The sequence below is a fragment of the Erithacus rubecula genome (assembly GCF_903797595.1).
Source record: "Erithacus rubecula genome assembly, chromosome: 8".
NCBI classification, from domain to species: Eukaryota; Metazoa; Chordata; class Aves; order Passeriformes; family Muscicapidae; genus Erithacus; species Erithacus rubecula.
The window spans coordinates 9,754,605-9,998,397 of record NC_136659.1 but is presented as its reverse complement, the minus strand read 5'-3'; the positions used below and the strand labels follow the sequence as shown (position 1 = coordinate 9,998,397).

The following is a 243,793-nucleotide window of genomic DNA, read 5'->3' as shown; positions in this document are numbered from 1 at the left end:
GAGGTGTTCTCCTTGTCCCCGGGTTTGGGATAGTGCGTTCGCTGATTTCCCTCAGCCTGTTCGATGGGAACGGGCGCGGGCCCTCAGAGCTCGGCGCTCAGGGTGAGGCCGGCGGGGGGGACAGGGCATCCCGGCCCGAGGGGCAGCGCCGTGTCCCTGAGGGGAGCGCCTGCTCCCGCGGCGGGACCCGCGGCGTGCAGCAGGTGCCCGGGACCCCGGCCGGGGCGGATCCGTGCGGGTCCCGCCCGGGCCGGCGGCACCGCCCCCCGCGCTGCCCGGCGGGGCGGGGGCGCCGAGAGCCCCGGGCGGCCCTCGCTCCGCTCCGCTCCGGCAGCGGCCGCCGGCGCGAACAAAGGCGGCGGCAGGCGGCGGTGGCGGCGCGGCCGTGCGCGGCAGCCCGCCCGCCCCTGCTTCCTGGGCCGGACCAGGCGAGGCGGCCCCCGCCCCGCCGCGAAGCGGAGCCGCCGCCGCAGCAGCAGCGCCGGTCGCGGGGCGCGCTCGCCGCCCGTCGCGGGAGCTGCATGTGCGCGGGAGCCGCGGCGGAGGATGGCCGTGCTCAAGCTCGCCGACCAGGTGGGCGCCGCGGGGCGGGCGGGAGCGGGCGGCGGGCTCAGCCTCAGCCGCAGCCCCCGCGGCGGTGCGGGCGGCCGGGGGAGGCCCTTCCCCCTGCCGGGGGCGGCCGTGGCAGCCCCTTCGCGGGGGGCGCCGTGTGATGCCGGCTGCCCGCCGAGCCGCCGCCGCTGCGCTTCTCTCGCTTCCCGGCGGACATTGTCTGTGTGCGGCAGCCCGGGGGCTCGGGGCCGGGGCCGGGCAGGGCGCAGCTCGCCGGGGTGGCGGCGGCAGCAGCAGCAGCGGTACCGGCACTGGGCGCGCGCCCGTCTCCGCCGAGCTGCCGCCCCGCGGTCCCCGGTGAAGCCCTGACATCTCTCGTCGGCGGGGTGGGATGGAGGTGGATGTCGGCTTCTTCCGAAAGGCCTCTCGGCTCTGCTATCGTTCCTTAGGCTTTCTGTATCGTTTCATTGCTATGCCATACGTAGAAATAATTTCTCCTTTTTATTTAGGAAATGCCTCTTCGAATAAGCTGTTGCCCTTCTTCACAGGCTGCTAGGAAAACCCGTAGTATTAGTACTTGGATCGTGTTAAATTTAGCAATGGGCAGAACAGCTGTAATCAGTGTTAATGTATTTCTTATCACTGGTAGCTAGAAGCATTTATAAATGTTTAGTAAATTGATATTATGACTCCCACATCCTGATATATCCATATACTCTACCAACTGTTACACACTTTGCGTGCTTTAATCTGCTATTTTTAATTCAGCGTGGTCCACCTGTGATCTGCAGCGTGGGTGTCCTGCAAGCCTCAGACCCTCCCTGTGGGGCTCAGGACTGCCTGCAGCCAGCCCCTCTCCAAATACCCGTACCTGGAGATCATAAGCCTCGCTCACAGTCTATTTATGCTTTTCCAAAAAAATCTTCCACATGCAGGAAGCCCCACATAGCACATTGGAAAGAGTTTTGAAAGCAGCAAATGATAAAGCTGCTTCTAAAATGAAAGTGATGCTGTGAGACCAGACTATGTGTTTTCATGTGTAACAGACGGCAGTATTTATGGGCTGCCTCCTGACATGTCCCTTGAATATCCTCCTCATCTTTAGATCTGATGCTTATGACTGGTAAAGAACATGTTTCACACCATGAAGCTTCACTACTTCATGGTGCACAGACCAAGTCCCATAAATGAGATTCAGGTACGAGCTGTGTGTTAAAAATCCAAACAGCAAGCATTAATATTAAAAATAAGTGTGTTACAAAGGATCAAATTGGTACAATTTTGTGCAATTTCAATGCATTTTATATATTTAGGGAAGCCCTTGAATTTACTGTCTTTAACATTTTTAAACCTTTCCTGACATCTTATAGCGACAATTTCAGCTACAGCAGTAGAAGTCAAAATAGATTTAAGTCAGGTAGATCACATCTTGGTGAAGCCTATAATGCCATAGAAAAATGATGTGTTGTCTTAGGTTTCTCCCTTTTCATCTTCTCTAAGAACTCAAAGCAGAGGGACAAGGCTCCTCTGAGTTGCTGTGACACCCATGTAGTTTGCCTACGTCGAGAATGCTCAAAATTTTGGTGAATGCTTGTCATTGTTCCTGGTCAGGCTGTGGCCTGGGACATGATAAGACAGGCTGATAATTTTTCTTTGTGGACATAGGTTTCCTGTTGTTTATAGAGGGGTGTGCTGGTCTACCTATACCCATCCTGCTGGATGGATCTCTTTTCATTTCCTTAATATTCTTCAACGGATCTTTTTCTTTCACTTCTGAGAGCGTGGAAGAGGGGGAGGACACATTCAAAACTGGCTGTGGTGCTTCCTCTTAAACCAAGAGCAGAAGTTTTTGTGAGCCTGTTTCTGTGTGCTTGGAGCTGTTGCTGCTGGAGTCATTCCCACCTGCAGCCTGAGCAGTGTCACCAAGGTACCAGGGCTGCACCACAGCAGCAGCTGTGTGTGCATCAGGGCAAGCTCTTCTCCTCTGTCATATTGGAGGAGTGCTGTCCCCAGGCTGGCCCACCTTCAGCAGAGAGAGACACAGTAGCAGCAGCCTCAAGTGGTTATAGATAGACTCAGTGAGAATAGAGGTGAATCTGTGCTGCAGAGTGATGTGTCTGGGAAGATTTGCATTCCTGTAACAGCTCCTGCATGTACTCAGGCTCGCTGGGGTTGTGGGAGCAGGCTCCTTCTGCTTTTCTTCCTGCTCTTGAAGATTGAGTCAGCTGTGACAGTGATAACTTGCAGCAATTCAGGAAACGGTTTCCTTTTTCTTAAACACCAGAGGCCACAGCTCACAATGTCCTGCAGTGAGATTTGGAGTGTGAGGGACACTCCACATGTCCCTGCAGCAGTCAGGACCTGCACTGCTGTGAGTGAGCGTGGGCTCTGTGCACCCAGTGTAGGGTGCTTCAGGTCTGAGTTGTAATGCTCAGGGAAGGTTGACTCTGAAACCAAGAGCTCACTGCCTGTCATTGGGACTTGTGTAGCACATGCTTCCTTCTGGATCTGGATTTTGACCAGTTAAGAGAGCGTCATGTAGGAGATGACAGGAGAACCTCCCTGCTGGGAGTTCAAACAGGCCTTTCTCTTAAGTGGTTTCTGTTTATTCCTTGTCTCCATGCTTGATTTTTCTTACCAAGTGTATCTGACAGCACAGGTAATATTCAGACAGATGAGAAATTAATCACACCACCTCTCATACAAGCTTTGAAGAAAGATAGATGTAAATAGTTGCTGTTTTTTTGATATAGCTGAAAGGTGCTAAGGTATTGCTACACTTAAACCTTAAAAGAAATCATCAGTTCTTTTAGCTGCATTCACTTGTTAGGTAGGAGAGCTTAATTTAGGAGTTTAGCATTAGTGTAGCTTACTTGAATTTGCTTCCAATGATGGTAATTATTAGCTCATCAGTTGAGCCAGGAGAAACCTGTAAGTGGTTTAACCACAGGAAATGTATTCTACCATTGTTCGTTTCTAGATTAATTTCTTTCAGGCATGTAACTAGTGACTTTTGAATGACTAAATGTTAAGCAAAAAACAAGCTCAATTCATAAAACTTAAACTAGTTCATAGGATTTTAATCTTTGTGCATAGTGGTGTCTGTGCATTTATAAACATTCTGATATTATAAATATTTCTGTTATCATATACAAATATTGCAAAACTTGCTCTAAATCTTAATACATTTATCTTGTCCTTTTTTTACCATCTCTGCAGTGAATGTTAATTACAGCAAATGTGCTAGTTTTTTTTAAGGACTGAAAAAACCTTCTTTTTATTTTCAGTTCTGAAAGTTATTGCTGTACTGTTCCCTATCCAAGTCACTGATTGTACCTTTTCCATTTCAATAAGCATTAGTATTTTATTTTGTGTGAGTGTGCAGTTGTTTGTGATAAAAGCCTCTAGCTGTTGCAATTAAGCTGAAGTTCAGAAGGAGCAGAAGAAAAGTACTCCAGGAAGTGAGCAGCAGAAGCTTTCAGGTGTGAGTGGCACTCTCAAAAGGTGAAGATATTGCTCTGCTTGTGACTTTTGTGGCTGCTTTTTGAGCAGCAGTTGTTGCCTGGACCCACCTCTCTTATCCTTTGAGTAATCACCAGATGTAGGGTTCTTCCTGCTGCCACTCTCCCTGCCTGCTGTTTGCAGTTCTTTGTCCAGCTTATTCCTCATACTTGCACCAAGTAACCTGGTTTCTTGAGAACTGTTTGTTTGCCACCTGAAAACTTTTCCAGAGAAAGCCTGGTAGCTGATGACCTGTCAAGTGTGCTTTTTGTCTTCAGTATTTCCACTGCTGGTCTGGGCAGCAAACAAACAATTGCTCATGTCAGCACTGTGTGAGAGGGTAAAATATCTTAAAATAATTCTATATGTAAACTTCTGTGATTCAGCTTTTGGAAAATTATTTTGGAAGAACCTGAAGTTTCTTCTGTAGTGTCTCCATCTCATTTAAAGTTTTGCCTTACCCGTTGGGATGCTCCTTGCAGAGCTGCTGTCTCTGCCCCCAGGCCTGCAGGTTGTCTCTAGCTAACTCTGTCATCATCTTTCTGTTTAAAGCCAACAAAGTGGCTCTGTGCATGGCTGTTTGATTTGGGATGCCAGCTCTGCCTTCACCTCCTTGGGACAAATGTGCCCATTGTGCCCGTCAGAGCGGGATGTGTGTGGGACACGCGTTGATGCCTGTCAGAGGCTGATGCAAGCTCTCCACTGCCTGTTGTTGGTTATAGTTGTGCTTGTTTGCAGAGGAAATGTATCACTCTGTCTTTGAAAGATGCTGAGAAGGTTTTCTATAAACAAAAATAAAATGGGAAGTTACCTAGGCAATGCAGCTTGTGTAGCTGCTTTTAAGAGATGTGCTTGGTGGTTTCATGCCTGCACTGCCAGATTCAGTAAGAATCTTGCTGTAAATCTGAGACAGACACAGGCTCTAGCTAGCCTTGGGCCAGTGCACCTGGAGGGTCACAGTTTACTGTGACTTGACTTCAGTGTCACCAGCCCAGGCCCTGTATGTACAAAACAACAGAATTACTTTTAGGCTGCCCTCACAAGCATGCATATGCATACATAAGGGTAATGGAGCCCAGATGAATGGTAGTGTATGTACTTAGGCTGCTCTTAACTGCAAGCCCTCATCCTGTCTCCTGGTATTTTGCCTGTTGTCCTTGATTGCTGATGGTAATGCAGTGTGACTAGAACTGAAAGGACCATTTCTCTCCCTTTCCCAAATGTTTTCCTGTGTTTGACAGTTCTTTGCTGACCATCAGGATCTTTTTTTATTATGGTCACAGAGAAACAGCATTAAACAGATGTTTAAATAATTTTAAACAGATGTCAAAGATCATAAAAATCTACTGGGCAAAGGCTGGACTTGTGTCTGAATACACTTAAAACCAAAATGAATACAACAGTAACAAATGGTCTCCTAACAAAATCAATTGCATTTCCAAGTTATGGCGTGTCTAACTTATTTCAGAATCATTCAGTTGACAATAAAGTCTTCCTGTGTATCCTTTCTCTCTGCCGTGTAAAAACAACTGAGAAAATGCCCCTGAATCTACTGCATAAAATAGGAGTAATGACCCTGTGGCCACAGGCAACCCATGAGTTAATTTGGTGTGGCATGAGATGCCAGGATTCCTCCCCTCCTCATATTATGACTAGATAATATTAAGGTGTGTATATTAATTTGCAGTCTTCTAAGTGGTTTTGAAAGGGCTCTCAGCCAGAAAGAGATAATCCATTTTAGTACAAAATACTCAGCCACAAAACTAAGGTAATTGTGGGGAAGGAAGGAGGAATTTGCCCACAGGAGCGTCTCTATTATTTTGTGTGGAATGAAAATGTGGCTACACTAAAATAACTCCACTGGGGCTGCCACTGTCTCTCTAGAGCCATGGTGTTCCTAGGCATCATGCATACTGTGACATATGGCTTCATGCTTTTTAAAATAAAATAAAAACTTCGGAAAAACTGGGATGTGCCAGAATTCCTGGTCTTGTTCAGACCCACAGGAGTGATGGTTGCTGCCCTTTGGTGTAGACCACCACTGAACTATGTCCCTGCATTCCTCCTAAATGCTTCCAGGGATGGTCCCGTTCAGAGGAGGTGTCTGGGTCAGAAGAGCAAGATACAGGCTTTAAAGGGAAGCTGCTTGGTTGGTTGGTTTGGTTTTGCTTTGTTTTGGACATGGCTCCTGCAATGTTTCACTTCCTGATAATTTTGTAACTTGTTTCAAGGTAAAAAAGAAGTACTTGAGTCAGGAGAATTTCTGGTGTGGTGTAGTGTGCTCAAATATGTCGCAGATACTTCTTTAGCAGAGAAATCCTCCAGAGGTTTGCTCTTTGGTAATGCTGGGAAGGTTTGGAGTGGTTGTGCCTAGATGCTTGGCTGTTTTGAGGGGAGTGTGCCTGTCATGTTAGGGTGTTAGTTTTCTTGAATTGCAGATGGCATCCAGCAGAGCTTACCCTCCTGTGCTCTCTTGAGGTGTGGGATTTTATCCATGCCTGACAAGTGCCTCATGACCTCCTCCTGCTCATCTCTTAAATGAAGATGTCGTTGTCATGGCTACATTTAGTGGAGAAATAAACACTGCTCCCAGGCTGGGTGCTTGTGCAATGGCTGGGTTCCAGGAAGGTGATGTTTCTGTCTGGGTCCTTGCTGGAGGGTGAGCAGTGTTTTCAGTGGCCTGGGAGCAGCAGTGTCCCAGGTCGCTGGACACAGCGGCCGCGTGTGCTGTGCCTCCCCTGGGCGGGGTTTAGGGTTGGTGCCGCTCTGCTCTGTCCGCAGCACCACACAGCGCTGGGCTGGGGAACAAACCCCTGGAAGCAGAGAGAGCTTCTAAGCCTTGTTTCTAGAGGTCTGTCATAGCTGATCCTGCTTGTTTGTTGCCAGGAGAGGCACAGGCTGGGATGTGTTGGTGATGGGAAGGGTTTCCCTGTGTTCCAGGAGGATCCAGGCCAAGTGTCTTCTCCTCTTCCTGAAGCTGCCCTACCATTTACCTGCCTCTGCTTGTGGAATGAGCAGCTTACTCTTTAGGAGCCACTGTTGGAGTTAATTCTGTCTTCAGGCTAATAACTAATGCTTCAACTAACATATTATGTTTTTAGACTTTTTAAAAATCTCTCTCTATAATTTTTTCCTTTCACTGGTACTAATACAGGTGCTAATACTAACCTGGTGTCAACAGGTGCCTACGTGAGCCAGATATTGTAGGTGTAAGCTTGTTAGGCAAATGTTTCAAAGTACATTCTGATAGCATTGACCATTTACTCTGTTTTTATTCTTGCTTTTCTTGAATGCTCTACTTCACATGCTGCCTGTGTATGTTGCAGAACATATAGGTGAGCTAAACTTGCTGACAGACTACCTCTGTAATATAACCTTTAGTGCATTTCTTTGGCTCTTCACATATTCAAATTAGCTTTTTTTTCTGTTTGTTTCCAGAAGTACATATCTGTCATTTGTCACTTTTTTTTTGTTTGCTGGAAAGCTTGGGCTGGCAAGTTCCCACAGCTGCTGTCTGTGGCTTCCGCCTTTTTTTTCTTTGCTGCACTAGAAACATGTAGCAGCATGTTGGAACCCTTCAGCCTGGGGATGGGTGGGAATCAAAGCATTACAAAATTACTTTTAAAGGGGAGAAATTATTTTGCAGTTTCAACCAAGGGTTTGAGGTCATTCTTGGAAGTTTGCAAGGAGTTGGTCAACAAATTACAGCATTCAGTTGTGGCTAGGTAATTGTGACATTCTGAAAGAGCGTGTGCTTTTTGATGACAGACATTTGCATGTGTTTTGCTTTTGGGGGAAGAAAAACCTTCTCTGTCTGCAGATGTACAACCAAAAATGGAGGCTGTTGAATAAATTTCTTCCATGCAGTGCTGAACCTCCTGGCCTAGCAGGCTTGTCTGCTTGATGTTTGGTCTTCGTGTTACGAGCTGGTTTTTATATACAGATGTGCATTTTTGTGCTGCAATTATTTGTCAAGGCTTGCTCTGTTGTTTTTAAAAGACTACTTGGGGAGAATGCCCTCACAAAGCCCCACTTCCCCCTCACAGCTGTATGCTACTGCATCTTTGTGAGGAAGTAGGCAAAACCAGAGTAGTTAACTCCTGCATATGGTCTTAACTGATGTACCCAATGGCATCTATCTGCTGAGCTAAGACTTCAGCTCAATTCCATAAAGGAATTGGTTTCTTATGGAAAACCCTTGGTGTTATTAAATTATGTACATGTAGGATTGCTGCAAGGGCCATGTGTTGATATCCTTAATGGCACAAAGTCTCCAAATAATCTCTAGCGGTGAATATTTTTCTTCTTAGGATTTTTATTCTGGCAATTTTTTGGATCACGTTATATGGCCTGTTTCTTCCTCTGTCTTGCAGCATTTGTAATTTTATAGACTTGTTGCTTGAACAAATGTCTTTTGTCTGTGCAAAAGCTTTAGCAAAACAGTTGTTTGGTGTCTACTTGGTTGCATACCTCTAATTGCAATGAAGTATTGCCAGAAGTAGAACATGTAACTTACAGAAATTTAAGAGTAAAAATGTAAAACTCAAGGATTGTATCTGCAGTGTATCAGCTGAAGAGAAAGCACCAGTCAACTGCACCATTAAGTGTACAAGCTTTCACATTCTAAATATGATCAAATTATTTCTGGGAAAGGAAATGAGTGTGATCATTAATAAGCTTTTATATGCACTTTGTCATTAATAATGTAGATAACACCATTCAGATGGAGAACATAACCCATTTTATCACAGCATCATTTTAACATGATAGGCTCCTTGCTTTTCCAAGGTGAAAGGGCCACAGATTGCTTCTGAAATCTCATCCTCAAATGAAGTTTTCCTTTTGGCTGTATCAAATCTAGACCAGCTTTGCAGGATTATGGGGAAACTGTTTTGTATTTATAGTAACACACTGGTAGCATACCTGCCTTGCTGTGCTTCTATGCATAAAGTTAATTTTTCCCATACTTCTAAGAGATAAATGTGAACATCACGTCCTTTTCACTATGCCTCTCTAGGCGTTTGTTTTGTTTGGTGTTTGTAATAAAGGTTACTTCTTTTATCTTCTGTGCAATAAGGCAGCAGAGCAAAGCTGTGCCTGTGCTGTTGGTCCTGCTGGCAGCAGTAGATGGGTACACCAAGCTGTCTGGTGTCACCAGGCTGGGCTGGTGTCACTGCTGGAGCCAGCCCTCTTGCCATGGGAGCTGGTGCCAGCCAGGAGTTTGGCATCTTGAAGCTAGAATCCCATGGTATTATATTGTAAAACACTGATTTGCTCATTGTGGTCTTCAGTTGTTTAGCATGCCCATGGTAAAAAATTAAAGAACAAGGGCCTGAAAAATCCCATATTGTCATTATGCTTCCAGCTGTTTTAATGTGCTTGCCAATGCAACCTGCAGCACTTATCTCCAATTTAAAATCAAGAGAGAGACTTATTTAGTCATTGACTCCAGGAACATTTCCAAAGTGTTCTACCAGTGAAGTAAATGTGGTGTGCCAGGTTCTGCAGCCATTGCCTCAGTTTGAGAGGAGCAGGCTTAGGTGAGTGATCTTGTTGCACCCTGCTTGTATGAATCAAGCCTAGCATGAGGAATTTTTTTTTCTTTTAATGTAAACAAGCCTTGATCCTTTAGCTATATGCATAATCCTACTTTACTTCAGGACATGTAGCCCAGCTTCTAATGGGGTTTTCTGCAAGTGGAGCCTGTGGCTTCAATAACCTTGGCTGTACATGAATCTGAGAGTTTTTTTCTTAAGAAACTGCAAAGGAGGCTTTAGAGTTCATAAAGAGGGAGGTGGAAGGAGAAGAGTTGCCCTGGGCAGCTGAGGCAGAGAGCAGGAGGGATGATAGGAGGAGGCAGAGGAGAAAGCAGTGGAGGTGCAGTGCTGCTGCCTGATGGCACTGCCAAGAGAAGGTGCTTGTTACCCTTTTCACAGCTGGAGAACTGTGCTGCAGAGAAACTCTGTGTCTTGAGTCAGGCTGAGAAGGGGGCTGGTGACAGAGCAAGAGCCAAATCAATGGCTGATTCACAATGATGCCCTTCCTTCCTGCAGGCGGCTTTCACACTGTTTACTGTGTGGGCTGATGCCAATCTCATGATATTGCAAGGTGAGAAATGAATGGTGGATGCATTGTCATAGTACAGTGTTAAATTCAATGAACATATTGGGTTTTTTTAGATATTTGTTCTGTAAACTGTAAAATCAGCATTGCTGCTGCTTAAGAGCAAGTGCTCTGTTAGGAAATGGTTTCTAGGTCACCTGGTAGGTAAAGCCTTATTCTGGCTGATTGCTGTGGGTGGCTGTCTTTGGTCACTAATCCTGTGTCATAGGCTTAGAGTTGTGGCCTGGCAGCACAAATGGTAAAAGTGAGATCAGCCTGTTATGCATCAATACTGCTTGTTTAGACTAAATGTCCTAATAATCCAGGACTGCCTGACTCTGCCATGGAACACACATACAGTGAAGCTGGGTCATTCAGATAAATGGAGATTAGCCTCTCAAATCTGAAAATTTATTGTCAGTGGATTAGATGGTGCCCTTTGGCTACATTTCACACAAGGTCTATTTCATGTCTGGCTCAAACTCAGTCTTAGAACCATAAAATCATTTAGGTAGGAAAATACCCTTAAGATCATTGAGTCCAGCTGTTGAAAACACCATTAAACAACCATCACAGCTGGCACACTGCAAACTCATCAGGATTCAACACAGTCCTTCATCAGAAATGTTTGTGGTTTAACATAGTGCTGGCTGATTCCCATACCATGTTCTAGTCATTTAGCTATCTCCTTAAGTAGGGATCAATACATTTAAATTCAATTCTAACACAGGTAATCCACTTGAATACAAAGCAGGCATTTAAAACTCTTTCAGAGCCCCCACACATGTCTTCTCACTAAGCTCTGCTTATTGCAGGTAAATATTTATAGACATATAATCTAGTTTCTAATTAGAAGAAGTTCCTCCTTCCAGAAGCATTTCCAAGGAGACTGGTAAATTGGTGCATCACCCCTGCTTCCCAGAGGAGCGTTATTTCATTTCTGCAAATGGGAAGAAATGGAGCCAAACAGATTTGCCCTTCTCCACAGAGAAGGATAAGACTAGCTAAACCAGCCATGTAGCCTGTGTAGCTCCAAGAGTGAATTATCCAGGCCTGGCTTCTCTGAGGATGTGCCCACTGTTGTTGGGGAGATCACACAGCCCAGGAGCACCTGCATGCTGCGGCTTGGCAGGTGCAGTTCCCTGGGGTAGCTGGTTACAGAAGCTTTGCATTTATCCTCTTCCTCCAGGCGTAGGCACAGCTTTCACATTAATCAGGGATTGCATTTGGGATCTCCTGGTCCCTGTTCCTGGGTGGAGTTTGCATATCTTTAATGGGTTTTTATGCATGCTTCGTGCTCTCCAAGGCAGGTTTGTGATTCACTGGAGAGCTGTGTGGAAAAGGAGAGACAAATGACAGCAAACCACAGAGCAGGCACGTGATCTTCAGCACTTCTTGTTCCCGCGGGGCTGGCTGAAGACAGCTTCAAACAACTGTCTGAAAACCCTTATGTGACTCCTAAGGGATGACTCTGTGCAGACACATAGTCTCCAGCCCTTTAAAGACCTGCACACTTTCAGACAGTTGTCTAGGGAATTCTTCAGTTGGCTCTGTGGTAGGGACAAAAAATTAAGAGAAGGTGGACAAGCAGATGTAATTCAGTGCCTGAAGCCTTCAAAAAGCTTTAGCATAGAGCAAACTTTCTCCTAGGGCTTGTGTATAACTGCTTGTCTAGGACCAAGCAAATAGGGGAAGGCTCTGACCCTTAGCAGTAACAAAATCTCTTTATGCATTTTCTTTTCCTGTGAGATTATTGAGGAAAATAACTGTTTCACCTCTGTGGGTACAGTTCCAACCATAATGTTACATTTGTTTTGTTCCTGATGCTGCTTCTGTTGATATATTTTATTTGCCTTCAAGTTGTCAAGTAGTGGGCTTGGAGAGAACACTCCAGAGTTTTGCCTGTTCTTAACAAAGTGTTCAGCTGATATGTTAATTGAACCTTGAACATGTGCAGTAATATTTTTAAGCACAGTAGATGTTTCACCAGTAAGGTAATTCTCTCTAAAGAGGGATAAACAGTTTGCTCAGCCAGAGGAGAGCTTGCTTGTGCCTTATTGCATAAATTCGTGCATGTTGTATTGCCCCACATAGTTGTGCTGAGCCCTGGTGTTCATAGCATGTCAAGTGGAATCAATGTAAAAGCCATCTCTCTGCTGAGGTCTGCCTTAACCAAGCTGAAAAACCAGTCAGACCTTCCTTATACTGCCCATGCCTCAGTTTTGAGAAACAAATGTGATTGAAGACAAGTTTTGTGTTCTGGTGAGCCCTTAGAGGGTAGTAAAACTGCTTGCAGAAATATAAGTAGAGGGGGCTTTGCCTGGATGGGGTCTGTTCCCTAGTGCTCTCCTTAGGTGTGTGGCAGAGCCAGGCTTGGGATGCTGTCTCTGGTTTCTTGCCCTATCACCTGTCAGGCCTGGATGCTGACTTGCCATGAGTTTTGATGGAACTGCCACAGGTTGGGCAAAGCCAGAGCAGCTTTATTTGGCAGTGACTGCCCAGGTCCTGCTTTTGGGAAGGGGCCATACCTGTGCAAAGCATTTGTTTCCCCATCCTAGGCATTAGGGATCCAGCCTGTGGGCTTCTTTCACAGTGAGGGTCTGCTTTGTTACACTGCCAGCCCTTTCCCTAAATAGCTGCTAACCCTGGATTTAAAGATCCCAGAAGGGACAACAGAGTTCAAGTGTCTTTTTGGTCTTTGTTGCTGAGGCAAAGTTGGATCCTTTGCTATGAGCTGATTTCAGTTGTGTTTGGAAATTTACTGAAACAGCCACCCTGAAATAACTGCTCTGAAGAGATATTTTGGTGTGGGCGCTCATATTCTTGCATAAGAGCGTAGTTTGCTGGTCTGTGCACCATGGAACTAGAATAATTGCTGACTAATTATTCAAGAGTAGTGCTTTTGGTAAATGCCTGAGCACAGAGAAGCCCACTACAAAGAACAAAGACACCCCCCCATCCCACCCTGGTTCCAAAGAGGATCTTCTTCCCAAGGTATTTAAATAGTTCTGTTCATTCATGTTTGTTTACAAAAGAGCAGTGGTAAGTTTTATATTGCATGGTTTAAAATATTTCATATTAATTAACAAATGAGTACCAATTAATTTTACATTATGATGCTTAAGGGGTAAACTGCAAGGAATGGTATTTAGCTGTGGCTGTTTAGCAATTATGACCTTGTATATAATAACAGACTCAATAAATTCTTGATGTGAGAGAGCACCATTAATCAACACAGAGTTAATTAACTGTGCTGCTTACTTAGGAAGTGCTGTGCAGAATGGTCTGAGTCTCTGAAGTGCTACAGGCTGAAAATGTTTGATTTTTCTGATACCTGCCTTGTTTACATAGAAATTTCCCTCAAAATTGATGCTGAAGAAGGAGCAACACTTCCTCCAGGTGATTGAACATTGGTCCTGCAGATGATTTTCTTCCATGTCTCTGATACTCTGGCAGATCTTACATGGATCACTGTGTCACTTAGACTTTCTGTCAACTCCATGTAGAAGGTGGAAACCTTTGGATGAGTGCCACAGTGCTGGTAATGGAAAGTGCTCTTGCATCATTGGTTTTGTTCAGATTAATCCTATAAGACTACCAGGAAATTAGGAATCAGTGTGATAATTAAGAGTTATACTCATCAGCTCCAATTTAGACTTTATACAGGACTGTTCTTTATTTTTGTGTGTTTAGTAATCTGTAATGTAGTCCAAAAATGGGAAAGTGAACAAGATTCAGCACACCTTCAGAGAGACATTCCATCTCTACCACTCACCCCTCTGCATTCCCAATAGATCTTGTCATTTTCCTGATAATGTGGTATTTAAAAGTATGAAATTGTCTTCGCCTTTTGGAGTGGCTATCCTTTGTTGGCTCAGTGTGCATATTAATGTGAAGGATGGATTTCTAATCTGTTGTTGTACATTTTTATGTATATTTTTATTTATATATGTACATTTTTATTACATTGTACATCATCTGGCTTTTTTGCTGTCCCTTGAACCACTTTCATATCTGGGGTCACTGTGAACTGTCACAGAAGGATTCAGAGGTCTGAGCCATGGGAATGCTTTAAGATTACTGAGAACAGTTCTCACTAAGAACCAGTTTGGAGAGTTTGAGTTACTCCAATATGAAAGAAGTGAGAGAAAGCGACTGTTTTCTTGCTGCTGGAATGTGAAGCCTCCTGAGTTCATATGCCCTGTTTTTATTGAAGTTAATTAAACTAAGAGGTGTTGCACCAACAGTCTTCTTTCTTTTTTGTTTTTTTTTTTAAAGTAAGTGCAGTTAAGTGTAATCCTTCATCTTCTTTTCTCTCTCTGCCACCTGGGCTCTTAGTCCTAATTAGAGCTTGTTTAGCAAATAGCTAATACAAGAGTGGCTTAGTACACTACCACAAGATATGGCAACCAAGCAGGGCCAGAAATAGATGAGCAAAACCTGAAAGTGTAATGGAATGTTTTTAACCATTTAAAATGATGCAACTAATTACAGGGGCTTGAGAGTGGGGTAGGGAACAAGAGAGGAAGAGATTTTTCACTTTAGATCTCAGGGCAGAGGAAAGTGATGGTTCAGCTAATCTCTCTTCTGCAAATGGGATTTTTTTGCTGCAGCCACACAGGCTTCTGTATTTGATACAAGGGAAGGCAATAACTCTTAAATGATAGAAAAACCACTGCTCTTTTTTTTTTTTCCTTCTGCTTTTTTATTACCCACCATGGGAAACAGAAGTCAACTGACACCTCTTCTTCTTAGCCCCAAAGTTAGCTGGTGGTTAGGACCTGGCATTCCTACTTTTCCACCCTCCCATCCAGCTCCCCCTTTGAGCAGCTGGCGTGGCTCTTGCCGACTCTGGCTGCTCATCCTGTGCTCCTGCTGCCCTGCAGACAGCACGTTCAGAGAAGCTGCTTCAGTGCTTCACTTTGGTATGTAGCACTTTCTCAAATTCAGCCTTGGGCCTGGTTCTTCATCAGCTGCAGGGGAGTCAATCCAGTGAATGGGCAGTGCTGCCCTAAGCTGGTATTAATGACAGCTCTTCCCTTTGAGTGCTGTGGCCCATGGTCCCACACACATATTTTAAGATATGCACTACGTAGTACATGTATATATCCTTTACATATATTTTTTATTTCTGGGTTGCTTTCAGCCATGGTTTTCTTTAAGCCATGTGTGTTATTCCTTGAGATTTTTTGAGAAGCCCTTTCTCTCTTGCCTGTATAGTAGTGCAATTTTTCTTTCCTCATACTTCTCGTGTTTTCAGAGCGTGGTGGAAGATGGTCTGTGCTTTCCCCTGTGCCTAGCTTGTGTCACAGAGTCCAAGTACTGGACTTTACTCCTTGATTTTACCCCCTTTCATGTTTTCAGCACAGTCTCTCTTTTCCTTTTTTTTGCCAGCTGCCAGTGACTTCAGTACTGTGAAGTCAGATGAAAGGTAGCAGTTAAAACTCCCTTTGCAGCAGTCCTTCCCTTGGGTGTGCTGATAGAAATCCCCTGGATCTCTGCTGAAGTTTCATCATCCCCTTCATTCTTAGCTTCAGAAGAACAAGAGTTGTTCAGAAGTTCTAGGATCATTTTCTCCTGACACCATTAAAAAACCTGAGCTGGGGGCAGTACAAGTAAGAGTCATTAATTTAATAGTTTTAAGTATCATATGTCATTTGTGGTTCATCATTTCTGGTGATTTCAGGAAGAGATTTTTCTCTGTTTGTTTTGGTCTTATAAACAGCTCGTATTTTTTCTCTTCCAACAAAATGCAATTGATTTTATCAAACTATTAGGTGTAAGTTGAAGACAATAAATGATACTAAAGTTGGTTATATGATGTAGAAGGTATACAAGTAATGGATGCAATCAGAAAAGGCTGAAAAATTGAAATGTAAAACAGCCATCGTAGCAGTATGAAATTTTAGATTATTTTTGAGTGTGTGGAGGACAGGGAAGATACAAGACTGGAGATAGGCAAATATTTTGCCTATTTTAAAAGGGGGGAAGTGAGAAGCCAGGGTATTAGTGTAACACCAATACTGTGAAGTATACAAAGCAAGTTGTTGCACGGATTTATAGATATCTGGATGATGTCAAAGTAATTAAAAATGAAAATCACAGAAAAACATGGAAACAAACGTTAGTCCTAATGAAGGGCCCGTATCTTTACTTTTGTCTTGCAAAGATTCAGAGAGGTGGGAAGGCTTGGTATTGTTTCAGAATTTGGAACTACAATACCATTTGTTACAGTTGATTATTTTAAAAAGCTCTAAGTATGGTGAGGTGCAGCCTCATTCCCCAGATTTCAGCAGTGGTTGAATTTCCATGTAGTTAATGGCATCCAGCCTTTTTGATAATATGAGGAGGATTGTGATGTTAAAAGTTCGTTAAGTGTCTTGTTCCCAGAAGTCTCTGACAGAATTTCTGTAGATTCTCAGAATCTTGGGATTTCTGAGAAGTGAAGTCTCTGCTGTTGATTTTTCTGCCCTGTTCAGGGAAATGGGGCATTGTTTGAGACTTGCACACCACCAGCAGAAACCACCCTGTGAAGGCCCTGGACTTTTGCCAGCTGCCCCAGCTGTGAGGGGAATAATTTGGAACAGTAAGTGCAAGGCTTGTTCCTCATATGAGTGTGATGATAGAGGCTGACACCTGGGCAATTCTCAACTGGTTCTAAATTGGAAGCTGATAAAAGACCCACTGCATCTTCACCATTCCTTTCTCTTGACTCTTCTTTGCAGACCCTCAGAAGGGAGCTCTTCACTTTCTACCAGTGATGCAGCTTTCTGATCAAGCTTTTGCCATAGCTGCGGCAAACTTGATCAATAAGACAGGAAGAAAGACACTTTTGGCATGGATAAAAATTACAGGATTTTGTTGCCAAGGCAAGAAATTACAGTTTCAGCTTGCAAAGGGGAAAAATATGCCATTGTCTAGCTTAGTGAAAGCTGTAAAACTGAAGGAAAATAAATGTACTCTAAAAATATGTAAGGAATTTGCTAGTGTCTGAATTTACCCAGCATTACAAGGTAGCAATGGCTTGTAGATACTGACTCTTCTCTTCAGAAGCATTTTTAATCCTTAAATGGTGCACTGAAGTTGTTTTCTTGCATTCCATTATAAATATTTCCATCATGTTACAAGACAGATGAATAAATGGAAGGGAGAGAGATAAAGTGATGCTTTCTGATGAGATGGTTTCTTTTTAAGAGGTCTCAAAGAGCTGTCTGTTGTGGGCATTTTGATTCCGTTGGTATAGCTGAAGGATGATTGAATGGAAGTTTTAATATTAGGGTGTGACATGGGTGTGTTTATATCACATTTCCTCCTTGAAAAATACTCTTTTGCTTGATGGCTTGCCAGATGAAGGAGTTGACCTCTTACAATATTTGTTATGTATTTGGAATTTCTAATTTTTTATTCATCTGGCTGCAGCTAGACAAACCAGAATTTCTGCTGCTTGTGTGGATTTTAAAGGTTTGGTATATTTGGGTCCTTTCTAACTTTCTAATAAATTCCATCTGAAAGGAGCAGTGATTTAGGAGAGTTAAGAGAACAGATACCTAAACACAGCAGATTTCAGAGTATATTTACCTGCTTTTCATGATTGTAAAACATACACTGTAATTGCTTGAGAGGGCTTCAAGGTGAAGAGAATTAAATCTAATTTTGAAAACATGTTAGATGAGGAGAGGAACAGTAGGGAACAAGATTTCCGCGTGCCTCAAATACCTGGGACGGGTTTCTTTGTGATTTGAGAAGCCTTTGTGATAAGGTAGGAGCTCTCTGTGGCTGATGCCAGTTCTTTTTGAACTCCATGCTCTCAAACCACATTGTAAACATTACCTTTACCTCAGTGGGTTGGCTGGGTCTCACAGATAGTTTTAATGCATTCTTGAAAGCATGTGAGCTTGTTGATCTCTTTCCCATTCCAGTCAGTTCCTAATGAAACCACTGCAGGTGCTTGCTCCAAACAGAGGGATCTCCTGGGGGGACTGGAGTAAAGAATAGGAGTGATGCACTGCAGTGTTTCCATTGGGAAGAAGCAAAGCAGACATCATGCTTTCAGCATTTCCTTGTGCAAATGTTAGGAATTGTCTTTTTAGCAACTGTGCTGCTCCAACACAGTCTTTGGCCTTGCTCTTCATTCTGCCTGTGAATGTAGAACCAATGTCCCATCTGGTTTTGTAAAGGTGCAGGTTTGCACAAGCAGCCACACTTCCCTGATGTTCAAGGAGGCCCTGACCTCCCTGCAAGCTTCCATTGCAACCAGTGCCACTGGTGTTTGCACTTCTGGGGCTGCATGGCTGAGGTCAGCCCACTGTTCAAAAAGGAGCAGTGCTGTTTCTTCCTCTTACTGTATTCCTCCAGAGCTTGTTAAAGTCAGTATTCACTGTTTGGAGTTATTGTCTTTGTGTTGCCAACACTTGAGTCTTTCATAAAAAACTTAACACCATCTTTCCCACCTCATCCTGGCTCCAAATGGTTATTAAATTCAGTGTGTTGATCCCCTGTGACATTTCTCTCCTTGTTATCAGAGTAGCTGAGACCCTTTGGCTGCCTCTGCTTTTTCTTTCCTGAACTTTGTCTTGCTTCCTTTTAAACCACCCAAAGACTGTCTCTGAAATTGCCCTAAAATTATTTTCATCTGTTTACCTTCTTTGAATTTTTTTCCTGCTGTATTCTTGTCTTCTGGAGCTATTTTTTGCTTCATTTACTGCCAGCTGTGATTTTGCTTGGCTAATGATCTTGGCACCATTGTTGCCTTGCAGGGTTTCTGTAGAGAGAGGAGGCCTCTGCAGATGGCCTGTGGGCAAGCTGCTGTGGCCAGGGGGATTAGCTCAACATGTGTCCCTAAAACCAGCACCCAGACAGAAGGTTTGGTGAGGCAGAGCCAGGTATTTCTTGTTTAATGAAGAATGCTTTGCGTGACTTCACATGTGCCAGTGATGATTTTACACCCAAGTACTTTGTGAACAGTGAAGCTTCCAGATAGTTTCCCCTGTTTCCTGGTTGAAACTGTTTCAGCAAAGAAATTCCTCATTGAAAGTCATCCTCTATCACAAGGCCATAAAATACTGTGCTTTGTATTTTGTATTCTGTCTGGCTTTGAAGTATCTGGTACTAAAATCTGTGTGTGAAGCACTCTGTCATGCTATTAGAAGGCACCTACATTTATAGCTGCAATTTGGTTTCTAAAAATGTTGACCATTTTATTAAAAAGAATTTATTTGGGTGTGTGGCTTAAAACAGCAATAAAGCCATATCCTGTCTCTAAAAGGTAAGTGTTATTGAGTGTTCAGGAATGTGTTCAATATAGATATAAATTAAAAATTCAATCCCTGAGTGCTGTAATAAAAGAATGTAGGACTAAAATAGCAATAGGCCTGTGAGTTTTTATTATGTCATTGCAGGAATTTCTGTGACCAGTGCTATAGAAGACCTGGATTATCTGGAACTGGCTGTCCCAAACCAGCCAGGGCTCTTGTTTCCTAGTCCCTAGGAGCCAGGGGAGTGAGGATCAGTTCCCTCTGCTGGCTCAAGCATTGCCTGCCAAAGGAACTCTCAAAACTGAGTGCTCCAACATAGCTGCTCTAGCAAAGTGCCTTTAGCTCTGTGATTTCACTTTAATTGGTCCTATCTGTTTTACTTCTGATGTCTGTAATTTCTCTCCTTTAAATCACAATTATTTTCCTCCTGAAGGCTGTTTTGAAAAGGTGACAATATTTTAGTTTGCACAGTATGTTTTGCAACCTTTGGACTCTTGTATGTAAATTTAAGTTTGATTGTGACCCTGACAGCCAGCAGAGGAAATGACTTACAGAGCAGCTTGGATCCCTTGCTGCCAGCCCCTCGGCCAAGGCTGTGCCCACCTGAGCAGTGGTGCTACATCCTGGATTGCTTCTGAGCACCTTGGTTTGAACTGCTCCATGGAATAACCTGTGCCTTAACATGTGCTGTTCTGTGGTTTCAGAGGTCAGCTGGTCTGGCACGCTATCAGAGCATGCAGAGACTCATTTTTATTTGGAGGAAGAAGTCATGGGGAATATTAATCTTCTGAAAGATGTTCATTGCTCATTTTCTTTGATCCCTGTCTCACCTTTCAAGGTGAAGATGACATGGCAGGACAAAGTAATGGCTGGGGGGGTTATCTGGGGCTTGTGGGGCCATCTGTTTTACAGGCCTGGTATTAATTCCCTGCATATGTGTTGTTGCTTTAAAATCTGTTTATAGGGTATGTGCAGGTTCAGAAGAAATGTGCAGCAAGCAGAAGAAATGCATTTATCTTTTGCTGGCAGAGACAGCAGCCCTGCAGAACTGACTTAAAATACAGGTGTTTGCTTGTGGGATAACTAGAAATATCTCTTTGCTGCTTATTAAACAATTTCTTTGAATATACCTTATTCAAAATACCTTAATGAAACTTTCCTGGCATTTTTAACTCCCAGCACAACTGAGTTTATCTTAGTTGTCTATAACAGTAAGGGCAAATATTGCCATTCAGGAACTACCTTTTAGATGTGCAGACATAAAAGCCTGGCTGCACCAAAATTTATGGGCGTGTTGCCATTACCTTGGGCAGCCTAGCATTTCCCCCTTGGATGTTGGCTCCTTATCCTGGGAATGCTCAAGAGACAGCCTTGTTTGCATTTCCTATGTGTCTGTTGGCATGAGCTCATTGGGCTGGAATCACTGTGCTGGTGGAGCATCTCTTGGAGTTTCATACTGAAGTATTAATCCAGATGAGTAATTTAACACAGATTGTATTGAGAATTTTGAAAGATCACTCCTTATTTTTAACTTGGTATTTAATTTAGGTGTTAATGCTGGGATTTCTGAAATAGACTGTTGAAATTGAATGTGTCTTGAGCCTGCGTGGTGACAGCACAGACAGATCTTGATCTTGCTTTTAAGTTAATGCCTGGTAATTTCCTCATGTTAACAAAGTATGCTGGAGGAGGCACCCTGCTGCTGGCAGCTGCCCATGAGGCATCTTGGAGAGGGTGGAAAAGATTTGGTGAAGGGTTGGCATTTGGAGTTCACCCCCTGAAAAGATATGGGATCCTTTTGGGATAGTTTTTGCTTGGTGAGTGATATTGAGAACAGATACAGAAATGAGCTGTAGTGGCACATAAAACATTGCTCTGCTTCTCAGCTGGCTCCTCCTGGGATGTGCTTCCAGGTGCTTCACTGTGGTGACTGTGCTTGGCCTCCACCCCATAGTGGGCACATGGTGACAGCCAAGTACCCTGAGCTCTAGTCCTGGCTGCAGCACTGGCTCAGTCCTGTGAGCAGCCTCAGCTGTGACTCTGCTGTGGTGGCTGCTGTGCTGTGGGATGTTCAGGAGATGCTCCTGCTCTCAGAAGTATTTGGTACCTTCTGTAGGCACCTTTCCAGGGGGCAGATTTTGGCACAACACTCACAGGTCCAGCCTTGCCATGTTGCCCCATGCCTGCATCTCAATGGGCTGCCTCTCCTTCCCAAGCCACAGGTGTTTTGCTGCCTGCACTCCAGATAGTTCCATGCTGGTGCCATGGCTGTGATCAAGGTGTCCTCCATTGCTGTGTCAAGCAGCTCCTGCTGTGCCATTGCACCAGCCTTTACCCTTGCCAGAAGGAAAAATAAACTCTGAACACAATTTTTCACTTGTGGTTGAGTCTGTCTTTTTTTTGTGGCTGCTGAAACAGTCTGCAACCGGAGTGGTTTTAAGGATGTTGCTGGAAGGAATGGAATGGAAAATCATGGGGGTGTATCACATGGCACAGGTTCAGGAATTGTCTGGCACCTCTTGCTTTAATGTGATGAGCTTGCTGCATTTGTTATCCTCCTGGTGACTCCATGCATTGGGCATTTGGGAGGACATGAGAATCAAGGGTGTTCCTTTGCTAAATAACATTTACCATATGTATGAAATATCCTTATTTTCCATCTAATCTTTTGTGGGAATGGCAGTGCTATTAGTTTCTGACTAAGTACTCCTCGATTCTTGCTTTCTGTCCTGATAACTTCAGTGATGTTTTCAACTGTTACACAGTTGCCTTTTCGCACCCGACCATGTTTAGAATAATTTATATCCCTCTAAAATCCCTGTGAATAGCTTTATTCTGGCACCAGTGTATTTGACAGCTGTCACAAACAGCTGTCCTGAAGGACAGGACTGGAACTGACATATACTCTCCTTTCTCTTCTGTATACCTGATTCAGATCTAGGAGATGTTCCTTTTTGTATATGATAATAAGATTCAGCTTAATTTGTTGTTAGTGACTAATTTCAGGGATTTCTTTTCCTCCCAGCAAAGCTTGAATCTGCTCTGGTAACGTGAAGATGAAATTATTTAAGTCTAAACATTATAAGAAAGAGGAGAACACAATATAGCTGCCAACTAGTTATTTGTTAACTGTATTATTTTAGACACTAAGGAGTGTTTTACTGATTTTGTAATTAGGAAAAATACAATTTCTTCATGTCGCGCTCATGATGTTAGCTTCAAGTTTAAATGAATCTGCTGTCTTCAATTACATGTAGGCTGCATATCAGTTTCCTGCACTTAACAGCAAGGACATTCTGTAATTGAGGTATTCTGCACTGTGACAGACAATTTTATATAGATAGGCTTTTATATATCACCATCATTTCTAATGTTGGGAGATCAGTGGTGCATGAAATCAGATCTATGTGGCTATTCCTGGTGTATTAGCATTACCTAATTTTCTGTGACAAACTTGGGGAACACAATATGGTAGAGGGTTTTGGTTGCCTTTGTTAAGCTGGAAATGACCTTCATTATGTGTTAACCTGACACGCTGCACAGCATTCTGTCCTGATTGCCTGGATGTACAAATAAAGATGATAAAGTGGCAGGTGCCTGTTGTCTAGATGGACAGGTACTAATTCAGAAGAAGAATGAGAAGAGCAGGAACAGTGAGAATTCCTGTCTACTTATTTCTACATTATTGAAGTGAAGAGGTACATGTTTAGATTGTTTAGTTTTAGCAAGGTAGTTTTAAAACAACTGGGTTTTTTTTGTTTTTAAAGCAGATTTGTGCATATACTGAGCAATAATCTTTTTGTGTTTTGTAATACTCTGTACACATTTGAAATAGAGCATATGAGTACCTCATGTGACCGCTAATGTTATCTTTAAGAATGAAACATATGTACCTACATGAAATATTGGTAAGCTGGGAGTAAACTCTTTCCTAACTGATCCAATTTGAGAGGTACAGTTCTCAAGTGTAATGTTGTGTTGTGCTTCTGCTGAAAATGGAAAGATTTTGAAGCTGCTTTCAAAATGCAGTGTTTAATATGACACTGTGTATGTCAAAATACAGCTGTAGTAATGCCAGGACTAGTATAACAAAAGATAAAACAGAGAAACAGAGACTGGAAATTTTCTACAGGGAACAATAGTGTGAGCAAGTTGTCACACATCAAAGTTCGAATAGAAGCTTAAGCTTGCCTTCTTTCCAAGGTTGTGTTGTGTTTCTGATTTGGAAAACAATGTTGCTACATCTTAACTCTTATATGTGCTGTCTCACTAGTTCTTGCTCCTGTGCATGTTGGTATAACCTTTGTTTCTTCCCTAAACTGTGATACTGAGAAGGGTTTACTGCTGCTTTCCTTAGGCCCCGGCAGGATGCAGTGGAAATTCTTAGAGTGACTTGGTGGAATGTGTTCATCACTAAACTGCTGACCAGGAATGGGTCCAGGCTCTGCTTTCCTACCCACTGCCACCACTTCTCCCTGCCCTCTCTTGAGAAGAACCATCCCATTATTTCCAGTCAGTGGGAACATTCCCGTCAGCAGCCCAAGAAGCTCAGGAGTGAGCAGACCTTGCTGGTCACACACTGAAATAACAATGTGTGAACTTAAGAGCTGCAGACCTTTATTCTCAAATGTGTTGTTAGTTCAAAGCAAACAGTGTTGGGAAGACAGAAAAGGATTGTGTTCAGGGAGCAAGGTTGACTTCTCTGCTCTCTCACAAGATAGCTTATGTGGGCAGGTTTTGGAAATTTTCCAAACAAAGGCAAATAAACTGTGGGCAGCAGTCAGGGCCCCAAAGATAAGGCAGCATAGCAGTGTTTGTGCCATGGTTTCTTTTGCTGTGCCTCATTAAAAATGAAAGAACTGAATGATATAATGTGGACTAATGTCTGGCAGGAGAAGCATTGGCCTGGATTTGACATTAAGTTGGTGAAAGTGAGTGAGGCTCTCTGCTTCACCCCACTCATTGTTATTCCAGTTGAATTGAAAACTACTTTTACTGTCTCCTGCTGTCTCCTCTTCTGTCAATCAGATGGGAGTCACAAACAAAGCTGCACAAGTTGAGGCTTTTTATCTGGAAAATACTTCACAATTCAGAGAATTCATGAATGCTTGTTGTGTCCTCTGTCTTCCCTGTTCTAAAGTATTGTGAGAATCCACCTTTGATCTAACTGAGCTCTGAGAATGTGATTAATTTTGGCAGGTAGAAGCTAACCTCTGTCTTCTGGATTGAGGATTAAAGTCAGTCTAGGTTTCAGGCATTGCTATAGAATTGTGATGGTGTAGCATTGTTTTGAAATACTCCAGTTGAGATAAATTCTTGAAGCTACTTCTTTAGCCTGTAGCAAATTTCAAATGTGTTCAGTGTGATTTCTCCCTCCCAAAGCCTCTCTTATTTTCCTTGTTCTGTAGCATGTTCAGAGGATACTTACAAGATGAGGTTCGGAAAATGAGTGATGCTTTTAATCTGTGCAGAGACTTTTCAGTCCTGTCTGCATTTTCTGTGGGCTCTTGCAGATTGAATTTTTGCCAAGTGATGAAGTCTCTAAGCTCAGGTAAAATGAATTGAATGCTATAAACATCCTACTTCCCTCCTTCCATGCCTTAATAATGATCTAATTCCTCTATGCAGTGAAATTTAGGATTGTTATAAACAGGAAACATTATCAAAACAAATTGTCTGCACCCACCCCTAGAACTTCAATTATATTTCAAGATCTTGCTTGAACAAAATAGACTACATTTGTGCAAGAGCATGGAGCTCTGATTATATCACTGTTTTAAAAAAAGGGGTTGTAATAGTATGGGAGAAAATCGTGACTTCCACAAGAAAACGTGGAAGATACCTAGCTCTAAACTTGGCAGGGTTAGTTAGATAATTGATGGTCTGGCAGGTCAATCTGTTCCATGCTACAGTCTAACAATTACATGATTAAAGCTGCCTCTGCCTTCTTTCTCCCAAATAAATTTGGCAAAATGGTGTTCTATCTCTAGCATGAGAAATAATGAAAGTCGCTGACTGTGACTGTGAATTACCTGGTGAACCCTTCAGAAGCAAGAGAGATACTGTCCTTGTGAGTCTCTTCTCCAGATTTACTAGAGCTCATTAAACAACAGTGATACAGCCCAATTATTGCTTATACTGAAGTGTGCTTGTAGGTTCATTTTCATGAGGCACAGCGATTAAAAAACCCCAACACCCAAAAACTACACAAAATAAAAAGCACCAACCAGCTTTTGGTGGCTTTTAAAGTGATGTTAAAGCTAAATTGTAGCTGCAAATGTATTTTAATTTTCTAAAGCAGTTTGTGTGTCTGCAGATTGCTTCTACCTGGGGATAGTGACCCCAGCTGGCTCCTAAGAAGGCTGTCCCTTCTGTACCTGGATGTTCTCCATGCCTGCATGGCCACTTCAGTGGGATCATGGGGTTGGTGGTTGAAGTTCTACTACTTTTGCACCCTTTCTTGCTATGTACCTGTGCTGTAGGCCACAGGGAAACCTCTTTCTTGTTTTATATGATACTTTAGTGATGCACTTTTGCATAAACCTATTTGTCTGGTCCTTTTTGAGCCAAGCAAGAGCACAACTAATACAAGCAGGTAATTTGCAGTTTGGAAGCTTGGGAGCAGCGAGAGGTGATGATGCAAAAAGGAGATAATGAGCCACGATGGGGGAAGGTGGAGGCTGCTGACCAAAAGCTTGGGCAGGGTCTGCTGCTGGCATCAAAGCTGTTAATTTGATTTTACCTTGCTTGTTTGGAGGCTGTTGTTGTTAAACTGCCTGGCTGTTGTGGCTGGAAGCTCTGCTGGTTTCTGTTCTTGAAGGATGAGCAAGAAACGTGTAGATAAACCAGAAACCTCAGTAAGATGATTTTGTTTTGCTCCACTTCCCAATATTTTTTTTTTCCTTTGCTTGGCCTTTTGCTCAAGAGACTTTTGGGGTTACTTGAGGTGAAAGGTAGAGGAGCAGGGTTGGTCTGGGTTAGCTAATGGATGCACACAGGGTAAGTGGTGCTGAACACAGGGCGCTGGCATGCCCTGCCCCTGCTGCTCACCTCGGCTGTAATTACAGCAGGAGATGTCTCAGCAGAGGAAGTTGTTTGTAACCCTGATGCTGCCTGTCAGTGCTCATGGCTTGTTACTCATCCAGGCTGCTGTTGGAGATCCAGTATGGCAGGGAGCTCAGGAAGTCCTGGGGTCAAGTGCCCTGCAACACAGGCATCCAGCCAAACCAGGTGGTTTGCATTTCTGTCGCTGCTTTTCAGAGCAAGCTGGTTATTAAATCTATCCCAGACAAAATAGCACAGTTCCTCTTCTCTCCTGGTGCATCCCAATGAGTGTATTCATTCATGCCAATTTCTTAAATCTTTATATGTATATAAGCAAGGCTTGACTTGTCATTGAAGTTCAGCAGGTGCATAGATGTTAAAAGTGCTGTGTCTTCTGTAATTTTTTTCCTGATGTAACAATTTGGCCTTTACCAATAGCCTTAGGTTTAAACAGCACAGGATATAAAATGAGATAGTTATGCTACTGTGCTTCTTTAAGAATGATTGTAAAAAGTGCCTTTGGGTTTCCAGGAACACACATTAATTGAAGGTGCATTTCAGTGACTGTGTGGTACCTGACTTTCACAGTTAAAAAAAAACCAAACAGAAACCCCCAAAAAACAATCTCCTTAGTGGGAGATTCATGGAAATGCAGTCAATTTTGCTAATGTTTGAATTTCCCTGAATTAGCTTCAGGAGACTTTGGTCCTTTGTGTCTGCAGAAGGAATACTGGTCAGGGAGCCTTGACATCTTTAAAAATGCACATAAAACCTGAGTCTGCCCTTAGGGGAGGGCAGCCCTAAGGACCAGTCTGTGGATTTTGCCCTGTAGCTAGTGAGGGCTGGGAGTGTCTGGTGCAGAACTGGCTGCTCTGTGACTGAGGAGGGAGCCTGAGTGCCCAGAGCACCAGGAGAGCTGCTCCTCCCTGCCTGTTTAACAGCAGCACTGACACATTCTAGCATAGCCCAAGCTAGTTTTTCTGGCGGGGTCATGATATGTTATGCCAGTGATGTAATATATAATTTTCCCTTGAATAATGTATACTACATATACCCTGTGCTATACTGTCCTTGCTCTGTTGTGGTGCAGTAGCCATGCTGAATAATGGGATCCCTAATCCACTGCTGGATGTTATGATAGAAAAAAATCTCTGCAAACCATACTTTCTACACAGGAAAAGGGTGTATGTATTTTCTTTTACAATAAGGTATTTATTTGTAATAGTTGACCACAGCTGTCTTTTCCAGTTGTCTTTGCAATTTAAGTATCAGAAGGATAAGATACTCAGCTGAAACGTATCTCACCTATGGACTGATGAAATTTGAATACCTGACAGTGTTAATAAAGCCTTAACAGTGCCATATGTATGGTAAACACAGATTGCTTGTTTCAACAGAATCACAGTTCTGTCATCAGAAACCCACAGTTTTCTGGTTCAATTGCCTTTTTCTACCACTCAGTGCTTTAAACTTGAGAGTATCCCTTCAGCTATCCTTACCCTTTTTGTGTGACAGCAAGTCCCATAAGAGACTTGGCAAAAGAAACCCCAAACAGCTTGTCACCAGCAAACTGCCCCTGCTCTTCTTTGCAAAAACCCTCGTGGATTAAAGAGCTTAAGAAGCATCTGATGGCATTGGATCCAATTCTAATCCTTTGTTCCACTCCTAGTAGGTGTCAAGTTCTGAAACTGTGAGAAAGTGCAAGCATGCTGGACGAACACAGATGGATGATCTTCCCATCCACTTAAGTTTTCTCATATGCTCCAATTGTTTGAGTTAGATTAAGGCTGAAATCTAGTTCTGGAGATATTTTTGGGAATATGTTTGTGGTATATATAGCACATATATGTGTGTGTATAAAATATATGCACACGTATAAAGTGTTGCATTTGTTATTGATAAAGTTTTTTATTTCTAGATACAACAAATTCTTTTACCTGAGGAAGCACAGTGAAAGGATCCCAGTAATTGCTGACAGTTTTCAAAACTGTCTGCCTCTGTCCATGTTGAAAGAGAAGCTGAGTCGTCCACCCCAGCAGAAAGTTACAGGGTAAATTCTGCTTGGGATAATTTCTTAGTGACTAAGAAATTCATAATTGGCTCTGTGTGGGCAGAGGATCTGTCTGTGGTGAGGCACAGCAGACACAGAAAGTGTATGGGAATGGTGAGGTGGGATATGGCCTTTGTACAGCTCCTCTCTGCTCTGCTGTGTTAATTGTTGCTCTTCAGAAGCCCTGTCCAGTATTTTGATCCCCCTTCATTGTGCCAGGAGGAGGAGGGTCATACCATGGATGTTAAAGGTTAACATACTTCCTGAGAGACAGATACTTCATTGTTTCCTTCCTGTATGAGTTCAATTGACAGTGAACTCTCAGCAACATTCAGTAGAATTGACTAGTTTCAAATGCCTTCAAAATAATTAGCCAAAGCTGAAAATAATAATAATAATAATAATAATTAAAATCCCCCAAAATAATAAATAATGCAACTCCAAATTTTGCAGTTCAATCTTTAGTCATGATTACCTAATGTTGTCATTCTTTAGGCTACTTTGTTGTTAATGACTATTTTGTTGCTGTTTTGCTTCTGTATTTTAAGCTGAACTGCTGCCCTTGCAGCTGCTTGGTTTAAATACAAGAAAATACAAATGAGTTCTGCCCATTCTTGTTTAAATGCCAGCTCCATTAATGTGGTTGTTGTTGTTGTGATCCTAGTATTACAGGCCTTATGTGAACATTTATTCCTATTTTAAAATTATTGATCCTTTTTTTAGTTGCAAAAGGGAAAAGGCATGACTTCCAGAAAAAAAAAGTTGACTTCTTCATGCATGTTTACTTTCCTTTAACTCTGGAAAACTCAAGCCTTTCATTTAAGACTTTGAAGATGTTTTCCGTCTGCCTTTGTAAACTGTGCTTGCTTCAAAGCACACATGCAATTTGTAGACTTGTATTGCCTAGGGAATTGTTGGGAGTCCTTGCTTGCTGTGTGGAGATGAATGCACACTGAAGTTCAAATAACTCCTCTGATTTTTTCTTTCACCAGAACACAGTTGTGTTTTTTTTCTTTTTCCTGCAAGCAGACCTGAGCTCTTACTTCTCCATCTCTTCTTCTCTCCTCCCCTCCCCTCTTGATTCCTCTTTCTCCTTAAAGTGCTAGTGAGTAGAAACACAGGGGTGAGTAAATGGCCACTACAGTTGCAATGGCATTAATCTTTCATCAGGTAAAAAGCTCCTCATGCTGGTTGTCATGGTGAACACTGCACTGCTCTCCCCAGGCTCCATCTCTCCTCCTGCACTGTGAAGGTCACTGGTGGCCAGAGGTGGCCTCTGTGGGTGCCCAGAGCTGTGGATAATCCTCCCCTGCTCTCTGAGCAGAGCTGCTCAGCCTGCACAGAAACAGGCAAAGACGCCAAGCTGCTACCAAGCCTTTCTTCCAGATGTTAACAAAAACCAGCTCAACCAGCGATATTAGATATGCAGTTCATTTTGTAAGTATTTCCATCTTCAGCTTAACAGTCTAGTGCTTATTAGTTAAAAAGTTTGCCAGTGCCTGAAGGAGCAGTCTGAGCAAGCAGATTTTAAGGTGCTGAATGAAACCCAGTTCCCAGGCATCAATGGAATGAAGCTGCCCAAGGACTAGAGATGAAGGAAGAGAGCTGAAAACCCTCTGTGCCTCCTGGAGAGGGAAAGTCTTCTGGTCTTTGTTTTGCTCTCCTGTGTATTTTCTGGTGTGATTTGGGAGAGCTGAAACCGAGGCTATGACCTTTGGATGGCCATGAGCCCTAGGCTATTCAGTTGTGACATGGCAGGAGCTCTGCAGTCCTGCCAACCTGGCACGATGTGTCCTGGCTGTGCTTCTCAGGCTGGGCTTGTCCTAGGGTGGAGGCAGCGCTCTGTGCAGTGCACACACACTTCCCACAGCCACTGTCAGCCAGAAAAGGGGGAGGAAGTGGAAAAAACCAACCCAGCAGAGTGTTTGCAATCCCCAGTTTGAAATTCTGACCCTGTTAGATAACTTGCAAGGGAATCGGATGCTCTCTCTTCTCGTGGTGATGTTCAGTGAAATGCAGAATTATTTTTGGCTCTGCCATAGGATGGGTAACAGTCTGATAGTTCAGTGCTTCACAGTCCTCCTGTGACATGCAGTTGTCCTTCAGGTCCTTGGTTTCCCTGCAGTAGGGATAGATTGGAATGAGTGTGGGTGAGATGCCATCGAGAGAGTCTGCGGACAGTATTCAGAGCAGGAACTGATGGAAACTTTATGGAGAATGAGATTTTGCTATGGAAAAGTTTAAACTTTATAGGAAATGTAGTAAGCACAGTTTCATCTTGACACATGATTTCTTTTATATTCAAACTTTTCCATTTTTCCCAGAACACGTTGTAAGACAACAAGATCCTGTTTTAGAGACTTCTTCAAAATTACTGCTGGGATGTAATTGCTCATGTGTATGTTGGGAGAGGGAAAAGACCAAAGCACAAACCCAAGCACATGCATCTGCAAAGGCTACAAAGCTGCATTTTCTTAAAATGTTTTTTTATGTCTAACTTGATTAATGCTTACTATTTAACACAGCAATTCAAGGACCTAAAAACTTTGGAGCAATGAATTTTTCCCTCAGATTTTATCTTGAAAAACATGGAATAGATTATTGTGTGAAGAGTTCATGGAAGACTTTGGGATTTGCTCTGAAGAAAACTAGTCTTTCTCTAGACAGCTTCATGCTGTCAAATAGCCTTTCCTTGTAGGCTGTGATATTATCAAAGAGTGCTTTATTTTTGCCTGCTTCATGACCTCCAAAGGGAAGAAACAGAAGAACATTAACTTTTTCATATGTACATGTTTGAAATTATAAACTTAAAAATCCATGAATGTACTTCTGTAAAAATCTCTTCCCAGCTGGGTTCCTGGAGTGTAACTAATTTCACTGTTGTCTTTTGGTAGCGAAAAATTCTCTTGCTATTTATGATGCATTTTTTGGCTAGTTGCCATTTGCTGTTTATCAGAATGCCTGATATTTTTGGTAGAGGAAATACCCATGCTTTTTTGCTACATATAATCAAGTTAAGCATAGCTTAATTTACTACTTTTTTGCTTTGTTTTGTTTTGTCTTTGCTGGTGGAGACCTGCAGACATTTGTTTGGCATGCTGGATCTGCTGAGGGAATTTGTGACTATGTCTTTTGCATTCCCTGGTAACTGTTTACTGAGCTGGAATCTGCCCTGGCATTACTCAATGAAATTTTAAAATTTAATAGTTTAACTTTTTTTTTTTTTTTAAATTCATGCATGAATACTAAAAGAGAGACGGAGTCCAAAATTCTCCTATGATTTCAGTTTCTGAAGGAAATAAGAATAAATGTGAGCAGGTGATGTAGTGGTAGGCCTCAATTTATTAAAACATTGGTTTAACAAGATTTCAGATGTAGGTTACTTTGTGTGTAACATAATCTATATGCTCAAAATAGTTTTTCCTAAATAGTGATTGTTAATGCCTGACTTAAGTCTCTTGATGAATGTCAGTGTCTCTTATCCTTAAATATTTTATGGTTATCTAATCTATGAGTCAAATCATGTATTTGTTCTAGACCTTCTTAGAACTGTGAGGGTTTTTAATAGCATCTGCCAGAGCAAAAAAATACTTGAAAAACTACTTTGTACATTTTTGTGGTCCATTTCTATAGTTGGGACTGAAAGTAAGAAAGATTCTGGTGTGTGAAAATATTTGTTAAAGACTTTTCCAATGCCTGAAGAAAGCTCTGATCTGAAGTTCTGTTCAAGCTGGACTGAAATACAAGGGTCATTTGTAGGGATTTTAGGAACTGATGGTGTTCATGCAGGTTTTGGATGTGAGCCTGCTCTAAAATAATGTGGATGTTACTCTTGCAGTTTGACTCACACAAACCATGAGGTTTCTTTTCTCACATCCTAGTATAGCATCATGACGCTTTTGGGGTGGGACTACCTAACAAGTAGTTTATAATGGAAATTCTCATCCTCTTCTTGCCACCCTTTAGATGATTTGTCACCTCCTTCCTCCACCCAGCAAGATGTTTTTCTAATATTTTGAAGCAAACAGATAATTGCAAGTAGATGTGACTATGTTGCAGCACATCCTTCCTTTAATGCCAGCCAAGATGCACTGGAAGGAAGCAACTTGAAGATCTTCAGAGGACAATAAAAATCCTGGGTATAGCACGTCTAATTTTGTTTCAGATCTGAAATGGCTGCCTGTGAAAAGTGATTCTATGCTGTCATGCAAGAAGTGGTGGCAAAGCATTTAGAAATGACTCTGTCTTTCCTACCACTGTTTTCCAGCATAATGAAGCAATGGAGCCACCTCATGAACCTGACTTTGAAAATTGGTGTGCTTTGTTTACCTTGAACATTTTCTTCATGCAGCTAAAGCTTACTGAGCAATTGAATTTCTGGAGACCCATATTTCTCATTAGATTTGTTGATTGAATTCTAACCTGACACTAACAATACTCTTCCCTGTGGCCTTTCACAAAAGATTTCTGTTGTCCTCTAAGTCCTCTCTCCATCACCTCGGAATCAACAAGAAGCTTTGTATTTCAACAAGAACTTTTGTTGTGTTTTTGGTTTATTTAGAATGAAATAAGTGAAACAGCAGTCAAGAAAGGATCTATGTCAATGATTTTGTTTCCCTTTTGAAGTAATGTCCAGCTAGTTGATTCTGCACAAAAGTCTGTGGAAACACAGCTTGCCTGATTTTTTCATTTTATTTTTAGAGAAAGCAATAGATTTTTCTTTCTTTTTAGGGAGAACAAACAAATATGGACAGTTTGTTGTATCATAATGCCCTCATAATGAATTAGGCTGTTACTGTGCAGCTGGCATCCAAATACAGAGCACCACAAGAGGTTCTCCCAGCAGGACATGGTGGTTATTCCCTGGAGAGGAGTGTGGGGTGTGGGACAGGCAGGGTGGCAGGCAGCTCTTGCTCTGCCATAGCAGATGCCTCTGTCCTAATGCAGGTCCCAGAGGGTGCTGTGAACATCCCTGACAGCACTGCTCCTCTTGGCCATGTCTGTGGAATTACCTTTTGTTGTAAGCAACCTTGGATCTGGGCTGGGCTGGATCTGGCTGCACAGTATCCTGTAGCTGAAATCATAGGAGTGTTGTGTGGCTGAAGTTGCTTGCCTGTGGAATGGGAAACATTTTTTGTTTTCTTCCTTTTATGCAAGGGAAGCCATGATTCCTTCCAATGCTGGTCTCTGTGTCTCGGAAGCACTGCTTGAGATAACCCTGGGCTGCACAGGCAGTGCTGCCTGCAGGTCCTGCTGTGGGTGGTGAGCACTGCCTTTGCCCTTCCTGGGACAGTGTCCCACTCTCACCTCTGTTTCCCTGCCTGCAGAAAGGGGACAAGGCTCTCAGACCTTTGGTATCTTTAAGGGCTGCAGAGAATGGCAGTGCTGCGGTGAGGTCTCTGCTTCCCTTCTCCTTACCCATTGTTTACGCTGAGTCTCAGATAAGATGAGTATCTTTTGTTTTTCCTGTAGATAATAACAGCCTGTCTCTACCAATAGAGGATTAGGCTCTTCTTTCAGGAAGACGTGGGAAGAGAAAAATGAATGTGGACTTGGTGAAGCATGTGTGACAGAAAGGATCTTAGGGCAGGGAAACAGCAAGGTGGCACTCTAGATGGGAATGTAAGGTGGCTTTGCTGAGCACTGTGCCCTTGGAGAACCCCTGCCTCAGCCACATCAGCCACAGCTTACTTATTCATCACCCAGCAAGATCTCCTCATTGTCAGCATTTTCCCTTCTTGAAATACTGTCTTGCTGCTTAGTGGTAAAGAGCAATTGTCAAGGTGTCTGATAACTGTGACAGATAACAAATAAAAGTGTTGCAGTATGGGTTGGTGAGTTTCCTTCACTGATCTGATCAATCTTATCTTGTCACCTTTATTTTTAAAAAAATGTTTTTCTCTTCCTTATGACCTATTAAGATTTTTGTGCATCTGTGAATATGAAAAACTGATCTGCTTGTTCTGGTAATGGTAGTGTCGTGGATTCAGATTCAGATTGAGCAGTGAGATGCTCTGCTAACATCATTTTGGCCAGAGCAAACAAGGCAAAAGCTTTCATTTTGACACAGTGTTTATGGGAGTGTTCAGATGCCAGTAAATGCTCTGGATGTTCTTGGATATTTTTGTAGGAATGCAGGTGGGTGGATTCATGGATGAACACCTAAGAGGAATTTGAAATCTTCAGACTTGTCATATGTTAATAGGAATGTAAGCTGGGACAGAGCCCTCTTGTCTTTTTACTGCTGTGTGCTGAAACTGGGTGCTGTAAAGTAATTGGGAAGCATGTGCAGAGTGGAAATTCCCTGGAGGGTATTCATAGTTCCTGATGTTAATTTGACTGTTGCAGGGGGACACGTTTTGTGTCTGTCACTGATTCATTCAGCAGCTCAAGGTAAATAGGTCCTGTAGGTGTGATTTTGTCAGCAGATACTATAGAACTGGTCTATTTGTTGTCTACATGATTCCTCTCTGCAATATCTTCATTATAGGCCTTTGCTTGACACAGAATTCCAGGAGTGTGAGGGTGTTTTTGTCCCATTCTGCCATAGCCTTTGTCCATGCTGTTTGGAAGCAAGACCAGTATTTCCTGTGCCCTCCTTTATCTCTTGTTCTGTCTCATGGAGAATACATAACTTTTTTTTTGTAATTTTTTTTTATTTGTATATATTTTGACTGTCTTATCCTATGAAATGTCCTGGCATTTATCTTTAGCCGGAAGTTACTCGGATGATTTATTCCTTCCTTGTCTTCAGAGTTTAGGCTTACTTTAAATGAGTCTTTATTTGGATGTCAGCCTCTTGTACTGTAATTCCCCTCCAAAAGGACCTTTGGGGCCTGTTGCAATGGGAGAGGGTAATGGTTTTAAATTGAAAGAGGGTCAATTTCAATTAGGCATAAGGAAGAATTTTTTTTTTTTTGTAATGGAGATGGTGAAACACACAGGTTGCTTGGAAAGGTGGTACACATCTGATCCCTGGTAACATTAGGCTGGACAGGGCTCTGAGCACCTCCATGTAGCTGAGGATGTCCCTGCAGGAGGATTGTGCTAGAAACCTTTAATAGTCCCTTCCAACCCAAACTGTTCTGTGAAATAGATTGTTAGGTCTTATCCACACCCATCCAAACAGGACTTTGGAGCAAAGTGGATAGGGTTGTCCCTGTGTACTACTTTCTGTCTTTTGATATGGTTTATGATAGTTTACTGTGTATCTGGCTGCTTTCTTTGATACTTATTTCATCAAAACCTTCTGAGGTGTCACCTTTTGCAGTTCATGCTGCCAGTCTAAAGGAAGCATTAAAGTGGGTACTGGATGCATTTTCATTACCTTGCCAACAGCATGCTGGGGTGAAACTTTGGGCTGGAGCAGCACAAACTGTCTGTTGTGGCATATGTAACTTACAGCAGGAATTTTCTACTGCCAAACTGTCAAAATCAAGAGATTAATGTTACTGCCTTCTGAGAGGGGCACTTGTATGAGTGGGGAATCCTGACGGTGTTGCACAAAAGATTAAATTGCTGATGATTTTGAAACATGGTTTAAGGCTCAGAATATATTTTCCTATAACATATTAATGAAATCTAGGGTGTGGGCCAAACTTGTAAACTGAGGTTTACCTTGCTATTTCTTCAGAAGCTGCATTTTCATAATTTCATGCTATCTATTTGGAAGAGACTGTCTCTTATTTTCTAAAGACTAAGTGACAATTAGGTATCCTGATATAATAAGGTGTTCTCTTCTGGTTACATTTATTCATTTTTTTCTCTGAGAGTCTATGTGAGTATTTTGCCATGCCAAAATAGCAAGGCTTCAAGCAGGCAAAAGCAGTAGAAATTGTTCATCATCCATGCAAGTTGGAAATGTGTTTATTCTTCTGATTTGTACAGTTGAGACCCATTGTATTGCTGGGTGCTCTTGGCAGCACTTTTACAGAGGGGTGACATTTTCCTAACTCTCTTTTTGTGTTTCTGGTTGTATCTTGACCCTACAAATGCTTGCCCTGGTTATGCTGTTTATCTTGACTGAAAGGTTATCTGGTGCAAAGGATACTCACTGCTTGGGCTGTAACAGATACCTGCCTTCAGCAATACACCTAGCCCTATTTTCCTGTTGTTCTGGTGTCATCTGAGACATTGTGAGGGGAAAAAACCTCCCCCTCACACCTCTTAGATAGACATAAGGAAAACCTGCAGGAGACCTCATGGCTTTAAGATCTGAATGCTGTTGCCTGGAAGTTAACTGTGTCTTTAAGACAAAAGCTGGGTATTTGTATTTGGTGTCTATCTGAAATCATGTTTACCTGAGAGTGTTTATTAAACTTGAGTTAATTTTCCTCCTGCAGTTTGGTGGCTGCAGGAGCTTTGCCAGGGATGTGTTACAGTGGCTGTGGTGGAAGGTGGCCAGGTTCCCGTTCCTGTTCCCGCTCCGTGGGCTGGCCTGGAGACGCACTGCCAGCAGGGCCATGCTGAGCCCAGCTCCAGCAATCCCTGCTGGAGGAGCCCTGGAGAGGCTCAGACCTGCAGCTGAGCACTCTTTTGCTTAAAAATAGTAATTATGAAGCTTTAATTATGCTCTGTCTCTCTCCTGTCTCCCTTCTGTCCATTACTCTGAAGGGTTCTAGAAATAGAGTAATTAGCATCATACTTCCACATGGCAGTCTTGTGCTCTTTTGAAAATGTAAGATCTCTGTGTCTGCTGTCTTTTATTTTGTGTGATGAGGGAGAATTACTTGTTTTTTCTGGTCCTGTGATGTTTTTGTCAGGACTGCCTTGGCTGAGGTGAGTGCTCAGCTCTGTTGGCATTGGCTTTTCATCTGATCTTCCTCAGTCAACCAACACGTGTGCCCTAAGGCCCAGGAGCTGAGCAGTTTATTGGCACAATGCTCTCAGGGGCAGAATTTTGGTTCACATCTGAAATCTTGTTCAGCTTGGGTACTCACAAGGGTATTTTGCAGAGAAACTTGGGTGTCTGATATGCATGCTCTTGGCAAGTTTGGAAGAAATTGTTGCATTCTGAGCTGTCTGCAGAGGTGAATTACCTGAGGATGGATGTCTGACATACCCAGCACATGCAAGTGGTACAAAGGTGCTGAATAAGTGTGTGAGACTGAACAGCAGAGATCTCTGGATTGCTGTGTCTGGCTCCTGATGCTCATCTTCTGCTACCCTTGCAGTTTTCTAGCATTCCTGGGCACAGTTCCTTTGTCTCGGTTGCTTTTTCTACTAGTTATCCCAGGGGTTTTCCTCCAGCTCTGAAAAGCATCCAAATAAAACATTAAAGACCTGAGGGTCTGGTGCGTACAAGAGTTGTTCTTGGCCCAGCAGTAAATCACAGTTCTGGGATGTAAAGTGTAAGTTTTGGAGGAGGAATCACATGTTTCTGTAAAAGTGAAAGGGAAGATATTTCCTGTAGGTTAATCCTACTTCGTTATTGTTTTTAGCTCAGCTGTCTGGGCTAGGATGCTTCTATGGAATGGGGTGAATATACACAGTGCATATCTACATATGCATATATCAACATCTGAATTACAATGTTTATGTGATATCCTGCTTCCATGAGAAATTTCTGTTAACATGTCAGCCCAAGGCATGTGGAGATTTTCTCATTTTAAACTTTCTTTTTTGTCCTCCCACATTTGCTGCTGCTGCATTTTAGTTTGTAGAATGAACTGCACACAGTTACAGAACTAAGATCAAGAGTAAACCCCAACAAAACCATTTAAAATTCTTCAATTCCCCCTAGTCTTTACTAGGATGTTTTTGTTTATGCAGTCATTTCAGCAAAACTAATTTTCTTTCTCCCTCAACTGAATGGTTCATGCATAAGAGATTGTTGTCTTCAGTGCTTTACAGCATTTTAATGCTCAGTAGAGCATATTCTTGGAGTGTTTGTAATAGATGAGTAAATAAAAACCATCTTTTCTGTAGATAAAAACTTACTTTTTTCTCATTCTATTGCTTACTTCTCTGCTGCTTTATTTATTTAGCTATTTCATATTGGGGAAATCTGGTTAAATTTAGCTACCACCTTAGAGAATTGCATTTGTGTGTAGCAGTAATTGTCATTTCTTGAAAATGAGATTAGTGCTTGGGACCAATGCCAGCTGTGTGGTCTTGGGCTGTAAAGTCACCTACACATGAGATGCTTGCATCTAGACGTGGTTTATATTGCTCAAAAGCATGCAGAGACAGTACCATGGTGGTTTTTCATTTTCCATGTTTTGCTTTTCTAATAAATTAAGCTCCATTTTGGCTTGAATTATCTGCAAAGAGATGTTCTTTTCAGGAATAGGATGCTGACCCAGGTCACTGGGTAACCCTCATGTGATAGATTTGTCTGTCATTTGTATGGGCTGGATGCAAGCTGGATGTTCTGACAGGGAAGAGCTCAGTGCCTTGTAACATCTGTCTTGTACCTTCCTAGTTACTTTGTGAAAATTAATTTTCACTACTTACAGAAATGTGCTTCATGTAATTTATTTTGTCTACATGGAGAAGAGAATGCAAACTGCCATTCAGGGCTTTTTGTTGCATTTCATTCCATATATGCTGTATATTTTCTCTTTGGGGTTAAACTGAAAGGTTGCTTTCCTTTTTTTTCCTGTTGCATACCTTTCTCCCCACCTCTTTCCCCTGAATATTTTTGGAGATCTCAAAAGAAATTGAGGGAGTTGCTGACATGGAAGAAAATGAGATAATCACAGAAAAAAAACCATTGTCCCAAAGTTGTCCCAGACAGCCCTGAACTAGGTCATCAGTCATCCTTAGGACTTTAATTCCTCCAGGTACTTGAGGTTATTTTTACCAGAAATCTGTATATAATTTGCATCAATATACCGAATATATTTTTTAAGCAATCAAACCAACAAAATGTTGTTATTTAAGTGCTTTTTAAGAAAGCAGAGTTCTTAAATGTACTTTCTGTTGGATCTTACTCCTTGAAAATATTTTAGGTTCCTGGCCAAAGTGTTTCCCCTTTTTCAAAGCAACACTCTGAATGCAAACTTGTCAGTGAACCTCAATGTTGATTTTGAAGGCATTAACAGCAATCCAGCACGGGGCATTTGAAGCACTCTATGTTCTTTTCTCAACACTCATTTTAACTGGGTTGAACCTTGCAAGAGAGGAAATTTTTTTGCCCATGTAAGGGCTCTGATGGACGTGTTCTGGCAGATTTGATTGTAGTCTAAGGAATTCCTCCCTTTCAGCTACAGGTTCATGGCTTGCCTTAAGCATTTTTCTGGTGGATTTTGCCCCAAGACCGGTGAGAGCAGAAGGGATAGCTTGCCAGTGCCATTGTCACTGTAGCCAAAGCTTGTCCCTGCTGGCACAGCTCGACTGAGGTGCCAGGGAGGGTTCACATGAGCAGTGCACTGATGTGCTGGCTGTCTGGAAGGGATGGCCCTGGGCCCTTGCTTGCTCCTTGCCCTGCATTTTTACCTCGTCCTGCACACCACTAGTGTGTGCTGGGCTGCTCAATGGGCTGCTCAGACTCAAACCAGCAGAAAAACACTCACTGCCTCCTGGAGAAAGGATTCAGCTCCCCAGAAGTGTTTTCTGTAGCCCTCATGGGTGTCAGAGGAGTCTGTAGGGGAGCTGGTGGCTGCAGATCAGGTTTAGGGGAAGGAGGACTGTCCTTTCTCCCAGGACAGCTTTGCTGTGCTGCAGATGTGGCACATGCCCTGTTCTGGTGTTTCTGCTGCTGGAGAGGTGCAGTGGGTGCTTGGGGACATCAGCACCTTGTGCTGTCACAGCTCTCCCCCACCATGACTTGCCAGAACCCTAAGACAGAATGAGTTTTTGACCTGGGGGAAAAAAAAAATGCTGAAACACTCTGGCATTTCAAATCCCCAGAACAGAGGCAGTTCCTAAATTGGATGTTTTAGTCCTTCTTTTCAAGTCCGTGAAAGTTGAGGTGACTGAACTTTGATAACAGCCTCAGTCTGTGTGACTGTGACCTGACAGCTCCCAATTTAGGGTGGTAAGGTTCTCTGCTTTAATTTCTAGAAAGCACAGAAGACAAGGTAGAAAGAATTGAAGCTTTGCATTCTTTTGGGCTACTAAGTGGAGGATGCTGATGGATAACAAAAGCTTGCAGTGCTTCCTAGAGAAGCCTTATCTAAAAATGCAGTTAATGTTATATATTTTCAGAGGATTTATATGGCTCCATCAAGTTTAACTGTCCAAAAACTATTTGACAGTAAATGGAAAAAAAAAAAAAAAAAGTGAAAAATCTGAGCAATAATTCATGCTTTATGAAGCAAAGCAGCTACCTCCTGCCTAGTTTAAAAAGAAACTTCCTCTGTAGATAGGGTTTGATGAACAACGTGTCTCTACAAGACCTAGGAAAAAAAGGAGCATTAGAAGTTTGGTCTGCTCACAATAAGCAAAGGCATTTACAGAAGAGTGATGGTGCCCATTAAAAATGAGTAATTTCTGCAGGAAGAAGTGGCCTCACCAGTGACTATGGCAAAGAAAAAGAAGTGCAAAAAGCAGAACTCCAAGCCAGACAAAACTAATGGAGAGAATGTATATGTTACACAGCCATAGCCAGGAATTACAACATGGAAATACATAGGAAATATATAATTTTTATGCTGCAGGTTTTACAGTTAAATTACCTCTTTTCTAGTAACCAGGATGTTTGGTCCATAGCAAGTTTTATTTTGAATAATCGTGGAACACCAAGTTATTCATTGTGGGCAAAGTGAAAGATGGGTAACAATGACAACAGCAAGAGCAATGGTTGTTATCACTCAGCTTGCACACAGACATTGTCAAAAACAAGTTTTAGTCCTTCCTTGTACTCTTGTGGAACAGAAGGGTTTGGGGTGATGATGAATTGTAGATTTTGTGCAGGAATAACAAAGAGTAGACTTCTAGTCTCTGAGCTGGTGCACAAGTGATGGGGCCAGGTAATGTTTCTGATACTGCTGTTGTGTGGACTGGTGATTCCACCTCCAAACCTGACACATTTAGATAATCACTGTTATCATATGGGTGAAGTTGGCATGCACTGAACTTCAGTTTATTATTTTGCTTTTATTGCATCTTATTAAAGCATGAGTGCCTCCCTGATATTCTTTAAAAGGTATGATGGTTTAATTTTCTGCTTGTTCATTTTACCACTATTTAGCACATTTTCTCTGTGTGGGCTTATTGTTGAGTTCTTCATTCAGTGACATTGTTGCCCTTTTAAAATCAACCTTCTAGAATTTAACATATGATGTTGCATATAAGGATGAGAAAATTACTACTTCATTCTTTTCACTCCAGTAATTTTTATATTACATGAACATCCTGATTAAACATTTATCTGGGAAAGGCCATAATGAAAAGGAAACATAATTAAATATAGGAACTAAATATTGAACTCCTGACTTGAGGCTGAACTGATAAATGAAATTAAATTTACATCGTAGGAAAAAAAAACATTGTAAAAACTCATCCAGTATTGCATTTTAATATTTTAGTCAACCAGATTTACAAAGCAAGCTGTATATATCAACTACAGTTACTCCTAATTTTTGAAGGTCTTATTTAGAGTGCACTTATTGTAATTGTGTAATACTAGAGTTTCTTGGCCTTTGAAAAAGGAAAAAGAACGAATCATCTGCATTTAAAATTCAAGCAGCACTGATGCAGAAGAGTCGGGTATGGCATAGTTTGGTTTTCCTAGACAGATTTAAAAAACAAAACAAACAAAAACTAGTAAAGGATTATACTTTATAAACAAGATTACTGAAGACAAATCATCCTGTGTCCCTCATATAAATTCAGATGTCAGAGTAGTCTTGCTTTTGGAAGCTGTGTGTATCTTCCCTCTCTGCATGTGTGCTCAGACTTCTTGGCACTCACTGTCCCTAAATCAGGAAGACAGAATTTACTTTCCTGTTGGACTAATTATAGCTCTTTAAACAGATTGGTTAACTCTTCTTCTGCTACAGAGGACTTTATCAGTGAATTCCAGAGGGAGGCTGCTGCTTGGGATGTCTTTCAGGGATCAGCAGTGGCAGTGCAATGATGCTTACAGCCAGTCTCATGTTGGACATGTGCTGGTGACCAAACTGTGTGTACAGTGTACTGCTTCCAGAACTACTCTCTGAGCCTGGAAATACTGCTGAATCCATGGCTCTGTGAGATACAATTGCAAAAAACAACTTATGGTCAAAAGGTTTGGATATTAAAGTCAGAATGTGTTTCCTTTGCTTTGTACTTCGCACAAAATGCTTTTCATCTTCTATACCCGTAGTATGGTAAAGTTGCCTATTCTTTTCCTTCCTTCCTTCCTTCCTTGGGTCTGAAAAATGGTTGGTTATGTCTCTGATGTGATGCTGTCTGGTTAGATGTGAGGTGTGTATTGTCCTGCAGGGATATTGAGCAGCTGACAGATGTGGTGTTTGGTATCTGAGTGATGGACCCCATAAAGTGTGCGCTCTAGGGCTGCAGACCACCTCACCACTCTGCTGTCATTTCTGGACTAGTCCCATGGGGGGAAGAGGCAGGGAGGAGAATTTTCCCCCATCACTACATTAATTATTATTGTGCCATCTGTGTGACTGAGGGCATTGATGGGATTTTTGGTGTGATACGAGACAGCAGTGCTAGAAAGGGAACAATCACTGATGCAGTTTCTCTTCTGGGGCTATTTCATGACTAATACCAGCTGCTTAGGAAGGAAGGGAAGACAAGTGCCTGGGCTACTCAGCTCTCCCTCAGGCTGGGTTTTCAAAGCACAGGCCAGTGTGGGAACAAGCAGTGTTCTCAAGGAGTCCAGACTAGAGTAACAGAAGTAAATTGTTACCTTGGCAGTAGAAATTGCGTGCACAAAGATTACCTGAAAGAATTCATCTTTGTTTCCTCAGTGCCTGGGTCTTCTCTGCTGGCTTTTGTTTAGCTGTGGTTAACCCAGCTGGGCTCTCAACTCCCATAGGTTCTTCTGATATAACTGGGATGTTCTGTGTCTATGTAGGATGAGGTGACTGAAGAGCTTGGAGTTCTCTGTCCCTCATCCTCTTTTTTTTTTACTCTGCCCACAGTACCTGAGCTGTGAAACTCCCCTACAGTGGATTCTGCTTCATTGATATGAATGTACTTTTCAGTCACTGATGTGTTTTCCCTTTGGAAATCTTTGTGTCCAGTTGGTGCCCTGATGGGCACCTCAGCCTTTGAGGAGAACTGTTTTAAGTATGTACATCTGCATCTTTGTTTTTGCAACCAGATTCAGAGCTAGGTGGCCTTTTTTCATGCAGCCTTGACTTGATTTTATGGCACCTACCTTGGAAAGGGATTGGGACTGATGTTCACACCCTCAACCCTTGCTTCCATAGGAGAAAGAAGACAACTGGAAGTGAGAATGAGCAAGTCATCACAGAGACCAAGCACAAGCAAGGATTTTGAAATTGTTGCTTTTTGAATGAATGGTGGGAATGCAGCTGTGACCCCATATAGGTTTATGAATGCTAGGTTCTCTATTAGTGTAATGCCTTTTGTGGGTGGAACAGGATGATGAGGAGAGCACAATTTTTTTTTTTTCCCTAGCTTCTTGTAATTCCATATGTTAAGGTGCTGAGAGTTCATTTACAGATCTTATCACCATTTCTTCTATAAATGCCAATTAACTTAGGAAATTTAATAATGCTGTCACTCAACAAAAAAAATATTGGAGAAGTGTCTTCAGTGCTTTGTAAAGATTGAAAGCATAAAACCTGAAAGTACCTGAAAGGAGTATGAGTCCTGTAACAATTTTATACATGCTTCTCTGTGCTTGTTTCTTGGTCTGTGAATTTGCGATCTGCCCTTATGAAGTGCTTTGAGGGATGAAAAAATGTTTTTATCTCCAGCTGCAAAGTGTGGTGGCTCTGAACCCAGTTTGGAAAAGGGAGATGTGGCAGTTCAGGTGAGTTCAGGTTTCTGCTGAGATGCTGAACTGTTACAGGGGAGCTCTTCAGTATGCACAGACACATCCTGCTCTTATCTCCACTGCTCATTTTGAAAAGTGACAGAAGTCATATTGGTCATATTGGTGCTGGTAAATGTGCAGTATGCAGCGAGTATTCAAACCCACTCAGTAGTGGAAGTTTGTAAATGCAGCATTTCACTTGCCTGTCAGCTTTAATTGACTTCAGGTAATACAATTTCAGTCTGCTGTAAGCCAGCAAAATTACCCTTTGTAGGCTTCAGGAACCTCCAGCTTATTCAGTGGAGGTTTTTCCCCTCATCATGCAAACGGTCTTGGCATTTGTTCATGTCTCCAGAACATTTTAATTACATTTTAAACATGTTAGGGTATTTGAGCAGCAGTGTCTGTGAGAAATGCATAGGAGAAATGAATGTGAGAACTGGCTTTCTGAATATGAGAATAAAATTTCCTACCAAATTTTCTTAAACTTCTTTAGAAAATAGCACAAACTACAGAATCTAAAATAACCTCCAAGCAGAGGTGTGCAGATACCACCATCACAGGGCCAGCTACAGGCATTACTTGAAGACTGCAATTCAGGGTGTAATTCTTGACCTTTTAGAAGCACAGTTTTAAAATCACTGTGGAGTGATTTGAAGTAAAGTGATTCTGGGTGCTGGATACCATTGTTTTTGTAAATCCATCCATGACAGCTCTAAGAATTTGTTTATGTTTTAAAGCTATGTGTTCTTTAATATATAAATTTCTTAATCTCTTTTTCATTGTGTTATTCCTGAATTTCTAGTTGAGGCTTGTGGGCACAGCACTGGGAATTGTTCTTATTCTAGGAAAACTGCTTCACCTTCATGACAGGCCATTAATTTTTTTTTTTAAATTTTTTTTTTAAGCTGAGGTATGCAACAGCTCTTCACAAAGCCATGCAAAGTGAGTCATGTTTCATGATGACAGCAAGAGAGCATCTCACTGTGAGTCCTGAGTCACAATACATTGGTGCTGCTGGCACAAATAATAATTAATGGATACACATTTTCTAGGCAGGACAAGTGTGAGTTCAGTCTGTACACATGGTGAGCTTGCCTTACACTCTGCACTTCAGGTCTTGGTTTTCAGTAGCCCTAAACCTGACTATTTTACTTTTGTCCAAGTATAATTCTTCATCATTAAAAAACCCAAACTTGTTGCAGTGAGCCAGTAGTGTGTCCTTCATTTTTCCAGTTAAAGCTGGTGTATCATATGTAAAGGATGAATCTTTTTCGAGTGGCATTGCTCTGGAAAGGTGGAGCCTGTGTCTGTGCCATTGTAGCCAGGAGAGAAACTGCAGAGGACAGGGCTCAGAGAGCGTGGGTGTTCGGATAGCTACAAGTGCTCTTGCTTGTAGCAAATGAGGGAGAACACACTGTTTATTCCTCTTTACTTTCTAATGTCTGTTACTGACTTATCTTTAGCAACAGTGATTCTTTCCCACAAAATCGTATCTTCTTGGGCCCCTTGCCCTCCTGTGCTGTCCTAGCCTTCAGGCAGCTTAGCAGGAAGGAGTTTGACATCCAGTAAAGTAATTCTTCACTACGAGGGTGGTGAGGCACTGGCACAGGTTGCTCAGAGAAGCTGTGGATGCCCCATTCCCTGTTCAGGGCCAGGTGGGATGTTGCTCTGAGCGCCCTGGTCTGGTGAAAGGTGTCCCTGTCCATGGAAGGGACATTGGAACAAGACAATCTTTCAGGTCCCTTCCAATCCAAACCATTCTATTTTCTATAGTTCTGTATTAATTGCTGGGAGAGAGAGAGAAACTTGGTCAGTAAGAATGGAACAGCAGTTTGTGGAGATGGAGCGACATAGGATTTGCACAGCAAAGGATGTTTTGGCTTGGGATTGAAGGTAGCTGCACATATCCAGGTTGAGTGGAGTGTGGCTGGAGGCTGGTGAGCAATGTCCCCCTGTGAGTTACTTCCCCCTTATCTCTGTTAAACACTGCTTGGCAAACTCTGAGTGCACTGCAGCCAACTTATGCTCTCTTAATATGAAACTGAATGAGAGCTGGAGTCAGATAGCACTCCAGTGGAAAAACTGCAAAAAGGCTGGCATGTTATCAGTTCTTACTTCCTATAAGAGCAAGCTGACTTGTGTGGTTCCATTATCTGAAACTGAGCGGGCTGGTGGGGTTGGGTGCAGCCATTTAAAAATGTGATTTGTGTTCTTCTTACTTCACAGAATTCAGCCTAAAGTATTTCCTGGGGCTTTTCTCAGAATCTGTGTCACTGCAGCAAGTTAACTAGTGTCAGCTCTGTCTCAGAAGAGTAGAAATTTAGCATGGTGACACTAATGTCTTTATAAGATGACCTAGATTAGAAATGTCTTGTTCTTGGTTTGCAGAATTCTGTTCAAATATTTAAAATGACTCAGAGATGCTGTGAGTTGGTTATTTTTTTTTCCCTGTAGAGACAGAAATAAAATTACTTAAAATGTTTTTAGGATCCAAACAGTTTCAGTGGTGAGAATTCTAGTTCAGGAACTAGAATTAGAATACATCAGACACATGCAGTCTGCCCCCCTGGTCTACATACTGCTATGGCATGAATAGGGATAAGAAATTTCCTGTGTTTTGTCTGCTGCTTATGCCTGTATGGATTTCACCTTCTGAATTTTAAAAGATATCCAGCTTACAAGTTAGAAGTTGGAATTGGATTATAAATGAGACTGCTGAAAATCCAGGTTGCCTTACTCAAAGTGTGTAGGTAACTTCTTCCTGTTGAAGCCTGGAGGGGCAGGACCAGGGCAGTGTCAGTTTTGGCCCAGTCAGATCTGAAATCCAGACCACAGAGCTGGCTAATCTGAAGCAGGAGGGCAAGTACCAGAGATGGCTTGTCTTTACCAGGAAGAATTTGCTGCTTTTCCCTCCCATCTCTGATTGCTTCCTCAAGATTCTCCCTGTGCTTACAGAACCTGAAATAATCTGTATAGGCATGTGACTGGGATGGAGAAAGAAATATCCACTTTTTTGTTAACATCACCATTTCTCCCATGTCTCAAAGCTCCCTGCCAGCCATCATTTCAGCTGAATGCACTGGGACTGAATTCCCTTTGGGCAGGCTCTATTTAAGGTGTACTTTCAGTTGGTCTGTGAGAGGTTGCAGGTAACATAAAGAAACTTCATCTTACCCCAGAGTGGGAGGGACTCTGGGCCCTACATAAAGTGACTGCAAGCAGAAGAGTCCTGGACTTCCCCATGCAAAACTCAGTGAAAGCAGTACAGCAGGCTTTTGGAAACAGCCTGCTTCCTTTTTTAGTTTCCTTCTTCAGGTTTGTTTTTTTTAACTCCTTCCAGTCATGGTGACTTAAGATGGTGAGATGGCACAACCTTTCCCACCCCTCTGAAAACTTTTCCATCCTTCAGAAAGATCATGCAGCTTCCTGTTTGGGATTTCTGAAAGCACCAAGCATTGCTATCAGTTTCTTAGCTTAGTTTGAAAGTTTCTGCCCTCAACTTAGATGTGAACAATATTAGGTGGCCCTTAAATGCATTTTGTTTATCTTGTTCTGTAAATTAAGGTCTGTGACACAGCAAGACTGCTTTTCTATATTTTTTTCTGAAGTGTTGGAGGGAGCTGCACCCACCAGTGAAGCAAGACATCAGGGAAGGAGACCTGCAGGTCTTGAATTAAGATTGTCACCATAAAAACAGGCAAGAGTTTCGGAAGGACTAAGAGGAGGAGGCTGTGAGACACACAGATTTGCTTTGTTTAGCAGATCAGAAGGGCAGGGTAGCCTGAGAGTGGTTAAACCGTGCAGCAAAATAGGACAGTGGTTTACCAAACCAGTTCCTTGCAAAAGGGTTGAGTAAGTGAAGGGCTAAGCTTGGGCTTAGCTTAGAGAGTCTCAGATTCTCATGCATTACTTGAGTCACTTGTAAAAATCTATGAAAATTAGTGGAGATGGTTGCTAATTTAGTTCTGCAGGCTCTGTTTTGTAATGTACATGGAATTTAAAATGAAAACTCTAAGGTCTACACCTGCTTCATCTTGAGTTCATGTGTGGAGTTCATATCCAGTAGCATGATTCTATAAAGACATCCCCTTTTCCAAGAGGCCATGTGGCATATCCAGTGACAGTATAGACATGTTCCTTGACCTCTTCCTCAGACATCCTCCTCTCTGATAGGCAAAACCACTCTAAGAGCTCCCTGTCAGAAGGAATTGCTCAGGCACAGGCATCCACAGTGCTGTGGCCAAAGTGGGTGATCGAGGAATCACAAAACGATGTTAAAGTCAGACTGGATTGGGAAGTCCTCTGGTTTGTTTTGGCTTTATCATTTAGCTAGGTTACTGTAATTCAGCTTTCCAGTTCTTATTAGGCAGTTGATCAAGCTGTCACCAACTCTTTTTGTTGTCATTAGAGAGGTAGAGAATAATGCCCTGCTTAACAGCACAGACAAAAATTAGTGTTAAGCACATTGCCACTGCTTTGACAAGCAGCAGTTACACGTGTTAGCTGATTAAGGGGTGTTTTGTAGTAAGGTTGCATATTTACTGGGCTAAATTTGACAAGATTAATACATGAATATTCATGAAAGAACTGAGTGGCTGTGTTTATGAACTCAAGATAGAGATTTGTTGATTTTTAATATAAAAACTGTTAAAAAAAAGCCTCAAGTAATTATTTTTTAGCAAGCTTAGGTGCTCTTTTTTGCAAGTGTTTCTTTTGGTATCAGACTTATGATGCATGACAACAACACAGAATAGTAAGCTTTTCACTACTGAAGTGGAATAGTTCACAAAAAATAAATGAGAGGCTGATGTGTTAAGCTATGCAAGTCTAATTAACTTTCAGCCTTAATAAGCTAGGACTTCTCTAGCAAAATGAAAAGCAGGGTTTGGATTACAGATGACAGCTACAGTTTGGGTTTAAAAAGACATTTGTGAAAATTGTCCCTTTTTCCCCCTCTCTGATATTTCTGAGCACTTTGTTTTGCAGAGGGACATCTGAAGAGAGGGACCCTCTGTCCCTCTGTTGCGTTCCCTTTTGTTCACTGGATGATTCTTTGCCCTCCTCTGTTGCAAAGAGGCTCTAATGGGACTGCTCAGGAATGAGGGAGGCTTGTCTTGACTTTGCCAGATTCCTCACTCTGTGGCTGAGCCTTTTTCTCTGGAAAAGGAATCCCCAGTTGGGAAATGGTTATCCCAGACCAGAGGGTTCAATGTGTCTAGATGTGACATGGACAGGGAGAGGGTCTCTAACATAGCTGGGCTGTGTCTGACTGCCAACCTCACCTCTTGGTTTGTATGACAGGAGCTGGAAGTAAGCATGGAGAGAGTTGCATGTACAAAATCAGTTAGTGCTGGAGCTGGGATGCTGAGCCCCTGTCTTGCCTTCCTTCTCAATGCTGAAAGGTTTCAGCAAGAGACTGTGACCATGACTGGGAGCTATTTGAGAAGAAATGAGGTGAGGAACATTTGCATCCCACTTCCTCAGCTGATGAGAATGCACACACTCTTCTGGCTGGTGCTGCATATGCAAGGTCAGCTTTTCTCAAACATGGAGATGTGTCTGATGCATGGGAGTGAGTGAGATGAAGGGAAGGCTCATAATGAGTTTCAAAACTGTGGTCTCAGAGACATCTTGCAGGCTTTTCAGAGGGTATTCAGACAAAGCTATTCATAACTTGCAATGGTAACTTGTTGGAAAAAAGAGTGTAATAGCTCATTATAACTCTCCAGCTCATCTTTCTATTTAATTTGTGTCTGTACAAACTTTGACACTGCTGGATTTGTCACAGTCAGATGCATCATGTTCTGAAGATACTGAATTGTGTTCTGAAGACAATTTTGAAACCTTTTTAAATTTCCATTTTATTTCATTGGCTTGGCTGTCTGACATTGTACTCATCAGCAAAGCGATTTTTTTTTTTCTTTTCTTTTTCCCTGTCATCTTCAATAATTTGGTTGAGATTGAAAACCAGGATATTTTCAGGATATGTTGAATCAAACTAACTTTGCTAATCTGTTCCAGATTCAAAATAGAGGTAAAACATCTGCTTTGGTTGTTGAGCAGAGCTCCATGCCAACTGTAGCATGCCTAATGTAAAGAAAGAGATGAAGTGGTGTTATGAACTGATCTTCATGTTCACACATAGTTATTCTGCTATTAATGGAAATAACCCTGTCATCAGCCTCAGTAGTTAAACATTTTTAATCTGAATTTTATATCAACTATGCAGAAAGCAAATATCAGTGATTAAAATCTGCAAAGGATTTTACTGTTTTATGAAAACAGTAATAACTGACTGTGGTGCTCTTCAAGAGCACCATGAGCTCCATGACCTCTAAGAGAAATTAGGATGCATTAATGTTAGTCTTTAATACCTTTGTAAGTACATTTGACTCTGACTGTGTAGGAGAAGGTGAGTTGGTAGATTTTCTGAGTTTTTCTGGAGCTGGCAGGAGGGTGGCTGTGGGGGTGGGATCTGCTGACCAGAGGAATGAGCTGCACTGTAGTGCGTAGGAGACAGGCAGTGGTGAGGCTGTGTGTATGCTGTGGGAGGGGAACCTGAGAAAGATCCACTTGAAATATAGTGGTAAGACTGAACAAATCAGTTCAGGTTTTACTCAAGTCCCTAAAACGTCTCCTCTCCCCCTAACGTTGTTTTCATGATCCTGGAGGTTTGCTATTGTCTGAGGCTTGATTTAGATACCCATGACAGCAAAACCTTGGAAGTGTTGCAGGTCACTGTTAAGAGGAAGAGGAGGTTGGTGATTGCAAAATGTATCTGTCCTTAACAGAAACTCTGTGCCTGAGCTCATGTGAAATAAACCCCTTAGCTGAAATTACCTTCTGCTGAGTGAATGAGATGGGATCTGAAATTCTGCTGGAGTCCTGCCATATGTTAGTGTGCTTCTACCCAAAGGCATTATACTCCCCTTGAACTTCTAGAAATATATATTTTTATTGATTTCTGCTCTAGCTTACCCTTTTTGCATTAACCTTTATCTTCACGTAAGCGTGTGCATTTTGTTTGGCCTCTTTTGCTTTCATATGTTTAATCCTTTGCCTACTGAAACCTGCAGAAAAGAATACCTTTGACTTTCAGTGATTGTTGGACTAGATCTATTTTTGAAATACAGTCTTCTGCAGTTCACAGTTTGTAACTCAGCCAAATTGGTAGCCAGTGTCCTGGTCTGTGTTGCCCTTAATGGAGCAGGGATGCATCCTCCTTGTGTGCAGCCATTCAAGCTCTGTGAGTCTTGGATGTGGAAAACAGATGATTTCTTTTAATAACAACCTTTTATGTAGTTCTCATATTTCCTTTAAATTCTTTTCTGTGTATTGTGGCCAGCTCTGATCTGTTTAGATTTTCCCTGTAAATAATTTTTAGAGCTTTGTTTTGGTCTTCAAGTCAAGTGGTGCCCTAGACTAAATGTCTTACTCCAGCCAGCCTACGCAGTGTGGAAGGACCACTGTGTGCTTTGCAAGTCATAATCCTATTTTAAGTCTCTTCCTCTTTCAGAACATTGTTCAGTTACATTCAGTTAGTAAACTACGGTCTCAAATTCTTTCTTATACAGAACTGCTCTGTAACAGCCCTGGATTTCTCACTAATAGGCAGGCATACTCCATACTTAGCAGTGTCTTACTCTTCCTCCAGCCTGGCTGTTTGTATAATTTGTCAAGGTTGTTATAAATTCTGATCTTGCCCTCCAACGTCCTTGTGTAGTCTCTTGTAGTTCCGAAGTCTCTGCAGATTTATTATGGCACTCTCTGTTTCATAGCTGCCTTCTTTGTGTGTACAGTAATATAAACCAGACCCCCTTAGCCAGCGGAAGTCCTGATCTCACCAAGTAAGATGTTGCAGGATCAGATGCCACTTTATAGTTCTCTAAATCAGGACTAATTTTCTAAAAATGAAAGGGTTTTTATTAGCGTGTGTGATGAGTATCAATGTGTGCTGCATATATCAGATAGAGCACTTCATTACAAATGGACTGGGCTATTACTTTGTCCTGTTAAGCACAGGCTACCAGATGAAAGGCAGGTCTTGCTGTGCTGCTGCACTGAAAGAGGACTATGGAAAGGTTTTTTTGAGCCAGCTGCAGTGTGTGTAGCAGCCCTTGCACACACTTGCCTTGGCAAGGAAGCGGGTAAGTCATGGTTTCAGAAGTGATAAACCGAAGGAAGATAAACTTGCAGCATTTCCGTTTCTTTTTTTCCTTTTTCTGCTTGGTTGCCATTGCTGCTGCTAGAGTTGGGTGAGGGCAGGATATCAGTGGTCTCCAGAGGATGTGGGAACACTGAACGGAGGAATTGTCTCAGGTTAAGCTGCATGAACCCCTTCAGCCCTCAGAGCATTCCCCCTTCCACACAGATTTGGTTTTAATTGTCTTTTTTTCCCCCCCTCTCTCTTGTAGAAATTGACACCTAAACAATTGGTTAAAAGAAACCCTGCTTTAAATGTGTTTGAAGACAACTGAGCAGGAAATGAATCTTTTGGCAGGGTTGATGTTTTTCAGTGAGTTTCTCCCCATGCTGCTTTACTCAGAAATCTCTAGCGAGGAGCAGACGTGTCACTGGGGTTGCTGCTGCTCTGTTCTGCTGCTGGCAGTTTCATTTCTCTTGGGGTTCAGAACCTCACGCTGCCTTGGCCACCTCTCAGCTGTGCTTCTGCAGGGGACAGCGTGCAGGGCTCTTTGGCAGGCAGGTGGTGTGACATGGCACACAGCCTCTCACTTGGGAGCTGGCTTCAGCTGATTTACACCAGCTGCAATTTATGCCCCCAGAGATTTTACTCTTCCCTATGCTCTTGTTCAGAAACACTGCCTTGGTGCCAGGACTTCTTCCCTGCTTCTGACTAAATGATTGATGGATTATGAGGGAGGGGAAAAAAAAAAGACAAAAGCTCTGTGAAACAAAAATATAGTTATGACAAGAAGTACTCAAATGGATAAGTGGTGCAGCACATGCTGCTGAGAATGTATAAAAGGAATTGGATGATTTTTTTTGGTACTGCCATTGCAATTGTGTGACTGTTATTTAATGGTGTCCCTGATATGTCTGTTGTGAGATATTACACAACACACGGTTTGTATCAAATCAAAATCCCAAGAAACTTTGGACAAAAAAATTCAGGAGAACAAGAAAAATTCAGGGAACTATTAGATTGATTATTCTCAATCTTTGTAGGTATTCCAACAAATCTTATTATGCTGTCTGTGACAGACTTTTTTTCTACTAAAATGGGTAACAAATGCTGGTGAATATAACAAATGTTATGCTACTATGTTTATTTTTGTCTCCTTTAAAAAACTTTCTTATTTTAACTAGTCTGTATCATGCTGAGTCTTTGTCTCCACTTGATTAATGTAACTTCAGTACAGTATTTATTAACTCATTTTCTGATCTGATCTGGAGGCACTTAAAAAAGCTCCACCTACCCCCAGTCTCAAATGCCAAAACTAAAACCAAACCCTAGCATTTAAATAAGTCTGGTGGGCAGCCTCCAGTAATGAGAATGAAGGAAAGGACACTGGGCAAGCTGAATTAAACATTCTGAGCTCCTTTCCTTTTTAGAAGTGATCTAAATTTAACAGGCCAAGAGTTATTTTGGTGCCTTTAACTGATAAGTTCAGTGAGACATAGGCAACTTGCTGCACTTTTCAGTGTCTAGAGGAATTTCAGGATTCCAGGAACGGCAGGATGTAGCCTTCACTTCACCTGGAAACATAAGCAATTCTTGGGGCAGTTGATAGGCTTCCTAATGAAAAATGGTAGGCAGCCAAAATCCAGAGCCAAGCTAGCACCAGAAATAGATCTGCCAGAGGCTTGTTTTGCACTGTCTAGAATGGCATATCACAAATTGTGCGAACAGAAATACCGGGCTGGGTCCAGCATTGCTCAAGCAGGGTCAATCCTGACTATTTTCCTTTTTAAGTATCATGGAAGCTTGACTAAATGAATGTCGTGTAAAGTTTCAGCTGTCTCAATATGTTGTTTTCTTTCTTTCCTTCTTTCTCACTTGCTCAAAATACAAGTGTTTATTTGATAGTGTGTGTTTATGATTAAAAGTGTTCAAGTGTGCATCATCCAAGAAACTCCAGCTCCCCTGCTCCAGCAGCATGGAAATGAGGCAGCAGAGAGAGGAGTGTTTAAATCTCTAGGGGAAGGCAAGTAGGAGAGGGGAAAGGCTGAGCACAGACATGACCAGGGTGCAGGTGATGGTGGGGGGCAGGGGTTTAGCTGGTTTATTCTTGCTGCTTCATAAGATGTGTCCTTCTGGGAAAGTGTAGTGAAGTATAGTCTGGTTTGCACATCACTTACTAAATGATTATTTGTGATTATGTTAATTATAGAATCAGATCTATTGTCTTCTCTGTCTGGCCGGAGACAGGGAGTTTTGTGGGTGGGGTGCAAGTAAAAGCCATCAGGACCTTGCTGAGTGGGAGCAGAGAGCCAGAAGCCTGTGGGAGCACAGCCTGGATTTCCAATCCCAAGCCCAGTTTGTTTTTGCAAAGACTTAGCTGTATTGCAGGGGAAGTCATTTAAAAGCAGGTGATGCAGGATGTGTTGTGACAGCCCTGCTCCCTTCTCAGGGTTGATCTATGCTCTGAGCAATTCAGGTTGTTCTTTTCCAAATCTAGTGTAAGCAGTGTTCAAAACAAGATCCTTAATGGAAGATGTTTGTCAGGTTATCATTAGACAATCTTGTTTCAGACACTCTACTGCTACTACTTCAACCCTTTTCCAGTGATCCTGCTTTTCCCTTCCTCCTTCATTATAGCTATTGTACATCATTAGGGAACTTGGAGTTTTGGAAAATAGACTTGTTCACCTAAAGCTGAAGATGCAGAAGGGTGTTTTGGTAGCTGCCATTCCAGCCTCTGAAGCTGGTCAATACTGCATACCAGTCACCCAGCTGAATCAAGCTGCAGGGGTGGGATGCAGGTCCTCCCCTGGGCCATGCTGCCCTGAGGCTCTGCAGTCTGCACCAGCTGCCTGGCTGTCCAGCAGAGTAAGGTTGGAGTTGCTCTGTTTCTGTAGCTGTTTGTGATTGCCATGTATTTAGCAATGTACACCAGTGATTAATCTCAGGTTTTTGTAACATTACAGCAATGGCAATATCTGCTGATCGTGTTAGAATCACTGCATTCCAAGTAATTCTGCAACAAATATTTCTGTAAATGTTCCAGTCTTTGTTTGGGAAGCCACTGTGGGAAAGGCTGAGTGCATGCCTACATGGAACTACCTATGGACCATGTCAGCATTGCATGAATTATTCAGATGTTTGTGAACAATTACTTAGGAATCACTTCAGCCTTCCTGAAAGGGGGAAAAGCACCAAGCACATTGAGCATTTTTTGTACTACATTGATGGTCCTTGCAGACATCCTCTCCTGATGCCCTGGGTGCCATTCAGTACGTGCTTCTTAGGGCCAGACCATACTGGGAGCCACAGGTGTGCACTGGGGTATTTTCCATTTTGTCTCTGAGCATTTTTTAGTGTTTTGATGAAGTTGCCATTCATGATTTGATGAAAGCATTGGAGGGAGAGGCTTTTAGCTGTGGGTTTGTGTTGTGCAGACAAATGCAGACACCCCCCCCCCCCATCTCTCCTTTCTTTAAAAAGTTAGGTAAAATTTGCTTTTGAAGGTAAACATATGTTCTATCTGGAGTTTATGTATAATTTTTTACCTATTCTCAGGAGAGCATAACAGCAAATGAAGCAGTGATCAATTCTCCACTGCTCCTGTGTGCCCTGTGCCATTGATGTAAAGTCCTTTTTATGGTCTGAAGGACAAATGCAGTCTGAGGCTTTGGAGAAGCTGTTATAAATGAAATGGATAGAAATGGGGGCCATTACAGCAAAATTCAGCACTTCTTGCAATAAAACTTAAATGCCCATTGCATCCCTCTAAGCAACTTAAAGCACAGCATGGTAGGGAGTTAGAAAGTCATTGGTCCAGGGAAAATGTCAGAGCACAGTTGCATCCTTTAAATTCTGGCCTAAGAACAAGACAAAATCTCTCAGCTTGAAGTGCCTCTGTCATGCAGAGATTCTTTTTTAGTTTTGAGAGTGTTGACTTGTATTTATTTGAATACCTCTGTGTGTCATATGTTTGTTGGTCCTTGAGCATTCAAACACAGCGGAACAAATTGAAATAAATAGCAATGTGTAGGCATGCATGCTGCCCTTGCTGCAGAGGATTCATGTGCAATCCTTAAATCACTGGGCTAGTCTGCAATAAATGGAAGATAGAATTAAATGAATTGAATTTTTTTTTCTGTTTGAAATGTTGCAGCATGCAGGGTATTTATATCTGCTCAGTTTAAATGTCCAAGGTACATTTACTCACTTAACAATGCTGTTAGTTTGTCACAGTGCTTCCAGGGAACCAGTACACCCAACTTACAGATTTGATTCTCTCCACTGGCTTTTCAGTGACTTGGACAAGTATTTCTTAAGAGTCACTTAGTAAAATCTGTAATTGCTGTGTAACACCTCTTAGCAGCCATCCAAGGGCATTCTTCTCCAAAGCTCTGTGAAAATACTTTGCTGTCAGAAGCGTATATAGAAATTCCTACAACAGGAATTGCACCCTTTGAATTAACAAATTAAATTAAGAGCAAACTTCTTTTGTATTTACCCAGCAATTTTTACCTTAAGACACAGTAAAATCCCCTGATTAAAGGGAAATAGACTACAAAGAGTAATTTCTGTACATGGAACTATATAAATACATCATGGAAATGCACTCTAAGAATTAAGAAAAACCTAGTTAATAGCTGTTCACTAATACAGACTTGTAAGTTAAAACAGCATTTCAGATATCCATGTGCTGTATGTACAGAGAGAGAAGGTCTTAAACTAAAATTAGGAAGAGGAGTAGCCTTTTTGCTCTGGCTAATGGAAGGAAATAGATGTATATAATGTGACATAGCAGACAACCTTGTAATCTTGATTAGTGGGAGTATCTTCAGGAAAAAAAAAGAAAAGGTGTTTGGCAAAACACTGTCAGAATCAATATCACTGAAATCATTGTATGTCTTGCTACATTGCCTTGCTAGTTACATGAATACATGGATATATCCAAATGTTTAATCCAGGAACTCGATGTAATGCCATTAGAACTAATAAAGGATCAAAATATAGCTTCTTTTCACTCACAGGAACAAGTGGTAGTCTGTGAGATCAAATGGGCATGGGAGTCAATCATCCTTTCCTTATCTGCCTCTACCTCCTGTCAAACACAAATCTGGCTTAAATAAGTCCTGGTTAGTGAGTCAGGATGTCTAAAACCAAGGCAAAATGTTCAGTGTATGTCACAGTTACTAGCTGCCCAACAAAAATACAAAGTGGTTTGCCAAGAGATTCAGCACGTACTTTAATTAAAAGTAAGTAATTAGTAGTAATTAAAATGGTACTTGAGACAGTCCCCTTAAATGCTTAATCTCCTCTGGAGTCAGAGACTTGCCAATGCCCCTTGGTGACAGTCACATCTATGGAGGAGAACTTCCCAGTGTTGGGCTTCTTCTCTTGGAATGGCTTGTTGGCTCTGTGGAATCCAGCAGAGCCACAGGACATCCTTCCATGTGGGTTAAAATTTTGTTGCTGAAAAAATCACTGTGCCTTCAGTTCAACAAGTTAAATTCACCTGGTGGGTTGAAGTCCAGCTTATGATTGCCCTGCATTCAATAAAGATAAGAATATGTTACAACACTGGAAGGTGTCTGCAGACAAAATTTTATTTCTACTAAAATGCTTGTCACAACACAAAGTAAAGAACCCTCTAATAAAACTTGTTGGTAAGTTTCATACTTGTCATAGTAACTCTGTAGAAAAAGTAACATGGAAAGGTATTTGTTAGCTGCTGGAGTTTATTTTCAGAAAAAAATGTGAACACTCCCAACTGAAATTCTCTTTAAGAAATTGGAAACTACAGAGGGACAAGCTAATGAAACAGTTGTTTATCATTCCAAAACCCTGCACCCTTGCTTAATTCTAATAATAGGTATATATAATCTGCTCTGTGCTTGTGCTTTTTTTCCTCTTTATATAAGACTTTAACAACTTCTAAATTTGAAGACTTCTCAAGCAAAACATTACTGTTAATCAAATAACTCGTTAATGACGTCGTAAGTTTTAGAAATTATTTCCAAAAGTATACTATCCTTTGATAATTAGGAAGGATTGTTATCTACCCTTCAGGAATTAAAATTTGAAAAAATGAAAGTTGTTTGGAGTTATTGATGCATGAATATGGTTATCACTGAAGATCAAAAAAGTAATCTGTTCAGGTCATTGGGCATCCATCATCAATGTATATGTAACTGCACCAACCCTGTTCCATCCCTGTCAGCTGCTGAATGGAGCAATCCTTTTTCCATTGTGCTGATGGATGTGGATGCATCTTCTCAGCTTTGACCTCTAGCTGAGCAGTAATGCTGCTACACAGTTCTGACATGTATTTCCTGGACAGGTCATTATACTTCCTCTTACACAGAAACGGGTCTCAATATGTAATAAAATTGCCTCAACAATAATACATTCTCAATTCAGAACTAATAAATTGAAAATAAAGTGAAATAATGACAGAGTGAATTAGAAAAATGGCCATCTGGAGCAGGCTGCACAGCAGTGACTCAGGATGGTTATTAACCTGTGCTGGTTTTATCTCCTCTTTCCAGTTTGCAGGCTCTGATCATTCTCCATTATCTCTGTCTCTTGCTGCTACAACTAGCAGAGATAGATTTTATCATAATTAATTTATAAAAATTAAATCTGACAGGGAAAAAAGGTCTGAAGCATGAGGCTTTTAAAATGGGTATATGGCAACTGTCTCCTGTCAGCAAAGGTTATATGTATCAGTGGTGGGAGTTATGATCTGCTTCAGAGGCATCATAAACACTGGGCTTTGGTCTAGGGAGCTGCAGGTGGATGTGACCATGGCATGGTGCACAAAAATTGAGATGAGGATATTCTGTATGTTACAAGTCTAAAGAACACAGTGTTATTCTCAGTCTGCTTTATGTGTTAAGTAGCTGATGCTAATTAGAAAGGCCAAACATTTCTTGTAAAACCAAGTGTCTGATTCAGATTTCTGGCAGAGAGAAGAAGGACCAAAGTGTCTTATTGTAGGCCTTCCTTTTTTTGATGTAATGGTGCACAGTACTTTACTCCCTCCTTTTTAAAAGAAAAACATTGCCTGTAGCAGTACTTGGACTTGGTTGCTGTTTTTTTCTTTTTTCCTAATAGATTTGAATTCTGAGGCTTTTTTTTCCTCTTACTTCTGTCTGAGGTCTCACTTTAAATGTCACCAGAGTCTGACTGATACTTTTCACTGGGTGCTGGGCACACCTGCAAATGGATTCAGGAAATAATCAAAGATGCTGGGGGTATTTGTTTCATGGCCACTGGATTGTGGTGCTATTCAGCTAGAAATTGAGAAGTTCTCTGCTTTCCTGTTATTTTTTTTCATTTAAATATTATGACAAATGCACAGGAAATGCAAATATTTTGGTGGGAGCATCATAATTTCATAAAAATTCACTGATTCTTCATAGCTGTTAATTTCAGGAGAGAAGGGAACAGACTTGGGGCTGGGGTTTGCATCCTCTGTTGGGGAATATTCTGACATGGCTGGGAAGGGAGCATGCTAAATGATTCTAGTGAAATGCAATTTTTTGCCCTTTCTTTTTCAAACATCCACTGCAATATGTAAGGCATAGACAGTTGTGATGAAAGATGTTGCTTTAGTCCCTTTCACTTTTGGAGGAATGGCAAGAATGAAATTCCAGTATGAATGTTTCTCAAGGACATAAGGGATTAATATGTTTTAAAATAGACACTATTAACTTAGAAATGTGTTTTCCACATTTGAATAAGAAAAGATAGGAAGGAAATGGTATTTTCTTTGTTCTTTCAGCCTGTTTTGTGAATTTTCTTTCAACCTGTTTACAAGATAGTTAAATTCTGTAGAATCTCAAGGATCATTGTGATTTTATATGCTTAAGCAGTCATGCATGCTGCCATTTTGCAGGATTATTTTAGATTCTGGTGATTGCATGGCACCACAAACTCCTTTTCTTCCAGTAGGACCATGAGGCAAGCAGGAGTGAGACTTGTGGGGCACGCATTGCCTTCAGGAGTGTGCTGGTGAAAGTGGGGCACGTTTCACACGCTTTATGGGGTAGGGATTTTGAGAATTGTCCCCTTCTTTCTCTGAGTCTCCAGCAGCACAGTTTATCTTCTTTTAGCTCAGTGTGCTGCCAGCTTGGTTGCTCACTCAGACATTTCTGCCCAGGTGGTGGAAGGACTGAAGTCACAGCTCTGGCTGAGTGTGGAGCGGTGAGCGCTCGCAGAGCTCCCTCCTGCTGCTCAGTGGTGATGCCAGCTCTGGAGAGCAGTGAGCATGGCACATTGTTTCTCCTGTGGGCCTGGTTATTTATTTCTGCATTCCTATTCATAATGGCATAATAACAGGCTTGAGACAATAAGATAATTATTTCGCTTCTTGGGTGGTTAAAATTAACTGCGCTCGTTGCGTATTTATTCAGTAAAAAAATACAAGTTGTTTAGTGATTGCCCAGAAATTCATTATCTGCATAATGTTCTGTTTCTAAATGTGTGTTGCATGGCCATTAATCTGTGCCAAGAGCAAGCATCTGATGTAATTAGTTTTCCCCTTACATGCCAGGGAGAACATCTGGGCTAATTGTGTGTTGTTAAGACAAAAGTTGCCGTTCTAATGGGGGTCCCTGTTTGTGCACACACACGCTCATTATAGGTACAAACATGCTCATGATTTCAGTTTATGCTCAAGCAAACCTCAAGCTCTTACTGATGAGATACTCCTGGTGATTTGGTCCTGGGGTCACACCATGTCCCTGGGCAGCTTAGCAACTGTTAGCAGGAGTAAAATGCTCTCAGTTTAAGCAGAAAATAAACAAACCTGTAATGCTTCTGTTTCTGTTTTCTTTTTCCAGCCACCCCTGGTCCAGGCGATTTTCAGTGGTGATCCAGAAGAGATACGAATGTTGATCTACAAAACTGAGGATGTCAATGCCTTGGTATGTGACTTGGCATGTTTTGCACCATGCTTGTGGAGTGTGGCAATAGCAGTATTAGAAGTGTCCTCGGTAATTAACACATAACAGAATGGAAATTATTGGGAAGTAAGAGATTTGGGGCTTCAGTCGTATCCTAAGTAGGAGTCAATGTAATTGTCTCCAGCAGATGACTTTAAATTTTCTAAGTGTATGGTAATTATTCCAAGTGTGCAGGTCAGTCAGGGACATTGTTTTTTCTCTTACTGAGAAAATGAATGAAAACAGCTGAAAATTGCATATTTTTACTCTCTGTAGGGTTTCCTTTTATGAAGAGTCTTTGCAGATCAGGAGCTGTTATGCATTTGACTCTACTTGAACTAAAGCTTCACTATAATTCTCAGCAGTGAGAGTAAGGAAACAGAATCTTGGCCACAATTTGCCCATGAAGGAATTACTGTTTTGCAGATTGGCTTATTCTAGCCAGAATGGTAAGCAGCTGTAAACAAGTAGTAGTTGAGTGCTTTGGCAGTGAAAAAAATATCTCCAAGTCAACTTGGTCCTTTTTGAGAAACTGGAAAGGGTTTTTTCCCCCTCTTTGATTTTAACTTATATCTGTACTTTAGAAACAAATCCTGCCAGTCCTGACTACAATCTGTGGCCTCTCAAAGTGGTGAGAATATAAAGCAGAAGCAGAATGATAATTTCCAGGTGTTTCCTGGACTTTTGAATCAACTTTTCTTTCTGTGATGTAAAACCATCAGTTTATTCATTGCTGACTCCAGCAGTTGGTCTGGTATGGTCTTGGCAATGCAGCTTTCGCAGGTAGTAGGGTCCAACTATCCGGTTCAGAGCTGCCAAAAGGAGCTGGAGAAGTGATCCTACAGATCTGGTTGGCTGGGGCTCCACCCTGTTTGCTGTCCAGTAGAAGGAAAGACATGCCACTGTTTTAAATCTGATCCAGGACCTTGACGTTAAGTTTCCCCCATGATTATCGGTACCTCATTGTTTTCCTGCAAATTCCTAAAAGTGCCTCCTTAAAGAATCATCTCCCTTCAGCTTCCTCCTTCTTTCTTCTTGCTGATGATCTCAATAAACCAAAGAAAAAAGCCCAGCCAAGCAAAACCCCCTCAGCAAGGTAGGTGAGCACCATAGTCCCAAAATTTCCTCAGTATTTCATGCTGGATTTTCAAACCAGCATTTCCTGTACGAGGCTATTGTGGGTTTCTCCAGTGTTTTTCTATTCTTTGGCTGCAGGTTGTGTTAGTGATGGTTGCTAGGGAGATGCTCTCAGCTGTCAGGTGCAAGATTAGATGAGAATACATGTTTTGCAGATGAGTCCCATAGTACTTAATAGAAAAAGTCATTGAATGGTTTTGCCCAGAATGCTGCTCACAATGCTCAAAATCCACCCAAAGTGCTTTGCCTCATCAGGAGCAAAACTCAAAGCCGTTCTTTGGAGTAATTAAAAAGATACTGGTCAACACAAACTCTGCAGGTTGTTTTCTGAGTAGTGACTACAGGGAAGTGTCAATTGCTTAAAATATCCCTGAAGAAAGATGAAAAGATTTCCCCCTCATTGTGCTGTGAGCTGGCAATTTGCATTGCATGCTTCTGTTTCTATTTTAGGGGTGTTTTTAATTACTTCCATGTTAGCGTTTGGTTGCTCACTTGAGAGGAAACTGACATTGCTTGGCAGAGATTTGTCCTTTGTTGATCATTTTGTTTGGCTGTGCTAACACTGGAATAGTTCAAATAGGTGGGACAGGGATATGAAGTAAAAGTCTGGTTTTGCAGCAAGATTTGAGAATTTCTGAAGTTTAAAAAATTGGGTTTTTTTTAATCTCCATCAAGTGAAGAATTTGGAAGACAAAAGAAAAAGCACATGGAGAAATAGCACAAAATTAGGAATGCATGTGCAGACATCCCAAGAGACAATCTCAGGAAAGAGTTTGGAGGAAATCAGAAGTTTAGAAGATTACTTGGGTTTTTTTGGTCTGGTAAAATAATTAATAACTTCCCAAGCCAAGGACTTGTTTGTTGATGGAAATGGCTACATTCTGAATACTGCTGTAATTGTGGCTTCTATTTTGCAACAAAGTGAAATCTGTTCGGGTTACAAGTGTGGTTTTAATTCATTTGCCACCTTAATCATCACTTGGACCTCTCCAGTCCCTACCTGTGCTTTGGGGGCATGTATGTGATGCCACTTGTGCACCCTGAGGACATGAACTGTGTTATATTTAGCTGGCAATGGGCAATTCCCTCCCCTGGGTACTGAATGCACACTGCATCCATGGGAAGTGTGGTCAGCATTGAGCAGCTTGTTTTCCCAGGACATTTGTGATGTCACTGGGACAATCCAGACTGCCAGATGAGTTGCAGGTAGACATCTCCTACACTTGCTGTTTGGTCCATTCAGAAGCAGGGAGATCGTGCTGTGTGTGTGTAGATGGGGGTATTTTGGGGTGCTGTTTTTAATTAGAGAAGGGTGGGAGAGAATGACCCAGAATCTAGGGATTAATCTGGATCCATTTGTTACCCCTTCTTTTTTGGGGTTCATAGCAGTAAGTAACTCTGTCCTAAGCATCACCTGATCTGAGCTGTTGCAGTTAATATCAAAATTCAAATCCATTATCTCCCTTGACATGTAGGCTGTGTTGAGGAGAAAATGTAGGCCCTTTCCTTAATGTGCCTGTTTATTTTATGTGTGCTGATATGATTCATTCAGCTCACTGTTCTGCTAATCTTCATGTACCCCAGGCTCTGATCCAATAAAGCACTTAAGGACTAGTCTAACATTAAGCCTGTGAGGGCCTTATCAGGGCCACTGTGAGGGCCCCTGTGATCACTTGAACAGTTTAAGCATGTGTTGAGTGTTTTTCCTGCTGAGGTCTTCTGTTCCTGATTGCCTGGCTGTTAGATTCTTAGTTTCTTTTATCTATATTAAAAAAATAAAAAGTGTACGGATAATGTTAACCTGCAGCATCATCTTTTCTGAACTAATACAGGCCACAAATACAGTTTTCAAAGAATCGCAGAATGTTTGGGGTTGGCAGTGACCTTAAAGTTCATCTCATTCCAAACTCTGGCCATGAAGGGCCTGAACCTTTCTCTAGACCAGGTTGCTCAAAGCTCTGTCCAGCCTGGCCCTGAACACTTCCAAGGACAGGCATCCACAACTTCTCTGGACAGCCTGTGTCAGTACCTCACCATCTTCACAGTAAATAATTTATTCTCAGTATCTAATCTAAACTTGCCTTCTTTCAGCTTGAAGCCATTTCCCCTTGTCCTATCCAACACTTCCTTGTGAAAAGTCCCTCTCCAGCTCTCTTGTAGGCCCCTTTTAGGGACTGGAAAGAGAGTTTATCTCATCTCAGCATGATTTTCTAGCCATTGTTTATAGCTTATCTACTGTCTCTTGCTGACCTTTTGTTCTTCTGAGAAGTGCACTTGAAGCAGGTCTGATTATTTCTCTTAATGCTTTTTGTAATCCTGTTATCATCTCTTCCCCCCACTTACTTTCCTTGCCTTGATAATATATGTTGAGGTTTGGGGTTCTGCCAAGCCTTTCCTTGAAATGGCAATTTTTATCCCTCTCTCTGTGTACAGCCTGCAGTCTTTAGCTCATTATTGATTCACTTACCAGCAGCACAGGACAAGAGTGTCTGGAGCTGAATGAATGAATGCTGGGGTGCGGTGAGTGAGGTGTGTGAGTGAGGAGGTGTGGATGTGAGGGATCACAGCTCTGAAAGGGACACAGTGGCTCTGGTGGGACAGAGAGGCAGAAAAGCCTCAGTACCTCTGCAGTGGTACCAGTGCTGTGCACAGGCTGAACAGGAACTCAAGGATGTTCCTCCAGTGGTCAGCTGCATGCTCAACTGCGAGTGTTGCATGTGGATTTCTCCCTGCCAAACTCCAGAAAATGCTGCCTATAGGGCTCTGTGTGCAAGTGAGCACTGATTTTTGCCTGGTGGTGATACATGGAGAAATTTTAGGTCTTTTTTCTCTTGGAGAAATAAAGCTTAAATTCAGTTTTTTGACTAATTTGTCTTTCTCTGAAAACTTGATTCACACTCAGTATGATAGGACTTTGTATTGATTTTAAACACTGGAAGCTTAGAAAGCTTACAGAGTTAGTTATTGCTGTTACAGAAGAGTAAAATCATCTGTTTCACGTCCTTTCCTCCCTCAGTTATCAAATTTGCATCAGATTTACAGTTTAGTACAGAAAATTGTTTATAATCAACAAGGCACTGGATAGCCTTGGTTCCACAATACAGAAAATTGCTTGGTCTTGTATCATTAACATTCAGCTTCAAAATGCTCTGCTCTTGCCAAACTTGGCTGTGTTGCACTGACAGGTACAATGGCTATTACAAGTACTGTGTTGTAATAGAGAGAGCTTCATCCATTAATATCAACAAACTAAGAAAAAAAATAAAACTGGTTCTGTTATATATATACTTTATATTTTTTTAAAATATTTTTTGCCATGGTCAGCCTTAGGACAGGGAGTATGAGAACTGTAGATCTCACATGCACTTATGTAGCCTGTAGAAGCTATTCTGTGGTTGTTAGGAATGAAGCATGTGAGAGTAACTTGTGATATTGGTTCCTGAGAGAACGCTGCTGCATGGGCACTGCTTAATATTCTTTTAATTTGCCTACCTTGTGAGAAAGTTAAAGCCTGTAAGAGATGTTCCCCTCTGACCTGTGACAATCAGAGTTTTGTGTAACCAGTGTTCTGAGTGTTTTATGTGCATGCCCAATACATAAGATCAAAACCCAGTGCAGCAGAATTTGAGGACTACGTACATTTTGTATGTTTAAAAGAACCCTACAAACACAAAAATAAGCTTAAATTGTTCTGGTGATCAGTGGCTCTGTGCTTCTCAGTGCTGGAAAACAATTCTCAACATTCCCATGACAAATGGTTCTGCTACACAGATTTGTCTACATTTACAGCATACTTTGAAGATATTCCAAAATAGCTTATGGTTGATGACTGCTTGGGCATGTTGAAAGTGATATTTTTCATGACAGGTTCAGAGATCTTTTTCAGGGACAGAGTGTAAATATTGGTAGGGTTTTTCTGTTGGTATTGTGTGCAGGAAGTATTGAATTTGTCACTAGTTTAAAATACTTAATGATAGTAGGTTGTAATAAGTTTGATTGATAAGGTCTCTTAGAACTTATTTATGTGGTTCAGAAACCAAAATGAAATACATTTAGGACTGGAAATGGGGATCAAATAGCACAATGTGCAATATTAGCAGTGGTTGCTGTTATCCATTTTAATTTCTTTTAAAGGCCCATGTTCTGGAATCAGCTGAATAAAGCAATAAAACAAAGGGGTTCTGTGAACACTCTATTTATACCCCTTGAAATTAAAAAAAAATAAATCTTTAAAATGCAAAATGCACTCCTTAATTTGGAAAATTACAGAAATAAAAAAAAAAAACCCTGGATATATTTCAGAAGTTTTATATATATATATATATATATATATATATATGTAAGTTATATATATAACTTCAGAAGTTGTGTGTGTGTGTGTATATATATCTTCTAAGTTTAAATGCAGATTTGTCTAGTAATACTGTATTTATGTTTAAGGGTCCTTCTAGGTGTACATGCCCATCTTGGGCTATTGCAGATATCCAGGCTATGGTGTACATAGAAGAAGAGGAGCTTGCATCTTGACCTTGTGTGTGGTTCCAAATAATTCTACTCAGTTATCCTTTTGGAGTCTCTGGTGTTGTACTGTTGATGCAAACCTCATTACAAAGTCTGATATTCAGAAGCATCTGGATTATGCTGCTGTGATACCTAAGAGTGGAAAATATTTCTGAAAGAGACCTAAAGATGCTGTCTTTGCTCATTTTAGCTTTGATTTCATCTCCCTGTAACAGGGTATCAGAGTAAAGGCAATGTCTCTGCAAGCTCTGGTGGAAATGAGTGATACAAAATAGAGGATTATTGGGAGGAGGTGTTTTTGAGGTCTAGAATTTTGTCCTTTCACTGGGTGAGATTGCATTTCTGCTTACAAACAGAAATGCACACAGAAAAATAAATGCATACAAATGCTTTGCTCTTTAACAGCAATGCCTGCACTCATTGATCATGTTTTATAACTGGACAATCTGTGGTTTTGTAGGATGCTGAGAAGAGAACCCCTCTTCACGTTGCATCATTCCTGGGAGATGCAGACATCATTGAGCTTCTCATTTTGTCAGGTAAGGTATAGTCCCTCACTGCTGTTGATTGGTGAATCAACTCATTTTAAAGCTACAGGGAATACCCAGCAAAGTGTATATGAGGGAGTTTTGGGCATTGTTTATTTCTGAGTTTCACAGAGCTGATTTCATTTCTTGCAAGCTTAGAAAATATTTAAATTTGGTGATACAATCATAAAACGCGCCCTGTGACAGAACAGAATTAATAAACAAAGTAACTAACTTTTAACAACTTAGAAAGCTTTCAAACTGATACTATTTGTGATTCAGAAACTTGGTGAAGTACGTGTTTGAAATGTGGCTTCACATCCTGGACTACAGTCCAAGAATTCCTGTTAAGCAAAAATTATGGAATAATAGCAAAATATTATAAATCAGCTTAAATTAATTGTAAGTGCTATTTACATTAGAAACATGTTTCTAATAGTCAGGAAGTTTATTTGAATATTAGAAACTGTATAGTAGGAAGTATCTAAACAAAAGGAATAAAAAAAACTGTTTCCCAACTGTTGTAGTGACAGAAAACATGATCAAAATATGTCAGAACAAAGCATAAAACAGTCATTTCTCAAAAAGGGAGCATAATTCATGGGAAACTCCTGGATGTGTTTACAGATTTCAAAGGCAGTGTTTTTCTAAGCTGGAGAACTGTAAGAGTAAAGTTTATGGGGATTTAAGAATGTGGGACTGAAATGAACCTTATGGTACAAACTTCTAATCCCTTGCAAGCAACCTTGCTATGCAGCTGGTTTCATGAATTTGTAAACTGCTTCTTCAAATTAATTCCATGTATTTTTAAAGTTATTTCAGAACTCTCAGCCCTTTGATTACAAGGCACCTTCTAATTTCCAGCCTTGAATCCTAGAATAGTTCAGGCTGGCAGGTATTTCTGGAGATGACCTGGTCCAGCCTCCTGCTTAAAGCACCAAATTTCAAAGTCAGATCAGGTACATGCAGACCACACAATCATGTTTCTTTGGCTCACCAGTCTAGCCAGACCTGGAGAAGGCAGAGAATGAGAACTCAGCTTGCTGTAGCTATGTGTTTCCTCTGCTCATTTTGGGGGCATTTGGGGTTGCTTAATTGCTTAGTGAGGGTAACTAGCTGGACATACATCATACATCAGATCTTTCTACTCTACCCCAGATAGCAGCAGAGTGGTTGAAAAGAACACTGTTCTGCTGGCAAGTTATGCTTGGGTGGGTTTTCATTGTGCTAAATGCAAGCATGATTTTCTTCCTTGGGAGGAAGGAGTTAATAAATTTAATCTGTGCATGTGTTCTTGCAGTGTGTGTTGTTTGTCACACACTGTTGTTCCATTGTGGTGTGAGGAGATTGCAGGAGCAATGTATTTTTTCAAGTTTTACAAGCAACAGCATGGGCCATATCCTCATAAAGAGAAAGGTGAAGTGGTTTCACCCATTTTTCCCAAACAATATCCAAAAATGTCACAGTGAACATTCCTGATGAGGGAAGAAGGCTTCTAGAGTTCTTCTGGGACACTTAGTTCCAGCACCTCACTGCCAAAATGTCATTCAAGGCTTATAGAGTTTGTCTGATCAACAGCATAAAGTGTAGGTGATCCATCTTGGGGAGTTTTTATATATCCAAGAGAGTGTGAAAAACTTAAAATGTGGGGTTTTAAAATTTGAACTTTGTGTCAGTCAGGACTGTGCTGGGGTTCAGTCTGCAGGAACTGTGTGGCTCTTTCCCCACTAGCTCAGCATGAGTCAAAATGAATTTTGTATTGTCTAATGTATTTATTAATTGTTCTGAAGTATCATTACTCATAATGAGCATGAGTACTTGTATCCAAGAGCAGGTTTGGAGGTTTCTAAGGCTTGGAGGAGCAGGTTTATGACTTGTTTATGAACACCTCTTTGTGACTGTGATCTATCCATGAACTGGATCAAAACTGGAGTAAAAGTGTGTCAAAAATATTAATCTGAACATAACATTTAATTACCTAAGCAGAAAAACTTCATTGTCTGACTTGAAATGAGATGGTGTTTTCACAGAGAGAAAGCACATGAACACTTGCTGTTGGTGTCAAGCAATATTCTCAGCATGAGTAGAAGCTAGGAGGAGTATGAGAACATTTCATTTTGTACAGTGTTCAGGAGAGAAATTAAATTAAATACACACCTTCTGAGATTTGTGGTCCATAAACTGGTGGTGGCACAAATAAATGTGGTGTCTAATGAATGAAATTTCTGCCCGGGTGGCTGGAGACAGACCAGGAATGGCTTTCTAGGTAGCCACTGAAATGGAGTCTGTTTGGAACTGATGCAGGAGAGACAGTGCCAGATCCCTCAGCTGGAGTGAGTCACCCTGGCCCATGAAATGTCAGAGCCAGATACAGCTCCAAGGTCTGACCCATAATCATATGGTCCAAACTGGGGAAGAGTGCTGAGTGGTTTTGTTTTTCCAGGCTACATGAAAGCAGGGAGCTTTGAGCACTCCTTCACCTGCTTTCTGTCAGAAAGGAGAAGGAGCAAGGTAACCCTCTCACAGAAGGAGTCTCTGTATGATGCCACAGTTGTGGATGTGCAAGAGCAATTGTCTGGGTAAATACAAGCTGCATTCCTATTAGTGCTTGTGCCTCTCCCCATCCTGGGCTTTGGGCCTGACGGCATCATGTTTGAGCTCAGTCCCTTACCCCTTGTTCCCCAGCAAGGCCCTTGCTATCTTGGCAATATAACCTTGTTTTACTATTTCAGAAGGCTCTGGCTCCTTGCCAAGAAGCTGTCCTTACATTTTTGTGGGCCTGTTGCTGTATCTAACAGGAGAAGATGGAAAGGTGCACATAAATAATGACATTAGTAGGCTAAAGAGTACAGTTTTCTTCCTCTATTGACTATCCCTAATATTGGAGATTTAGAATATGGATTTGGCAGATGTGCCAAAAACTGTACTTTAGTTATGAAAAAGGCATAAAACTGTAAAACTGTACTTTAGTTATGATAAAGAGATGTTAACTTTATTCCTGAAAGCCAGCATCGAGTTGTTTATTTCAGGTCTCACGAGAACAGAGGCAGTTTCAGATTTATTTCCTCTACTGGCAGAAAACTTTAAGGGTGAAAAATGGCAAAGATTACAAAACAGCCATATTAAAGGAAAGTAGAATTCAGAAAGTTTCTTCTCTGTTGATTTTATGTGTAACGTTATATGTTATGTTGTCTACTTCAGGCTCAGAAAGCAAATCCCTGAAGTTAGGACTTTCTGTCAGGCACAGGATGGGACCCCCAAGTTCCTGGAGTGTAGAGGACACCTTTGCAAACATGAGCATTGCTCCCCCAGTGCCTCTGCTTGATCATCCTTAAAATGACAGATATTTTATATCCCCAAACAAGTGCATCAGCGCTGGTGAAGTTTTATCATTGTTATTAACCATTGCCTGCAAGGAACTGCTGGGAACCTAGAAGCTGAATTTTGGTAAAGGAAGTGGCAGTACAAGAGGAAATGTTTTGAAACATCTCTTTAGAAGATGTGCATCTCAGTAAATGGACAAGAGCAGGTTCTGTAACAGGAAACAGCTGAATTGTGTAGCTCCTGTAAAACAGAAATCATGAGCATATTAAATTGATGCATTGCAAAGAGAAAAACCTCTTTGAAACTGTCTTTTCTAAAGGGTGTTTTTCCAGAGGGCAGGTTGTATCCCCAGCTATCAGGTTGTGAGGTGAGTTTGGAGAATTGCCTCTCATCTTTGCAGTAGTTATGAAAGTTATGGCCTTGTTTTTCTTGCAGCCAAAAACTTCATCCTGACTTGTGGAAATATGCAAGAACTTGTTTCTTCTCTGATTATCTAGCATGATTCCCAATAACCACTGTGATTCACAGGCAAGCATCTTAATATTCCTGAGAATCAGCTCTCAGAAAGTACTGGTGATTCAGAGAGTGGGATTTATTAATTACAGGCTTCTGAATGCACTTAAGTTATGGTGCAAAATGAATCTTAAGCATCCCTTTGTTATTGAAGTTCAGAGGCTCACCAAGGCTGTGTGTATGACACCTGTGCTTCTCTACATTATTTTCTGCATGTGCTATTCTTCTCAGGCTAATACTGCTACCTGCAAACCTGTGAGGTGCAATATTTTCAGGTTAAGCCCTTTGAAAATTTAGTTTCTCTAGTCCTTATCACTAGATTTCCTTCCTGAGGTATCACATCAATGAATAGCTTTAGTATTTCTTGCAAAAAAATCTTTTTGATTGCACAAATTTATGGGATACCTTTAAAAAAAACTGGGTCTGCAGTCAGCCAGGACCACTGTAGTTGTGAAATATTCTTCCTTTCTCATTTTTTTCTGGCAAGCCAACCCAAATCCATCCTCTTGTCAGAGAACCTGTCAGCACTGAACTGCACAGGAGGCAGATGAGTGTCTTCTTCATCCCTGCTCTTCTGCTGTTTGCCCAGTAACACTCACAGAACCTGATGTACTAAGTGCCCAGTTTGGCCTCCAACCTGAGCATTTCCTGGCCCTGTTTTCTTGATCCCAGCAGGATTTGCACAGCAGGGAAGTGGTTATTTTTTGGTGGTCTGCCTGATGGAGCTGGAAACAAGAGATGGTTGCTCAAGCTAGTTCCCTTCATTATGTCTGCAGATGGCAGAGTGCTTTGAGCAAAGGGTGCCTTTCTTCCCCTCAGCTGTATCAGTTCATCTAAAAAAATGCATCTACATAGACACACATATACATGCATATGTATGCAATTCCTTCCAACAAATCTTGCTTCTTTTGTGTCCTGTAACAAAGCAATTCCTATCTGTTGGGCTCCTTTCTTTCTGAATCTCACATTATCTATCTGATACCTGGAAATGCATTTTCAAGGTGAACATGGTGCTAGGAGGAGTCCTGGGGAGCACTGAGAGTAGCATGCTCAGCTCTGGTTATTGGGGAACAGCTGGGCAAGGCTCTCAGTGTCACACCCAAGGCGTGCATGTAACCTCTGCTGTTTATTTGCAGGCGCTCGTGTCAATGCCAAGGACAATATGTGGCTGACTCCTCTCCATCGAGCAGTTGCTTCAAGAAGTGAAGTGAGTAAGATTTGATTAGCCTGCTTTCACACATAACCAACATGCTGGGGGAAAAGCAAACCCTGGAGAGCCATGGCAGGTGGCATGGGCATGCAAAGAGGGAAAGCATTTCCTGCATGCAGGGCATTACAGCTGGAGACCAGTGTTTAAAATTACCTGTAGCTGCTTTTGAGCCTTCATGTGCTGGATTTCCACCTTGCTTTGCATTACCATAGCAAGTACAGGGAGTAATGAGCACATGGGATAGAGTCCACAGTGGTCTGCAGTGCCCACATCATCTTCAGGTAGTGAAAAAAGAGGAATAAATCCTTGTGTGTGTGCCAGAAGGGAGTGGATGTGGATGTGGATGTGATCCAACATGCATTACCACATAATTTGTTTTGGTTAATTATATTTCAAGGCATCCGTTAGCTTTTCTGTTAATGCATTTCATTATGCAGAGGGGAAGGTTTGCCCATATTTCTTCTACTTGGCAAATAGAAATCTTCTGGCATCATGTTGTACCTCTTCCATTGCTGTCTTAAAAAGCAGCAGCAGTAACTACCGGGAATGCAGCTTGGGCATTCCTCTGTTTTCAACTCCACCATTGTTCTTGGCTTTCCACTGTGGACCTCCCTGTCTACTTTTACCAACTGCAGACCGAATTGGCTGCTGGGGATGAGGGGAGGGGCTGTAAAGAGACAGAGGATGGCTGTCTTCCAGAGCCTGATGGACTGGAATCACCTCCATAACAGTCCCGCGGTTGCCAAGCCTGGAGGCAGGAATCCCGGGCTCGCTTCTGAACTTGGGCATTGTTTGGCTGCTGGCTGAGCTTCCCAGCTGCTGGCATCCTCTGAAACCCTCTGAAAGGAATATCTGATACACCATGAATGCTGTAATGAGGCAATATACAAAAAGCCATGTTGGAAAACAAAGATCAGACTTAAACCTTGAAAAACAGCCACAGTCTTTCTGATGCGGGAATTGCAGTGAGCTTGGTTTCTGGTTTTGGCTGTGTCAGAGTATGTGATTTTTATCATCAGTGACAGTCCTAACAGAAAATGTATGTCTTTCTGTGGCTTTGTGTCTCATCTTTAACTCTTTGTCAGCTGAAGCACAATGAGAAAGTGTGCTGACAGTTCTGGTACCTCTCAGATGCATTAGTCAGGCAGCAGGAGAAGGCACCAGTCTTTGACACCTTTCCATGGTACATTTCATAAACACATTCAGCTTTCTCCTAGCATTTTTTCTCATTATTTATACTATAATTGCTACTTTTGATAATAATTAGGAAACAGGACTTATTATTTTTAAGGCTCTTTCAGTGCTGGTTTTTTTACCTTTTGACACAAGTGAAGACATGTGCAGCTTTGATGGTGGCAGTAATAGAGAGCAGTAAGTGAATTCAGAGTTCCCAATGATAGAATAAGATGAATTAATGGACCAGAAGTTGACCAGTAGGACTCAGTATAGTTTTGGTAGTTCTTGTGAGTACAGTTTTTTAAGAATGATCACTGAAAATTTTAAGTTTTATTATCAATCTTTTACTATGAAGATTTCAGAGGATTCAGAAATTATTTCTTTGAATCCTTTTATATGTTGACTAAATGAATGGACACTTCTGTATTTATGTCTTAATGATTTTTCAGGGACTTTAGGGATTTAAATGTTTATTTACAAATCAGCAGCCCTTAGGGTGTCTGTGTAGGATTGTTAATGGATGTATCAGCTTCCAGCCCTAAAAAGTTTGAAAATGTTAAGAGATTTCACTGTGATAACCTGGGATAGCTTGAGACACTGACTGCAGAGGCTTACACCATAGCTGGGCACTGCATATGGAGAAACTATAATATAAGGGTAAAGGTCATGCTCTCAAAAATAGTAGAATTGAAACTTTTCCATAAGGGTTTTAACTTTTGATCCCTTATCTGAAGGATCAGCAGACTGCAGATGTAAACAAAAATGTGTAAACATTTTTCTTTTAAAATCTAAGTATTTTTAGCTTTGGATATTCAGTCCTTATTATTTACTTCTAAAAATTATCGTTTAACTTCTTCTTTCTTTCACTGAGTGTATGATTTTCCTACTGACTTCATGTCCCAGCTGAGTAGGTCTCCTGTGAATTACATTTAAATGACTCTTAAAATAGTAGGCCTGTAATTTAAAAAACAAAATCCTATTGAGGTATCAACAGTCATATATCATTATTTGTGCTGTAAGAGATGCAATGTCACTCACTGAAAAAATCTGTTAGATGACAGTTTGTGAGATGGATGTAGAAAATGAAAGTGCTGAGATCAGTTGAGGACAAAGATATAAAACTTCCAGGATGTGTGTAGTGTTGATACAGACTGCAGGCACTCTCCTGAGCCATTCTAGATATAAAATTACTATATAAACATACTTTATGCAGTTGTTATTCATTAATAAAATTTTGGCTGGGCTTAACAGAAAACTTTGCAGTTTACAGAAAATGAATAAGGTACTATGTAGGATTAGGACTCTCCCACATACCAGATGTGATTTGTATTTATCAGACAAGGCTATTTGAATGGTGCTGTGTCCCAGTAGTTCCTCTGTATTTTGTTTGTTTGTGGAGGGAAAAAGGAAGAAGAAATGCAATTTTGAGACAAATTTGTGGTTTTTATCAGACTTGCTTAATGGCAGATGCATGAGTAGAAGCAGAAATGAACTGATTGTGAATTGTCCAGCAAGAGGGACTCTCAAGAGAGAACAGTACATTTTCTCACTGGGAAATATTTACTTTTAACCAACAAAATTAACCTTAAAAGATGTTGTTTGGTCTCAGGCTGACAGAAGGGATATTGCAGTTGAGACCCTTGGCCTGTGCTTGGGCCTTGGGGAGGAAAAGAATGCTAATGCTTAGCTGGGGACACCAGCATTCTCATGTTTTTGCAAAGCTAAAATTTTCTTTTCACACGTTCTTCTTTATTCTCCCTTTTCCTGTTTATAAATGAAGCGTGCAGCGCTTTGCCGTGCTTTTCATGTTGTAGAGGATTCCTGCAGCGGTGTGTGTTGGGTTGGTGTGGCAGGGGTTTAGCAGTGGGGGCGTCTTCTGTGAGGAACTTCCAGAAGCTTCTTCACGTCCGAGGGAGCTGGTGGCAGGCAGTGTGCAAGGCTGAGCCCATCAGTGGTGGCAGTGTTGGCTCTAAGGAGCTCGTTTGGGAGCTCAGCTGGTGTCCGTGTTTGCCGGAGCTGTTGGCTGATGGCTGCAGTCACACTGCCGTTGCAGGAAGCCGTGCAGGTGCTCATCAAGCACTCGGCCGACGTCAACGCGCGGGACAAGAACTGGCAGACGCCGCTGCACGTGGCGGCCGCCAACAAGGCGGTGAAGTGCGCCGAGATCCTGATCCCGCTGCTGAGCAGCGTCAACGTGTCGGACCGCGGCGGGCGCACGGCGCTGCACCACGCCGCGCTCAACGGCCACATCGAGGTGAGCGCTGCCGGCCCCTGCTGCTGCACGCTGGGCTGCTCTCTCCACTGCTCCAGGAATGGGCTTCTGTTTATCCCTACTTACACAAGCAAACTGTTCTAATATTGTCCTTTAACTGTATGAAAAAACTTATGTGAATAAAGCCCCTAGACTGGAACGGTAAGCTTCTGTCAATGAAAGTTGATGAGTTGTATTTAATATAAAAGAAGAAAGGGGAATGGTAGTTCCTGTAAAATGGTCATGGTGTTTGGCCTTGAAAACGCTGAACTTTTTGGAAAGTGTCCAGTGGACACTCAGGAAACAGATAGTAATGCCTGTGTCTAACTCTGTTATAATCTAAATCTTTTTGATATAGAATATTAGAAACGATCATTCAAATGCAGCGTTTTGTGATCCCAGCTTTATTACAAGATTGATCTGTTAGAAACCTTTGAGTGTGTGATCTGGAGGGTTGGTTTACCTGCTCTTGTTACTTTTAGATGGTGAACTTGCTTTTAGCCAAAGGGGCAAACATCAATGCTTTTGACAAAAAGGACAGAAGAGCTCTTCACTGGGCAGCATACATGGGTAAGGCTTGGGCTGCTGCTCCTTCTTTTTGATTTCCTATTCACAAACAGATAGCGTGTCTTAAAATGGACAAGAACAGACCTGGCCATGGACAGAGAATGTTGTAATTACCCTGAAGAGGGAAGGGGTCAGCTGATCCAAATAAACACTGTCCATTTATGGGTTTGCAGCTAGGGAGATCTTGGCTGTGATTTCCTTTTTAAGACAGTTAATTGTGAGCTTTTTTGTGTTGCTTTTTCATTTTGGTCTTTTTATCCTGACTCTAAGTCAAGCCTGAGCTATATTTGTGCTAGAAAGAAACCCAGGATATATCTGTCTTAGTTTTTGCTATAAAGTACTTTAAATGAAAGGCAGGTAACAGTGATCATAATTTTTACTGTTTATTGAAGTTCATAAGTAGCTAGGTTATGATATTCTTAGGAAATGCACAATAGGCACTTTCTTCCTGTTAGGAGAAAATTGTCACCTTTTATTTCAGAGTGGTCAAGAGCAGCCGAATGTCTGTTCAAAAAATAACTGCTTAATTCAGTTTGCCTTATCATTCCTTTCAAATTAAAGGCAAATTTCTTACAGTGGGACATTATAATTTAAAAATACAAGATCGCTTGTGATAGTGGTCATGCTTGTTCAAGAGCTTTTGTTGACCAAGTTGTATATTTCAGGTTGCAATTTGTGGGGAGTTGTGTGTCCTCAGCCAGGAACTCTCTCATTTGACCTGTCAGAAATCTTGATTTTAATCCTGGCACTTTTAGAAATGAGATAGTAGGAGATTTCCAACTGTGAGAAAAGCATATTGTGTGGTTTTTTTGATATACACAGACACAGATGGAAAGGCTCTTGCCAACAACTGTGATGTGGCTTTTGAGCTAACGAGCTTTGAACTTCACTCTCTAGATTTGAAAGGCTCTTATATTGTGCTGTGCAATTCCACGCCTCTTTTCCACTTAAATGCTTTCAGAAATTCATGGTGTACTTTTAAAAGTATTTAGATAACATCTAAAACCTAAATTAGCAATGGAGTCTGTAGTGCAATTTAGACTGAAGTTAGATAATGAGATGAGAGCTGTAAACTCTCACAGAGTTTCTGGAATATTTAATTCTTTTTGGACATTAATTATCTACAGACTTTGTACATATGGTTTCCTAGGCCCTGCACGTGACCAGAGCTGCCCCTGACATGAAAGTGCTGTGCAACTCAGATGGAGCACAACTTTGTATGGTGTATGACAAATAAATGTTTAATTCTAAGACAGACAATTCTGTCTCAGCATGAAGCAAAAAGACTGTTCCTCTTCATTTTATAATTGATTAAGGTTATTTTTTATCTGTCACAAAAGCCAAGAAGTGTTAGAAGCTGTGTTTGCAGGTGGCATTAATAGGATGCTGTTTTGGGAGACTTGCATTGCCATGCTCCTATTTTCACTGTATCACTATCCTCTGGAAGAGGGAGAATAAAACACAGTCTTGTTAGCTTGAGAGAAGTAAATGGAAAAGAGGTGTGGCTTTGTTCTTTTGTCAAGTAGAAAATCAATTCAGTAAAGAGAAATTTGACACATTTGGAAAAGGTGAATGCATGGATTTCTTCACAAGGCCTAGAGCTAGGATTAGAAATGTTTATGAAAATGCTTTTTCTTCCTTTGTAAAACCGTGGGAGCACTTTGAAACAGCAGTGAAAGGGAAGAGTGTTAGCAGGAAAGCAGTAATCTGGGAGAAGTGATGCTGTAGGATGGTCTACTCATTGATAACTGTCTTTTATCTTTTGAAGGTCACCTGGATGTTGTTGCCTTACTGATTAATCATGGTGCAGAAGTGACTTGTAAAGACAAGAAGGGTTACACCCCACTTCATGCAGCTGCATCCAATGGGCAGATTAACATTGTGAAACAACTCCTTAACCTGGGGGTGGAGGTATGTGGTAATGTGCACTTTATTTCTCTCTGTTTAGAGATAGTCTTTTATTCTTTCTTATGGATGCTGCTAAAGACTTCTAAAGAAAAGGGGTCCCATTTTCCAGACCACCTCGTGCTTCATGTGGTTTATTGGTTCAAGAGTCAGGACACATTCTGTATTAAAGAAAGTCTGATATGGACAGTAAATTCCAGGCCACCTTGCTGAAGGAATCAGGAGATACATCCCGTTCCTGCAAAAGAGGGTGGAGTAATAAAATTTTCATTGGGTCAGCATTTCATTTGATATGATGAGTGGTTGTTTAACATATGTACACTGTGTACTTTACTAAACAGCAGTTCAGACTGCTTCAGTTTACAGACCTGTATTTCCTCTGTAGCTGATAGATTGTTTTCACTCTGGAAAATAACTTTTTATCAGGGCACAGACTTCTTGTTATGGTCAACTCCTCAAAGCAATAGTGAGATGACCAGAGGAGCCTAATCAGACAGTTAATCAGAGGTGTCAAATAAAGCCATTGCTTTTGCCATGGCATTTTCAGCTGAATTGACCTGCCAGAAATTGTCAGAAGTTCATGTTCACAGGCTGTTGGCTGTGAAATTGAAGGGAAATAGCTGTTTCCTATCATTAGCAGTGCTATGCTAATTATTCCCCTTAAGTTCCACATTCTCCCCCACTGGGGATATGATCTTTGAGATGCCAGTGTTTCATGGAAGGCTGTTCATCCCATTCCCAAGTCTTTTGTACAATCTGTCTTGTCCTGTTTTACAGAACAGCAGTTGAATACTAAGTTTGTCATCAAGAAGTAACATAATCTTAATTGCATCTTTATAATACTGAGCTACTGAAAGTGTTTCTTATTGAAGTGTAAATCTCTGTGCACTTTCACATTGCTTTCACTCAGAAACCTTCACTCCCTATCCAAAATAAAACTGGAAGCAGCTCTTATGCCTGGTTTTGTTCACAAAAACTCAATACTCACTGTTGTAATCTTTTTAAATATAAAGATGGTGAGGTTTTTATTCATCCTGCTTTTTCCACTTACATGGAAAAGCTTTCCAGCTTGTTAGGACTTTTGTCATCATTATTGTCATTACACAGCACTGCTATCAGCTTTAAGCTTCACATTGGTTTTAGAAATTGTCAGTAGGATAAAGAATTAATAATAGGAAAGGTAAAGCATTCCAAATGAAGCTGTCTGGGAGTATAATCTGTCAATGAAATGTGCTGGTGAGAACTGTGCCCTCTGACAGTTCAGGCCTCCAGCTATTTCCATTTGCAGTGTGTGATGCATTATGGAAAATGCTAAGCTGATGTCTGTAATTTTAACTATGTCTCCTTGTCTCGTTTTAGATTGATGAGATGAACATCTATGGGAATACTGCACTTCACATTGCCTGTTACAATGGTCAGGATTCTGTTGTTAATGAGCTGATTGACTATGGTGCTAATGTAAATCAGCCTAATAACAATGGATTCACCCCCTTGCATTTTGCTGCTGCCTCTACTCATGGAGCACTGTGTCTTGAACTACTAGTGAATAATGGGGCAGATGTTAACATTCAGGTAAAACTTCAATACTAACTTTACAGTTTTACTTTATCCTATTTTGCATATCTCAGGAGGAAACTGTAACAACAAGTACAGCGTGGCTTTAAATCCTTGATGGAATTGGAGTGATACTGAAAACATTGATCATGAAACTGTTTGGGTGAGATTACATCCCAGCAGGGGAGCTCTCAGTGCTAAATACAGTGATACAATGATAAATGAGAACTCTAAACTCTAGGCCAGCCACTTTCATGAAGGCACTAAAAAGTATTAAAACATAGTCCCAGGAACGCTGTCAAAATGTTATCTCAGGGAATGGTGCTAAGTCAAAGAACTCTTCCTTTTCAGTGTTTTTCCTCCCAGTATAATATGGATATAATTAAACCTGATTCCAAAAAGTTCCCTTTCCAGGGCTGCTTGTTACCTAATTTAGAGCTCCAGCTTACAAAGTGATTCTGCTTTCTGAATATCTGAATATTCTTGAAGGCACAACTCACACATCTTGATGAAGCTGAAAGGAATTTGCTGTTATCCAACAGAGGGTACTGGTATAAGTATCAGAAGATTTGAGGTCTTCTGAGTTCATATAAGACTTTGACTACTTTAGTTAAAACTCCATGTGTTTCAGTTTCCCCTCTGTGAAACTGGCATTTAACTTCCAGCATTTAACACCTCTGGCAAGTCCCTTAAGATCAGTGAATAGTCAATGCACTATTTAAACTCAGAATTATTAAGAAATTAGGGATTGTGCTTGCCAATGAAGGTGAAACCCCATGCCAATAAACATGAACTGATGTGAGTAGAGGCTGGTACCACTCCCATGCTGTTTTCTCATTGCTCATTTCCTGGTCTCTTTCTCTAAACCCCAAACCATTGCTCTGTACTCATTGTACCTTTGCTTTCATAAGCCTTCACCTGCTAAACGTCTGCTGTTTCATTCCTGTCAGAGTAAGGATGGGAAGAGCCCCCTGCACATGACAGCTGTCCATGGGAGGTTCACGCGGTCGCAGACCCTCATCCAGAACGGTGAGTTTCTGTGCCTCTGGAGTGGCTCTCCAAGACATCAGGCATCCACTGTTGCTATTTTCAGTTGGTCTGACCCAGAGGGGCAGCTCCATGAACTTCTGGCTTTGAGCTGAACTGACAGCTCTCACTCCACTGTGCCATCACAACCTGAGATTTTGGTTGTTAACAAAATTCCATAATCTTCCAGCTGACAGAGGTCCAGATCATCTATTCAGATTCTTAACCTGAAAACAAGAGTTCAGAGGTGTATTTAGGTATTTTTTTCTGCTGGGAAGGATGCACAATTTTCTAGTTGTGCTCCTTTGAGAGCCCTGGTGTTCTTAGAGCTCAAACCATTTTTTCTACTCTGCACTCAGCAGCTGTGCTTTTCTCACCTCTCTTAGCTCATCTCTTACCGCTGTCTTAATGAGGTGTTGAATATGCACTCAGGAGGGAGGAGCAGCACTACCCTGTTTGTCCTGGCGTAGCCAGGATTCCTGATTATCAGTCATTTTTCAGATATCTTTTTTGTCCAAGAATACTATAGAATATAGCAATTATTCTTGTTGGAGATCTGGCAAAGGCCTGTTTCTGAATGCCAGAGGTTGCTGTTACTGATTCTTTACTTAAGCTTCCCAGTTTGGGCCACTGCCTGAGACGGGATGGTCTGGACTTTGTTCACTGGCTGGGGTTTTTTTGTTTTCCAAAATTCCAAACTTGGAACTGAAGTGTGAAATGTTGGAGATGATTGAACAATTGTGCTTTAAATGTAATGACACATTTAAACATTTAAACAAAATTTTTTTTTTTAACTGGAGTTCTTTAGTAGATCATGCTTCTTTCAGGTCATCATACAAATTCGTTGTTATCTCTCTCCTGTGATAAATAAAATAGTAACAATAAAAGGGAGTTGGGACAAAATGCAAGAAACGGTGCTTTACTGCAATTTTTAGTTCTTTAGTCTAGTGTGCTGAGGCTTAGAGCCATTGTTTGCACACTGTTGGATTTGTGTGTTAAAGGACTGGCAGTTCTTCATCTGTCCTTCAATCTTCTCTACTCTTCTTCCACTTACTTGGGTTTCACTTCTTTCTTTCTTCGTTTTCTGCCCCTCTAATTTTAGTATTGCACACAGATCTCATTGCAAGTGACTTTATGCCTCATTACCATGGGATCTTGGGGAAGAGAGAAATGTCAATGATTTAAAGCAATGGGGTTTCATTCTGCAGTGCCTAATGAGTTGGCTAATGATGTGTCCATTTCTGGTTGCTGTCTCTAGCAACTTGTAGAGGAAGAATGGATTATCTTAAAACTGGAAAAATGAAGTGTGATACCTTTCTTTAAAAGTGAGGAAAAAGAAGTGCTGGGGAATGTTACATAGGTCAGCCAAAGTGGGCAATATCTTGCATAGATTTCTCAAGAGTAAAATAAGTTGGAACATCACAATTCTCTTCTACATCAGTTTAATAGGCTTTGTGAATACAGCACAGTCCTCTGACTTTTCCATGTGCACTTTCTATTTGTGGAAACCTCCACTGGTGGATGCTCTGCCCCAGGGAACCTGTTCAAGAATTTCACTGACCTTTGTTTACCATTAAAAAATTAGAAAGGTTTGAAGGGACTTTAAATATCATCTAATTGTAATTCACCTGCCATGGGGAAGACATGCCTTGCACTAGATCAGCTTTCTCAGAGCCTTATCCAGCCTGTCCTTGAACATTTCCAGGAATGGGGAATCCACAACAGGCCATATTGTCTAGTGCTTTACTAGAACTCTTCCTATTGCAATTAAGCCATGTTATCAGTTGTGAATAGTGAACATCCAGTAACTATTACCATATTCTGATGTTAGCAAGACTTATTACATGCTTTTAGGAAGTATTATCACAGCAAAGCAGCAGAATATTAAAATACTACAGTGCTGGTGCATAACTGGTTGTAAAACTACACTCAGAGGTTAGTAATAAATTAATTGTTGTTGAAATGGAAGGTGTTGTGAGGGAGTTTTCAGTTTCCCTTCTGGGTCTGGAACTATCCAGTATTTTCATTAAAAGCTTGGATAGTGGAATAGAAAATGTGTTTTTAACATTTGGAGAAAAAAAATGTAGTTGGCAGAAGGTGGAGTCAGAATGAAAAATGATCCTGTGGAACTGGACACAGAAGTTACAATGCAAGTGAAGCAAAAGAAGAATCACACACAAAGGCAGGAGTATCAGCTGGAAAAGTTCAGAATGGCAACAGCCAGGTGGGTGGCAATCCCTCAAGGAGGGACTTTTAGAAGATCAAAAGGTTGTTGACCATAAGTCAGCAGTGTTGTGGTGCTTAAAGAAATGGATTGTGGATGTCCATGGGGCTGTGCAATGTCCAGGAGTGCAAAGATAGGAGTGTAGCCAGCAGGCATGAAGTAATCCTGTTTGCTCAGCTCAGCACTGGGAGATGTCAGCTGTAGTACTGGTTTTGGCTTTTGCTTCCACAAGGATGCAGGCCAGCTGGAGAGGACTGGGGGAAGGAGAGAATAGTTGGAGTGCAGTAAATCTGACTGGCAAGAAGAGAGTGCAAAAGTTACAGTTCTTGGTCCTAAAAGAAAGCAGGGACTTGTCTGTAATCTGTCTAAAGAAATAATCAATTTTTCCTGCTTATGTGAATAAAACACAAGATGCCAGGTTTAAATTGCAAAAGGAAAAGTTCTACATTAGCACTGTTTGGCTGTTCTTTGGTAAGACATGCAAAAAGCACACAACACGTTTGTTTGCAGTGTGTTCCTGATGGCCTCTGGAGTGAACTCTATTTAACATTGTTGTACAGATAAGGCTGAGTGGCAATGCCTTTACAAATGAGGGTACAATTTCAGCAGATTATTTTGTAGTTTATTTCAGGGCACCCATTTGTACCTTTAGATAGGCAGCAAATCCAAATCATGTACTTGACTCTTGTACATCATCCCATTCCTTCCACTCTTCCCCACCACTGCAGGTGGAGAGAGAGAGGTACAAGTGCTGCTGCCAGAGCATGGCTGACAGCTGAGAATTTGCTGTGTGCTGGTCCTTGCTCTGGGAAATTTAGTGTCCCTGTGACTTAAGAGAGCAGCTCTGGGCTGCTCATGATGCTGTCACTAGAGACAAATAGACTTGTAGTCCCTGGTTCATGCTGAATTTTCCAGTGTTAAGCTGTATGAAAATCTCTTCTGCAGGAGGGGAAATCGACTGTGTTGATAAGGATGGTAACACCCCTCTGCACGTGGCTGCAAGATACGGACACGAGCTTCTGATCAACACCCTCATCACCAGCGGAGCCGATGCTGCCAAGTAGGTGCCTCAGGTGGAGCTGTTTGTAAGGATCAAGTGTTGTGTCCAATGCCTGCAAACACAGCTGCTCCTCACCTTCTGAAGTGGGAAGGTTACAACTGACAGGCATAACTGTACTGTGCTTCAGTGGGTGACATGAGACTAAAATATGAACAGTTGGGAAGTGTGGAGGGGAAGCAAACTGCTGTGTTCCTGTTGTGCCCACTTGCATGACTACAGGTTGTACAAGTACTGCTTCTTTTCCCTGAAGCATTGGTGGAGACAGTGTTAATGTACATGAAGTACATGGTGTTAATGTACATGAAGTAGGGATGTGTATATCTATATATATATAGATATTATTGTTTGGTTATGGTCAGGTTCCCAGGGTGTGTCAAAAGGAAATAGCAAAGCTGGACATAAACACAGAGGTGTGATATCAGGGTAATGCAATGCCATGAGGGATATCTGTACTTGATATCAGAGCAGCATCTGATTTCTTCAATGTAAGGTTTTGGCAATTACCTCCACATATCTCCAAAATATAATTTGTCTTCTACATAGAACCTGCCATGAAAATCAGGGACTTCTCTTGACTTACCTAGTTAGGAAACCCTGCTTTCAAATGCAAATGGCTGGTTTGCATTAGGGAGGGAATTGCAGCTCTCAGCATTTTGTTTATTTGCTTGATGGTGCTCATGCAAGTGACACATTTGCCCATTCTCCTTTGCTGCCACCCTACAAACTCAGAAGGTGGAACAGATCTTCAATTGGCATGGATAATGCAATTCCACAGGCTTCAGCTAGTGTCACTGGATTTTATTAGTACAGCCAGCATGAAGATCTTGGTACCTTAATAGAGGTGTAGGTTTTTCCTCTCTCTTTCTCCAGTACAGTCAGTTGCTGTCTGTTATCTTGAGGTTTTAAGGGAAAATGAGATGCACTGGGATAGCCCACTCCATTCTTGGAATCAGGGTTATCCACTTAGAAATTTCTATTTCACAGTTGGGTGACTGGAACATTGATGAAATAAAAGACTTTTTCCAGCAGCAGAAATAAGTGAAATAAGAAGTTGGCTCAGAGATACCAAGCAGATGGAAACGATGCTACTGCCTGTGCTAAATGTGCTTTCAATATGTGCTGCATGTAAATAACTCTAGGTGAGCTCCCCAAACAGGTTTAGGAAAGAAAATTCTGCAGCACTGTTCACAACAAGTGGAGATAGCTCAGCCAGTCTTTGAGGCAATGCACTGGAAGGGAAAATGTGCAAGTGATGGGAGGAATCAGTGTGAACAGCACTGTAAAAAGTGGGACACTGGCTAGCAAATGTGCTGGTTTTGGTGGAAACCAGCCAAAACATCTGCTGGGTGGAAATCTTGACCAAAAAATTAATAATAGTGCATTAGATAAGGAGGTGGAGGAGGAGACAGAGGGAAATGGGTGTAGGGAGAAGCACAGTGATACGGAATGTCCAATGTTATCTTAAATGAATGAATCCATGGCTAGAAAATGCAACCTGTTTGTACAGATGCAGCAGCTCGGTGGAGCTTGCAATGTTTTCTTCAAAGAACAGGCTGTCAGATCATGTCTTAGTAGATTTACTCTAAGATATAGATGCTACTAATAGCAAAATTAAAATCTGTACAGCAACATAAGTCAGTGTAGTGAAGCAGCAAGGAGGACACATTTAATGTGAAGACAGAGAAAGTATGGGCAGAATAAATTTTTAGAAAACAAACCTGAATTAGTTAAATACATTTATATATAAAATCTTGGAGAGAGCAAGATGCCTTTATAAACATCCACATTAATAATTGTCTTAAATTTCCTAAGTAATTTTGATCTATGGTGGTAGGAAGACAAGATCTTTTGTCTTTGGGTCTGTATCTGAAATCCTCTTGGAAGATGATCCTACTCTCCCATCCACCAATTGTCTCGCAGAAATGAAGGACTGATATGAATCCATCTGCTATTGTTCTGGAGTTTGTAATTTAAAAAAAAATCTGCTGGAGCAGGCAGTAGATGATAATCTTTTCAAGTACTTGGTTTCAGAGGCTCCATGTTTATGTGCACTTGGAGAACTGCCAGTAGGATAATATTTCTAGAATAACAAGATGCTTTACACAAAACAATGCTGAATGAAAGACACCAAGATGTCCAGACTCAGAGTATTCTCAGACAGTAAGCAGTGGCATGCCTAGGGACTGAACTGGCATGATTTCCTGATATTAATTAAAGTTGCTGAGTACTCAGCTTCTTTAAAAATTGCATGTTTGCCTGATACAGATTCAGACTAATGATAGATAGGTTCAGTCTAATGGCTGCCTTTCTTTTCTTACCCATCATGTCTGCTCTGAAAGTTTATTGTGTGATTGAAAAGAGGGCCATGTGTTACAGGGAGGAAAAAGTGAAACAAGAGGCAAGGAGAGCAGATGGAGCAAATAGGAAAATTAGATTATTAGTTCTTGGGCTGTGGAAGAAAGCTGTGACATGGCAGCCTAAAGGAAAGTGTGAGGAGTCATCTGCAAAAATAATAATCAGAAATAATATAGAGAAGATTTTGGCATTTACATTTCCCTCAGAATGGCTGTTGCCATACGTGTAGCTGGTGCAGAAATTTGTGGTTCACTGGGCAATTGACTCCAAGCAGTATCTGCTCTCTTACTTCCTCCCTTACCTTGCCTTTGCCTGGAATTTTTGCAAACCATCCTGCCACATTCTGTTCAAAGCATAATGCCAAGATTTTGCTACATCAGAATATTTTTAACTCTCAAGAAGGCTGTTAAGGAAATACTGATAAAAATAATGGCAGGCACCAAGAAAGAATCTTCCTAGAAAAGCATGAGAAAATGCTGCTTTTCTGGAAGGAGCTTTTGATGTGCTGTGTATGTATGTAACCTGCACTTGCTCACAAGACTGTTGTCCCTTTCAGGTGTGGGATCCACAACATGTTCCCTTTACACTTAGCAGCGCTGAATGCCCACTCAGACTGCTGCAGGAAATTGTTGTTGTCGGGTGAGTAAATTCCCCAGTGTCCCTGGAACTTAGGTAGTGTTTGTCTCTGCTGCTTGCAGCCTCTTGCTACTCTTTGTTGTTGTGAATTACTCTAATGAAAGTGCTGCTGTGTTGGGCTGTGTGGGGTGGTGCACCAGAGCATGCAAGGTTTTCCCAAATCCATGCTGGTACTTCCTGCGTTGTTCACACCCAAAACTCTTTTCTCCCAGCAGGTTCAGAGAGTTTAGAGTAATTCACTGGGGGAAGGAGGGAATTTGGGACCCCTTTCCAAACTGTAGGAATGTGAGATCCTGGTTTGTTTTGGGAATTCTCCCCCCTGCCCACCAAAGGAGTAATTCTGAAATTATCTCCTTGGGGTCTGCTCTGGCACAGGTATTTACATCTCACTGATGATGATGTATTTTACATGCAGCTGAAGTGTGTTTCTGAATAGTTAAGGAGTTAGGCTGGCCAAAACTCTGGTGGCATGAGAGAGAAAATGAGTGGAAGATTAGTGTCAAGAGAACAGGCATGGGATCCTCACCAGAGCCCAAAGCAGAAGCCAGAGCTTGCTTATGCAACCATTTCAAGAGAGTCAGTAATCAGTGGCCAAATCCCAAATTATTCTTTTTCCAGGCAAGAGTTCCTATGAGTTAAAAAATCCTGACCCAGATCATGAGAGTTTTCTAGAAAACTCCTTCTTTACTTAACATGTAAAATGTCCTACAACTACTTTTTTCCTTGGAGCCCTGTAGGGTATAAAAAAAATGTGAAAAATGGTAATTTCATACCTTATTATATTACTTAGTGTTCTCTGGCCTTGGCCACTAGATAGGAGGAGAAAACACTCTGGGGGATCAGTCAGCACTGTCAGGCTGCTACCTTTGGCCCTGTGCATCCTGATGAATATCCCCACATGCTGCTGGAAGCATCTGACAGCCACACTCGGTGGAAACAGCCCCAGTCCATGTTTAGGCTGGTACCATGGTTCTTCCTCATGTCTCCATGTTTTCTGTCTTCCTGTCCTGCTGTCGCAGTCCTCCTGACAAGCCTGTGCCTCCTGAACGCTGTCACATGGCTGCAGACAGGGCTGTGGAGGAGCTGGATGCAGGGACAGACGCTCGTCAGCTCCTCGGCTCTTTTTATAGAGCAGCCCTAGCGGGCGGCGGCTCCTGGCGTTCCCGTGACAACCTCTCTGACTGTAGTTCTGCCTGCGCTCTGTTTTTCTCCCCGACTAACCGATTTTTCTGTCTCTGCGATGTTTCTTGTGGTTTAACTAGGACAAAAGTATAGCATAGTGTCCTTGTTTAGTAATGAGCACGTGCTGTCTGCAGGCTTTGACATAGACACCCCCGACAGCTTCGGGAGAACGTGCCTGCACGCGGCCGCGGCCGGAGGGTGAGTACCTGCTCTGGGCACATCTGGGGCCAGCCTGGGCACATCTGGGGCCAGCCAGCCCGCCTGTGCTAGCCACAGAGCAATGCATTGCTGTGCAAGGCAGTCTGGTGCCATCATTTGGGTCACTTCAGGCTCTCTTTTGCTGTTATCCTTGTGTAGGGTGAGCTGGGTTGATTGACCTGGGATTCAGGCATTCTTCCTTTTCATGCCCCTGAGGAGGCTGTTTCAGCTTTCAGAGAGGGGCTGCACTTGCCCAGGCCTCCCTGAGGGCCACAACAGTCTCCAGGAAAGCATCAGTCCCTAGGGAACACCCAGTGAGGAGCTCCTGGGATGCTGCTGTCAGAGGAGTTATTCCTGGCCTCCATCTCTGGACCATGTCCTTGTCCAAAAATGCAGCTGTGCAGCAATGCCTGTCACATTGCAGCCTTGGAGTCCAAATGTAGTTCATCTCCCTCTCTCCCATTTTTCAGGTGTAAGTTTAGGTTTCTAAAAGAAAAGCCAGCAAACCAAAGCAACAACAAAAAAAACCCAACCAAAATCAAACGCACATAATCCAAATTAGAAAGTGAGAAGGCTGCCTCTCTCCTCAGGGTGATGCATTCCTGGAAAGTGGTGGGAGGGCAGAAAAGGGAAATTGAAGTGAAAATTGAAATGCTTCAATTTAAGATGTTAATATAGCATCCAGTTATTTTAAATATTTCCAGATAATTGTCAGTGAAGTGCTGTGAAGTTAATCTAGCAAAAGGACACAACATTTGGCAAGCATTGAGTTTTGACTCTTCTGTTGGAGTGTTTTATGGCTCAGAGAACAGCTGAAATGGAGCCTTGGCTACAGCCCTTGGATTCTCTGTGGTTATAGCAAGCAGAAATGCTCATCCACAGCGAATACTTGGCAGCCATTCTGGAAGTTGCTTTTTCTTCTCAGTAGACCAAAACCTGTATCACAAAGTTTTTGTTCTTGGGGGGAAAAAAGCTCCCAAACCCTAATAACATTGATCCATATATTGGTATTATTATTGTTTTGGTATTATTCATCTTGGTTCTTGTCTGACATTAGTATAAGAGACAGTTGCTTGGATGGAGATTATTCTAATATAGTTCAAATGCCACCTCTTTGATGAGGCTGTATCCCAGAAGGAGAATAAAAACATCCTGAAAGTCCTAAAGAGAAGGAGAGGCTTCAATAAGAAGCAAAAGTGACTCATGAAAATAAACCATATTTTCCCAGTGTTTTACTATGATTGTCATCACTAGCAAGTGTTTTCATTTTTAATGCATTGTGGTGAGTGTTCTGTAGTTATTTTATGCAGCAGCAATTTAGAGTTGGGATTGACTTACACCAAAATATTGCATTATTGCATACAGTCCCTTTTTTTTTCTGTAGCTGGAGATCTACAAAATCAGTTTATTTCCTGACACAGGCCTGTTACTGCCATTACAATAATGGGATTTGCATGGATGCTAGGAAAAGAATTTCCAAGGCTGCTCATCTGATTGTGAGCACAAGTGATGGATTTATTGCCCCTGTGAATGACAGGTCTTGGAAAGTGCTGCATGTCTTTATGTAATTTTCTGGCTTTTTCTGGAGTCCTGCATTTATTTGCTTGAATTACAAAAGATGTGAGAATGCAGCTGGTTTGTTTTCTATTAAAAGTTACCTGGCTTTAAACAAGATGAAGAAACAGCCAGGATGTGGTGAATTATCCTCCACTTCTATAAATGCAGTCTTGATGTGACAGTCACTATAATTGTCACACACCTTTTTTAACAAAGCACTTGGAAATGGGCATAAATCTATCAATAGTCAACAAACTGTACCAGAATAAAGCTAAAAGTGACTCTTGTGATTATATTTCATTAAATAAACAGGATTTGAGCAAAGTGCTTACTGTTGGATGCTTTGCTGAATGGGGGTGGATTTCGTTAAATGTCACCTCTTCATTATTAGACTGGCATTTTATAAGCTAGCAGCAACTTTCATTTAAAGTTCCTTTATAAAATACCAGGTCAGAATGGGAAGCACTACAGTACAGATGCCATTGAAAATCTCCAAACACACTGATCACATTTACTCTGCTGTCTTTGGAAAATTAATATTTTTTTTCTTCTGCAGAAGAGAAGTTTGAGGTTTTCTAGTAAAAAAAAAAAAAAAAAAAAAAAAAAAAAAAAAAAAAAAAAAAGAAAATTTCTTTTTAGAGATTCACTTTCTGTTTGATTTCATGTTATAGTTGGCTGTACCCTGTTTTTACACAGCAAATAATACAAAAATAACTGGAGTGAGGCAGGGGGCAATGCAGGTGAAAGCTTCTCTTTTATTCATGTATTGTTTTCTTTCCTTTTCTTTCCAGTAATGTAGAATGTATAAAACTCTTGCAAAGCAGTGGAGCAGATTTTAATAAGAAGGACAAATGTGGAAGGTAGGTAAATTACGAAGCTCTTTTAAAAAAGAAAGAATCTACCGGGCAAGGAAGAAAGGCCACCTCAGATTGAAAATCATATGTTCTATGAAAAATGGCAGCAAAATCAGATAGTTTGGCCTTCTTTGCTGCTGCAGTCAAATGCCAGCCAGCCAGGTGCAGGCTTCATTAAATACATCAAAGCCATCCCACTCTCTTGAGTTTTCTGTTTTAAAAATATCACAGCTTTTCTTTTTTCCTTACTGCCAAAGTTCTTGTGCTGGTGTGCCCAAGACAACACCTGGGTCGTGATGGGAGGATAGCTGCTGTTGCATGTGCTTCTAGAAGATTTTCCCCCCACAGAAAGTGTTGCTATGGGTGTTGCTATGCCAGCTAAACAAGATGCTGTGATGGACACTGTGCTTTGCTCTGCCTCCCAGCTGGGAGAAGCAGTGTGTCTGCAGAGCCACAGCAGAGGCTCTCACAGGCATTGGGCTGTTTGCAGGACACAGACTGATGCTCTGTATCCTATCAGGCTTCATGGCAGCACAAGAACTTCCTATTAACACAATATGTTGTTAAATAAGTGCTGATATTGACTGCTGGAAATCTGTAGGAACGCAGCAATTTAGATTTATCTTTATCCTCCTCAGTACATGTTGGAATACGAGGTAACAAATTGCCCCTTATGTTCCAGGACACCTTTGCACTATGCAGCTGCAAACTGTCATTTCCACTGCATCGAGACACTGGTGACAACAGGAGCCAATATCAATGAGACAGATGACTGGGGACGCACCCCTTTGCACTATGCTGCTGCTTCTGACATGGACAGAAAGTAAGAGAGCTCTCAGGATGCTTTGGGTGTTCTGCTAAATCACTGTCACCTTAGTGTCTTCATGATGCTGTGCCATTCGAGCCAAAAAACGATGCCACTAGTGCAGGAATTCCTCTCAGATGTATGCACAGCTCCACAGTGAGTTGCTCTGACTGGAATCCAAACCCCCAGATGATGTGGCATTTCAGCTCCATGGTTTACCTCTGAAGGAACACAAGGTTTTGCAGCCACCCTGCCCTACAGAACTATTTTCAAATTGTTATGTCTTCTGTTTTCCTCTGTGTGGTTTCCTCATGGGATTAAGCTCAGAGAATTTTCTGCATTTGCTTTGCAAGTCCATCAGAAGGCATATTGCAGGAGAAAGCAGAAGGGCAGGTTTTCTGGACTGCAGTGACAGACATTTGGGCATTTTGACAGATTTGTGGGAAAGGTGGGATAGATCTAACCATCAGTCTCATTCCAATGTCAGACCAGATAAAAATGCTCACCCTGTACAAACAGATTGCCTTTTTAGAGAGAGATCTGAGGAATGGCCTTTGTCAGAACACAGTGTTGTTCTTGTGAGACGGGGGGAAAAACAGCTGCAAAACTTAGAAATGCTGTGGTTACTGATTGCAATTTTAATTCCCAGATAATTGAACATTCTGGCAATCTCTTCCTTATAACGTACTGTATAAACCAGACTCATTCTGTTAGTTCTCTCTTAAAACTGTTAGCAGCCTGTATTTATTTTAGGTCACCCTATGCTTTTCTGTCTCACAGAATCTCTAGACATTAAGGATCTAGTTTTTGGTTTCTTGTATAGTGAGGACTGATAAAAGTACAGAACACCAGAGCACCACCTCAATGCCTCAGCAGGGGAAGTTGGGTTTAACTTTATGGCAGAGTTCTGAATGCCACATCAGAGCCTCGAGAGCTTCATCATCATTTGCTGTGATAATACTGATATAAAGAATGTCTTCCCCACCACCCTCACACCTGAACAGTGCTGGGAAGAAGGAGGCAGGGTCATCAGAGGTGTGTGCTTGGCATGAAAACCAGCGTAGGCTTGTAGGAAGGCTTTCACCACTGCCTGTTTCTAATTCTGTCTTACCAGGGTGAGGTGTTGCTTGGGGGGAGGTTGAGAATGATGACTCAGTATGTGTTTTTCAGCTTTTGGTTCTTGGCAGGTGAAGTTCCTGCATTTAAACAAGCTCTTGGTTAACTTCAGGATGTATCTACTTTTATCCCTCGTTTAAAAAAAAAAACCAAAAAGCTTATTTTAGTCACATCCTGAACTTTGGAAGAAGTATATGGCTTTTATTTGTCCTCACAATCCAAACCTAAATTGATTCTAATGTGGTGATGCTGTCTTCTCATTAAATTGTTCAATTTGAGATGTTTTGGAAGAAGCCTTATTACATAGATGAAATGCTATTTTCAGACCATTATTTTATAGGTCAGCAAATTATTTTTTTTTTTTCTTGCTTAATGTCAAAAATCGTCCAAGGTCAGGCAATCTCATTCCAAACAATATTCATCATTAACTCTGGATGTGGGTAGTTAATGAGCGGGGAGAAGAACCTGGCCAAGAGATCACACAGTGTTGCCAAGATATTTGACAGAAAGTGAGGCGAGTCAGCTAATGCAGACTTGAGACTGAGTGATTTTGCATCACTGGTTAAAATTGCTCTAAATCCTAAATGCTAGAGAAGAACTAGCAGCTTACTGCAGGAGGAAGAAAGGTGTCGTAATACTGAGTTTCTCTGGAAAGGAAAAAAGTGCACAACATTGCTATGGTTGAAACAGAAGGATTCTAGAAAGTGTTGGTCAAACTGTATCTAAAAGAAAACAGAATTTTTTTTTTTTCCCCTTCTGGCACTGACTTGTGGGCCAATAAACTACCACACTATGGTTGTCTCTACAGCTTTCAAAACTTACTACCTGCAGACCCATGCAGTGCACTCAGTTAACTTGTATAATCCTCATTGTTGGCTGGAGGAAGTCAGCTCCTCCAGGAGGAGATTGGGGGTGGGTAGCAGACTGCATCAAAATCACCAGTGTGGTACTTTGAGAATAAGTTGCATTTTTCTGTCCTCTGTGCTAAGAAGAAAGAATATTTTAGGTAACTCCCATGAAAATGCTGAAGAACTTGAAAGAGCCACTGAGATGAAGGAAAAAGAAGCTGCATTGTAAGTTTGGTGTCACAAAAGCAGTTGGACTTCATTCCTGGAGAATGCCACGGCTTTGGCTTGTAGCCTTACACTCTGCTCTTGCTTCTTTGCTCTGCTAAAAACAATGCTTGGCTTCAATGAGGGCTAACCTAAAGAAGAAAGCTCCACACTCTTCTCTGTGCACACATTCCCTGATATTTCTGTTTCTGTGCTTGTTGCTGTTTCTTAATGGAAAATGTACAGCTTCAGTGATTTTATAATTCTTTATGTCGTGTGCTTTAGTATCACGCAGTGTCTTTGGTGTCATGCACAGCATAGTCTGCACATTGCAAAAAGAAGTAGCCAATGGCTTTCTCAATGCATTCACTTGGATTGACATTTTCTTCTATCTGCTTAATGATTTAAAAAAAAATCCCCTTTATCATATAATGGCCTTACATTCACTCCAGATTACAGGCTAGGCAAGAAAGTACTAATAAAATTAAAATATCTTGATGGTATAAGAGAAAGTGGCAAGAGATAGAAAGAGCAAAAGGAATCTTCTGAAAAACATGATTTAAAAAAAAAATCTAACAAAGAAGAGAATATATTAATGTAACTCAGTTACATCTTTTTTTCTCCAGCCTGCCCTAGTGCATGTTTGGAGGCCGATGGTTTGATATCTGACTTTGTATGTGAGGAGTAGCAGTTCTAGGCTGTTAATGTCATGTCTACAGAATCTTTCAGGCTTTGTAATAGGAAATCAGTTTTATAATCTATACCAGCCACAAGAGTTAGGTTGAAGATTTTTTTCACTAAGTTGACCTTCAAAGACGAGTGGGAATTTTTTGTTTAAGAACACAGTGAATGTGAGGAGCTATTGGTGAAAAGTGATTTGAGGCGCTGCTCGAAATGCAGGATTCACTGCCAGTTTTCAGTGCCACTCCCAGCTGCAGTGAGGGATGAGCCTGTTGAATGTTGTGAGCCCACATTTACCCCAGTGAATTGTCCACAGGTGTCTCGAGTTCCTTCTCCAGAATGATGCCAACCCATCCATCCAGGACAAGGAGGGCTACAACACTGTGCATTACGCTGCTGCCTACGGGCACCGCCAGTGCTTGGAACTGGTGAGTCTCTGTCTGCTGACATTCAATGTTCACGTGCCAGGAATAGGAATATGAGCTCCCCTCATGGCTGCTATTGGAGTTCTTTGGATGATAAAAAATCTGTGGGAACCTGCAAAAGGGACAGTAAATATTTGCACTTAAAAATCTTAAAAATATGTTTATGTCGATAGTCAAGTCCTTATTCAACAGCCTGGTGTTTAACAGTTGTCTTTGAATGAGTTTATGTATGCACAAATTAATTTTAAGGATGATCAAAATATTTCCAGTGTATGCCTAAAGTGCCAGGAGTAAGGGACAGTTCCTGGTAAATGACAGTGAATGTGTCTGGTCCACCTGGCATTTTATCTAACGTTTGCTTCATACCTGCACTTTCTTTTTTGTCTCTGGAGAAACAATAGCAACATTGATAAAGTTACCATAATCAAGATCAACCTTATATGAAAAGCAGCTGAGAATTTTTTGGGTTTTTTTTTTATTTTTTAATATTCTTGGTCTGAGTGATTAGTAATTGCATCTTTGTACAGATATTCATGCTTTAGTGACAACACTGTGTGCTGTTTAGTGTTACATGTTGTTTGGTTCTTTCTTTCTGTGTTGAAGAGTCAAGTGTTTAGTTATTTGAGAAGGAGCTCTGCACAGCACATGCTGCTTTCACACCCCATGTTCCACAATGTTCCATGTTCAACCAGCTGGCCTGCAGCTGGTTCCAGTAGCTTGGAAACCTGGGGCAGGAATTCCTCCAAGGCAGGTCTGGGGCAGAATTTCAGGTGGGGTGTTAAACCTTTTTAGCTCCCACCTGCAAGCATGTACATTTAGGACAGTTAAAATAGCACTGCTCCTTTATTGCTTGTAGCAGTGAGTCTGGCCTTGCCTGCTCCTATCACTGATCTCTGGTGACTCTGCCCATGGGCATGGAGGGGGAGCATATTCACTGGGAATTCTCTTTTAGCCACCATATCCTAGTCCCTGTGTGCTGTGAGGCAAGGACTGAGCACAGAGCAAGGTCCCCTCTCTTTTCTCTACTTGTTGCTGGGCACATTTTCTGCACATATCAGTTGCAGGCAATGACCTGCTGTCAAATCCTGGCATTGCTTAGGCTGGGCAGACAAAAAGAAGAGCTGGGAATGCAGTGCATGACAGAGGTGTTGGGTTTTTTTTTTAATCTGGAGGGGTGAAATGCAAACGGGGTGGGCCAGAGCTCTGCAGCAAGTGGTCTGTATTGAGGCAGAAAAACTCCATGTTTTTCCTGTCAGTCTTCCTGTATTTGTGACTATAACTGCAGTATGGAAACCCAAGGTCAAGTATCATTTACAGAGTTATAGTGACACAGATGTTCTGTGTACAGTGGTGAAAAACAACTGCCATGAATCTTAGTCCTCTGCAGGCACAGGACCACTGTTGTGTGCTGGGGTAACAGCCTGAAAGTTTTGTGGGGACCAGGATTTTTTCACTTGGAAGGTAGCAGGCATGTCATTTTCTCTCTGGAATACAAAGGATAAACGTGTCAGAAAACATTTGTGCTCATCAACAGTAGAACCAGGATCATCTTTGCACCCACTGTCAGAAGAAGCTGACTCAGTATTTTTGTCATAAGTTAGCAAGTCCTGAGTTTAACAGCTTTACATTTGATAACTATCTAGTTGATACAGGCACCACCATTGCACTGATTTCTTTGCAATGCTGGGATTCAGGATGGCAAAAAGGCTGAAAGCAAAGTCAGGCAGGATTATGTAAATAAACTGTTATTTTTCAGTGCCATATTAGCTGTTATTTTGCTACTTTATCCCCTTGGTAAATATTTTTGTTTATTATTGATAGCTGATAAATGAAAATACCTAGGAATTACCTTACCTAGAACAAGACAATTCTTTATGGCCCTAAAACTTGTTAGAGGGAAGAGTTCATATGAAATATGGAGCTTTAATTCTGGTCAAAACTGGTCAAGTCAAGCTGGGTGCAACAATTATCTTGTTTTTCTCTGAATACTAGTATTTCCCTACATGCACAATACCAAACTTCAGCAAAATGTTAGGGAATTATTTTAGTTTTCCATAATATGCCAAGTTTATAAAAGACCCTGTAAGATTACTTTTTATTTGCCTTCCCCCCCTGTTTTTTTAACCAAGTATTTAAGAAAGCTTATTTCTAAATAAATGTTCACTTTAAAAAGTAAGTCCAAATAAAAATATATAGTATTAGTGGGGTTTCCTTCACTGGGTAATTTGGTCTTTAAGCACCACAGTTTCTCAGCATTATAAAATATTTACACGTTTGAATGTAGTTTAGGGAAAGGCTGGTTTATCTATGGAAACATATCTTCATCCTTTGACTTTTATGTTCGCTGTGAGCCCAATACCTTGGCTGGAACTTAGCTACATTTCTTTGTGGGGAGGTATTAGGAGAAATAAGGATTAAGAGTGAAAAGGTCATATCTTTGACCCAAACAAAATTTATGTTTTGTGTGTTCAACCACAGAACTCAACAAGAGCAGCTTTTTTCTTGGAGGACCTTTAGGTTGTCTGGAACATTAGTGGGGTAGTTGCCCTGCAATGAATGATGTGATGTGGCTAAAAAGAGAAGAGTGGAAGCCAATTCCTCAGTTGTTTCTCCATCTGTAGGGAGCCATTAATGAAGGCTGAGCGGTGGGCATGTGTGCTTGCAAGCCACTGAAACTCCCACCTGCCTTCCTGCTTTTAGAAATAACTTCTTCAGGTTTGTTTAGGCTGGGGCTGACTTTGCTGTTGGCAGTCAGTGATACCAGCCATGACTGCTACCTGGTGTTTTAGAGCTGCTCACATCACCAAACTGCTTTGAAAAAAAGAAAAACGTGGATTTTTTTTTTGTGATAACAAATCATTGAAATGATCTGTTATCACAAGATCTTTATTGGTGTGAAAAGAGTGGAATTTAAATTGTAATTTCACATGAAAATTCTCTCTGGAGAGACAGTCACGCACTTTGTGCTGATAAAAACAGGTTTCTGTGCAATGCTGGGCCAAATAGAATTAAATGTCTGTCTCCTCTAGTGAAATCTCCTCTCTGACTGTAAGAATTGATGGATACTTTTTATTTTAATCTGCTCCTTTCTTTATTCCATCAGCAAATGTAATTCCCTCTTTTCCTAACAGAAACTGAATGGTCACAGGGCCTTAATCATTTGAGGAAGGGAGGAGAGCAGGGTTTAACCAAAAGCTGTGCCCAGAAGAAAAGGCAAATCCCTTTGTGTGTGCTGGGGAGCAGGGGCAGAGGGAGGTGCCTGGCCAGCTGGGAATGGAGAGGCTGGAGAGCACCTTTGGTCAGAGCAGCTCTGCACTGCACATACCTTCAAACACTTGGTTCCTTAACCTGTGGAGAAATTGAAATCACAGACTCCATAAATCTTCCACGTGGCTGCTGCTAATTACCTGTCTCCTATCAACACAAATGTGTTCATTCATCCATCTGAGAGCAGGTAATTACTGATGAGTGAATCGCAGCAGTGGCTGGGATAGGTGTTAAAAATCTTTTTTCCACATGGGGATCTGATTGGATGCCTGTCCAGTGGCAGTCCCCAGGCCTCTGTCTACCCAGATGTCTTCATTTGGGAGATACAATTTGGGTTTTCTCTTTCATATTTGCATGTCTGTGTCCACAACCAGCACCCTCTTTCTTAAAGGGAGCATTTTGTTTGAAGCCAGGGGCAGCAGTGTCTTGTGTGATGAGTTACTTTGTACCTGTCTATGAGAGCTTTTCCCACTTGGAGCAAAGAAGCACAAAATCATTAACTTAAGTGGTTCTAAAAACGAGAAGAACTTAGGAATTTAATGCTCAAAAATATCTTTAATAGACCTAATTTGTCTTGTCAGTTGTGGAATTCCCCAAATCATGGTAGACCGATTTAATTGTTTCGATGTCAGCATTTGTGCAATATGTACCCACTGTTTAAATAATCAATAGGAGCCCATATATGCTAGATCCACTGATGTAAGTTAGTTTATAGAAGTTCAATTTGGCTTAGATTTTATGTTTTGGAAACTAGATAATTTGGATTCTAGAAATGTTTTCTAAAAAGCTAATGCTGTTTAGGAAATCAATGAAGGCAGGAATTTACCTTTTGCACTGGCACTCTGCCTGGTAGGATAGAGTATTGCTTAGCATCTCCAGGATTTATTTTCTGTCTCTCTGACACATCTTGTCTTTTTTAGTCTGTATTTTTGTTTTCCTGGGGTGGAGAAGCAAGACACTTAAATCTGCTTTCTTCTGACAGAGAAAACAAGGCCACTGCAGAACTTCAGGTGTTTAAATGTTATGTGTGAAGAATATCTGGCTCCCTCAAATCTACTGAATCCAAAGAAAAGGACATTTGATTATAGTATATTGCATTGCACTAGAGTATTAGGCTCTCAGAGCTGTAGTCACTGGGATTTTAGGGATGCAGTCAGGTTTATTTATCCAAGGCAAGATGTTTGCCTGCATGAGCAGACTTTAAAAAAAACTGTCACTGATTTATTGGTATTTGTAGGTTTACAAAGCAATCTGACTTCATTAAGCAAAGCTTCCCACAGTGTGTGTGTGTATTTCATATCTGTTGATCTGTGTTTTGTCAATTGAGGAGACTGATTTTAAGCATTCTCATTATTCTCCTCTCTTCCTTCCTCCCTATGAAGTAATGTAACTGATATCTATCTGCAGTGGCTGTGCTGTCATTGCTTCAGGAGTATTTCCTCTGGGTGTGGACAGTAGAGGGATGAGGGACACAGGATCAGGTCCAGGATTCTCTTCATGCACTGCTTGCAATGCAGTAATTGTACAGGAAAAATAAACCAATAAACATTTTCAGATTACCATTACACTTGAGTGTTTCTATGTTTAATTATTCTAATTCTAATTGACATTTTTAATTAGATTGGAAGCAAAACTCCATTGGATATAGTGAGTAAATGAAAAGCGATTGCATGTTGTGTATTTTTATTTAAACTTCTTAGTATTTTGCAAATCCTTGTATTCACTCTGGTGAAGCCTGAGGAAGAAGAATCACAACTCTTAACCAGCATGCCATGTACTTGAAGCAATTGCATGTGTGCTGCTTCTGCTTCCATTGGAATTCCTTCTTCCTGCTGCTTGCAGGCTCCAGCTTTGCTCAAGGCTGTTGCTTCTCCTTAGTCAGTCTTAGGAGCTGTGAGTCCAGTGCACGTACCTGGCTGGCATGACACTTCCCTGGATGTTAAAGTAACTTTGCATTTGGTAGTGTGAAATGGAATCACACTTGTCTGTTTTCTGGAAGTTTTGTGGCCAATTTTAAAGTGTTTTGGAGAAGAAATGTAAATTATGTGGCTTCAAGTGAGGTTGAATTTAAAAAGTACTTGTGTGTGTTTCAGGGTAGAGGCTCAAATGAGAGGAGAGTAGCAAAAATAACACTGAAATAAACATTTTAACAATTGACTGTCAGTGTATTTCACCAGTCCTCAAGTTTTCTATCTAAAGAGGAAGCTTCTAAGGATAATAATTTCTCTAAACATAAGCCTTCCTATACCTTTTGCACACCTGTATGATTTGCAAAAGTTTCTTTGTCTAAGAGATCCTTAAAGCAAAGTGTGAGGTTTTACAGAACCTCTGAGGTAGAATTTCTGGCCAGAAAGAGTCATGATGTATGTGATTTGGGTGTGAAAGTCCCATGTTCAAATCCCTGCTCTGACTGACAAAGGAATTGGACTTCAACATCCCAAGGAGTAACCAACATACTATGCAGGCTGGTACTGGGGGTGATCTCTCACTCTCATTTGGAGCTGTTCTGTGTTGTTTAAATACTCAGTGGGTGACAGTCACCTGTGTCTATGACCCACTGAGTTTGGCACTCCTGTGGCTTAACATGAAGTGATTTTGTATGGAGTGGAAGAGCTCCAGCAGAAGATCAGTGCCCCAGCTGAAAACAGCCCGGGGCCTGCTTGAGTTTCAGATTTAGATCTGTTTAAAGACATTGTTCTCTTACATGCCAGGTAAGTGTCCTGTTTGCATGGTGGTGACTGTTCTGGTGGGTACTGGATACTTAATGTTTGTACTGGGGGAATTTCATGGAGCTGCTAACACATCTCTTCAGCTCAGTCAGCCTAAGCTCTCTAAAAATACTTCTTGCTTAAGTTAACTTCACCCATATCTGTGCATGTGAGTGAAATTGTTGTCAATACTGATGAATTGGATTCTTAAAGCCTAATCTTAGGAAAGCATCAGCATTAGGTGCAGAGGCATATTGGTTTTAACTTGATAAAATTAAAATAATTTGATCATGTGTATTCACGAATATGGAGAGAGTTTACAGGATTACTTGTTCCCCTGAGGATACATTTATGCCACTTCACCTATGAATTTTTCTTCAATCAGGAATAATTCTAAGATTTTAAAATGTGCTTCCCTGATTGAGATAGAGCAGTGCAGTGTTTCATTTTACTGCTCTTTTCTATATAATCAGAAACAACTGCTGAGTTTTTTCAATCTTATGTTGGCTACTTGCTGGAAAAGCCTCTATTTAAAAGAAGCTGCTGGTGGCATGTTTTCCCAGAGTAGAGACAATTATCTGTTGCAATTTAGCAGGAAATATGAGATGCAAAGTGACACCTAGCTCATATATTTGTATTCAGTTCTGAAAATGACATTAAAATCCGTGACTAATTGCCACTTCTGAATGACCTTGTAAGTGATCAGCAGCATCACTGCATAATTGTTGCAGAAGAGCAGTGTCCAACTATTTCTTTAGTATTTATTGCCTTTTGATCAGCTCTTCAAATGTGTGGACATTTCTGAACACTCTTAGATTAATAACTTTTCAGAGTAAAGGTCATTTTTAGAATATGCATAGGCAATCTAATGCTTTGCCATTTTGCAAGTAGCATGAATAGCACCAAACTGCAGGAGCTCACCAGCAATACTGGCAGTGTGTTGGAATGTCAAAACTGCCTTAATATAACAGTAAAACTCTCAGAGAAAAGTCCCTTTAACTGCAGTGCCAGTTTCCACAAACCTGGGACAGAACTATTGGGAGTGCACTGAAATGGCTGTGCCTGGACAGGATCTTTCAGGGTCTGAGATAGTGCCCATCATTTCACTGTCTATGGTCTGAAGTTTCTTTTGACTCTTGCTTTGAAAAGCGTAGCTTAAACCTTTTATGCATGATGAAAGTATTATCTCTTTTTCTGCTTAATGACAATTTAAAATTACTGATACGCTCCGCTCCATGAAGCTGCTTTTTTTTCTTCTTTTTTTTTTTTTTTTAACCAGAGCTGAATTTTAGAATGTATTATATTCTGTGAGGACAATCATAGGAAGTATCCTGACTCATTAACTGGCATATCTGAATGCCTCAGAAATGAAGGGGGAACCCACATTGTATCCTGCTATATAGTCATTTATTATAACCACAGAATAAAATCAAGCAGTAAATTCTCTTATGCCTGTAAATACCCTTACTGCATAAATGAACTGGTGAGAACTGAAAAAAAATAATTATTTATCTTCATGCTGAACTGGGGAAGAGAGTTTATAATAGCCACCTCTAGTTTGTTAGACTAGAACTGAATAATTGATGCTTTATCTTAGTCTGCATCTCCCAAACCATTCACATTCCTATTTCTGAGTCTGTAGAAGACTTCACAAAATAATTACTTACAGTATCAAATGGGATGTCATGGGAAGTGGAAGGGTTGTGCTGGGCATTTCCAAGAGGCAGAAAGAGAAGAAGGGTACCCTTGCCTTTAGAAGGGTTCTGGCCTGCCCTCAGGGAAGAGTGCCCCCCCGCTTCACATGCAGGGTCTTTGCACAATTCTGACATCCATCTAAAATCTGCAGCAGTCGATGCAGAGAAATGCAATCTGCTGCAAGGCAAACTTTTAAAGTCTCAAAAAATAAGAAATGCAATATGCTGGGACATATTGCATATTCCAGTCAGCCACCAGTAACCATGAACTGTTGGTAATTCATGCTGATTTGTCTGTCCTTGGTGAAATGCAGCTTCACAGGCAGGTATGGATTGCAGCACAGCAGACACGCTGGGACTGCTCTGTGGGATTTAAGCTTCCATGGTTACCAGGACAAATGATTCTGAATGATAAATTTACCTTTTTAAAAACAGATGCAACTATGGATAGCTTCTTCCAAGTATAATGGAACTAGAGTCCCCCAAGGACACACTGCTCTATGTTATTTAGCAAGTACATGTAATTTACTATAAATGCATCCATAGAAACACTGGTAAAACTGGAGAATTTCTTGGTGACTTGGACTTGGTATTTTTTATCTCTTCATACATTATGTTTATCATTCAAGTGACTTAATTGTTAGAAAATTATGCTTGACAAGGAATGCAAAAAAAATTATTAGTAGTGTATCTTTTATCTTCCTTTTCTTGTTCTCCTTTATAGTTTCTGCTCTTGCAGTGTATGTCTGTTTCTGAGAGCAAGCAGGTTTGCCATCAAATTCATGTTTGCACTTGACTTTATGATGGAGATATTCAGCCTTATGACTAATAAGCTCATTAAGCCTGGTCTGCACTGGCCTAAGCTGCTTTGACTCTAAGCCATGGAGATGCCTTTTGTGAGGGGCTCTCCCATCCCACAATTTGTGCCTTTAGAGCCTTAATTTTGTCAATTTTCTGTGTGGTTTTTTTCATCTATTTGAAAGGCAATTATCTGCCTTGTTGCAGAAGACTTTTGGAGCCTTCTGACAGGTGAAGGGAAGTATTTACTTGTTATGATTTTGGCCCTGGAATTTCAACATGTGATGATAAATGTAATTAAAAATGATTAAATTAGTCTGCTGTGTGCTGGCCTCATGGACACAGACTAAAGGCCAGTATCAGGTAGGCAGAGGGACAGGCTTAGTGTTTGGGTTTGTTTGGTGGGATTTTTTTAGCTTGTTTACTTACTAGAAAAAATCAGATGCATTTGTGTATTCAGAGCTGGGTACTGCTTCATCCTGTTCACAGCTCTCTTATATAAGAGAACAGTATTTTAACTGGAGGTGGTTCCACATGGCAACACCAAATACATTTCTTAACTCTGCCACAAACCTGCCAAAGAAACTGGTGGGAGGCTTGGTTTTTTTTTCCTTCCCCTTAGCTCTAGGGAAGTGTTAAAATTTGCATTACCTGTTAATACACACACCTACTTGCTTAGGACTGGTATTTTTATCAACACATAGTCTTGACATATTGCTAGGCACAAAATACACAAGTAAATTAAATTACTGCTAATTTTCTATCTTTTCCATAGGATTCAGATTACTGTCCTTGTTATATAAGATATTTGTAACACCTTATGCATTATTAAGGCTAATTTGTATTCCAGTTTGATTTTTGGATAAATTTACCATTGATACAGGTCTATTGCAGACTAAGTTGTTACACCAGAAGGCCTATATCACTGTTTAGGAATATGCACAGGCAAGCCCCCTGTAGCCTTTCATGGTGTCTTTGGAAAATTTTCCATGCTGTCATAGCCTAAAATTGTCCAGATTGTCACAAAAACTTACTTCTTTTCTTATTTTTCAGTCTTTTAATTAATTCTTTACTGTCTTAAACAAACAAACCAGCCAACCAACCAACCAAGACTGAAAAATTTACTTGCATCCTTAGAAACATTACAAGTCAGTTTTAGTTGACTGTCATGATTTTCTTCCTTTTATACAGTCTCCCATTGCTGATTTTCTGTAAAATGCTAATTTCCAGTCCCAAAGGCTTTTGGAGACTAACTCTGAGTCATTATTAAGCAGAAGGCCATGCACATGAGCAGTGCCACTCAACAAATGTTGCATTGTCAATAGCGTTGTGACACTGTGTACAATTTTCTTTGCAGCCTCAGCTGGATAAGTTGTCAGGGTTTATGTCCTGTTCTGGAGTGGTGCTTTTCAATAGCTCCTCCTTCTAGATGGATGAAAATGTCCTTGGGTTTAAGCCACAAAATGATGAGGATTATACACATTTGTTACTAGATATTACTGGATGCTTTTAACAGTTCAGGGACGTGTTGCATTTTGGAAGACTGTCATTGTAGGAGCAGATTGTTCTTTCAATTTTATAATTTATCAGTGATTCACAGCTCAGTTATAATTATTCCCAGTGCTAATTATGTGTCAGAATTACCCAAAACACTGTATCAGACATGGCTTGCATATGCTGTGTAATCATGAAACTGAGCTTTCTCCAATGTAAATTTACTGAGCGCTCTATTCCAGAAATCCATTGTTTTAAGGGCTCCTTTCTCACCCAAGCAGGCCCCAGGATTTAATGGAAACTAATTAATCAGGGTAAAGATGTTCATGACAAGCTTTTAAACTGATTTTATAGCTTTATCCTGTGCAGAAAAGCTTGAAAATACTTTGCAGTCCTTCAATAATTACTGTGGCCAAAATACCTCTTTGCTGATTTACAGATTTATAGTCCATGAAAATTTATAGTGTAAAAATGTTTTAAGACTCTATTTTTTTTCTTCCCAGCTTCTGGAAAAAACAAACAATATGTTTGAGGAATCTGATTCTGCAGCTACTAAAAGTCCTTTGCATTTAGCTGTAAGTATGAGATGTGTAGAGCATTTGATCAGTATCTACTAGAAGAGTTCCTTAATCTCTGTCTCTTTGAAGCAAGTTTAACTGTTTTGAAAAAGTTGGGAAGGGATGTAGGCCTAGATGTAACAAAGCCAGGTTCTGGGCTAGAATTGTTAATAAGTCTTAGGCAGTTGAATCTCTTGGTTCTTCCTGCTCTAACACTTGGGTAAGAACATGGCACAGACACTGAAGTGAAATTAAATGGAAATTCACACTTGTGTTTAGAACTAGTTTATAAATATGGGGTTAAAGCTCGAGCCTATGCTTTGAATCTCATGGAATGAGATTGTCTAATGTTCTGGTGGAGAGTTCTGATGTTCTGTGCAAAAAGTCAGTTTGGTACGCAGGAGGGTGTGGGAAAGCATTTAAAGCCCAGCAGTGCCCTGTGAGAATGCTAGAGAGCCTGGCATATCACAAGGGGATCCAGCAGAGGTGGCCTCAGAGATAACAATTGCTCTCCTGTCCCAAGAGCTCAAGATTCATGATTCCTCTTCCCAGTTGTCTTGTGCAGAATCACAGAATAACTGAGGTTGACATGGACCTCTGCAGATCAAGACCCACCTCTCTGGTAAAAGCAGAATCAACTAGAGCAGATTTTTTCAAGGCTGTGCCCCGTCACATTTTGAATGTCTGTAGGCATGGAGAGTTCACAGCTTCAACTCTGATAATACTAACTGTACAACTGTGTGTAATTAAAAAGGATGTTCTGAGTATGACAGTGAGGAGGGCAGGAGCTACAAAGATGAACAAAATGTTTCCAATTTCTGGCACTGCCCACTGGGTTTTGGCAATGCCATCTGTGTTTGTGCTGCTGGCCCCAGTGTGGCTGTAGATCTGGAAGTGCATCTGCTTGTCCACTGTAGTTTTTCTACCAAATGAGCCTGCTGGCAGGAATTCTCCCTGAAGTATCAGCTGTAAACAGCAGGTCAAATTTGTGTTTATATTTGCACAAAAATCTGGTTTGAGAATCGCTTGCGTTTAGTTGGAGACCAGCACATGTGTTGAATTCAGCAGTTAGGTGATGATCCATGGATCTCTCTAGTGAATCTGGTTTCTGAAGGAAACATTTTCCTGCCAGATACTGTAGCATGTGAAAAAATTAATTGCTGATTGATGGGTGCTGGCTTGGCTAATTATTGCCTGAAAAGTCCTCACTCTGTACTAGCAGGTTAGAGCAAATCAAGAATCATAATTTCTTTTCCTAAACATTAGGAATTTTTAAATTTCTTGGGTACAGTGTAATTTGGAAAAATCCCTTCAGGTTGAAGAGAGAGAGTCATAAGGAATCAAGAAAACTGTGATTTCTGTTGTGTTTAGGAGATGCTGAAAGGGATGGATTTTATTCACAATTTATGGGAAAGACAGGAGTTGTGTTCTTTACATGACACATTTCATAATTCCAGGCCTATAATGGTCATCATCAAGCTCTGGAGGTACTTCTCCAGTCCCTGGTTGACCTGGATATTAGGGATGAGAAGGGACGCACTGCTCTGGACTTGGCTGCGTTCAGAGGACATGCAGAGTGTGTGGAAGCTCTCATCAGCCAGGGTGCTTCTGTCACTGTCAAGGACAATGTCACCAAAAGGACCCCCCTCCATGCCTCAGGTGAGTGTGATCCTGTGCTGCCCTTGTGGCACAAACCCTCCCACACCAAAGCAGGTACTTACTTACCTGCTATTGCTATGCACATTTTTCTAAAGGGAAGAACATTCTCACATGTCTCGAGGAGTGATACTTGTTCGATGATGTTGTACATTTAAACACTTTTTCTTCCATTTCATTCATCTTTTTCCTCTATCCCTGTGGTTCAGTCCTCCCTCATACAGAATTCCATATTTTTGCACACCACTACTGCTCTGCCCTTACCTGCTTGCCTGTCTCTTACCAGCTACTCTTCAGGAGATGTGATGTTTCCCTCATGGCACCTTCTCTAGCTGGTTCTTCACCCAAATCATCAGGGAACACTGAGCCTCTCTGCTTCTCCTTTGGAAAAAAGATTGAAAAATAGATGTGGGTTCTGATTGGCAATGAAATTTTTCTGGTGTTCAAAACTTGCAACCATTTGCAGTGGCAACACCACAGAAATTCACCCCCCTCTTTCAGGCCTCCTCCTCCTCCTAGCCAGCCTGCTCCTTTCCTCATGTGTGGGGTGTTAATTATGTAACATGCAAAATTAGCTGGAAAATGTAGACTTTGTCATTTATTTGAAGGTGGTTATTTGACATGTAGCTGTCAGATAAATGTGCAGAGGTGCCAAAGGGAATGTGTCTCCTCTGCTGTTCCAGGAGGGGCTCTGTACAGGGTAGCAGTGGCCTCTAGTGGGAAGGAAAATTAATACCATGTAGATAGTTAATTCAGAGCCAGACTTCACTGTCTTTCTGCTTAACTTTTAATCTTGCTGAAATACATATATATTCTGTAGTATCAGTTTATTCTCTGTGTGTGATCCTGTAAATGCAGCCTAGAAACAAGAGTTCAAGTAGATTTATCAATTTTGTCTGCAGTACTGAAGGAAATTCTCATAATAGATCCACACTGCATACTAAAAATGCTTCCTCTCTGCTTAAACTTTGCATTAGAACTCAGCACATTTCTCCCCAGGATAAATACTGATGGTTTAATTAATTGAAATCAATATTAGTGCTACTACAAAATTGAGCTGTGTTGGTAAAGAGCTTCCCCTGTAATTACTTCAAACATGTCTCGGGATCTGATATGAACGAGGTGTGACTTTGTCTGGTAGGTCATCACTATAGCAAAGACTTGCATTTATTTAAAAATGTGGTTACAGTGTCATAAGTTTCTAGTTGTCACAACTAAGTTGTAAAGGTTCTTCAGTACTGAGAAAAGTGAATGGTAACAAAGCCATATTTTTGTTAGCAGCTCTGACTTAAAATAGAAACTGTTGAATAAATCTGTTCAGTAAATTGAGTAAATTTGTTGAACAGATGTTATTTTAACACACACCTTTATTACCTTCATATAAATTCAGACTGTGTTCCTCCCTTTCCCCCTTTAATTAGTTTTTTTCATCACCTCTATCACTGTAGTATTGAGTGCCTTCCATGTGAAACCAGTAGAAAGATTCATTACAGACTTTTCTGTTCCATTATGCTTTGTGCTTCTCAGACTACAAAAATTCCCAGGCATGCAAATAAATTGTTCCTTAAATTTGCAATGAAGTAAAAAAAGTCAGATATATGTTAAAGAAAAAATAAAAAACATATACAAAAAACCCAACCATGAAAAAAGGCAAAAAAATCCTACATCCAGGAATGAGGTGCAAAAGGGAACATGTACCTTGAGCAGAAAGGAAAGTAATGCACAGATGAGTTGAGTATTTGAGCTCCTTAGTAAAGGAAATTCACCACTGTCATCAATCTGAAAGCTTTCAAGAGTGAGTTGGGTGCACTCTGGGTAAATATCCATTAAGACAAGGTTTAGAACCTTGCACTGAAGAGATCTGTAGAATTCTGTGGAAATTGTCTCTGAAGTTTCTACCAGCAGCTCCTCTGGAGAGCCCCTTGCCGCGTGCCAGTTTCCATGCAGCTGTTCCATAGGGAAGTGCTTTGGTGAGCAGTGTTTCAGCAAGTCCTGGTGCCACCTGCTGGGAACTCACCCTGCAGCTGCTGCACATTCCCGGCCTTTGTGCTGCGAGTCTGCAAGGGAGGTCAAGTGATGTATTTTCAGAAATCAAACAGAATCCTTGCTGAACTACTCCCCTGAGTGCCAGTGTGCATTTGCACACACAAAAGTGAGCACTTGCACATGCAGCACTGTGCACTGGAAAGAAACAAGAAGGCAATGTGTGCCCATCCCCTTAAACTTGTTTTCCTTCATTTCTTCTAATTACACCTGCACAATTGCTGAGCACAGAGCTCAGGAGGCTTTGAGTGCTGGATTGGATGATAGGATTCTGCACATTTGTGTCAGTAAAGGGATTTGTGACTTGAGTATAGAACTCACCTAATGAAATGTTTCGTTTTTCTGTCTGTCTGTCTCCATAAAGGAATACACTTCCTCTGACCTCGTAACACAGAGTAATTCCTTTACCTCAATTATATGCTCCCTGTGTAATTTTATTACCACTAGCCTCTCCTCTGGCTAGCCTGGGGAATCCATTGCAAATGTTCCCCTCCTGTTAGTGGCGTGAGTCTATTGGCAAAACTAACATTCCCTGCAGGGTCTGTAATGCTTAGCAATCACTGGGTCAGCTCCTAGGAGTTTCTGGAGTATCTGTTCTAAAACTTGTTTACCAAAATCATTTTCACACATCTTTGTGAACAAGTTATGATTTCTCTTCCTCCTGCTGGGAGGAAAGAACAGACCTTTATTCCCCCCCTGCCAAGCCAGTGAATCATTAGCCTTGCAGAACTGTTTACATGTTACATACTTAGTGGTAAATAACTAGAAATGCCTTTTATTTTTCGGGGTAAATCAACTAAGATTATTTTTGGACAAGTAATTTAAATGTGATGATGTGCACTGGTTTCTCTGCCAGCATGATGTGACATAGGTGGTGTCCAAGGGTTTTGCCTCAGCCCACAGGATGTAGGCAGTGTGAATGCATGACTTGCTGTAATAAGAACACAGCGTGTATATACTGAGCACAGCAATTGTTTTTCAAGGAAGAAAATATCTATCTCTTCATCCCATGAAAGTTTGGAGCCTTAAAGCCAGCTGACACAAAGATGGGGTACAGTGTCAGGCCCTACAGAATGTAGTAGCTCAGAGCTATTTCCTAGCAGCAGTGGGTTACATAAAAAAACCCAAAATAACAAAACCCAAGAAACCTCCAAAATATGCCCCTCCCCAGCAAAAAAAACCCAAATACCACCAAACCCAAATGTTTTGATCGATCTTATTTTTGATAAAATAAATAAACTCAAAGGGAATTTTAATCTCTGATATTATGTGCTTTTATGAATATGACATTTGTATCACTGGTCATTCTTTGCAAATTTTTTTTTCATAGCAGCACTGAAGTACTCACTTGTACAGTGCACATAAAGTTAAGGAGCCTTGACAATGTACTTGCTACTGTGTTCCAATCCTGAGTGCAGAAAGCCTTGCCTGCCTGCTCAGTCTGGGGGATTTTGAAATGCTGTCTGCTTTAGTAGAAATCTTCTCAGTAGTGAATATCACACATTTGTTTTATTCATTTGAGAGAACTAATCCTCATCTTTGTGAGGTCAAGGAAAAAACAGCTCACCATTTCACTGGCACAAGTTAAATGAAAATTGGGGGAATATTGATCTCTTATATGGTGGAGTATTGTCCTTGTTTATAAAGACATTTCTTATCCCAAAGCACTCCAGTGAAAAAGTATCTGAAATTAAACATAGTTTTATTTTTCCTTTGTAGTGATTAATGGCCATACACCTTGTTTACGGTTGTTGCTGGAAGTTGCAGACAACCCTGATGTGACAGATGCCAAAGGACAGTAAGTTTTCTTTGTGGGCTTTTTTTTTTTTTTCAGCTCTGTAATTCAAATAGCATCTCATATTTCTCACCAAAAAAAAAAAAAAAATCTTATTTGAAATACTGTATTTCCTGCACTTCTCCTCATAGAATTTGGCAGAGATTACAAAGTACACATTCAGTTGATGTAAGCCATGTGGGAAGGACTAATCATTAATCTTAGCCTCTGCTTCATACTTCAAACAGTCTTTTATAGATGTTGAGGGCCAGATTCAATAAAAAATTAACAAGCTCCTGAGATGTTTCTATAGGGTATTTTTCTTTCTAAAACATTGTTATTCTAGGGTTTATTTGTTACGTTAGACTGTGCAATAGGACACGGTTTATTTATGCATCTGAGATGGTCCTACAAAAACTTTACGGCTTGTTAAATGACAGTAATAGAGGGAGAATAAGATATATTTTTAAAGTGAAAATGTGAATGGTTTAAGAAACTCACTTGGGAATGTCTGGAACATACAATGTTGTACATATAATGACTGCACATTTAATTTTAAATGGTATTATTCTGCCTAAAAATAGATGGAGAATAGATCTCTTTCAGAAACAAATGGAAGATATGTTAGTCCAAATTTTAGCTTGAATAGTTTCCTCATGTCCCTTAATCCCCTTTAAGAAACTGTGCTGCATTTGCAAAAGAAATACATTGGGTCATTGCCATCTTGGTAATTGGCAGGGACGTGCATTTACAAGACTTGGTATTGTAAAACTCGTGTGTCACTGGAGGTGACAGTAATTGTAGGTTAATAAGAGAACAGATTGTCTTGAATAATGGTGCTCTGTAAACTGCTTACAAGCGGGTTTGTTACTATTTCAGTCGTAGCAGTTGGTGGTTAAACATCTTAAGTTCATACAAAAGGTCTTTGCTTAGGTGTCATATATGACTATGGGGAAAAGAACCAGTTTTATGGGCAGGAGTGGCAAGAAGTGCAGGGCTTCCTGATTTCTCTGTGTAAGTTAGCAGGGACAAATAGTATGCCATTTTATAGCTGTGACTGCTCTGGTTTTCTTTTTTTCCCCTAGAACTCCACTAATGCTTGCAGTGGCATATGGGCACGTTGATGCTGTTTCTTTATTACTTGAAAAAGAAGCATCTGTAGATGCAGCTGATCTCCTGGGATGCACAGCTTTACATCGAGGGGTGATTACATTTTTATATTCCTTTATTATTTGTTTTACCGTGACTACAATTCACTTATAAGTACAGGGATATTTAAATCTAGAGAACACTGTAAATGGTTGGAAACATGACCAAGAATAATCAATGATATACAAAGCAAGACAAATCTGCTCCCAGTAATGCTTTGCTCTTATTTCACATTTGCGTTAATTAAATAGCCAAAATAATAATTAGGACACTTTTTTATTTTTCTTTTTTTGTCTCCGGACACTTTATGATAGCAATCATTATTCTTGTAATTGAGCAGCTTAAGAATTCTGAAAATAATTTATTTGATATAACTGGCCAGTAGTTGCTTTCATTTTTCTTGGAATGATGCAAGTATGTCCTGTAAGTTTTTTCTAGAGGCAGTGAAACTCGAGTCAGATCTAACCTTTTCTAGTCCAGCTTGACTAAGCTAGTCTTTCCTAGCTAAGTCTAGTTTCTTACCCAATGTGGAGCTGATGCAAGGGATGATATTTATACAGAACTATGCAGTGAGCAAAGGGGCTCTCACCTCTGCCTGCTGAATCCCATCCACACCATTTCATGTTCACAGGCATCAATCACATTCCATACTTCCAGGACAAGAATCTGTTATGCCAACCTCTTTACTCATTTCTTTGTTACCAGATCATGACTGGGCATGAAGAATGTGTTCAGATGCTGTTAGAGAAAGAAGTGTCTATTTTGTGTAAAGATGCCAGAGGCAGGACACCTCTGCACTTCGCAGCAGCTCGGGGTCACGCCACGTGGCTGAGCGAGTTACTGCAGGTGGCCCTTTCCGAGGAGGACTGCAGCCTCAAGGACAACCAGGGCTACACACCCCTGCACTGGGCTTCTTACAATGGTAAGGCTCTCCTGGGGCTACTGCCCGGGCCAAGCCTGGCCTCAGCTCTGGGGAAACGTGGTAGAGGAGCTTGAAGAGGCAAATCACCCTGCTGGCTGTCTGCAGTTAGCATTTGCTATGTGCACTCTTCAGTTCAGAGGCCAGGGAAATTCCAGCCTCCCAGGGACTTTGCACCTCGTTTGCTCCTGGTCACAAGAAGCCAGGATGAAATTCTTTTTTTAAGCCTAATATGAATTAAGTGCATTACCTGCTTTGTGCATCACTGTGAAATGTCTGCTCTTTCACAGGTCATGAAAACTGCATAGAGGTACTATTGGAACAAAAACTTTTCCACAAGTTCTATGGTAATAGCTTCTCTCCATTGCACTGTGCTGTGTAAGTAGAAATCTCCAGTAACAACTGCGTGTTGCTTTAGGATATATCTGCAGAAAGTAGTAGTAGGAGAATAAAGCAAGCTTTTTTGGAAATTATTTGCATGAGCAACTGATTTTAAAGCTGATCATTTGAAATAAAATTCTTTGTGGCTGAAACATTGTTTTAAATCAGAATTTCTAGTAATAGCTTTGAAAAAAAATTCAGTATTCATAATATTTTTAGAGAGAATGCAATTCTCAAGCTTATTAAAATGTGTGCAATTTAAACGTGTGCAAATTCAAAATGAAAATAGTTTTTAATCCAGTTTGGAAATGTGATAGCTATACTGTGTATCCATTACTGTTACTAAATGCTGTTAATTTTCATAAAGAAATGAGAGAAATTAGCAAGACCCAGAAAAAGTATTAATTGAATACATCCATCAAATCAAAGTACTAATTGTGTGAGTTGGAAGATATGTAGATTTCAATATCTTAAACATTAGAAAAAATCCCTCTTCATGTAAGTGTCTATGATTAAGTGCTTTCCAGGCCCAGGTGTGTTTGACATACAGACTAAGGATTTTAAGATATTAAGGTTTTAATCCTAGCTTTGTTCTGGACTTTGAAATTACCTTTGTGCATAGTGAATTAATGATCAGCTTTGCTTTAGATCTTGAAATCCATCGTAGCAGATGCAGTTTGGTTAAATGGAGAGATGATGAATATGCAGAAGTGTGACTAAAGGCATTAAGACAAAGGCATATTAGGGTAACTTAGAAATAACCACTAAGAAATATTAAGGGGAAGTAAAGTAAGCCAATATTGGAAAATGGAAAAATATGTAGACACGACCATTTCAAAAATGTATTTTCTTTGGCAGAATCAATGATCATGAAAACTGTGCATCACTACTCATTGGAGCCATTGATGCCAGCATTGTCAATTGTGAAGATGACAAAGGAAGGTAATATTTCTTTGAACAAATTCCATTTCATGACTATTTAGTTTTTTTCATAGTTCTTTCTGAATCTCTGGCACTAATCCTTATCTGTTATGGATGAGCTAAGACTTGTCATGCTGACTCTTTCAGACAGCAGTTTACACCGCAACACAGCTAAATGGTGTCTCACTTGAAGCAAGAATATGAAGTATTCAATGTTAATATGAAAAAATATAAAATAAATAGTATTCTGTTTGTTTAGAACAGCTATGGTTATGGGCTGTTTCCTTAGACCTGTCTTCTTTGTTAAATGTTTAAACACATTTATCTTTGCTAAATGGAATGATACTATGTCATACAGAAAAGTATTTCATTAATTAGTGTTCATGTTATGCTGGTATTTTCAGGGCACACAACTGAGAATATTTATGCAGCAAAATAAAACTATTACAGCAAGAGATGGACATTCAGCCCAATCCTTCATTTGTCACATTGAGAATCTCCTCACCATATATGTATATATTTAATTAAAATTGCTCAGATTCTAAAAACTGAACACTCATTGTTTTCTTTGATGAAAACAAATTTAATACCCTCAGTAACAGTGATTACTTAATTCTGTGAGGGTAAGAGCACCTCATCTTTGCTGATAAGCAAAATAAAAGCAGCACTGAGCTGTGCTGTGTACCAACCATCTTTCATCTCTAGTAGTCACCCTTCAGACCCAAAATGCCAAAGAGTCACAGCGAATGAATTCCAGTGTCTGTCTTATAGAAGCTGATAACCTTCAAAGTGGATTGAATTCCTTCTGCCTTTTTTTAGTACTGCAGTTACTTGTGGCTTGTTGCTGGAATATCTTTGACAATTCAAAATATTTTAATTTTTTAAAATAATGGATCTGTTCTTTTCTGATAGTGCTTCCCAACTGAGGCTTGCTAAAAAAAAAAAAAAGTAAAATCAGTTTAATAAGGATGAGGGATTGTACTGCTTTTCATGTTACATAATATGCTCTGTTGAAATAAATAGGCTGCTAATACAAGATTCTTCACACTATCACATCTCCATACTATCATATCCACCTTTGGAGACTGGAAATATTTAACTTACTTCAGCTGCTGCTGCTGCTACAACCGTCTTCTGGCGATAACTCGAATTTGATTGGGAGAAAGAAAAAATCTCTTGCACTTTGAGGTTTTTGGGGAGGGTGGGGATATTGGCCTTCTCCAGCAGCAGCTGTGTGGGTGTTGCCCCCCCAGGACGCCCCTGCACGCCGCAGCCTTCGCCGACCACGTGGAGTGCCTGCAGCTGCTGCTGAGCCACAGCGCGCAGGTGAACGCGGCCGACGGCGCGGGCAGAACGCCGCTCATGATGGCAGCGCACGGCGGGCACGTGGGCGCCGTCGGTGAGTGCAGCCCTGCCCCGGGCAGGCTGAGCCAGGAAAGTGCATTCTGTGGATAAAACCCTTCTGCACCAAGGTGCCTTTTCACCCAGTAAAAATACCGCTGCCTCTTCTTGGCAGTCTCGGTGAACGTTTGCAATAACAAATTTGAGTTGCTTCCTCCCAAGAGCACACTGTAAACAGCATGAGGACAGTAGTAATTCTATTCTCCTGTTTACTTCCATGATTTTGAGGAGCAGTAAGCTGCATGTGTGAAAAAGATTTTGTGACCTTTTTCTGTCCTGTCTTATAGGAAGCCTCATTCTTGAAAAGGCAGCAATCAGCAGCTACTTTTTCCAGGCTGGGCTATTGGGGACCTTATGGGCTTTGCAGAATTCCCTTTTGTCTAGCTTCAACAGCACAGGCTGCACCCCAACGCTTTATATCCCCTTAGGCCTCTCAAAGCAGGATTTACAGTTCTCAGGCAGAGGTCATTCAGGCAAAAATTGCTGATCTGCAAATAGGGAAGTTCATAAAAAATTAGGATTGATATATGTTTGACAGTTTATGACACCACAAACAAGCTTTTAGTTCTGCATTTGGTTGCTGATTAACTGCACAAGATTAGTCTGTTCTCATTCATTAATTTCATTATTACAAGGCTTACATCATATAAAGACTTAACTGACTAGCATCTATGCACATGTATATTGAAATAGTCTTTTTTTCCTCTCTTTTGACATGTTCATCTGCCCCTTGGGTTTATTCATTGATTTCTACTCTATACCTCAGACTTTTTGGTGAACATTGCCAAGGCTGACCTGACATTGAAAGATAAGGAGCTGAATACATCTTTGCACTTGGCTAGCAGTAAAGTAAGTTTAAGACCTCTCTGTGCTTTTATTCTCATTACTCTGGATGAATACATGCATGTGTTTATGCTCCAAGTTATTTTTTCTGCAATGGAAATGTGATGGTCAAAGTTGTGGTGAGGAAGGGAAAGTTGTTCCAAGATTTTTCTCTAGTCTGTTTTAAAGTCATATACTTCAAGAAATAGGAATGGCTCTTAGGACAGCTGAAACATAAGTGACACTAAGAGAAGTAAAGGAAGCCCTTTAAGGTTTTACCAGAGAATCTCACTGTAAAACAGCTTAATGGATTCAGTAACAAAGAAAAATAGAATTATTTTTTATTAATCTCCAATTCCTGTGAAAGGAGCTCAGAATTTTCCCTTAATAAAATAGGAGTGAAACCAGAGGTATTGATTACATGGGTGTCTCTTCCTACCCTTCTTCCTCTTAATTCCAATTTCTACTGCTATTTATGCAAGAAAAAATGCCCACAGGATTCCCTCTCCTGGGCCTTTTCTTTTGCACCTGTTCCCAGATTGGATTCCAGTGTGATCATATTACTCCAGTTTTTGCAGACACATGAACCTTGCTGAATTCTCAAGGTCCTTCAGGCGGCTGTTCACCTGCCAGGACTGTAGGCTCAGCATCTGCAACTTGCTGTGCTGAAACAGGATCAGAAATAAGGCCTGGATCTGTATTATTCCCAAAGTTCCATTGCTAGAGCTCTCTGACACTGAAGAGGTTTTGTAGTAGCTTATTAATAATACAGAAAGGCATTTAAAGACCCACAAAGTGTGGTGTTAGTTTCTGAGATGAAAGCATTCTCTGTCACTGTGTAGTTCTGATAAATCATCCACTGAATGCTCACTCAAGAGAAAACACAGTATTCTCTGAAAGCTGAGGAAGTGAATGCATATTTTATGAATGCAGGGTTGAAAGACAGGTGAATGTCTACATTTCTAAATGTGCTGAAACATCTCAGCAGTGTGGTTCACAAATGGTATTTTAAGACTCACTTAAGTTCACCTTCTACACAGTCTTACTGAGTTCTGTATTTCAAGTTGAGTTATTAAATTTCACTTTTATTATGTAACATTTCTTTTGCCTCAATTTCAAACTCCTCAGCAAATTAACACTTATTTTTTTCCCTGACTACAGGGTCATGAAAAATGTGCCTTGTTAATACTTGACAAGATCCAAGAACAGAGCCTTATTAATGCAAAAAATAATGCATTGCAGACGTAAGTATAGCTTGATCCTCTCAAGCTGAGTTGATTTACCAGAATATTCCAGTTTACCATTTCAAATTCTTGTCTCAGATTACTTCATAGAACAGTTAATTTCTGATACTTGGGAATGCTCTCCCTTGAAAAAGACCCAAATTCTATTGCATCCTCACTTTTAATTTTGATTCTGTTGATGCCATTTCTATGCATGATCTGGTGAAAAAATTGTATGAGGTCATTTATTTGAAGACAAAATGTCTGTTAGTCATGTGAATGTATAAGTATGCATCTGGCATTTTCTAGGTTTTTGAGCTTCACCTTAAATTTAAATAATTTATTTAGATTTACTTAGACTTAAGGTGGCACATTTAGTTCTCAGAAGGTTTTTTAGGTGATGATTTCTGCCCATAGCATATGTTTGCAAATCACCTAAAGCTTGCAGAAGAATTCATTTCATCTTTTCACCTTTTTTCCTCTGCCAATATGAAAATGTTTTTTCTGTCCCGCTAGTTGTCCCCAAACTGGAATATTGGGTGTAGGGCCAAGAAAGGAGCAAACCAATGGCTATTTTTAATTTCCAGCTGCTCTGCAGTAACAGAGATTAGCAATTGAGTATCCAAGGATATAAAGGCAATACAATGGTATTGAGCTGCCTGTAGCAGCCAGAATTAAGGACAGAACACAGGCATTTCTTCAGTCTTGGATTCCTTTTCCTTTTAAACATCAGTTGTGTGCTGCAAACAGTGCAAAAATGAGAACCTTTTAAAGAAAGTCTTTAGGATGGAAAGTATTATGTGATCTTTGGTACTTGCACAAAAAAAATCTTGTTTTATAGATGTGGAACATGATGATTATTTCAAAGACTGCAATAAAATTTAGTGTCCACAATATAATTCTAATGATCAAAGGAAGGAAACCATTATCTTTCAGGTGCTGGGTATGCTTTAAGCATTGCCTAACTTTGTTTAGAAAATCTGTTGTAAACTGAAGTTGAATTTAGTTGTTATGTTTTTGTAGACCTCTTCATATTGCTGCACGAAATGGCCTCAAGATGGTGGTTGAAGAGTTGCTGGCCAAAGGGGCCTGTGTCCTGGCAGTAGATGAAAATGGTAAGTAAGTGATACACTTTGACTCTTCAGTAGGACCCAACAGGTAATTTTACTACAGACAGAAGCAATAGACTTAAAAGGAGATGATAGACTTCACTCATGCTTTTATCCTTCCAAGAACAGACAATGAGTTGTGTGAGTACCTATTAAGAAAAAAAAAATTAAACAATACACTTTCTTTAGTATAAAAATCTACTTTAAACATCACAGTGGTCCCTTTTACTGTTCATTTTGCATGTACTGTCAACAGCTAGTCTTTTTTAATGCCTGAGTGCAGTGGTAACTTGAATTTCCTAAACATGCAAGTGGCACCGGATAATTCTGACGCCTTGCAGAAGAATTAAGGATTTTGCATTCAATCAGCGCATGTTTTAATGGGTAGGAAGAAAACCATCAACATATGTTTGAGTGTGTCCCAGCTCATTCTGAGATCAAACATTGTGCTTGCCAATTATCTGACCTAATCCAAGATGCAATTAAATTACTATTGTCTCATAAAATACATAATTGGTTACTAAATTAAATAATTTTGTTTCAGACTTCAATGAAGTTCTTCCCTAAAAATTATACGGATCCATAGATGGATGTGATTCTACAATTATAGTTTTTAGAAATATTTTTCTGAAATAAGTTGGTCTTTCTTACAATACTAACTTCATGGCATTAACATAACAATTTGGTACCTCTACCTTTCCATATCTGTAAAGTAACAATAAATAAAGTAACTACTCACTCATAATTGCAAGACTTTTGAGATCTATGGATGAAAAGAACTGAGTGGTATTTACTATAAGCCAAATGCTACTTAGCTATACTTGCATGAATGAGTTCCACAGAAGTCATCTGGCCCTAACCTCTTAGAAATAGGGGAGAGAAAAATGAACCAGACTAGCTTATAACCACAGATTTTATCCTTAAAATAGTACACACAGGTCTAGCTAATTTGCATGTAACAAATGACAATTAAGTTTAAATTTTATACACATTTAGTTTTGCTAGGAACAGCATGCACAGTTTAAAAGAGAATCAAATTCAAATAGAATCTTAGCATACTTAGAGATCTACAGAATATTAACACCTGGAACACAGAGAGCTAACATGGAAGAGGAAAAGCACTGACTGCAATCAGTACTTAAATGTGGGTATTTTGCATCAAAACTATATTCACTTTTTGCCCACCAAATTCATCTGTGCTGCAGATCCTGGCTTACTCGAGGCAGTAGGTACCAGAAGTGGCTACTGCCTCACATTTCTATTGCTGCAGTGCAAGTAAGATTTAACCATCTGCAAAAGAATTTTTCAGCTCTTAGCATAAAAGGAGGATTTGTTGGAAAGGGCTGGATTTCTGCACAGCAGCCTGTAAAATGTTCAGACCAAGAGTGTAATGAGCACCCTGGCTTCCAGGGCTCCTGTAGGTGAAGAGCTGCTTTAGGGCAGTGCTTGGACAGGAGCCAAGTTAAACTGCAGTGAAGACAAGCTCCTAATAGCTCTCCAGTTCTTCCTTTGACTGACACTGGAGTCAAATTAGCTCTGTATTTGAAGTGTATGCCGTGCTCGCTGAATACAGCTATTATTCTTCTAACACAATGTACATTTGGGTAACTAAACATCCATGTAGTAACACCTGCTATCCATGTACCTTCTGCACTGGTCGAATTATTTTATAATTTAATTCCTAAATAAACCTCTTGCCAAGTTGAATAGATATTCAACTGCTGGATCTTTAAAATTGTTTGCTTATTAAATAAAAAAAACCCAAACTAATATCTTTCACGTTTAATGAAAGTTGTTCTCAGAATGAGACTCGTTCACAGGCACAGAAACTGATGCCAGTTTCTGTCCCTGTTGCTGTACTCCCTGTGTTCTGTACTGGCCATGCTGTGTGTGCTGTAGAACCGTGTTTAGCGAGTGCTTTGATCCAACTGGTGCAGTGTTTGCTGCCTGGTTTCACACAAGCAGTGCTTGTCCTGGTCCCGGTGACTGCAGAGCCCCCAGTGTCTGTCCCAGCATGTCCCGTGTGTGAGTGAGTAACACGCCCGTTGCCTGGCATGTGTAACCCCATCGTGTCCCCACGGTGTCCCTAGAGATGTACCTGAGGAATGCTGGGTGCCCCAGGTGCCCTCAGTACTAACCATTGCCTTGTCTGCGTTTGTGCCCAGGTCATACGCCAGCCCTGGCTTGTGCTCCTAACAAAGACGTGGCTGACTGCCTGGCACTCATTTTGGCTACCATGATGCCTTTTTCTCCCTCCAGTTCAGTGACGGCTTTCAACTTCACTTGTTTTAAAAAAGACAATTTGGGCAGGACGCACCTCTGCGATGGCTCCGCTATGGGTAGCATTAACTCTTACAATAAGCCCTTGAGTAATAACATAGGAACAGAGGATGGGTACAATGAAAACGATTCGGATTCTGAAACATTCTGACTCATTGGTATTCAAAAACTTTTGCGTTATTATTTCATTCCAGCTTTAATTTTTGTCTTTTTAAACAGCTTAAATCCCACAGTTATGATCTTAACTATTATTCTTGACAGCTAGGTATTGAAAGATTTGTAGTGTTGATGAGAATCAAGCCTATAAATAACAAAATTAGAGGGATTTACTGGAACATATTCCTATTAGAGTTCTGCAGTTTTTCTGTTTCCTGATGTTTTCTTTAGGCCCAAAGTGCCCCTGTGAAAAGTCTCTACCTCTTATTTTAAGTAGAAAAACAAAAAAAGCCTTTTTTCTTTTTGACAGCACAAATAAACAGGGAACTGTTTGTAAAGAGTTCTTTCATGTTTTAGCTGCACCTTTAGTACACAATCCTATTTCCAGCATAGCCTTCACAGATTCAAACATCACCCCCTTCCTATGTTTGTCTGTTTCCTACTTCCAGGGGCTCTGTTAATTAGATTTTTTTTTTACATGAACCAAAGGTAAAGTTGTAATCTTAAAACTGCCTGTGTTACTTTTCTACAGGAAATGAAACCTTTTACATTCTGCCTGTATTAAGCACTTAAACGTACAGAAGGCACTTTTTATAGTTCTTAGTTGCAGTACACAATTAGAAAATGTAATTGTTAACTCTCAAGGCCAAATTCTGCTCACCTCACCATATTTTCCCATGAACATCACTTCTGTAAAATGCTAATCACTTGGCCCTTATTTTTTTTCGATTCAGCATAAATGTGTATGGTTTATTTGCACTACAGAATTAGGGTCATTAGATGTTTCTGTCACCTGAGCCATTAATCATGAATCCAGTACCAGAAAAAAAAAAAAAAATGGGGAGAGGGGGAGAAATCAGGTGTAGACAAATGTGTATCTAAGTTTATAATGATTTGCCAACTTAAATGGCGCTCTTTTCCTTTTCTATGGTTAAAGAACTTATTTTTACTGTAAAAAGTATTGAATTTAAAAATACTTTTGCCAGTGTTTGGATTAATAGAGCAAAGGTAAAGTAATGAAAGCGTAACACCAAAAGTTGAAATACCACCAAACACCAGAAATATAGCAGTGTACCATGCAGGGGACCAGATAGATGCTAAAAAGCCTTTTGTCACCAGCTTTTAAAGCAATGTCAACTTTGTGAATATGTTTACTCCTTCTGCCAAAGTTTCTAGGTCAAATGGACCCCGGCCCTCCTCTGCAACAGATGTACAAAAGGAAGAATGAGACTTTGTAAACAAAAACAAAAAACACAAAAAAAATATCATGAACTAACCAGCTGTACCAAGAGGACCAAAATGCTTCAGTAATTAAATTGAAGACTTTGTTACTTTTATTTTTTTCTTCAAATGTGAGTGATATAATGAAGTAGTTTTTTCTAAATGATAAAAATAGAAACTTTGAGGTAATAGTAGTCTTGGCTGAATTTTACATTTTATGACACAGGTTTCAAGTTGACATTTTTAACTGATGTGTTGACCACAGCTGGGGTTTTTTCCCAGACTTAAGAATATGTTCATATACTTTTAATGTAAATGTGTTTCTATTTATTTGAAATGAAACAAATGCCCAGGAAAAATAACTATGGCTTGTTCTCCTAGTTAGCATTCATGCATACTGAAATGAAATGTGAATCTGGCAAGACTAGGGCCTGGGGAGCAAAAGGAAGGGTGGATGCATTCTGGGAGACTGCCCATCTTGTATGGAATGCAAAGGTCCAGTGGCTGTGTTAGGAAAAAGCAGAAAGCAAAACACCTTCCTTTGTTTTAGAGCTTAAGAAAGGGATCCAGCCCCTTGCCAGACAGGTGAGAAAACCCACCCAGCTGTGGCAGAGAGGGGAGAGAAGGTGGCAGAGCTTGGAGCCAGGTGTTCCTGTTCCTGTCATTCACACTCAGCTTGTCTCAGGCCTGGGAGGGTGAGATGAGCTTCCTCGGTGCTGGCCTGTGGCAGGGTAAAGGAAAAGTAAAGATTTGAATATTTAAAACTCTGAAAATAAGAGGAGAGATCAGTTGTCTAAATTTTCAGTGGTGCCTGTTCCAAAAATGAATAATAATCCCAAATTTTGGTATTTTTTTAATGTAGAAAGATGGCATTGAAAAAAAACATATGGGAAATAGCTGCCACCTGTCTAACAGCAGAATCAGCATTTTCATCTTATTTTAAGCAGAAATGTAGGCAGGTTCCTTGGCAGGATTAGTTGCAAGTCTCACCCTGAAATACAGAAAATTATGCTATCCTACATGGCAATGCTTCATTAAGAGAAAACCAGCCATCTTTATAAAAAAAGTTGTCATCCTATTTTAAGCAGCTATTTTAAAAATTTCAGTGTTTTTACCTGCTCCCATACAGTGACCAAATACCTCGTAGCACTGGTAATTGTGTAGTGCAACAGCTGCTGCCTCTTAGTGCATCCCAGCAGCAGAGGTGATTTATTTCTGAGTCACACTTGTCCTTCCAGGAGCCAAATTAACCTTTACCCACCAAACCCTACAATGCACAGGTCATGTTTTGAGGGTGCAGGATTTAGGAGGAAAACTGCCACGACTGAGACACTCAGAAGTGCTCAGTGTTGGCCTGTCCCATCTCTCGTGTGACGTACCAGAATCCCTTTTTTTGGTATGCTAGCACATTAATCTGTAATCTATCACGTGTAGAAATAAATGTGTAGTTTAGGGCAGGTATTTAGGCATGGGATGGATGTTACTCTTGTAAATAATCTCCTTGCCTTTTTGTGGACTTGTCACAAAAGTAATCATACAGAATTGTTGCACTTAACCCTGGATCCCACAACTTAGAGCACATGGACAACTTGTGTGTGTGCACCCAGCAGAGGGACCCTGGGGAGGGGCAGCTCCCTTCCCTGCCCAGGTGTAGTGGCAGGATCCTTTCATCCTGTATTTTAACCACAGCTGCAGGTGGAATCCAGAGCAGGATGGGCTCCCCAGTCTCTCTCATAAATACCGAGTTACAACCTCCAGACTGCCTGAAATTGCTGTGAAATAGCTCAGGGGATTTCTGTTCATCGCTACTAAAAGGGCACCATAATGTGTTTGGTACTTTCATGCAGTCAACAACTGCCTGGTTATTGAATTAGAACAAACACATAAAATGAATTGTTTATCCATTGTACTGTTGAGAAACTTGGTTATGTATTTGAGGATGATTTTAAAAAAAATATTGTGATTTTTATTCTTAGTCATGTAAGAAATATTAGAGTGCCTTTTTATATTTGTGTATAATTGAAATGTTTTGTGCAACTTGTCTTTTTTTTTCATTTGAGTGTTATAAAAGCAATATATTACCAGTAAATTTTCATTTCAGACCTTCTTTGAATGTATAAAGTGTTTCTTCTTTCATATGTTCTACCTGCATTGAAATGAAAATTAATATGCTAAATTTCTATAGGAATAATGTATAATTTTTGCAGTGCTGAAAATGCTTTCTTATTACACAAAAAGTAAACTTAGGTCAGTGTTATAGGAAAGGGCGTTTTAAACTAGTGACAATCTTGAGTGTGTGTATAAAATGTAATTTTATGCATTTCTTATGCAGTGATCTACATATTAAAGCCAATATCTTATGTTTTGTAGGTTTTGTCTTATATTTTATGCTTTAGCATGTGCAATATATCTTTACAAACCATGGTGAGACGCATCTGGTGCCAGTGTTATATTTTGCATAACATTTGTAATAAACGATATAAAACATTGTTTGATGGTTTCAGTGGGGTTTTGTCGGTATTGTTTGCTTTTGTAAATTGAAGCTTAAGGACTTGGATAAATGTCACATATGAAATGAGGAAAAAAAAACATAATTCATTGAATGACTTGGAATTCAACCTGAATCTTCTCAAGCACAGTTTAGTAACTTTTTAAACTACTGAATGCTGTATTAATGTAATAAAGAACCCTAACTGTAAACTACTATTGCAATGCATTCAGATGGTTATTTTTACAAATAAAAATGGTACAAATACAGCGGAAAACTGAGTAAATTTTGTTTCTGTTGGGGGGACCCGGGGAGGCTTAAGTATGAAAATGCAAGTATTTGGTAGTTTCCTCATATATGTAAAATACCCCTTGCCCTAGAAATCTGATTTTGCTTTCCCTGTAGATTCGGGGAAGATTAATATTTTTTTTTTCTTTGCTCTGTCATGAAATATTTTAGTGTTTTCCCTGGTGAGCACCACCCGCACTGCTGGGGTGTGCCCTGCAGCGGGCTGGGGCAGCAGTGCCACAGGGACTCAAATACAGCAGAGAGCTTAAATACAGCGATAGTAAGCTGTTAAAAGTACCCGAATTAAAGGAAACAAACAAAAAGAAAAAAAAAAAAAAGCAGAACCAAATCCCCACCAGCGCTTTTTAGGCGGTGAGTGGCTGCAGCTTCATAGACGTTTATGTAGTATATGTAGGGCCGGGAGCGGCCGCGCTCCCTCACGGCGCCCTCCCCATCATGGCGGACACGCCTCCCCCGCCAGCCGCGACATGGCGGGCGGGCCCCTCGGCCCGGCGGCCGCCCGACCTCCCCAACATGGCGGCCGCCCCCCGGCGCCGGCGGCGGCCAGGTTGAGGCGCCGGCTCGGCCGCCCTCCCGCCCCGCCTCCCGGGCGGCGGCGCTCCCGCCCCGCCCCGCCCCGCCCCGCCGTGCCCGTGTGCGCGGGGAGCCCGCGGGGAGCAGCGCTCCGCTCCGCGGGGCGCCATGGGGCGGGCGGGCCGCCGGCTGCCCGCGCTGGCAGCGCTCTTCTACGGGGCGCTGGCGGCCCTGGTGCTGCTGGGCGTGCGGGACGTGATGTTTCTCTACGAGGAGAACCGGTGCAGCATGACCTACATGTACGAGTACCCCGAGTACCTGGTGAGTGCGGCGGGGTCTAACAGGTGGGACCTGCCGCTCCCGGGGCGTTGCCGCCCGCCCCGCCGCGGCCGGAGCCCGGAGCCGGGAGCCTGAGGCGCAGCTCCCCCGGGGATGGAGAGCAGCCCCTCACTCGGGGTCCGCCGCTATGGGGGAGCGGAGAGCGGTAAATGGGGCGCGGGCAGCTGGGGCGTGAGCGGGGCCGGGGCGGGCAGGACGCGCCGCTGTCGTGTGGCGGCGCCCCTCAGGGAGCGGGCGATGGCAGAGCTGCCCACCTGTAACCCAGCGGGGCGGTTCGCGCTCCCCCGCTGCAAACCCTGCCCGCGGCCGGAGCTGCCGGCGCCTGGAGTTACCTGTAGCTGTGTGACACCCGGAGCTCAGGCAGGTGTTGGCCCTGGAGAGGCTGGGCCAGCTCCTCCGACAGCGCTGCCAGCGCTGCCCGTGCCCAGGAGGCCGAGCCTCGCCCTGCACGGCCCTTTCCAAGTGTGGAGTAACCAGTGTGTCAAACAGCGCATAACTGAGCTGTGACTATTAGTGCGTTTCTCACGGTGGTGAACAGTGCTAGTCTTCTCGGTGAGCAATGTGGAGGTGCATGTAAATCCCTCCGAGGTTCCTCTTGTTTCGCTAACAGAGCCTTGTAGAAGTCTCTTTGTAAACCTGGGAGCAGTTTGAGAGAGGGGACTGATGCTTTCCACATGCTGTTCGGGCTTAGCAGTGGAAGGATGTAAATGCATACTTGTAAATTCACTGCTAACACTGCATCATGCAGTTATTGGAAAACTATTTCTTTTTTTGATAGTAGTTCTTACTACAGCATTTTTTCTTTCATTAAAAGCGTAAGTGCTTGACTTCTGAACATTCATTTTTTGTTATCTGAGATCTAATAGGAATGATTCTAAATAAAACCGTTCAGAAGTTGCAAGAGGTTCAAGAGGTTCAGAGGTTGCAAGCTGGCTTGCACAGTAAAAAGATCTGAAAGCAAAACTTGAGTGTCTCAATTCGTAATGAAGCAGAAAGTTAATTTTTGGATCTATTTAAATTTTGGATCTATTAACCTTCATTTGCTTGATATAGCCATCTTAGCCTAGAAAAGAGGAACTTGGTGTGGCTACAGGGATTGTTTTGTCAGTGCTGTGGAACAAATTCGTTTAAGCAGTCATAAATACTTAAATACTCCGCGGCAAGTTTTCATTTCTCCTGGCAGCCAGAACCTACTTCAGCTTCAATCTGAAGCCAACCAACAGAAAGTTACTGGCAAAATTTGTGTGATGTTATTGGCGGGTGCCTGAAACTCTTGTCTGCCACACATCTTTTGTATTTACTCATTATGTAAGACTTAAACTCCAAGCATCTTTATTTAGGCGGGATGCAAGGCTTAGAAGTGAATAGCAGTTCCATGCAGGAGATGCAAGTCACAGATGGCTGTATTGCTCTCTGGAATTTCTGTTTCCTGAGTAATTACTTTTACCGTGGAGAAAACAATACTTTGGGCTGGGGGCAAATTGTGAATCCGTTTGGGTTTGCTGAGGTATTGTCCTTTACAAGTAGCTGTTTATTATTGGAGGTGTCTGTTTGTGTAGTGCTGCCTTCACTAGGAAATGCCAAAGTGGGAGTTTCAGGTGGGAGGTACCTTCCTTGCATCCGGGTTGGTATCACATTACCAAACAAATAACTGCTTGAGCAATTGAGCAAGAAGTTTAATTTCTTTTGTGTCTGTCAGTGTGGGTTAGTTCAGTCAGCCTAGTAATTGCTCATCGTTTTTCGCACGAGTTTTAGAATTGCAGTGTTTGAATCTAACCTGCCCTTGTCCTGTTCAGCTGTTCTTGGCAAGAGCTTCAGAAGTTAGTAATGAGGACTTGTTCACATAAACCTAATTTCTTACAAACCAGGGTGAAAAAGGAAGCGTGCACTGACATTGTAAAAAGTTTCTGTAGCTTGCTACAACTTATTACATAAGCAGTGTCTTGGGAATTTACAGCTGTCATGGAACATGAATGTCTCTTTTCCTTTGGAGTTATACATTGTCATTTTGTTATAATATTTAAATACTGTGATTTACAAAAAAACCCTCCAACCTTCCAGTATTTTGACAGTACAATTCTCATGGATTTTGTGGGTTTTTGTGTTTGACATTGCCCTAAGGAAGAACAGCATGTTAATTTTACGTTGCATAAAAGTTTTTGAAAAGACAAGGAACCAGGAAGTTTCTGTGGATGAAGAGTTGATTTGATCTGTCAGGAAGTCATATAAGCACATCTTGATGGCACCCTTAGTAATGAGAACTGCTGAAGGTTTTTTCATGTAATTTCAAAATCCTTTGCAGGAGGAGCAGCAGAAAGGAAGGAGAATGGGACAGTGAGATCAGTGAAGCTGCAAAGGCAGGGTATATCTCATAGAATAGAGATTTTTTTAAATATATCTATATGTATATATAAAATGAAAACAGTTTGCAAGTAACCAATATACTAAAAAAATTGAAGGCCAAGGAGGAAATAAAATAGTCATTAGCTGAGGAGAGAGAAGAATAGGGGAGGGGAAAGACTGTGGGAGCACAGAATTAAAGCTAAATCACCTTTATGGTAGATGCTGCTGAGAGTAAACAATAAATTATTTGAACTAAAGATGCTTCTATTTCAGGGAAGCAATTAAGAGAGACTTTACTGGAGATTTCTAATATAAAACTGAGTTTAGTCTTGACCTTTTTCTGAGTTTCCTTTAAATATAATTACACTTTAATACATTTCTTTTTGCATGATCTTATTTTTCTCTCAATTGTTCTAACATAATTAATCAAACATGGGAATAAGTGTGTTTGCATTCATCAAAGTTTTACAAATATGTATCTTAGAAACTCAGGGTTACAAACCAACCAACCTCTACAAAGGTGTTAAACCAAAATAGTAGTAAATGAGAGCACATTTAATTAAGACAGTACCATCTGACTCTAAGAGATTGACTTACTGGTGTAAGATTAATCCTCACCTAGCCCTTGGGATCAAAGAGATCTTGTTCTTTTCTCTTCAGGAATCCTAATCCTGTGAATCAGATGTGTGCTAGGTTAGAGGGTTAGTTGTTTTTGTCTTTAGCACAAGAAATATAACCTTCTTTAAAGTGAAAACTGCCATGTATGTTAGACCTGGAGTTGTTACAGAGCCAGGTGGTTTGTCAGACCACAAACCCAGCTCTGAAAATGAAACAGAAAAAGCCTCCAAGTACCACGGGTTTGTTTTTTCTGCTGAGCTGTATTGAAGTGGTTACTGCTGTTGTTTAAACTCCCAATGATATCTCTGTAAAAACGAGTTTAGAGAATTCCCACGGCATCTGTAGTTTCCCCAGAGGTAACAGGTGTCCTCTGGCAGTCCCCACATCACACTGCTCTCGAGGTTTGGCTGCCCTGGCCTTGTTTGGGACCCACGGCCTTGGAAAGGATTCCAGAACCATTCCAGTGCATCAGGAATAGTCAGCATCACTCACGTGCCCCAGGTTCTGGTCTCAGCTTCTCCTCTCCTGGGAGCATTGGTGGGGTTTTACATGCCCTTTTTTTTTTTTTTTTCCTTTCCACCCCCTGTATTGTAAGGGTAGATTTACTTAATGAATGTGCAGCTTTGATAGATACATAATTGCATTCATTTGCAGTTTGTTTCAAAGCTAGCTCAAGGTAATCACTGCTTAGAGCACGTAACTGCAGCAATTCATAATGCTCAGTAATATTTACTTAAACAGTTTGTTTGATATTCCATTTTTAATTAGTGTTTTTAAAAACTAAATCCAGTTTTTCATTCTGTATTCTTTAGGCTGTAATTTGCAACCATAGAAATAAAACCACATAAGCCAGATCATTTAAATGACTGGATAGCCACTGTATTTTTCCTGTTTGTAACACTATAAACAAGGTGTTTGCTTTCTTTTTAACTTTTGCAATAGAAAATAAAATTACCTAAGAAAACAGCCAGACGATACCCAGCATATGAGCTGTATCTCTATGGGGAAGGGAGCTATGCTGAAGAAAACAAAAACCTCCTATTGACAGGAATTCCAGTTCTCTTTCTTCCTGGGAATGCTGGCAGTTACAAACAAGGTAAGTGTTTAGCTGAGTTACAGCTTTGTTACAAAAAAGCTCTCAGATTTGTGCATTAGGTGGTTTTGTTTCATTTCAAACAGTCAAGATAGATGATTTTTGTTTGAAATCAGTTGAATGGTTGCTTAAGCTGTAATATTTCTCTGGAGCAAGCCTTTTGAACAGTACAGTTTATGCTGTGCTCTGGCTCTGCACCCTTGCTGTACTTGTGATTGCAAACATCTAGTTGCTTTTGATTTGAGCAATGTTTAGTGCAGTTAATGCCAAATAAAACATGACCTGAATTTGGTTGGGAGAAACTGAACCATCTGTCATCTGTGATGTAAAGGAATTACATGCTATGGAAATTAGCATCATCTAAGCTTGCCCTCTAATTTCATTATTCCCTACAGCCTTATATAGTGGTGTTTTTTCCTTGACATTATCTTCCCACTTTACACACACCCTGCTTTTTTTTCCCCTCTTACATTTCTGGACTCCAAATGAAAAGCAGTTATGGTTTTAAAGTTTTTTTTATAGTTTTAAAGCATTTTTATTTTTCATTCTGCATATCAAAGCTAATGGTACACAAAGTTTTGTGTTTCAATGTTTACTTTGGTACCTACTATACCTTCCAGTCTGCATTTGGCAGACTGTTATTTTTGTTCCCTAAAATATGCTTTGAAACAGTAAATAAATAACACTCTCATGATGTTAGAAAATGGATGTATATATGTGGGGAAAGCCAGCACAGTCTAAACCCTGATGTCTTACTGTGATAATTTTTCCTTATATTAGCACTAAACCTGATGATTAAATTACCTGATTTCAGAGAACCTTTAGAGAGCTGGCATTTTTTGAAAACGTACTTGCTTAGCTTATAACAATGTAAAATATTTTATCAATTAGTACTTTCAGAAAACCCATACACACAGGCACAATAGCATCCAAAGAAGATTACAAACATAATGATTATGAGAGGTACCATATGGACTTTTGTGATTGTGCATCAAATATTGCAAATCTGTGAATTAATGCTGTCCCTAAACACACAGCAATACATCACTATGCAGGAAATAGAATGGTACTCTCAGGGCTTTTTAGCAATCAAAAGGAAATATCTGAAGAACAAACAAACTATTTGAGTAGAAGTACTACCTGCTATAGGAGCAATAAATATTTTAGTAATGTTGTGTTTGGAATGGATTTAGGGAGACTGAAAAGACATCATCTGTGCATTTTGAAAACCTTTTGTTAAAATTAATTCATATTAATTCATACTTTGTTCAGAATTTATTGTGGGACAACACAATTTTATTCTGATGCCTAGACAGGCAGAGAAGGTGTTGCTATTGTAATTTTCATAGTTGTTTAAAATATATTTGTATTTGCTGAGCAATGAAGATGGATGCTGTTGCTGCCTTTGCTGGCCTTGTTATTTTCATAGAACCATTTATGTTGGAAAGGACCTTTAACATCATGGAATGCAAGTATTAACACAGCACTCCCAAAAACCCACAACTAAGCCCTGTCCTTGAGTCCCACACCTAGACAGGTTTTAAATGCCTCCAGGGATGGCAACTCTACCACTACTTTGGGCAGCAAGTTCCAATATCTGACCACCCTTTTGAGGAAGAAACATCTCCTAAGATCCAATATAAATGTCCCCTGCTGCTACTTGAGGCCATTTGCTCTTGTCCTTTCACTTGAAAGAAGAGACCCAGTCACAGCCCACCTTCAGGAATTTTTGATGTGTTACTACAGGCAATTTTGAAATGTTAATTCATCATCTTTCATGAGCACTGAAATGAAATTTGTCAAACATACAAAATTCAGACTTTGAATAAAAGATGAGAAGGAGGGCTCTGCAGTTACCTCAGCCTGTTGTACTCCAGGAGAATCTTGTTCCTGTGTGCTGAATTTGGGCTGACCTCTATGACTGTAATGTGTTATTTTATATATACACACATTTGGGACTTTCTGTTTTTAGTTTCTTCTGCTACCATGCCTTCTTATTTGCAGCTGTTACTGTTCCCATCCTGCATGGTCTCCATGGACAATTCTGCTCACAAAAGGCTGTATTAAATAGCCAGGGTTAGACAGGGAAGACAGGTCAGAAGCAAGACCTTGGAAGGTGAATATTTTCTCACTCAAGGTTTTAGATGGACAAGTGTCCTTAGGGTTTGATTTTGCAATCCCCCATACTTAGTGGTACTTGGGATTGTTGTACAGTTGATGGCCTTCAAAGGAGTTTTAGGAAAGCCTAGCAGTAGGAATGCCTCTACAGTTGAAATCAAGAATGCCTTCTTATCCTAGTGGCAGTCAAAATGTGCAAATGAGATGAGAAAAGCAACCCTAAAATGGAGGAGCATAATCTTTGATCCTTGTATAAGTTTGTTCTTGACATAAAATATCACTATAGTCAGCACTAAGCTGAAAAAAGATGATTTGATTTAAAACGTCTCTTATAAATGGATTGAGGTGAACAATGGATTTAATGTATTAGTTTCTTAATTGATTATGTATTTATGTGTTTTTCTGCTAAAATGGTGCTAAGTAGTGGCTGTTGGACTGTTCTAATTGATGTGGTTTCTTTTTCTAGTACGTTCTCTTGGCTCCATTGCACTTAGAAAAGCAGAAGATGTTGACTTCAAGTATCATTTTAACTTCTTCAGTGTCAACTTTAATGAGGAGTTGGTTGCATTGTATGGTGGTAGCCTGCAACGACAGACCAAGTTTGTGCATGAATGCATAAAAGTAATTCTTAAATTGTACAGGGTGAGTAGTGGCACGTGCTGAGTAATGTACTTCCATTTGGGATTGGAATTCTGGGCTGCCTTTCCTGCAAAACTGAAGAATGATGGGTAGGGAAGGGAGACTTTATAATGTGTGTAGATATTTGAAGGTGATAATAATGCAATAGAGAATTTTCTTTAACAGATTTTTAGTAGTTGTGACAATCCCAAAGCTCTGGTGAGGTTCTGTGTTGTGTTTCTAAATAAATATTTCCAAGAACAATGGATGCCTTATTCTAGTAGAGATGTAAACATCTTAACTTACTAAAATATTCATGTAGCATTGCCTTACTTCCAGTTTTCTCTGGGAAAGTTCTTTGATGTCCTGTGCTCCTAAAAGTCTCAGAAATTAAAATAAGCTTAAGTTTATTAACACAGCCTACACAGAATTTCCTTTTGAGCTGGATGCTTCATATTAAGCACATTTTCATGAGACAGCAAGTAAATTTTTATTCAATTTGTAAGCTTAATTTGGGGAGGGTGGAATCTACAGCTAATAAGAATAGTTTGATGTAAAATGTGTTTCTGATCTGTCTGATTGCTCTTTGCTGAAGGATCAAGAATTTGCACCAAGCAGTGTAGCAATAGTTGGGCATTCCATGGGTGGTCTTGTTGCAAGAGCACTGCTCACTCTGAAGAATTTTAAGCCTGAACTTATAAACCTGCTCATTACACAAGCCACACCTCATATTGCACCTGTAATGCCTTTAGACAGATATCTTACTGGTGAGTATTGCTTTTGTCTAATCCCACTGTATTTCTTTATTAATCCTTTCAAGATTTAGTGGGGAGATCCTTGGAAATCAACAGCAAAGTGTGCTGCTTTATTAACTGTAATGAATCTGTTCCTTTATTACTCAGCTAGCTGAGGGTGCCAGAATTCTCTGAGAAAGTAAAGTGTCATATAAAATGGATTATGTGGACTTGAGTTTCTATGTGAGGCCTGGAGCTCTCAATAGTTTGTGACTTAATAAGTTGCAGGGCATGTTAGTAAATTTGTAAACTTTCCAGTGAATGATGTATTTTCTTTTTGTTTCTCCTTTTTGAAACTTGACCTCTGTAATGACGTTTATCTTTATCAAATTAGATAGGATTAGTTCTGTAGAAGGTGCTAAATTTAATGATTTTCATACCTTAAGGTTTTAGAGGTAAAAATATAACTGTAGTTATTACATATTTTAAATAATTACAAAAAAGATCATATTTTCCTTCACCTAAATAACTGTGGCATAGAAATAAAGTATAATCATTACACATGTACTGTACACTTCCTGAAAAGCTAGATCTGATTAAACTATATTGATAAAATGTATGTTTAATAATAATTGTGCTGCTGCATGTAGATATTGAGGGAATTGGTGAAGGAAAGGGAGCAGACATTAATTTTCATTATTCTCTGTGACACCCAAGAGGAATGGATTATCTTTAGCTGCTGGACTGATTTATTGTGCTTGTATTAATTCTCCATCCTACAGCTGATTTCAGTGCAGTGCTTCTTCCTTACTGACTTTCTCTGGACTTAAGTAAATCTGTGTCTGTCCTTCAAATAAACCTATGGATTGCTATTCTAACAATATATGTGCTCAGCTGATACAGAAAACATATCTGTCTTTCCTAACTGCTACCTCCTTGGGTTAAAACAATAATTTTCCTCTCTTACATGAATCAAGTGAGAATCAGAGCTCAAATATCTCCAGGGGGACTTACAGAAACTTTTAGTTAATGTTTATATAGCTTTTTCTTTTATATATCAAATAGGTTTATGGGAAAATTGTGATTGATTTTAATATATTTTATAGATTTTTATACAGCTGTAAACAATCATTGGATTCTAAAGGCCCAAGATTTAAGAAATTTAACTACACTTTCTGTGGCGGGAGGATTCAGAGATTACCAAGTTCGTTCAGGACTGGCTTTTCTACCAAGATTGAGTCAACATGACAGTGCCTTATCTGTTGTGGTAAAAAAGCAAACTGTTTTTTTTTTGGTTTTGCATGGAACTGTGTTAGTTATTTATGTAATGCATGTATCAGTGTCTATACGGGCAGCATATTGTAAATAAATATGGAAATATTGCATGCTAAAACACTAAATGGATACTGTGGGGTTATAAAATCATCAGTAGTTGTAGTCTAAATGAGCCTCCACTGAGGGAGTATGTGTGGCACTGATTGGAATCCTCTATCACTTGGTACTGTTTCTTCTTACCACCTGCTTGCACTTCTTCAGTTCCAGAACTCAGGTTTTACTTCCCTGTGTTTTTGCAAGAGATGTATATATGGAGAAAGGTGAATGTGCAGTACAGAAGTAGAATGTTCTATTGCAAAAGAGAGCTCTGGCATGGCATCTTCTTTCTGTATTTGTTGTTTTTTAAAAAATTTGGGAATAGAATGGATATAGAGGATCATCAAGTCAAATTTTCTGCTTTTTGCGGCATCTATCCTTTCAAAATTAATCAAAGGTCATCAGAAAGTATTCAGATTGTATTTAGATTTGTTATTCCATCTCCTCTCCATAAACTTGTTCCCTACATGGAGAAGCTGAAAAATACTCACAAGGAGGGGGAAAATTTGTAATTACCAACTTCCATGTACTGCAGAAGCCAGTTTTTAATGCCTTTCTTCTGACATCTGCTTGAAATGTTATGTGAAATTGCTGTCATTCCCTTGGTGTTTACCTCCCTGTGTGTTGTACAGAAAGCTGTCTATAAATAGGCTCAGCTCAGATCCTGCTAGGCTAAGAGGATTAACTCTGCCTTCCCTTTGTCCTAGTAACCCTTCTCTGCATCTGCTCCACTTTCATTTCTCTTGAGTGTTGGTGACCAGAATTTTGCATGAGATTTCCTGAGTAGTGTTACCAGTTATTGCTGGTTTTTGTTTCTTTTGTTTTGGAGGTCGTGTTGTGGTTGTTCTTGTTCAGTTTGTTTTTTTCCCCCCAATGATGCATTAATAATTCATAGTTTATTTGATTCGTGTTGAGCAATAGGTTGATGAGCTCCATTTGATATTGTTAGTCCCTTAAATGTAATACATGAAATCCATTTAAAGCTAGCAATAGCTTCAGACTGCCTAGTTCTTTCTCTGTGGTGTTCTGATGGCTCTTTCTGTTGAGGTTGCCCTTGGTTTCTCAACAACAGCTTTCATGGGCATGCTGCTATTCTCATGTGCCAGGATCAGTTATTAAAATAGTAAGATTAGTCATAGAAGCAGCCTTTGAAGAAATTTTTGGTAAGTTTCCTCCACTCCATTTTCTGACCTTTAACTCTTAGTCTCTGCTATCTAACATAGATAATTTGGTAATTTTGTTTTATGAATTCTATCTTGCACAGCTTCAGTGCTTGCAAGAAGGGTGACTGAAGAAGTCATTCTATTATACCCTAAGCCCTGAAACTCTTAAGATAAAGTCTGTGCTTTTTAGTAACTGTGCAAGTATGTTTAAATAAGGAGGGGGAAAGTTTTCACATAATTTTAGAATGTTGAGTACTAACAAAAGCTTAACCTTTTTCTTCACCTGAACAGAGCTCAGCTGTGCCTAAAGCTTGGGCCTCAACTGACCATCTCTCCATAGTGTGGTAAGATAATGGAACAAAGGTTAATTGTCTGACTGCATAGCTCTTTTCTACTGTTATCACTTTCTACCATAATTTAACTTCAGTTTAATACTATGGTGAAGTCTTTTCTGACCAATTTTATCACCCTGGATCTTTCCTTTCTAGATTTAATTTTGCTTATTCTGTCTTCTAGGTGCAAAGAACTGATCTTGGCTACCATTAGAGCTTTTTTTGATCTCATAGATGAAAACACAAGGCAGGTCTGTATATGTGATCTCTGTATATTTTCCCATCACACTTTCTTCTTCCATCCCAGAATGTTTAATCAGGAGAAGTATCTTGCTATTTTAAAGAAAGCTCTTTTTTGATTATTCTAAGTCATGATGAGAAAATAGTTTCCATTTTGCACCAGTCGCTGAAAATTCCCTTTGTGTTTTTTGATCAGAGTCAGAAATAACAAGGTGTTAGTTCAGTTTTCATTATTGACTGATTGATGCTTATAGCTCAGCTGTGGGCTGAACTTTTCTCTATAAAGCAGCAGGTTCAGATGACCTTGCACCAGGATAAGCAAATTTTGTTAGATCTGTAGCTGTGGATTTGACCTCTTGATGTGTACATAAGAGCAGAGCCCAAGACACAGAAGAGGAAGGATTTCAGGTGTTCCTTCTGAGACTGTTTGGGACAGTCTCCTCTAGCTTTTCATGTCTACTCATTTTAATGTGTGATTCAGAGTGTCAAAAAGAGGAGTAGAATTGTTCTGCATCACTGACTGCTAGAGAGTGAAACTTTTCAGAAATCAGTTGTAATTACCACAGTTCTGGGAAGTGGAATAGATAAAAACTAGTATTGGAAGGCTTATTTTGAAAAAGCAAAACCAAGCCAATCAAACAAACAAAAATCCCAACCACAAACAGAAGTGATTCCCAGTGTAGCTATACAGCTGGGTATGTGAACTCAGATTAGCCTAAATGTAAGAATTTTTCTTAAGCTCCGGCCTAAGTGTCATTTCAGGAAGAATGCATGTGTGTCTATAAAGAAAGTTTAATGGAATGGTTTCCTGGTGTTACGAGTAGGTGAGGATGTAAAACTCCTGAAAGTTTTGGGTGTGTTTTATAATGTGTAGATTTTCTGTATTGCAATGATTGACTGTGTGTGGCACTTCAGAGTAATAAATTCAGAAGGGAAAGGGCTCAATGACTTCTAATAATCCACCAACAAAACTATATTGCTAGCTGTGATCATGAGATGATCTTAAATCACACACATTGGTAAAAAATTGATGATCTGCTCTTGTTTTAGATAACTGAGGATCCAAAGAAGAGAATGTCTGTTCTGAATCACCACTTTGTGAGACACCCTGCAAAGATGTTTGAGGAAAATCCTGAAGCTTTTACAAACCTCACAGGTGTGCAACAGTTTTCTTTTGAATAGGATTCTGTGATACTCCTTTGTTAATGGTTAATCTTCTCACTAACAAAGTTTCAGAGTACACTTTGTCCTCCTTCAGACATACTAAAATAATATACATGTTATAGACCTAAGCAATCTACTTTTATTTGGTTTTGATATTAAAGTGGTTAACAGGGGTAGCTGCAATAATCTGTCACTTTTATATAGCTTGGATTCTGAGGACTTGTATTTACACCAGCTTAAAAAAATCTCAGAAACTGGGAATTGCTGGATGCCAAAAGGGCAGTCTTACCTACAGTGGCTGCAAGAGGGATTGGAAGGGTGTTGCAGGGCCATTTTTGTAGTTTTGTGCTACTCATGGAAATCCTGAATATTCTGATCTGCTTCATCAATCACTTTTTTTTTCCCGTGACATGGCAGGGTGAAATGAAGTGTTCACTAAGGATTTCCTTATAAAGTTCTATCCTAAGGATGCAGAGTTAAAAGTGAGAGATTTTGACTGCATGGAGTCTTAAGGACTGAACACAACTTTTATAGGGCACAGCTTTATTTTACTGAAGCAGGCTGAACCATTATGTACAAACCCTTTTATTTCAGGAATTTTCTCAATGTAAGACAGTGCAGAAGTTCTAATGTAGCTTATGCTTTAGTGTCCAGTTTTGGGCACCCTCTTACATGAAGGCATTTATGCATTGGCATCTCCTGAAATGAGTGTGGAGCAAAAGATCACCAAAATGGGCAGTTCCTGGAGCACAGGAAATGGGGGAGAGAGGCTGAGTGAACTGAGGAGTTTCACCATAAAGAGAGTGCTGAGGGGGACCATGTTGCTGTCTTCAACTATCAAATGAAGACTTGGAGAGAAGACGAAGTTAGATTTTTATCAGAGGTTCACAGTGATAGCACAATTGGCAGTAGAAATTGTGTTGTAACAAAAGACATTCTGATTAGGTATTAGGAAAAAATATTTCACCAGGGAGGTGGTCAAACACTAGAACAGGTGCCCAGAGAGGTTGTGAAACTGATGTTTTAGGAAGGTTGCATTTTTTTTGTGTCAGTTTTTAGCAACAAGAAAGATTGGTTTAAATTGGATTTCATATTTGTCTTCCTGTTCGTGGTGACCCCTTGACATTTAGCTGAATTTCTGTCATGAAATTGGTACTTTGCATAAATGGAAGAAAGATGCAACCTCTTTCATGACAATTGGCACTGTTTGTACTCTGATCTCTTCATTATTGTCTTACTCTTTTTCCCTAGCCATATCTTTAAAATGCTCCTGGTTTTTTGTGTGTTATTCACTTGACTGATGTACTTCTGCACAAGTTTCTGTATTAGCTTTCTTAAAAGGCTGACAAGAACAAAGACTGAGGCTGTTTCTAATGTTGCTTCGTCATTAATCAGTCACCCTATAATTACACAAATTAATTTGGTTTGTTTTGTTGCCTTTATTTTGTTTCAAGATCTTATTTTGCCATTAGTATTTTTTAACAGTATCCTAGGGCTTTTTTGGTTCCTGTGTAACTGAGGATAACTGTTGCATGTAATTGTAAGCAGTAGCAATTCTCAGTGTTGATTAAAGCACATAAAGTTTACATCTTGTATAGATAGGAGATAAGACCTTGGTGATGAGTAAAAATACAATTTTGGATGTAAGGGCAATTGTTCCTGCAGTGCAGCATACTAAAAATATATATTTTTAGGAGCTTTCACGTGGATTACAGTCAAAGGCTCAAAATGGACTTACTCAGTTTACAATGTAAGTAATTTCCCCCCCCTTGTGTTTTTATGTTTATGACTTTGTTTTGGTGGTTTTGGGGGGGTGGGGGGGGGGGGGTGTGTTTGTTTGTTTTTTGTTGTTTTTTTTTTTTGCTAATGGGCTTTTTTTCTTTTTTTTTTTAAGGATTCTGATGGAAAATATTTCGTATTTCCTCTTGCAAGCCACAGAAAATCATACAGTCATGTTTACTGTGAAAATAGTATGTTGGTGAGAAAATACTTCTTTAATGTCTGGAGCTGGTTTATAAAGATGTGGTTTTAAAATTTCCATTTTAAGACAGTTAATGAGCAGCTGTTGAAATTGCTGCCATCCATTTACAATCACAGCCTAATGCATGTCAGAGGTACTACCTGTTTTATCATGTCACACTTAGTACTCAGGATCTGAAACCTTCAATGCCACCTGAACCTCAGATCTTTCTGACTCTTCTGGTTAGCTCTACATTACTGTGTCCTTTAATTCCATGCAGTTCTGTATTGATGGTTTTGAAGGAAGAGGTTGTTTTTAGTGATGCTGTGTTTTTGCCATACTTCTAATTTGGGAAAGCTGTTTATAGGTTTGCTTTCCCATAATAAAATTTAAGTGAGCCTGAAAGGATAGAGAGATCTTTCACTAAGCAGGGAAAGTGAATGGAAGACAGATGAGGAGACAGCAGCATCTCAGTTGTCTCCTATGGAGAGGAAACACCATAATGTGCATTTCTTGTATTTTTAGCTTGATACACATACATTCAGCCAAATGTTTTTTCAGTTTTTTTGTACAAGAATGAATTTAATCTCTTGCCAAACTGAAGATGGATAAATACACTTTTCTGAATCGTATTTTACATTAGTGGCAAGAAAATTGGGATGCTTTCCTATTTCATCCTGCCTGTCCTTGTTGCCACTCCTCCCCTTGCCAAAGATGGCATTCATACCACCATTGTGAACAGCTGTCTGTGCTTGGAGCTTTTCTAGTTGTCCTTCTCAGGGGCACCTTCAGTTTTTACATGTATGTTGTGATCTTAACTGTGCTTTGATAGGATGACTTTTGCCCTTCTTATAATGTCTGAACCACAGTAGAGCTTGAGAGGAGGAGGGAGGTACAAAGCAAATGTCTGAGAGCTGCCTTGCTGTCTCTTCAGAACACTTAAATTCTCAAGGGACAGAGCAGTAAAACATTAAATATCTGAAACATTCCTCTACTGCTTAAAAGAGTACCTTCAGATGTTTCTTTTAATTAGAAGAGATTAAACATGATATGTAAGATGGATATTTTTAGAGACATTACAAAAGCTTGTTTGCTTAACCTTGTATTTATTCATACAAAAGGTGGCAAATTGAAGTTAATTTAAATGGTTGCTAGAAACCCCTACCACTCACTCTAAAGTTTCACCTTTCCTATAATTGCAACATTATGATATCAGTCCTTTAATTATCATCAGTTTTAACCCCTGCATTGTTTGAAGTAATCAGTATTTGTAATAGATTTATAAATGCAATCACACGTAGGTAATGTAGTATTTTATGGTATTGACTTTACAGGACACAAGTAGCTGGATTTATGGCTGCATGAATACTAATTCATCAATGTGGTGAGTATGAACAGTCCCTGTTCTTTATTTAAAAGGGTTTTGTGAGACTGTGCTTGAATTTGAAGCATATAAATCAACCTTGGTAGGAAAGAATTGGGAAGTAAAATTGTTATTGTAAATAATTCATGCTTTCTATATCACCAAGAAAGCAGGAAAGAATAGCTTTTCTTAAAATAGGTGATATTCTTTTTCATGGAGTTGTATTTTTGACCTTCATAGCAAGAGCTAGAAAGGGACCTTTCACAAGGGTGGCAGCAAGGGGCAGTGGATTTAAACTGACAGGGCAGGTGTAGATTGGATATTAGGGAGAAGTTGTTCACTGTGAGCAGCTGCCCCATAGAGGCTGTGGATGTCCCATAACTGGAGATGTTCCAGGCCAGGATGGATGGGGTCTTGAGTACCCTGATCTGGTAGAGGATGTCCTTGGCCATGGCAGAGCTGTTGGAACTAGATGATTTTTAATGTTCTTTTCAACCCAAACCATTCTGTCATTCTGTTTCTTTAGAATCCTGTGACAAAAGACAGTAAATGTCACACAGAGCTTTCAAAAGAGTGGATTAAAGCATCTCTTCTTTCCTTATTTCAAAATTGCTCCTGTCATATGAAAAATATTTAGAAAGGTGGGAGGTTTAGTGGTTATTTGTTATGGCAGTCATTACAAAATGGATTTAAAACATTGTGTTAGCTTACATTTGTAAAATATAGTAAATTCTATCTACTCTTCAAATTAGGCAAAGCTTCCAGGAAAAATTGAATTAGCAGAGTGTTTATCTGTTCTGGGATCACTGAGGTGTACAGCCAGAGTCTTGCCTCCAGCAGATAACCAGATGTCAAAATTACTTTTTCGTGATCCAAGAAATTGGCCAGTACTCCTTTGTATAACCTTTGATACAAGTTAGCCTAGTTCAGAACTGCTACTTAAACCTCTTCTAGTAATAGTGGATTTGCTGTGGGCTGTGTTCTGAGGTCATGAACATTATTTAGAAAAACAGAAGTATCCTGGCATTCAAAAAATCAAAACTTGGAGAGACCAAATGGATGTGTTTCAATTCTGTGTGTGGACACATTTTAGAACTGCATCAAACTCTTTAACAGCTAAGAAATTTTTTTATTTGTATGGTCTATTTTAGATATTTCCATAGGAAAATTTGTGCTTTTGAGGTTTAACAGATGCTAATAGCCACATGATAATGCAATGCTAGTGCAGTTTTAGCTCATGAAAAGTTTTCATTTTATGTCTGAAGTTGCCTGGTTTTCTGCATGAGGGAGTTGGAGCTTTGCTTGGCTTGGTTTTGCACAGACAAGATTTGCACTCTCTGAAATTACTGTAGTTTGATAAATTGCTGTGGTAGCAGTACACCCGAATTTCTTCTCAATGTAAAATGTTAATTCAGAGAGAGAGATAGAGAGAAGCTGGTGTATTGATCCACTGCCATAATGCTGGGCCTGCATAATGAATAATGCTCATCCTTTAATGTGTATGAATTTTTACAGCCTGGAAGCTTCTGATTTATCCTGGAGAGCTGAGTTGCTTCCAACCACCAAGGCAAGTGTGTACCTAACTTACAGGAGGGAGAGGTGCTTCAGGGGGTGGTTGCAAATCAGAAGGAAAGGAGCTGTCCTGTTTGGAGCATTGGAACAGGTTGTATTCCATAGGAAGAGGGTGCAAGAGCTGGACAACTGGGAACTGGCAGGGGAAAGCTAAGGAGTTTGTTCATAATGACTTTTCTACTTCTTTCTTTCTTTTTCTTCTTTCCTTCCTTTTTCAGGTTGTAATGCTGAAACTTCTGGACTATCCTTCTTTGTCCCACATTGTCATACAGGTACCACCTGCAGTTGGAAATAAGGTAAAAAAATATGACATTCAGATATTGCTTGCTTCATTTATTCATAACTTCCAGGTTCTATGATGGGAGGAAAAGGAAGTATATTAAATATGTGCTAAGTTACTTGGAGAAACCATAGACCCACACTGTAGTGTGGTTTGAAAGTAGCTTTTGTTAGCTTCTGTAAGCTCAGAAACACTTTGATAAAATACCAAACAACAAGACATGAATAGCAATTGAAACATGTACAAAGCCACAATTCTCAAATCAGTCTTAGAGTTCTTGTTGGAGATTCTAATGTTTTTTAATACCCTCAATTGCAGTATACTTTGGGCTGTGAATTCTTCAAAGAGGATTCCAGAACAGTACAGCTCCCTGTAACACATCTTTTTTCATTTGGTGAGTATAGCATATTGCTTTTGGAAGAAATGGAATATTAATATAACTAACCTTTGGATAATAAATTTGCCTAAAAATGTCAAATCAGGAGGTTTTTGGGGGTTGTTTTTTACTAAAGCTAACACTGCTTTTGTTAGTAACAAAGAAATAAGAGACATGGGGTTTAAACTAATAGATATGAAAATATGTAATTCTCCTGGAAAAGAAATAATCTGAAAATGTAATGACTTCTCAGATAGTTTTATCAATAAGTGGAAATTTTACATCCTTTGCAGGGCTTTCTTCAAGCAAAATTCTATTAAATTCAAGTGGATTACTTTACAATGTACAGCTTCAGCACTTCAACCAAGTAAGAATGCTACAAAAGTTTTTAAGGTAATGTAACCACTGTTTGTCTGAAGAAAAGTGAGTGACTTCTGATATTTTGTGTTCTAGATATATCAAGCTTTCAAAATTTATATAGACAGCCACTGCCAGCCACTCAAAGGTAAATAGAAGTCTTCTAAAACGCATATTTATAAAACAAATTGCAGAAAATTTGTAGGAACTAAAGTCTTCGCATGCAATGGAGTTTAGGCAACACTGTTATAATCTGTTCAAGTGTGTCTGCTGATATCTTTCACTTCCCAGTTTAAAAGGGATGGATCAACAAAAATGAGGAATTAGTCCCTTAATATTTGTTTTTCTTACTTCCCAGCAAAGGGAAGTTAAATTTCCCTTATGTCAGGATTCTGCCTTAGGTTGAAAGTGTTTCTTGAGAAAAACACATTTGGCTAGGATTTTTATTTGCTAATAATGGAACTCAAATTTGAATGTTGAGCTATACAAGGTTAAATAGGATGGGTTGCTAAAGGACCCTGTTTCAAAAAAAAAGAAAGCAATGGATTTTATTAGACTGAGGTTTTGCTTCATATTGAAAACCAGAACTCTTCTCATAACTGTTCTTCCTTTAAACATTGGTGTTTCACTGTCTTGTCCTGTAACAGCCTGAGTTTAAAAAAGTCATTTTTGTTTGCTGCTTACTGCTCTGATCTGCATTGCAATGTCAATTGCAATGTGGCTGCAAGCCCAGTGATACTGTGTAGTTATCTGTGTGCCACTTTTGTTTTACTGGCCCTGTAGCTTTTAGAGACAGTTGGCACATCTGGTTCTTAATTAAGTTTATCTTTTTTAATGCTGTTCCATTTCAGAAAGAAAACCTAGTGTTTACAGACTTCATATCCCCTGGTCATATGAAGACTCAATAACTGTAGCGAAGTAAGGATTTAACAATTAATAACTTTTTAATATATTTTTGGAAGAATATTAGTATCCTGTTGTGGTAATATTTCTGATGTGAGGCAGTTTCTTCAGTCTTAAGTCTTTGGCTTCTGCACTTTTTCCTCAGTTACCTTTCTGCTCTTGTTGACTAACTTGTTTTGACTTTTCCAAGAATAAGAATACCTATTACTTGTTTGCTTAATGATTCTCACCAATTTTCTTGAAAATTGGAAATCAAATATGCTGGTCTGAAATTCTCAGGATAGCCATTGCTCCCTCATAAGTGGAGAACAGTGACTGCTCTGGATGCTGGCTTCTTCCTGGAAGCCAGGGTTTGGATCACACAGCCAGCCCTGTGTTTGCTTCAGCTGCACAGTCCCTACAAAATCAAATTATATGGCTTGAAATATATTTGTCACTTATGAAGTTGAAAAACTGGACTGTATTTTAGATGGTAGGAAAACTATATTTCTAGCTTATTTTAGAAGTCTTAAGGATACCTCACAATTTCCAACCTCGTGTTTTCCAGCAGCATAATACTTGCAAACCAAATTGTACTCTTGAGGATCTGTTCTTCCCACCCTGGCACTCAGCATATTTACATGCTCTATGAGGCAGTGTGTTCACTGAACTTGTCTTCTTTTCTTAGTGCCATGTCCCTCAATAGTTCAGAGGAGAGGGAATTTAGGATGTTACAATAGTTCTTTATGACAGGATAAACAAGGTCCTCACACCATTTTGGTCAGAGCTTGTGATGACATTTGGTGTGGTAGATCTGCTTTGTGTGCACTTGAGACAGGTTTGGTTTTTCTGCTTTTCTGTTATAAGGACAGCAGTGACCATGTAACTTGCTGTTTCAGAGTTCCATCTCTTGCTGAGGTTTCAGCCAAGCTGCACATTGCTCAGCCTCACAATGACAGCAGCCTTCCAGAGTTAATCATCTACTCTTCCCCAGACTGTCAGTATGAAGTAAGTAAACAGTTTTATTTTACAGCTAGTTTGCATTGCTGGATAATTTTTGCATAATTCAGTCTTTTAAACCATAGCAAATTAATCTGAATAAATAGTAAGTAAATTTAAAGGTTGGCTGTTTGGCCTTTTTGACATGTAGTGTGTGGTGCAAGTATTTTGCAACAGCTTGGTTAGTATTGAAAGCTGGACTCTAAAGCATTTGCTTTTAATTGTCAATAGTAAGATGTTGTACATTTTAGTTGTGAGATTGCTGTATTCTAAAACTTAAATTTGCTTCTTAAAAATTCTTTTGTCCTTATGCTTACCATTGTATCAAACAATATATTTTTTTTTCAAGGTAATTCTCAAGACATCACTTCTACAGGTTCTTGGGCAGGTAAGAAAACCTAATAGTAAATAGGTTTTTTTTTTAAATTACAGTAGCATCTGTAGAAAATTTTGCTTCCTCCCTTCCTTACTGTGGCACTTCAGATTCCCTCTTGATGCCAAGAAGAGCACTATTCAGTGATCATTTTGCACCATTGTCCCTTGGCAAGAATCCCTCCCAGATGAATATCAGGCCCTGGTCCTTAGAGGAGCAGAAAAGCTCTCTAGCTCTAAAGAGCTGCTGTAAATGTGGAGCCTGTGGCTTTGTGGTGAGCTCAATATCTGTAGGTCACTTTAACTTTCTTGCCTGATGAGTCAGTGGTGTTAAAACTTTAAAATACATTTGGCATCAATTAAGTTGGGGGGAAAAGCCTAAGTAGGTCCATATGCTCCTTTTCAACAAAAGTTTTTTTGGTTATCAATGGAGAATACATTTTGACATAGGGATCAGTAAAAATAGACTGGCCATCTGCAGTTTTCTGGATCTAAAGAGTAATTTGCAAGCACCTATGTGTAGTGCTGGAATAAAACTGGCAAGGTTCTCTGTGAATGTTGCATTTAGAGCAAAGATTTTTCATTTTGTTGTTATTTTATGAGAATTTATAGGCTATTGGGATATAAAGAGAGTGGAAGCCAATTAATACATGCATATAATTGCTTCCAAATGTTTTGTGCCTAAAAGCATATATAACTATATGCAGATTTTGCTTGGAAAGTGGCCTTTAAATTGCTTTAAACTTACTTTACTGAAATGTGATACTTGATTTTTTTTTCATACTTGTCTTGACTGGGGAAAAAAATCCATTTGTTTCTAGTTTGATCATTTATCCAAACATGTTTCATTAGCTGCTTATGAGAGATTCTAGTACTTTCCATCTATAACATTAACTGCTATTGGAGATTATCAAATATGCATTAACAGGATATTAACTGGATATTTTAAAAAAGATTTTCTAATCTCACTCTCATTCTGGCTTCATGATAATATTTGTGCATGTGTTTTTAGAATATATTTTTATAGACAGAAGTTAAGTTGTCCCTTTATGCTTCTTTTTCAGATAGTAAGGTTCCATGCTGGTGCTTTTCCAGTGTATATTGTTTCTAATATTCTTCTTACTTATGGAGGACAGCTGAGCACACTGAAATCAACAGGTAGCTTTCTGAAAATCTGCGTATTTTTCTCTGTCACAAGTGTTTTTAGAGAAATTGCTTATTGAATTTACTGATTAAAGACTATCTAGATGTGAAATTTTAAAGCTAAATATGATTCAGCTTATAGAAATACTTGGATCTGTGCTCTTCATTTTCATTTTTCCTTGGATAGTAGTTCTTCAAGACTGTACTGTAGCAAAATATTTCCTTATAATTTTAAATTGCAGTCCCTTCTCTGTGAAATATTGGTGTTGCACAGTAGTTTAGAATTACCAGAAGTGTATTTAAAAATACATGCACAAGTTTAAAATACATTGTTAATGTGCAGAAAATGTGAGATTTGCATAACAACTTTGAGCCATGTCTTCATACAAAATGCATTTTTATTAAAATTCAGGGGGTGTTGGTAACAAACTCCATAATGTCTCTAGAAGAAGGGTGGTGAAATGTGCAGCCTTGCAGTACTCTTACAAGAAATGGTTATCTTGTTTTCAAGTCAACTCACCATTGTCTGAATTTATATTTTGTTGTGGGTGATCTTGGTTAAGGCTCATGACATGACAGTAACTAGAGATGCTCTCTGTTCTTGATTCTAGGCCAGTGTTCAGACTTCTCCCTTGAACTGGTTAGGACAGCAAAGCCCTACAAAGTAGAACCTCTTATAAGCATTGTTGTCTTTCTGCAGGGGTGAGTTTGCATCATTTATTTGTTTAAAGCAGTTTCCAAAACAGAAGTTTCAGTAAAACTGTTGCCGGGGAGGAATATTATTTTATCTGTAACCACTGTTAACACCTGACTGTTATTTTGCTTGAAAGACTGTAATAGAAGGAATAGTTGATAGATATCTAACTGTAAGAGCAATTGGAAGTGATAAATAATACTGCTTTCATGTTTTTGGCAGGTTTAACTGGTTTAGAGAGATATGGGAATCACTGTCACTACCAGAGGTGGATGCTGCTGTACTGAGTAGTCAGGATGCATGGTTCCCCCTTGTGTCCCTGATTCTATTTCTTTTTGGGACAGGCATTGCCTACTGGAGTGGAGTATTTTTCTCTACATCTCTGAGACTCTTCTCTTCATTATGGTTAACTCTGATTAGGTAAAACAACGTGATGCTGTATAATTATGCTCTTCTAAATGTCTTTGACCCTGGCAATTGGGGTTTTTTTTTGTTTGTTTGCTTCTGTGTGAATGCTTGGGCAAGATTGAATTCTGGGCAGATTGGATTTATACATGATTTTAGACATCTGGGTTTTAAAGCAAGCAGAAGTTGATGTTTGGGAAGAAGTATATATAGCTGGAGGGTTTTTTCTGATTTTTTTTTTTTAATTTATTTTAGACCTACTGAACTTCAAAAAGATAAGTTGATTACACCCAGAAGACTCTGTGGGATGATATCTCTTGCTTTGGTTAGCTGGACCACTTGTGGTGCATTTGCTGTACTCATTATTTATCTTCAATACTTGTTCAAGGTACTGAAAGGCTAAACATTTTGTTATTTGTAACTGAATTGAAAATTTTAGATGCTTTGAATTAAACCCGGGTTAAAAGCAAAAATCAAAATTACCCTTTTTCATACATAAAATAAATGTTACTATTCTCATACTTGAAACAGGTATTTCTAATTTATCAGTGTCATAATCTTGTAATTTGTAGAATTTTTCTTCTTTTGTTAATGCTTCTTAGAAAGAAATATGTGGTCCCATGTGCATACGACAATGCAGATAATTGAAAATTTTAACTTCTAGCTAGGCAATATTATAAAAAAAAGACTAATAGCTCCCTTGAAGAGTAAGGACTTCTCAATTTCTTCTCCTATACTACAGCTTTTGTGTGAAGAATCCTTACTAAACAAGCAATTGCTTGTCTTACAGGTTGTAAAACTGCATGTGGCTGTAAAAGCAGAGCAAAACATGCACAACAGGGTGAGTCTGTTTCCTGCTTCTCTTCCAAACTGTGGCCAAAAATTGTCTGGCAAACTTCTGCCTTGATACTCTAAGGTTGTGAGTGGGTAGCTGTAGTTCACTTTGCTGTATGTATGATTAAGTAACAGCCAGGCCATGAGCAGCCTGCTCTATCACACGACTGCTGTTTGAAGTTTCTGCAATGTGAACTTGTCATCTAAGAAGAAAATTCTGTCTCTGAATGCACACAGAATAACAGGGTTTGACTATGTATGGCTTACCTTAAAGAAAAAAAAATTCTAGGTAATAATCTATACCAGGTAAAACTGGTTTTTTTTTCTAGAGAGACAGCATGTGGACCTTAAGGACTTTTAGTCCAGAGATAACAAATAGGATGTATTAGATGAGTATGGACTGAGAGTGCAGTAAATAGAGAGCTATCTAAAGCACAGTGAAGAAGTGTTGGGTTTCATGCAGTGTGAAATTTATTTTCTGAGTGACTTTAAGAGGATATAGAGATATAGAGGATATAGGATCAAATATGTAAGCAAGTGTGGATAACAGCATATGATAACTTCCTGCTTTTTTCTGCAAACATGGACCAAAGCAGCCTGACAGAAAAAGATGTTGAAAGTTTTCTTTGGGTGGATTGCTCATGTGTTTAGTTGAAAATCCTCTTCTTTCATCTCTGTATAATTTTTTGTTTCATTTGTGGGGTTTTTTTCTGTCATTTGAAGTTAGTATCTGTCAACTCATTCGTTTATCTTTGCTATTTATTCCTACAGATAATATTTTACTCCCAGTTGCATTACTTCCTATGTCTTTCCTGTGAATGATCATCTGTGATTTTTCACCCCCATGCTATATTACTCCTTTTATTTTGTTCTCTCCCTCCTTTTCATTTCATTGGTGTCAGGGCACCTACAGGGCATCTACACTCCACTGCTTTTCTTCTACATAAACTATTAGTGTATGAGAAATTTCTGGTTAAATTTAGATACTTTAAAACTGAACTCTTGAACTTTACTTTGGATAGCTTTTTGAGAAATAAATTGCAGATTTTCTTCCTAAATCACAGATGGTGTGATACTGTTAAGATATTTTTCCCCTCTTTCCCCAGCAAGGATTCTTACAAGCCTGTGCATGTTTTTGTTGGTTTTTTTTTTTTTTTTAACTTCTGACTTTCATTTCCAGGATTCAGGCCACTCAGAAGAAACTTCACAGAACTCCAGTACACATGCAGTCCAAGCTCAGAGTTCAGTGGACAGCATTCCAGAAGCAACACAGTCTCCTTCCAACAGTAAAACACTTGCTGAAGCTGTGAACAGTCTTAAGATGCATATTACAATCCTGAATTTATTCACATGGATTGTGCTGCTCAACTTGCCATCTTTCATTTATTGGTTAAAAAATCTCAGGTAAATTAAAAAAAATTAATTTAGTCTAATGTGGAAGAAAGTTACAGGAACTTTTGAAGATAATAAGAACTATAAATATTTGAGTCTTTACATTATTAGTTACCCATATAGTTTTAAAGACTTCTGTTAGTTATTATTATTTTCTCTATCCTGTCTGGTTTGTATTGTGGTGTAAATAGGTATTAAGTGAGTCATTGTTATGTTGAAGAAAGTAATGTTTCAGAAAGGATTTAAAATCAGGCTGTGATGCCATATAGATTTCATGTATATTTTTTGTCATCAGCACATGGATATCATTTGGCAGCCTAGTTTGGAAGTGATGTGCTTTTTAAACCATTTCTTTGCAGGTACAATGTTAGACTTGATCCTGATCCCTGTAGATCCACAGCTATTATCCTCGCATGTATTTTAGAAATTCTAATGAGCTCAAGTACTTCTGAAGTGAAATCAAGGTACAGTAGCCCAGTCTCTAGTTTTGCTTTCCTGCTTCTTTGTGAATTACCATTTTTGTGGTAAAACTTAATTTATGCTGTAATTGTTCAGCCTCTGTAGAGATTCATGAACTCATATGGTTATGTCTAAAAGATAAGCTAAAATGTGTGCAGAGTACCTCTAGTTCCTCTAAGAGGAAAAAGTCCCTTGTATTTTCCACATGAAAATACATTAAGTATATGCTATCTAAGCAATTGGCTGCATAACAGCTTCTTGAAATTTTACCTTTTAACTCACAGTTCATTGAATCCTTCAAGTGTCACAGAATCCAAATACCTTGATCAATTATTTTCAGACAGTTACAAGGGAAAGGGAATTCAAAAGGATTGTAGTTATGTTCTTGTAGCTCCCCTTATGGGAGTGGAAATATAATCTCTACTGGATTAAGAAGTTCTGAGAACTTTGTTTTGCTGACAGAATATTTCTTGTTGAGATATGAAATTAGTCAATGCCTCATGAATGACAATCAATAATAGCAAATGTAATTTATCTTTTTGACCAGTACCTGTTATCTCAACTTACCTAAACCATTAGGTTTTCCTATGCTACAGAGAAAAAAAATCCTAAATATAATGTTTTTAATGACATTAACCTTTTTTAATAATTTCTTTTGGTTATGCATCAATTTTTATGGACTATTAGATTTAGCTGTTCAGTTTTAAAGATGAGCAAAGCCTTGAAATATAAATTATTTTGCAAAGGAAAATGAAATATGCAGAAAGTAAACAAATGTCTATCTGGCTACAAAATGATTTTTTTGTTCTTTGTATTCTTCCAGTAAACTCTTGAAGATTGCAGCCAAAGTTCCACTTCCTTTGTCTGTTGCAATGCTGGCCTTTGGACGAATGCATTTATACAGAGTCCCACACTTTGTAACCTTTTCTCTTCTTCTACATGTGCTGTGCTGTTTTGTGTAATGTTCATTCTATATAGGACATATATAGGACAATGCACCCTAGAAACTTAACACTGGAGATGGGAAAAATTGCAACACAGAAATGCCTAAATTAATATGATCAGTAGTTTACATTATGTGAGAAAGAGGACAGAACTGTGAATACTTTACAAAAAATCCATGGTTTTATTCATGTTGCTTAGAAAACTTTTCCTGGTGTTTATTTCATGTGTCTGAAAATGGAGTGGTTTTACTGTGTGTAAGCACATGACTCGTATGAGTGCAGCATCTCAATACTCTGCCTTGTAGACACCTTGGTATTTCACTATACTGCTTTGTGAAAACAGACCTTTTTTACTCACTGTGCCATGCAGTGTCTGTGTTCTGAACTTGCATCTCTTGCAGGTCTAAAGTATGCTGGTTAAAACTCAATACATTTCAAGCACACTGTGACTATCACAAAACCCACACAGCCAAGTATACTTTGAATTATTTTATGTTACATTCAAAAGCTGCTACATTTGTGTCTAGACAAACTAGAATGTACTTCTTATATAGAACTGTTACTTCTATCAAATCATTTGTTCAATCAGTGTGAGTTGAACATTTTTGAGATTATTGCAAGTCTTACACATTTTACTTTTTGTGAGAGTGAGAAAACAACAGTATTCTATGTAGCTTTCTATTCAGGAAGGATACCAGCAGATTCATAAACAATTTGCTGTAATGTTGTTTTAAAACATTGTCAGTTTTCTCTGGAATTTTGAAATTAATCCTTGGATTTTGTCCATATGTAGAAGCTAGCAAACACTGAAATATGGTGTGAGTTAACAGTGCAGTTGCTGCACTCCTTCTAAGTAAATAAGGCAGGCTTTTTTCCTAAAGAGAGAATCAACCCCCTCCTAATAAATGCCAATACATAAAATGAATATGGAGTAGTTACAACCCTGCAAACTCCTGTCCTGCCATACAGTGTTAACTTCTGCATGTGGGCAAACTCAATAATAGTGAAAAATACTGACCATAATTATTAGCTCTGTATAAATTTTATCTTAGTGCCTAGATGCTACAGTGACTGCCATTTGTAATAAAGCCTACAATAGCTATGTGTAAGGAATTCTGTCACCCTGGCATGTGTTTTGCCAACAGAAAAAAATCTTAGCAGTCCTTAGATTTAAATGATGTATTGATTCTATGTAGAGATGAGCTTACTACTTGCTTCTGTGTTAGCTGTCTCTGCTGTGTCTGAGATATCTGTTATATTCATCTGGAAATACTAGACCAGCTCAATCATCTTATAGGAATACCAAGAGGAAATCTGCTGCTCACAGTCAATCAAGTATACTCTTGATACAGTAGTACAGCCAGCCTGACCCATTCATTCCATCATATCTTAATAATCTTGCCTAAAGTGCCTCAGTTATTTCTAACATGTTGTTAGGGTCAATTCCTTTGAGCTGGCTGGAAAGACTCAATTCACACAGTGACTTTCCAAAATGGAGGGCAAATGTGAAGAAAGCCATGTGTGTTTTGTTTGCTTAGATTCAAGTCAGCAGTTCAAGTTATTAGTAAGTCATTAAAAGTGCTGTAACTGAGTAAGGGTATTGTACTTAGCCAAACCACTGTCACTGCTATCAGTAATCTATGTGCTGGTATTCTAGTCTTAACCTTTTTTAAAAAGGTTAGATTATAATATAGTGTTTGTAAATCAGAAAAGTTATTTGAATAGATTATATGTTGATATTTTCTAATCAAATGTGTGCTACAGTATATGTATATATTTTGTGTGACTTAATATACCTGTAGCTAAATGCACCAGTTGGTTTAAGTAGAAATAGGTGTTCAGACATAGAAGAATAGCATTGTACTTGCAAATGGCTGTGAATGAAAGATGGTGGCATCAGGGCTGGCAAAGGGCTGTGAAATGTGTAGGGGTCTGATTTATGTGGAAGATAGTTTTCCTTGTCTTTCATGGTCCATTTTACTCTATTTTACTTCTGGTTTTGTTTTGCCACCTTAACAGGCTTATTCTGCATGAATCCCTTTGTTGGAACTGCTGGAAACCAAACAGACTCAATATTTAGTATCTTTAGCTTTCAAAATATGTCATAAAGTGAAACGACTGAATGGCAGCAGCATAGGATAACACCAATTTTTTTTCATTTAATGATTTTTTTTTTTTAGCTGGAGTTCTATTGATGATTGTTAGCACTCTTCATAAAATAAGTTCCAGAATCTTGTGTATATTCCTGCCTGATTTTCAAGTTGGAGGTAGGAATAGATATAATCCTGAGATCTCAGATGACAAGAGTTTCACATCTCCCTCAATACTCTTTTCCCAGAGAGAGTTTATCCTTACTGGGAAAAGGAGAAGTCTTACTGCTATTTTGAATTTAAATGCATTGTGTGCCATTTAATAGATTTAATCTGTTGTCAGGGATATGCATCTGGACTATGCAGTGATTGTGAACTGGACAACTTCAGCTGTTTGGCAGATTAGGAATCTAATCCCAATTAGATTTGCTATATAACCAATGGATGGTAATAGGATTAGAACAAGTCTTAGAATTCATCCCATTCTAAGAGAGGATGAATTATCCTACCTGTCATTCTGAAAAGGACTAGATTTTGTAACAGTCTGAGATTGTTTTTCAGGTAAAATACAGTGACTGTTTGTAGTTGTTGATTGTTTGTCTGTAGTTCTGCCACTGCTCAGAGTTACTGTTTCAGCAGAAATGCAGAATAACCCAATATATATATATATAAACTGTTAATTGCATATATAAGGTGATGTAAATATTACTGAAATATCCTTTATTATGAGTGGGCTGCATTTATAAAACAGCTTTTGGCAAATACATCATAATGTCTCTTGCTACCTTTAATTGCATTAAAATTCCTCTTTATTCTTCAAATTTTAGATTATCTAGGCTATGTGGGAGGAGATCAAGGCAGAGATTTTAAGGGTTTAGACCTCAGGATGCATTCAAAATAAGAATTATTTATGTGGCTCTAATGCAAATTTATTTTATATGCTATCAGAAACAGAATGAGGAAACAGGGTAAGAATTTAAAATACTAAATGCCTCTAACTTTTGGTACAGCAGAATCTTTATTTGACAGGGAAATATTTAATGAGAAGCTTTTAGTGTTAGCTTCATACCCTGAAATTACTATTGAAGTCTATAATCTTTTCTCCTTGATGTCATCAAACATTTTCCTCACAGTCTCATCATGCTGCAATGACACGTGTAGCTAATACTTCACAGAAAGTCTCTAGGTGTCTGATAAGGAAAAACTCACATCTTCACTGGAATTACTAAATGTACCTTGGAACTGAGTGAATTAATATTGTCCAAAAGCTAATCTTTTTATTTGTGATTTAAAAGTGGGTCACATTTCAGCATCTTGTTGAAAGAGGATTGGTTTGGGTGGGTTTTGGTGGGAAGTTTCTTTGTATGCTTTATTTCCAAGAAATGCGTTAACTGGAATTTAGGTTAACATTGTTTCTGACATTCAGAGTTCTACCCTGATTTTGGTTTTGAGTGATCTTATTCATGTAGCAAATAATTCCTTAACATTAATTTGTTATGTTTCAAAACAAATAGATGAATAACAACAAAACCCTAAGCAGTGCAGAAATAATACACTGTAGAAGGCATAGAGACTGCTGGTTGATCTAAGTGCATTTTTCATCTATATAACATAATTGGGCTAACTTTAAAGTCAGTGATTAGTAAAATAAAATGTATTGACATTAAACCTCAAAAGCATTGCATATGTCAGTGTTTGATACATCCCATTTTCTGTGTTTGCCAGTAACAAGTGATGAACTCACTTGGTGTTTTTCTGAAATCTGATAAATCTGACACATCTGACAGCACAAAGTCCATAATGTAGCTATTAATAAATGTAAACATTTGAGAAACTTTCATTTGAATCAAGTTTATTTCAATACAGAGTTGAGTGTGTTAAGACATTTGTTTTATTTATACTGAGCTAAAACCAGCCATTTACTGTTCTTTAATACTCTGAGCTCTGAAAATATTTTTGGAAATGGTTGTAGAGTCTGTACAGAATTGTGCTGTTATTCTAAGTCACTTAGCTACTAGAAAATTTTTAGTTGTAAAGTAGACTGAATTCTTAATGCTTACTTTCTATTTAATGTTTTAATGGCAATTGCTTTTCACTTATTTTGCAGCTTTGACTTTTCACATCTCTTTTTTTTTTTTTTTTCTGGGAGATAATCAGTGTAGCTTTTGTAAGCATTTAGTACTGTAAAATACACAATTTTCATCACTACTTACTTAAGGGGAACATACTTGTGTAACCAAAGCTACATACTGGTGTTAAATAGCCTCTAGAAAACATGTGGCAATGAAGGACAATTCAAAATTAATCCAATTTTCATTTTAAAGCACAAATTCTACCTTTTTTAAGAACCAGAACTTTAAACTAGAATATTAGAATCCATAAAGTCTTTAAAAATGTGAAAACCTTTTGCAAAGACTATACTTTCTGATTTCTGATTTTTATTTATGTAAGAATGTGTTAAAATTTTAATCAACTTATGTATCCTCAAACTCAAGTAAAAAGTACATACTTTGTCTTATTAGTAGACACTGCTGCTTTAAATAATTAATTTTAAGCATTTAGAGAGAAAATTCCACAGCTCTTACTTAAGCAAATCTGCCCAGCCCTCAATTTTTCAGGTGTCTAAACACCTAACTGCCTCAATTATGTGCTTATTGCCTTGTAGGATGAAAACCTGAGCTGTGATATTTTGATTTTCATTTTCTTTCTTCATTCTTAAATGTAGCCAGATTTTGCTGCTCATTCTGTCATAAATTTTGCAAGTATGGCCTCTCTACAGTTACTGGCAAGATGTACTCTGGATTCTGTAGGAATGTGTGGTGTCAGAGCTGAGTTTGTCTCTAAAAAAACAGGAGTAGTGACATCATAATTTTTGTTATTTGTGGCACATGATTGCAGGTTCTCCTTCCACATGCAGCTCTCTTATGGCTGGCAGTGTCACTGCCCTGTAGTGCCAAGCAGGATGTTCCCAGAACAGTGGGAACTCTCACTGACCTGGGAGGAAGTGCAGCAGCTCTGTCCTTTAGACTTTGTTGAAATACCAGCCAAGACTATTTTCCCCCCTCCAAATTAAATAATTTCAGGGTATATCTAAGTATCAAATGTGCAAGTGTGTTGATGATTATTTTTACAAGAGGCTAAGTGCATTATTTTGGGATAAATTCAGGTTTCAGTATTTTCCACCTCCTTTACACTGAGTTTGGAAACAGCATTTGAGACTGCAGCACCTGACAGCTGGAATATTTTGCAGAAGTCTACAGGCAGTAGACAGGATACATATAATTTGAGTGTCAGACCAAAACTGAAATGTGAAATTCCTCACTGTGACTTTACACTTGTAGCTTTCTAGAGAAAAAAAAAATATATACTGTGCCTTAAACCAGTAAATGAATACACTCTAACTGTAGCCTGTGGGCTTCATAGCCTTATATTTGATTTTTATGTTGACCAAAAATACTTGTGTGGATCATACTGAAACTTGATTTGGGGAAAACACTTTAAAAATTATTTTGACCCTACTTAGAGAAATGAAGATTTATGACAAGTACAGCATATTCTTGTTTGGAATCACACCAACCAAAGTCAGAAAGCTTTAGCTAACCTGAATTTTTCAAGCCTTTCTGTTGTGACCAAAAGAAAAATAAGGAAGGAAAACTAGTCACAGTTATCTGTCTCAGCTTTGAAGTCTGTGTGTCAAATTATTTTTAAACATTTTGTTCTTTATTCCTCAAAAAAAAAAAAATCCTCTTACTGTAGTTTAAGCAAAATACTCTATTTTAGCCCTTGAATAGCAAAATCTCCACCAGTGTGAGAAGAAAACTAGACAGGGGTTGTATTGATTGTTTGTGTTAAGGCTCCAGAAGTTTTGAATACTAAATTTTACTTTTTAGGAAAAATATTCATTTGTAAACCCCTGAAAATTCACATGTAGATTCTCTTTTTTGGAGAAAAAAAGTTTGTACTTTTTTTCCCCCCCCATTCATTAAAGAAAACTAGAAATACTTAAAATCTTAAAATCTTGTTAAAATATAGTAGAAGGAGTTCTTATGTATATTTTTTTAATACAAAGAGCTCAGGAAAAGCCACCTGGCTTTTCTTTTTTGTCTCTAGAGTATTCTTTGTGTGTTTTGAACAAACCCCCCCAAATTCTGACATCCCCCCTCCCACATTAGGACCACATAGCACTGAACCTTGGAAAGTGATGCCACCTCAGAGTTTATTATTGTGCTGTGGATATTTAGACATGCACACAACGACTGCACATCAGCTGGTCACAGCTGCTTTGAAACAATACACAGCCAAGTTATAAAAAACCTCCTTTCACTAAGCACCAGCTTCAGTCTGGGTGCCACAGTGCTGCTGCTGCTGTGACTCAACACAGAACACACAGTCTTTGTGTCTTCCCTGCTGCTGCCTTCAGTTTGCTGGCTTCAGACTTTCTAAAATTCATTCCAGTCACCTCACTTTATTTTGTGATGATGTTTCAGCCATTGGTGATTTTTTTAGCCACTGGAATATTCTAGCATTGAAATCATTGAGAAGGTAGAGCTACCTTTCAGGCCTTTATGTATGATGACAACTCGAGAAAAACTGTGTAACTTGTTTCCCCACTGAGCTTTTAATTGTTTTTTCAAGCACAAAGACAGAATAATGTTTGCCAAAATACCTGGCTTGGGGGACTAGTGGGGAGGGAAGGATTTGTTGGTTGTAAAAGGACTTAAAACTTTGAAGGAAAAATATGTAATTTTGGGAAAAATCTTATAACTTCTCAAGTAATCTGTCTTAGAAGTTTTTAACTCCTCCTCCATTTTCAGTTCTTACGTAGCTACTGTAAATCTGTTGTACGTGGATCTTGCTCTTAATATTTACAGGTTTTTAGAGATGTTGGTAAGGTCTTATCTATAAATGTTTGCATAACTCTATAGCAAATTATTGTGCTTATAAAAATGTTTATAATAAGGTTCTTACAGATCATGCCATATATCATAAACCTTGGCAAGGTCCTTGCCTTGTGAGATGCTGAGGAAACCTTGGAGAAGATGTATCTTCAGATAATGTTGTAATTGCTGGAAGATAAAATCTCATAGTCTTTAAAAACTGTATTTAAATACTTTTTTGTTGTAATTGAGGGCAGCTTGATTGGGAGATACTCTGGGATGTTTCCTGTTTTGTTTAGTGGTTTCCCTGGCTGCAGTGTGTACTTCTATTTTTTTTTTTTTTGTCTCTCTTTTTACCCAAATGTTTATGACTTAAAGTACATTGTATAGCAAATCCCCTGCTAAAGAAACACTTCTGTATATTTTTGTATGATACTCCAACGTGCTTGCATTGGTACAAATGGTTGTAATTCACAAAAAGTGCCACTTCCTAGTGCTGCTCTGTGGAGTGTTGTGTTACCTGTACTGCTGTTGTACAAACCTGCTGATGAGTGTTGTGAGCAATGTTTGCCTTTGGTCTTGGCTCAGGTACTCATGTGGAGCAGTTTGGTGCTTCTCCTTGTAATACTTGGGATTCTAAGCAGAAAATAAAAGTAGTAAACAAAAGCCTTGTGGTTGGAGCAGTGCTTTAACAGGTGCTTCTTTCACACCTCAAGCAGTAAAGATAGTACAGGATGAAACTTGGCTCAGTATCTGAACTCCAACACCCCAGGCTTCATGAAGGGGGAATGCAATAAAATTCAAAGTATTTGCTGAATAATACAATTTATGTAGAGCATCATTTGTATAAAACTTGTTTTCAGCTAAACTAGTATATTTTAAATTTTTACCTTTTAGAGATGAATTGCATGGAACTGAGCAAGCAATGCTCATAGCATTGCCTTTTCATCTTCATGGCAATTGAATTCAAACATACATGAACTTTACTTGCTGTGCCAGAAAGGTTAGGTAATTAGTATAGACACTTTGAAAAGATTTGATTTATTGAAGATGGTTATCAAGAAAACCTGATGCTTAAATTTGGGTGCATTAAAAAGCCAGCACCCTGACATCTGGCTTTGACAGGATTTGTTAAGATTAGCTACTGTCCCCAGAAACAAGGATGTAATTTAATTCAGTCAGTGTAAGTATACCAATAGTATTTTAATATGAATGTGTTCTGCTTATACTTGACTTTTTCTGAAGGAAAGAATTGAAATTACTAAAAAAAGACCAACCCACACATTAAAATGAGCACTAGGTCTAAACAGACTTTTTTTGCTCCAACAGTTTCTCAAAGCTTTAGCTCAGGAAGCAACAATAAGGATGTGTAAGGATTTTTTTTAGACAGCTCACAGAAAATACATGCTAATTGAATCTCTTGCCTATCTGCATGCTTCATTAGTCACCCAAATTGCCTGCATTCCTCCAGTAATAAAGCTTGTTTCATATTTGTAGGTAACTTTGGTATGTTCGACTAGCTGAATATACTGCATATCCCCAGTTCTTTGTAAAGAAATCAAATAAATAAATTAATTGGGGGGGGGGGAGGGGGGGGAAGAGGTAGAAGAAAACTGCCATCTCTTCTGGATTTTTTTGGCTTTTTCCCCCTCTTTCCAAAGGAACTAGAACCTTATCCCAAACTGTAAATCTTGCCTTTTCCCCTTTGTCATTTTCTCTACAGCAGCATATTTCTAGTTCTAGCTGAAATAAATACCTTACCTAGAAGATCAACAAAGACAGTTCCCTTATGCTGGGACCAGCCTTTTCAAGTTATTCTGATGCTACTGCTTTATTTTTGATGAGCCCACTATCTGGAAGCTGTGTTATGAAACATAATTCATGGAGTTTGATGGATTTTCTTTTGTGTGTGTACGATTTTTTAAAAAATCCAAATATGCAGAATAATAAACAAGCTGGATAAATTGTCTTGAATTTTTATATTCTACTGTAAGCTTGAAAATAACACTGCTAGGATTGTATTTACTGTATTGCTAATGAAGTTTGGATGTCCAAGACTTCACCTTTCTGGAAGAGAGTGGTGGTAGGTTTTTAGTTTGCTCTCAAAATTTAAACCAAAGAAAAATGTAAAGCTTGTAGTCAGACATAACCATCTGTACTCTGGAGTAAAGTGATGGTAAAATATTTTTAATTTTAATGTGTCTGTTTAGGGATATATTTGATGTGATACTAAATAATGTATCATCTATATAGTGAAGAGTGCAGTGAATTAATAAACAAAAAAATTGATCAGCTTTGATATGAGGAATGCTATGCACTAGGGTCAAGGTAAATTAGCAGAGTCCTCCTTGCAGCCTTTGTCTTAGTTTCTAGTGTGACAGGAGGATATTAACTGCTGATAAAATCAGGACAGGAAAGCAGTGCTTCCATTAAAATGCTACGTTTTGGATATTGAAGCAGACATTACTTTTTCCTCTCTTTTTCCAGCATCAAGAAAGTGATCCATATCATATTTGCTTGAAAACCATTAGTCACCATTCTAGAGATATAGCTAATTACTTTTAACTAAAAATAATATTTTGATAAAGCTGTGTTGTTTCTCCTGGGAATTGTTTTAAACTTCCTACATGCCTACTACCAATTTTCTGCAATACGGCTTGGGAGGAATTTGTACTGCACTGTTCAATAGCAACAGGTCTGAAGAGTATCAAGGATGAAATTCTCAAGGGTCTTTATGTCATGGTTGGAAATGGAATCATTACTGTATTTTTGAACTCCTGCTAACGTCATTGACACCCACCTACAGTCAACTAGAAATATAAGTGCAGAGATCAGGTTGTTCACAGATTACGAGGAGACCAACCAAGAAGGGGCAAGCCAAAGCCAAATTCCCTGGTAAGCTCTATTTTAAAGAATGTGAGAGGGAGAATTCCTTTTCTCCCCCTGAGTCAAGCTGTGAAATGGATCTTTAGTATGTTAAACCAGGTCTGTATTAAATACCATTGCACTTATTATTATATGTTGTAAAACTTAACTCTCTCTCTGGATCTTGAGCCATATTTTTGCATTTTCCTTGGAGCACACAGTTCTGGTGCTGTATTAGCCACTGAAGGTGGCTGTATTTAATAAATGTGAACTTACAAATGTAGTATTTTGTGTTGAGTGTTTTATTGGTCCCTCAAAAGAGAGACCAGTGTCTAGAAATAGCTTTGGTTTGGGAAACACTTGTTTAGAGTAGTTTGTCCTTTCAAATACCTTAGTACTATGAAAACAGAGTTGATAGTACATGGATGTAATCTGCAGTGGGCAGACTTGATTCACGTGATCTGTGTGTTCCCAGTGACAGCTCTGTAGCCTTTAAGGAGTCTGTCTGTTTGTCCTTCTTAGAGTCTGGTCATCTCCAGCATGAGGAAAGTGCTGCTCCTGGGTCTGTATGTAGTAGTGGCTGTGAGAGGATTGGCAAAGGGTGCTCCTTTCCAACCAGAAGACAAATGGAAGCCTCTTGATGACCCCAGAAACAGAGACCTGGTAAGGAAATGTTTCAAGAAAGAGAGCTGAAGTTCTGTGTGGTTTTTTATTTTCCATGAAAAGACTCCTTATAATCTAAATTTAAAGGCAAGAGGGTCCCATTAGATGTAATGCCAGGAACTGTGCACTTTGCATAGTCAATAACTATTTCTCAGTCAAGATGTGCCTCTTAACTGAAGAGACATTCTCAGAGCACAGAAGTGCATTAAACTTCCTTGTATATCCATCCAGCAGCTTTTGTTTTTAAAAAATTATTTTGATTATACAGGCACTTGTTTTATGAAACAGAAGAGGAATGTTTACTATGTTCCTTTCAAATGTGTGCTCTGATTGCATGTTGTTTCATCTCATGGAAGTACAAATAAGTTTGCATCTGACAGTTACAAAAATACCACTCAGAGAACGTTTCCACAATTCTAAAGATTTGTGAAGGAAAAGAATTGGTTTCCCATAATTTTTCCTCAGTGTTTTAAGAAGCTTTAGTTAGCTTTAGTTTCTCTTTTGAAGTGATTGCAAGAGGGACAGTTGTAAGTTCAAATCAATTGCCTGTTGTTGCTGACTCTTACTGAAATGTTTGCAGAACTGTCCTGTTTGCTCTCAGCAGGGCTTTGGATGTGTCTGTTTTACAAGGGCTGCACACCTTCTTTACATCAGAGCCCCTGAGGTGCAGTGGGGATCATAAGTGAGCAGCAAACACTCACTGGTCTTCATATAACATGTACATGGCATGGATGGAGTGGGCATGTCTGAATTAGGTTGCCTACACTATATCAGGTTATGATCAGAATAGAGGATTTTATCCCACAGAGGAACAAATATTACATCTAATTTGTGTCAGTAGAAATAATTAATCTCCATCAGTCATGCTCTATTTATTTTCACATCCTCAATATGCTCAGTTTTTCAGAACACTCCAGGCTTACTTCTCGGGCAGGGGTCTCGATCTCAGGAAGTTTCCTGCTACTTTCACTGTGAACAATGAAGGACCAAGGCCTGTCATGTTCTACTCAGATCCTGTGGCTTCTGCATTTGCAGATTATGAGGAAAGGAAAAAATCTTTTCAGAACTATTTCAAAGGCTGAAAGATTCTGCTGATGAAGGTAAAAGAGGATTCCTTGTCCTGTAACATGGTTATATGTAACCAAGGAAGATTCTGAGATCCAAAAGCAACTTATTTTCAGAAGGAATTAAAAAGGTGGTACCTTAACCCTTGCCTGAAGTGGGTTTTAAAACTCTCAAGACAGAGATTTATGAAATAATTACTACTTAGATAAAATAACACATGGTGCTCATGCAGAACTATATACACCATGATTTTTTGTTTATTCTTTTTTTCTCCCCTCCTTCATATGGAGAAGTCTAAAAATGTACAGTTGATAGGGGATGCAGGTTTTATATAATGAATTGAAAAAAATAAATTCTAAATAGAGATTAATGGTTTCTTGTGATATATGTGTATTAAGAAAATTAATTTAGACATAAGTTATTGCACTAAAAACATGCATTATCTTTTAAATTCACAGTAATTTTTTTCTTCTGGCTTACAAATAGTTGCGAATTCCAGTATGACTTAAATAATTTTGGTAATTTACTCAGTATCTTAAAGTGCTTAAGTTGGAATCAATATTTAATTTAGGATTTTAAGCTCTGTCCTGTTCTCAGCCTCCTTAACCCCTTTTCTCTTTGTAATCAAAATCAAAGCTCCATTATTCTTATTATCATGAACCATAAAAAAGACTGCACTCAAATTTTAATAATAAATTCTCTTTTTTTGCTGCATTTTTATGTCAGAAAAAAAAAGGAAGCACCACAGAATGTGTATTTTGTGCCTGGGAAAAAAATGAAAAGGGAATTCAGAAGGGATGCTCTGCTATAAATCATAGCAGCAGTGAGAAAATGACTGGTGGATGTTCTTTGTCCTGTGTAATTCAGGATGGTCCTGGTAGTTCTTTCAGTGTTCAGAACTGTTTTGTGGGAGCAGAGGTTCAGACAGTGTTTTCCTGTCTTGATTTGGATCATACCTTGGTTGCATATGGCTATTTCTGTATTTCCCTCACATATTTGTATTTTTTTTTTTACTTTTTCAGGTGTTGATTTCAGAACTCCATACCAAGTGGAAACCTTCACAGCAAAATGTTACTGCTTTGAATTTTTTAACTGTTACTTGACAATTCAAAATTTTCTTCACTGTCACTTTTTCTGCCAATGGAATCTGGTGTCCTGCTGTAGTGAGCATTATTCTGTCTCTTGACAATTGTGTGCTCTTCGGCTGCTGCAGTTTGTGAGCAGAATTGTGCTTAAGTGTGAATAAATGAGGAGTGCAACAGCGTGCATTTAACTTCTGCCACGTGTCTTTGTTCAAAGCCGGTAAAGAAACGTTGCCTTTCACTTTATTAGAACGAGATGCCCCAAGTTGTTCTGTGCCAATTTTCCAGATTCTCTTTGGGTACAGCGCCTTTCTCGGTGGCGCTCTGTGCCTCACCCCCGCCCCGCACGCCCATTCCTGCCCCTGCGCTGCTCGGGGTGCCACCACCACTCTGTGCAGGGAGTTTTAAACCCCTCTGCGGTAAAGCCGCCCATAAAAGCGATAAAAGCCATAAAGTTGCCCAAAGAGCCGCTGTGCCCCTGCCCTCAGGCGCGGCGCCGCCCGGAACTCGCGCGGGCGGGCGCGGGCAGCGGCGGGCGCCATAGCGGGACGGACGCGGTGCCGCCCTCACAGCGTTCCCCCGGGCCGGAGCCATGTCGGGCTTCAGCCCGGAGCTCATCGAGTACCTGGAGGGGAAGATCTCCTTCGAGGAGTTCGAGCAGCGCCGCGAGGAGCGCAAGAGCCGCGAGAAGGTGAGTCTGCCCCGCCTGGCCGCCCCACGGCCCGGGCCGCCACCGTCACGGCAGCACCGGCAGGGCGGGGACCGCTGCGCCGTGTGTGGAGGGGCTCACGCTCTCCGCTGCTGCGAAATGCCAATTATTTGCACCCGGTAATTGGTGCTTGGGGTCGCGGCGAGGAGCTGCTGTGGGTATAAACTGATCCACATTTTGCTGCTACAGCTCCCCCACCAGTCTGAGATCTAAGGGAGAGAGCCGGTGCGGCTCCTCGTTTGACTTCTTGGCAGCAGTAAAGATAGGGAGACGCAGTTTTGTGTCCGACACTGTGTAGGCGGTGTGATTAAAATAAAAATATGTATGATTTGTCGGAGTGTTGCAGTTCTTTTTAACTTTGCTATATTTGTGTCAAAGTGCTACTGAATTTCTGCATTTTTTGGTGTTCAGAGAGCAAATTCAGCAGAGCTCAGCTGTCGTGGAAGGATAAGTATTATCCTAGGGCAGCATGCTTACCGGGTTAATGAGTGCTGTTTTGATATTTACAGGCTCCTGAAGGATTTGTCATACTGAATTTTATTTTTCCAATACAGTCAACCATGTCATCCCACCTCACTGTAATGCCAAATAAGCAATGGATTTAGTGTGAACAGTCACCATCTGAGTCACCCCACATTGATAAAAATATAAATGTCTTGAAAGCAAGTAATACTGGGTTTTATTTAGTTAAAAATGCAGTGCTTACCCCACCTCTTTCACTGCAGGGCAAAGGCTGGATTGCCAAATGGTTACTGTAAATATATGAGGGAAATAAAAATGGGAGATACTATAAAGGTCATAATTTGTATCTTTGGTGTGTGTAGGATGGCGAAAATGCATCTGCTGAGGAAAATGAAGAAGATGTAGAGGCTCCATCTTCATCCAAAAAAGCATCTGGGAAATCCCAAAGTCAGGATGAAACTGATGGTGGGTGTTTTTAACATAATCATTCATGTTTAAAAAGGCACTGGAAGAATTTGCTCTTTGATAATTGACTTCATAAAAATCTGGCTTCATTTTTCTCCTTCTGGTCTGTGAAGGGACTGAAATAAAAGGGAAATTAATTTAATAATTATGGGGTTTTTTCAGATGGGGCGGGAGAAGGAAAGTTTTGTGTTTAGGTGCTCAATATCCAGGTCAGAATAAAAGTAGCCAAATATATCCAAGTAAAAAAAAAATAACCATAAACCCAGTTGTGGTCCCCAAATCCCTCTCCTATATAGGCAATACATAATAGATTTGTTTTTCAGTCCCAACTTGATACTGTGGTTGTTTTTTAGTCAAGTCTTCAGCTATCCAATCCCCCAGCTCAGACCTTTGAACCTTACATATTTAGAGTTTTGTATATAGATCTCTGGTCAGTTATAACCCTGAGTTCACTTCATAGTGAGAAATTGTAAATAAAAAATGGTAAATTTCAAAAAATATATGCTTTAAGCATATTTATTCAGAGTACTTAGCATCCTTTTCCTACTTATTTTAACGAATTCTGCTTTTTCTCCGGAGAAATGCAAATAATCTGGATTTTTCATTTACACATATTAAAATTGTTGTCCTGGATGAAATAGTTACAAAATCTTGTTTTCAATTACTTCTAAAAGTGGTTGCTGGATTGTTGTATAGTAGAATTCTCTGCTCACTTACAGCCTCTTCAGCTGAAAAGCTTATTGCAGCTAGCCAGCTAAGTGCTTGAAAATTGCTTAATATTCTTCTGGATTCAGAAAAATGTTAATTAAACTGTGGCTTCATTCTGTGTGTTCCTCCCTGCTTTCATTTCAGATACCCAGAAGATTTTATAGGCTGGGCCTTACCAAGCATTGGTGATGAATAATGCAGAGCTTTAAAACCAAAGAGACTGTTGAAAGTTTTTCTGCCTTTCTGCAGGCAGCACTCATACAGAATAGCTGCTTTGAGTGGGCTGCTGTTTTCTCTGCACTTGTCCAGAGAAGCAGCATGTCCTCTTCATTATAGCACAAACCTGCTTTACTTCTTTCTCAACCAGGAGAAACAGCAGATGGGGTCAGTAAATCTGTCCAGCGGGTCTTTGCATCCATGCTTGGGGAAAATGAAGAGGAGGAGGAGGAGGATGAAGAGGAGGAAGAGGAGGAGGAAGAAGAACAAGAAGAGGAAGAAGAAACTACAGAGCAGCCTACAGCTGGAGATGTTTTTGTTTTGGAGATGGTTCTTAATCGAGAGACCAAGAAAATGATGAAAGCAAGTATTTAAACTTTCGTGTAACTTCCATTTCTCCCCTGACCATAGTGCATAAATGCCACTTGGTGTGACTTTGAGCAGCTTACTGAGAAATTTGCCTGAAAACTGTTCTATATAGTATAATCCTACTTGTGCTGGTGTTTGTTATGCTGTCTTTGTTTATTATAAAAACACTGTAGTTTACTGTTCAGAAATCATGAAATCAGTTCTCCCATGACCATTAGCAAGTCTTTTGGTCAGTCATTCAATATTGCTAATACTTAAATAGCTTGGTGTTGGGTGGTGTTAAGCACAACAGGGTGTCTCCTGAATTTGGGCACCACTGAACCTTGGTCAGAAATAACATGCCTTTTCCATTTAGGAGAAAAGACCTCGCAGCAAACTTCCCCGTGCCCTGAGGGGTCTGATGGGAGAGGCCAACATCAGATTTGCTCGAGGAGAGCGTGAGGAGGCCATTCTGATGTGCATGGAAATCATCCGCCAGGGTATGGGAGCATGGGCAAACCTTTGGGCTTTGAGGGTAGGGTGGAATCTCTGTGTGCAGGAGGAGGATTCACAGTAAAATCAGAGTCAGGGTATAAGGAGTAGAATTAAGAATATATCGTGTACTTCTTTATTTTTTTTTGCTTATAGAAAGAAACTAGCATCCCAATTCTGCAGAGGTCCAGGCCTTGGCTTAGCTTTACACAGTTTGCTTTTACTGTCTTTGGACACAAGGTATAAGCATGAGCATGACTTGCAGTGAAGAATAATACTATAAATGGCTGTTTTTAGATTCAGTCAGGCTGTTCAATAATTTGCAGACAGGATTTGGAAACTAGAAGTTCTGATAACTGTTCTTTGAGAAAAGCAAGTTATTTGTTTGCAGTGTGGATTTTAAACAATAAATCCTAGTAATTCTTTTTGTCTTTTCACAGCTCCTCTTGCTCACGAGCCATTTTCCACTCTTGCCATGATCTATGAAGACCAGGGTGATATGGAGAAGTCACTACAGTTTGGACTGATTGCAGCTCACTTAAATCCTAGCAATACTGAGGAGTGGGTTAGACTGGCAGAAATGTCTCTGGAGCAGGACAACATTAAACAGGCTGTTTTCTGCTACACAAAAGGTAGTGTGGGATACATTTTAATAATTTCAAATTAATGCTAGGCTGCTAATGGAAAGAATTTTGTTTGCTTCTCCTTTACTTTGATTCAGGATACCTGTGTCTCGACTTGGATAAAAGATTAATGAATCTGTAGTATAAGATGCACTTGCAAAACCTTGTGCATGTCCATTGACACAAATCAAGGAGATGAGTGTGAAATCCACTGTTGCCTTTTCCTAAGCTCCTCCTATGCTGCTACTTCTGCAGCTCTGAAGTACGACCCGACCAACGTGCGCTTCCTGTGGGAGAGGTCCAGCCTGTACGAGCAGCTGGGGGAGCAGAAGATGGCCATGGACGGCTACCGGCGCATCCTGAACCTGCTGGCTCCCTCCGACGGCGAGCGCTTCATGCAGCTGGCCCGGGACATGGCCAAGTGAGCTGGGTTTGCAACTCTGGCATTGCCTTGGCCACAGGAGCCTCTGGGAAAAGTAGTCTCCCACAGTAGTTTGTATTACCTTGTCAACTGCTTTCGTGTGAAGAGCAGTTACTGGCCTGTTTCAAAACACTTTAAGGTCTTTTCATTTTCACATTTGGGAAATGTATCAAAAAATGCAAGGATGTGTATTATAGCAGCATTAGTGAAGGTTTCTGAAAGCAGGTTAATGTGGGACATGACTGATGCCCGACTCCAGTGGGGGAGACTGTGATGAAAACTCCATGTCCTAGCAAATGGGAGAAAACAAATTATTAATTATTTGAAATACATGAAAGTTTTCGAAAGTTGTAAGGAAAGGAAAAGCAACCCCTTTCTCTCTTTTTTAACATCTACTTGCTAATGAAAGTCTTCACTAATAAGCAAAAATAAGAGGAATATGAAAATCCTTTTGCTTCAGTTCAAAGTATATGTTGTCTGGTATGTGAATTACCTGGTATAGCCTATCTGTATTTTACAGGAGTTACTACGAAGCCAATGATGTGACCTCTGCTATTGAGATAGTGGAAGAGGCCTTTACCAAGCACCAGAGCCTTGTGTCCATGGAGGATGTTAACATTGCAGCTGAACTGTACATCTCCTCCAAACAGTACGACAAAGCTCTGGCGGTACGGACAGTTCCGTGCATTTGGGTGACATTTCCAGCACTTCTTTGCCGGCCAGAATGGGGTCTTGCTTCTGTAAAGACAGAGCTCATCAGAAACACACTGCTTGCTTATTAGTTCTGTAGTAATTAGCATTTAAATTGATGGTTAGATGGAATTAATTGAGGGCTGATAGATTTGTATGTTGTTTGAGGTTTAAAAGTTCGGGATCCTTCCTCTCCTTCTCTGTAGTGACCATAATCTTAGTAGTCAGAGGAGAGCTTCAGGTTGATTTTGTGAGTAATACCAGCAGAGGTTATTCTGAGTGGAAGGTTAAAATCATGACACTGACTGCTCTGGTGGTTCAAATGCAGATTGTGATTTATCTAGCAGACTTGTGTTACAACTAATAATTTATGCATTAAGCACTGAGCATGCATCCCAGAAAGACAATACATCTTAACTCTCAGGCATCAGGAATTAGAAAATATTGCTTATCTGGTCCAAATTTGTTAAGTCTCAGTTTTGAGGCATATTTCTAACTTGATTTGGTCTGGCTTTGAGAGGAAGGATGTATTTGGCCATTGTCATCTTTTCCAAGATAGATTGAAGAGACACTGTAAATTGGGCCTTCTTGTGAACATTCTTATTTGTTTATATTAAATTACTTAGGGTTTTTTCCCCCCTTTCTTTAGATTTTATTCAGCTCTCTTTCTGTCAGAGGCTGCAAACAATTCCTCTGATCCTTTTTTGCACTTCTTCCCTGCTTAAACATCAATCACTCACTTTTATGTACACAGCATTTAGCTACTGGATTTATTAAAACAATAGAATTGTCGTCACAGAGTCATTTTCTGGGCTTTTTTTGAAGGTTCTGCTTGGGTAGATGAACACAGCTTTTCCTCTGGTAACTTCTGTGATGTCTAAAACTGTCACATAGGTTGATTGCTCCATTTATGCTTTAAAACTTTGAAATGACCCAAGTTACTTTTCTGTTTTAGGTTATTACAGATTTTACAGGAATTGTACTTGAAAAAAAGGCACCAGAAAAAAGTGCAACTGAGGAGAAGAAGGGTAAGTAGCTGTCAAGTGGTTACTGTGACCCTGCTGTTCATGTGAAATGACATCTTTACTTTTTCAACTGCTGGGTATATTTTGCTGCATTGTTGACAGGCTTTTCTGTATTGAAATCCGTGGGTGCTCATAGTGAGTTACATGGCCTGACCTCAGCCTGCTGTATGAAGTTAGTCTGGTGTTCCCATAGACCTGCTGACTCACTGAAGACAAGGGCTGCTCTCCAGGCAACTTGGAGGCTTTTTAAGGTTCTAAACAGTCCTCTGAGTGTTTACATCAGACTAGCTATTTCTACCAGCTAAATAGCTTCTAAAAAAAAAGACAAAAAGATAAGCTTAGTGGCAACTGTGCTCAAAGATATGAACCTTTGACCTAAGAGTAATTTTCTTTATACATCCTGTATCTATTATTAACCATCTAACTGAAATGTAGGGATACTAGCTTGTAATTTAATGAGGTAGGTTGTCTTTGAGAAACCTGCTTGATCAAAGTCATTTAATCTGAAAATGTTTATTTAGGCTGTAGAATGGACACAACACACCAACTCCATAAGCAGACAGTCTGTTTTGTGATTAAAGTGGTTATTTCAACAATCTGACCCAAGCCTAATACAGGTATAAGAGATTTCTGTTGGCTTTTTGCTCTGATTGTAAAAATACAGTTGATTCATGAACAACTGTTCTGATGGACACTTTCAGAAGATAATTTGTTAGAACTCTCATGAGTCTAGGAATTAGAAAACAATATTTCCAGGTTACCTCATATGTGCCAGTGGTTGAGAGAAAGCTTCTAAAATAGAGCTTGGTTCTCCACCCTCTGTTGCTTTGTAACTTCTGTAACTGCCTCTTGCTCTGCTGTCCTTATTAAACAAAACAATACAATGCAAAAAAAAAACCCCACACCAGAAAAGCAGAACTCCAGTCCACTTTTCAGAGTAAGCTGCCAATCATTTGTGGATTCAAAGGCAAGTAACTGTTGGCTTAGCTGGTCCTACTGGTTAATCTGATAATCTTTTAAAAAAGATACAGGTGCAGCAGTAGAAACTCAGGAAAGCCAGGAGGCAGTGACTGACGACCAGAGTCATCCAGTTGCTGAATCCAGTGCTCCAGGTAAGTAATTTATTTTTTGAAATTTTAGACAAGTCTGTGAACTGATGATATGGTTAGGAACCAGCTTGCAATCATAAAACAGCTGGAGATTTCTAACAGCACAGAGACAGGGCTTAATTCAGAAAAGGATTATTTGGTACTTTTCTTCTTTCCCTTACTCAGATCTTCCTTCTAACCCAGCCAGATAAGTTGTCATCTGGTAGAAATATATCACTAGGGGAATAGTTACCATTGTGCTGGGTATTGCAGTGTTCAGAGAATGATGTATTAGTTTGCATGTTGTGATTTGCAGTAAAGGGATGTGGATGTAGGTGGTAAAAGGGAAACCTTAGGTTGGAAATCAGTTTTCTCAGGTTTTAGCAGTTACTCTGAATGTCTATTGTAAGCATTGAAGTCAAGGAGAACTTAGGAGTTAAGGGGATATCATGACTGTATGTGAAGGGTCTGTGATAATGGAATTTTATTGTCATGGGTAGCTGCTGCACCTCATGTTTGCATTTTGATCAGGTTGGATTCAGCTTACCTGTTGTGTGAAGTTCTGTGGTTAACTGTGTTTAACAACATGTTCAGGCAGTGCCTGGTACACAGGACTTAGCAAGGGTGAGAACCTTAGTACAGGGTATTTTCTTCAAAAAAAAAAGAAGAGGGTACAGGTGCATAAATTGTTAAAGGAAAGCTTTATTGATCAAATACCTCTTAGGTATGCAAAGGATCTAAGCACATGCTGTGGAGTCCTGCTGTTTAAGTCGCTGCAGACTGACAGCACTTGGTACTTCACCTGGTATTAGTCTCAGAGACAGTAGGAAGACGTTGCTCCATCTCTTGGAAAAGGTAGAGAAGGAGGAAAAGCAGGGCAGACAAACACTTGCCAGAGCTGATAAGAATGTTTTCTTAGTTCCTGAGCATGGCCTGGAGGGGATGTGGTGCTTGAGAAGTGCTTCTTAAAAAAGTGCTTTTTAAACCTCTGGGTTCAGAAGGAAATTCTTTTACCTTGTCACAGCTGTGGAGAAGGTCAGCTGCTGCATACCTGAGGGTGTTCCCATAGACATCACAGTCAAGCTGATGGTGTGCTTGATTCACTTGAACATCCTGGAGCCACTCAGTGTAAGTGAAACCACCTCACAAGGGGGAGAATGTTCTAAGAAATCACAAAAGCAAGTAATTGTTCCTGTTTTCATAGACTGAGGTGGTTGAGGGAGCTGTGAAGATTCTTTTTGCTTCTCTCCCACTCCGAGCAAAACCTCACAGGCCTATAATAGCTGAAATAATATCTTTGCCATTAGAAATTATGCCAGTGTATTGCTCAAGCACAGTAAGTCACAGCCTGTGTGCTGTGACAAGCCCAGGATCATATTGCAAAGTTACTGAGTACTAAGGAGCACATTTTCACTTTGTTTTAAAGCTATACTAAATCTGAAAACTGTTCTTTCATAAAGAACAGTTCTATCTGATGGGCATTTCAAACCACTGGATGTCTGAAACATCTAGAATAGAAAAATGGGGCTGCTTCAGGAATTCTGAATTTCAGATCTTTTATTTTTCACTTCTAAACTGACATTATAAATAAACAAAGTATAGTTCAGAATGCAAATAGAATAATAATCATAGGATAAAAATATAAGCTTCCAATAAACATGCCTTAAAGAAAGGTTCTCATTGATTATTTGTGCTTTAAGTGTTTGTATGGTTTTTCCTAAAGCCTCTTTTGACTACTCTGGTGGAACAAAATCCAGAAGATATGGGTGACTTGTATTTGGATGTCGCAGAGGCTTTTCTGGATGTTGGAGAATACAACTCAGCCCTGCCTCTCCTGAGTTCCCTTGTCTGTTCAGAACGATACAACCTGGCTGTGGTGTGGCTCCGGCACGCAGGTGAGAAGGGGCAGGACTGCTGAGCATGTGGGACTGAGAGATAATGCAGTGCTGAGCATTGCCAGGGACCATTATCCAAGATCGTGGGGCTTTTAGATTGACTGGTTGAACAAGAATTGGTATTTGCAGAATGAAGTTTATTGTAACAATTCCATTGATCATTTTTTTTGTTGTTCTTCACATACACTGAAATTTAGATCAGCTGAAAGTACTTTATGTTCAGTTAAGTGAAGCAACATCTATTTTGCATTTTATCCTGTGTCAACTGCTGATGATTGAAGCTGGATGCATCAGTGCATATATCTGAATATTTTCACTTAAAAATACATGTTTGGGTTGATTTTATTCAAGAAGTTATGTTAATTTATTTGCAAACTTTGAAATCTTCTTTTTCTGCTACTTACTTATGACATTTCTAGAGTGCTTGAAGGCTTTGGGACACATGGAGCGTGCTGCGGAGAGCTATGCCAAAGTTGTAGATCTTGCTCCATTGCATCTTGATGCAAGAATCTCACTTTCAACACTCCAGCAGCAGTTGGGCCGGCCTGAGAAGGCTCTGGAGGCTCTGGAACCCATGTATGACCCAGATACACTGGCTCAGGACGCCAACGCTGCGCAGCAGGTGGGCAAAGTGTTCTGTGCTTCCATTTAGGGTGTGTTACTCTGCCAGACTGTGCTGCTAGTCCAAGATATTGCCATAGGACTAGGGATTCAGACTTATCTCCCCATGGGGAGCTTGCAGAGCACAGTGACTGATGCATTGCAGCATAGAGACATGTCCTCCAGACTTCTTTCCTGACCATTCTCTCAGCATTTCCCCAGTCCCACCTGATAACTTTGGTGCAATGCACACGGTTTTGGCCACTGAGAGCCAGTCCTGACTCTACATCCAGCTGATCAGCTGTTGCTATATGTGAGCTACTTGGTTTGGCCTCTGATTGTAAGCAGAGGTTCTGAATCCCCTCTCTAGAAGCACCCTCACCATAGGTAAGGGTCACACCAGATTTCTCTGAAATTGGAGAACTGGGAACAGTAACTCCTGAGAGCAGTTTAGGGAAAGCTTACCTGCTGCTGTGGATTCTTACAGCTTTCAGGAAGCTTTTACAATCCTATTAGTGCTGTACCAAGTCAAAATTGTTTGTTTTATAAACTCAGTCTGTGCAAGAGGTTGAATAATAATGTTCACTGTTGTCCAGGAACTAAAGCTGCTCCTGCATCGCTCCACGCTGTTGTATTCCCAAGGCAAAATGTATGGTTACATTGACACATTACTCACAATGCTGGCAATGCTGCTGAAGGTAAGCCAGTCTCTCCAGATGCACTGTAAGAAATTGGACAGCTGTGACTTGGGTCAAGACAAACAACAAATGAAGTAGTTGATACTGGCTTCTATTTCAACAATTTTATTTTTAATTTCCTTCTTTATTATTTTCTTGTGATAAAAGGGCAAAATAAAAATTTATTTAGCCAGTAAATACAGTGGTAGAGGTTTTGCATTAACTGATTTTTATTTATTTATAAATAGGGAGTGAGTTAAAGGAATATTTAGACCCCCATTTTATCCACCTGCTCAGTACCTTGACTACTGTATTACTGGTTGAAGAACTGACTATCCACAAACTTCTGAAACTGATAGAGAAAAGCATTGTCCTTCTTATACTTCTATGCAAAGAGTCTTGATTTCAGTATACCCAGGGTATCTTGGTTTTGTGTAGCCCAGTTTGCACTGGAGCATGAGACAATGCAGAGATGATATTCTTGTTGGGAATGTTCTTTCTGATGACCTTGCTGTATGGTGGTCACAGAATGCTTTGGGATGCAAGAGGGATTGGCTATAAAGCTGCCTTTGACATGGGATATTACATTGTAATCTGAAATGCTGCCCTTAAATTTGTTTCTAGGTGGCAATGAGCAGAGCTCAGGTGTGTTTGATATCTAGTTCCAAATCTGGAGAGAGACACCTCTATCTTATTAAGGTGTCGAGGGATAAAATTTCTGACAATGATGACCAAGAGACAGCAAATTGCGATGCGAAAGGTAACAAATCACAGATTGTTTATTAAAAATAAAGCAACAAGGTGAACTCCATAGTTCTGAAAAATGATAAAAATCCTCCTATTTTGCATGCTAAATCCATGCAGTTCATGTTAACACTGCATTATTTATAGGGCAAAGAAGGCAGAAAAACTTAAGGGAACAGTCCCCATTCAGAGAAAAATAGTAAGATTACAGAATAATTCAGATTGAAAAGGGCCTCAGGAGATCTTGTGGCCAACATTCTCCTGAGGGGAAATACCATACACACAGATCTAGAATGTAATGCAAATACATTGTAAAAGTGGTGTGGTTTATTTAGATGGCCCAGGCTTGGCTGAGCCAGAGTACATGTTCTTAAGCACTGCTTGATAAATTGGGGAGAGGAACTTCATTGGATTCATACAGTATGTTTACAGCTTGAACTGGGTGTATTGCTTGCCCTTTGTTCCCACTTTGTGAGTGTTTTTTGCTTGTGTTTTATGAACTGTCCTTAAACTGAGAAAAAGTAAATACTTCATATTAGCTGTTAGTGCTATGACATCTTTGAAAATACCGGTTTGATGTATGCATCTGTTTTGTAAAAAATTATCTTTCTTGTTCTAATTCTTCTCAACTTTCTGGCTCCAATATTTTTAGCAATTTTTGCTGTTCTCACAAGTGTTCTGACAAAAGATGACTGGTGGAACCTCCTCCTGAAGGCTATATATGCCTTGTGTGATCTCTCCCGGTACAAGGAGGCAGAGCTACTTGTGGATTCCTCACTGGAATATTACTCATTCTACGAGGACAGACAAAAGCGCAAGGAGCTGGAGTACTTTGGGCTCTCTGCTGCAATTCTGGACAAGAACTTCAGAAAAGCTTACAACTATATCAGGTGGGCTAGCCAGAAAGCAGAGCAGTCTGTGCCATAGTCACTCCACTGAGACTGTGGTCACACTGCTGATGCTACTGCTGACGTAGGCAGGCTGATGCTTTCCAGCCTTGGCTAAATGAGAGAAGGCTACTGAAACTGAAGGAACTTTCCAATAGCCTCAGATTCCAAAAATACACAATACAATAGGTTTGTTGATTTCACCGTAACCATTGGTTCTGTTTTTCACTCTCATCTTTGACTGACCTGTTTGAGTTTCTATTCTTTGTTATCTTCTCTGAACTGCTGAGATTTAATTGAAGATAGAGTATATACTACAGAGCATACTTACTAATTTCTTGCACACTTCTCATTTTGTAGAATCATGGTCATGGAAAATGTCAATAAGCCCCAGCTGTGGAACATCTTCAATCAAGTCACTATGCAGTCCCAGGATGTCCGTCACCATCGCTTCTGTCTCCGCCTGATGCTGAAAAATCCTGACAATCACGTGCTGTGTGTCCTCAACGGGCACAATGCCTTCGTGTCTGGCAGTTTCAAGCATGCTCTTGGTAATATCTTTCATGCTCTAATACCAACAAATAGAGCAAGTGAAAGTTTATAAAAAGAGACTGATTTTTTTTTAACTCAGAAAATTACAAGTTAACAATGCTAGTCTGGTGCTTTAATTATTCTGGACACAAATCAGAGCATTGCTGAAGGGTTTTCCTAACAAAAATTAAGTTGGCATGTTTCAAGTTTAGCACACATTGCAAATATAACTAACATGCAAAGATAATTGGAGGCTAATGATGATAATAATGACAGAACCAGCCCAATTTAAACAGCAATACAGCTGGTTGCATGTTATAAGCAGGCCTTTGAAGTAAACTTGCTGCTTTCAGTCAAGCCCTCCAAATGTCACATTTAAATCCCAGCAAGGAGCATGTTTGCTTTCTGTGTCTGATCATTTTCTGCTTCTGATCTGCAGATCACAATCTGCATTCTTCCTTCAGAATCCAGTGGGTGCTGAAAATACAGTTTTCTTTCTTGTTTTTTCCTGTGTTGTATTAAACTGTTTATTTTAGTTCACACTTCTAATTCAAATATTTTCTTCCTTGCCCTTAGCTTTGTAGGGAATGCTTTTCACAACCACATCTCGATTAATTTATTTGCTTTTAGGTCAATATGTGCAAGCCTTCCGTGCAAACCCAGATGAGCCTTTGTACAGTCTTTGTATTGGTCTGACTTTCATCCACATGGCCTCTCAGAAATATGTGCTGAAAAGACATGCTCTTCTAGTACAGGTGAGGCAGTGTGTTTCTTTTTACCCACAGTGTTTCCTGGCTTTGTATCTTGCAGATGGTTATGGCTACAACACACTCTGTTTAAATAATTTTTTGTCATTAAGATGGCATTTCTAAAGAGAGAAGTGGCAAAACAGCACAGGTGAATGTGCTTCTTAACTATAGTTACACCATCTGAATCTCCTCATGGGTAAAGGTACCTTGTTACTCACCTTGATGTTAACAGCTGCCAGCTGTTTGTGTAAGTATTACATCAATTTAATTTCTTGGTGTCTGTTATCTGAATTTTCTTTCAATTTTTTTTGGCCTGCATTGCTGTAGAGTTGAATCTATGCCACATGCCTTCACAGATATGTCTCATAAACTGTATTCTTGAGGCAAATTTTACTGGCTTGGAGTGGTTTTTTCCCCCATCTTTTCCACTTTTAGGTGGAAAACACTCTCTTTGTAAAGATCTTGTGAGCTCCAGTTTAGCTACCTTCAAATTTTCAGCTTCCTTATTCACATTTTTCTTTTCATCTGCAAGATCCAGTTACAAACCACGGTCTGAGTAGTCTCAAATAGAATCTTGAAAGTAATTTCCTCTACTTTACACCAAGTATTTCATTAACTTGAAATACCTTTTAGTTCCTGTGGCTGCTGAGCTCAGTCAGCACAATATGGTTTAGGATCCTGAGCTTTCATGACTTCTAAAATTGCTAGAAGGCTGTAACTTGCACTCATCTTGACAAAAGCTACAGGTCCCCAACTGCTGTAACACAAAACCAGTTATGATAGTGTCTAATTTCGAGACATTTTGAACTTGCAAACTTTGACCTAATTTTCATTTTTTTATCCACTTTTTTTCTGTAACCAGCTTGCCTTTTTTACAGGACTGCCCTGTTCTCCTTTTATAACGTTCTTGAGCAATGTCCTATTTATATTAGCCCCTGGCAATACAGTTCTCAGCTCTCTCTCTTCTCATTTCCTGCTTACTATACTCAATGATTTTACATCATTTCTTGCTGCTATGGTAGTTAATTAGTAATTCAGCCAGAGTGACCTTCTGGTGACCTAAATTATGATCATTAGCTGCTTGTGTCTGAACTAATTCCTCATATTGAAGGAAGTACCTTCTCTGATTACCAGCACAGCCCCTAGAAGGAAGGTCCTCTGTTTACAACAGAATCATCACACTCCAAAATGGTAAGAAAACAAAATGCTCAGGATGGGAGGAATAAGTTGTGTGCTCGATTTCTCTTACAGGGATTCTCCTTCCTTCACCGCTACTTGGACCTGCGTGGACCATGCCAGGAATCCTTCTACAACCTGGGCCGTGGTCTGCACCAGCTGGGATTGCTGCACCTGGCAATCCACTATTACCAAAGGGCACTGGAACTTCCTCCCCTCACCTTAGAGGTACTGTAACTTTGTAAGTTATGGACACAGAATAAAGCCAGGAAAATGGGAAGAATTCCTTAGTCATAGTTAAAATAGGTACATAAAATCTCTGTAGTTTTGCCTCCCTCAGTTTCTGTTTTAATTCCTTGTCATTGGAAACCAAAATTTGATTGTCACCTGATAATGTATTTAAGCATGTGTAAAGTTCAAAGATATATGAATTTGAAGGATTTACTCATAGGCTGAAGCAGCAGCAAAAAGGATTGCTAAACAACTTTTTCCTGGTTAAGTAGCTGGCCTTTCTATGTATTACATGCAATGAATTATAACTGGAAGTTCTGTGTACTCACCCATGCTCTAAAACAGCCTGCTGGAGCAAGATGGACCAGTATTAGGAATGCTTAATTGCATCTGAGCCATAGCTTAATTCTAATTGATCTGTATTGGATCCTAATTGACATGTCATACATTTACAGGTCTGGTCTGTGGAATGGGTAGGTAGAAACACTGCAAGTGTGTTTAGAAAACTTTTTACAAAAAGAACTGTGGATGTTAATCAGCCCTGGGAGTTCAGAGCAGCAGTCTTGTGACCTGTAAAAGATGCAGGCAGTGTTCATGTTCTTGTTGGAGAAGCAAATACTTAGCATACAAAGACAAATTAAGGTAGTACTTTGCTGTTTTATAAGCTGGCTATTTAACTTACAGCTAATGTTTTGAGTGTGAAATTTTATAACTTTGGTGATGAACAACATGATGTGGAAATTACTTAGAGGGAGAGCACAATGAATACTTGTTCTGTTTTCATACAGCTGAAAGCCTTTACTGGCCATGAATATGTAATTTGATTCCACTGTAATGGCTCACACGTTTCAGTTTTATGCTATTTTTGAGTATTGATTATTTTTTTAAACCGTTATTTTTACAGGGAATAGAAACGGATCAAACGGACTTGAGAAGAGATACTGCCTTTAACTTGTCACTCATTTACCAGAGCAGTGGGAATACCAGAATGGCTCAGAAGATGTTGTACACCTATGCAGTTGTGTGATGAGGTTTGTGCAGGTGGAATTGATAACCTTTGGATTGACCTTTTGCATTATGCAGTGCTGAGGAAGCTAGTTTTAACTACAACTTTTTCTGCAGAGGGTCAGAGACATGGCTGGTGCTGTGCTGTGGCTTTTTGGACTTCTGCCATTTGCACTGCATCACATGTGGGTGAGAGCTGGCCATCCTGAGCACACCCCTGACGTGCTCACAAGTGGCTGCTTTTAGCTCTTCTCCTTTGGTGCACTGCTCTCTAAATATATTCAGTCTTGTATATAGAACCAAACAGTGAAAACCGAGGCCTAGTGTGATTTGCTGAGGCCTTTTGGGGAGGGAAATGTACAGTGTACAGTATTTCAACTAAATTACCATTGAGGTTGCTGAAGAAGCCAAATTCAGTGGTGATGAGGGTATTTTAATGTGCAGCATTAAGTTACAATAATGTGGAACCATCCTAGAGGATGAAGAATTCAGTATTTCAAGATCTTTAAAATATTCAGAGTTTTCTAGGAGTTCATATTCCTAGCAGTTTTTGTATTTGAAGGGATTGATCTTTGTTTTACTGAAATAAGTGTAACTTTTGTTCTTTTTGTGAACTTGTTAATAAAAATTCTGAGGTTAATGATGTTTACTTATTCTCAGCTAACATATATCCTACTGAACAGGACAAACGTAATGCCATATGGCACCTACCTGATTTTAAGCAGCACAATTTAATGAGGCTCAAGTGTGTTTAGCTCTGCTAGTGTGCTGATCCACCCCTTTGTCCTCACAACAGCCACTTGCCTCAAAGGAGAGAGGCTCTTGTATTAGTCTGCAGTCCTACCATATAAATTACAGTTAAGGGCCAAATTTTGGGAGAAGCAGGAGGAGGCAATTCCAGAGTGTCCTTAGGCTACCCCTAGGCTCTGCAGGCATGTCAGACTTTTCTCCCTACTGTACTAAACAAGTATGACAAATAACATGTATAGGTGCCACAGAAACATTAGTGCCATGGGTCACAGAGGAGGTGGTGAGCAGCTCTGCTGAAGCAGGTCAGAGTGCAACCCCATCTGTCCTGAAGCCAGGTGGTACTGACACCACATGGAAGATGGTGAAGATGAGCTGATCTGTGGTCTTGAAAACTGTCCATGCTGTAATCATCTTCAGCATATCATGATGTAAGTTTCCTGCTCTGACTACTCTTTCACCTGTGTGTTCCACAGTAGGATAGGTTGAACAAATTCCACTAATTCTTACAAAGGTAGGGTGATGTGTGGTGCAACATCACACACACCTAATGAATTCCTTCTATGCTCCTGAAATAGCCCAAAGCTTATGTTCTCTCATGACCCAGATATCATCTTCTATTATAAGCAGCCAGTCCTGCCAGTTCCTCCCTGCCCCAGTCACGTCAGCATCCAGCCACAGGCACATGACTCTGTCTTCAGTAATTCACCTGAGCCTTCTGCAAGCCAGTCTTTGTTTTGGTAGCACCTGCTAGGCTTTAGTCTAAAGCTGGTGAAAGAGAAGGGATAAAAGCAAATATGTAGCCTATTAACAGTGTACAGTTTATAGTGATTACAAATAAAGAATAATGGTTTTGTTGTAAATAGTAATTTTCCTATCGGCATCATAATGTGAAGAACCTGAATCAAAAAGACAGTGTGAGAGGTCTGAGTTAATTCAAGTCAGCTGTTAGGGTTTAAACAAGAATTCCAAGGTTCCCTATCAATGGGTGCCCTGTAAGCTCCTTTCATCTGCAGCTGGCCTCAGAAATTCACACCTAACTGTCAAATCAAATGAAGTACCAGATTCTTCCACACCTGGGTGCTAGCAGGGAGTCTCCTGGCAGCAGGTGATGCTCTCTCAGGGCTGGGAATCACCAGTCAGGTGAGCTCATTTCCTGCATAGCTCACCTGGGCCCCCAGGGGTGAGCTGGAGGCCTGGTCTTTGCCCTGTGTATCCAGGGAGGTGTGAGGGGGAAGCTTTTCCTCCTGGGAAAAGATGCACTATTTTATGAAGCTGATGAGTCTTTGGGAAATCTTTGCTATTACTAAAGAAGAGATGAAGTTTTAGCAGTTTAATACTTGGCATCTCTAAAAAGTTAATTACATGGCTGTACAAGAACTAATTATGGAGAAGGCTGAGGAACCTACCCAAAGAAGGTAAGCATGGTTTTCAGAAGGGTGTCTGTACAGGACATGGACAAGGGAAGATGAACCACTGACATGGAGCTGAATGCAGAGGAAAATAGATTAGCTGTTAGCTATCAGATCAGTGTTTGCTTAATGAACATCAGCCAAGTATGTAGTGTGTTCAAAACACCTTTTGTAAGTACAGAACAGTCTCTTGAAGCTTTCCTGTACCTGGAATATTTGCTGCTTCAGTATGTCTTTTGGCAAAAGAGGAGGAAACAAACTAAACCTGAAGAAGTCTGCTCTCCACCCGAGTGTAAGGAATTACAAAAGAAAGTCTAGAAAACTGGAATCCTGACTTGTAACAGCCTGCCAAATACCACTCAGGTAATTTTTCTTTGCTTCCCTCTTTGAAATCAATGTGCTTGCTTTTTTACCTGCTTTTTTGGAGCTGCTCTTGGCTCAAGGTTTTTCAAGAACTTGTACCTACAGCCTGTCCAACTTAGATGTCAGCTACTGGTGAGTTGCTTCTAGACCAGTTGTGATCTAAGCAAGGTGTTGTAATTAGAGCTGCACAGTGATTGTGTGCTGTGTTCCACATGTGAGGGGCAGGAAGAGCCCACCCTTCACATCTTTGTCCTGAACACAGGAGTAGGAGCTCTGTGATGCTCTCTTGCTATGCTGTGAAAAAGAGTTGCCCCTCTCTTAGATGGGTGGTGAAATCAACCTGGGTCTCCAACACAGCACCAAATACAGGGGCCTGGGGAGGAGGGGAAGACAGATGCCAAGTGCCACAAACTCCTGAGAAAGGGTGGGCAGACTAACTTCACATGACAAGTGCTATAGAAATACTCTTTTGCTATTGGGATCTCTTTCTAATCATAGAACATTACTTGGACTGATAAAGCAGCATGTAAGACCTGAGGCTGGGGATCTTTGTTACTTTTTTTACATTTTATTTGATGCTGGTTCATACTCTATAAAAACATCTAATTCCTTTGATTTTCACACCAAACTACTACCGTAATCCATGCAAGCTATAATAATTTGGATATTGTGATACAACAGTGCAAAGACAAGGTGATGCAAGGACAAATGACTCTGGGGGCAGGGGTGTGGTGGGTGGTTTTGCATGATGTCACATACAGTGGCATAACAGCAGGACAGGGGACAATTTACTTGGCCACGACACTTCTGCTTGGTTGGATAAGAGAGTTATTTTGAGCCTGGTAAAAGCAATAGGCTGTGGGGGACAAAAGTTCTTTCTACCAACCCCACTAAGCTGAAGTAATTTATAGAAAAAAATTTTTTTTTCTTTTATAAGTGTGATAAATGTCACTTAGTTTCACTTAGTTGGAAAGGACATGTGTGCACTTTATATTCAGAAGATTGTAGCTGAGATTGAAATGGCTACTTGGTGCATATGCCAAATTAATATCTTGTTATCCAGCTTTTGCACTTCAGTTTTGAACGAGATGTGACACAATAGCTCAGCTTGCTTTTAGTTCAGAAACAAAACAGCATTGTTTGAAGTGGAACACAGAAGGGAAGTGACAATGTCTCTTTACCCAGAGCAACTATTTTTTTTTTTTCTCTGACTTTCATAGCAGGAGAAGCAGGAATCACTTTTAATTTATTTTTCCACAGAAATAATTCCAAGGTAACAATTCATTTAGTTTTAATCTATGTACAATGTCTTGGTCACATCCTACTGTCACTACCATCAGGACCATTTTCAGCTTTCTTGCTTTCTTCTACTCATTACACATTCTGTGCTGTTTGAAGAAAGGTAGAAATCTTTCTACCACTATCCCAAATTCTATAACACTGGTCACATGAAGTAAAGCTTTACTTCCTGCTTGTTTTTCATTATCACCACACTGTGCCTCCCTCATTATTATTTAGTAATTTTTAAAATAAATTTCATCTGTTTCCAATCTTTCAACCAATTTTTGCCCATCTATTTTGTTTTAATGCCCCCTGGTGGGGCATTCTGCTCTTTTAACACATTAAACAAATTAATTATCCCAAATCCTAGAGGTGTACCTTGACTCCCAAAGGCAGTATGAGCAGAACTGAAGAAGCTTTGATACAGAACTCTCTTACTATGTGTTTGTTACTACACAAATAAGTAGAGAAAATAAATAAGCACTTCCCCCAGGTGATGTACCAAAGAGGTCAGGCTAAACAACCTTATTTTAGATTAATAAAAGCCAAGTTTCCCCTTTGAGGTGCAAAATAGGATGCTGGGAGGTACTTGTACTTTGTCACAGGTCAGTTTATTCTTGCTGACAGCTCTGCCAGCACCAGTTGCACCTGCTGCTGGGCACACTGGGGCAAAAGGAGCAGAAGTCACCACCTTGTAGAAAAACCAAGCAAAAAGCAATAACAAAAAAAGTCCTCGGTATATAAATTGCTTCAGGTACAAATTTTCAGTTATATGAAACATTAAAACAGATTTAAAGAATCAAAATGTCCAAATGGCAAAAATTCCTCCAAGACCAGCTTATTTTTAGGAGCAGCTGCTCAACTTAGTACAATTGTCCAGATGGCCACAAGAAGGCCACTGTCCTAGAAGCACAGCCAACAGAAAGGGAGAGATGAAAGAAACCTTTGACAACAGGCAACAGAGAAGCAAAAAATAAGTAGAATAAGAAAGCATGGACAGAATTAAAATAACTTAGTAAAGAATACCACAAAAAAAGTGTGACATTTTTAAATGTTCTGAATGCTCTATTGATTCATATTCTTTATCTTAAGGAACATGACAAAAGCGTTCTATGTCAAGCAGAAAAAAGATATCAATGTTACAGACTAACTACTGTAGAAATGAACCTTTGCTTATCAAATGACACACATTCAGCACATTTTAAATAATTCATTTTAGCAGTGTGATGGTAGGACCTTATCAGTAGCTAAGTGTTTCTTAGGATCTCAAGTATATGAAAGTGGTTATCACATCCAGCACTCTAAAAACTAAATGGTAAAAGCATTGGTAGCACAGTATTGCTAAGCTTTTATTCAGCTTTTCTGGAACTAGTCAAGTATCCTAGGTGACTGAGACTAGTGAGAAATAATGGAATTGGAGCAAGTTAAAAATCAGAAGTGCCAAATGCCAATGAAGAGGGAAGTGATAAACCCCCTCTTTTACTATCTGCTTTCTTTGAATTCAGTTCCTTTTCTGTCTGCAGCCAGAACAACACTCTACATGTGTTTCAGCAGTGTTTCACAGCTCTTTCACTGTGTATTTTCTCCCACACCTGCTACCCTTTCCTGCACAGGGCTCATGGCTGAGTGTGTAGCCAGTGTTTCTGGGATCTCCGAGTGGAAATCTTGTGTAACTTGCTCCAGATGACTCTGCCTTGGCTGGGGAAGAGGTGGAGGGGAGGATTGGACTAGATGATCTCCAAAAGTCTGTTCCAGCTGTGGCACTGAAATGATTGAAGCTGAGAAGGAGGAAAGCCTGAGTTACTCTGTGTGTGCTCCTGAGGGACCTGCAGCAGCTACAGCTGAGGCACAGCCATGGTGACCACTACAGAGCACTGCTCCTGCTGCCTTCCCCCTCACATAATCATGGCATGGCCTCAGTTGGAGGGGACCCACAGGAATCATCGAGTCCAACTCTTAGCCCTGCACAGGACGCCCCAGGAATCCCATCCTGTACCCCAGAGCAGAGAGTTCTTGAGCTCTGCCGGGCTTGGTGCTGTGGCAGCTTCCCTGGGGAGCGTGTTCCTGTGCCCAACCACACTCTGGGTGAAAAACCTTTTCCTGACATCCAAACTAAACCTCCCCTGGTAACTCCAGCCACCCCTCGGGCCCTGTCCTGGTCACTACAGAGCAGAGATCAGTCCTGTCCCTCCTCTGCCCCTCACGAGGAAGTTTTATCAGCAGTGAGGTCTCCCCTCAGGCTCCTCCAGCTGAACAGACCGAGCGCCCTCAGCCGCTCCTCACACGGCTTCTCATCATCCCGGTGCTCCTTTGGATGCACTCTGTAAGCTTAATGACTTTTTTTAATTGTGGCGCCCAGGAGTCAAAGTGAGGCCACACCAGCACAGAGTAAAGTGGCACAATCCCCTCTCTGGATGGGCTGGCCATGCTTTCTTTCATCCCCGGCCCGCTGCATCCCCTCCCGGGGGCCGCGCCCGCCCAGCCCCTCAGGAGGGAGCCCGTGGGGCAGGTGAAGGGACCTGGGCTGGCCCCGGAGCCCCTGGCAGGGCTGTGAAAATGCGCTTGGCCTCCATCCGGTGCTTAGATGGCGCTCGCAGTGCGCTGTTTCGCAGCAGAACACTGCGAAATGAGTTAAAGCCTTGGGGCTTTAACTCCGGCTTGCGGCGTGTGGAGGCTCGTACGGTCCCGGCGAGCTGCGCCACAGGAGCCTCCTGGCCTGCAGGTTAAGGGCTATTTCACACGTGTCTAATTTATTGCATATCAAATGATATGCAAGAGGGAATGACTGGACCTGGAACACAGTCAAATTTAGATTAAGTACTAAGAAGAAAACTTCACTGAGGTGAGGGATGAGGCTTTGGCACAGGTTGCCCAGGGAGGCTGTGGATGCTCCATCCCTGGAAGTGTCGAAGGCCAGGCTGAACAACATGGTCCTGTGGGAGGTGTCCCTGCCCATGACATCATGAGATGATCTTTAATGTCCCTTCCAAACCAACCCATTTTGCGTTCAGTTTGGGCCCTAGGCAAGCATAGTGTTTTATATTTATAGTCATATGGCTTGCAGTCATGTAATACGGATACACAGATTGGCAATGGTACTCACTGTGAATCTGAGCTGTGGGGCTTTTAAAATTGTACCCTTTTGGTACTGAATTTCTGCTTTATGCAGAGAGGGAAACTGATTTTGTAACCTTCTGTTTAAAGCATATAGCTGTGAAAGTAAGTGGTCTTCTGTCTGAAGCAGGCAGCAAGCAGTAATGCTATAACTATTAAGCATTAGATGGTCTGGAGACTCAAGCAAAGATGTTTAAGCTGTCTATCCTAGAGATTTAGAATCTCCTTTTCACTTTTGGCAGCTCATATGGCTTCTGAGGGACATCCATGTGTGACTCAACTCCTGCCATGCATTGAACAGGGACCATGAGCCACTAATTCCCAGCTGAGGATTTTGCTCAGGATCAGCATGCAATGTAAACACCATTGAAGTACCATTCAGAGACCTATTACTTGGGCTCAGCTTTTCCTGAAGCTTCTGAAATGTTGAGGTAATACTACTGATATGTGTTTGGGGTGAACTGTTTTGTAGGGTATGTTGAGATGCTGTTATTAAATATGCATCTGGAATGAAAAAGTAGATTTCTAAAAAGAACTTGAAGTCTGTCTGTAGATGGCAGCAGAGAGGAGTGATATTTATTAGGACCTCTAAATATGGTGACTGTGCATTTATGATTTGTGCTACTGCAGCTGGTTGCTCTCCATTAATGCTGAAATTTTTTGCATTTTACTGATTAATTATTTTGATTTAAGGATCTTTTGGCGTGATTGTTTATTTTGGAGGAAGAGTTGGAGCTTTTCTGAGCAGAGGGTGACTCTGAAGGCAGGGCAGCACAGCATTTGATCAGTGCTGTGTATGTAATAAAAAGATCCTCAGCTGACGTAAGGATGTCATTGCTCCACTTGGGAATTTGCTCCAGAAAGCCTTTGCCTGGGGGATGTTGCTAGGAGGCTTGTGAAGAAATGTAGGATGTGAGGGTATATAAAAATCACTTGGGAGAAAGGAGATTAAAGTGATAAATTAAGTAACTCTTAAGTTTCTTACCTAAGGAAGGGATGCATAAATAAAATTGTTTTTATTGTACAGTTTCTCAATAACTGTTGGTGCTGTATTAAGCTGGTCATTAATGGGAGGATTTTGATATAATGGTCATGTAGGAATGCCTGGTTTATGCAGTAGAATAATGTGTGTATAGGAGGTGAGAACATAAAAGAGCAACTGATATGTGGGTCAAATGGAAATTTTATTTCAGAGATCCTTTCATGAGCTGGGGTAGGATAACACTATTTGACAGAAAGATGGCTAATTCTGACAGCATCTGATAAATTTTGAAACAAACAGATCAAATGCTATTCTTAATTTAGCGTGCATTAGGAGAACTGCTTGATTTGAGCTTTTGTTCCCATTTGTTATTTTACTTTCAGAAGTTGGTGTATAGTCCGATGAAAGTTACTTTGTACAAAAAAGTAGGAGTGAAGCATGTACATCAAAATGTCTGTAGCACGTTTTCCATGGGAAACTTTTAAGATGACTGTGATCAAAGGAATGAGTGTTGTAAGTTGAAGTTAAACAATTAGCTGTTCTTTCTGCTCCAAATATCCTGTCCAACAGTTTCACAGGAGTAGTCAAAATAACCTAAACATATTTTCTTTTATTTTTAATGTTGTTTATATGCCAGTAGGATATGGGGTGGGCAGGTGCATTATGATGACAGCCCACCTACTTTTTTCTTCAAATCAGTATAATTTCCTCTATACTTTGCCAGCTACATTTATGCCTGGTGGAATCATGTACAAAGTTGCAAGTTAAAACGGGATAGAAGAATACTTTCATTTCAAGTTTAGAACACAAGGGTACTTTTGTTTCTTACACCTGTGGTTTGTGTGATGTGCACAGCAGCTCACATATCTCAGTAAAGCTTTCATGTAAGTGATATGTAAAAATCAGGCAATTCATATAACATTTTTTGTATTTCTGCAATGTTATGGCTCCAGGTTTGGGTTTGGTTTTCTTTTTTTTTTTTTTTGTTTTTTTTTTGTTTTTTTTTTTTTTTGGTATTGTCTCCAATTAGCTTTTTAGTCTGATTTCAAATTTTTCAGGGAATGAGGCTTTCCTTGAGAAGTCTTTCCCTCTTCCAGTCCCAGCTTACTGCTTAAAGGTGCTTTTGTCTTTTCCTTTCTTGTAATGACATTTATTTTAGCTATTGCCTTTTTTGCTATTCTGACAATGTCTTTTAATTTCTGCTAAGATTTGCCTTGTGTTTGGAGATAATTAAGTGCAACAACTGTCATTAGCTGACAAAGTTTTATTCCAGTATAGGTAAAATACCTTCCTTGCATTGATCTTCTTTGAATTCCTTCTGCTGTTTTGAGGTAGAACTGAAGTCTTTGTTCAAGGTGGGCTCTGAGCTGTCAGCACTGTGGCAGTGCTTGTCTTTAGAATCCTTTTCATCTCACTCAATTACTTGCTTATGCAGAACACTTTGGTATGAAGGTAGATCAGAGAGCAAACTCTATTACAAATATCTCTGGTTTGGATTCTTTGGGTGGCATGAAAGAATGATGCAGCAGTAGGTGGAACTTGCAAGTTTAAATTGAGGATAAATTAATTCTGCTAAATTGAATCAGTCTGTCCATCCAGGTTAGCATTCTGCAAAGGGAGGACTAAGAGCCTCAACTATTCTGTCACTGCTGTGACTCTGCTTTCTCTGAGCATTGCTTTGATTAGTTTATCCCATTCTTCCACAATGTTTGGTTTTTATTGCATCAGATGCATGTTTTGGAAATTGTGAGCTGAAGGTTTTCTCTTCAGAACCCTTGGTGATTTTTACTTATCCTGTCTGCTCTATTGTTAATGAGACTACTGACTTCTGAGTTTGCTTAGCCTGTGTTGCTGGACTCCAACACACTTTAATTTGATTTAATTCTTGTGAAAGCACATATGTGAATTAGCAACATAAATATGCCAAAAGAACTGTTCTTTGATCTACCCTTAAAACTCTTCTACATTGTCACATCTGCAAAACTTGGTGAGAATTCAGGCTATCAATATATTTCTACCACTGAGATGGTTTATTGGCAGTAAGTCTGCACTTTGTGCTGTCCAGTTTGTTTGCATCTGCCTATTCTCTGTAGCAAGATGTCAGATCTTTGGGAAAGCTACAGACCAGCTTCTGAGTAGAGTGTCATGGAAAGACCATCCCTGGATTAGGGTTCTTAGCTGCTCTGGAGTTTCACAGTAAGTATATTATTAGATATTTTACATAATAACATACCATTATTAGATATTTTACGTAACATACCAATTTTTGAGGGTTCCACATATCATCTGGAAAATGAAAATGTTAGGTGATTTTATTCCTCTTGAATAACTTTCTTGTTATTAAGATCAGTTTTATGAAAACAGAATTCAGACAGGTATGATTGTTTTCTTCAATTTGTTTTCCTGTCTGAGATATTTTCATAATAAGGTTATCATCTTTCAAATGGCAGGTATCTGAGAATTATGAGTTTAAGGACATAGACACTAAGACCAAGTAAACTAAACCCTGATTTCATTGGAAGACTTAGGCCTTTAATAAGAAACATGCAAGGGTGTGATTCTGTCTATATATATGTATGTATCCATATTTATGCAGAAAATATAGTAATAAATTTAAGGTTATTTAGCTAATAACCCTTATTGAATTACTCAGTAGTTTTCTGTCCTGTTGCTTTCTCCTAGAAAGATTGGGGTTTTTCATGTGTTGTTGAGCCAAGACTGAAAGCTTTAAACAAAAGATGTCTTGAGCTTTGGCTATATATAAATGCTGATCTGATTGATTCTCATATGTAGTTTATTTTCACAGTAAACCCCAGTAACTGTAGCTCAGAGCACTGTCAGACACATTTGAAACATAAAGACAAGTTCTGCAGCTGTATTCTGTCTTTATTCTGCAGGCACATAAGCAGTCTCTAGTTTAAATATTGCAAAAATGAGACTCATGTCTCTCTTTTTGTTTTCCTCTCAGTGTCTTACAACTTCAGTAATTAAACAGTTAACATGCATTCTGTACAATGTTCTGGCTCTGAACATTCATATTCTCTAAAACACAGAGCAGGTCAGTCTTTTCTGCACAGTTTTGTAAGCAGATAAAAAAATTATTCTTCTTAAACTTAATTATAGTAAATATTGCAATAGATAATCTAAATATTTCTTCTGTGTAAATGCAAATATGAGAAATTTGGAATACATATACACAAATTGGCACTTTATCTATATTCTATTTCTACCTGAAGAAGGGTCAGATAAGATGGCAATGTAAGTGGTATATTGATTTTGAATCAGAACTCTCACTTTTGGAAATCAGAAACAGGCCCTAAAACACTAGATGAAGGGACAATCAACATCTCAAAAATGTCTCAAAAACATCTCAAACATTTGCTGTCCAACTCTGAGAAGTATACAGAATATGAGGTGGAATCTACTCCTTTAGGAGTATCTAGAAGTCCTGTTGCTTTCAATAAAAAATGTTTTTATAGCACTCGAGTTTACTTCAGGAAATTAACTTGTGTACAGTACTTAGAAATTAGAAGCACAATAAATAATGACAGCAATTTTCACTGCAAGATATGGGATCAGGACCAGCTTCTACCTTAATTAGTTCATGAATTAGCTCCATGGCTTCAGGGCTTTAGAATCAAAAACCTAATGTGGTATTAGACATTCTTTCCTTTTTACCTTTCAGAGACAAGTATCTTCTTTTCAAGCACTGAACTAAAAGAATGTAGAATTAAAGTGTCATCAAAATGTCATTGTACCTGACAAGTTAATGCATAAATTTCAAGAGATTTAAAGATACATCACAAGTTTAAATGAAATCCAAAGTAGTCAAACATGATAGTCCTGCAGTGCCAGAAATGTCTGCCATTATTTCAGTTGTTGACATTTCCAACTCTTTGTCTGAAATCAAATGAAATCATACCAGAACATTTGGTGCACTTAGATTATAGAACAGTGACCTGCACTCCTGCTGAGAAACAATATTTCATGTAAGAAGAGCAGAGTGAATTCTGCTGGGTGTTTGAATCCATTTTAAACAGATTGTCAGTAGTACTCCTACAAACAGTAACATTTCTTCTTTACATCTGTGTAATTCATCAGTGTGAAACAATTGAATACATTTTGCAAGAATGAAGGGAAAAATCTGTTCTTTGTAGAGTTTTGTCTCTTCTCATACTTTAGGAGCTGGCAGTGGTTATGTGGATTTTTAATTTAAGAAAAAACATTGCAAGAATGCTGAAAAATATACAATAGCTTTTACTGTTTTTCGTTATGACTTTCTGCATGTTCTGGTTACCTGGCTGGAATCTCCAGTCAGAGTAGTAATATCATAAGTTGCCATTGTTAAACCAGTAACAGCAATCCCAGTAATATTTTTCCTATTTTTAAATTAAAAAATTAAAAGCTGCAAATCCTACTGAAGTGTAATTCTTATATAAAAAGAATTACATTTTGAGTAAGGGTTTGCCTCTTGCCTTTACACCAGTGACACATAAGCTTTAATGTATTTGCTGGCCTATTTTTGAAGGGAAGAGTCTCTAAGGGTAAGACACTGACGTGATAGCCGAGGTAAATGACTGCTGTGCTTACTGGCAGAATGAATTCTCCTTCAGAACAAGTGACTGGCAAAGCAGGAGAACCCCATTAGTCAGTAAGATAACCAGCCCCAGATTTAAACCAGAGATGCAGAATAAACAAAGGCATCACGCAGGATACATTAAATTTTAATTAACATTTTACATTTGAGTTCAGGCTTTGTTTATGCAGCTCTTAAGAGGGATGTTTTTCTTTTTGCATATAATCAAAAGTCAGCATGTATTTTTGAGAGGGATTTTGCCTTGTTATATACTAAACCTGCATTTTGAACTCTTTGAAGTGCTGTGCTGTTTTTGTGTGAATAACCAGGGGCTGCTGCATGGCATTGGTTAGTGTGGCTCCTGTCCTGGGAGTTGCAGACTGATGTGCTGTAAAAACAAATGGATGCACAAAAGGAGATTACAGCTTGCCTTTTTTCACCTCAAATTCTTGCCCCCACTTTGTACAGAATTAATTTGTCAGTGGGAGGGAAAGTGTCATTTGTCTAATTCAAATTTGTGGTGAACCTGTGGGGATTGAGCCACAGAACTGGGATTTGACTGGATTTATGCCAGCAGCAGGGAAAACCAGGAGGAGTATGACCTCCATTGTTAGCATCCATTTTATGCTGGGGTCTCATGGAGCACACTGGACTGCAGTGGATTCCACATAGAGAATCCAGTCTGGTATCTCTTAAAACAATTTCCAGCAGTAACAAGTATTAATGCAGCTAACATGTTGAGTTATAGTAAGTAGCAGAGTTTGATTTATATTCAAAACTTAATACATTCAGCAAAACATATACAATACAAATAATAATGTTTATTATTTTGAGCTTCATAAAGTCAGTCTTTCTAAGCAATACTCTATTATTAATGGTTTTGTTTTTATCTGTGGGCTGTAATTTTTATTGTTGAACAAGGTTTTTTATGTCGAAAAGGTGGCGTTCTGATTAAAAGCCTTAACTGCATTTACAAATGATGCAGGGTTTGCTTTACTTCCAATGGCGCATTACTTAATTATGTTAAAATGCAATTGCCCTAAATACTGCTTTATAAAACACTATTTCTCTCTCCTGACCTTGTTTCCTTATGTGCTGACAGATTTTATGTTCTTAACTCTCTACGTCAAACTGCAGACAATATCCTGGTTCCAGCTCATAACAAAGAGTATTGATGAATAAACAGTATTTATTTAGAGACAACATTAAACCCCTTCTGCTAACATTTACCTCAGTCACCCTGCTGACACCACAAGGAATTTGATGTTTTTCTCCTGACTTTTTCTAAAAACATAGATGTGTACAGTAGCACCAGAGTCTTTGTAAGGGAGTTTTCCTGACACTTGCAAAGGTTTGTGTGATTATGGACTGAATGCACAGTTGCTTTCAACAGGGAAGTGTCAGACCATTCAAAAAACTATCAGAGTGTTGGGACATCTTTCAGTAACTGGTAGTGTGCAGGACCCAATGAGCACAGATTCTTACCTGTGTGGTCAAAATTACTGAATCAGAGGAAAATTAGGCTGAATGAAACATAGGCTGAAGTCTGTAACACTTACTAGCTGAGTTTATAAGGACAGATTTTTTTTTGTCCATAATATTTTGTGATCAGAATTCATAACTATGTACATCAAAAGTTTATAATATGCTGCACTCTTACTGTATTTTTGAGGCAGTCGCTGTTCTTTGTAGAATTTGCGGCCAAAGACAGACCATGTACTCTGATGTCCTGTGTAAAACACCTCAGTAGTGGTTCTGTCATAATTCATTCTGCCCTAGGGCAGAAGGATGGACTAGACCTATATGTGTAAATCCACTCTCACATTCTGTGGGGATAACTAAAGAAGAGATGGTGTCCCCATTACCTGTAAAGAATTGCAGCTACAAAAAGCAAAACAAACATCATACAAATATATTTTAATGTGAGTTAGCTATATGCCATTGACTTTTGACAGGCTAGATCAGGAATTAGGCCATATTTTTATTATAATTTTAATGGATATTTTTATTGAAAATGATACATATGGTAACATTTAATTTCATAAACTTCACTTGCCTAAATGCTAAATATTTATCACATGCCTTCCTACCAAGAAAAAGAGTACAACATTTTCCACAGATTTTTCTTCCTGAAGCACTATCTGGTCCTTGGCTATTAAAAAAAAGGGTTTGGAAAAAAATGTTCTAGATGAACTCTCTCTATTCCTTCCAATACTTTCCAAGTAACAACAAAAAGGAAAGATCTGAAAATACACAGTGCAAATAGACTGAAGAAAGAACACAGTGTTCTAGATGAAAATCCAATGACTGAATTTTTGGGTTTCAGCTAAGGTGCTGCTATGTGAGTAACTGCAGATAAATCAAATCACTTATTTATTTATATAAATTATATGTTATACAAATCGTTCTTCATTTGGCCTTGGATCCACCCATAGCTAGGAATCCTGTCCATCTCCTACAGTGTCTTACCAGTGTAGCAGGCAGTATTTTCCCAAATAATTGAAGCTTCTTAATTGAACTATGATCTATGTGTAAAATAATTATGATAAAAACACTCAATGGCAGAGTAGCAGGCAAGTTTTATTGAGTGCCTCTGTTAAGGTAACAAAGTTTGCATTAATTTGTAGAACCAAGAAAGAACATCTTCCCTGATCAAAGAGTTTGGTGGGGCACATAGGAAAAATGATGAAAGTAGAACGGCCATGATTTGCAATGTACCAGTATGGTTCTGTAATCTTTGTGAGTCCCTGTAAATATACTACTAATAATAAATGCACAGTAATGGTGTTCTCCAAAATACATCAAGTTGCAATCATGATGGTTTTTAAATAGTTACATTACCTGTAGTAGTTTGTTTTTCTCATTATGTCATACCTACTTTCGGGGAAGTAATGTTGCCGCTTTGTGTGTAAGCAGTAGCTTGATGTCTAAATGGCATACTTTATTCATAGGAATATTATGTGGACATTATGTTTTCTACAGTAATGTATTCTAAAACTCCACTGAAGTTATTCAGGCACCTTTGATAATAGTTTAGTAGAGTACCCCAATTAACCAGCAAGGCTAAGCTAAATGACCTTTATTGCCTTTTTCTTTTTCCCTGACACATTCAGCTTTTTTGCTAGGAAATTAATTCCACTCATGCTTATCGAGATGCATCAATTTAGAATTAAGTGTGCTATTCAAATCTAATTAGAACAGACCTTGCAGAATTTAGAGCCTTTTTCCTATTCACTGGTAAAAGGCAGGTGCAAATATCCCCCTTGCAGAATACTCACCTTGCAGTAATCTGGTCATGTAATAGCCTAACTCACATGATCAATCTCCAGTCCCTGCTGTTAAGTCTCATCTTTGTCTCCTGAACCAGAACCCTTAGAGTGAGATGTATTTTTGCATGTAGAGACTGAACTCTGTAGCTGCAGGATTATTCTTCATAGAATACTGAAAGCACTCTCTGGAGTCATTTTTAAAAATCTGTATTTATGATTTGTACTCCACACTCAGACTTCATTAAATCTGGGAGCTGGTGTTTCATACAGGATAGCAGGCAGTGGAGAACAGCTCCTGTAGGGTGCAAATGCATGATGCTGTCAGTCTGTCTGCAGGCAAACCCTCACCCTGGAAACCTGGATATCTGTCAGTGTAGCACACAGGTGGGGTGTTATGTCCATGCTTTCAGCCTCTCAACATGAAAACCCAAGTTTCAGAATACTCAGTTTCTATTTGTTTCAGGGATTAGAAAGTGGATCCTCATTATAAAGGAAGTTTGTAAAGTGGAGTATAAGAGAAGTCTCAAAAGTTGCCTTGTAGAACAACTTGTAGTAAAACACAAAACTAAAGCTTACATCTACCAACCAAAGCCAGTAGCAGGGTGTTGACACAGGAAAATTCCTTGTTCTGTAAATTGTACCACAGAATAAGGAAGACGCAAAACATTTCGGTTTTTATATAAAGCAAAGTAGGCAAAGACACAAATGTAGAACATTTGTGCTTCCTACCTCAACTTAACTTTGTTGCTATAAAAACAAACCCACATTCCTCAGTAAGAGGAACACTTCTATGTGGTTACTGTATTCCTGAAATTATTGCCATGTGATTCCTGCTCTGAAATCACATACCAGCCCAAATCCATGCATGGAATTTAAATGGTTGCCAATTCAGTGATGTGAGCTTAGCTGAAAACTGACAGGTATTCCTGATCCAACTGTGCCAGGATAAGAGTGACTCTGATGTGTTCCAACTGCACTCCAGATATCCTAAGCAGTGTGTCATCTGCTTATCAGAACATCTAAAACTGTAAATGCTTGTAGAAATTTGTTTTCTCTGTGCTAAAGTTTTTAGAGAACTTATGCTTACTCCAGACAGGTCTTCTGCTACCCATTTTTTCCTATCCTTTGAGGTTGTAATGTTTCAAGGATACTGTTCTTGGCTCTGCTCTTGCAAAGCACCTCCATGACTTCATGTTTAGTTTCCAGTATGGAGATGACATGAACTAGAGGTGACATTCAGCAATACTGAGCAGTGTACACCACTTCTCTTTTCTGCAGCTAACACATCCAGTTCCAACCCCCTGCTATGGACAGGAACACCTTCCATGACACAAGGTTGCTCAGATTTTATGGCATATTAATGTACCTCATTGCAGCTATAGTTTTGGAGCCCTTAATTTAGGTATTGTTCACATTTCAAGGTAGCTTACACTCCATTAAATAAATAGAATAACTTAGATATGTATTCTTGTGGAATGAATGCTGCCATTATTGCAAACTGATAGTTTACCACTGCTGTTTTTCCATGTGATACCAAGGAAAAAATGCCAGGTGGAAACTGACATTGAAGTTGTATAACACCTTGCAGTAAGAGCAAGGTAAAAATATAAAAACACAAAAATACAAGATATTCCTTTTGCTTTGAGCCTGAGCAAGGAGTGAAATTATATTTGTGGCCGTTAGGATTTTGTGGTTATCTTTGTAATTGTGCTGGATATGGTATGGTGACATTTCTACACAGAAATGTGGCTGAACACTGACTTTAAAGTCACCATCATTTGTATATTTTGCATCACTGAATGAATATTTTCTCTTTCTTGATTTGGCAAAAGTGTTTGGAAAGGTAAAGCCCTATTAATTTTCATCATTCTGAATTGAACTCTTAGCCAAATAATAGTTTCAGCTGTATACTTTAGATGACTCTGTGGATTCTTAAATATAAACTTATAGTCCTTTCATAAATGGAAAATGATAGAATGTGTATGAAAGATATTGTGGATGGAAATAATGTCAAGTGTCTATTTTGAATGGCACTATAGGAAGGTTTAGCTGGATTAGGCACAGGCAAAAAGCTTCTTCTTGATTCCTCAGGCTTTCAGAGAGGCTTTATTTTTCTGGCATTAATGTTTATTTGTTCTGTGGCAGGATGAATGGGGCTAAAGTATTTGACAGTTCTCTCTCAGTTCATGATAAATTGAGTTTCCATTGCTGATCATGGCAGTTAGTGAAATGTATATTCATGTTACCCTGTCTGATAAAGAGCATTCAATCTCAAGCGTCTTCTGAAGAGAAACCTCCATTTACAGTGAGAAGTAAATTATTTCTCCCTGAGCTGCAGGGGCATTTTCAAGCTCTGCTAATTCCACATTCAATCCTATGTAGGATGCAGAAGGAATTAATGTCACTAGGGTAACCTACTGCTTAGTTGCTAAAGAAGTTATTGCTTCCTTCAAATAATTTAAAGGAAATTCACTGGTAGTGTAGCTTGCTCATTTACTATTTGCAGTATTTGCTTACTGAGTGCATCTACATGGTAAGTGTTGCTGGTGTGGGAAACATGAAGATTTCTAAAGAGAAAATGTGAAGATTTTAGTCAAATTATTGACTAAATGTGTAATTTGAATAACCATTGTCTAGAGGTGTAAATTAACATGAAGAGAAGCACCAGATAAATATTCTGAGATTTGAGCTCTAGTGATAATAGTGATGTGGCAGTTCTGTGCCACCTGCTCGAACCTTTTCTGCTCTCCCTTTGCTGGGTAAAACCAAGAATTGTTCCACTACTGTCAGCACAGATCTTTAAATTCTCTGAGGTTCTGATACAGATTTGTGATCCTCTTTCCAGCCTCACTAATATCTTGATGCCTTCACAATCTTTATGTCATTTGTCTCATGATATTGAACTGTTTCCCCACAGACTCTATTTACTTTCTTCAGTGAGAATATTGTAAAGAACCAATGCAGTAATTTTCTTCAGTTATGGATGATTTTACAAAAGCATGATCCATTGATATTAACTAACTAGAGCCTTGTGCAGGCTTTCTCCACAGGTCTGACTGACACATTTAGAAATCGAATAGCAAGATCATGAAAGTGTGTTTTACAAGTGACATTTCAGTATTATTTTTTGATGCAGTGTCTATGGGTCTAATGCTGTATTACTTGCCTGAGGGTACAGTTCTAAAATTAAATCTCTGCAAGTACCAACAGAAACTGAGAATTGCTTCTATCATCATGACTTCAACTCCGGTGATCTTTATTCACATTTCAGTAACTACTGGGAAGCATTAGATTTCATTTCTGCACCAGATTTCATTTCTATACTCAAGAACTATTCCAATAATTTCATAAATTGCTATTGGTCGGATATTGCTTTAATATTGGCAATTAATATACTTTTCCTTAAAGGTTTAAATGTTTCTAAATCAAAGCTCAGCCATGTGTTTCTTTGCCCCCTGAATTAATATTGCTCTAAATCCAGAAGACCAACTCAGGTAAGTGCTCAAAGATATCCATAGGAGTTTTGCCAGACTGGGGACTGCAGATTTGAGCTCTAACCAGATTAGCCCAAATGGCCTGGTGCAGTGGGTTCCTTCCCTGTATTCCAGAGGAGTGGAGAGATCCTGTGGAGCCCCTCGAGTCTCTGGCTGGATGAATGCCTGCCCTGGCACTGATGGTACCAGATGGCAGCAGCTCCTGAGTGCACATGGACCAGCTGCAGGTGATGGGAGCAGCAAACCCCAGGAATGCTTTCCCTCACTGTGCTCTGCCCTCTCTTTGCTCAGATTGTAGGGTTGTGCTGGCTGGACAACTCCACTGTCACTCAGGAACTCTTTTGTATTACAAAAACCTGCTGGGGAGCTGCAGATGGTTTTCACTCTCCTTTAGTCTTTTGTGCAGCACAAAAGAGGTGGGACAGGTCAGGGAATATGTCCTGCAGATTTTGGCACCTAGAGTGATTCTTTCAATTAATATTTTCACCTGCTGAACAGTAACCTGTCCAGAAATCTTGTGAAAGGTTACATTTCCATCTCACCTGAATGTTATTTTGGTTCATCCTTTGAGCCTTTTCATGTTTGGCTTTTTAATAGCCATGGCAAAGAAGCTCCTATTTTGGACATTCTGCTTGGCCCATTGCCTTGTAAAGAGCTGATTAGCTGAGAAAATATGAAGTTTTTGTGTAATACAGAAGAGTGTTCCTTGTCTTTTAACACTTCTTGCTGTGGTATAGGGAAGTTATCCCCTCAAAGGTTATGTTCTTCATGGCCTGCTGCTGATCCCATGGTGGTAAGTGGTGACCTTCAGTAATGATTCATCATGTCCCTTTCATTTCTTCTAAATGATAATGAAATGAAAAAGAAAGCAGATGGGAAACACTGGAATGTAAATACATGATTTGCCAGAAAGTTATATTTTGCTTTTTCTGTACTTGTTTCCTTGGTATTTGTGTGGAAAGTAATTAAGAGTGCCAAGCAAAATAAATATTTCTTTTAAATATTAATATCTTATGAATTATATTAATTATATGTCCTCCTTTAAGTTATCAATTTGTACAGCTAGAGTAGCTTAAAATGTTGCAAGGGGTGCATCCTTATGTCAGTATGTTATGGCTCCTTGCCAAAGGACTTTAAGGATGTTAATGAGAGATTTGGATATCTAATTTATCATTAGAGTAAAAGATTTCTACAGTCAATAGCATTTTGCATTTTCATAACTAAATAATTTTTGTGGATGACCAAAACTGGAGTTTTTTCTAGTGAAACTTTTACCAAGAACATAACAAAATATTTTTGGAAGCTTTTGCATTCTAGTACTACTTCCACTATTTTTATGTCCTAAGCTCCAGGTGAGAGCAATTATAATTTTTCCAACTTTCATGGAATTTTTTTTGAGTCTGTTGAAGGTAAACTACTCATTGCCTCAGTGCATATCTCTGAAAAGTTATACTCTTGCTTGCTAGCACAGTGTATGAGCACTCATGAAGACTGAAATAGCAATTCCTCTGTGAAATGTATTTGTTTTCTAGTGTGCACCCTGCTCTATTGAGGAGCAGCCAGAGTTACATCTGAGGAAAACAGGAAAGAATCCTTAACTCACATCAAAGAGGTGGGAACTGTTAGTAAGGACTGATTTCTATGCACGCTTTCCTGACATATTCACATTATGTAGCATCACATGTAATGTGACTATGTCAGGAAGGTGTGCACAGAAATCAGCAGCTTTGTAACCAGTGGAAAGCAGAAGTGCAGAATTCCTACAAACACGTTAGATTTTACTACTGTGATCTCTGCCATTTATGTTTGGGGGAAGTCAAGAGGATTCATAAGAGCAAATGGTTTTGCTTAGTGGACAAGAGCATTTTCAGGATCCATTTTGAGAGAGAGAAACATGAAAATCCACTGCATTGCATCACGTACTTTTTAGTTTGACAGATGAAAAGTCTTAACTTACGGGAAGTCTTCACTCATGTCATACAGTCAAAGGGCTTTAACAGCTTGCAAATCCACTGAGAATAATTCATTAGCTAAAGGTTTTCATCTTCAGAGGTTCTCATCTTAACATCAAAAAAAAAAAAGTCATGATAACCAAAAACAAAGCACAAATAATCATAGATGTTATGAAACCTTGGCACTGCACATCTTTTTTTATTTTTTTTTTCCCCCTTCTCTTCTCTATTTTCATTTTGTTTCAGAAAGTAAAAGAAGTGTTACATTACTGGAGCCAAGCCAAGGTACTGCTGAAGATGTGTCTACAATGTCCAAATAAACACTAACCTATATATGATCATCCAAACCTATCCTTTAATGTAAATCCAATAATTTATTGCAATTGCACATCACAGTGGTACACTCCTCAGTATAAGGAATCAGGGAAAATTTGCATAAGGCGAATCAGTTGCACATCAAGCATGTTTTTACTACTTTGGACCAATGTGCCAAAAGGTGTGCAAGTGACAGAAAAGAAACCAACCAAAGTTTTAAAGCTTCAGGTAGGTGGAAGCGTGTCAATGACTTTTATAGCTTGACCTACTTTGGAATACAGCTGCATACACTCGCATTTGGAGCAGTTCCTCTAGTGCTGAAGGGCTGAAGAGCAAATTCTTTCCTTCTGTTGAAGCCCAAGTGCCATGGTTTTCAGTATAGAGAGGATTTGGAGCCCAGGGCTTTGAGAATGAACTGTATTTATTTACTTTTTTGTTGTTGTTGTTGTTGTTTTGTTTTGTTTTGTTTGTTTCTGACATGCATTAATTTAATATAGTTGCCATCTGTTTATTCTGAAGAAACTGTGTCTACAGAAACCCGTGTAGCATCCCATATATGGTTTTTTAAATATATATATATATATATATATATATATATATATATATATATGTTAGAAAACAGATGTGGAATGCAAAGTAGCAATGGCTGATGTGCTTCTTGGTTGTGGGAAGATTTAATCTTAATATGATTTAGAAAACAAAGCATGAGGTGTTGTCTCATAATAATAACCTCGATAGTGTAAGAATATGTCTGGTTTTTTCGTGTTACTGACATTACCGTGTTTTTGTTGGGCTGTGTTTCTGCAGTGTATCACGTCTCTTCTTCTAGGTTACAATGTGTTTTCTGCATATTAATGTATTTTAAGTTTTCATTTCATTTGTGGGCTTTTTTTTTGTAACCACATTTTCCTATGAAAACAATCCTGAATTCATTGTAACGGACAAAGCAGAAGTGAAATTGCCGAAAAAGTAGGGAACGTAGAGCTGTCGGCACCGAACTGCTTTGAAATAGACGGGTAATTGGCACGGAGGGGACGGTGAAGGCTGGCTCATGCTCACGGCTGATGACACCGATAGCCGTCAGTGCAGATAACTGTGTGACTTAAAAAAAACCCGGCGTTTCAAAGCACCACCTCGGTGGCGCTTGCTCGTCAACAGCGGCAGCAATGTAGCAGCCGCAGGAGCATTTCCCCCGCTCCGCACGGGGATCGCTGCTCGCCCGCCCGCCCCATTTGCTCATTCCTGGGGTGCGCACCGGGGCTCGCCGGGCGGATCCGGGAGCGGGCCGGGGGCTCTGCAACGCGCCGGGCGCTGCACCGGGGCCTGGGCGGCATCCCCGCATCCCCCTGCCTTGCGGGCGGCTTTGTTACCGGCCGCCCGCCCCCGGCGCCGCCCAGGCCCGCGGGGCTGCGGCCTCGGCCCCGGCCCGGCCGCCCCCACCCAGGGCCGTGCCCGATCGCGGGGAAGATGCCGGCGCGGAGGCGGGGGCTGGCGGAGGGGCGGGGGGCGCGGCCCCGCCGCTGAGACGGCGCGGGGGCGGAGGGCGGCGCGGGCGCCCCTGCGCGGGAGGCGCTGGCCCCGCCGTGGGCGCGGAGGGGCCGCCGCCACCGGCGGGAGCCGCGTGCCGCAAGGACGGGGTGACTCCGGCCGCCGCCCGGCTCCGCAGCGGCTGCGGGAGCCGCCCTCGCCCGGAGCCCGCCGCGGGAGCGGAGCCGCAGTGCGCGCTCGGCCAGGTGAGTGGGCGCCCTTCCCGCGGGGCCGGGGGCGCGGCGGGGCCGGCGCGGGCGCTCCGCGGGGCTCTGCGCGGGCGGCGGCGGGGCCGCGGCACCCCCGGGCTCCGCTCCTCGCCCCAGCGCCCGCCCCGGCATGAGGGAGGCTCGGGCGCCGCGCTGCCGCGGAGCACCGCAGCGTTCGGATCGGCGTAATTTAAATCGCTTTTGGGCCATTACATTAAAGCTGCTTTCCTGCCCGGGGAAGGCGTTCAGCACTTTGTGTGCCGCGTTTATTTCCTCCGGGCTGTCCCCCTTCGCCGTTTGGTGTATTTATTTGTTTATGTATAAGGCTGTTCTCCAGCTTCTGTGTAGCACTGTCCGTGGTGGGGATGAAGGATCACCGCAGTTTTCAAGCGTGTTCTTTTCAAAACAAGGGGACTTAATGTGTGTGTTTCTATTACTGTGTGAACGAAATAGAAATAACAGCAGCATACAGTATGTGTGTGGGAAAAATAGGTTGATATTCGTGTCCTCACTGTTCTGTGGATTGTTTGTTGGTGTGGAGATCTTGTTCTTTCCTTCGTATGTTTTTGTTTTTTTCTCTTAACCTTTTCAGTGCACATCACTACAAACCAGGGTATTTGAGAGAAATAGAATTCTCTTTTGGCCTGTATGATGCAAAGATAAAAGAGAGCATGGTGTATGTAGTCAGTAATAGGGTTACATAATTTATTATTGCTTATTTTGTTCCTGGGTATATGTCAGGAACACAGAGAGTATTTATAACATTTTATTTTCCCCTCCATTTTCTAGGGTGCTGTGTGACACAGTCTTTGCATTACACTACCTTGCACTAGAATATTTGCAAGAGATTCAGCCCTGAATCACTCCCATCCCCAAAATACCATCAGGGGCCTTACCTTTCTTCACTTTGTTGATGTCCAGGGCTGCTTCCTGTATGTTCCTGAATTTCTTTTGTAGATTTCTTTTTTTCTGCCCCAACAGTTACATTGTTTTCTTACTTTTTAAAAAAAGTAAGTCAAACCTTTATAAATATTTCAGTAGTAGTTATTCACAGTGCAAAGGTACAGAAGGAAATCTGTGTCATGGATAAATTAGTAAACTTTCTTCCTATATGCAGGTGGGCTGTTTGCACACATATTAGACTTCTTCAGAAAAAAAAGTCTTTATAAGATGATAATGTATGATTGCAGCATCAGGCCATAAGGCATGATGTAATTATTAGCATATGAAAGGAACAAGCCTATTGGTGCCTTTCAATCAATGCTGCTGTTCAGGCTCTAAATTTCCAAAAATGTGGTAGTTGCTTTTGTGTCAGCTGGAGCTACCACAGTGGATATTAGATGTTGGCCCACATGTGTGAATCTATCTTTCTGTCCTCACTTATATCACCTTAAAATGAGCTCTGAGATTCCATGGAGATTATGTGGTTGACTGGAAACCACTTTTAAACTTCTGCTTGGTAGTAGTTTAACTTGACAGAATTGTAGTTGAAAAGCCTCCCTTCTGTCCATCTGTCTTTATAAAAGCAGCCTTCTGGTGATGGCAGAGCAAAGCCGTGGTTTGTTAGCACTATGGATTTAGTTTGGCTTGGAGCATTTGCCAGCCTCTGCAAGGACCCTCTGTCTTTCTTTAAGACCTATTGCTTTCTTGCTATTTGTTTTTAGAGTCAATTTAGCTAATGGGCATTTCTATTTGTTTTATGCTTCCAGAGTTTTTTCAAACCTGGTAGAATGCACAGTGTTGCACACTGTAAGAAACTTTGTGATAGTACAGTGGCAGCCAGCCAGAAACAATATACTGGTTTGTCAGATTTCCTGAGAAGAAATTGAATGAATTTTGTGTTTTCCCCATTTATAAGATTAAGCAGTAATGCCTAATGGAAAAGAAATTAACTTTTTCCTTTATGTGCCAACATGCTTTAAACTGCAGCTAAAGCTTCAACATGCTGCAAAATAAGGGGGATTTCTATGTATAAGACTCAATCTGAAGATTAAATTCTTGAATATTTACATGTAATTCCTCTTCCTTTTTTTCTTTTTAATCTAACTCAGCGTTTTGTTTGTTCAGTCAGACAGTGGCAGAATGCTTAGGATATTGCATTTATTCCATTAGTTAATGAAACACCTGTTCCCATACTGTTACTGAATATTTAAAAATGAGATGTAAATAATGTGCTTGAAATTTAGTAGCATGTTCAAAATCCTTTACTTGAGACTGTATCCAAAATGCTGCCTTTCATAGCAAGGAGTGCTCTGAGTGGCCGAGCCTAATTTTGTTTGATCCTGCTGTCATTATGCATGACACGGTCATAACCTTTATCTTCATATTGTCCCTTGCTGATCAGAGGGGGAGAGGCTGCAGTGCAGCTACCACCAGAAGGAAGAGTATTCATTTCATTGCCAACAGATGGAACAGAATTCACTGGTTGATGTGGAAGTTCTCTAACCTAGTAGGAAAGGACACATACTCTTGCAACCTTGGGAACACGTGTTTTGGTGCTTTGAAGCTACTTGGTGTTATGTGAGGTGTTTCTCTAATCATATCAGGGCCCTTTGGCAGTTGAGAATGACATGAGCTATTATTTTGGTGTCTGAGTTTGGTATCTGAGAAAAGTTCCTTGTAATTTCCATTGAAGTTGAAATAAACTGTGTGGTTTATATAGACAATGATACAGGGTGTCAGCGATGTGCCTCCACAACAACTTGTTTGTGGTCTGTTGGAATATCAGTGAGGAAAAGACTGAAAATCCCCATATCTCTGGCAGTAGGATAGAAAATGGTGATATAGCTTTGTGTAGTGTGGATGCATGTCACAAGGACACATCTTTGTGGGAAGTAGGATATGATGATGCTAAAATACTGTAGTACTTACAGAAGAGTTCAAGTAGCAATTTTTGGTTTTATAGTTTTTACAGAAACGTAGACATCAGTGCTTGAAACGTGTCTTTTCTTAAAACTGGCTGCATGCTTGAAGAAAGTAGCACAGCAGTTGCATGCCCTCTTCTGAGTAGTTGTGTTAGATGACTGCAGTTGGATTGTGAATTCTCATTGGAAGTGCAAGCCCTGACTGTTGGTTGGAAATGGTCAGTCACATTACAAGTGGATGTGTTTCAGTCATCCCTACCAGCTCCCAGGAATCCTGTTAATTGTTTTGGTAATAAAGTTGCTGTTAGATTTCCAAGTTCTGCTGACAGGATGAATGTGTTTGGCTTTTGAATCAAATGGGTTGTCACAGCCCTTGTCTTGCTCTTGTTACCAGTGGAGAGCTGTTCCTTCACACCATGCCTGGTAGTACTGGGGAGAAAATGACAAGTGACCCAGGCTAAGTCTGGTTTGGATGTAGCCACTGGATTGTGCCACTATTTTGAGTTTTGTTACATTTGCACAGTTTTGTGTTACAACTGTATTTTTCTATGGTTGGGGAGGACTAGCATGCTGATAGCAGCAGCTTAATGAACAATAATACTTGTATTTCATAATTTCTTTCATAAATTTGTCATAAAGTAGGCTCTTTTGAAAAATAGGCAATAATTAGGTTTGAATGAGAGGTTGAAAGAGGATCTTTTCTTTGAAGTGTAGTTATCAATGCTTCTACATGGCACAGTTGCAGCTTGTGTGTGCAAAGCAGTAATAATGGAAATAAATTTGAAATTGAAGTGAGTCCATCATTGTTTGACCAAAAAGACACAACTAGTGCAGTCAAACCAAAGCTAACAGCTCAAATGGTGCATTATTTGTACTCTAGCACTAAGGAAATACCCAAAAGTAGATAATTAATGGGTCATCTGAATTGTTTGCTTTTGGGGGGGTAAAGGAGTCTTTGTGGTGTAATTAATGTTTGGAGCTTTTTTTCATAGTATTAGTACTGAAAATGGAAAAAAATGTTGAAAATAAAGAGTGGGATGTTGAAATAAAATAAAGAATAACTATTATTGAACTGGTGCTTCTTGGTGTTGCATCAGGAGATCAGCAGATAAATGGGGGAGTTGTTCATCCAGTGTTTTGGTTCAGATTTCTCAAAGTCTGTGCCTCCATTCATTTGTGAAGCTGTACATTCACACATATAATTTGGCTTGTGGACTTTCAGTCATAAAAACTTTAATAGCATTGTCAATATCCCTATATGCCTTGTATTGACCACCAGAGAAAGCTATTGGGTAACAAAAATTAACATTTTGACAAGAAGCCCACCTAAATATTGCATGGAGGACAGTCAAATGTGTTTTGTTAAGTGCTATGGTGGCCAGGATCCATTGGCTAGGATCCACTTGAAAAATCAGATTAAAAGTTTTTGTGCTTGACAAATCCATTGTCATTAGTTTAAAAATTCCCTGAAGGCTTGTGTTGTAATTAGATGAGCCAAAAGCATACAGCAGTAAATTTCATTTTCTTCCAGGAATGACCAGCAGCATCTTTAAAGAAAGAAAACATTGACTGATCACTGTCAGATAGAGTAGCCACAGTAGGAAAAAGTTTTCCAGGAACAAATGTGACAGCTGAAGCTGCAGCACCTCATGGTGAGTGGAGTGGATCAGCCATGGCCTGGTGGGAAGTGGTGTGGTCTGTAAGGATCCTGCTGAAAAAATGCTCTAAAGTGATAATTCACTAGGTGCCTCATATCCAGGACATTTATTACATGCTGAGCAAAATAGTGTTAGAACAAATCACAAACCAAATAACTCCCTTTGGATCTTGATTGTCACAGGATTCCTTAACCTCGCTCTCACAAGAGCATGTGAGATTCACAGTGCTAGGCTGCAGCATTCTAGCTTCAGAAGTACTTGTTCAATGGTGTGTTTTCTTAATTTAAGAGGCTATTTAAAAAGGCCAGTATGCTTGGTTGATCATTATTCTACTTCATGATTACTGATTTGAGTCTGTTTTGAGCTGCTAGTTTGAAAAAAGGGATTTCTCCTACTAGAAATAAAGAACAGAGATTGTAAATGTATTATCTCTAAAATGTAGCCATAACTACACAAACCTATGTTTTATGTTTCTTGCTTCATTGCTCTAATAAAAATGTCTAAATTGTTTTCACCACTATAAATATGACAGTCCTGGAAATAATTTCCTGAATATTTATATTGTAAAGGAAAATAAGAAAATACAACTGTTGTGCTCTCTGAGTCTTGCAGAACTTCCCCTGGGAAAGGTAAGGTAAGGCTAGGCTGTACCTGCTGAACCTGAGTGCTGCCATAGGGCTGTGGCACTGTCCAGGTGTCAGATGCTCCCTGGCCTGCCTTGGGCCAGTGTCAGCAGCTCTAACAGAGCACTGCTAAGGGAAAGCCATGGGCTAGGGACTGTCCCAAAATGGATTAGACAGGCCTGTTCTGTGAGACAAGAGCATTTAGTGTGTGCTCTCTCCTGCATGGCTTCAGCACCTGGCCTGTTCTCATACAGGTGCAGGTGTAGCCACAGAGATGCTGCTGCATGTGTGTGGATAAGAAAAAGCTCCAATTGAATGCTCTTTATTTAGAGAAAAACAAGATGCCACTGTCACTTAGGAGAAGGAATTTTAGTTCATATTGTTGTTTCATATCTGTTTGTCTGGATAAAAAAATAAATACATATACAAACACACATTGTTTCATATAACAGCCATCTCCTTATGTTTTGAATAATGCCCCATTGAGCAATGCCCAGACCTTCCCAAAATGCTGTTAGGTTCTTGTGTGTGTAGCCAAGTATCATAATTGGAGTAACTGTCACGGTTTGTGATTGCCTTACATGGTGTTTTTGTGTCAAATGTTCTCCTAATCATCTCTGCATGTGTAGATATGACATCACTTCTCTGGTTCATTTCCTAAATAATGTGTTTTGACTTCCTTGGAGTGAAATAACTTTCAGCAATATACAACTTTGACCTAGCTCAACTTTTATAAACAAGTCCTATTAACTAGAGTGTGTGCTGTGAACTTGCTCCGAGCTTGAGTAATATGTTTTATGCTGGGCTGTTGACAGGCTGATATTTTTCATTATGAAGCTATAGCTTAGTGTAGAGAGCCACTGCAAACACCATGGTCCTGCTGCTCAGCAGATGTAAATTGTCACACTCCTTAATGTTCCACACAACTCCTGATATTTCCCACTTCTTGCCTTAGTTTCAGCATCATATATTTAGTCACACTGAACAGTGTAAATGTGTTTTTTGTTCCTGATACCAAAGATGTAGGCTTTTTCATGCTTCTGAGAGAGGTTTTAGGGGTTTTTGAATCTCTTTAGGCATTGTATAAAACATACTGTAAATATTGCAAAGTATGGAAGGCTGCTTTTTATAGAGTTGATTTACAGATACATTTATATTAAATAGGTAAATAAAGTCAAATTGTCAGACTTCATGCTCTAAGAGGTGGACTAATAACCAGTTTAAAATGCTATCCTTATTTTACTTTATTGAATTTGGTTGGGTGTTTTTGGTTTTCTTTATTGAGTATTTGGTTTAATTTTGCCTGGTAGTTTTAAGAATACTCATTTCCACTGACTCACTGTTTCAGAAGAAATCTTTGCTTTTATGTTGTTTAATTTCCTCTTAATACTGATGTTGATACTGACTGTGTGCAAAGGCATGGGCTTAAATAATGGGTTTCTACTTAAGGTAAGTCAGTTGGCAAAAGGCTTTGGTTTAGATACACTACAAAATAAGTGTGGTTTTGATTTGTGTTGAGCTTAAGATATGCTTGCCCCATTCTGATAGGGTAAATCACTAAGTGCAACAATTGACTGCCAAGGCTTTAAGAACATGAAGTCGGGAGGTTTTGAAACCTTGCTTATGCTTATCTTGGTTTTTTAAGAGTTTGAAGTACTATAAATAAAAGAAATGTGTTCAACACCTCAGCATGAGCTTCATCAATCGTCAGCTGTACAAATGGTATATGAAGTCAACACGAGGAGGACTAATGCATATATTTAATTTTTCTTTTGATGGAAGAACTGCCATGGATTAGCTTGAAGGAAGCTCCTTTTCATACTCTGTTGGTCATTCCTATACTGCTTGGTTTTGGTTTTTTGTTTGTTTGTTTGTTTGATGTTATACAGTATACTTTGAATCTGTTCATAAAAGAAAATGTATGTCTCAAGTCTTATGTCACTGTGCCTCCTTTCCACAGTCTGTGTTGTTATCGTCACCATAGAAATTATTTTCTTTCTGATACTTTGATAAAAATTCACCCAAGAAAATGGGAGACTGTGGTGTAGGAGCAAAGCACAAGCTTTGGTGAACTCTCAGTTACTTGTTTTGGAAAACCAGAAATACTTCTCATTAAATCTTTCTGTGACTTCAGGGGTACTTTTTGCTCTAATACATGGAAATTTTTCAAACAGATTAATGTGATTTTTAAATTAATGACATCTTTTTATTAATACATAGGACAGTTTGGGCTATCTGTATATTAAACAAAGACTGTTATCTGAAATATGCATTGGTTAACCACATGTGAAACGTTGTGTGTTGACTTAGTGTCTTAGCTGGTTATGTGTCATTTGGAAAACAAAAAGCAGGATTGAAAGAGCAAAGGATTTAGCTTTCTACAGGATATGCTTCATGACTTGTGGCTGTAAGTCAGCTGCAAGCCAACTTTATTTATCAAATAATTATTTTGATCTTAATTTGCAACCCTAACATAAATTGATTAATGTTTACTCATGTAAGTAACCCCATGAAAGATCAATATTGGAATCATTCTTTGTTAGTACAGAGCTGGTTGTGAAGCCTCTCCCTGCCCCTGCAGCAGGGCCTGGACAATTAGGATCCATGGAGCAGCACAGCAGAGTCTGCTTATGTGTCTTTCTGCTGCTGAGGATGGCTTGTCCTTTTCATCATCCTCTCTCCAAAAAACATTTGGAATGTAGATCTCATTTGTTACCTCCTGGGAAACCAGCAGTGAAATCTTTTACTGTCAGACTGACAGACCGGTGTGGATTGTTGAAGGCTAGAAGTTTCTTTCAAGGGAGGAGAAATTAAGGGAAGTTTTGCATCCTGTGGATAAAAAAATGAATCTTCTCAAGTGAGTTCCATGCTTAATGATTTGAATAAGGGAAAGTGATCTTGTGTATAATAATATTGTTGTCGTTTTTCGTACTGTTTTAAGACTTGCTGAGGTTTACTGAAAAAAGAGATGTTGTATGCCTGGTTCCAGCTAATCTAGATGGATATAATTCTTAATTGGGCTACTGTGATTTACACTTCTTAGATCAGGCCAAGTACAGCTTAAATTGTTAAATGGATTAACAGGATGTAATCTGCTTTGATTGGTGTATCTGATCAGTTTTCCCTCATTCTGTGCAATGTACTAAGCAACTAGTTGAAAAATTTAGTGAAATGTAGTTTGCTGCAGAAAACCAGCAGAAGTATTACATGAGACATTCACATTTCCTGTATATGGGGAGAAAGTTTTCTCCTATTTGTGTTACTACATATGCTCTCTGATCTTTGTAGAATGTTAGACAGATTTGAGTGAAGACATTTTATCTCCTTAGAATGTAAATATATGCAATAATATTTTATAGGTACTTAAAAGTTCAGTCCTTCTTGTGATTACTCACCTGAAATTAAAAACAGTCCATGAGCTATCTCTTAGAGCATCAATGTTCCAAGATGTAATTAGGTGATATAGCCATATTTTCCTCTGCAGGTGGTATTTCCCTTATCTATAGTTTGTAATATTTCTAGCATGGCTAGAAATCTGAGGTGAACAGAGTATCACCTATTTTACAGTTAGCAGGAACTGAATTTTAAATTCTTAACTGATTGAAGCTTTTATCCATTATTCACAAAAATGGAAAAGTCCCAAGGAATAAAGAGCTAGAGGTGTTTATAGCACTGTTCCTCCTGGACTGTGCAGGAAATTTTTTTGTATAGGATTTTATAGTGGAAAGATTGAGTTGGACTGTGAACTGTCCCATGGGTGTGTGAATCTGGCACAATGCAGTTAGCATTGTCCAGGATTAATGCTTGAAGAACTGGGGATAAAATACCCTTTGTTGTAAGGATTCAGCTGTGGAACAGTCTTCTAGATCAGATCAGTGAAATCTGAATTCTTGCAAATGATTTTGAGTTTCGAGGAATCCCTTTCATGACAAGTGATATCTCAATGCAAAAAGCTTCCTCTTGCTGCCCTTACCATAGAATCACAGAATGTTTAGGTGCTGGAATGAAACTTAAAGACCATCTTGTCCCAATCCCCAAATTTACCTCACATTCAAAAAGCATGTAGTAAAATAAACAGTGGTTTTGTTCCCTATATGTGGCAACCTCCATTAAACCTGTTTAGAAATTCACTATTGCATTTGATTTACAAATACTGTAATATTGGTCTTGGGGGTGGCATAAAACCCAAACCCAGCATACATCTTCATGCCTGTTGAAACTTAGGGTAGGAATGTAATGGATCATCCCAAAATCAAGCTTCATAAGTATCACACCTTCCCAGAAATAGTGTTCTATAATTAGTTATGCCTGGCTTATGCTCCATTTTTTGAGTGATAGCTCAACCATTATGGAACTGATTGTTTTAAATTCAACTTCCTTACTGTAAGTCTAAGTGATTTTATGTAATATTACATTGTGAGGTTCTTTTCCTCCTAATTATCATTGGTGTGTGTCTAAGGTGGTATTTTAATTGGAAAACTTAATCAATTGGAGAACTTTAATCAATTTTGCCATAGAACGGGGGCAATTAGTGTTTTAAGACTATGTGTTCTGAAATGTCATGTATCCATTATCTTTAAATTATTCTTTTGATTACTTTCTTTGAAGTTTTCCTATCTTATCATCTTATATGTCCCAAAGTGCTTTCTCTTCTGATTTCCTTCCTCTGCCACTCTCTGTTTTGTCTTCAGGCATCTCTGCAATTATCTTGTCATTCTCATCCTTCCTCAGACCTCCAGTAATTTTGGATTTCTGCAGTTCTCTGCATACACATTCATACTTGTGGCTTTTGTCATCCTTTTCTTGTCCTTTTTGGTTTAGTAAGGATGGCAGCCTGGAGAGTGAAGTTTTGATTACCCTTGCATAGGATAATAGAAAAGAATCCCGTTCATTAGAAAGAAATACTGTAGTTGTTGAGGTCACCTCTGAAGACAGCCATGCTGGCCAGCCACGGGACTGTCAAAATGTGAATTAGAATGAGGGTTGTATTCACAAAGCAGGGGATGTGATTAGAATTCAGCTCCTTCTCCCTTTTTCCTGCTCTGTAGCAGATGCCTTGGGTCACCTTTTTTATCAGTTGCTGAACTCTGCTGGTGCAGTACCATTTTTTAAAGAAACTGCATCTGAGACACTGAAAGTCCTTGATGTCAGATTTTCTCCTGTATGTCAAAAGGAAAGGGTGGCACATGGGAGCTTTTGCTTTCACCTCCAGCAGCTTCTGTGCATTGGCAATGAGGAGGAACATTCACTTGAGCTTTTTTACCTCTCTTCCTTGATGGAAGAGTGGGATGCTGCTTTCCAAAACAAGAAAATGGAGCAAGGACTGTTCAGGATCAATCTGCAAACTCATTCGCTTCAGCTATGCTTATGGCTTTTTTTAGAAACTGGAGTGAGTTTTACTGGTTTTTTATAGATCTTAGCCATAAAAGATTAAGGTTAGTACCAGGATTTTTTTTTAGTCTCTTCAAAAAATTAAAAATATAGTGGTATGCCCACACACAGAATACTAATTTTAGTTAAGATTTTTTTAGCAAAATCATGAAATTGTTAGAGCCATTTCTGAGCTGAGAAGACATTTGTAAAATTTTAAAAATGTTTTCTTCATATGGTAATTTTAAGATGAGTCTAGAATGGTCCACAAGGCTTTATTAGGTTTTGTTAAGTAATTTTATCAGAAGCTAGGAGTGTGAGTAATAAGCAAATGTAAGTGGTTTATATGTACTTTAGGCAGACATAAGTATTGCAGAAATAAAAGCACCACTAACATGCAGCAACTGAGGTACCTGAATAATGAAAACCTTTATTGGTTTCTTTTAGGAAAGTAATACTTTAACTGCATATTCCTTTTGAGCTCCTTGACACAACTAATTTGTTTGAATTTCTGGACAGAATAATTCCTCATGTGGCACTTAAGATGTCCAGAAACCTTTTGTATTCCCTTCTGCTTTGTTGGCTTTGAATATCATGGTTAGCATCAACTCTTAGAAACTCTGTTCAGCCTAACTTCAGTGTCATAACTGATCTCACTGAAATGTGTTCCTGTCTCAAATTCTGCATTGTGATGCTTTTGGCTTTCCTATCTAATACTCTTGCTGGAATCAGCTGCTCACAGCAGAGAATTAAAAAAGCAGCTGTACAAAGATTTCCAGTCATTAACTTGTATCAGTGTTCTCTGTTCCTCTGGTGTGCCTGAGTTCATGTGCTGCACTTGGACTGTGGTTGTCTCATTTGAGGCACAGAATTATAGGCTGTGCTCTTGACTTGCTGTTGTACTTGATAGGAATTTAGCACTGGGTAATGCTTAAAGAGCAGCATCAGAGCTGCAAAATAACATACCAGGTATATAATTCATACCAAGCAGATCAGTTAGTAAATTTAGAACAGCCTTTCTTTTGGGAATCTGTGGAGGCAAACAAGCAGTTTCAAGGGAGATGAACCACTTCTGCAAAATCACAGTTTCATCATAGACACTCAGTATAGCCTGGTGCTTACCACTGGGTTGTTCTGCAGTTATAATTGGTTGCCAATTAACAGCTTTGCTCTGGGAGATAGAAAAGTAGAAGGCATTGGAAGAATAGAATTTCTAAAATGTAGTTTAACAAAACAGATTGGATCATGAAGATTAAAGAATAGCACAAGAATATGTCAGGCTTATTGAAAAGGGGAGCAATTTAAGTAAGATTAATGTGTTGTTGGCCTTAGCAAATCTGTACATTTTCATTTTTTTTCATTAGAAGCCTGGAGTGTAAGCTGACTTATCGTTTAACTACTTAGGAAGTGGAAACTGCAATTATTTTGGTTAGTGGATGAAAGGTTTGTCAGCTTTTCAGGTTCAAAAAGAGCCTCTGAGCTAAGTGTCTTAAAACTCTTAAAGTCAGAGCAATGAAGGCAATATATGTAGTATTTTATAATTGCTGTATTTCCAATTGCATGACACTTACCTTGTTCTTCTCTGTGTTGTTTTGTGAGGATAATTAAATAACCTGATATTTAAAAAAACTCAGAGGAAGATGAGTGCAGCTCACATGTAACAGGCACCCATGATGTTTTTTCTGTTATCATGCCCTACTCTCCCTAAAGGCCACAGGAATGTACTGAACTTTTCCTAATGGCTGTGTTCAAGTCCTTATTACAAAAGTGAAAGAAAGGATTCGAGGTGGGGGAGGTAGGAAAGATGAGGCAGAAATAGTGTAACTCTTGGTTCCCCAAAGCTACTTTTAAAAACAAACCCATTGTTTTCTGTTGTGATGAGAACCTTTTATTCTGTCTATACTTTGCTTTCAGCATGAAGGAGAAATGATACTTGGCTTTGGAAAAACTGTTTTATGTCAATGCATCCGTGCAGTAATTCTGTATATGGGAAGACTTCCTGCTAGAGGAAAGCTTTGAATAACTTAATCACATTTTAGCCTCCTGACAAGTTGCAGGTGGTGCTCAGGCTGCTCTTCCAGAGAACAGTGACTCATCCTGACCTACAGCACAGTTAAGGTACAGGTAAACTCACACTGTGCTGAGTTAGATGAAGTAAGACATACACTTGAGGTTTTTCCCACAAAGTTTTCTAGACAGTTAAATGCATTCAGTTGTGATTCAGTAAATGTTTATATAAATATAAATACTTTATGTAACTTACTGTAATTGTTTTATGAGGTGTTTTAGAATAAGAAAAATTGTGAGATGAAACTTGGAAGTGGTGGGGAGGTTTGACTGAGAGCAAAAAAAGAAGTAGCTACTGTGCTTGGAAGGAAAGATAAGTAGGGATAATTTTGCAGTTTTTCATGTTACTGAAGATTGTTCACAGTAATTTTATGACATGCAAAAATTTGCTGAAGATGTGGGTGATTTTTTTTTTTTTTTTTTTTGTATTGCAAATAATCTCTGAAAAAAATCTTGCTTTGTTTCTTCTTACAAAGAAACCAAGCAGTCACAGGATGCTTCTAGTAATTTGGTGGGAAACAAAGTTTTTGTCACTGGCTATGATTGAATGAGGCAAACTTGGACCTTAATATCTAATTGGTCTCCAAGGCATTTAGTCTTAGTAGGAGCATGGATAAAGAATGTTGGAGTTCATCTAGAATGTAGTTGTAACACATGTTTTTGTGTTGCTTCTTGTAGTGCACACAGTATAAACCATACTTGTTTTTGAAAAGTTCATTTCTTATTTTAACTTCTCAGATTATCTGCTGCAGAGGCCAAGTTAAAGTAATGTTGTTGGCTCTAAGTCAGGATGATTGTGGTTGCCTTTGTTTTAGGGACCATCTTAAGTACTATCAGACACATATTTACATATACGTAGCATGATGTTAATAATAATTTTCAGAACAAGAAATTGTGTAACGGAATTTATATAAATTTTAACATATATTTCTGTTATATTTAATCTTTAGACATGAGAGGAACTGAAAAGCAAAAAATTAAATTTTCATGTCAGACACTGAGATGGTATTGCAGGACTAATTTTGCATTCTCTCAGACCTTTTTCCTCATTCTCATATGGACCTTAGAGTCAGAGGTTTAGTGCAGAAATGGGATTCTGCATAATACTATTTATTAGAAAGTGTGTTTATCACCCTTCAAAAGGTGGTGACTTCAGTGTTAGTAATATGGGACTGAAAATTGGGGTGTTATGGCAAACTTAGGTCAGAAGGAAAGGAGGTACTGTCCTTGTCTTGAAAAAAGTTGCCAAAGAATTGTTGGCCAGAACAAAACACTAAGCAATAAATCTGTGTTTTGTAATAGAGTGTATTTAAGACCTGAACTGTTTTGAAGGTGAAATCCCAAATCATCAAAGCATACTTTTCAGTCCAGCTTGGCAGAATGCTGAAGTGCCTTAATTTCCATAGATGCTTAATCAGATGCCTGGGGGAGAGCTGCAGTTGCAGATGTTTAAGTCAGGCTCCTTCCTCTTTTGAAAATCAGCTCTATTTTTACAAAACAGAATCCCTAGATTATCTTTTAAAAGCAGGTTCTTGTAAGGATTTTTTTCCCCCTAGAGCAAAGGTTTTAAATTAAAAAAAAGACAGAATTTTCTTTTGAAATGGAGAAATATGAGTGTGGATGAAATGAATACTAGAACTTCCCATCTTTGAAATTCCTTTTGAAAACAAGCACAGAAGTTTGTTTGTTATTATCAGAATATTATTCTGTTGTTTTCTTGCTGATTGCTGTAGATGCCCATGTATTAAAATGCAAATTCTTTTTCCAGGTTAGCCTTTATTTATGATGTATACTTTTTGATTGACTCATGCCTTATGTGATAGGCCTTATGTGAAATGCAGGTTGATGTTCTTTTTTGTGATTTTAATAGTATTTGGGGTTTAATAGGGTTACTGAGGTCCTGCAAGTCAGTGTCAGCTTGGTGCCAGGCTGGTACAATAGTGACCACAGGGACATTAGAGTGAGCAGTTGTGTGCTTAGAAACCTGCAGCAGAAGTGTGGTAATGCTCAGTGCCTGGCTCTTCTCAGGGGTGATATCCTCAGACAGCCTGTGCAGCAGAGAAGAGCAAAGTAATCCTTTATTCCACTCCCTGCTCCCTAGCCAAAACACAAGCTGAAGTGCAAACCAAAGATTGAACAGTCTAACTGGATGAAGAGATCTGTTCCTACACTAGATCTGAACAACACCAGTCAAGTGGATCCCTGCTTATTTATATGTTTGTTTAAAGTGTTCTGGAAGTTATCTGGGAGCTTTTCTCTAAGAAACATTATTTGGGTGTTAAAAGGGACCACCTTCTCCCTGTGGTTCATAAGAAGAAGTGAAGAAACAAGTTTGTAGATCAAGAAATGGAGTCTCAGAAAGAAATACTGTTCACTTCATAACCTTTATGTAAATTCTTTCAGAGGTAAACCGAAGCCTTCTCTTTATGAACACATCATGTGACAGAGATTCACCCTCTGTCTTTGCCAGTAAACAGTTCCAAGGTTCAGCTGCAGTTACTGCTAGGAAATTGCAGACTGTTTCAAGGTTGAATGGATGCAGCTTTAATTGTTAGCTGCTGGATCCTATTGCATCACTATCAGCAAGTTTGAAAAGATCTTGCTACCAGATCTGCTTCTCGGGGAGTAAGTGCTTATTTCAGGTAATTAAATGACCCATCAGTCTTCTCTTCATTTAGCTGACATGGGCAGGGCTCCCTGAGACATCAGAAATGGAAAAAGTAGATAGGAAAATAAATGGTGTACAATGATAAGAGCACAGGATGTGAAGCAAATGAGGTGATATTTATGAAATGTGTCCCACTGCAGAGACAGAAATGTTGAGAAAATCAAGAAGACCTCTAGGTCCTTTCCCAAGCCCTTGAAGTTCTCCATGTGAAACGGTGCCTTGCCTGGATGGTGGTGGTGCCACTGTGGATCTTAGCCAAGTTCTGCATTGCAATTTTCCATGATTGCCTTTGAAGCAAAGACCATAAAACAGGAAGGTGTTAATACAAAGTTACAGCTTGGCTGAGACACTGGGAATGATGCTTCTTGGAATCAGTACTTAGGATATTAATCCACATGTTTTGTTAAGAAAAGCAGAATAATTGTCCACTGTATAAAAATGTTGAAATACTTTTTTTGCCTTCCAACAGTATTGACTTTCCATATACATCTGTATCCAGTGTTGATTTAAGCTCTAATTTTGGGACCACTTTTGTGCAAATTTCCATTACATGCTTTATGGATGCAGAAAGTCTGCTTTCACAAAAAGAGCTGTAGTGTGTTGTAATCCTCTAAATTTAAGGATTTGTAAGGTAGCAGAGGAAGGACTAAGAATAGCTCTAGAAAATAGTGATTGAAGGTTGCTACTACCAGAACCATTCATCCATCCTGCAGCCCACTCCCTGTGTGCTCTGCAGCTGTGCCAGAAAATATTCTGTATGAACAGTTTGGACAGTTGTGGCCTGTTCTGTGCTTTTTGGCTCAGCTTCAGAGTGAATCAGGAGGCGTGCGCATGCGTCCTGGCAAAATCCCCTTTTCAGAACTGCTGGGGGAGGGCATGTAACCCAGTAATTATGTCTGGACAGGCTTTGCTGCACACATGCCAGCTCAAGGGACAGAGGAAACGCAGAATTTGGTCTTCCAGTGGTACTGGAAGTATCTCAGGTGTCTGGGCAGGAAGAGTATGTGTACTGCATTCTCCTCCTGAGTACAGATCAAAACTTTGTCTAGCCTTGTTGGATGAGGTAATAGTGAATCTCACTTTTCCTGGAGTGTTTGATGTGTGCATTCTCCAGCCTGTGTCATGTAGAAAGGCAGAATGGTTGGATTGAATTCTGTCCTCAACAGCCTCTGGCAGTTGCTACATACTTCAGCATCAGGGCCTCCAAATGCACTTTGCACAGTTTTCAGGTGTCATTTGTCACTTTGCCATATCTTAAAATTTATTTACTGCATTCCTCTGTTTTCCTTGTTTTTATTTCTACCAGCTTTCCTTTGGTGTCCTTTTAGCTTTTTCCAGTATTATTAGCTCTGATCCCACTTGTGTAGCAGTGGGATTTTTTTTATTTGTAAAATATGCAACTCGGCTGATGATACCTGGAAGCAAGCCAGTAAAGGGTAAAGAATGAGTGGAAACAAAGTCTGCCCAAGTTTTCTCAGTTGGAAATTAAATGCCTGACTAGAATCTCATCAGTTTGAATTTTTCTTTGTTTTTTCTTTGAATAGAAGCTGGATTTTGACTGTAGGGTGATACTGATGACAATGTCCATATAACACAGGCCTCTCAGATGCCTGTTTTTCCTTGGCTGTGGAGTTAATGGCACACCATTTGATGCTGTTACCCTGTAAAATCATGGAGTCATTTAGGTTGGAAGATGCCTTTATGATTTTTAAGTCCAGCCATTAACCTACCACTGCCAAGCCCACCACTAAACCATATCCCTATGTACCATTTCTATACATCTTCTGAATATTTCAGGGATAGTGACTCAACCATCAACTTCACAACTCAACTCAAGAGACTGGCACTTACCTGACTACAACCCCCTTTCAGGTAGTTGTAAAGAGCACTAAGGTCACCCTGAGCCTCCTTTTCTCCAGGATAAACTCCCTCAGCCACTCCTTACTGGATTTGTGCTCTTCACCAGCTCCAACACCCTTCTCTGGACATGCTCCATCCTCTCAGTGCCCTTCTCTATTGAGAGGCCTGAACTGAACAAAGGATTTGAGCCTCACCAGTGCTTAAAGTTTAAATAAATTCATGCTGCCTTCACTCATGTGTTCATCTGTGTCACCCTAAGAAAACAAAAATCTTGTTGCAGAACACTGAAATGAAGAAGAAGCCTTTCTGTTCTCTTTTCTGTGTGATTTTGTGGTGCAAATAGTGCGGCAGTGTGGCACTTTTGAAATCAGGAGTTTCTTGCTAACTAGCTAAATATGCCTTAAGCTAATTTTAATTCAGTCCCTAAGCATGCATATGTTTGATGTACAGCTGTTAGGGAGTGGAAGGTGAGTGTGTTGGGAAGATAGGCCAGGGAGCTGCCAGGCTTTTGTCTTGCTCCATGGGAACCCCCATCACAGGGTGCAAACTGTTTGATGGGTGTCTTTGCCTCAGAGTGGGGAGCAGAGCACTAGAAGCAAACATTTTTAATAGCATTCATTTGTGTTTTATGCTGGTACTGTGTCTGTACATCTATATAAAATAAAAGGTTCCTGTTTTCAGGAAATCCCAAGGATATCAGGAAATTTGCTGCACATGTAGTTCAATGAAGCTTTCTTAGCAGAAAGACTTTTTTTGTTGAATGGGAATTTTCAGTGTTTTGTTGTGAATTTTCTCTCTTCTTACTTGCATATCAGTAGCAAAAATGGTCATGCTTCAAAGTACTGTAACGGCTAATGCAGCTGAGAGAAACTTACCTTTGTTTCTTCCTGCTTTGTTTTCAGTGAAATGCAAATTGGCTTTCAGGGTGATGGTAATACCACAAACACATTGCAAACAGGAGATTATATAATAAAGACTGAGTGTGTTTTTTTGTAAGCTTCAGTCTTTGGTCTAGAAGGAATTCTGAATCAAACTGTATAATCATTACAATGAAATGCAGGTGAATGTGAGATTGAATACAGGGTTAAGCTTCAGAAACATTTAACTTGGATTCAGAATTGATTTTAAAGGATAAGAGAAGAAGTGGAACTTTGGTGAATTAACTGTTTAATTAACGTGTCAGAATTCCCTTTACTTTCTTCTAGAATCATCCTAGTTTGTCAGGTTTCTTGTTTGGAGAAATTCAGGACCAGTGTCTAAGATTTGACATAGATAATTCATTAGTCTGATAAAAAGGATGTGCTGCAGGATTTGGCAATTGACTTTATTTCTTCTTGAAATTAGTAAGTTGGGAGATAACAGACTAATATATTTGATATCATTGTAAAGATAAAATAAAACCACAATGAGCTGTGAACTTTGGTATAAGAAAATACAGTTATATTGCACTGAGGGAAGGTGACCCATCTCTTTTAAAGCTCCCACTAGAACTGGTTTTACTGAACAATTTGTCCTATTAGAGATTCTGAATCTGAGATTAATGATTATTGTCATGTCTTTACTAAATAATTTTGGGACCTGAAAATGGCAGAAAAAAAATCTGTGTGGTGTTTCTTTTTTTTCTGTGTGTGTTTTTTCCTTTTTTTTTTTTTTTTTTTATTGTAGGTGAGGCATCACATTTAACTGTATGCACCTGGTTGCAGTCTGTAATAAATCCCTGAGAGTTTCACAGTAACAAGATCAGACAGTGAATCAGTCAGGGATGTTCTTGTGTTGGATTTGGCTTTTGCTGCCGCCAGTGATGTGGCTTCTAATCCATCAGAAAAGATGAGCTCTGCTTCTTTATCACTGAGATACCAGATAATTGTTTCTGTTAGGATCTCTTGATCTGCTATGTGCTTCCCATCATTAAATGAAAATCTATATTAACCCTCACTGCGTATTATGTTAATTTTTGTTTGATGTTTTGATTTTGTAGATGTCTGAAATTCTGTGGTATTGCTCTGGTTTCTCAGCATTTTACATCATCATTTGTTGAGGCTAATGGATAATGGTAGCCTTGCAAGTGCCCCTTCAGAGCTTAAAGTGAATTAGAGCTTGACCTAGAATGATACCCTTTGTCCTGAGGATTTAAAATCATGCAATCATAGGATGGGCTGGGTTGGAAGGGACCTTAAAGGCACCCTGTTGCCACTGACAGGGACTGCTTCCACTAGACCACGTTGCTCAGAGCTGCTCCTACCTGGCTTTAAATACATTCAGGGGTAGGGAGTTCACAGCCTCCCTGGGCAACCTGTTCCAGTGCTGCACCACCCTCACAGTAAGGAATTTCTTCCCTATATCTAAGCTAAATCTGTCCTCCTTTGGCTTAATGCCATTGCCCTTGTCTGGTCACTACTCACCCCTGTGGAAAGTCCCTCTCCAGCTCTCTTGTGGGCCCCCTTTAGGGACTGGAAGGCTTCCCCAGAGCCTTCTGTTCTCCAGACTGAAGAGCCCCAGCTCTCTCACCTTGTATTTATACTTGTTTGTGGAGCTGACAATACTCAGTCTGAATCCAAATTTTAATGATGTTGTCTACCATTCTCTACATTCTTTCCAGTCCAAATTTTAGGTTTGGATACCCACTGACCAGTCTTATTTTCTTTCTATATGTGGATGATACCTGAATAATTTCCCATTAAAGTTTTGTTCTCTGTTCTAAGTAGTGAAGTTTAAAGCCCACACTTCATTTTTCTGGAAGTCTGTGCATACTTTTATTCTTTCACTGCTGTTGTAAACCCTTCACTGCCTCACTCTGGGAGGAGTTTGGGGGCAGTTTGTGGGGCAGGATCACCATAAATACTCCCAGTTTCCTTGTTTGCTAGCTTGAGGTGGAGTAGTGTTTGTATAGTGCATCTTAATGTATTTCTCTAATACTGGATTAGTTTTTAAGAGTTGTTATTAATCCTTAAACAAAGAAGAAGCTACAGAACTAAAAAAAATTAAAATGTATGCCTGCATCCTTCTTGGGAATGAGTTTCATCCTGCCTAGCTGTAAGAATTATGTCTTCAAGTCCTTCTTGACCTGGATTGTGCTGTGATTCTATTAGGGATGCAGAAAAAAAATAAGCTTTCCACAAATAAAATTTAGAAAAGGCAGCAGAGGCTGGGTTTTGCAGTATCTGTGAGTAGCCTACCACTTTTATCTCCAGGGTGGCTTTTTTTGTGAAACTTCACACATCCACTTTTATGTAAAACTGGGCTGCACAACTGGCATTTGGTATTGCATGGCTGATGCATTAAATAAGGAAACAGTACTTCAGGCTCTCATGTATATTTTGTTAAGGGAAGAAAAGATAAGAAAATAAGAGGATAGGTCCTAAGTCTGGAGAAATAGAAGAGTAGAAGGTAGGAGGGAAAAAAGAGGATATGAATGGATTCTACAAGTAATAACTTACATGTTTTTTAATAAAAACAAGCATATTTTTACAGTTTCTAAGATTCTCTTGGCCTTTTCTAAGCTTTTTGAACACTAGGGGAGCTGCTGAACAGCTCAAGATGTAAAAAGGCATGGTACAGTGGTAAAGTTTCCACAATGCTATGTTGGCCTTTCATCTGCATTTTTAACTGTCAGATGAGAGCAGGATAGTTAGAGCCATTCTTCAGGCACACATAGGCCTCTGCTCTGGCAGAGCTGTGGAGAATCACTATAACAATCTATATAACAGTTCTCACTGGCTTGTAGAGAACCCAGTGCAGGCTCTAGCAAATTGGACATTATTTTGAGATTCCTCTGTGCTATTGACCTGCTGAATGCTTTTTATTTTGATATTTATTTATCTGTTTAATTTTTTTTTTTTGTTCATGTTCTTCAGGGCAGGAATTGATTCTCACTCTCTGACATAGAGCACCTTGTTTGAGTCCTGTTTGGGGATATTTCTTTGTATCTTAGCACATGAATATTCCCTGGGCAAGAGGGTATTATTTTTTTCTCAAGTCCATTAAAGTTGGATAGGCCAATCTAAATCAAGCCTTACATGATGAAATCCAAGTAGGATTTGATAATGATAATGCTTAAGAATGTCCAGTCAATAATGATTTTGTTTGATAAGAGATTTTTTTTTTTTTTTGTAGTGCAGACTGTTTCTTCCCAAGCATCCACAAAAGCCAAGGTATCTAGGTTTTCACTTCTACCTGCAAGAAACCATGGTTGGGATTTTCTAAATTTAAAAATTCTTACTATATTTTTTCCTTAGAGTTTGTTCCCACTGCCCAGATAGCTGCTGCCATACCACTTTCACCATAAGGAATGTCAAAGTGAGGAATCTCTTCCATGTTTTTTTGTGGCTCCAGGCTAAGTGAAAGCTTGTGTGCAGCCCCATACTTGTGTGATGTTTGTGCTACTTGCAGGATGGGATAATTGCTACTTGTAGGATAGCAAATTCTTTCAGGAAATTGGTCACAGCCCTAAGCCTGGCAGAGTTCAAGAAACATTTGGATGACACTCTCAGGTGCACAGTGGGATTCTTGGGGATGTGCTGGGCAGGACCAGGAGCTGGACTCAATGAGTACCTTCCAATCCAGCACATTCTATGATTTTATGGAATTTTGGCATAGCTTTGACATCAGAATAGAAATTAAAACTTGAGTCTTGGATTTTTTCCTACATTTTTAGGCTATAGCAAGTGAAGCTTGAGACACGCAAAATTCCATAAAAACAAGTTCACCTTTGCAATAATGAAAAAATAAAAAGATTACACTATTAAAAAAATCAACCCTCCCCAGCATTTCTAAAAGATTGATGAATTTAACCAGTGCTGGAAAAGTATCATCCACTTGTGTAGTGTGTGTATCATCTGTATTTTTTGTCCCTTCTAGTCTTGACAGTTTAGCATAAGTGAAGTTTCCCTGTCAGTTGTTTGAGAGTGCTGGGATATTGTGGAAAGAATGTGATTGAAGAGCAGGGGTCATTTCTCAAACAAAACCTGACAGCTTCTCTGTGACCCCCATTGTTTGTGGACTTCATGCTGAGCAGTTCTAGTGATGAATTCTGACATGTAGTAAACTGGTGCATCCTGGCACTAGAAAAAGTCATCCACACAGAGGTAAAAGGTGAAATACCAGGTGCTATCATGTAGTGACTGGCACAGCTCCTTGAAAAATCAGTTAACCTCATCTTGTTTTATGCCAGCCTCAAGTATACTCTTAAAATGTAGCTTAGATGTGTTCTTACAATTAAATATATATGATAATAATTTTCAAAGTGAATGGGAAGTTACTGCATGTTAGACATACTTAATCTACTTACCACTCTTAAGGATTCCAGTTTTTCTCCATTGTGAATACCACACAAATGAAACACATCAAATTTCGAATTATGAATCTTACTGGGTTGATATATGTGATGTTGGGGAGTGTAATGTTTTTTCTTTATAAGTTTGTGTTTTTAATATATGAAGTAAAACAATCAGAATCGTAGTAGTAGTGTTTCCTGTTCTTAGATAACTTAACAAAGTACCAGTAAAAGAAACACAGAGAAAATTGTACAGAAAATGAAGGGGATGAGTTATTAAATGTAGCATGTTAAATAAAACAGTAGTATGAAGATAAAGAATTGTTACTCTATTGCAGTAGTATTAGCCTCTAACTATTGTTACCAGTTTGTCTTTCTTGTCAGCAGCTTCTTCAGCTTCACTTTTTGAATTGGAACATTTTATTTAGACATCTCTCATTCCAGCATATTTTTTTACTTGCATAGAAACAGATTAATGTTTTACTGTATCATATTTTTCTCCAGCAATACATCTACAAGGGATGTCTTTAATTTTGAAGATATTTTTTCTTCCATAATGATGATCTGTCCATCTGTTTCCATGTGGGGTTCTTGTGCATTGCAATTGTTATAAATACCAGTGAATGCAGATACTGCAATGACTCACTGATGGGGCATGTCTAATCTTTAAGTATCTCTGGAATATTACAGTGTTTCAGGCTTCATAAATACATCAGATAGATGTTGCAATTCTTCTCATGGAGGTCTTGCTCAAAATAGTTATTAACATGTGGTAAAAGTCGAACTGGGTGTGTTCTACAGAAATGAGCAATAACGAGTTTTAATATCTTTTTCACCATGCCTGTAAGAGTTCCTGTAAAATAACGTTAGAAGACTTAAGTAGCAGCTATCAAAGGTATTTATGTACGTCACTCACTGAAAATGGTTTTCGATTTAATCCTAGAAAAATAGGCATGATATATCAAATTTGATGAGTGTACTGGCAATTTAGTGTGAAGGCAAATCCCTCCTCAAAAGGAAAAAACAATTTGTTTTCCACAATTGCATTTAGGAACCTAAACCTTGGGATAAATTATTAAGTTATATGAACAATTCTCCTGAGCACTATTAAATATTTTTGGAAGCTTAATGCTAACAAATCGGCTGTTACAAGCTTCTTCCTTCATCCTGGCACTAGTGAGTTTAATTTATATATAATATCTAAGAGTCTGTACCTGTGTCCAACTCAGTTTGACCACATGCCATGAGTTTTTCCTAAGTGCTGCATAAGGATTGTACAATTCAACATCATAAGTACATTAGTAAACATAGATCTACATAATGTTGGTAGATGAGCTTTGTTAGAGCAAGGGGCTCCACTGCAAATAGAAAGTATCTTAATTTTTTACCTAGTTGAACTTTTGCATTTGATATTTAAAAATATAAATTACACTTCCGTTTCTATAAGTGTCTGTAAAAATATGTGTATGTGTATGCACACATATCCTTTCCATTTTACAGCAGAAACTGAAAATCCCAAATCCAGACTCAGCAGAATGGAACTGTAAGGCAGCTCCTCTTACCTGGGTTAGGGGGATGAGTTTTTTAGGACTATTGAATCAGTGTTTAATATTTAAGTAGAAAACATCAATATTCTCCTAACAGTTATGCTCCCATTGTTGTGATGTATCAGAGCACACTGTAGCCAGTAATTCACTGCCAGTTCCCTAATGCTGGATTTAGGAATTATTTGCTCTCCACAGCAGCCGAAGCGTTGCAAGTTAAGAGCAGTGCTGAGTAAGGGCGGCTTTGTGCTCACTGCATTACAAAGCCATGCTTAAAACGGCTTCAGTGTCACGCATTGTTTTTACCCTGCTGAGGAAAACTTTTGGAAGTGTGTGTGTGAGGAGGAGAGAGCGAGGGGTGCCGGAGCCGGGCGTTCCCCCCCGAGTGCCCCGGTGCCCCGCAGTTCAGCAGGCCGGCCCCGGGGAAGGGAAAGCCTCCGGCAGCCCCAGCGCACAGGAGGGAGGAGTGTCTGAGGGCTCAGGCATGCAGCAATGGGCTCTGAAAGCAATCAGCAAAACATCTCAGCAGGAAAGCTTCTTGGAAGCTTGGAAATATGAATATGTCTTTTTATGGAGTTTAAACTATGGGATTTCCTATCCATGCCATGTCCTATCTGAAACCTCCTGAAATCTGCAGCTTTGTGAAAGCAGTTTTCAGTCTTTCAGTTCTTTGGTTTGCTTGCTACTCATGGCTTATACAAGCTTCCAGAACAAATGTATAAGTTTTTCAGAAATGTAAAATACCACTTAATTTTATTCATGAGTCTACTAACCTGTTGTGAATACAAATTTCCTTGTGTATTTGGGACTATTTCAGTGGCTTAGTATGACCTGAGAGACATTCCTATGTGGAATTCATTCCAATTACTGAGAGCATATGTCCATTGCAATCCAGCATGATTTCACTGGCTACTGTGAGCATAAACAGGTTTTATTGAACTGTGGCAATCGTGTTTTATTCTAGATTTGACAGCTTATGCAACATTTTGGTCTTAACTGTACAATGATGTAAAAAAAAAAAAGACAGCAGTTGAGTTCAGCTCTTTGAAGGCAGGTTTTATAGACAGCTTGCCATTGCAGTAATACACAGAGACACAAATAATATGGTATGCATTAAATAAGGTACTGTAATTCTTATTCTAGAATGTTTATCAAAAAGTGACTAATGAAGGTGTTACCATACTGTGTTTGTATTCTCTTCAAAGGCAGTACATGTGTGTACTGACCCAACAATGGACAATGGTAAGTGAATTTAAGAAAAGATCAACTGTGTTGAAAACGCATGATGGAAGTTCTGATTTCCAATTCTGACCCGTGATGAATTAATGAATTGTTAGTGTTTTAATGCCTTCCTCTTCAAATGCATTTAGGAAATGAATGTTTCCATAAAGTCATTACTAAGGAGAGGACTATGGCAAAAGAACCCCCAACACTTGAGATAAGAGCCAAATGACTGCTGTACATAGTGATTCTCTCCAACCACCTATAGATACTTTGATGCAGGATAAAACTAAATTACTGTTGATTTTTTTGCTAATTAGGCTCAACTGTTCCCTTATAGTGGTCGAGTTCATTACATTATGCATTTACCAAAGGTAGAAAGGAATCTTCTTAAATCCCAGCTACAATGTAGCAGTATTTTGATTACATTGAAAAATTCTGTGTCAATTCACAATGAACATTTTAAGGAGGTTATAAAAAACTTTCTTTCTACATAGTAATTTATCTGAGGTCAAATCAATTAGTGTACTCCTTGAGAATACTATGTCTGCATAATTTTCTGGTTTTTTGGGTGCTTTTCTCAGAAGGGTGGCAGAGAGGTGCAGGGGATGGCTTTGATGGAGGGGTCAAGGAAAGCAGAAGGGTGCTCAGCCCCTCTGGGGAACTGGCTGAAAGCTGTGCCAGGGCCCTGAGAGAGCAGTGCTGAGAAGAGTTCTCCATCCCAGGTCTGTGGTGACAGAAAACAATCTGACAGAGAGTGGAGCAGAGGAAAGGAAGGCAAAAACGGGCTGGGTGGGAAAGGCAGAAATGGCTGATACTCCCCATAGTGTTTGTTTTTTTGGCATATATTCTGCTAATCTTTTTTATTTGTGTTACTTCAAAAACACGGATCAGTTCAGAATGAAAGACACATTGCATGTGAACTAATACAGTGCACTACAGATATTAACTACTGCTTTAATAAAGTCAGTGTAGCTATTGTTGGGGACAAGCTGATAAATATTTTGACACAAAAATAGCGAATGCCAGCCACTTACTGTGGGGAGTTTGGCAGTCTTTCCAAATTAGGCAATTTGGACTAGTCTTCCATTATTTTTGGCCAACTTTGCTGGCGCTCTACTGGTCTATCAGAAACATCACCAGTAATTTCCTGGGAGTGAATTCTTTTGGAGAAATAAGATTGAGCACTTTTCTTTGCATGGGAGGAGATCATATATGTAAAAGACTGACCTATGATAAAACAAGTCTTACTTATTTCATCCTGTCCAGATGATCTATACTAGGCACTGCAAGAGTTGCACAATTAGCCTCAAACTTACACATTCCCTTCATAGTGCATCAAAGGGCCTTAGGAACATGCACTTGGTCACTGCAATAAATTTTGGTAATTAGAGTCATGGCAAAAATTCTGTTCCTAAAAAGTGAGTATAGAAAGTTGAGACTTATCTTTATGAGGAGAAGGAAATCAAGGGAATGTCGAAAGCATGCCAGATTGTGCATGTGTTTAGTGCCTGTAGCTGTAAATGCTAAAATTCATAAATGCAGTGTGAGATTGAGAGTTTGGGTAAATACTGATGTGGTCAGGCTAGAACCAGGTCCTTGACCAACAGAAGCTGGAATGCCCACCCCTTTAGTTTAAGCTTTTCTCACAAGAAGGGTTGGACAAGAAAGATTATTGTTAGATAAGAAACTATTGTAAAAAGAGTGGGTTTCTCCTGATAAATGAGGTTTTATCAAAAGCACCACAATATTTGAGAGCAGTCCAGTTTAAGTATTTAATTTAAAAATAATTTTAGTGTTGTTGTTATCTTTGAGAGTCATTGCTAAATGAATTTCAGTCTCTCTAATCAAATGCTTAGTTTCAAACTATTATGCTTCTACATCCTGCAGGGCACAGACTAATATTTTCCATGAGTCAAAAGAGAATGGTGAGAATATGGGCAGGCAGCAAGATTTGTGGGTTTTTTTCAAACTACACCTTGGCAATCAAAGCATGCATTTTCTGCTATTACTGTTTCTGGCTTGCAGATGTGGGATTAGATTAAGTGAAATCTGCATTGAGGATAAAAATTTCAGGAAAACAAAAAAACTGGTAGTAAAAGGCATTAAAAGAGTTTTAGTGAAAAGATCTCTTTAGTTATGGTGTGCAAGAAGGCTTCTCCCTTTTTCCTTTGGTTTTTAGGACATGACTTATCTTCTGACACAGGTGGTTCTTACCATGCTGGCCATGGTAAACAAAACATGTTGCTTGTGTTTTCCAGGTTGGCATAGTTGCTTCTTTTTTGTTGATTTTTGTCTCCTTGGAGAACACGTCACCTTGTGTTTAATAACTCAAATAACTTGCTTGTGCTTATAGCTTTAAAAAGTTATACTTGGAGTCTAGTGATTTTTTCTTTTTTTTTTTTTTTGTTCCCTGACATGTTTCCTTTGTTAGACAATGAGTCACAATCTGTCTCATCCTATTAATAGCTTATTAATTTTTAATTTCAAAGTCTCCTTTTGTAAATGTATTGTATTGAGTAAATCATTTGGAGTTGTCTGCTTCTCTAAATAATTATGAATTTCAAGGTAGTTCTATCAGTTTAATTCATTGGTTACACACATACTATACAAATTAACAAACAACATGTTAATAAAATCCGCTGTTTATTGCAGGGTGGCAGTTCTTTCCTCAAATAAAATATGACTCTGGGAAACTGTCCCTAGTAGTTTGTTCGTAATGTTTTGTCTTTTGTTTTTTCAAATCCTAATTCCTAGTGGTATGTATTAAAAATAAGTAATTGGAAACAAGATCAACAGTATGAATTCTAACAATATTCTTCAGTCTTTTTTTCATAAATATTTTAAAAGTAATTTAAAATATGCAGTTCATGGCAATACAGTGCTAACATCTCTTAGGTGCCAACTAGAGAAGGTGTCAGGGATACTGTGAAAGAGAATTGAGGAGAGCTTTATATAGAAATTCTCAGATGAATGTGTCAGGAGGGTTTAAACCATTTTCTTAGTATATCATACTTCAAAAGGTGTTTCAGGGACGGTTAAGATGATGGTGACAAATTCTGATAAGGAACCTTGAAGCAAATGGTGGAGGAAGAGCCCCAAATCTAGAAGTAATGAAAAATATACTTTAAAGTAATAGTAATTTTTATGTTTTCTTACTGATTTCACAGAATAACATTAAGACCAGAGATTTAGTCCTGAGAGTCTCCTTGTTTAAGAAACTTTATTACACGTATTGAGATTCCTCTAACCAGCTCATGCCTCTTGCCTTTTCTACTCCCTAGTAAAACCTGCACCATGCAAACTTAAATTCTCTTAAAAATAAAATGCAGTTATGATTTTGTGAGGTTGATAAATGTAAAATAAATCTTGTATTTCCAGTATCTCATGTACTTCTAGTTTCATCTTTAGCAAAAAGAATGGCATGTTATGAAATGCAGGGTGTCTACACTGTGGTTTTGACTAATTGGAAATCATAATGCTTAAAAAAAACCCCTACCAACCAAGCCACAAAAAAATAGGAAAAAAAAGAACCAACCCCCCAAAAAAGCTCCAAAAACACCCACAGAGCAACTGTTTAATGCCCATGAGAGAGTTGATTGTGTTAAGCTGAATATTCCACTGTCAATCTATTAATAATGGAAGAGTTTAGTCATAACTGAACTCCAACTGTGGATTAATAATGGAATCATTACGAAGAAGAAATGACCACCTGAGCTATGACTCTCGAGTATGTTCTGAGCTTCGTGGTGCCTATAGGAAATTACATCTTCACCTTGAAAATTTGAAGTGAGTAAAATCATATTTGCTTCATGAAACATATTCCTGAGATTGTTTTGTTTGATGATTAAAACAAAGTGATATCTCAGTTTTGTTAAAGCTTTTTGTCATGAGAATGCTCTTCTATCTTAACGCCCTCAAGCACAATGCATTTTAGACTTTGCCCTGGTGCTGAACAAGCCTTCCCTTCTGCTGCTGCTCCCAAGCACTCCAGTGTGGCAGAGAGGGTCCTATTAGCTTCAGCAGGTATTGAGCTGGCTTTTACCTAGTCAGCAGATATTAGTGTGTGTGCTTGAGTTGACCCAGTAAATGCTGGGGGTAAACATCCTCTGACTGCAGTTGGAACTTTAGGAATTATATTTCACTGGCCACACGGTTTCTGGATAATGCTAAGTTTTTCCATGTGCTCCACCAAATATAACTGGAAGACATTTGTGCCTTAGCACAGAAAAGTTTCCTCAGTCTGTATGGAGATTGTAAGACAGATATGAAAGCTCCTGTTATATTTAGATCTGTTTGGTTATTTCTCACTAAGTATAGACAATATCCAAAATTATACTTTTTAGCATTAAGGAGTCATGTATTTTTCACAGTTGCTTTTCTGGTCTCATATGCTTAAATCACTTTATTTCTGTTGCCTGGCTGTATGACACCCTGTGACACCCTCTGCAGCGTTCTGTAATCTCCAGGAATTTCAGTGCCTGTTATATCATGCTTACTTGATTAAATCCTCCCAGTAGCCTGTAGGTAGCAGAAGATACTGCCCCTGTGGCTTAAATTTCCAGTAGGCATGCCTAATAAAAAATAAACCAACAAAGAACCCCATCAGACATCTGTTAGTGTACCCATCATAGCAGGATGCTGGTTCAGATGTGGTGCCCATGGCATGACACTTTTCCAAGGATGTGGTTAGAGCATAAAACCTTTCAGCCTCTGGAGCCTGGAGACACCCTGCATTCCCTGTGCACACAAGAGAAGTGGGACTCTGAGAAGAGTGAAATGTAAGAATTGCAGGTTCTGATTAGCTCTGAAAGGCTGGTGGCATGACATGGGAACTGTTTAATTTTCTGACCCTCGTGGAAGTTCCCTGATGGATCTGTGGCAGTATTTTCTGATCTTTCAATTACCACATATCTCCCCCTGTAGAATAGTCTGTCCAACCACCAAGTGTGCTATTAACACTTTTTAACAGCCCATCGATTTGCTTTTGTGTAGCCACTGCTCCCTGAGCATCTGCTGGGCAGAGCTGAACTCCAGCAGATCAGCACCAGCTCCCCTCTTCTTGATGGGCAGTGCTCTGGGAGAGATGAAGACAATTCCAGTCTGAGTACATCTCATCTTGACATACCCAGGCACGTGTAGCCTCTGGCTGCTCCTGGGTGTAGTCCAGAACCTGAGAGGTTTGCTACATCACTAGGGTTCATAGCAGAAAAACTAAACTTTAATATTTCATCTTGTGCAGTTATGCAGTCCTTCAGTTTTGAAACTGCTCATTGTTGTGTGTGCCAGTCCTTTGTCTTTATTCTAAAATAGCTATTTGCCAGTTTGCATTGAAGTTTGGAGTGTTTTCCCTGGGGTTTCTTCCCTTGTACCAGAAGTATCAGTTGGCATATCTTAACCCTTAAATGCCACAAACATGCTGTGCCACTCTAAGTGTACCTTTGCTAGATCTTGTATTGCCATTTGTTTCAGGGGCTGAAGCTCTGTAGTAGAGAAGACACAGGAAGGCACACAATTGCAGTGATGATCCAGATTTATACTGCCAATCCACTGCAGTACAGATGGGGGTTGATAACTTAGCACTTCTGGTGGTAATTATGTAGAGAATGCCAAGAAGCAAAATAATAGGTTTAAGAAGTTATTTTCATGGAAAGCTGTTGACTTGAGTGTATGTCGTGTATATCTGCTCAAAGTTGGTTTTGACTTCTGGTCAGCTGCAGTGGGAACCACTTTTACCTCTCTGTTAGGTTGGATACAGCTGTAAAGCAATTTTTTTCTTTACTTGTAAGAAATACTAGAAAGTAAGTTTGAGAAAAGCATATTCTATAATTGAAGTTCTTTTTTTGTTTTAGACAAGATGCAGCATCTGATGAAATGTCAGCAACGCTGGTATATATGTTCCTCTGTGATCAAGGAGAAATGAAGTTAAAGTAATTGTGTTAAGGACTTAAAAATGTTGTACTTTGTTTCCTACAGTCATTACTAGTGGAAGATGACAAACTAGTGGCTCAGTATTATGACACTTGGATTAAACACTTCAGCCATGTGAAGTATGGATATTAATTTCAAGTTAACTAGCACAGTCTGTGTTTTATTAGTATTAGAGGCTTGCTGAGCTGACTTCAGCAATTGCTGCTTTTCCAGCTGCAGTTGGCATCACTCGTGTGTATTGAGGGTATTCCAGTGAAGCCTTTGGAAAGAATGAATGATCTGCTTTCTCAGTGTCTCTAAAGCTGCTGCACTTCATCAGCAGAGCTGTGTTGTCACCCAGACGTTGGTTGTGACCAATTAGCAAGAGTAGCTAAGTGCTGCTTTTTATGGTGTTTGATTTTTCTGAAGGGTTCAGCTTCTGAAACACTTTAAAATGTGTTTTAAATGTGTTTTTCTGTTGTACCACTGCTCTTTCTAAAAACTGGTATTCTTTTACAGTTCCAGCATGCTCCACGAGTTTTTGGTGTTGGCAGCAGCAAGACTTGTTTATGTGTTAATCTGAGGTTTGTGTTTGCATTGCAGCGTGGTGGAGGTGTGGGATTGTTAGTCAAGTTCAGCAACATCCTCTGCTTCATTGGGCTGCTCTTGCAGTTCAGGAAAAACAGCTTAAAAATGCTGCTATGAAACCTGATGGTGATTGCTTAAACCTGATATTTTTTATTACTGACCTACTGGACTTGCATCACAGGGATAAAACAATTTAGTGGTAATAAACAGTAATTAGTCTGTAACCATATGGCCATATAATTTATTAGGCAAATGGTTTTAAAAAAACAAAGCAGTCTCAAACTACATAGAAATCTACCAGCTAGCCAGCAGTGTTGATAGGAGACTTCATTCAGATATTTTCAAATAATGACATTGTAATTTTGGCAAACTATCAAGTCCAGTCAGTATGTGGGTATTTGTTTTGAGTGATTTCTCTTTAATTCTGTTTAGTAATAACCTACAACAGAGGTTGGCAGTGGTAATTTGGCACAAGTGAAGGGCTGACATAGAGGCAGTGACATTATCTAACCAGAAAACTGCATTGCATCTTGTTTTTTGGGAAGGTCACCCTGTGAAGTCAACTTCAAAATACAGGACAATGCAGGGACATTTCCATTAATAAGGAAAAACCAACCAACCAGTATAGATTTAAAAAAAAAACCAAAACGTTTCTCCCCCCCATTTTTAAAATATTTTATTTTGATTATGTTTTTGAGTTTTGATCATATTGTATACAGGTATTTTCAGTCTTCTTTTTCTTTTCTGGACATTCAGCTGGGAGATTTGCACAGGCAATATTGAACAAGTAGATCGGGGGAGGAGAGTGTGTTTGAAGCCCAACATACATTTGTGAATATTAAAGACATAAAAAAAACCAAAGATGTAAATATATTTTTCTTTTTGGTTCTGTAGTTCTGTGGTAAAAGACTGATTGTTTATGAAAAACCTGAAAGAAATGGGTGTTTCTGATCATTATGAGTATAATGCATCATAAGAAAAGTAAAGATAAATCTGGAGTGTTTACTAGGCTGAATGTGGAGAAGAGGGGAAGAAATATACTTTAATATTCTGAATTTCCAATAAATTGTATGAGTTTTACTCTGAATTATCAGTTTTTAGTAGCTGTATGTCTATGCAAAGCTCAAATCCTAAACTGTCTTCATAAAGAGCAAGCCAAGGACATTTCACTGAAAATCACTACCATGTTATTGCATCTGTTTTACTGTTCCCCCCGAAAAAAGATTAAAATAGTAATAGGTATGTGATTTAAACTTCATCCATAAAAAGCTGAAAGTTACCTCTGCTCTAATATGGTTCAGTTTTGTTTTTTAATTAGGAGTATATCTGATGTGGATTAAATTGCATTTTATAGTTACACGTTAAGAAATAGATTACATTCAAAAATCAAACAAAATTAATTTTAAAATACAGATTTTTGTTTTAACATGGTACTAGGATGCAGTGTGGTATGATTTCTTTGTTTCTTTTTGTTACATAGCAATTAGTAACTCTTTACTCAGCTCAATCAAAGCAAGTCCTTTGGTTTAAATACACCAAGGTCACTTTAAAAACATACCCCCCAAAAAAAATCCCCAACATAAATAAGTGTAGGAAATTTAGGCCTCCAGATGAGATTGTCTGAACTTCTGTTTATGTATTTGGTGGTATGTGTGCTGGGATTTCTTGGCTGTATTTATAAACACTGATTTCAATCTTCTTCCTTTTCCTGGGGCTGTAGCACCTACGCCCTGGGGTGGATGTATATAGAATTCCTGAATGTGTGTTCCTGAATGTGTGCACCCTCCTCCAGAACTCGTGCAGTCTTTATTAAAATACTTTGTTCCTTTGTATCTGTAGCATGACTTGATGTTAAAAATGAATGTTAAAGTCCAATCAGAAAAATTGATGCATTTGGCTCAATTTTAGATTTCCTTTCTTGGTGGAGGGCCAAAGTAATGAGGAGAACACATTTACTCTGAAAATGAAATATTAAGATGAAAAGATGTAGATTTAAGTAGTTACTTCAGGGTTTTTTGCTAAATCTGGTGGATACATCTGCTGCTGGTTATTGTTTGTTATCCAGTGGAGGAGTCTTCTTACTAACAGATTCTTTCTCAGCACACGAATTGCAGATTGGGACTGGGCTGCCAGAGACCTGTGTCTGTTGGGAGATGGGTGAGGAGACTTTGCTGCACATTCCTGCAAGCCATGTAGCAGACAGTGGAGCTCTTCAGAATCCTTTATGCCAAGATCCCAGAGGCTGGGGTTTTTTGTGGATTGATGAATTAGGACCAGTGATAGCAATGTAAAAATGTGCAGTGAGAATCCTTTCAGCAATGGTCCAGTTCTTTGCTGTATAAAGATGAATGAAAATTGTACAGCCTGGAGAAATCCTGTGATACACAGTTCTATTTTTAGCTCTACTTATTAAAAACTCATGCATATTTAATAGTAAAACTATTAATTCTTAATAAGCCTCATCTTTATATAGCCCACTTTGTATTGTTGTCTTTTCATTAATTGTTCATTTAGCTTCTGAAAGATTTCTGCTTCATTTACTGCAGAAACTGAGAAAAGCAGCAAAGGCAACAGTAGTCCTGCAAGGAGAAAAAATTTCAGCATGTGGTCACTGAACTAAATAATGAATTGTAAAGTGTACTCACAAGGAGAGGAGGCACAGCTGGTGATAGCTTTGGTGTCTCTAACTCTTTAGTGGTCTGTGCTCCAATTTCCTCATCTCAAGAGCACAGACCAGGCACAGCCAAGTGTGCACTGGGATGTATTTGTAGGTGATGATGGCTGTGCCAGTTACCCCAGGAGTATTTTTGTTGTCAGAGCAGTGCTCCTTATAACTCCTAACTGGTGTTTTCTTGAGTGTGGTTGCAGATTGTAAACTGTAAATCAACAAACTGTTAAATAGGGGAAGTTTTTTCAGTCTGTCTTCTTCCTTTCTAGTTGAAATGTGGTGTGTGGTGTGTGGCTCTGGCTCTGAGGCTATTCCTGAGTTTGCTACTCACCTCTGACCACTTCAGTGATTGCCCAGAAGCAGTTTAGCTTTGAGGAGAGAGGGAATTTGTATGACATAGAATATATAAGTGTCCTACTGATGTCTTGCTGCACCTCAACAAATGCAGGCATCTTCTCTTAATAACCTGTTGATATAAATTATCTGACTCATACCGTTGTGGAAGAGAATTTATCCAGGGCATTGCAGCTACTCACCAGTCTGACTTCTTTTTGCTGAAATGATGAAGTGCTCTGTTTCCTGAATTATCCTACTAAAATGATCCCTTAAAATTATTTTAGTGTTTTCCAAAAAAATAGTAAAGCAGTTGGTGCATAAGAGTTCTGACATAGTGTTTCAAGCCTGAAGTTCGGACCTAAAACATATTTTGGAGGAAAATCTGAAGTAGGACAATTTTTTGCAATCTTCATTCTTTAAAACAAACATTATTATACTTGGAAATGTTTGTATTGTGCTATTTTGTGATTTGTAAAAGACAAAACTGTTGCTGTTAAGTAACAGAACTGATTTGGTTTAGAGCTGAAGTGTTTTGAGTATTAAAAGTGATTTATCCTGTGAGTAGAGGGGTGATATCATCAACACCTTCATATAAGCCCTATTTGAATTTTTGCCTGGATATATTTAGGCTGAAGATCAGCATATGTTTAAAACAGACAAACAACCTGGGGTTTTTTGTTGTTTTGTTTGTTTGTTTGTTTGTTTCTTATTCTGGGCTCTTTTTCTGTGGATTATAAAGGAAGTGTTTTAAGGAAGGTAGAGCAGGTGTTTTCAGGAGGAGGAAATCTTTAGGGCTTTCAATCTCTGTAGTTTCTGCAAAGATTGCATCCATAACTGTTTGATTCTCTGCAATATTTCTGCAATATTAATACACTGGGCACCTTAAGTTGAACTAGAAAAGGTATGTATGACAAACATAATATTGACATGTTTTTGGTAACGGCACCTTCTCCTTAAGGACATACTTGGGACAGTCAGCAGACAAAAGCCATTGCCTTAGAGCTGGCATGACCATCAATTCTTCTGCTCTTAGTGCCAGGGATGCCTTTGGTAGATGGTTGTTTCATAGAGTTTCATTCATTCAAAAAGCTCCATTAAACAGTAGACAAGCAGAAATGTTCTCATGTTTTAATTCAAAGTGTCTTCTCAAATCTTTATGGAAATGCAGGCTTTGTGGGGGGAAGATTATAACTGGCAAAATTATCTAAATTGAAATATCAAAAGAGTAAAAGGGGCAGAAGAATGGAAATTTGCATTTATACAGACAGTTAAATTCACTCCAGCAAAAATTTGTCAGTTCTTAAAAATAATTGCTTCCTGTTTTCCTCATCTACTGATAGTATCTACAGTTTATTTATAAGACTTGGGTAAACAAAGCTTTGGGTTGGTTTTGTTTTTAATTTTCCTTTGTTCTTTAAGGAGACCAATTGAATATTTTTAAAATATCTTCCACGCCCACATTATGATCAGTTTTACAAGGCTGGAATTTGAAAAAATGGAGAATCAGGGAAATTGCTTTGCTATGGACTGGTGGGCACTCTTTTTTTATTCTACTTTTAGTCTACCACCATGTTTCAGTTACAGAATTCTTGAATTTGCGGTCAGTTGATACATGTTTTGCATAAGTAAATGCCTTTTTTCAAGTTGATAATACCCCTTTGTGATAAAACCAAATAAACAGCATCATGAAGTGTATGCTTCTTTGAGAGAAACAGCATTCCTGTGTTCCCTAGAAATGTGGGAATCTCTCAGTGAGAGAGGTGTATTGAGGTCTTGGTGGTTTGTTACCTTTTCAGTAGATAACATCAATTTTATGTGGTAGAAAATTAGGCTCAAACAGGCTTGAAAATTGGAATGACTGTATTGGATTTGCTCTTGCATGGGTGGAACAATGAATGTTCATTCGTATTCATTGTATGTTCCAATGACTTCCATCAGCATAGAATGGATTTCCAGCTAAATATTGAATTAAAATTAATTTATAGAAATGCTTATTGCATATCTAAATATACATATACCAGGTTTTAATAACTACGTAAATCAGGCTGTGTCAAGTATCACTAAAATGCAGCTGTCATTCATGGATGTGACACTCATTGAATAGTTTCTGCTTGGGTACCAGTTGCAGAGACTTGGAATTAAACTGCAGAACTACTCTTATAATAAGCAGTAAATAATTGTACTACTCCTTCTGTCAAGTGCATTATTTCATAAACGATTTTTTGAATTGTGGCTTTTTTGGCTTGGCAGATTTCCTTTCTTTTTTCAAAGGAATACATATTTTCTTTTCTGTTTGTCAAGCCTTTTGGCATTGTACTCTTTCTTCTGGTTCCATGTTTATTTCCTTTCCTGAACAGGCAAATGCTAGGTTTTTCTTTTCTGCAGAACTTCTGTATTTTGGTCTTTACTGTCCCTTGTGGAAAAAGCCTTGGGAGAAAGCTTATAATTGGGCTGTTGCTGCTGATGTTCTGGAAATCCTGAAAACAGGAGGGATTTCAAGAGAGTTGAATGGGTTACCCATTTGCATTTTTGTCATTTATAGGTTCCTGCAGGTTTTCACGTACGTAAGTATGAGCATATAGTTTATTCATAGAATAATTGAATTCTAATTTTCCCATCCTGTGACAAAGTAGATCCTCATAGATATTAGTTCGTCTCCCTAGTATAGACATTTGAAGGGGGCTGTATGATGGATTGTGTGACCTGGCATCAGAAGTCTAAACTGAGAGCAGCTGCATCAATATGTGAAGGGAAAGTAGTGAATACAACCAATCAACAGCAATGAGCAGCACATGTAGCTGTGTCATGGACACTCAAGATCAAAACCTGGGCACTAGGGATTCTGGTTTTAAAGTTTCTGCAGAGTAGCAATGCATTGTGAATTATCCAAGGTCACAGCTCACAATATGCAGGGTTTGATGGTTGTACCTCGAGTCTCTGCCTCCGTTGTGAACTCCACTCTGAGGGGTGGTGCTGCAGGTAAGATTGTTGAAATACATGAACTTGGGTAAAGTAGTTACCACACCACAAGGAGATTGAGGAGGGCATATAATACATTGCCCTACAATTTTCAGTCAAGTTTTGTTTCTTATCTGAGTAGTCTAGAGGATAGGAACCTATCTAATATGCTTAATTTAAATTTATGTGCAATTCTTGTATTGCTACTTCAGTGAAAGACAGGAATGAGTTTTAGGCAATGGATGTCCTCCTGCATGTCTGCAGAGCAATACTAAAATACATCTGCAGGCCAGATGGATCTCACAGCCTGACAGCTGCAGCAGAGGGGATTAGATGAACTCTCCGTAATCCCTTTCATAGAATTCCAGACAGGTTATCCAGGTTCTCAGTATTCAACTCCACAGTTCATGTGGCTGAGTTAGCTTGGGATGTTTTAGGGTTTCTTCACCTGAGCTGTGGGGACAGCATTGTAGGGACATGAGACATTTGTCCTCCTTGACAACAAAGTACATCACTAAGTGTCCTCTAAAACTGGTGTAACTGTAGGATTCTGGGCTATGCATATATGTATGGATGGGTTCACTGGTCTCTGAGCACATATTTATGACCTTCACTCTTTTGATCAGTGGCTAGTGTGCTGTACACCATCTTGCTCCAATCTGAAGCTTTTGCCTGGTAATTAATTCAGTAAGTTGTACTGAAAGCCCAGTGCCTGGTGGGCTGCTGGGCAGGGTGTGTGGATCTGTCAGAAATATGCACAACTCTTCAAACTGCTGGCTGTGATAACAGGGTTCAGTAGGAACTTCTGCCTGGTGTGAGGAAGTTGCCATTGTTGGGTAGAAGATGGAAGCCTTACTCAAGCAGCTGAGGTTATATGAGAGTGACATTTGTTTCACTTTACAAATGAACTGTACAAAAATCTACTGAAAATAGATAATCCCTTACACTCTGAATTAACGGAGCCATTCTTTGGCCAAATAATGAATGGACTGTTTTCTTAAAGTATATGTTTATGCTGAACTATATGGTTTTTTCCCTTAGGGTAGGTTTTTCAGCCAGTCTAAATTATATGGTGGTTTTGTAATCTGAGCTGATGTTTAACATCTGAGCTGAGTCACCAGGTTTGAGTCCAAAGCAGGCTGGAGATGCATGCGCATGTTCTTTCCTTTTTTCCTCCCTCTCCCGAACAGCAACATCCTTGTCAGATTACAGTGCAGCAATTTTTAGCTTTACCTTAAAACACCAGAGTCCAGTTTCCAGAAGTTGCTAGTTGTGGTTTCCCAGAAGTGAGTTCAGAGGATGAGTTAGCAGACTGAAGGCAGAGTTTTCTCAGCACAGTTTACTCCCTGCACAGCTCAGACTAGGACAGCAAGGGAAAAGGACATCCCAGCAAAATTCTGTCCTCTTTTGCTCAGCCTTGAGTAACTGCAGCTTCCTCCACAGATCAAAAGAGAGAATGGTTTTGGTTCTCTGAATGGAGGACATTTTTGGAGGACCTCTGCCTCTTCCCCTAAGGAGGCCAGTTACCTGGCACAGCCAGCATAATGTCATTTAGTCTGGCACTCCTGTGGGGATGCTTTGAATGGAAATGCAAAACTGCTGTGTCTTTCAAGATGCTTAAGTTGACCTTCTTGGCAATATTCTTGATCAAAAAGGAAATCTGGTTAAAAGGTTATGCATATGTAGGTTTGTTTCTGGAACCTGGGAAATTTATTAAGTTCTTTCATCATCATTCCTTCAGGCTAAGTCTCTTCTAAGAGTATCCAGTAATTGTCCTATTACCAAAGTCTGGGGGGCTTTGTTGAAGGAGGAAGTGAGAAGATCGGTAGAAAAATAATTTTTCTGAATTTAACCTGCCTCTGTGCTTCTGTAAAGAGCAATTTATATTTCAAGATGGTTGCTATGCAATTAATTTAAAGCTGAATTAAAGCAACTTTTAATTTTATTCTACTTAAAAAGAGAGATGTTAAAGAACATGTAAGTATTTCAGCTGTATCTAAGTCAATTGTCAGTTGTTTAATATCTTTCAAGAGCTGCCCAGATAAAAGCGATATCCAGAACTGACTCTTCAGGGAAAAACAGTGAATACAAATTTATTGTCAAATGTGTGAAATAGAAGAACTAGGGTGAAAAAAGAGAGACTTCTTCATTCCCTTTTAATCTTT

General features: G+C 39.7%; 4 protein-coding genes across 8 annotated transcripts; all 4 read left to right on the top strand.

Moving 5' to 3' along the window:
• The first annotated feature begins 303 nt into the window (after positions 1–303).
• On the top strand, positions 304–125,515 carry ANKRD44 (ankyrin repeat domain 44). Of its 4 annotated transcripts, none has more exons than XM_079311420.1 (28): positions 304–573; positions 61,391–61,474; positions 67,611–67,689; positions 72,651–72,721; positions 75,954–76,154; positions 76,634–76,721; positions 78,487–78,629; positions 79,983–80,195; positions 81,128–81,206; positions 84,373–84,487; positions 87,399–87,481; positions 88,795–88,858; positions 91,207–91,275; positions 91,952–92,092; positions 94,183–94,263; positions 95,240–95,351; positions 105,813–105,884; positions 107,324–107,525; positions 111,285–111,363; positions 112,425–112,542; positions 113,194–113,410; positions 113,698–113,785; positions 114,647–114,730; positions 115,963–116,108; positions 116,877–116,959; positions 118,094–118,176; positions 119,179–119,270; positions 121,430–125,515. In XM_079311420.1, exons 1-28 carry the CDS (start codon positions 547–549, stop codon positions 121,693–121,695), a joined length of 3,180 nt encoding a protein of 1,059 aa, XP_079167546.1. In that variant the 5' UTR covers positions 304–546; the 3' UTR covers positions 121,696–125,515. The 4 variants fall into 4 exon arrangements, with proteins under 4 accessions (XP_079167546.1, XP_079167548.1, XP_079167545.1 ...); XM_079311422.1 differs by having other exon boundaries at positions 305–573; positions 122,870–125,515; XM_079311419.1 differs by having other exon boundaries at positions 305–573; positions 94,180–94,263.
• Positions 125,516–126,244: 729 nt separating this feature from the next.
• Positions 126,245–154,172, top strand: PGAP1 (post-GPI attachment to proteins inositol deacylase 1). The gene is made up of 27 exons (XM_079311423.1): positions 126,245–126,552; positions 130,474–130,627; positions 133,209–133,384; positions 133,956–134,127; positions 135,201–135,361; positions 136,920–136,972; positions 137,145–137,211; positions 138,251–138,356; positions 140,059–140,114; positions 140,259–140,342; positions 141,659–141,708; positions 143,203–143,254; positions 143,478–143,555; positions 143,858–143,933; positions 144,209–144,282; positions 144,369–144,420; positions 145,124–145,190; positions 146,054–146,162; positions 146,503–146,541; positions 147,590–147,683; positions 148,280–148,370; positions 148,585–148,782; positions 149,023–149,155; positions 149,558–149,608; positions 150,782–151,005; positions 151,353–151,457; positions 152,276–154,172. Exons 1-27 carry the CDS (start codon positions 126,400–126,402, stop codon positions 152,412–152,414), a joined length of 2,814 nt encoding a protein of 937 aa, XP_079167549.1. The 5' UTR covers positions 126,245–126,399; the 3' UTR covers positions 152,415–154,172.
• A 5,956-nt stretch (positions 154,173–160,128) lies between these two features.
• Positions 160,129–165,269, top strand: LOC306804624 (uncharacterized protein C2orf66). The gene is made up of 3 exons (XM_079311446.1): positions 160,129–162,891; positions 163,791–163,991; positions 164,979–165,269. Exons 1-2 carry the CDS (start codon positions 162,769–162,771, stop codon positions 163,971–163,973), a joined length of 306 nt encoding a protein of 101 aa, XP_079167572.1. The 5' UTR covers positions 160,129–162,768; the 3' UTR covers positions 163,974–163,991; positions 164,979–165,269.
• Positions 165,270–165,509: 240 nt separating this feature from the next.
• On the top strand, positions 165,510–181,420 carry GTF3C3 (general transcription factor IIIC subunit 3). Of its 2 annotated transcripts, XM_079311424.1 has the most exons (19): positions 165,518–165,729; positions 166,572–166,674; positions 167,750–167,961; positions 168,323–168,446; positions 168,879–169,070; positions 169,317–169,482; positions 170,003–170,150; positions 171,128–171,200; positions 172,223–172,309; positions 173,310–173,413; positions 174,009–174,180; positions 174,600–174,802; positions 175,377–175,478; positions 176,082–176,217; positions 176,854–177,091; positions 177,449–177,639; positions 178,250–178,374; positions 179,620–179,772; positions 180,680–181,420. In XM_079311424.1, the coding sequence occupies exons 1-19, from the start codon at positions 165,631–165,633 to the stop codon at positions 180,800–180,802; spliced, it is 2,751 nt and encodes a 916-aa protein (XP_079167550.1). In that variant the 5' UTR covers positions 165,518–165,630; the 3' UTR covers positions 180,803–181,420. The 2 variants fall into 2 exon arrangements, 1 of the variants encoding a protein (XP_079167550.1); XR_013774954.1 differs by lacking the exon at positions 176,082–176,217 and having other exon boundaries at positions 165,510–165,729.
• Positions 181,421–243,793: the final 62,373 nt, after the last annotated feature.

Coding starts and splice junctions, on each gene's coding strand:
- ANKRD44 (XM_079311419.1), top strand. CDS start 547: ATGGCCGTGCTCAAGCTCGCCGACCAG. Junction 574..61,390: donor TGCTCAAGCTCGCCGACCAG/GTGGGCGCCGCG, acceptor TTCTTTTTCCAG/CCACCCCTGGTCCAGGCGAT. Junction 61,475..67,610: donor CTGAGGATGTCAATGCCTTG/GTATGTGACTTG, acceptor GTGGTTTTGTAG/GATGCTGAGAAGAGAACCCC.
- PGAP1 (XM_079311423.1), top strand. CDS start 126,400: ATGGGGCGGGCGGGCCGCCGGCTGCCCGCGCTGGCAGCGCTCTTCTAC. Junction 136,973..137,144: donor GACCATCTCTCCATAGTGTG/GTAAGATAATGG, acceptor TCTGTCTTCTAG/GTGCAAAGAACTGATCTTGG. Junction 143,556..143,857: donor CACCTGCAGTTGGAAATAAG/GTAAAAAAATAT, acceptor CCTCAATTGCAG/TATACTTTGGGCTGTGAATT.
- LOC306804624 (XM_079311446.1), top strand. CDS start 162,769: ATGAGGAAAGTGCTGCTCCTGGGTCTGTATGTAGTAGTGGCTGTGAGA. Junction 162,892..163,790: donor ACCCCAGAAACAGAGACCTG/GTAAGGAAATGT, acceptor CAATATGCTCAG/TTTTTCAGAACACTCCAGGC.
- GTF3C3 (XM_079311424.1), top strand. CDS start 165,631: ATGTCGGGCTTCAGCCCGGAGCTCATCGAGTACCTGGAGGGGAAGATC. Junction 167,962..168,322: donor AGACCAAGAAAATGATGAAA/GCAAGTATTTAA, acceptor TTTTCCATTTAG/GAGAAAAGACCTCGCAGCAA. Junction 179,773..180,679: donor TTCCTCCCCTCACCTTAGAG/GTACTGTAACTT, acceptor TTATTTTTACAG/GGAATAGAAACGGATCAAAC.